This window comes from Pteronotus mesoamericanus, unplaced genomic scaffold (assembly GCF_021234165.1).
Source record: "Pteronotus mesoamericanus isolate MK-2021 breed Mesoamerican mustached bat unplaced genomic scaffold, CSHL_Meso_final contig_657, whole genome shotgun sequence".
Classification (NCBI taxonomy): Eukaryota; Metazoa; Chordata; class Mammalia; order Chiroptera; family Mormoopidae; genus Pteronotus; species Pteronotus mesoamericanus.
Genome location: NW_026555229.1, coordinates 2,107,747 through 2,395,501, shown reverse-complemented (window position 1 = coordinate 2,395,501; position 287,755 = coordinate 2,107,747). Strand labels below are relative to the sequence as shown.

The window sequence follows — 287,755 nt, the reverse complement described above, 5'->3', positions numbered from 1 at the left end:
ATCTATGGACTCTTAGTACATTGCTTTTTTTCCTAGTAGCCTTAATAGCTATGCAGCTCAAACTCTGACCTAAATATTAATATTCTAGGAAGGAAGATCAGCCCTTGGCTTCCAGGAACATCCATATGGACCACATTCTGAGAACCACAACTGTGAGTACAAGGGTACAAGATTTCAAAGCTAACTTCTCTCAGATTCCAGTGTTAACTTGCACATAGTTATCACTAAATAAATATTTGTCAACTTGATAACTCCCTAGCTGGAATATAAAAAGGAAAAAAGAGGGTCTACTGAATATTCATGTTAAAAAAAAAAAAAAAGACTCTTAAGCATCTTCTTGTATCATCTTGCCTCCATAAGGTTGCCCTTGATTCAGACTAATTGAATGAGTATTTATTGAGCACCTATTATTTCCAAGGTCTTGTGCTCTGTACCTAGGGGCTACAAAAATAAAAGCTTTTCTATTCTGATGAGTGACACACTGTATGGGTTCAGAAAAGGAAATTCTTATCAGGGAAACCAGGGGCAGAGTACATGTTATTGAGATGTCTTTTGAGAGGATTCTTAAATGTTGCATAGGATTTCAATAGGAAAAAATATGAAGGGAAGGTGGTCCAGGTGGAATTTAATTCATTGGCAGCAAGCGTAGAAGAAATAGTAAATAGCCCAATTTGGCTGTAGCTTGGGCCCCAATGAGAGAGTAATGGGATTATAAGACTAGAACAATAATTTAAAAAACCCTGTAGTAGAGAACTTAGATTTGGGATTAAAAGTTGGGGTTAAATTTGAAACATAAGGATAAATCCTTAAAATGTTTGATTGCTTTGGGGTTTTAGGAAGACGTTTCTGATGAAGATGTTATATAGGGAGATTAAGAGCTGGGATATCCAGGAGGCAGGAAGGCCAACTGGGAAGGTAATCAATTTGAGAGAGAAATAATGAAGATAAGGATGCAGCCAAAGACAAGAATATGAAGTCATGGTGGCTGATTGGCTATAGGATGTAAAGAAGAGAAGTATGTGGATGACTGTAAAGTTTCAAACTGGAGCAACTGAATAATCCAATATGGAGAAGTGGGGAAGCAAGGTTGATTTGGTGGGGGTGAAAATTTTGGTCTTAAATGCTAAGATTAAAACTTCGTAGACCACATACAGCCACTCAGCAAAGAGCTAGCATTGCTGGAGATGGAGATGAGTAGGCAGGTGTTAGCTAGGCATAAAGAGGAGTCATCTACATAGATGTGATCATAGAAACTACTGGAATGAGTGAAAGCAATGAGATATAAGGTATAAAGGTGAAACAGTGAACAAGGCTATAATGGTTATATGATTTAATTACAAAACAGAAAGACCTACACTTTATTATTTAAATAATCCAAGAAATTTATTGGCTCATGCAACTGAAAAACCAAGCGGAGTGGGATTCAGGCATGGTTCAATCAGGGGTCTGGATCCATTATGCTTCAGTTCTCTAAGCTCTGTTCTATTCTGTGTTTTGACATTATCTTCATGCTAGATTCCTTCAAGGTTGTACGATGGTGGCGAGCAGCAATGAGTTTTATATATTTTATCACTTACACCTGAGAGGAGAGAAAGAACTAGCTTCCCTCAACTATGCAAAGTCTTGAACTTTGCGCTAATTGAATCATTAGGTCACAAGTAAATTTCACATGTTGATTGCTCTGGTCTGCTTTCCTGTGACAGGAGAACTGGGTTTATACTGATGGGCTCAGGTCAGCCTTAGCTTAGCACCAGAGCTGGAGTCGGGATCAATTCCACCCAGCTCTCCTGTCTATTATACAATGGAAGGTAGAGATAATTTAAAGTTCACTCTAAAGTCCAGGAACAGATTCTTCTAGAACAACAACATTGGTAGGATAGGGGCTCTAAGGCAATTGCACTGCCGTGGAATCCCAGACACGAGAAAAATTCAATGAGGATACACTACAACAAGGAAGTGGGGACAATGACTGATAAAAGGTCATTTGTTTGGGTGATTACGAAAATTATCAGTGGTCTTGAGATGGCTGCTTTAGTTAAATGTTGGCCATTAATGAAAGCAAAAAACTGAGAAGGAACTGGACAACGAGAAGACAGCGTTGGGACTATTCTTTCAGGAAGATGGATGGTGATGGAAAAGGAGAGCAGTTCAGGGGTAGAAGGGGAAATTGCTTATTGCTTTTAGGAAAAGGGAGACTTGAAGATATTTGCAGGCTGTGGGGAAAGAGCAGGAGAAAAGGGAGAGATGGATGATGTGAAAAGAGTGGAATAATTAATGCAACATGGTTTTGAAGAGACAGCAGAGAATGAGGTCAAATACGTAGGCAGTGAGTTTTGTTTGGAAAGGAAATTGATCTCTTCATCAGACAGAGATCAGCCGAGGAGGGGAGCCAGGGTGAAAATGGACATGTTGATGTGGAAGAAAATTGAGGAAACTCAGGGACACACGCCTGTGACTTTCTCAGTAAAATCACCTCTGGAGAGTGAGAGTGGCTGGGTGCCCAAGGCAGGCGCAGAAGATTTGGAACAACCGCGGGAGGAATTCATTAGGAGACTACAAAACATGAATAAAACGACTGGAGAACTACAAATTAGTACGGGCTTTCTGTAGAACAGTCTGACACCTTGCAACAAAAGCCGTAAAAGTGTTTCTAGCCTTTGACCCAATAATCCCTCTTCTGGGAATACAATGAAAATAACTGAAAAGGAAATATAAGCCATTTGCAAAAAGATGTTTATTGCTGCCCTGTTCATAATAGGAAAATCCTGGAAACCACCCAAATGCTCCACAATTGGGAAATGGTTAAGTACACTATGGAACATTAATGTGATGGAATATTATATAACCATTTCAAATGATAAATATGAGTTTTCTGTCAATACATGAGAAAGTGCATACAGAAAAAATGTTAGGTGAACAAGGTAGAGTATGAAATAGGATGGATAAGTTGATTTCTACTGTGAAAAATGATGTTTATATAATAATGGGGTTCATAAAAGGTCACTGAATTATGTTAACAGTTAGTATGAGGAGGTGAAGAGATTTTTTTTCCCCTTTAGAAAATTGTTTAAATGCACATTTTTTTAAAGAGTTGCCAAACAACTGAAGAAAGTCTGTGTGTATTTGTAATGATGCTGATCTGCAGGGACCTTGGGCAATCTCCCTTTGCAAAGAAAAATAAAATAAGAGTAAGGACATCAGAGTCAAAGACTGGTAAGGTGGTGGGTCAAAAGACAGCGGTCACCAAGAGATGACCAACTTCTTTGTTAAAATGGCTCATGACGGTGCAGGATTTGTAGGGAGAGGAATGAAGACAGAACAGCTAAAGAGATTAAGGAAATTGGGAGGAGGAGAGAGACTGAAGACGGGAAGGAAGGAAGGGGAGGTGGGTAAAGAGTTGTGCTAATGGAAAAAAAAGGAGTGGGAGCTTTGGTTCTCAGAGGGGTGTTACCGGACTGGAGCCATGGAATGATAGGAAGGCGAGAAACAATTGGGTGGTGGTTGAAGGGGATGGTGGAGAGAGGTCCCAGGAGTAAATGAGGTTGAAGGATAATAATATCACATAAACACAGCTGGAGTAAATGGAAAGTACAATAAACACAATGGCCACTCATTCATTTATTTACCCAACAAATAATTACTGAATGTCTACTATGTACCAGGCATTGTTCTAGGCACAGGGAACCAACAGTGAGCAAAACAATGTGATTTGCTCCACCAAGGACTACGCTCCACTGGGTGGACCTGAACCACATTCCCTCTCTTAGCATATGGTTGATTTTCAGTTACCTTTTGTTAAGTGAATATAGAAATAAGACAAATTCTGCTGGTCCTTTAAAGCAGAGTCTGTTCAGCATGCTAGAGCCCAGGAGCATGTGGAGGGACAGCATCAGGGCTGTTGGCCTGCCCTCGAGCGGCTGGAGAGTCGCAGCTCAAGCAGGTGAGCGCAATAATGGTCGGGTCAAGGTCACAGAGATAGGACATATTAAGGTGAAGAGTGACGTATTGGAGAAAGCATTCACGGACTGCTCTTAGTATTTTCCATGAACTCATTCATTCGTCACTTACTGGGCATTATCTAGGGCACGGTTTTGGACTCAGGACTGTGGGACCTATAGAGATGAAAGAATTCAGCTGCTGTTCTCAGAAAACTTAGAAAGTTGTAAAATTGGAGTTGGTCTTGAGAACTGGAGCATAAGAGGAGAGGAGATACTCCTGAATGCCCCAGGGAAGGGGGACGCTGTGACAACTGCTCAGGGCTCTGTTCCCCTGCAGAGTTACCTGAAGCAGGACGCTGTACGGTGCAGGTTTTCCAGGGCTTGGCTGGAGGTCAGGAAAGCACTGGGTTTGGGATGCAGAAGAGGAAAGCGGCTTAAATGCTGAATACACAGCAGAGATTGAGGAGGGGGTTGGGAAGGCGATTGGGGTGGGGATGGCTGGAGGGGTTGCTGGACTAGGGAGAGTGAAAGTAGCTGAGTGATGGGGGCTAGTTCTGGAAAGGTGGCAGTGACCTTTTTCTAGGACCTTACCTTGTTGGGGAGAAAATGGTCAAAGGACTTCAGAGCACATGGTGGGATGCCCTGGAGGCAGAGAAAGCCCGAGCTCACAGAGATGGGGAAGGAGATGGACGGATCAGTGGGACCCGGCTCAGGACCTAGACAGCAGCACAGGTCCCAGAGGCGAGGTGAGTGGGGCTAACAAACCTTTGTGAAGCTCAGACATTCCTGGTTTCTCATTCCTGCTCTGCCATATACTAGCTATGTGTCCTTGGACAGGTCACTTCCCCTCCTCCAGCCTCAGTTTCCTCATCTGTGAGGTAGCTTAATCACTTGGAGGATTACATGGGATAATGCAGAGTGGGGATCTTTGGAGGGCTGGATGAGCCATCAGTACATGTTAGTTGGTATTTTTATTAAGAACTCTACCCGGTTCTGTGGAGGACACAGAGAAGCAAGATAGAGCCCCCCCCTCCTTTTCTGCTACAACTCCCTGTAATGAAGAGAGACAGATAAAAACAAGGGATTATTATCAACTAGAATATAATGCAGTAATTGTTAAAACAGTAGCATGCCTGCTATGGGAGTCTGGAAGAGGAAATAATTAGTTCTGCCTGGAGAGGTCAGGGGGGGCTTCCCAGAGGAAGGGACATCTGAGCTGGGCCATTAAGCAGATCACCTGGCAAAGAAGAGGCAGAAAGGCGTCACAGGCAGAGCAACTGCACTGAGCAAAAGCAGGGAGGCGTGCAAGGACAGCATGGGTTTGGGGAATAGTAGCGAGGAGTGCTGCTTGCCTGCATCCTGGCAGGGCCAGGTGCGTAGAGGGCTGGAGGGTCATTTGGGGCCAGGAATTCTGGGAAGAGCCTTGAGCTAAGGGCCTGGGCTAAGGCGCGTGGGTGGATTCTTGCCACAGTGGGCAATTTCTGAGCTCTTGTCAGTGAGGGAGTGACATGCCCAGGAGAGATGCCTCTGATGGGACAGAGGACAGAAAGAAGGGCATGAGAGCCAGTGCAGGGAGACCAGCGGGGAAGCTGTGCATCAGTTCGGGCCCTGTCCCCTGCAGCCATGCTGCAGTGCTCCTTCTAAATGATTTGGTGTTTAGGGAGCCAGGGCCTCTCTGCAGCAGTTAGTCATCACTGGTACCCAGAGCACCCAGGGGCTGCTGTGATTGCTGCCCACATGGTCCCTTGAGAATACAGTGCCAAGACCTCTAGGGCCCCTCTCCTGCCATCCTGGGGGTGCTCTGTGAGCCCCACACTAATTTGGGGGCCCTCGGAAGGCAGCCTTGGACTCTTTCGCAGGAGGAGTGAAAGGACAGTCCCCACCTGTTAAGTTGATTTTCCTTTTCAAAAAACAGAGCTTTGCTGATGAAGAGCGATAAGTGTCTTTCACTGATGAGGAAAGGATTTTAATAACGTCTGCTGATGACTCTTGCCCTGCTCTGCGGAGATAGAGGCTCATTCTTCTTCTTTTTAATAACCCAGCACGGTGGCGGGAGCCCGCCCTGGCTGCTCCCTCCTCCTCACCCCAGTGGCATGCCGCTCTCTGTCCCCCAGCTCCGGTCCTTTCCTGCTTCCTCAATCTGTCTCTTACCCCAGCTGCCAGATTCCACTTTCCTCTTCTTCCCTCTCTTGCCTTCCCATTTCTCTGAGAGGGTCATGAGGCTGGTGGGGACCTCATTAACAGAAAACTCATCCAGAAGAGATGGGTGGGCTGGCCAGAGTGGGAGTGAGATCCCCATCACCTCGGTGGTGATCACGCAGGCCAGAGATCTGGCCAAGGAGATTCGTGTGAGCAGCTAAAATATGATTCTCAGACTTTGGTTCATTTTAATTCATCTATGGAGCTTGTTGAAACGTTAGGTCCAATCCCAGCCCCTGAACTTGCCTCTCCAGGTCCGCAAAGGGCCAGAGCATTGCCATTTCCATGTGAGACCGAGGCAGGACGCTGTCAGCCACTCTTTGAGAAACTCAGGGGTGAGCTCCGACAAGTCACTGCCCCAGACTCCGCTGCTCGTCCCATCCAAGAGCCTTTCCTCCAACTCCACCTGTTTTCAACAATCTACAGAATTCCCGAGCCATTGTGGTGTTTCAGGAACTTGCACAGTATGGTGTATTAAAGTTGGTTTTTGCAATCCAACATTTATTGACCATGTGCATGTAGCAGGGGTGTCCAACCCACAGTCCGCGGGCCGCACGTGGCCCAGGATGGACGTGAATGTGGCCCAACACAAAATTGTAAATTTACCTAAAACATTATGAGATTTTGTTGTTTTCATTAATATTTGTGTATTCAATGTGTGGCCCAAGACAACATTTCTTCTTCCAATGTGGCCCAGAGGTGCCAAAAGGTCAGACAGCCCTGAAAGCATTCGGGTGAGTACTTTGCATGCCTCTCATCTAATCCCTCAGCCATGCTGTGAGGTGGGTCTTATTATTCCTTGCCCTGACATTAAGAGACTTGCCCAGGGCTCCAGGCTGGTTAAGGCAGAGCAGGGACCCAGGCCTGAACTGTCAGTCCTCCCAAGCCCACCCCTCTACCCCCACTCCATGCCGCTCACAAAACAAGCACTTTGGAGATAGGCCAAAGGGGGAACGTTTGGGTAATTTCTTTTATGGAAATTCCTTTTCCCATGAGAAGTTCAAAGGAAACTGCTCTTCAAGAAGAAAGGCCTGTTTCCCCAATTCTTTCCCTCTCCCCCTCTGCCTTCTTATTTTTGCCTGATATCCCTCCTCCCAAATAACTCTCTCCCCCCGCTCCGCCCATACCCCTGGACTCAATTCTACGCTACCCAGTTTGCCATCATTCTCCCAGGCTCTTCAGCCTGCAATGTGTAAGTTCTACCTGTTGCCCTCTCTCCGTCAGCCCTTGTACCAAACCCTGGGGACCCCTTTACTGCAGCCTCTCTGGGCTTCACCTTCTGATTATTTTCTGGCCCCCACACCAGCCTCTGCAACCTCTACCACTTCATGCCTGGAAGACTTCTTTCATTACCTTCCTAGCTGGAATTCAGGCCTCCAACCTTCCAGTATTCTAGGATGGCAGCGTCAATTACATCTTCCTAAATCTGCTGCTGTCGCCTTGCATTACCTTGCTTAACCATCTACATTGACTCCATGTTGCCTTCCACACTGAGTCTTAAACTCCCTTGCCACCCAACCCACGTCTCCCTGCTTCAGCTGCAGTAATTCTCCTTCCTGTAGGTCCAACATTTTATACTACGTTCCTTCCAGCCACTAGGTCTTTGTTTATGCAATTTTTGCCATTGGACAGGGCCTCTCCTTTCCTCTTTTCTTGGTCCTTCCTTCCTTACCAGCCCAGTTCCAAACTCTTCGCCTCCACAAAACCTTCTCCAGCTGAGCCTACTTTTCCATTATTTTCAATTCCCTAATGTTCTGTGTGCGTGGTTGGCATCACACGCCCTTAAACTTACTTATTTGTTGTCTTAGAATTACTGTACAGTTGTTTCAGGTCTGTGTTTTTCTCTCCCCAGCCAGATGCTTTTGATGTTTAAGAACAATAACAGACCTTCTTGCTTTTCGGCATCCCCTCCCCCAGAACACAGCCAGTGGCTTTAGTAACTTTGTATTGAATTGAAACAATTCCTAAATGACCATCCCTTTAATTACAATGAATGGCTCCAAAGTCCAAAGGCAGTGGAGTGTGTGCTTTGTGGATGGAAATGATCAACTTATATAATGGGGACAAAGAACACTGGGCTAAAAGGTAGGACACCTGCTTTATAATCACACATTTTCTACTGAGCAGCTGTGTGACCCAAGGCAAGTAAGTTACTCCATTTCTCTGTCATGAGGGGTCAGGTCAGATGTTCTGTGAGACCCATTCCAGCCCTCACATTCTGTGATCTGTGCTAATCCACTCACCCTCTCTCCTAGCAAATGATCAAGGGCACATGTGTCTCTCTGGACCTTACTTTACTTACATGTAAAATGGAAATTATGGTAAGACTAGCTAATTTACAGAATTGTTTTAAGGATCAAATGCAATAATTCCAAGAGCTGTTAGCTTAGACCCTGGCCCATAGAAAATTGTCAATAAATGGTAGCTATTATTAAGTCACTTGGCCATGGTGAAGAGAGTGTGCCCGTAAAAGAACAGAAGGCTGTCCTGTAGTGTTCTGATTCCAGTAGGGAGACTGAGGGTCCACGAAGCCATCTGAGCTCTGAAGAGGTCAAGCTAGGGCCCTGATTCTGGGGCCCTGGCCAGCAGCCTTGCCACAGCTAGAGCACCAACTCTGCCATTAATGGCAGTACTGCTGACAATTGGGGTGACCCTGTTGTATAGTCCCATCGATTTTCCCATTGCCTTTTTTAAAAGAAGATTTTGTTTATTTATTTTTAGAGAGAGGGGTATAGAGGGAGAAAGAGAGAAACATCGATGTGTGTGAAAGAAACGTCAATCTGTTGCCTATTGCATGTACCCCAACAGGGGACTGGCCCACAATCCAGGCATGTGCCCTGACTGGAAATTGAACCAGTGACCTTTTGCTTTGTGGGACAATGCTCAACCAACTGAGCCACGCTGGTCAGGGCCTCATTACCATTTAATGCTGTGTATTAAAGGCTTTGCAGATCCTCTCTGTTACTGTCTGTCTTTATTATCTCCAGAGCCTGCCCAACAGCTTGGGAGGATTAAATGGTTTGGATGCGGTAAACCTTTCCATAAGATAAGATGCCTGTTCTTGGGCAGAGGTTGGAAGTCAGGAGCCATGGAGTTCCTCCTGGCTCTCTCCTCAGGCCATGCACACACAGACAAGGAATCTGCAGGGAGCAGAGTGTGCAGGTGTCTCCCCTGGTCTCGCTGGGTCTCAGCCTGCTCCTGGTAACTCTGTTTGATCATCCTCTCCTGGGTTCCTCACCTTACTTCCTGTTGGCCACTTCTGTCCCTGCCCCGATCCCAAGATCCACGTTCTAGCCCTGCCTCCTGGTGGTCTCTTTGTTGAGTGATTCCATTTAGTATGCTGGATCCTAATAAATACATGGCTTCATAAAAATCCTTATTCTGAACTTAAGTCAGCCTTGATTTGCTTATTTGTGAAGTGGGAATATGAGTTCTCACATCAGGACCAGAGGGAGATGAAGTCCTACGGTTCACTGAGCAATAGAGGCCGGGGAACAAGCACTCTTATCACTTTTGAGATAAGACCAAAGATAATGAGGCTGATATTTCACATAGTACAATACATCTATGCAAATTGATTTTCTCCCATTCACCTTGAAAAGCAAAACACCAATTTAGAGATGTGACTGCAGCCCATTCTCAACTGGCATCCTTGTCAGTAAGTCTCTACCCTCTGAGGATCAAGTGAGCTTTTAATGTGGTCAATCAGAATTAAGTCTGGTAAAGAAACTAAGTGATCAAACACAATACTCTTCTCCTCCCTTGCAATGATATAAAGAAAGGATAGACTTTTCTGTTAAATTAGTACTCAGGGTCATCTCAATAAGGAAGTTTAAAAAATAGTTTGGAATAAGTGTTGCTTCCCAAGATGACAGCTTTGAAGGCAAATGCACTTACATGACTAAACAGAACTTTTTTTTTTTTATTTGGTGGTAGGTGAAAAAAAGAAACCCCTAAGAGGGAAAATAATTTATTGTCTCAGTGATGGAAACATTCACAGTGAGGCCTTGTTTCAGGCATAGCTAGATCCAGGAGCTGAAATATATTCAGGACCTGGCCTTTCTTGACTTCTCAGCTCCTTTCCTGTGCTTTCTTTTTGTTCTCAAGCAGGCTTCCCAAACATGGTGGCCCCCAGCAACTGAAGATTCAAACCCATTGTACAAGAGCTCTTCACTTTCCCACCAGTTTTAACAAAGACCCCAGGATGGGCTCTTATTGGCCTGGCTTGTGTAATGCCCTTCCCTAAACAATCACCATGACCCAGGGGATGAAAATCCCTGTGCGACAAAGCCTGGGTCATACGTACATTCTTGAAATCAAATGTACCCCCGATGACCAAGAGTGGGAAAGAGATAGCTCCACAAAGGGAAAAGGAAGTGCCGGTACCAGGGGAGGGGCAAATGCTCGCTTGGCAGACAAAAACAAGAGGGATGCACTGGAGCCTTTTTTTTTTTAAGTGGGTTTCATTGTTGCTGTATTAAAGTGATGCAATCATAAAAGGTTTTCTTCTAAAATTTTATCGTGTTGTATAACAGTTCATAAAATAAATAGAATGGTAGATGCTTCTCAAAAGCAATAGATACTTGAGCAAAATTTTAAAAAAGGAACTGCCTTATTCATTTCTGGTTGCCTCTTACAGTGTCCTTGCACTGAAGTGTAGGGCACTTTTCTGGAGAGGTTTTCAGAAAGGTCTAACCAATTAGCATGGATATGTTCTCATTTGTTCTCCCCTTTATACAACATCTGGCTGGCACGTTGGGCAACACTCTGTGGTTACAGAATAGAAGAGTGGTTTCAAGCCCTTTTTAGAAGCAGAACTCTTTTTTGCAAATGCCGTCCCCCCAACTCCTCTAACAGATGACAGCGGAGCTGCTCCAGTTGACCTGGGGTAGAGAAGTCAAACCCACCTGCTAAGCTTCCTCCTTCCCCTGTTCTTCTGTCCCTCTCCCTCACCCTCTGATTCGTGACGGCAGGATCCAGAGGCCCCAGGAAATGCAATTTGAAAACCACTGGAATATAACAAGGTAATTGGCTCTCAAGAACAAAGTCGGAAGCTTTGATTTCAGCACAACACAGAATGGACATTTCAGGTGCTATACCTTCTTTTTCCCATTTAATACCCATGACAGACCCATGAGGTAGCAATTATTACCCCCTTATACAGCTGGGATGATTGAGGCTATCAAGGTGTGGAGATGGTTTTAAAGCCAGGTCTCTGATTCAAACCACCCTGTGCCTCAGATATTTCTGGAGCGCCTACTGTATGCCAGGTGGCATACTAGGTGCTTTGATATGAACTACTTCATTGGATCATTACAAAACCCTTTCCCCCCAAGAAAAGAATACAGACACCAAAGACCACATACTACATGATTTTATATAAATTTCAAAGATAAATTTACCTCATCTATAAAAATAGAAATCAGAAATAGCAATGGAGCAGGGAGGGATGGATAGCAGGTACTGACTGCGAAGGCATCTGAGGCAGCCCTGTGCAGAGCAGACGATGCTCTGTGTCTTGACTGGGCTGATGGTTACGTGGGTGAACACATAGGAAAAAATTAATCAGCTGTACACTTAAGAGTTGTGTGATTTATTACGTGGAAGTTATACCTCAGCTTTTTAAAATTAAAACCCCACAGTTTTAAGAAATTATCATTGTAAATATAAGGAAACTATGGTTCTGGAAGATAGCTTGTCTAGATCATACTGTCAGGATTGGAACCTTCCAAGGACTTCGCGATTCAGCCCTCGTGGCACATGGGCTCATCGAGGGCATTTTCAGTGGCCTTTGGGTAGGAGCAGTAATGTCAGGTATCATCATCCAGAAAGAGCTGTGGGTTGCTCCAGATGGCGGTCGGTCACTTCAGATACCTGAGGCTATGTCTTCTTCCTTGCCCTCCCTGCCCCCTGCACACCTCCATCTCCCTCTCCACTGTTTTGCCTTGGTCTGATGGCTCCTTAGCTCTCTCCAATGTTTCTGTATTGGTTTGATGGCTATGTAAACCCTCCCTAGAGATGAGGATGGAGCACAGAGCAAGGCATAGGCTCAGAGCCAGGAAAGGCATGGAGACAGAGGTTGTGAGCAGGTGAGGGAAGGGAAACCACATCTTCCCATGTGCCACCAGGGATACTTTGTCTCCTGTCAGAGACCTGGCCTCTGCTCCCCCTGGTGCTCAGAGCCCCCTGGGCTAGTCCCCATGCTCCCCAGAGAACCCTCCAGGTATCACTTCTGCCTTTTCAAACCCTGCCTAGGCTCTTTGCCTCTTCCTTTATACTATAAAAACAACTTCTATTTTTAAGTTCCATTGTAAGGGAGACCGTGGGATTCAGGCCAGGGATCCAAGGAGCTGGGAAACCTCAGTCCCAGGGGCCAGACCAGCAGCATAACTGAGTGCATAAAACGGCAACAGCTTGGCACTGACTTGGTATAAATGTAAGTCTGATGATGAATCACCACGAGGTCCGTAGCGAGCCCCTGGATCTGAGGTGCTGGGCTAGGGTCATGTGCAGAGTTAAATGTCTACCTCCCTCCAGTCCCCTCCCCCTCAGATCCATTCCCCATGAAGCTTTAGGGACAAATCAACCCCAAGCCCAAATCTGGCCACATCACTCTTCCACCTAAAACCCTTCAATGCCTCTCCTTTCATTTGGTAACACAGGGGAACCATCAGAGGGTTTAAACAAGGAAATAAGTGCTATAATAGCGTCGGCATCTAAGCCAAGTCTTGCAGGAAATGTGCAGAGAGACCCCTGAGAGGATATATACGAAGTTGGAATGACAGAATAGGACAGGTTGCCACTGTCAAGGCCAGGCGAGACTATTTGGACTTCATACACAGTGAAGATTAGTGAAGAAATAGTGAAGATTTTTAAACAGAAGAATAATCTGGCCATGGTGTTTACAAAAAAAAAAAAAATTCTCTATAGGATGATCCAGAGACAAACTAGGCTGGAGACAGGAATGTCATTTATTTATTCATTCAACAAGCATTTACTGAGTACCTGTTATGTGCCAGGCACTACGAGGGGCCCTGAGGAAACAGTGGCAAATAAAGATAAGGATAATCAACAGAAAAGAAAAATATTGAACAGGAAATGACCAATGTAACGTGTGATGTGAAGAAGTGCAGCAGGTGGTAGGAGTGCTCATTGGGGAAATCTCACCCAGTCTGGGGTAGTTGTGATGTTTCAGCTGAGACCAAAGGATGGGAACAGGAGGTGCCAAGGGTGGAGGAAGCACTCTAGACAGAAGGAACACACATGAGGCTCTCTGAGGCTGGAAATAGGAAGAGAACTCCTTTGGAATTCTTTAAAAAGTTAAATAGGGCTCAAGCTTAGAGTAGAGAGGAATCCTGGTAGATGAGGCTGGAGAGGTAAAGGGCAGGGATGGTAGGGGAGGCTTGAGCCGAGGGCCTGTGGGAAAGCCCACTTATCATTTTAAAGATAAACCCTGGCTACAGGAGAATGGATGAGGAGGAGGGAGAAGAGGGATGTAGGGCAGCCATTTAGGAGGTCATTGCAATGCCAGGGGAAAGATGGCAGAGGCTATAGCAGGGAGTGGAGAGGAGTGGACAGGTTCCAGGGCACTGCGGAGGCTGAATCTGCAGGACCCGGTAGGGAGGAAGAGAGAGGGAGAGGAGCTGGGGAGGACTCCAGGGGCCCTGGCTTGGAGATGACCGCAATAGAACAGTGAAGCCTCTTTCCCTTTCAGTGCCTCCCGAGCACTGAATAGTGTGTTTCATGCTTTGCTCTTTCACTGTATCATAGGCTCTTGGAAGCCAAATACCAGGTCTTGCTTTGTCCTGGACAACGCCTGTCCCAGGACCCTCTAAGTAAAAGATACTCTAAGTGAATAGCTGCTAAATGGATGATAACAATGGAGGAAACATTTGAATTGATCCTGTCTGTGGCCAGCCATGGCCAGACCCAGCTTTCTCTCCCCTCGACTCCCCACTAGTGACAGGCAGAGCCCAGGGACAAGGGGTAGAAGTGGCTTGTGGGCACAGTGCCACCTGGAATACTTAAAACATGAATTGCGAGTCAAGTGGCCCCTCTCACAGTTAATCGATGGCAGCATATCCTGATCGCTTTCATTATTATTATTTTCTTATGCATGTGTGATCGGGAGATTTATTGTTGAGGCTACAGAGGCAAAATCAATTATTCATGTTATAAATTAGAAAATGATTTATGTCTACAGGAGATGGGGCCTCAGCCAGCCGAGCCCATTACAGATAAGCTTTGCTGAAAGGACCAAGATTTATCTGTAAACTTCACAAATTGTAGCTCCCCAATCCAGTCTTTTTCCCAAACCCTCCCCCAGGGCACCCATCCCTCTTCCTGCGTCATTCTGTCTTTCTCTGTTGTCCACCATCCCCTTGTCTCTTGTTTCCTCTCCCTGCTTCCCACCGACTTCTCTTTGTTCTTCTTTCCTGTTTTTTTTTTTACCTTTGACAAATGCTTACTAGAATCTCTTTTGTGGGCAGAGATGCTTGAAGCTGCTAAATAAACTTTCTTGTCTCAGGGTATCGCCTGCCCTGTATGGGGAAGAGTTAGGTAACAGACTAGGGAAGAATCCTCTTCGTTCAGTTCATCTGCAAACCTGTCCGGAGGATGAAGGACTGAATCGCATCTCTCAGAACAACTAAATCTTGCCTTGAATAAAACCATTCCCCAGCATTTGCATTCTGTATTTTTCTAGGATTCTTCCTAGAGAACAAGGCAATGAGAAGCAATGTAAGGATGTGGAAAGCCCATGGGATGTGCTGCCAACTGTGTGACCTTGGGCAAGTCATGCTTGCTGGGCCTGTTTCCTCATCTACTAAATGGATTTCCAGTACCAGCACTGCCTCATGGGATTGCTGAAGGAATAACAAAGAAGGCAGGCAGGAGTCCCCAGGGTGGAAGCTCCAGCATTTTGCCTGTCACACAAGGAGTGCCCCCAAGAGGTTAATTTCATGAGATTAGTTTCATTTGGATGTGTGGACAAAAGATTGCAAATGGAACACCCTTCTGTCTCTCATTCTGTTGTTGAACAAGAACAGTTGCCTGGGACTCAAAGAGGAATTGAGCTGGAACCTGAGAGTGAGGGAGAAGTATGCCCCGATGATGGTCATTGCCAGCGAAGGCACTGCAGGCACAGGGAAAGGTGTCTGCCCCAGGAGTCAGAAACCCCGGGTTCCAGACCTGCTCTCTCTTATGAACCTGCGACTAGGGAAAGTAATACTACTCTCTTTCTCATTTTCCCCTCCTGTCAAATGAAGATGATAACGCTTGCTCTGCCTACCTCATAGGTTTTTGTATCACGTGAAAGGAAGGCTCTACAATTTCTTAGAAAACTCAGAACCTCTTAACAATCTTGATAAGCATCACAACACCTTACAGCATACTTATTAGATGATATTATAGGAAAAAATCTGCAAAAAAGTTTCTGTTGGTTGGAGGGTAACTGTGGTAGAAATATACTTAAGAAGAATCAGTCTCTTAAATGAGTGAATGTACCTAGAATGCCTTAAATAGCCCCAAATGCCCCTAAGGGATTTTTGCACTGGATCAGTGGATGTGGTAACTCTGCCAGCCCACTGATGCCTGAGCCCCTGGCCCAGCGAGACAGTGTAGTCTTAAGTCTGATTTGGTGCAGTGGCAGGAAATTCTGGCCCCAGGGATCATCACCTTCTGAGAGCCCACAATGCGTGAGGTGCAGGGGATACGAGGGAGCAGCATGCCAAGCTCAGCGGCCGCCCCCAGTGGGGGAGACAGACATGAAGCAAAACCACACATGCACGGGTGCGCGCGCGCACGCCCCTACTAATTGCAAACTGCAAGAAGATTCAATGATAAAGGTATACAGGAAACTATGAGACTCAGGCCAGGGGCCCAGCTCCAGTGTGAGGAGTCAGTCAGGTACCCCATGAAGATCTAGGTCTAAGTCAAGACCCAAAAGACCAAAGGACAAGTAGGGGTAACAAGGGGAAAGGGACAGGTGCAGGGAAACTGTGTGAGTCCCCCACAGGGAAGGGTACACGGAGCTAAAGGAAGGAAACAGGCCATTGTGGCTGGAGTGTAATGAACTATGAGGCAGGTGAAGGGGTTGGGGTAGGGAAGCAGGCCTGGGTCAACTTGTGGGGAGAATCCCAAACTGCTCCCAGCTCCCCAGCTGAGAATCTGCCTGCTTTTGAGTGATTGTCTAACTGAAGCCCAGGAGCCTCATCCCAGAAGTATAGTCCTGGCTTGAGATACTCAGCATCCTCTTCCAGCATCCAAGGGGCCGGAACCCTGGAATCTGTTGATTCTTCTCCTTCAAGCGCTCTCATGTTGAAAGTCAAGGCCCTCCTCCTGCTCCCTAGAAGATCATGGGAGGCCAGGCCCCAAGCTCCATGAAAAGGTTTCACGGGTCCACTTAGCACTGCCCTGAGAGCCCTGGACTCCTTTCCCAAATCTGTGAGCACCTGCCTTCTTGGGTCCTAAGAACCAAAAGTAATTTTTCTCACCCACTATGGCTCCTTCTTAAGGTCCTGATGCTTGGTCTTTCAATTGATGGGAACTCCAAGAACCCATCCTCTCTCTAGGCCCCATGAGAAGCCCCTGAACCCCCTACCCTGGCCCAAGCAAGAACGCAGTCCCCTTGAGCCAGCCTCGAGGGCGACTTGGGACATATGAGTCTTCTGCTGCCTCCTCTACTGCTGACCAAGAAGCCTCAGACTCACCCCAGCTCCAGTGATATTCTCACTGGACAAACCCACTAGACTCAACTCACTTCTTCCATCAGATTCTCCAAGGACCAATGTCAACTGTTTCCTTGAAGTGTCAGATATTTCCCTCAGAAATTCCACCTACCTTAGAGCCCAGATTAGATGATCACATTCCTCACTTCTGAATCCCAGTGGATCCCCATTGGCCATGCCTGTAATAAGGTTCAAAGTCATTGACATGGCAGAGAAGACCCTTAAAGTGGTGCCCCACGTCCCCACCATGCTTCCAGCCCCGTCTGTCCTCCAGCTGTGCAAAACCACTTGCCGTGCACTGTCCCACCTTCATGCCTTTCATACCCCTCCTCACCATCAAAATCCTGCTTGTGCATCATGGCCCAGTTCAAACATTGCCCCCCAGAAGGCCCTGCAGGGATGGAGAATGCGCAGTGTAGTAGATAGAGCCCCAGGTTTGCATGTTGGCTTCTCTACTTAATAACTGTGTAGCCTCACTTAAGACATAACCTTATTGGGCCTGTGTCTCTCCATATCTAAAATACAGGTAGTATCATTTCCCTCTGAGGTAACAGCAGAGTCTACATATTTGGGCAAAAGCTAGAGCTAGGGGATCAAACCCGGCTAAGAAAAGAGAGGATGACTTGCATCCAGGCAGAAAGATGGGGAGTAGCATTTTAGAATATAGTCTAGGCCTTTCTCCCAAAAGCTACTTCTTGGAACAGGGCCTCATTACTAAGGTGGAAATGAGATGCTGCCTGTGAAAATCGCATCTTAAGTGTTAGACTGCTGTATGTGTAATAGTTATCATCATCTCTGGATTATCAAGGAAGGAAATTAGAGCTTTGGAGGAGAATGAGGTAGCAGACAGAGACTCATGACAGGAGCCAGCCCCTGCCCCTGGGACACCAACCAGCTTGGATCAGGATGGGAGCATCAGCTCCCGCTGGAGAGGGAAATGCAGGAAGGTGATGAACTAGCTTTGGCAACGCTTGGTTACCTTGTCCTGCCAATAAAGTCACCAGGATTGAAAAATGGAACTAACTCCTTCCCTTGCCCTTGTCCTCGGGTGTTCCATGTGTCTGAGCTGTCCTTTTTGCTGCCAGATTACCCTTTGCTCCCCTCCCTCTGAAAAGCTGGTGGTGAAATGACCCCACTATGTAGGTGATACAGCTATGCTGAATGCATTAAGGGTGTGGATGGTGCTGAAACTAAAGGTGGCTGGACTCACAGTGGAGGGGAGATGAGTCTAAAGGGAAGGAGTCGCCTGGTCTTCCATCCCAGGTGAGAGATAACCTATGAGGCTTTGTTTAAAGGCTAAAGGGAGTCAGTCTAACGTGGTGTTCACTAGCGCAGGTTCAGGATCAGGGAGGTCTGGAATGGAATGGAATACGTATTCTGCCATGTAGTAGCTGTGTGGTCTTTCACAAGTTACTTAACCTCTCTGAGCCCCAGTGTGCTATTCTGAAAAATGGTGGAAATAATATCTATCTTACTGAGTTGTTGTAAGGATTAAAGTTACTTGTTAAACTTAATGCCTGGTATTATTATAACTGTTCCATAGGTGGTAGCCATTATTATTATTATTAATCCTTCCAGTTAAACCCACCAGCTTTCTCTCAGAACCTTGAGAGGAAGCCAGGAATTAAATTAAAGCACACTAAGAGAAAAAAGATAAGATTGACAGCAGGAAGATAATTATGGCTGAGAAGAATATAGGCTTGTGTAGGGAGTAGACTCTATCAAGAACTTGAGAGCCCCTAGCCCAAACTCCATTTGTATGTCAATCAGTTGGGTGGGGGAGGGGATTGGGCACAAGGATAGAACACCGACAAGATTTATCCTGCCTGGCCTATGCAGGGTGCAGGTAGTTTCTGAGGTGGGAGCCAGATGGATGTAACTATAACTGAGCTTGGGTTTTTACTCTTTAAAAGGATCTCTAAGCCTCTGTGCAGAAAATAGTTTAGTATAAATGTAATAAATTCTGAATAATTTTTTGATGAAAGGCAGGGAGGTGATAGGGAGGATAAGAGGGAAGAAAGGGGTAGAGGAGGAAAAGGAAGGCAGATCCCAAAGGAGGGAGCAGCGGGAGCAGAATGGGGGCCTGGGCTCGCACCTGTTCCCTGTCTGCGATACCTGCCAGGTAAGCAGTCTGCGTCTGGCCAGCCGCACTGCCTCAGAAGCTCAGCTGTGCATGTGCTATAGAGTCTGATGACTCCCCACACTGCTCAGAGGCCTCCAGCTGGTCCACAACCCCTCCCTGCAGATCCTGGCAAGCCTGCAGCTCCCTCACCTCCAGCCCCAGGCAGAGGCAGGGCAGCGCAGGTAGGAGCTAGGAACTCCCAGGCTGCTGCCTGCCTCCCTCCCCCTCTGACCCCATGGATCTTTTCAACAACCATCACAGCTCCTCTCCTTGCTTCACTGGCCAAGCAGCTTATCAGCGCGTGGTCCCTCAGGCTCCACGCCGTTGCTGCATTGGCCTGCTTCACCCTTCCTAAAGAGCGGCATTGTCTGAAACCTCCCACATCCTCCTGCTGCCTTGAAACTGCCTATTCCCTTGCCTCCTTGGTACTGATTCTCCCCTACTCCCTTAGTAAAGTAGCTTCGTTTGTCCTTCAGATGGTGGTGTCACTTAATTTTGAATTTAACCAAGGTGTCTAGTTCTACCTAGGTCATATTAGGAGAGATCCCTCTCCCCAGAGCCATCTCCAAATTTAATGGTTTAGTACATTCCATGCCACCCTCCACCCTTCTCCTCTTGCCAAATGTACAGGTGATGCTTCCATAAGTCCCTTCATTTACCTTCTCTCTTCCAATATTGATCACATATATGGCCCAGCTCAAATGCCACCTCCTCTGTGAAGTCCTTCCAGAGCTCAGTCGTCAGAATCGATCACCAGCACTTTGCACACAACAATGCTTTAAGCACAACTTACAGGCTGCCTGCATTAGATTTGGTCATGTGTCTGCCTTCCCATCCCTCCCCTATTCTAGTTTTATAAACAAGAAACCTCCCTTATTCATCTCTGCATCCTTGGCACCTAGCTTGGGTACTACAATAATGTTGACTAAATGGTGGTCACTATGGTCTGGCTGGTTTACCAGGCACTCAGCTCCCTAAAAAGATGAAACATTATGTTGTTAAGAAGGACATTGCTTCAGGTTCACAATCCCCCAAGGATGGAGCAATGAGCCGGTAATTTTCTCTCTCCTGCCCCGTGGCCTCCAGTGCACAGAGAGAATGGCCCCTATGTGTGCAATTCCCATCTGTCGTCACACTGCCATATTGTGACTGACTTTTACAGCAGTACCGATTTCTACTAGGACCTCGACGTCTTTTTCACCCACACGCATGTGTAGCCACTGACTACGTCCCCTGCCTCCACACACACCTTTTCACTTATGTAATTTACTTTTTCCTCTGAGAATGAAAGACACACAGTTTTGATCCATTAGCCTGTGTAATTACCAAAAATAATCGAATCTGGGCCAGAATTCATCTTGCTGCTTTCCCAATTTCCATTTTCCTTGTCGATGACACCTTCAGGTTGAAAATCTCAGGCACTTTTGCCTCTTCAGATTTGCTCCTTCTCCATAACCAAGGATTCAATTCATTCTTAGAAACTTTCTGGATTCCTCCTTCCCTTCTCATTTTTAGAGTTGCCATTGTCATAACCAAAACATCAACACCTCATACCTTGAGGACAGCCCTTCTGGAATGCTAGAGCAGAAAACAATGTTAGAAATCACCTTCAAAGCTTCTCATTTTAGAGAGAAGGACGCTGAGGCTCAGATGTGAACTAACTGCCCAGTGTCACATTGAGAGACAGTGAATGCCCCACAAGGGCAGGGTCCATGGCTCCCATATCAACTCTACTCCCAGCACCTGGCAAAGTGGCACATAACCTCCCACTTCATAGGTATGAGGCTTGACTGACAGAACAAGATTCAGAGCTGGGTCTTCGGACTCCTAGCCCAGGGCTCTTTCACTCTGCCAGTGCCACCTGGCTCTTTCCCAGCCACCAGTTCACACCTTGCAGCCTAAACTGTGTTTCTCCATCCAACAAATACTTTCTCTGACTGGCTATTCTGCTTCTGAACTTAACACAGGTCCTTCTTTACTGCCTTGTAATGAAACACGCTATCCTCCCTTTCTCAAATTATAGGAGAATTTTTTCTTTCAGAAAAAAATATCTAATAGAGTATGATGTTGAGGATGATAGAAAAGAATGGGCTTTGACATCCTATATTCATGGAAATCCAGGGCAGATCTTCCTGCAGTAGAATCCTAGGCCAGGAAATGAACTGCTTGAACTGCTTCATGTCGATAAAGAGGAGAAGGACATAAGTCGGTGGGGAGCGGAGGCACAGGGCCAGACACAAGAAGGTAGAGAAGCCAGAATCAATGGAAACAGCCCTGTCTGGGGGAAGCAGAGGTCCATTCTGACCAGAGGTTATCAAGTAGGGAGAGGTCAGGACACGTTCAGCCTTCAGAATAAAAACAAGAAGGTGGTTTCACATAAACTAGGATTGGTGTCTCCATTGAGTGCTTCCTGTCTTGGGGCCTGGAGCTGTAGTGCTGAAGGGAGGACTATCTCCAACTAGACTGATGTCTTTAGCCAAACATCCAACACTGTGTTTCTCCCTCTGCATTAGCTTGCTCAGCCATAACAAGGTGCCACAGACTGGGTGGCTTAAACAACAGAAATCTATTTTCTCATAGTCCTGGAGCCAAAAGTCTGAGATGAAGATGTCAGCAGGGTTGGTTTCATGTGAGGCCTCTCTTCTTGGCTTGAAGACAGCCACCTTCTTCCTTTGTCTTCACACAGTCTTTCCTCTGTGCTTGTACATGCCTGTGACTTTACTGCTTCTTCTTGTAAGGTATCAGTCAATTGGATTAGGGTCCACTCTAAGGACCCCATTTTAATGTAGTTACCTCTTTAAAGCTCCTGTCACTAAAAGCAGTCACATTATGGTGTACTGGGGATTAGGACTTCAACATACTAATTTTGAGGGGACCGGAATTTAGCCCATAATACCCTCTCAGAGGAGAGAGTCCAGGGTGGTATGGACACAGGATAAATGCTGCAGAGGACTTACCTGGCTTCTCCTTGACATGTGTCCATGGTCAGAGAAGACTTGAAAAACAGATGATAAATGTCCACGGGTATAGGGGTTTCCAGCTAAAGAACTTGTAGAGGGTGCTGCTTCTGAGACTGCAGCAGCAGTAGACCAGTTCGGAGCATGCAGTGTCTTCATTACTGTCCTAGAAAAGGCAAACTCAGACTAGATGGGGATAGCCAGAAGTCTACTTGGGCAGAATCACAGTGTGGGGCTCAGCTTTTTGTCCCACTGGCAAAAGGGCTGAGGGACTCCAGGCAGCAGAGGACTCCCCACAACAAGGGTTGGGAGCCAGAAAATCAGCTCACTCAGTGGGACCAAGATAGTGGGAAGTAGAGAAAGGCAACAGAGCCAAAGACCCTGGGAACGGAAGCCTGGTGTTAGTATGATTGTGCTAATGGCTCCAGTTAATAACCTCTCTGAATTACACCCTCTACTCTGTAATTTGTAGTCCTGCCCACTCTGATTCTGGACTCAACCATGTAATTTGATTTGGCCAACAAAATCTTAGCAAACATGTTTGCAAGCAGAAACTTCCAAGGTACTTGTGTGTTTCCATTCCTTGTATGATGGGGTTGTTGGCCATGCATTTCTGCCATGCCATGAGAATATGTATGGGTGAGCCTGCTAGACACAGGACAGAGAGCTGAGTCATCTCACACATCCCAGTCATCCAACCCATTCAGTGGCAGCCATTCTAGATCAGCCAACATCAAAGCAACCACCCCACAAATCCAGGCATTATAGGAAAATTTTCCAGCTGGGCTCGGCCTCAATCATCAACCCACAGCAAGCTAAATAAATCATATGGTTTTACACCTCTGAATATCGGGGTACTTTGTTAGACAGCATTATTGTGAGGAAAAAAATGATTCAAGAGACAAAGCAAGATAGGCAGCATCCAGACAATGGTCAGTGATCCAGGACCACAGGTCTGAGGGAGTCTAACAACTGGAGACCCTAAGAAACCAGACTGGCAGAAGACTGAGGGCCAGCAACAGCCAGACTTGAAGCCTAATGTCAAGGCAGCTTCCTCCTTACCTTATATCCTGGATTCTCCCCAAATCTTGCCCTTCATCCTGCCTTAAGTCAAGGTTGTTTGTAAATTTGCCTAATTCTCATAGTGGATTTTATATGCTTTGGTTTATTCACCACTTTCTCTCCCCTTCTCTCCATTTCCAAAGGTGCTAGAAAAACCTACTGACTCAAGAGCCTAGAAGCCTGGTTCTTCTAATACTAAGTGACCTTGGGCAGCACACTCCCAATCGCTGCTACTCAGTTTTATTGTCTGTTAAATGAGAGGTGGGACCAGCTGACATCTAGACTCCCTCTAGCTTTGACATTGTAGGGTTCCCTGTCACTGGTGACCCCAGATCTTTAGTTCCTTGCAGGTGCCTTCCCTTTACTTTCCACCCTCTAGTTGTTTTCCTTGTCTTCCAGTCTGTATGCAGTTTGTTCCAGCTACCTGAGAAATAAAGCATTAAAAACCTGTGCATTTCTCGTGTCATCTATTATCAGCTTTCCCTCATCATCTATTAGGAAGAAACATTCCCCCTTATCTTCCCCTTGTTCCTAGTGTATTTTAAAGAATGTTTTTCTATTTCCTTTTATGTGTTTTGCAGGGTGCATCTCATTTCTTTTTTTGATTTTTCTCTTCTCACACCTATAAATTCTGGCTATTTCTTTGTTCTTTTCTTGGGCAATTGGGCCAAGCTTCCTGTTTTTCCCTGCCAGTTTTTCCAACTGGCAGATCTATTCTCTCTGCAGCTTTTTGTGTGGCCAATGAGATTTTGCCTCATCACTTACCAACCTTGATCCTGTTGGAGTTTTTTCATAGGCCTTTAATTAATTCTGTATGCTGGAGAGCTGGTTGATAGTAACAGCTCTGCAACTTAACTGAGTGACCTTGAGGAGGTTACTTAACATCTCACAGCCTCAGTTTCTGCACCTGCAAAATAGGGAAGTGCCACCTGCTTTACTGCTGGCCAGAGTGGTTATAAGTCTCTGAGGAGGAGCTGGTAAGACGTCTTTGGTAAACTGCAGAGAACTGCATAAAGAGAGGGGTCATTGTTTTTGTGGATAGTCTTGATCTTCTGCCTTTAAAAAGTGAACTTTTCAGGTAAAACCAAGAATGAGAACTTCTTTTTGTCTGGAAGAGCCCTCTGGGCAGGGCTGCTCACCTTTCCTGGGCCTGTTTCCCACAACCTCCCCACTTCCATCTCGGAAGATAAGCCCCAGAGTATATAATATTTTTATGTGTCCCGTATGACTCCCCATAATCCTTTTTCTGGTTCTTAGGAAACGTCCTCCCTCACTTCAGGTGATGTCATTTGAACTATCAGTCATATGCCGCATGTGTCCTCTCTCGCCACCAGGCAAAACCATGAGACTCAGGCTGATGTATCAGAGTAGGTGCACATGACCTAAGCAGGGCCAATCAGAATGTTATCTGTGACTGGTGCATGAAAATTGGGAGAGAGAATGTACTTTTCTGCTGATGTTGCAAATCAGAGACAGTGTGATTCTGGGACTCCTGGCAGCGAACTTGTCATCATGTGGTGAGAGAATAAAGCAAAGCAGAGAATGAGAGTTGAAGGAAGGGGCCGAGTCATGATGATGTGATATGACACATATCCCTCCTTTTCCCCTCCCCTCCAAGATTCAGCATACCTGAAGCTGGATCTATATCTTGAAAGCTAATTACATACTTTTTTTGATTAGCCTTATTTAAGTTGGAGAAATTATCATCCTACTCAAAGATCTCTGCCTGATGTACCTCAAATAGTTCTGGAGACTCTCTGCTCTTCTAACCCCCAGCTGATGATGTTCCAGGTCCAAGAGAGCAAGGAAGCCCTTAGAGGAGGAAGGAGAACAGAGGAGCTGGTCTTTCCCCCATAAGTGCAAATAAGCTGTATGCAGACTAAAATGTTTCTTCCTCCCATGGTGAACATAGAGGGGGGAGTCATGAGGATTTAGAAATACCCTAGTCTTTGGAGGGAAACAAACATGGGCCTCGGTCCTGCTCCACTTGTAAGCCATGTGATTTCAGACTGATACCTTCTCTGGGCTCCTGTCTTATGGAACTACTTAGAAAAAATGCATGCACAGAGCCTACCTTAGAGTAGACACTGAATAAATGGTACCTAGTATGAAAAGTTTCCTAAAATTCCTGAGTTCAACTTTCTAAACTGAAGTTGTCTTTCTTTTGTGTTTCCTATTTCTCTTAGAAATCTATGTTGTTATAGTTTTTTATCATTTCCCCCCAAGGTTATTTCCAACTTTAAAATATTCAAAGACTTCTTCCATACTGTACCTGGTTGTTGCCTGCGCATACTGGGCCCTCAGTGACTGTTTGTGGGATTAATAAGTAGGTGAACACTGAATTGGAAAGTGCATTCACCTCATTATAGTCCTACCTTCAGCACCATGGAGCTGTCCACAGTACTCGCTGGAACCAGAGAGTCAAGTCAGAATTTAGAACTTAAATATGGATTGTCTAGCAGACTTCATTAACTATTTCAAGTGTGTTCATTGGTATCTCCAACCCATAGGTATGCTCAGCCTTTCATATGTTGTATTTTTTCCTCATTCTCCCAACAATACTTTATGCAAGTTCCTGTGTCAGGGAGGCATCTATTGCTCTCAAAGAGCCTTTAGGCTCCCAAAGTAAATGTACACAACCAAAAACTTTCCTCTACACATTTCTAGACAACATGGTGTCTGCTCCATAGGTAGAAAAACAGAATCACATGACACTAAAGTGGAAAAACCTTAGAAATCATTAAACATCACTGTTGGCACCCCATTCCACCTTCTGAACCACACTTTATAAAAGCAGAAACTGATGGCCCATGACTTTTCCAAAGCCACACTTCTAGTTTGTTATTTGTTTTTAAACAAACTCCATATATTCAGATATTAAAAGCTTTTCATTTAACATTCTTCATACTTGCCGCTCTGGGCGAGGGCCACCTGGCACTGCCTGCCATGGGTCTACATTGCTCTTTTTCCCTCCATCTTCTCCAGGAGATCACCTGTGCTTTGTGTTCAAGGCCACAGCACTGATCGTTCCCTTTTTCATGTATTTTCTTCTCTCAGATTCACATGGTTGCAGAGCTGGCCACAAATTCCAGTCATACAAATAATATCATGGTCACCAGCGCCAGGAACCCCTCTCAGGGAGGATGTTTTCAGATAGCCTCTGGGAAGTCAGGAGCCCCCGGCAAGAATATCCCATCCTCCTCCCCATGACTTTGAACATAGAATTATTCACCATGTTCCTCTCCCTTGCATAGCGCAGAAAAACGCTTCCATCCCACTACAGTTTATGTCATCCAAGGCATGGGGATGGGGGTGTTATATCTGACTCTCAAAAATGGAGACAAGAATCACCTGGTAAGGTCAGAAAAATGAGGACATAAGTAAAGTCTTTAGGACCCTTTCAGACTGCTCCTTATGCACTGGAATTATCCATTATTCTCCCACTCCAATATCCTTTTATATGGTATGCCTTTTATATGGATATATCACCTCCACTTTCCTCTACCCATCTCTGGAAGAGGATTTCTGAGGGACAACTGTGCTTGGAGAAGAGGAGAGCAGAGAAGACACACATTTGTTTGCTAGCTTCTTGCTGGCCGACTCCCCGACCAGACTATAATCTCCATGAGGACAAAAACCAAGTTGATTTTGTTCGTATTGTTTACCCAACACCTGATACACAGAAATTATTCAATAAATGCTTGTTAAATGAAGAAATAATTAAAAACCAACGAGAAGCTAGAGAGGCAAGCAGAAGAGAAGCGCCTCCCTGCATGCATCTCTCTGTCTTGTAGTTAATGGAACAGGATGGATGAGAGGGCAGCCTGTCTTCAGAGACTTGTCCAAAGGGCTCTCTTGCTCCCTCCCCTCACTCTAGGGCCAGGGTTTCTTCCTGTGGCTTCTGATCCAGGGCTGACATTAGTCTTCAGGGTAAGACACAATGGGCAGCTGACTCTGTCTCCTTATCCTTGTCCAATCATCTGTAACTGTGACAGATGGCAGCCAGGGAGAGCTGCTTGTGAAAATAGACAGAGGCAATGAAAATACCAAGGCAGAGAGAAAGGAACTGCTTTGGGGTTTCAAATTCAGGTCACTCCTGAACCTTTCTTTGGTCTTCCAACACAGGCCGAGCTCTCTCTCAGCCTGACATAGAGGGCTCTGAAGACATGAGTGTTCTGGCCAGCTTGCAGCAACCTATGTGCAAGACATTGCAGACAAGTTTCTTCATGCCAGAATTTATCTTAGTTTATCTAGAAATGCCCAGGAGTGCCATGGGTTCTGCATGTCTTGGCTTGATGATCTAAGCCTCCATTATTTGACCTTCAAGTGACTTTACCATCCTCATGGTCAATTACATTCCCTCTGCACCTCCCGGCATTCCTTTTAGGCCCCCTATGATTTTTCAGAGAATTTAATTAGCAACTTCTAGAATTCATACAGAGAAGTCAATGTGCAAGAATAGCCATATCTATTTAGAAAAAGAATAAAGAGAGGAACTTGTTCTATCAGATGTCAAGTCATATTGCAAAGCTATATGAATTTAAATAATGTGGTACTGGCTCAGGGACAGAGAAATGAGAAACAAAACAGAACAGAATTCAGAAACAAACACAAGTATTTAAGGCAATTTGGTAGAAGAAAGTTGCTACTTTTAATTAGTGAGGAAAGAATTAACAATCCATTATATATGTTGGAACAATTAATCAGCCATATGAAAAAAAAATGTCAGATCTTTACCTCACACCACATGAAATATATTCCAAATTGGTTAGAACTCTTAAACACCTTCCATTTTATTGCTTACATTTCTTTAAACATGTACTTCCATATTTATCTGCCTTTGTTTATGTTGTTACCTCTGTTTAGAACAGTGATTTTTCAACTGGTGTGCTGTAAGAATTTTTAAAACACATAATACCAGACTATGTAGTCAGGGGCACTGACCTGCATCTCCTTAGATTTCCAAATAAAATAATGACAATTGCCAATACAAAAGTAGCTGTCTGGTGTGAAAGAATCAATATCATACCTATTTTTCTGACAGAGCAGCAAGAAATACATATATATGGTGTGCTGCAGAATGTTAACAATTAGTTTCTGTGTGCCATGAAATGAAAAAAGATTGAAAATTGCTAGTCTAGATTAGTACAAGTCCTAACTCTGCCTCCCACCTCATCCAAACAACTCTCCTCTGAAGGCCCAGGCTAAATGCACTTCCACATGGAAGCTTTCCCTGTTTTTCTCATTGGGGTGTAAGCTCCTCAAGGACAGGACCTATATCATACCTCTGTGTACCTATCTTCAGAATCTAGACAAGTCCCCTGTAAGAATAAGGAGCTCTGAAAATATATAAAAATGGCAATGATTATGGTGATGATGGTGGTGGTGGTGATGGTGATGAAGAAGTTTAACCGAATGCTTTGGTAAATAGGATAGATGACTCATTGTTTGCAAACAAAATAATCTTCATCAAGCTCCCTAATTAGATTGAGAATCAGAGCTCCAAGTTCAGTTTCTTCTCTAACATCTATTTATTAATTCCTGATTTGGAAATCAAACTTAAAATGATACTTGTCAATCAAGGCCATCCAAGAACTTAGTGGTATATACTCAGGAAGGTTAAAATGACACCATTTGGGAATAAGCAGTATATTCATAGAAATAAAAATATTTTTTAAAATCTCACCACTAGTCAATTAATTAAAAAGTATATATTGAGCTCTTTCTGTGAGCCAGAATCTACACAACATATAATACAAAGGGCCAAATTCAAGGTAGTCAGTTACAAGGATATATAGCAATATGTGCCATATTCTACTTTTGTGATTAACAACATGGATTTGAAATCAGAAATACGTGGATCTAAATTCTGACTCTGCCACTTACTATCTATGTGGGCTTGAGTGAATTATTTTACTTCTATAAGCCTATGTTTTCTCATCTATGAAATATAAGTATAAGTATTGGAGATAATATAAGTATTTTATAAGGTTGTCATGAGAATCAAATGGAATGTATGCAAAGCACTTGGCACTTAGGATAGCAACAGACATGTAGGAAATACTCCATATACACTATTGAGACTGTTTGTTGTTGTTCTGGAACAGTAGTTTCCAATCTGTGGACAATAGATGCTAATGAGGCCCCAGAATTATTATAGGGGAATTCCAAGTCTGCATGATCACTATGTAAAATCTATAGAATTAATAAATAATATGCCCCTTACACATATGTCTTACTATTTTTCAAAATGGATATAAATGCTGCTATAATGAAAAAGAACTGATCTTAGGTTAGAAAGAAATATCATTGCTCACTTTGTCACTAGCTATTTTCTCAACTTGTAACCTACCAAAAAAATTAATTAATCCTAAAACAGTGAGAAGATTTTGCTTCCTTTTCCTTGAGAAACTCCAAAACATGTGCATGAGTGGCAAGCAAAAGATTCTAAAATCATTCTCTGCATAAGAGTCTTGAGAGAAAAATCCCCAAGTTGGGGATATGAGCTGGAGGTTGCGAATTCCTCTTACTACCTTTCCTTCCATCTGTAATTGCTCGAAGGTGGGAACCAAATGACCAGGGTTCTTCCTGATATCAGTGCTCAGCTCAGGTGGCTATACCACAGTTCATCCTCCAGTTTTTTCATAACCATCCCTACAGAAAACAAGAAGAGCCCCAAGCAGAAGTGGGTCCACCTGGGGAGGGTGCTGATGAAGAGAGACCGAAGGCAAGGTGAAGGGGCCACTTCTTAATAGAGCATAAGGGATTTGGGATCATGAAAGGCAACATTAAGATTGATTTCCCTGCAAAGTGCCTTTTTCGTAAATGCTATCTTTGGGTGTTTAAGTAGATAATCTTTATTTTCAGAAACTTTTCTGAGAAAAGTGAACTTGAATCTTTTAAATGTTAAAGTTTCATTTATTGAAACCCCTGTTGGCCTCTGGTACCCAATATTTTGGTCTCCTCTAAAGTTATTGCCAACTTTAGATTTCCCAACTGAAAAATCCAGCATGTACTGGAAGGTGTGGCTGAGAGAGTATGTGTGAATAGCCCGAGTCAGCCCTAAGAGACTGTAAGCATCCTACTAAGCAAAACTCAGAGACAGAGGCCAAGTGTTCAGCCTTCCCAGCCAAGAGAGAGGGAGAGAGAAAGTTTTGCTTTATCAGCTTCCAGAATTACGGAATCAACAAGCCACCGAAGCTCAGAAGGGAAGGCTCTTTCTCAAGGTCAAGGAATGAAGGTTTAGAAGAGCTGGAATTAGAATTCAAATCTCCTGGCTCACAATGACACCAACTGAATCTGCCACATAGCCCTTCCCCACAGTGGCACCTGGAGAGGGGACCAAAGAGCCTGGAAGCCCAAGAGATAATGATAGGAAAAGACTACATGGACTCGCCTTCTGCCACACAGCTTTCGATTAGTGCCAGAATAAGAATTTGGGGGAGCCACAGGATAGAGAAGAGACTGGACAAATTTCCCATGGAACATGGTTAGAAATTCTACACAGGATAATCATTGATTGCTAGTCCCTGTTCCATCACCCCCAGAAACATTGGAGACTCAGTTTCACCCAGTGTTCAACTTACCTCCGATGTGGAGACACCTTCCCCTACCTCTGTTCAGAAGCACTGTATCAGAGGTGGAGACTTGAGAACAGATTCAAGGAGTCTGATGATGGAAAAATAAGTAACTCTGGGGTCATCAGTGTGTGTATACCAGGTGTCCTGAGCTTATTTGAAATGAAACATGGTCCATTACAGTGTACTCTGCTAGCTTAGCAACCCCCAAGAATATAATGCTGGTCCAATAGTTTCACCATAAGCCTAGGGTAGGTCTCCTATTGGCTTGATTCAAGTCACATGCCTATTTTTGATCCAATTACAGGGGCCAGGAGAATACAATGCTCTGATTGGCTAAGCCTAGGTCACATGTCCACTGAAGTTCCATGGGTAAAGATTAGAAGAGGGATGGTTCCCCAGAGGAAGAGTGGGGCCCTATGTCTAGAAAGAAGATGTTGGGCAGGCAAAGACAAGTACCCACTCCACAACCAAACCATGCCTTCTTAACTGCACTCTCTCAGGTTATCCAGGTCATCAGCTGGCTTGCTTGACACCTACAATGACTGAAGTGGTATTGTGCACCAGTGTGTTAATGTTACCCCTTTCTCATCACATATTTTTATACTTGCTCTTTAATGAAAAGCCCAATATCACACCTTCTTTCAGTGACCAATGGTGAAAAATCACAACTCCCAAAGCCAAACAGGGGTGGGGGGACTTTGAGGAAGAACAACCTTTCAGGTGCCTCTCAAATGCCATAGGCCATCAGCAGCTCTTCCTTCTATTTTCAAAGAGCTGACCCTAGGCAATGCCACACTTTACTCATAGGTATTTTAATTTCATCATTTAAAGGCAAACACAGCTGTTTGTACAATAAAGACTTAGGTTTTCCAGCACAGGGTGTTTTTATATTTGTGTGCATGCCCAGTCTTATTTCAAGCACAAACAGTTCAGCTTGAACTGTTAAAAGACTTCATCATTTGCAAATGTACAAAAATACCCCCTCCATCTTCCAGCTACCTCTTTGCCCACTCTTGAGACTTCAAAAACATTCTGCTGGGATCAAATGATTGCCACCACTCCGTCTAGACTGCCTGAAGCAGGGTTAAACTTTGCACCATGTTGAAAGAGAACCCATAGATTAGCTAACTAAGTCATTTGGCCTTCATCAATTGTCCCAACTGCCACGACACTGGCAATGTCCCACCAAGAAATGGCTCAACATTGTCAAGAATTCAGGAGCAGCTAAAGAGAGAGAGAGAGAGAGAGAGAGAGAGGTTTATCTGCCAGCCAAGGATGATTCACTCAGCCTAGAAAATAATGTGATAACAATGAAAGTCGATAAGCTAAAGACTAGGTGTTTCATGAGACCACACTGTCCCCCAACCCTGAACTGGAGTTCCCTGATACTTTCTATAACCAGCAGCTGACTGAGTCTTTAGACCATCATGAGCCCATGCCTGCATCCTGGGATCTTTCTCCTGAGATTATGTAAAACTGCACTATAGAATTGAAAACTTTCAGGTTTGGAGATGATCCAGATCTAGGTTTAAGTCTTGGCTCTGCCACTTACTTGCTCTGTGACTGTGGGCAAGCCTTAGTCTCCATATTTGTAAAATATGGATGATAATACCAACCTTTCAGTTGGCTCTGATAATTTAGCAAATATTTACTGAGCACCTACTCAGCACCAGACTCAAGAGTTTTAACAGGGAATGAGATATGTGGTCCCTGCCACTACAGAGCTCTAATTATTTAAGTCGCATAATAGTGTATGCAAAGTAATTGCCCATAGGAAATGGTAATTATTAGTAATTATGGAAGCCTAGGAATCCTAAAACCTTACTGCTATTTGGGGAGGAGGAGGTGACAGAAGGAGGGAACATAGGAAATGGCTCCAAAAGACCTGGTAAAGTGGGCTGAGCTTTGAAGTTCTGCATCAGTAGAAGTAGTTTGTTGATAAATCATTAGTGAGTGCTGACTTTTAAGTAGGAAGTTTTCAAGACTTAGTTGGGGTAATCAGAACTCTCTCAACCTTAAAACCATCTTAACACTCATATATTGTCCTCATTTCACCCATGAGGGAGCTATGGCTCAGAGAGGTTAAGTGCCTTGCTCAAGGTCACACAGCTGGTGATAGAGCTGGGACCAGTACCTGAGTCTGTCCAAAGCCAAACCCCATGCTATTAATCCCTGTGCTGTAGCACCTACCTCTCTAGCTCCTAGAAAGGGATATGAAGCTTTGAACCTCTAAAGGAGGCAGCCCTTTTCCTGAGGGCCACACACCTGCTGCCGACACTGAGCTCAAAGTTACTCTGAACAACAGACACTTGTGTATTTATTCAACAAATATTCATTAAGTTCAGGCACTGCTTGACTTTGGGCATATGACACTGAAGAAGATAGACAAAAATCCCTGTCCCATGAAACTTACATTCTAGTAGGGGTGAGAGACTATAAACATAACAGATAAGAAAAATAGACGATAGGTTAGATAGTGTAAGGGCCAGAGAGAAAAATGAAGCAGGGAAGGAGACAGACAGGAAGTTGAAATTCTAGATAGGGTAGCTGGAGAAGGCATAGCAGAGAAGCTGTAGTGAAGTAAGCCATGTAGATGTCGAGAGGAAGACTAGAGAAAGAGTCAGAGTCCGCTGAAGGGTAGAAGCAGTCTGTGACTTGGCTTCCAGCCTACCAAACCAGAGGTCATGGCAGCCATGAGGATGTGCCTGACAGATCTCCAACTGCAGGGACAGGACAGACCAAGGCTCTCAGTGCCAGGCTCTGAAGCCTATCACCCAGTTCCCACCAAAGCCCTGCTTCCCACAGGCTGCTCCAGCCTATGACAGCATGGTGGGGATGCTCAGCAGGCCCATGCCCAGGAGACACTGCAGTCCTCGGACAGTCAACCCTGCTCAAGGACGCCTTACAGCCTTACTGACCCCTCCTTAGCTTGCAGGGCAGTCAAGCATACTTTTGCTCAATCTTCCTTCCTGCACATGAGGTCAGACTTGCATTGCTTTTTCCAGCCTTATTTAGCTCCCTCCCCACTTTTTTTTCACACAGATGTTTCCCCCAGTAGAATGGATGCTCCTTTGTCCCATATTGGCATCTGCTTCTTGGAAGACCCAGACTGACACAGAGTGGGGTGGTGTGGGGAGAATGGAAGAGAAGAAGGAAGGAATAAAACAGAGAAGAGAAAAGGGAAGGGAAGGGAAGAAAAGAAACAAAATGAAACAAAACAAAGGAGGGACGTGGGCTTCCAGTAGTAGGCTGTGCTCACTGAGCTTATCCTGAGTTACCTTGGTTGAAGGATCCCTGTTCTGCAGACTCATCCATTTCTAGGCTTTTGTACTTTCTTTTCCTGATTGGTTTTGGTAATTTATTAGAGGAGTTCTTTTCAAGGAAACAACAAAAGCTCCAGCATTGTCTCAGCTAACCGAAGGAGGGAAGGCGCTCATCCACATCCCGACACACACAGAGCAGAAGTCTTGACAGTGGCAAGGGGGGATCGGGAGCCAGATGCAATGGTGGCAGCAGCCAGCTCGGTTGGAGGCTGAGAAAGACATTAACACTAGAGGCCATCTGAGGATAAGAGTGGGGAGGAATGAGAAAGGACAGCTGAGAATATGTACCTCACCTCCTAGGCCCAGTTTCAGTGATGTGGTAGTGAGTGGGTTGATGTGTGGGTATTCCTGGAGGGAGAAGAGAGGGGCTGGGGATACGAAATCCCTTTGCAGGGTTCAGCAAGGTCTATCTTAGGCTCAATGACTTCAGTTTCCCTATTGGTTTTGAAGGCAAGTAAGTCATTTCTGGCTGTTCTGCAAACATCAGCTCCAATCGATAGCATCAGAATCGTTTCTTTGCCCCATTTGTTTTCAACAGCCCGCCACTGGCAGTCCCCCATGCTGGCTTTCTCCAGTGGCAGCTGTGTTCTGTGTGCTCTCAGGGCTCCCTGTCGGTGTACAGCCTAGGTCCCCAGCCGAGCAGCAATCACAAGTTCAGGCCTTTAATCTCCTGCTCAGAGGGATAAGGCCCTGGTTCGCCTCCCTGAACAGATTATAGGCACTTTCTGCACAAGCAACAAACAGCCTTCTTTCCCCTTGTTCTGGGTTTGCTCTTGAGAATTGCACTTCTGGGTAGGCAGAGCCTTCCTACCCAGACACTCTTAAAACACTTTGTAAACCTCAGCAGCTGCAGGGAAGGCTAACAACTAGGCTTCTAGGAGCAAGAAGCTCATGCTTTTTTCTCTCCACCATTCCCCGCACCAAGGGGTTAGATTTGCTCTTGGGTGATGCCCTGCCATGTCCAGACATCCCCATCAAAGCAGATCACTAGATCACTGGTCCTGCCTTCACCCAGATAATTCCAAGAAGCTATGGTTATCCATTTAGCCATCTACCCACATTTCTTTGGCAAATTTTTGAGTCCCTACTATGGTAGACAGTTAGACAGACATGGGCAGAGCGAAGACGATGGGCCAGGTACAGAAGGTCACCAGGGTAGAAAGCCCCAGGTGCCTCGCAATGGGCAAAACTGGGAAAAGACCTTACCTCAAGGGTAACCTTTCCTCCCCTAACGTATCTCTGATCATGAAGTTTAAGCCCCTGGACCTTTCATATCACTGGTCATGTGGTTCAGACCCTCCCTTGACCTTTCCTCCCCTTGCGTATCACTCGTCATGTAGCAGACACCCTTATAGGAGGAATAAGGGGCCGGAGAGTAACCTCATGCAACTCCCATGTGGGCTCTTGCACAACCACTCCCTTAAGCATTAACTCATAGGAATAACATGTAGGCCTCAGTAGTGTTTCAGCTCCAGGCCCAGAAAAGCAGCAAAACCAGGGAAACCATGCCATGCTGACATCAGGGCCAGCTGCACTACTAGCATCCCCTGCCCTAACACTGATCAACCAGTGGAGACCACGACCCTGAAAGGACACACCTGGAAAGCTGATGAATATTCTATTGGGATCCCCCCCTAAGACCTCCAGATAAATGTTCTTAAGATGGAGGACCCAGTGCCCTTTTCTCTGTTGAGGATGCTGTGCTTTTCCCCAGCCCTTTCTCCCAGGTGCATTTCCTTGCCTCTCTCTCCTAAGCTCTACAAGCCCTTCTTTGCCTCTATAACTTATTTCCTGAGCTCATTTCTTCTTCCTCTGTGACTTTCTAATAAACTTTTGCTTGTATTTGAGTCTTGGCTCTGAATTCTTTCTTAACCAGAACTCAAGTACTGAGGTTGCTGAACCAAGGTCCCATCTAACTCCACCAGTTTAACACCTAGTGTCATTTTGCTGCCAACACTACTACATGTCTGGTTCTATGCTACCCATGGTGCACACAAAGCTGCCCCCAGTGACTCTTCAGAGCAACAGAAAAGAGGGCTGCGTGGACAGCCAATAGCCACCACTCATTTAACCCAACTAAAATGGTCTCCACATCCTGGAAAACTGCACAGTGGATCATGTGACCTGGGGAGGGGGTGCTATTTGCTTTGCCACTTATTCTGTTTTCCCTTACCTGTTGGTTTATAACCAAGTCTGACTATACCAGGCCATGGATTCCAGCCATGTTGGGAACTGTTCTATATGGAAGACCACTGACTCACAGAAAATACCAGCCAATGAAGAAAAGTGCTAAAAATGGGAACTAAATAAATATATTAAGTGAGGGGTGTGGGTGGAGATGGGGAAGGAATTTAAACTGCTTTGTTCACTCCAACTCCTGGCACAGTGACTGGCATATAGCAGATGCTCAACAAATACTCACTGAATGAATATTAAATAAATAGAAAGAGAGAGAGAGAGAAAGAGAGAGAGAGAGAGAGATGTAATTTTAAAATTAAGATGGGGGCTGTAGTGTACATTCATTAAAAACAGAAAATAATTATGAGTATACTTCTTTTTATGGCTAAGCAAGAGTGTGGGAGGAGAAATAGGATGGGAAGTCATCAAGGTGATGGCCAGGGAGAGATACCAAAGGGGAGGAGCAAAGTGCAACCAGTGGTTGGGGAAGGTCCACATTTCCCTTTTTCTTCTCTGACCCATCTGATGTTCCTTGCTCACTGCATGTTCTCTGTTACCCAAACACTCACCAAAACCCACCCTTGAAATGACCCAGATTACAAATATTTCAGGCTTCTGATTCCTCCAATGCCAAGGCTGCCCAGCCTGGAAGATCTGTGTGTGCAGCAGAAAGGACAAGGATAGAGTACAAGCTGGATTATCTCACTCAGGCCTCAGAACAGCCCTGTAAGGTCCACATCATCATCCCACTTAATGGATGGGAAAAATTGAGGTTCAGAGGAAAGTGTCCAAAGTCATACAGTTAATAAGCATCACAAACGGGAGTTATTCCCAGGTCTGACTTGCAAACATGGGACACCTACTTATCACAATCTCACTCCCAGATCTGTCTTTCCATAAAGGCAGACTCCGGCCAGTCCTCCTTTGTGTTGCCCAGATACCCCATCTCTCTCAGCAGCTTGGACCTCCTTCCAGCAAAGAGTGAACCCAGCAATGCCACCAATCACCTTCCCCAATCTGAGCCAGCCTGACTCCTAGATGTACTGCCATTCAGGAGCTACTTCTCCTCCACCTCCCCTCCTCTGATGAAACTATTCTCTCTCATCATTTTTCAAACCTCCACCAACCAGGAACCACTCTCCCCCTAGAGGCATACAAGCTCAGCGTGAGTGACATGCCTGGGAACAGGGCGGGCCCTCCTCAAACTCTGGAGCCTTCCTTCATGTTGCCATTCCAGTTGTTAGCCAAACAGGCAGATGCTCAATTGAATCTGTTGATGCAAATAGTGAGAACTGAGCAGGAGAGACCATCTTGGAACCATGACACAGGCCACCCATTCTTTTTCCTTCTTCACTCCTTTTCCCTGTATCCCATGTCCTGGGACCTGAAGTTCGGTCTTCTCAAAAATGCAATGCAACATCTATTTATGCCAGACAGTGGTCCTCTGTGGCAGAATGGGGTAGAGGACAAATTAGAACAAAAGTGATAAAACCGCAGCAAGTGGCTGCAAGAGGCTGGTGACGATTGGTTGCCAGCGTTGGGAGCTGGCCAAGGCACCTGGGTAAATGCACTGGCAAAACAGGGCAGTGTCTTGGCATGTCTTCTCATCCTGGGATTCAGGTCGAGTTTTGGGCTGGAGAACAAAATGCCTTCTCTAAGCTCCTCCAAGAGAAAACTGAGAAAGGGAGTGTGGAGAGCTGGGCCTTAGAGAACCAGGTGGAGAGGCCTGTAGTCACCAACTCTGGGGGAGTTATAGGTGGCACATCGCCTCCAGGCAGCTGGGACACTTAGAGCCGCTCAACCAGTAATGATAATGGCAGTGCCTTTTATTAGGCAATGCTCAGTGTTTACAAAGCCTTTACACTGGGACTCACTCGTCCACACAATAATTCTGAAAATAAGTAGGGCATGAACAGTCCCCACTTTACAAAGGAGGAAGCTGAGGCCAGGTCTGACATTCAAACCATGAATTCATAAATTCTGTCTTGGCCTGGGCACCCCTCCTTCCAGCAAGACCCTAACGTGGTTGTATGTACAGATGAAGCAGGGCCCGGGGAATGGTGCTTTCCTCTTGGAGAGGAGACATGGTGCAGTGGTTAAGTGCATGGACTATGGGGCCAGACTTACTGGATTTGAATCCTGGCACTATCATCTACCAGCAGTGACCTTGTGCAGGTCATCTGCTTCCCCTCCTCATGCCTCAATTTCCTTATCTCTCATAAAGGGATTATAATAGGGTTTACTTCCTAGGTTGTGAGAATTAGATGCATTTAATACTTGGCACCGGTGCTACCACGTAAGGGGTAACTATCATTGTCACAATTAGGTGGAGCTTTGAATTCATCTCCCAGAAGACCGGACTATGCAGGGACACTCTTTCCTTGTACAAAAGGAGACTATTTAATCCCTTAAACATACAACTCAGGTCTGAGAACATGATGCTCCTATGGGATACAAGGTCACATCAAGCCAAAGGAAGAGTGAGAGAGCAAGAGAGGGGGCTTGTCCCAAATGCCTAGAGTGAAGCTGTTCTAAGCCTCCTCCCTAAGGCTCCTTAGGTCTGGGCAGTAACCCCAAGTGTGACTTCTTCAGAGAGAAATGAAAGGGGGATAGATAATAATAAAATGAAAGGGTTGCTGGCATTAGAGCATAACCCAACTTCACCATCCTTGGGAGTGGGGGAAAATGTGAAGTGGCCAGGACCAAATACGTCATCTGATAGGGGGCTCACCCCCAACTGCCCTCTGCCTCTTCACCAAGCCTTTGTAGTAGCCAAAGAGTCCTTGAATGAGCCTATTCCATCAGCCATTTAGGGGCAGACCTGGTCCATAACTCAGATCCTCTAACTCTTGCCTGTCTACAGTACTAATTTTACTCTGCATATCAGCTCCATTGGCCACTGTCCTGAACACCTCTGAGCCTTTTTCATGATTGACAAAATGGGGGTCGTAATTCTAAATGAGCTCACAGGTGTGTTTGGAATTACTCTGGGAATGGCATAAAAGGCCTTTGCAGATGGGAAGGGCTATTTGGACTGAACAAATAGCTAACTTAGGCTCATGTACAGCGCTTCTAGAAATAAGCAGGGTTGGACAGGTAGGACTGTAGATTCCTGGGTGCTGGAGGAAGATTCAAGGGAAATAGGCTCATATGTGGAATTGCCCTACATGGTCACAGCGCTGACTCTATTCTTTCTCCACACTGTAAGAACTCCACACACTCACACTTAACGGTAATATTGGGAAACTACAATTTTCATGGCTCAAGGACAATGTTTCTTGACCTTTTGGGGACTATGGACCCATTTGGAAACATAATTAAAGTGACGGGCTCTCTCCACAGGAGCATATGTTGCACATGGATGCTCACAAAATTTTTCTAATCATTTCAAAGGTATCCCAGTCCCCTTTGAAGACTGTCCCCGGATCCCCAACTCAGGGTACATCTTTGAGTTTAGTGGGTATATAGAAGAGTGAGAATTTCCTAAGAAACCTGTAAGTCATAGAATTTTTACATTTATTGAGAACTCTACACTTTACAAAGTGTTTTTCATTTCATATTCTCAAAGTTCTTACAGCCACGATGTTCATGATGAAAATTAGGCTCTGAGGCATTAAGTGACTTTTGCCCATGGGCACACGGGGACTCCTGATAGCTACAGTTTACTCCAGCTACCTGCCAGGCGTTTCAGATATGTTAAATCTAATTTCCCAACAGGATTTGAATCCAAGCCTGCCTGAGTGCAAACCCCATACTGGCCATGTAAGGGGTCCTTGGAACAAGAACAAGAATTTGTGTGATCATAGGGCTGTTTGGTTAACAAAGGAAAGGATTTTGCTTAAAAGGATCATTTGGGTAGTGTGGATATATTGGCATCTCTCCAATATAAAGCAGGAAAAAAAAGTATTTAGATATACTTAAAGTCATAACAGGTTGCCCAGATCTGGGTTTTTCAACCAGGCCAAACCACCATGCAGCTGGACCCAACAGCAGCAAGCTCCGGGCATCCCAGGCACATTAGATGTAAAAGCCCTGGATGCTCTCAGAGCATGCCCATTTTGGCTCCTTGGTTTTTCTAGCACTTACTTAGCATCTGCTCTCTTGGCTTATCTCCCACACAAAACTCCATTCCTGTCTCAGACCTGATAGCCAACTGAACTCCACTTCTCTTGGAGCTCTGGCTTCTCTTTCAGATGCTGTTAAAGCTCAGCCTCTGTTCTTGCTCTTGCCCTCTCTGGGATCCAGCCTATTTGGTCAACATTCTCCAGCCAAGCAAGCACCTCTCCGCCCAGAGCAAATTAATATGCTGCATTCTGGCTTAACAATCAGGCTCTTGCAAAGTAGGTTTGGTGGCATGAATCTGCCATGCACTGATTCGACTCAGCTCCACTCTAAACCCAAGTATCAAGTCTGGTATCCTCTGTCCCATGCTCTTACTATGTAAGTCTGAGTGCCAGAGAAAGATGAGAGAACCATTCAGTTATGCATGCATCCATTCACACGTTTATTGAGCACCTACTGAATGTAAGTCCCTGAGCTATAATGCTGTGGGTATACCATGGGCAGTAATGTGTTCTGAGCTCATACACTGGGCTAAGCTCAGGGCTGGGTGCTTTTCATATATACTTATGTAATGATTAAGATAATATCAGACTTAAGATGTGTAGTTTTGGGAAAAAAATGGTAGCAAGAAATATAAAACTAGCTTAAACAAAGAAAAGAAGAAAAAAAATTCAGAGGTTCATGGAAGAGATAAAATGCATGCAGTAATTACCATATGTGAGAACAAAATAATATGAACATTTGAGGGAGCAAGATGATACATGCTAGTAGAAGGTTAATATGTAGACTTATATACTAACCTTTCAATTTAAATGGGTTTCCCTATATTTTCCACAGTGAATCCCTATCTTCTCAGTCATTAACACACTTATTTTTCTTTTCCACCCCCCAGACAGATAAATGTCTTGCCCATCATATGACAGCAGCAATTCTACTCATTCAGGCAGCAAATCAAGGCAATGATACGGACCCAATGCATCTTGATTTCCGCATGGCGTTTGACAAATGCTTTGCCTGGTGCCCTTGAGGATGTGATGGGGAAATAAGAACTGGGTCAGAGGACAAGGAAGTGGAGTCATAGCTGAATGAGCAACCACAGTCAAAGAACGTTGATTAGTTTTTCTGTGTCAACCCAAAGGAGGGCTCTAGTGGCATGCCACAGAGCTCTGTCCTTGACGCCGACCTCATTGGCATTGTTACCTGTGACTCAGAAGACAACCTACAAGTCTGCAGCAGACACAGAGCTGGGAAGCATAGTTCCCACCACAGATGACAGAATGGAAATAAGAAATGACCTCAACAGGAAGGAACACAGGGCTAAAACCAACATGATGGAATGAGAAGAGAGAAATGCAAAGTTCTGCATTTAGGTTAAAAATTAATTGCATGGGTACCGGATGGGGTAGACCTGGTTTGGCAGCAGTCCATGTGAAAATGACCTATTTGTTTGTTATTCTGTAAATCGGCCATTAGCTCAGCCTGGTCCAACTATGTTATGTGGTTGACACATGATACATAAAGTAAGTACGATCGTGGCTATGTTAAGGGAGGTAGGGTGTCTCTGGTCCAGATCACAACATGGCCTTAGTGGGCTCAGAACTGGCCAATTCTGTCTAGAGCACAACACTCAACCTTGAGTGTTACTGGGGAAGAAGGACATTGAGAAATTGGAGCACGTCCTGAGAATGGCAGCCAGATGGTACAGAAGCTGAAAGTCATGTCCATAAAGAAGTCTTGAGGGAGCTAGAAGACTTTGGACCAAGGGAAGGAGCAAATCAAGGGGTACATGAGTGCTGTCTCAAACATGTGATGGGTTGTCTTGTGGAAGCTGGAGTGGACTCCTCGGCTGACACCCCCAGACCAGCTATTCCCAACTATGTTGATCTGTTGGGATACAAGGGACAGACATATTCCCATGGCAGATCCTCATTTTTAGACTGCCCACACATACTTGCAGGGATGTAAAGAACTTACAATGCATTGTCATTGTCCAACAATTAAAATCATATTTGTAGTGGTGACTTGGCCGCTAGCAAGAGTCTGGTGGTTGAGGAAATGTCACAGCTTCTCTTCCTACCCTCCCCAACTGCCCCCAGCCAGGAGGAAAAGTGTTCTACAGACCATGAGGTCTGAGAGTGCTGACTAGGGGCAGAGCCTGAGTGGGATAGGAATTAATAAACCCACAGTATACAAAAAATGCTCTTGGTCTCTTGTGCTTTCATCTACTTCTTGCTGACAAGTATGGCCTTTTCTTTCTTTTTTAAAAAAATATTTATTGTATTTTTTTCCATTGCCATTTAGTCCCCTTATGCCCTTTCCCCCCAGCAATCACCACACTGTTGTCCATGTCCGTGAGTCCTTTTTCCTTTTTGCTCAGTCCCTCTACCCCTTAACCTCCCTCTGCCCCGCCAGCTGTCATCAAGTGTGGCCTTTTCTTAAATCAAAATATTAAAAGCCAACAATTGGGTAGGCTTTTTGGGCATGGAAGAGGGCAGAGTGGCCTTTTGGCTAGCTTTGGTCTTAGGCTGTCCTCCTCAGGGAGATCGTTCTCTGAAGGGTCCAGCGTGCCTCCCTGGCATGCCACATTGAGGACTGGGCCTGGAGTTAGCAAGGGCAATACCCATCTCTTTGCCTTGTTCCCTGAGTTCTAAGATTCTGGGGTCCTCTCATAGAGAAATGAAAGGATTCCCTTATTTATGTCCCTGGACAAAGGTTATACAAGTCTCCCCAGTCATCTCTGGTTGTCATGGGACAATTGAAGTCTACCAAGATAGACAGGCCTATATATCTCTTCAGGACCTTTCTGGTTTGTTTGCCAGTGGGGTAACTTTGAGGGAATTACCTAACCTCTCATTAGTTTCTTCATTTGTAAAATGAACCTAATAATGCTTCCTACCTCCAAGGATTAGTGTGAGGAGCAGATGAGATAATACACGTGAAGTTTTTAGTATACTGTTGGTCACAGAGTAAGTGTCCAATGTTAGCATGATTATTGATTGATCCTTCTTCCCTCTCCTCCATTGCTGACCACTCTGGACAGAGATAAGATAGGGTATAGGTGTTCCCAGTGCCCATCATGTGTCACTAACACCACACTTTTCTTTTCTAATCAAGAAAGTGCCCAGAAATTCAAGTGAGTAAAAGGGACACTATTATAGAAATAATCTTGAACCTGCACAGTTTAATTAAGAAGTAAATAATTTGCCAACTTAACTATTTTATTTTTAGGAAAAATTACTGACAGCATATGTCACAACTGATCACACTGTTGGGCACTGTGACACCAGGCTGAGAGCCTTGCTTACAGCACTGAGTGCATGCATGCGTGTGTGTGTGTGTGTGTGTGTGTGTGTGTGTGTGTGTGTGTGTTAGACAGAAAGACATGGAGAAGGGGGAGAGAAGGTGGAGAGAGAAAAAGGGCAGGGGGAGAAGGAGAAGGAGAGAGAAAAAAAGGAGAGAGAGGAAGGGGGATGGGAGAGAAAGGGACAGAGAGGAAGAGAAACAGATGCAAATTCCTGGGCCCTACCCCTGGAGATTTTGATTTCGTTGATCTTTGCAGGGCACTGGGTTGTGTGCCATGCTTTCTGTAACTTTGAGAAGCACAGCTCCAGAAAACAGAACCAGAAATCTATGGAATTGAAGCACTCTATAAAGGGAGGTTCAGTAAAAAGCAGAATTTTCTAAAACAGTAGAAGACTCTATCAGTGGGCAGACTGGGGTGCTATGCTCCCTGTTCTTAGAGGTACTCACACAAGGACCTCAGAGGACCTGCAGGCAGAGCAGGTCAGTGGTCACAATGAAGACTGTAGGCCCTGGCTGAGCCTGCTCCTTCTCCTGCCATGGGGGGCTCTATGTAGCTGGTTGGGATGTTGGTTGAATTAAATGTGAGCTTCACCCCACCCTGGAGCAGAACTAAGAAGCAAAATTTGTATTGAACAACCTCCCTTTTCTTTCACTGCTATCTTCTATGTAGATTGCAGGTAAGTAGGTAAAGACTCAAGGTCAAAGGCTCAGTCTCTGCTAGGTCACTCCATGATGGCCCTGGTGAAGGCTTGGAGCATCCTTTCTCACAGAGGTGTCTATGCCTTAACCAGGGGATTCCTAATATTGACAAAACCCTACCAACCTGTCTTTAGAATCTGGTGGAGACTTTTCTATCATGTCATAACCTAGCACTGTAGTACTTACAAATCCTCACCTCTGCAGACAATGTAGTGGGTGGTTATGAGCAGGCGTTCTAGGCTACACAGTCCAGCAGAAATATAGCGTGAGCTGCATATGTCATTAACATTTTCTAGTAGCTACATTAAAAATAGAAAAAGAAAGATGTAAAGTTAATTTTAATAACATATCTTATTTAACTCCAAATATATCCAAAATACTACCACTTTAACATGTAATTGATATTAAAAATTATTAATGAACTATTTTATATTCTCTCTCCCTCTTTATACCGTCTTTGAAATTGAGGTTATAATTTACAATTAAATTACATCTTAGTTCAGACTAACCACATATCAGGAGCTCAATAACCATATCTGGCAAGTGGCTACATTATCAGACAACACAGCTCTAGTCCCTAAACTATCCTAAAAACTTCTTAGCTTTTCTACTTACTAGCACATGACCACAGGCAAGCTATTTAACTTTTCTTATCTGACTTGCCTCCTTCATAACTAATGATGAGAATAATAGTATCTCCCTCACAGAGTTGTTATGAGGATTAAATGAGTTAATATGAATAAAGTATATAGAAGTGTGGCTGGCACATAGCAAGTGCTCAGAAATTCAACCCTGCCAGCTCTGTCACATAAGAAAGGCAGGAGTTTTCATCTCCTTCTTAAAAATTTTTAAAAAATTAGACACAAACATTTATTAAGCCTCTCAATATGTCAGACTCAGAGATAGAAGCCATGATCTCATTAAATTCCCCAGTAACACAGAGAGGAAGAGATGATGGTCATGTTTTAAAGAAGAGGCTCAGAGAGGTCACCTAACTTGTCCAAGGCTACACAGTAAGCACATGGCTGAGCAGGGATTCAAACTCAGTTCTCTTGATTTCAAAATCCTCTTCTTTTCACTGAATTATGATGTGGCCTGAGAAGAGGCAACCCAAGCCCTCAGAGCAGGCAGTAAGGACTCAGGGGCGTGAGCCGCCATCTGGTTTCCCAGAAACCATCCCCTCCACCAAGCTGCCTCTCTGAGGGTAGAAGGGTCACACCGTAATAGTGTAAAGGCAACATTTTTGGTGAACAGATCCTTCCAGGGATTCCTTCAAATTACATCTCTTTAGGTGGCCCCCTGAGTTTGCCAACTAAATTGGGCCTCAGCGCCTGAGCTGAAGGTACAGGAAAGATGAAGGGAATGGGAGTTTTTTCAGATTCACCAAAAATACTTCACAGCATCAGAACCCAATTCTTTTTGAGGTTCTGCCTGTTTTCTATGTCCTTAAGTCCTCAATGCTTTGAAAGAAGGGAGTGGCTACACTCTGGTGCTCTGGCCAGAATGATACAACAAAGGGACGTGTCCCAATGCCTCTTTCCCAGGTGGCACTTCCCCTAGGGTGCCCCAACTCCCAGCCTGCAGGTGAGAGGCAGTCGGAGGAAAAGGACTGAAAGAAAAATGGGAGGTGCAGGATCCAGGACTCAGTTACAGAGAAAAAAAGGGGGGAAAAGAGATAGAGAACTAGAGATCAGCAATGCAGCAAAAAGAGCTTTTAGTGATAATTAATAATTAACATTTCTAATGATGTCCTGGCGACAGGAAGAGGCCAGCCCAGGGCTCTGGGGCACTCGGGGTGACGGTGACCTCCAGGAGGAGAGGCAGCCTGAGCCTCATTAACCTTCACGAGCCTCCCATGCAGCCCTCACGCTGCCGCTGCCATTGGGCCGCCCTCTGCTGAGATGGCCGCTGTCTTGATGATCCCGGAGCAGGCAGAGGTTGGGGGAGTGATTTCAGGGCCACAGGCTTGTGGGATGAGAGGGTTCTTGGGAATCCCTTTTCTGGGATCCCAGAGCCACCTCCTTTGAAAATCAGGTACCTGGGTTTCCCTTGGCCAAGGCAAACAACCAAGGGACAGCATGTTCAAAGAGACAGAATATTCCTAGGAAGCAGCCACGTGCCAAGTGCCAAAGGAAGCAGGGGAAGCAATGGGAGGGAGTAAAGGCAAGGGAGTGGCTTGGTTGGTAAGGAGAGCTGTCCCGGGAGGAGGCAGGTGTGGCTGAAGCCAAAGCGGAGAACAGGCGGGCCTGGTCACATGGTTATAACTGTGCCGGTGGCAGTCAGACTGGGTGGCAATGGCACCCTCAGAATGCATATATTGAAGCCCTCACCTCACAGGGTTGATTAGGGTTAAATGAGGTCAGAAGAGTAAGGCCCTGACCCGATGCAATAGGTGTCCTTATAAGAGAAGGAGACGTCAAAGAGCACCCCCAACCCACTATCTACACAAAAGAAAGGCCATATGAGAACACAGTGAGAAGGTGCCTGTCTGCAGGAAGCGAGCTCTCCCTTTGATCTTGAACTCTCCAGCCTCCAGACTATGAGAAAATAAATTTGTTGTTTCAATCACCTGGCATATGGTGTTCGCTTAGAACAGCCAGAGCAGATTACCAGTGGTGAGTGAAGTGGTCGTGGCAATGAAAACACTAGTAATAGGCTCTAGGGTGACCAACCATCCCCATTTGCCCAGAACTGAGGAGTTTCCCAGCACACAAGGTTTTCAGTCCTAAAACTGCGACAGTCTCAGGCACCCAGGATAGTTGGTTGGTTGCCCTGGCTGGTAGCAATAACAGCAACAGCTATTATTTATATCACATTTATTCGTTTTTAAACTGCCTCATTCCTAAAGGATGTGGATGCTTTAAGCCCTTGTGTGTTTTATGGATACAAAGTGTTTCACAAACACATCTGTCCCGTCAACTCGAGCCAGCTCTTTGCCTGCAAAACTCAAGCCTGGCCCATTTTACCCCAAAGGCCAGTGTGGACTCCACCAGCTGGAGGGACTCTCTCTAGCCAAAGGCCCTGTGGCCCCGAGGAGCCCTGGCCCCTCACTAGGAGCCAAGCAGATGCCCAGGCCCTATCCCCGGAGCATGGATTTCTTCAAGCTGGTTGAGCCTGGGGCTTGTATACTCTCCAGGGGCTTCTGATAAATAACAATGCTCCAAGTATTCAATGGTAGCTCTGTCTATTGCTACTTGTGTTTATTTTATCTATCATGATTTTTTATTTTGAAATAATGTAAAATTTACAGAAAGCTTTCAAGAACTTTATTTTTTTTTAAATGCTCAAATCCCCTTAGATTCACTAATTGGTCATGTTTTGTTCCTTTGCCTAATATTTCTCCTTTTTTATTTTATTTTTTATTTTATAATTATTATTTTTTGTCCTAACCCAAGGACATGCTTATTGATTTTTAGAGAGAGGAGCAGGGAAGGAGAGGGAGAGAAACATCGACTGGCTCCCTCGTGTATGCGCCCTGACTTGGGACTGAACCCACGACCTAGGCATATGCCCTGCCTGGGAATCGAACCTGTGACATATTGGTTTATGGGACGACACACCAACCAACTGGGAGAGATAACTGGCCAGAGCTATCTCTCTCTTTTTTTAATCTAAAAAAATGAATAAATAAAACAAAGTAAGCTTTCCTAGTGTGATATAGATAGAGAGAAGGGCATATGTAATATATAAGTAAATGTATCCATATATTTTGGCAGCTCAATACTGGCTTTCTAATAGAGATGGGCCATCATAACCTTTGGTGGCAAGATCATGATTGCCCAGGGCAGGGGGTGAAGGATGAGGGACAAGGAATCTCTGGAGGGATGATGGAAACATTCTATATCCTGATGTGGTAGTTACACAAAGATCTAAATGTGTCAAAACTCATCCATCTAAATGTATACTTACTGTAGGTACATGTTACTGTAGACCATTTATACTTTGATAAAGTTGATTTTTAGAATGTATCTTTTTTTTTTTCTTAAGTTTAGTGGCGTCTGTTCTGAAAGACCCAGCAGACAAAAACTAATGCCTGAAGAAGTATGGATTTTATGCCTGTAATTATCATACATTTATATGGCACTCATATGTCAGGCTCTGCCCTAAGCACTTTGCAAAAACTCATTTGATCCTGACAACATGCCTGTAAAAGGGCTGTCACGGTCCCCATTTTATACACCAGGAAGAGAGGTTCACTAGTGGCTCAAGGCGGCACAGCTAGAAAGAAGCAAAACATGATTTTGCACCCAGGCAGCCTGGCACCAGAGCCCCTGCTCTTTGACGTTGTGCTAGGGCTGCTTCTTTAGGTGACCGTGAGAAACCAGGTTTGTCTCAACGTGGACTGCCCGCTCCATCACAGAGGCACACCCCACCCCCTGGGACCAGCCACCGGGCAGGGTGAAGCTGGCTGTCCTTGGGCTTTGCTGCCGAGTGCCCGCGCCACCCGCCTTTCCCCCACTGGCCCCTATCCTGGACACTCGCTGGGTCTGTCCCTCCCACCTCTAGTGCTTTCCAATTGCACAATTTTAGGAAGCATCCAGTGATGCCACTTAGCCTAGTGCTGGAGACAGAGTTGGTCATTTGAGCCACTCTGTCTGTCTCCAAGAGATATTAACAGAAAAATACCAGTGTGTGATTTCCTGAAGTTCTATATTTCAGGAGCTGGGGCTGGTTTCCTGGTGACATTGTAATTCCTGTAAGTTAGGGCTCTGTGGGAGAGAGCACGGGACCAAGTCTCCGGAGACCGAGTTCACTCATGGATTTCACTACTGAATTGCTGTGTGATGTAGGGCAAGTTACTTCCCTTCTCTGGATCTCAATGTTCTCACCTAAAATAACAGGGAGTTAGACCAAATCAGAGGTTCTTGGCCTGTGGATCCTAGAAAGTTGATGGATGGACTTCAAATGCTCCAGGACCTCCCCCCCATATTTGTACGTAGTGTTTTGTAAATGTGGTTAAAGGGGAACATAGATTCACCTGGCTTTCAAAGGGAACCACTATTCCTCTAAAATTTCCATACTCGCCTGCCAAGGTCCTTTCTAGTTCTAAAATCCTAAGATTCTATATCTTAATCTAAGTCTTTGTACTGCACATCAGCCTGGAACCTTCATTTACAGAGAATGACAAAAGAGGCCCAGGACATTCATCAAAGTAAGGACTAGCATGTGGGTCTCCTGATTGTAATCCAGTCTTTTTCATTCTTTCATATATTCAATCATTCATTCACTCAACACATGTCTATTATACTAATTATAATAATATTCAAATAACTTTGACCAGTAATTCCACATATGCTCAGAGCCTCAAAAATGCCCCAGGTCCTGCCTGATATAATACCTAGCACACAGTGGGCATTTTATGTATATTTGGTGAACAAAACGGTAAACTGGAAAACTGGCTAGGTGCTGGGAATGGGAACATAGGGAGAAGGGGCTAAACCCCAAATCAGTAGACCCGAGCTTTTGCCTCAGTGTGACTCTACCCAAAGCCTCTTCCTCTTTGAACTCTGGTCTTTCATTTGTAAAATGAGAAAACTAGACAAGCCGAGGTACCAGGCACCTTCTGGATCAAAGATTCCAGGATGTCTAGGCTACCCCAGACCACTCAGATAGGTTCTGAGAAAGAGCAGTGTGTAAGGGTTCCCTGTCTCAGAAGTTCTCTCGCTAAGTGTATTAGTTCTCTATTCTGGTGCAACAAACTAGCTTAAATATTAGCAACTTACAACAGCAAGTACTTGTTACTTCTCACAGTTTCTAGGGTTGAGAATCCGCGTAGTTCTGGCTCAGTCTCTCTCATAAGTAGCAGTCAAGGTGTAGGCCAGGGTGGCCATCACCTGAAAGCTTGCCGGGGGCTGGGAGTTCCGCTTCCAAGCTCACTCACATGGCTGATGACTGCAGGCCTCAGTTCCTGGCCCCGTGGGTTTCTTCACAGTGATGCTCATGCCATGGCAGCTGGCTTCCCCAGAGCAAGTGATCTGAGAGCAAGAGAGTCACCAAGATGAAAGGTGCACCATCTTCCTATAACCTAACCTAGGAAGTGACATCCTATCACTGATGATGTATTTCATTGGTTATACAGCTCAATCCTGTCTAAGTGACCTACACAGGGCGCGAACGTTGGGAGGTAGGGAGCGCAGAGGGCCATCAGGGAGGCTGGTTACCGCACCCAGGCTGGAGCCAAATTCCATGAGGCCGCCATTTAGACAAGGCCACTGCTCATAACTTCTCTGGGTAGGGGACTGTCTGAGTGGGGAGAGTTTGGGCATAAGTCAGCCGCTATCATCAGTGAAATGTCCTACCTGCACCTTTCCAAAACAAGCCCAGGAATTCTGCAGGACTGCTCACTGAGACCCACTGCCCAGCGCAGCCCTGCAAGGGTGAGGTCAGGGTTGGGCAGGGGCTGGGCAGGGGCCACCGCGCACAACCCAGCCAAACCTCAATTAACCGGAGCAAGGTGAGCCAGGACCCGCACTGAATCATATTTTTTCTGGATTCAACTTCCCCACACTGATAAATAAGTCTAAATACTATGGTTGATGATAAAGAGGCAAATGGCAGAGAAATATGTTGCTATTAAAGATTAAAGAACACCTGGCAGGGTCTATACCTCTAAGTTCGTATACTCTCTACATCTAAAATATTGCAAGATGCTGCAATATCCAGAGTGATCAATGAATGATCTGTTACCTTACTTTGCTCATTAAGGCAGAAGAGTGAAATAAAACATTTCAGAAAGTTTCTTAAAAATCAACATTTCTAATAATGCAGCCTTTTTTGCTGAACTTTCATCTAATTAGGAAATTAAATTACCCAGACCATTTCACTTCCTCTGTAAATGGGGTTGAATTTCTTGTGGTAGCCAACTCAGACTCTTTTCTCCATTTCCCTGACATATCCAGCACTCCCCGCCCCCGCCTCTCAGCCTGGAATTGGTGGTGAACCGGGAGTTGGAATGAGGTGTGGGTTCCAGTCTTTGTTCTGTCTCCTTACATCTAGGGCATTTGGCTTCTCTGAGCTCCTTTCTCCTCACTTATAAAAGGAGATTACAGTACATGATTCTTTGGGTCTCTTTTTACCCTAATATTCCAGGACCCCTTACACTGACCATTTTCTCCCTCTTCACTTCCTGAATCCAAATGCTTTTTCAGGATGCAAGTAAAATGCTGTCACCATCACGGAGCCTCCCTAACCTCTGCGGACAGAAGTGATTTCTCCCTTCTCTAGGATCCTGCGATTAATAGGTTGTTTTGTGTGTTACGTTCAAGATTCTAAGCTCTTTGAGGACAGGGGCCTGGTCCTTCTCATCTTTATATCTCGAGGCACACAGTAGGTGCTCGAGCTGTGGTTTGAAGGAAGTCCAAAGGGTGTTGTGATTTTGCGGCACACTGCTGTATTGGCTGCCTTTAGCCAGCAGGAGGAGCACGTGTGCTCCTTCAAGGAAGCCAAGTCTGAACTTGTGGGGAGCTGATGGACGGATTTACCTCTGAGGATGAGAGAGGCCCCTGGGCCTGGGATGAAGGCCAGGATGAGAGAGGGACCGTTCTTTCTGACTAAAAAGCCATCAGTTATCTTGCAACTTGGTAAACAGAATAACATCTCCAGAACAGAGAGCAACCTTCGTGATAAATTCAGAGAACTTCCTTTCTGCAAGGCCTGCATGGAGTTACAATGGAGATACATTCCTGATTAAACGCTATGTAACTCGGGGCATTAAGTCTATGATAAATTGGGAGATAGGGGCCTGCACTCTCATTATTTTTAAGGATATTTAATTACAAAATTCTGTAACAAAATTACAGCCTTATTAAAACGGTTTTTCACCAAAGAAGGGATCTCGAAAGGTGAGATGATGCAAATAGGATAGGTGCTGTACCTTTATGGTTTTCCAAGAGCTTCCCTGTGCCACTTAATTTGTTCAAAGATCAGAAGGAGTATATAAATAGCACCCTTCAGAAAACAGCCCCTTGGGAAGGGTGGTCTCTCTTTCCACCTGCCCCCACAGAGCCTAGAGTGCCAAGAAACTAGGATTCTATTAGGGAGAGCTGTTTGATGGAAAAATGAGCAAACACCGTCATGTAACAGGTGGCTCATTAGTCACTCACACCTTAGTATGAATTACACTAATCATCATAGTACAGTTCCATGCCCTTTCCCCAATGTGGGGGGATTGTTAAGCCTGAGAATGGTCAATTTGATTGTATATTAGAAGAAGTTCATAAGTTTAGAGCACAGGGTACTTTAGAGGAGGGAGGCCAGAATGATGAGCCTTTGCAGGAAGGTTTTGGGAAGCCAGAGGGTGGTATGGCAGACATGGAACTGAGGGAGCACCAAGAGGTAAGTAACTACACTGCGAACCATGTTAGCCACTGCCCCTGGACTCTTCAGAGAACTGGCTCCTTACCAGTCAAGGCATCAGGCCACACGTTCTAAATGTTCATTCTGAAAATGTGGCAATCCTGGTGGTTTGACCTTGTGGCACTTGTTTCAGTTCTCAGATGGAGACCTGATCTACTCTACCAGTAAATAGAAGAGTCGCCTTACTCCCCTCGTAGGAGATATTCTGATAGTACATTATTCAGTCTAGTGCGGCAGTGCGACCACAACTGTTGCTGCTGATGTTGTTACTGCTGTTGTTGTTTTTGCTATTGTTGCTGTTGTTGTTGGTATCTGGCACATAAGAGGCTTTCGATAAAGCCTGGCTGGTGTAATTACAGAATCATTCTGTGTCCTGTATCCAGGGTCGGCCTGTGACACAAGGTCTGCTGCTCATTACTTATATCCACGTTAGTGTCTCACCCCTGAGCTGCCTAATTAGGAGCCAGAGAATGGTGTTGAAATAAACCAAGAAATCTGACAACCCCAGCTGCGCTCCTCTTTTCTCCGGTCACTGTGCAGACCCAAGCAGCACTCCTCAGGAGGTGAGGGCTACTTCTAGGAATTAGATATTCTGGAGCAAGGCTAGAGGTGGATTGTAAGTGCCGGATGCCTTATGGCAAAGCTCTGGCAGGTTCCAGCAATGTTGCTTTAGGCATATCACTTAATTTCCGTTTTTCCCCTTTTCATCTACAAAACAGAGACCATGTTAGTGGGGCTACTGTGAGGACCTGATGTCGCCGTGCCCATTTGGACCTGAGGTAGAGTAAGAATTCAAGCAACATTAGCTGCCTTTCCTCCAGCCCCTTCTCCTGTCCCGCCTCCCCCCCGCCCCGCCCCAGTAAAGGCCTAGAACATCAGAGCTGCAGGGAATCTGAAAGACCAGCCAGCTCCGTCTTATTTTTCCAGATTAAGAAAGGACGCAGAGCGAGACAGAGGCAGGCCCGGAGGAGAGGTCAGATGGCCCGCTCCCAGTCCCCGCTCGTCCGCGGGCTTCTCTGCCACCGTATCATTATTCTGGCACAGAGCTCAGTTTTCCTGGTTTTATTTAATTGGGATTGTGGCTCTCCTTATTCTCTGAAATTACATCAGTGAAGCTCTAATGACCATTAGCCACTGTGGTTTTTCGCTTCCGAAGTCGCCCATGTCTTTGGCTATGAACTCATCTGTAAGCATGTGTACTCTGCTCGTATTTTCAGCGTATCTTAAGACTTGTGCCTGGGTCTGGGCTTCTCCTTACAAGTACAGGGCTCTAAACTCAAATTCACAGGCCAGAGTCTACTTTCTGGAGCACATTCAAATGTGGGTGAGTGAGAACAGGCAGTTTATAATCCTGAGATGCTAATCTACCTTTCCAGGTTCTGGATGTGGTAGCAGAAGTAATAAAGTTGGAGAACAGGATAGGTTCCAGGCCTGAGTGACCAATTAAGCCTCCTATTAAATGCCCAAGAGCAATATCTATAAAGTACAGGCTAATTACAAGAATTAATAACAACCACTACCAGAAAGCTCCCAAATACTATAACTATATCAAATACTAAAACAACTATATCAAATACTAAGGATAAAAAATGCAAAGCATCTTATTTTTAATGCATCTGATATTTTACTGCCTATCTGTCCAATTAAACCAAGTCCTAGTTCTGGCCTCAGCTTACCTATCGTCTGGGATATATAGGAGAGTGGTCCAAAGAGGAAGGAGGCAAGGATGAGAGGAAACCACAAGAGGGATAAGAAGGCCTCTGGGTTAAATGTGTAAAATACCAGTTGAAAGGCCTCTTCGGTTCTGCCACTCCAATCATTCATCCAGTGAATATTTATGGAGTAACTCTTCACAAGCACTAGGTACTGGGGATTCAGCAGTCCCTGCCCCCCATGGAGCTGACATAAGATAAATAAGATAATCTCAGAGAGTGCTAAGCCATAAGAAGGCAATGCAGCAAGTTAATGGGACAGTGAAAAACTGGGCTTGCATAGGAGCACCTTGGATGGATGGTTGGCATCGATAGCGTCTTTGAGGAGGTGACCTCTGTGAGCTGAGACAAGCCAGGGGATGAGATGGGAAGGGTAGGCAGGGGCCCAATGGTATAAAGTGCGGGAAGGCAGGGTTAGGAGTGGTGAAGTAGAAGCAGCTCCTGGAGTCAGACAAACCTGTAATCTCTGCTCTAAGACCTAGCAGCACGGTGACCTTGAGCAGGATACTTAACCTCTGAGCCTCAGCTTTCTCACCTTTGAAATGGGGACAATGACAATAGGACCAACCTTACAGGTTAATGTGATGAAGAAATGAGAGAAGTCATCTGAAGTGCTTAGCAGAGTGTGTAGCAACCGGTCAGTAAGTTCCACCTTCTGTTACGAACTTCATATCATGACTCCCAAGGCCAGTGCTCACAGGCCCTGGGCCCAGCTCCAGCCTCCACCACTGAGGAAGCCACCAGGTGGCAGTCTTTCAAAGTTTTCTGGCTTCACCAATGCCTGGTCATGACTGTTTTGTCCTTGTTTTCACCTAGTAGGAAAGCACTAAGACCCAATCCTCCAAAGACTGGGCGGGTACAGGAGTACTGGACATATACAAGGAATATTTTCTGATTTCAGCAACAAAACGCAATGGAGAGAACACCAAAATAGGACTCAGACCTGGATTCTAATCACTTTACCATCTGGCTTGGCAATGCATTCGATCCATCTGGACCCCAGTTTCCCCATCGACCTATACCATGGTATCGGTGTGAAGTCCAAATGAGGTACTGTGTATGGAATGGCTAGAGGATGTCTAGAGCATGCCTGAGTGACAGTTTTGCTACATACTTGCTGTTCACTTAACCTCAGCTTTTTCACCTATGAAATGGACATAATAACAAAATCACAGGCTTGTGGGGATGACTAAAGTAGTTAAAGCATGTGAACAGCACGCAGCGCATGTAATTAATTTCTAAGTGTGTGCTCTCACCATTTATAAAGCATTGTTTAGGCGGATCAGCTTGTGAACACAGGCCTTGGTGGTTTCGGTTGGGTGACTGCTGGGGAACTGTAGGGAAAGGAGAACGGTTGACAAAGGAGGAGCTCTTAGGGGATCATGAATACGCAGGGAGAGGAGAGAGTTCCACATGCAGATGGAGAGGGGAGGCCCACAGCAACCAAGGCAGGGAAGCATCTCCTGCCTCGGCCCCCGCGCCCAGGCAGAGGTGACAGGATGCAGGAGGGACATCACCTGCTGGCCCTATCGCCCCGGCCCATTCCTATTCCCCTCTTTCTGATGAGTTGAGCATCGATTCTCTGCTCTGTTGTATGCTCCTTGAAGGTAGAAAAGGCCTTATTCATCTTTGTTCCCCCATTGGCCTAACATAGAGCCCACATCTAACGGTCCTGGATAAATGCTGGCTGGTGACCCATCTATCCTCGGCCATGCTGAGAACTGATCACATCCCAGGTGCCCCTGGGCTGTGCACTGAGCCAGAACCCTGCCAGCCCAGCTCTGCCTGTGACCTGGGGAGGCTGGTGACTCTGTGTTAATGTCCTTATCTGTAAATGTGTGAGGAGCATGTCAAAACCACAGGCAGGAGAAAAGGCACAGGTGCCGGCTGGGTTTCCTGGGCTTCCCAATTGCCCTGGACCTGCCCCTCCTGCTTTGCAAGCTCTTAGGTGGGGGCACACGGCAATGAGTGCTGTGTAACGGAAGGGAACGAGTGTGGGGAAGAATCGCAGAGGCACGAGGAAGAGGAGGCAGGTGCGATGGGCTAGGCCCCGCATGCCGCAAAACGGCCCGCACATCCCTAACCCTGTTTTGCCATCTGTGAATTTTGTTGTCAGGGAAGGATCATTTCATCTCGCTGGGGCTGTTTCCTCAATTCCACTACAGGGAAAATATTAATACCCACTTCTTTGCCACAAAGGACATTGTGTATAACCCACAAAAAGTGCTTAAATGCTTGTTGAATAACTCAATGAGATAGTGCAGGAGACAGTGCTTTGTTAATCCTAAAGCAGCCCTAGTAAAACTTTTATGCCCAAATACTCTAAATGCAGAAGAAAGGGCCTTCACATACCCTCACCTTAGGGGCCTGGAGGCGGGGGCAGGTGCAGTGTCTCATCTGAGAGGATGCTGGAAAGGTCTTTTTGAGGCTCACGCTTTGTCTAAAATATGCATGCATGACTTTGCATTGACTCCATGACAAATCCAGATTTATCGAAATAAAAAGTGCATTTTCAATTTTCTACCCATAAAATTACCTACCACTCCTCCCTTTGCCCCCTATCCCTGGCACATCTAGTAAAAATGGATGCTCCAGGAAGTTGTGGCACTTTTATCTGGGGTAATTTGTGGACCTGGAATCCTTCCCAAACACTCCTGTTTAAGGAACACAGTGAAAGAGAGCTCTTCAGGTTCAGTTATTTGTATTTACTATTTTGGTGGGCCAGCCTCTGCACGCTGCTTTACTCAGGTAGACTGCTTGGGTTTGGCTGTCTGGGTCCCAAGGTCCCCTGAGGGGCCAGCATGAGCTCCCCGCCTCCACGCTGGGTGCTGACCAGCCCCAGCCAGCAGGCAGCAATTGAACAGATCAGACACCAAACAGCCTGTGGGGCTCTCCACTCAGAACTCTGTTCCTGTGGCCTGTCCCTGACCCCATGTCCCTGGGGCCTGCCCTCCCCTCCCTGTCCCAAACCCTGGCCCTGTCTCGGAGCTCCCGCCGACCCCCCAAGATACCCTAAACCCTCCTCCTTGCCGCCTGTGCCCCAGCTCTGCACTCACAGCCATCACATCCACCTCTCACTGAAAAGAGAATTGTGCTCTGGCTCTTAAAGACCTCCAGGGGAGCAGTTTCCACAACCTCTGCAGGAATCTCGTTCTAACATCTCACAACTCTCACGGAGAAGAAAGCCTTCTTTTCATGAAATCTCAATTTCTTTCTTTCTGTTGCTATGAGCATGGAGTTGCTTTTATTCTCGACTAGTTTGAGCTACACTTAAACAACCATAATTCCTTGTGATTTTCTCCCTGCTCACCAGAGTGTGGAATGTTGGCTTTGCTCTAGTCAGCCCTCATCTATTGTGTGCACAGCCCTGGGGCAGGGCGGGTCCTGCTGCTGAGGCCTGAACAAAGCAACGCGGAAGCCAAGGGTCCCTTCTACCAAGGAGGCGGGGCTGAGCCAAGGGTGACCTTGCACTTCTTTGGGTGCCTGGAAGAAATGAATCAACTGACTCTGTGGGCCAGACCATAAAGATATTTATGGGAAATATAAGACCAGGTCTGTATCGTCAGGAATATCAATATGAAAGAAGCAATTACTCAACTCTGTGGACAGAGGGCAATGCCGGGAGAGACTTAAATTTGCGTCCCACCGCTCCTTATATTAGCCGTGCCTTGTTGGACAAATCACTTCCTGTCTCTGAGCCTTCGTTTATGAGGTTTTTTTTTGTTTTTTGTTTTAAATTCTGTTAAATGCTACACAAATGAAAGGATTACTATAGACCCAGGTGAGGAGAACATACAGGCAGGGGGACCTACAGATCTGCCATTGTAGGAATACAGCTTCCAGGGGCTCAAGGTCTGAAAGTAGAGAGAGATGAAAGTGAGTGTCATTTCAAAGAAAGGACAGGCAGGAGGTGACAGGTTGGGAACGAAGACTGGAGGAAAGAGAAGAATGACAATGGTTATCATTTACGGAACACTCACTCTGTACCAGGCGCTCTGCTGAGCGCGTGGCACACTTTACCTCGTGTGTCCCTTGGAAGAGCCGTGAAACGGGCTTTGCTACCCTCATTTTACCCTGCATCTGGCATATAAACATTACCTCTGAGCCCTGAAGCTGAACTTGTGAGAAATCTATTCAATCTTTAATGGAATTTGGTGTCAAGAGGAGGATGGAGTTTAGGACCAATCAGGGAAGAACCAAGAGGCGCAGAGATAGGTGTTGGGGGAAGGGAGTGCTCAATAATCCCTGGTTAATGAAATCAGGAAGGAGTAATGATGTCCTTTGCACATTTCAACCATGGATCCTTTTTCACAGATGCCTTTTTCTTGCTCACCTGTTCTTGTTAGCCCTCCATGTCTATCCTGCTTATTCTTTGGATAGTCTATCTTTTCACTCCTTCCTCTCTCTCTTCCCTGTGTCTGTGTGTGTGTATCTCGTCTTGCCCCCCACCCCTCCACCTCCTGGCTCAATTATCCTTTCCATCTTCTTTTATGTCAATGTTTGACTCTTTGTGGATGAGAAGAATCTTCATGCTCAGTTCAGACACTCAGTTCAGACTAGAAACATTCTCTCCACACCCTTTGCTTCTCTTCCTCACATCCTCACTTCCTTTTCTCTCTCTTCCTCCCTTTGTTTACTTCTTCCTGTTCACTTTTCACCCATTCCTCTGTCTTACCTTAGGATAAATGTAGCCAGGACACCCCTAGCCCAGGAGCTCCCTGGCATTTGCTGCTACTAAATGCCTGCTACCACTCCCCAGCTGCCACAGACTTTTTTCCTTCTTCTTCTTTAAACCATGACCATGAGCTCATGTCTGTCAGAAACTTGGCTGAGTTGATAGCTGGATATGCCAGACCAGGAGGGGCTGGAACCTGGACCAAGGCTTACACACCAAGGCAGGGTCAGGATCTGGGGAGATCCTGGCAGCTGGTAGTGGTAGGAGGTGAGGCCATGTTGGGGGCATGTCTAAGGAAGCTGGCACAAGGCAGTTGGCAGAGGCTCAAGAAGGAAGCTGAGGTCAGGAATGTGAAGCAGCAGGGGGCAAAAGACTTAGGCAGGGGGAGGAAGTAGCATAACTGGACTCCACCCCCCCACCCCCTCACCCCCGCCCCCAACTCCTAGTCCCTAAGCACCTGAGCCATTGGGTAGCGTACCAGGATGGGACAATGATACAGACGCCTAGTTATTGGAGCTGGGGATACCAGACAGGGAGCTCTGACAGGAGAGAGGTAAGAGCAGGTTCTAGGACTTAAGAACAAAGCAAAGCAGGACCAAGGTCAACAACAAGACTAGTCTTAAGGTTCAAGATTAAGCTTCCTGCTGTTGACTTGGGCTCCAGGGAGACCCCGGCCGCAGAGGGTGTTGGTGGCCAAGCATCTGCAGCAGGCACAGAGAGCTGTGCAGTGAGGGGTCAGCATGGCTTTCCCTTTTACTGCCCTCCTCCTTCGTATTGCAAAGCCACCCATACAGTGTGGGAAAACCTCAAAGCACCCAAGCCATCTGGGGACAGAGTATCACGATGAGAGGACATCTACCTACATTGTTGTCCCCAGGCTCCCAGCCCCAAGAGGTGCTGACTTTTCCAACCAGACTTTCCTATGATTCCATAAGGTCCTCCTTTATTTAGTCTCCCTTTCTCAGGTCGCCTTCACTCTGCCGGGAGAAGTTTGCCCGTAGTATGCACTCTTATTTCACACTTTTCTGAGCTAACTCTCTCTGACCACGTGGAAGTCCACCATGGTCTGTGGCTCTTCCACAAGAGCTTCTGCCATCCTCACCCCTCCTCTCAAAAGTCCCTTCCTCCATCTGCCACTTACAAGCCACTGTAAACACAAGGGCACCTGAAACTCACCAGGCATCTGATAAACATGTACTCCTTAGAAAAATAGGACTACAACCCAATATAACATGGTTAGAGAACAAGCAATATCCCCATACTCCCTTAAACTCCTTACTCCTTTCCCAGTCTATGACTTCTCATTTTGTTAGTATTGCTGCTTTTCCACACCCTCACAAACATCCATGTCTTTTGGGACAACCAAGCCTAAAATGTCATTCCACAATCCATTACCTGCAATTCTCAAATTCCCAAATCTCTGAAAACCAAGAGGTGGATTTTGAGTTGTTTGTTGCTTTTTGCAAGTGTAGTGCCAAAACTCGCCTCGCGACAAAAACCCCAGACCTAAACTGATGTGAAGCTGCTTTATCGTCGCACTCATGCAGTTTGAACATTCATATATTTTACTGCAGAAATATTAACATGGCTGATTATGAGATATTGCCCCAAACCTCGCAAGGGATGTTTCAAAATATATGGTACCTTTCGAATTCTAAAACATCTCTAGCTTCAAGCCTTGAGGAGCTGTATGAACTTCTCTTTTCTTTTGCAACTGATCTGTTGGAACAGAAGCATCTCTAAGATCTGAGGTCCCCTGGCCTTTCCTCTCCATCTGGAGAGTGAGAAGACAGCCAAGTGCATCAGTGAGGGTCACAAGGAACCCAAGGATAACATGTCTTCTGATTTGGAGAAAGAAGGGTTGACTTTGTGTGACTCTGAGCAATGTGTAGAGCCCCTCTGAGCCTGAAAAATATATATGTGTGTGTGTGTGTGTGTGTACACACACAGAGTCTGTCCAGAAAAAGTCCAGCCATTGTTAATATAACAAGAATGGTTTGTGCAATACTGATGTAACCTGACAGCCAAGGAGAGTGGACTGGAATGCACATGTGTGAACAGTGACAACTTTACTGTGTCAGTGGAGGCAGCAGACCCTGACAAGTGAGCATGTGTACTGTGTGGCTGTTGCATTTAACATGACTGAGTGAGTAGAACAACAAATCTGCATCAAATTTTGCATTAAGCTTAGACATTGCTCCATGGAAACTATTTTGGATGATTCAAAAGGCCACAGCGATGGGCAACTGGTGATTGGCAGTTTCGTCACAGCGATGTGCCCACTCATGCCTCACGTCTTATGCTGTTTTTTGGTAAAACATCAAATCAGCCCCCCTACAGACCAGATTTGGTGCCCTGGGGCTTCTGGCTTTTCCTGAAACTAAAATCACCTTTGAAAGGGAAGAGATTTCAGACCATTGATGAGATTCAGGAAAATACAACAGAGCAGCTGATGGCAATTGGGCGAACTGCGTAAGGTCTGAAGGTGCCTACTTTGAAGGGGACTGAGGCATCATTGTCGGGTGTACAATGTTTCTTGTACCTTGTATCTTCTTCAATGTCTCTATTTCCCTCTCTTACACACACACACACACGCACACGCACACACACACACACAAGCACATGCATACACACACACACACACACACACACACACAAGGTCTGTTCAGAAAGTATCCAGCCACGTGCTATGGGAAAAAAAAATGTATAGAAGTTCCCTGAGGTCCCTGCTCCAATGGGCTTCCAAAATGACTGAAATGACATACACTGTCTTGAGATTTTAGAGAATAAAGTCCTACATTACCTTTTAAGATTTTTTTTGAAGAGTCAATATGTTTAATTGGAATAAATTAACCAGCAAACACTGTGTGTTCCCTCTGTGCCCAGTTTCATGCTGGGTTCTGCCAGATAGTCAAGTACCAGGTACAAACTCCACACTTAAGTGGCTTTCACTCTGATGGGACGGCCAAGTTTTGTGTGTGAGAAACAATTAGAGAGAAAACAGAACAATATGTATAATAGAGTGCTAAGATGTTGCCGACCTGCAAGAGAACTGAAAAGGCAAAGCTCTGTGGCTAGAGCAGTTTTGAAAAGCAGAATGAGAGGTGAGACTTAAGTTTGGGTACCAAAAGGTGAAAAAAAAAATTACACGAATGTCCCAGAATGAATACGTTCAGGGGACTATATGGAGAGAGACTTCACAAGAGAAAACGGCTGGAGCCATAGTGTTGGGAGGAGGCTGAACAAGCTGGATGGGGTAAGGAGTGTGCCAAAAATGTATGCCTTCCTGTCTGGACTGCCATCATAAAATACCACCTGTCTCTGTGTCCTCAGATGTCTTTTCTTCTGTTCCTGCACAGAGAGAGGGACATATCCAGTGTCTTTCTTTTCTTATGAGGCCACTAATCCTAAGGAGTAGGGTCCTACCCTTTTGACCTCATTTTAACTTAATTGCCTCATTAAAGGCCCTATCTCCAAATACAGCCACATCAGAAGTTAAGGCTTCAACATATAAGTTTGGGGGGTGGGAGACACAATTCAGTCTATAAAGTGTTCATGTGCCCTGAGAAAGCAGGGTGTGTCCGTGCAAACGTGAGGGTAAGATGTCTACCAAGAGCAGGGCAGGGCAGGGCTGGAACGTTGAGTGGACACAGACATGAGCTGAGCATTTGGATGTGGAGGACGTTAGACGAATTGGAAATTATAGGACCAGGACAGCCTGGCCCACTGGCTCATACCTCACACATTCAAGTGCAGAAACCAGATTGCATTTCCTGGAGAACTTCCTGGAGAGAATGTCTCCGTCTGCCGTTTCTCGCCTTTCTCTGTCCTTCCCCAGCACCTCTGGTCTGCTGCACCCTTGCTTGGCTAGCTGCAGGAAGTGTGAGATTATTACCGGGCTATTTTGTGCAAGGAGCCTATTCACATCTGGGTGGCTAATACTGATAATTACTGCACTGGTTACTAAATCTGTCAGATTTAGGTGAGGTGAGGCTCCACAGCTGGGGCTGCTGCTCACAGCTTCACCCGCAGAAAGAGAGGTGAGAACGAAAACCAAGAAAGGTGTGCTCAGATGCCTGGGATTGAGTGAAACTGGTTAATTACAAGTCACTTGCTGTCTTCCTGAGTTAGAGTTTCTGGGTAAGGAACGCTCATAGATCAGACAGAACATGACAACCTGCAACTTATTTCCACACTAAGAGGGTGGTGGGAACCAAGATGCAGAGGCAAGTGTGGAAATGGTTTCTCAGATGCCAAGGCCATCATCACAGGACTCAGATGCCCTCAGACAAGGCAGTGGCCTGATGCAGCAGGGTGCAGAACTCCTGGAACTCCTTCTGGACAGAGCTGCGGGTCAGGTGTGCCCTTGGTGCCATCTCCAGCTCCTGTTCGGTGAAGTCTTAATCTGGGATCCTGATTAAGTTTTAAAGGATCCATAAGCCCCCCAAAATTGTATGTCAGTATGTGTGTGAGTATATGGTTGAGCATTTTTTTCTGAGAAGCAGACATAACAATAATCAGATTCTTGAAAGGCTCACAAGGGTCCTGTGATCACCAAAAGGAAGGCGATTATAAACTACTGCCTCAGACCCACCGAGAAGCAGGTTTACATCAGGCAGAGAGAACCTCACTTGAGGTATGCGTGCATGTGTACTTTTCTTAAGGAAGAACTCGATAATTTTTGCCAGATTCTCAAAAGGGTCCATAACTTCAAAGGGTTAAGAAATACAGCAAGGCCAAGGGGCCTAAAAAACTATAAGGATGGCTTATGCTTGGCTACTTCTTTCCAAAGGACGATCGCAGAGACCTGAAAACAGGGCCCAAGGTAGGCCCTGGAGGCTCCGCTCACAACCTCGGGTAACGGGGTGTGCGGCCGGGGCCTGGCTCGCAGGGGCCCTTCATAAAAGAACACATTGGAGTCATTTTAAGAGTGAAGTGCCCTGATGCCAGGGTGATGGTGACAAAGGCATCAATAAATGAGAAAACAGTCCTAGCTGATGGCTGGTTACCAGATGTTTCCCTTCCGAAGCCTTATCTGTGCCCCAACTTTCAGGAGCCCAAAGACCCTTCCTTAGAAAACACCAAAATTCCTTCAGTAAACCCTTACCGACCGCCTACTATGTGCCAGGCTCTATTCTAGGTGCAAAATAAGGGAATTGAGAGTGTTACCGACCTAGGCTCATTTCCTGCCCGGTATTCGGGTATTTGCGGCACTGCTGTCCAACAGCGCTCTTCCCAAGCTTAGCCCCCAAGACTCCACGTCCTGGGAGGCTGAGGCCTCGCCGCCCACCGCTGCGGGCTTGGGGTGGAGGAGGGGGACAGCAGTACCTGTGAGCAAAGCGGTGAGGAGCCTGAAAGGACGCACCGGACTAGAGTGGGTGGGCCGGGCTTAGCCCCGGCGCGGCCCGGGCAGGGGCTGGCGGGGGCACAGCCGACAGGCGGGCGGGGGACTGGGACTGGGGGAGGGGACGCGGCCGCGTACGCCGCTGCCGCGCCTAATCTCGGAGCTGTGCCCGCCCGCTCCCCTCCCTCTGCGGCCGTCGCGAAGCTCCGCTCTCCATACAGAGCAGTCCCCCGGAGGCGCTCGGACACGTTCCCAGGCCAGATAAAGATCGGCTCGGCGCTCGCTCCGCAGCGCGAAATCTCGCTATCTGCGCGGCCCTCGCGGCTGCTCCGGCCTGGCCCGGCGACGCCAGGTCGCTTCCTGAGGGAAAACGCGAAGGCAGAGCCGCTACTCCCTCCACCACCCCCGGTCCTGCGCACAGGGGTGGCCGCGGGGTCCAGGGGCTCGCCGCCCTTCCTTCCCTCCCCCTCCCCTTCCTTCCCCGCGCTTCGTCCCGAGGGACCCATGCTTCCCGCCGGCCCGGGGCCCCCTGCGTCCCGCCAGGAGCCCTCGCCCCCCTTGCCAGGCCCCGCTGCCTCCTGAAGGTTACGCGCCGCAGCGGCAAGGCGCAGGGGATGCCCGCCCTCGCCTCCGCCTGCGCCGCCGCCCACCCCAGCGCCTGCCGCGCCTGGCCCAGCCGGGCCGGCCGTGCTGCCGGCTGCTGCCACCGCAATCCCGACTCCTAAATCAGCCCGAGGAGGCGCGCCCTCCCCCACCCGGCTCCCCAGGCTCCCCGGGCCGCGATTGGCCGCGCGGGCGCCCCCCACCCCCGGGCCCCGAGCTCCAGCCGCCGTGCCATTGGCTGCGGGGCTCCGCCAGCCTTTACATAAGCCCGGGCGCGCTCGAGTGTAGTTGTATAAAGCGGGCGAGCGGCGTCGGGGCGGGAGGCTCGAGGCCAGCCCGGGACCGGGGCTGGGCGCTGGAAGGCGGCGGCAGCAGAGGCATCCGCGAACGCCCGCACTCCGACGCCCCGGGGAGGTGGGGCTGAGAGAGCCGGAGGAGGGCTCCCAGTGCTGACCTCGGCGTGAGTACCCGCTCCGTTTCCCCAACCCCTCAGACGGAGAAAGTTTCTCCCGCCCTAGGCTCCCCTTCCGATCCGCCCTCAGGGGTGGCGGGGATGCCACCCAGAACCAGGGAAGACAGAAACCGCCAAGGTGGCAGCGGTCTGCTTCCAACTTGCCAAGGGGCTCAGGACTCGACTGGCGCGCAGAGCCTCCCCTGCGGGCTGGGGGCGAGGCGAGAGTGGGGTTGGAGGCGGCAGAGAGGTGGGAGCGGAGGTGTGGGGGCGACAACCCTCACAGCTGGGGGCACGCTGGAGGTCAGCTCCTTGGGAAGGGGGCACCGGGGCTGAAAGGGGGCGGAGCAGGTGAGGAGGAATGTGCTGGGGGTATTGGGGAGTCGCTCAGCCAGGCAGGCTCAGCTCCGGGCCGGGGAAGCTACTGGCCTCGGCCAGGTGCCTAAGCTTCCAGAATGGGAAAGAGCCCTGGGGGGCTGGCGCTCCTTCCCCTGGGAAGCCGATCTCTCCCGCACAGCGCGGGTGGCGGAGAGCTCCGGTAGCCAGCCCCACACGGCGTAGCTGACAGCTGCCTTTGCTGGACCGAGGTGTGGTTTCCTCGCGTCAGCCTGTCTCAGGCAAGCCAGCTTCAGGCATTCCAGGGGAACCGGAGGTCCTCCTCTAACCCCGCGGGGACACAGAGAGGCTTTGGTGGGGCAGCAGGCCAGGCTTGGGGGCTTGCCCAGCAATGCAGCGCGCTTCTTCACAGTACAGTAGTTGGGAGCCCTGGTTAGTCCCAGTTCTGCAGAAACCAACTCAAGAACCCAAAGTCATCCCAGCCATCTCAGAGTGGTGGGGAAATGCTTCTGGGGTTGGGGGGAGCGCGGGCCCCTTCCTCTGGGGATGATTAATAAATATTACTGCTGCTGGTGGTAGAGTATGAACCTAGAGTGGCTTCTGTGCGTCCCAGGAGGTGCTTCAGCTCTCCAGACAGGACACATTCTTAAGACACGCTGAGACACGCTTGAAATGTCTTCTGGGATGGGTGCAGGACTTCCCAAGCGAAGCCATGTGGAAAAGACAGGAAGAGGGTTTCAAGAAAAGGGGACAACTCTGTAGTGCTGTCTTGGGGAGAACTAGTGTAGGAAGAGAGGCGCTATTGATAGGAGACTTTTTGACCCTGATGACCTGGGGCTGGGGATACCCAAGACTGAGTTAGAGAGAATTCAGAGTAACACTGTACCTCATTCTCAGCCATGAGGATGGGGAGATGGAGGATGGGAAAGTGGGAACATGGCGGTTGTTCCAATATGGCCATTGAGGAAGCGTTTTCTCCCCCTCTGACTTGATTAAAAACATCTTTCTGGCAGCAGGTCCTAAAGTTAATTTAAGAGGCATTGAAGAGAGTTTCAGGTCTTGATGCTGGCACAGTGGACCATGATTAGACTATGCCGGTTTCCAGTTGGTACTAAAGGTCTCTGGAGAAGGTCAAGGGCGGGCTTCTCGGTTGGGGCTGCATCCTTCATCTGTACCCATCCCTGAACATAGGTGTGTATGTGTGTTGAACTCCTAGGGTAGCCGCTTCAGCCTGGAGATCTTTTATGGGAGCTATCAATCCATACCCCCAAACTCAGGTCCATCGTTTGCTTGTAGTCAACATTTTTCTGCGACATTTCCCAAGACTTTCTTTCCACTGGCGATTTGTACAGCAAAATACCTGCTGGTTACTCTTTCTACCCTCCTCTCCATATGGGCTGCGCCTGGGGTTCTGAACCCTGATGTTTGTTACTTGGCACCTTGAAGTCTGCTTAAGAGTTCCTATCGCTGTACCAGAGTGCCCCTGTGAATGCGTGGACCAATGGCCTATGTAATCCTCAGTAGTGAGATATAGACTTTTATAGAGAGAGGACCATGGGCCAAGAAATTTGTCCTTTTAAAGAGCTGTGACAGTCTTCTGTCTTCCTTGTTTGCTGATGTGAATGAAACTGTCCTGCAGGCTCCTTGGTGACCGGTAGGGGGCGACAAAGGCACCCAGCTCAGGACCACTGACTTTCTCACTTCTTGCCCTTCATTGGCCATAGTAACTTAATGCTTTAATCAAGCAAAGGCCACAGCCCACAACGGTCACCTTCATGATCGAACCTCTTCTACCACATGCTTGCTGGACTTCAGGTAGTCCTGTGATCTCAGGTGCAATGGGGCATATGCAAATACAACATTCCAAGGAAACAGCTGGTCCTCAGCCCCACTGGCCTTCTAAGATCATTCCTTTGTGTTTGGTGTTGGTGTGCTCTTTGAACTCATTAAGAGCTCATAGAGCCAAAGACCATTAGAGCTGGGAGAGAGAAATCTGGAAGAGCATCTACTAGTCCAACCTTATCTCACCTCCAACACCCACATGCACACTTAATTTACAGATGACAAAACTGAAACCCAATAAAGGCAAGTATCTTGCCCAAGGTCACATAGCTATTTGGTGATAGAGATAGGACTGGATCCTAGGGATTCCTAGTCCTCTACTCAGAGCTCTTTCCACTCCATGACCTGCTTCCTCTTTGCTATGGAGATGGACATGTGTTTCCTGCATGGTAGGTACTCATAATTGCAGACTGATCAGAAATAAGTAAATTAATGAATGTAGTCATTTGCAGAGATTTCCTTCGAATCTGTCATTTAGAGTGAGGCGGTGAAGAATAGATAGAGTTCTTGTAATGTACATATACGAGTAATAGAAATTCCTAATTATTCTTTCCCCTTTCTCCATTATCTTATCTCATTGTTCCAAGTGGTTTTTTTGGGCAGAGGCAGTGTGACTCCAGGGTTCCGCGGACGCGGTCAGGGATGGAGTGCCCAGTTGCTTGCAGCGGTCTTGAAACCCGGGCCTGGAGCTCTTCCCTCTCTCCGCTCCGGCGAGCCGGCGTGGGGCCTCTCTGTCCTGCAGTCACACTGCTGCCTGCAGGGCCTCCAGTACTCAGCTTCTGGGGGTAGAGGACAGCTTCCCACCGGTATTTGCCCATTTCCCCTTCTTGCTGCTCCCAGCTCAAGGTCAGAGTGCTAGAATGTTCTATTTTTGCAAAATCCTTGTGTTAGAGCTTCTTGGGTGACGTGGAAGATACTACCATTTCCACTGCCTTTTTTTTGTTCTATGAATCTGGCTGGCGACATCTGAGCTGGGCCTGGGAAGGAGGTTTGCTGAGTGGCACGTGGGCTGCCCCCTCTGTTTCCTCTCCCACCCTGCTCTTTTGCACAAAACATGAAGCTCCCCTCAGAGCCTCAGCTGACTTGGCAGTGACCCTCAGGAGGAACCAGTGCTGCCACACGAGAATTCCAAGAGGTGGATCCTCTTCTGTCCCTAAGGCTCACCCAGGGGGTGCTTGTTGCCAGGGAAGACGTTTGAGTTTTCTCATCTCCTTCAGGCCCACAGATAAGCTGAATCTTTATCTTCAGGCAGAGGAGAGAGGCAGTAGGATAAGGTGGACCACCAGAGAGCAACAGTTCCTCCTTTAAAAGTCGGGTTATGAGAGGCTGTGCTTGAGATCCACGCCAGCGCACGGCTCTAGCTAAAAAATTGTGCCAGCACTCCCAAAGCTTGGTCTGGTTCTGGGCAAGGCCAGGGGAATATAGTTACATAAAATATAGCTGTAGCACAGGATCTCTGGATTTTTGTTTGAATGGGAGAGAGGATATAGAGTTTGAGAAGTGGCATTAGACACTGAGAAAACAATAAGTCGCCTCTTTCATGAGCCCCACTAGATAACTGACCTTACTCCACTCCCACTGGGATGACAGCCCAGTGCAGTGTAAAGAACACAGGCTTAGAACCTGGATCCCCTGCTTACTGGCTTAAAGACCTTAGACAAACTGCTTAACCTCTGTATGTCTCAGTTTCCTCCTGTGTAAAATGGTGAAGCTGGCAACACTGTGATGAGGGTAGGATAGTGAAGATGAAGGAAGACAGTCTAATATGCCTCTGCCCTTGGTTAACTATACAGAGGTATTTGGTTGGGAGAAGATATTATTGCAGGATCACATTGGGTCTTTCTTTTCCCAGCAAATGAGACCGAGTGTCCAGGTTCGCACATCAGCCTCTGCTCAGAGCAACATCTGGGCTGACGGACAAGGCCTCCTTGGCAGGGCTCCTTCCTTGTCTTCTTCCCTTCCCCCACCTTGGGGCTTTCATTTTGAGGTTTTGCCATGCTTGGGGAAAATAAATTTTACAAGTCGCAGGATAATTCTGAATGTGATGGAAGGCCCTGAGCTATTGATTCCTAAGGAAGGATCTTTGTGCTGGGAGAAGCCTTCCTCGGAGCCCAGTGATTTAAGAGTACTGACAAATCCGTGCTCACCGAGCCTCCTGCAGGCTGCAGATACAGGCTTCCAGGCCAGCTGGGGCTGTGCGAGGGATTTCTGGGGAGCCTGGCTGGTTGCTTAGGGGACATAAACCCATGAACTCTCCTTAGAAAAAAGTATGAAATCAATTGGTTCATTATCACACCAAGCACACCCTGGACCACTTAGGGCATTTAAGAAATGAGAAGCAGGAAAGGGCTGGGAGGTTGTGTTTAAAAAGTGTGCACAAAGGTATGAAGGAGTCATGGAAGAGAAAGGGACGGAAAGATCTTTTCCCACTGAATCACTCATGATCTCGGCCTTACTGAAGTGCTTGGGCAATGACTAGAGGGGTTACTTTGCATCCTAGATATTTGGCTATTTCTGAAGACATTTTTGGTTGTCACAACTGGGGTAAGGAGTGCTATGGGCACGGAGTGGATAGAGGCCGGGGACAAAGCTAAACATCCTCCGGTGCACAGACAGCCCCCGACAAAGAATTGTCTGGCCTAAAATGCCAATAGTGCCAAGGCTGGGAAGCCCTGGGCCGAAAGAGTGTTGCAGCATAGAATCAGCACATGAGGCGGGGGAGGGGTTTGAGAAGTATCCACACCCAACTCTCCCACTTCACAGCTGAGAACCCTGAGATCCAGGGAGGTGAAGATACCAGCCAGGGTCGCACAGCAAGCAAGAGACAGAGCTGGTCTGAGATTGACTTACCCAGACTCCCGCTATAGTTGTGGTGGAGATTAAATGTGAGCTGTGAAAACATTTAGAAAATTATAAAGAGACTATTAATTTTGTTATTATTAAGAATTGGGGGGTTTGGAAAGTTCTATTTCTGGCTATGCCACTGACTCATTGTAGAACACTGGGTGCATCATTCCCCCGCCCCCATGCCTCTCCATGAGCGTGTGTGTGTTGGGGGCTGGTCTTAGAAAACGGTAAATATATTGTAATCACTGTCTTTAGAGAAAAGTCCAAAGATCTGCCCTTCAAAAACCCAGGACACTTTAAAAAAAAAAAGGTAAAAATTTTCCTTGAAAGAAATCGTGTTGACTTCGTAAGAAGCAAAGCATTTGCTTCTTGGAAAAATTCCAGTACCCTAGCCTTGTAAGTTGGTTCCAGCCCAGGAAATCTGATCAACATCCGGAGGAGAAACTGATAGCTCCACAAATGACAAGCGACTAGATTTGTCCCCACTCCCTCTGGGAAGGGGAGGTGGTGACTCCTCTTCCACCCTTTCCTACTCAACCCTCTTGGCCACAGAAGTTCTGCGGGGAACTTCAAGGAGGGATGGGAAGGTGCATTATTAATTAGTAAAACCCTATTTACTTAATGGGCATATACTTAAAGATCTCTTCCAAGGGACATTTTGACATATTACTTTAATTAGCTGCAGAAGAATTGTGAGTGCAGAGAGTGTAAAATGACCCTTGCTGTTGTTTCCAGTTATTCTTATCTTTGTTTGCACCTGACAAAGACAGTGACAAGGTCATAGGAATCACTGCTGAGCTCGGGGTGTCCCAGAGGAAGGACCAGAGGAAGGACCAGAAGAAGGACCGCAGGGACTTTCCTCTCTAACAGTGGCCTCCACCTGCCTGGATAGCAGCCCCGAGTGGCTGTGTCTGGTTGGTAACCCTGCCCTCCTTTGACGGCTGTTCTTAAGGACCCATCATGACACACTAGGAGCCCGAATCCTCCCCACCACCATGGGAAAAGGAACATTTGTAGGATTGGTGGGAGCGGCCTCTGCTGGTGTTTTCATATAAGGCCTATCCCTGGTCTGTCCTCCTTGCCCTCAGGATTGGAGGTAGGAAGTCACTTGAGACTCATGTTACAGAACCAAGGTTACATTGCTTCTTTCCCCAATTGGGAATTGGGGGGGTGGGTCTACTCCATAGATCTCATCCCTGTTCCTCCACGAATGTTCTGCATGTACGGTGCAGGCCTTTTGGCCTCGGGAGGTCAGTCCTTGTAATCAGAGGAGTGGAGCAGAAAGGGCCTTTGCATCACCAGCAGCCTGGGCACCTACACTTTGTCATGCTCCCTTTCACTGTGATCTCTAAGAACAGGCCCTTTTTTGGAAAGCGTAATCATGCACCTCACATCTGAGGAACTATGTATATCCAAAGAGGCTTTTGCAGGTGGGGAAATAAGAGCCCCAGAAAGAGAAATGCTGCTTTGCAAGCAGTGTTGGGGGAAGCACCGTGTCTTTTGCTCTCAGCTATAATCTCAGCACCTAACACAGTGCTTGGCCTGTGGAAGGGATCAGTGGGTGCTCAGTGGGTGAACAAATGAGTAGGTGAATACAGGTGTCCACTCAGGGGTGAAGGTGGTTCTTGGTATTATACTGGATCGCCGAACTGGACTGGGCCAATAAAGCCAGTTTTCCTTCTGCCTCCTTCTTCCTAGAGCTGGCACTTGGAACCAGGGCTCTGTGAACTTCCAAAGGTCCCACTGATCAAGCAAGGAGTTGGGAGCCTGTGCAAGGCCCATCCCATGAGCTGGTGGCCAGCTCTTAGCCTTGTGCAAGGCCAGGCTTCTCTGGGTGCTCACTTCACTTCCTCCCCCACCCCACCAGGCTGCTACAAGGGTGCTCAGTGCAGGCTTCCCTGGTTCTAAATAGGTAAATGATCTTTTGGATTTCCCCTGAAGACTAGGAAGTGGATCGCAGCTTTACAGAAGGATTCCGGGGAGGATGCTTTTAAATAACCAGGTCCACAGTGCATGTTAAATGATTTAGGAAAAAAATCTGACTTGTAGACGCATAGACCTGGAAAAGAACTTCAGAGGTTGTCCAGTGCTGTGCCCCACCCCCACCGCAGGATGTCAGGATCCCCTCTGTGATACTCACTTTTCAGAAGCTCAGCCAGCCTAGTTGTCCTGCACGCTGCTGCCCTAAATCTAAAATGCCCTTTGTAAAACGCAAGTCTGATCATGTCTTGGCCCAACTTCAAAACCTCCCTCACGGTGTGACTCCAGGCTTCTTGCCTTGGCAAAGCAGGCTCTATAGGTCCCAAGAGCTGCCTCCATGCAAGACTCTCCACCTTCTCCTGCGTCCTCCCTTCTCTCTCCCACTCCACAGCCCCCGACACTGTATTACAGCAGCAACAACTGCATCTGTGACATGCACCGATAATGCACTCTGTCACATCCATGCCTTCTATCCGTAAGGCCTCCACCACCTGGAATGCAGCTCCCCTTGGGATCCCCCTTCCCTGTCTCCAGGGGGCCTTTCCTGCCTGCCCTTCCCACCACTCACTGCCTCATGTCTCCTTCCTATGGGCTCTGGCTGGACTTGGCACCTGTTACTACTCTGAGCTTCTCCCCAGTATTGCGACTCGCTCCTGGTAGACTGCAGGCTCTTTAACTTCAGAAGCCATGTCTTATTTATCATTTCCAACCCGGCCTATAGGCGTCTACAAAATGCTTGCAGAATGAATGTGTGTATTACAGTAAACTGAGGGGTTCCGCATTTGAAAAGCAGTATTTAAAAGTCAAAGAACTCCACTAGGTCCCTAGACAAATTAGAAACAGAAGCAAGCTTATTCTTCAAAGTCTTACAGGCCCTTGCATTCCATTCAACATTTGGCAGCTACTCCTGGAAAGGGAGCACCTGGTGGGCCTGGGCCCACCTCCTGAGATGCCTTCATTCATTCAACAAACATTTATTAGCTGTAGTAATAGTCTGATTGTTGCTACTGCTACCTACCATGTATGGGCTTTCTATTTGCCAGACACTGTGCTCAGCACTTGACACTGTCTCATTTCATTTTCCCTTTTACAGACCAGGAAGTCCGAGCAGTTAATAATACTTATTTAGGACTTGCTATGCCTTGTGCATAAGGCTAGGAGACTGCATTTGTCCTCTCACTTTCAGAAACACTATTTCATTAGCCTGCTGGTCTCTGTGGCACCTCCTAGCCTGGGTCCCTTGAGTTTTCATCTGCCTTTTCTGGAGCAGGACCAAGTCTCCTCTCTGCCTGTGTGTAGCTGCAGGCAGTGTCTGGAGCTTTCTCCAGGTAGAGGGAAAGAGAAGGAAACCTTGTATTTTTGTGGTACTGGGGAAGATGCATAGGACAAGGTGGCCCCTGGGAGGTGGGGAGGTGCAGAAGATCTAGCATTTGTCTTCTAGGCTGGCAATGCAGAGGACCAGGATGGGGACAGGCTGGAGAAATGCCAGTGACTAATGCCAGTGACTAATGCCAGTGACTGAGGCATTTGAATGTACACTCCGTGGGAACAAGGACTTTATTTTGTTCTCGCTGTTTTCCTAGGATTCAGAATAAAGTCTGGCATAGAGGAGGTACGCAAGAGTATAAAATGAATGAATGAATGAATGGCACCCTCCCTCTGTCTCTCCGACTTGGGCCATGGCATCTGCTTCCAGCCCTGCCCTCCGTGGCCTCGTTCGCACCCCGCTGCTGCACCGTTCTTTCCTACACACCACTCCTGCCAGGTCATTTTCTTACCCTTCTGACTATTGTCTCTTGCGAGGCCTCCACAGCCCGTTCCAGCCTCCTTAGCCACACTCCTCCCACCAGCTATCCTGCCCCTGTCTCGTGCTCCGGCTGCGCGGAGCCTCACTGAACTGCACAAGCCTGCTCAGCCACCATCCACATACTGGCCCCTCGGCCTGGATCACTTTCTCCACCTTATCTCTCTGGCCAGCTTACCACCGCCTCTCTCATGCCTGCCCCAGCTGCCCCAGGCAGAGGTGCTTGCTCCTTCCACTGTCTTCTCATCTCACATGGTTTAAGACAAGATTGGTGCAGTGAGGGAAACTGTTTAGTGTCCAAGTACACCAATTCTGGAGCGAGACGGCTGAGGCACAAATCCCAACTCTATCTTGTACTAGCCGTGTGACCTTGGGCAACTTACTTGACCTCTTTGTACCTTAGTTTTCTCATCTATAAAATGGGGGCAAAGTAGTACCTCCCTCACAAAATCACTATGAGGATTAAGTGAGATCATCTACTTGAAGGGTCAGAGTGATGCTTGGCACCAGCAGCAGGGGTTATTATTACTATCCATTGCTCTCTTAGTACTTGTTACATGAAATAGTCCTCATGTAGTACTTGTGAGGTGAAATTGCAGTAAAAATCCCTGTTTGCCTTGTGTACAGGGTCCCATGAGTTCGGCTAAAGAGTGACACACTCAGCTCTGAGATTTAGGAGGGGAGCTCTGTTAGCCGTGTGGAGGTGGGGTGAGATGAGGGGGAGCCGTTGGCCAGTATTGCTGTTGTCCAGGCGAAGGACAGAGGGGCAAATCCCAGGCAGTGGAGGCAGAGAGACAGGGCAGTTTTGAAAGAGATTCATGAAGCAGAATTGACTCAGTGAACCAGTGGTTGTGAGGAATGAGGAAGACGCAAGAAGCAAAGATGACAACCAGCTTTCCAACCTGAGTGGCAGTGTTGGGATTTGAAGGGACCCAGGGCGTAGCATCCCACTTCCCTTCAGATTCAGGATCAATGGACAGAGAGAAAGAGGGAGGGAGAAGGGAGGAGAGAGGCAGGGCTCAGGCAGATGGAGATTAAAATGCATCATTACAGATACAGCTGTTTGGAAGGCCAGACTCTGGAGAGTGGTCCAAGGGGCCTGCTGCTGTCCCTGGACCTGCCACTGCATCCCTCCTGGTGGGCAGGGGCCAGGGCTGGCCCTGTCTGGCCAAGACCAGCACAAGACAGAGAGTGGCCTCTGCAGGGAGGCAGGTCCAGAAAGGGGTCTCCATGCCCAATTCTTCCACACTGACCAATCTGATGAGTCCCCGCTCCTGCCCTGGGGAGAAAGGTGTGGGAGAAGGAGGGACGCCAGAATGTTACACTAATCCGGAGTCTCTCAGTCTCGACATTATTGACATTTGGGGCCGGACAGTCCTTTGTAGTGGGGGCTGTCCTGTGCATTGTAGGATGTTCGGCAGCATCCCTGGCCTCTACCCACGAGATGCCAGTAGCTCTCCCTTCCCTGGCTGTAACAGCCAAAAATGTGTCCAGACGCTGACAGGTGTTTGGGAGGTAGAAGAGGGAGAACAAAACCATTCCTGGTTGAGAGCCACTGCACTCATCTAATGAAACTCCCTCTGGATGGAAACCTGAGGAGTGGGAAATGAAGGCTTCTTTCTAAGCCTTGTCCCAGGAAGCAGGGCCTTTAAATAGGCAGAGCTAGAAGGGTAGATCGGGGGACAGCTGGGTCCTCCAGACCTTTGAGGCATCCACTCTCTGCCTTCACTTCCATCTCCTGGCCTTCCTGTCCAGCGAACTTCTTAGCATCCTTTGAGGTTTAGCTACAGCCCTCCCTCTAGGAAGCATTCCCCAGTGCTCCTCCCAGCTAATTTGGATACCTGTGTGCTCCCTTCTCCACAGCACCCCTCACCCTCTGTTGCAAATGTGGACTTGCTTTCCCCCTGTGACCCCAGTGCTGCTGAGCACAATCCCCCAGCTCATCGGGGGTCCTCAGGAAGTGTCACTGAGGGTGAATGAGCCTGGGCAGCTTCTCCTGGCTCCTCTCCAGTGATGCCTTAGTTCTGGGTATTTCTTTGTATGTCTCTGTGCAGCTGCCTCACACCCTCAAGTCCCTGCCCTCCTACAGCGTATGGAAAGGCTCTGTGCTCCCTGCTCCTTCCCAATATCTGAAGCATTCAGGGCTCTTGCTTTTGTGAGAGCTCAAGGTGGTGTCCTTGGCTCTTTCGATAATTGCTAAATAACTGCTTGCCCTGGAAATTGCCCTGGAAGCCTCTCCCCACAGCTGCCTGGACCCACATCAGACATCTAGGTTGCTTGGTTACCAGTTTTCAGACCCGATTCAGGAAAGTCCCGAGGCCACAGAAAACTGAGTTTGGCTGCATGTGACCCACAGCCAATGCCTGAAAACTATCTAACCTTAGCACAATCTGTGCACGGAGGGGAAGTGAGCCGTGGGCACTGTCCTGCCTGGCCCCCGACGAGGTCTTCGCCAGCTCACTTACGCCTTGAAACCTTGGCATGTCATATGATTCCCATGCTACAGACAAGGACACTGAAGATCCAAACGACTCAGGAACGTACCCAAGGTCACCAGATAGTTTATGGTGGGCTTAAGATCCAAATCCAGGTTCCCGACTCCAGGCGTCGGGCTTTGTTTTCTCTGTCTCCATCCTGCTGAGGTTTGGTAAAGAAGTTTGCTTATAGAGCATTTTTAAGAAATGATTACTACAAAGCAATTCTTCCCACTGCCTGCGCCCCAAGTCCTACATCTCTCTCACCGTTGCTGAGACCCCTCTCTTCTCCCGCCCTGCCCTCGGCAGGAGCCGACACCTGCCTGGCAGGGGCGCCAGCACTCTGGCCGCGCCCCTCTGCCCGCGCTGCCTCCCCCAGGCTGCTCTGCCCCGGCTGGCCGGCCTCCCCGTACTACGCTTCCACTCCCTCATACTCCTGCCCGTGAGCACCGCTCACAGCGCTCTAAGGCAGGCGCTTGACACACACGCATTCAACAGAACAAAAAAGTTCCGTCCAACCTACTTTTTAATTCTATTTTTAACTTTTCTCCCCCAAGATTCAGCTGTTCACAGGGGTGTGACAGGAGGTTCCCGGAACCAGCCTTGTAGAATGAGAGGTCACTCGGGGTGCCTGCTGCCTCAGGCAGCGCCAGCCGCTCGGCTTTCTTCCCCAAACTCCCTACTCCGCCTCCTCCTTTGACACTCGAGCTAAATAGATTTTCTTCATATACTTCAACAAGCGGGTGATGAATTTTGGTAGCAAAAACATTTTTCACTTCAAATCAGATTGCGACTTACACTCCTACCTGGGGACTGTGAGTCTGGGGCAGTGGTTCTCAGCCCAGGCTGCCCATTAACACCATCGGGGAGGTTTCTAAAAATGTGCAGTATCCGAGCCCCACCCCAGACCAATTAGGTCTGGGTGAAGGGCCTGGGCAGCAGCACATTGCTCAGTACTCCCCAGGTGATTCTCTCAGGCAGCCCAGGTTTAGAACCATCGGTTGAGAGCCTTGCTGCTGCAAGTGAAGTCTGCAGACCAGCAGCCTAGGCATCACCTGACAGTTTGCTAGAAATGCAGACTCCCAGGCCCCATCCCAGACCAACCAAGTCAGAATCTGCATTTTACCAAGTTCCTCTGGGGATTTGTAAGCCCAGTGAATTTGAGAAGCATTGCTTTAAGGACAGAATAGTTTTTAAATAACTATATGACAAGTTGCATTCGAATCACCTGAAATCTTATTAAAATGCAGATTCTGATTTAGTAGGTCTGGGGTGGGGCCCACGATTCTGCATTTTAACAAACTCCTTGCTGGTGCTGATGCTGCTGATGTGGGGACCACCCTGATTAGCCAGTGTGTTGAATTGCATTTCAGTGAATTCTTTCATCTGAGCCTTGAGAGTAGAGAGTGGATATTTACCGACTTCTCCTAAGTTTTCTCACCATGACCGTTTCCTAATCCACCATCAAGGCAGGCCCACAGCTTACCCTCTAACTGGCTAGTACCGAGCAACCCTGGTGGGTGCATCGGGTGCCTTTGACATGGCAGAGGATTGAAACGTAAAGGTGTGTCCTCCCTGCCCCACTGGGGAGGCTGCGCGCTCGTCTGCCCGTGCCAGGTGACGTCAGGTTCCACACTAACGGTGGGTGACCCTCTCTGGCCTGGGCCCCCATGAGGGAACTATTGGAGACCTTTGCTAAAAAGCTGTTTAAGTCAAACTATGTCTAATATGTTCAGAGAGGAAAATTCCACAGGTTGGTGTGAAGGTTATAGAAGAAACTGGGGAGAAAAACTGATGAAGGTCTAAAAACAAAAATCAAAAACAAAACCAAAAAAACTCCTTAAATCCATTACAGAATTTTAGAGCTGGAAAGGAACTTTATCTTCTCCTAAATCCTGATTTTGGAGAAGAAAGCTGGGACCCAGTGAGACTATGGCTTGTTCAAAGTCACCAAGCAAAATAAGGGTCAGCCCATGAGTGTAGTATTTCTTCTTAATTTTGCTTTAGGTTGTTTATCTGGAAATGAATAACATGGAGTAGCTACTTCTTTCATATGGCCCTTTTCACAGAGTTCTACTTCTCACAGAAAAGGTAAAAATCAAGAGGCTGGATCATGGTTCTTGACCCTCATGGCCTTCATTAGAGAATTTCTCCCAGTTGCTGGTATTACTTGAATAGGGCCTGCCTCCTGTTAGGATGGTATGTGGGAGGAACTATCTAGCTTCTGGAAGGTACACCTGATGCCACTTTTCTCTTTCATGCCCATTACAAACGTTGTAAGCTGATCACAGTACTCTTTCAAGCCACTGCCAATCAATTGGATTTGGATCTCAAGTTGAAATGCATTTGCTGTCCCTACAATAGAGGTCATGTCTTGAAAAGCCCAGTGACCTTCAGATCCACCCTACATCTCACCATGTCTGCACTGGTTAGAAAATACTCTAGCTTCTCATCTCTCTCCCCACCCTCAGCTGCTCATTAATCCAATTATGAGTTTCCTTTATCCAACCAAACTTCCTGCTGAGTTGCAAACTCTCTTGGTGATGCGTTTGCCTTTGGTGATTAGACAGCCAAGTAGAAAATGCTGCTTTGTCCAGGCAGCTCTGTAATTTGGACTGAACTGACCTTACTCTGATAGTGCGGCACCCAACACATGCCCTGTGAGGCCACTCCAAGAACCTCCTTTGCACAGAGGCTCGCAGAGGTTAGTTTCTGCCCTGAAGCTGGAACCCTGCCCCTCCAGCAAGGTATTAAGGAAGCTTCCGAGTCGTGTTTGGCTCTGAAGGCAGTGCCTGGGCCCTTCGTTTTGGTCTCTGGCTCTGAACAGGAGCAAGCTTATTTGCTGGCAGGAGTATCTGTCTCCGTAATGGGGAGTCAGTCTTCAGATCTTCTCTTCATTAAGACATCAGCCTCACTCAGCCTTGCTCTCGGCTGCGAGATGCACTGACAAGCAGCAGGAGAAATTCCGTCAGGAAGGGGTTTGCTGCCTTTTGAAGGCAGGAAGTCCCCACCTCACCTGCGGGACTGGACCTGCTCAGCCTGGGTGGGACCTGGGCCAGCAGAGCCCTTAGCGCACCCTGTGACTCCGGACTCTAGGCCTGCGGGCAGTCTCAGGGCGGTGCCGTCGCAGCGTCCTGAGCATCTCCCTCGCTCGCGAAAGGAGGGGGTGGAGTCCTTCCACCTTCTTGGCCACTCTCATCTGTCTACCGGGTGTGTGCCACAGGCTCCCGTGGCCCCAGGCTGCTCGGCAACACCCTCAGTTATGTTAGTGATATAATAATAAATTATACAATAGATTATACATAATTAATTTATAATAAAACACGCACACAACAGTTTAATTTCTCCAAGTGAACAATGAGCTGCCCGCCAGGTCCTGCTGGAGTACGTCCCCTAAATGCCTGCTTCCTGGTCCGGGGGTGACGGCCAGCTGCCCTGGGGAGGGCCCTTGGCCAGGGAAACCCGCTAAGTAAGGTCCCCTCTAGGCTACCTCTGGGTCTGATCCACGGAAAGATAATCCTGCCCTTCCTCTACTGTTGTTCCAGACCTGGACGCTCATGAGGGTCTCACCCCACCCCTGGACTGTTTGAAAGCTGTTATTTTCTTCATTCTCCCAATCTTTCTCCCAGAGTATGGGAGATGCCTGTGTGTTTATACTCTACTGCTCCTTCCTTCCTTCATTCACCTACTCAACAATTAGCTGCCTGTTATGTGCTAGACACTGTCCTTGGCTTGATGTACATGAGTGAACAAAACAGACAACGACTCTTGCCCTAGTGGAACTTACATTCTAGCAGAGGGAGTCAGACAATAAACAATAAACATAATGAATAAATGTGTTGCACAGTGATAGGTGCTGTGGAAAAAGAAAAGGCAGAGCAGGACAAGGGTGACCAGGCGTGATGGGGGCAGGATGCAGTTTTAAAGAGGGAGGTCAGAGCAGGTCTTGTGGGAAGGTGGCAGTGTAGGAATGGCCAGGCCTTTCATGAACAGGGAGGAAAGCACTTCTGGGTCTACCAGGGGTCAGATTTTCCTGGGTTACTTTGGCTAGGAAATCTTTCAGTGACATTTGTAACTTTTGGTTTCAGATGTTCAGGATGTTTCTGTTCCTGTTGCTGCTGTGGTTTCTGCCCCCCACTGAGGGGTCCCAGCGGGCTGAACCCATGTTCACAGCAGTCACCAACTCAGTTCTGCCCCCTGACTATGACAGCAACCCCACCCAGCTCAACTATGGTGTGGCAGTTACTGATGTGGACCATGATGGGGACTTTGAGATCGTTGTGGCGGGGTAAGTGCCTCCCATCTTGTATCTGACAGATACATCAGTCAGATTTTACTGTGATAAGGCTGTGTAACAAATAACTCCCATACCCAGTGGCTTGCAACAACATACATCCTCACTTATAGATCTTGGCTGGGCTCAGTAGGGGTTCTAGCATGCTACTTCTTTGCCTTTTGTTACAGCAGTGGGGGGATGGAGTTAGATCCAAGAAAGAAGTTTGATCCACATGCTTTCCAGGGAGAAAAGTGAATGCTTTGCTTCAAGACACTCTCTTCATAGCCTTAGTTATACAGGTGTTACTGCCTTATCAGTGGGATTCTAGAATCTCTATGTAGGAGGGGCTTAATGGTGGACAATTGTGATAGAAGAGGATGCTTAATCTGCCTTTGGACAGCATCTTACATAAGGCTAAAAAACCATTAATTGTCCATGTCAAAGAAGGGAGGAGGATGGGAGTTAGGAAGGATAGCTAAACTTCCTCTAAACCATGCCTTGGTGCCATGCTCCCTTCTCTCCTGAGAAGTAACAATGTGTAGCAAGAAAGGCATAGGATTTGGAGACCAAATAACTTGAGTTCATGCCTGAGATCTACCACTTTCTTGTTGCATGACTTTGATCACTCCCTTATTTGCTGAGGTTCAGATATGTCATCTGTAAGAAAGGGGGCTGTAATGCCTTCCTGTCCTGAAGCCTGCCTCAACGAGCTATTGCACATGGCAGTACATTATAAATTCTGCCAATTATATTAACCATTATTATTTACTGAGCACTAATATGTGCCAGGCACTGTGCACATATTACGTGCATTGCCTTATTTAGTCTTTCTGAAACACTATAAAGTAGGCTATCATCCCCATTTAGAGAAAAGGAGATTAGGGTTCAAAGCTGCTGAGCGACATGCCCTCTGTCACGTAAATAGTAAGTAGATGAGTCAGGATTTATACCCCAAGGCTCCCTAATTCAACAGCTGCTAAACTACATTGTACAAAGTATAGTTTTCACTTCAAAAATCATTTAATCAATAAAAACACTACAGGGAGCTGTCAACCTTCTTCTGGGAGGCCTGAGCTTTTATGGCAGCACTGACCGAAGTAACTGGCAGGTAGCATTATTGTAGCAGTTTCAGGTAGCAGTAGAAAGCATTGACCTTGGAATTCAAAGACCTGGTTTTAATTCTCACCATGCCATTCAATAATTGTGAGCCTTGTGCACGTTAATTAACTATGCAGCCCTCACTTTCCTCATCTGTAAAATGGGCATATTGAATACCCTGCGCAGGGCAGTGGTAAGGATCAGTGGTGAGGATATATTAAAAGATTCTTTGTAAAGTGTATTTCTTCTTTCATTTGTTCCTTTCTTCTACCCTGTGAAGAGTGAAAGGGACTACATTCTAGACCTCCTGAAAGTCTAGATGTGCATGCTGTCCAGTAGAACTTTCTGTGATATGTAGATGTCCTATGTTGTTGCTGTACAATATGGCATGCACTGGCCACGTGTGGCTGTTGAGCACTTGAACTGTGGCTGCTGTGACTGAGGCACTGCATATTTAATTTTATCTCATTTTAATTATATGGTCACATTCAAATCAACACAGTTCTGAGTAAAAACTAAAGAGCAGAGTGATAGAAAAAAGAAAAATAGAAATGATTCTAATGACCATTATTGCCAGAGGTGAGCTGAGTAGGGTTGAGGCTGAGCAACTGGCCTATGTTCCCAGTTCTGCAACTGTGCAGTCACTCCCTGAATTGGAAGGAAGCGCCCCTGGTGCAATCCTGCCTCCCAGAGCCATGTGTCGCTCTGCCAGAGTCTCTGGTTAAAGGACTTGGATGCATTCGAGATGTTCTGGTTGACCTTGCCTCCTGCTAGGCAACACTAGCCTCCCCCAGTAGAGCCTGGGGGCTGACGGAGGACAGAGAACAGCGGGACAACCATCTGTCCCCTCCTCCTGGGACCCCCACAAGTTATTACAATGAGCATGTTCTCCTTCCTTCTTGGACAATGGGCTTTAGGCAGAGGGCTCCACCCCACCTACCCTTAGATGAGCAACGGATTGCACTGCACCTGCTGAGTGTGCAGCTTCTTTCTTTCCAAGTGCCAGACATACATTTCCCCTTCCTTTTTAGTGAAGTCTTTTGCTCTTTCTCTCAGGAAATTGGGCTTCGTGTCCTGTATCCTAGAGAAGCTAGGCCATCATATGTAATCAGCCTAGAGCAGATGTAAAAACTTTGTCCAGCTTGCTGCTTACTGCGGGTCATGTAGCCCTTTAAAACCATCCTCTGGAAACAAGAACCAGACCAGACTGGGTCTTGATCCTGGATCTTCTAGAGATTGGGGAAAGACTCCTGTCTCTTCTCCCAGGGCAGAGGCGACCCAGGCAGCCCCTGTCTGAGAAAGCGTGGTTTGCTGGCTGTTCTTCTGAAAGATGATATTGCTCACCCCCACAAAGAAGAAGAGTTATGCAGAGGACAAGATGGCAAAATTGGGCAGCCTCCCAGCCCCAGGTCAGGCCTTCTTTGTGGCTATTATGAAGCATTGTGAATTCTCAGGGCATCGGAAAGTCACGTTCTAATTTAAGTACCAAAACACATTCCAAAGGCAAATATAACTTTTTATTATCTTCGGCTTAAGATGATTTGTCACTGTCTTCTTCTTTGGGCCGGATAGCCAGGGGCTGACTATACAGACATATTTAAATCAGGACCTTGGGAGGTCATTCAGTCCACCCCTTGCCTTCCAATAAGGCCGCACCTGTGATTTTTGGAGGCTCCATTTATTTAGAGGCTTTCCATGAGAATGTGTGCAAGCTGTACGTAATCCAGCTCAATTACTTATGTCAAGACTGTTTGACTAATCTGAATCCTTCACAGTAGAGCTTAATAAGCCATTTCTTTTAACTTTAGTTTTGCTATTGCCTTTGAAGATATAAGCCAGTGGTCACCATCCTTTCAAATAATGGCAGCTAGGATCACTGCCCTGCCTTTCATTCCCTATGGACCCCCGGCAGCATTTCTGGCTTTGACTTTTATGCTATTTCATCTACCCTGCACCCACATTAAACTCTGTTTCTTCTGTTTGATTACAGACTCTCTGTTCAAGAATCGCATAGCAGGAATTGAAATTTTTTAAAAAATTGAATGTGAATCGTTTTACCTGGGGCACCTGCAGTCCAGCTAAATAGAGGCCTGCTCTCTATTATCTTACAGACCTTTCTATTAGCTGGCCCCAGAAGGCATTTACATTTTCCTCCTGGGATAATGTCCAGCTCCTCAGTTTATAAGGTGCCACACTTGAACTTGCCTTGGATTTGTTGACCTTGTAGTGTGTCTGCCTCAAGCCCTGTTGCTTTGAGTATTTGCTCTTTGAATAGGTTTGTTTTGTTTTGCTTTTTCGGTATCCTCGTTCTGGGTATTGATGGCATTGATTCTGACCATGTTGTGGGTGAGTTTGTATTGTGTTTCTGATTCTTGAGTTAATTGTGATGGAAGGCGTGTGCGTGCATCTGACTCTGGGAGGCGCAGAAAATGACCGCCCTTTGTTCTGCAGGGATGGGGGAGGGGATGGGCCAGCTCTGCTCCTCTGTCCCAGCTGAGTGAGTGCCTCCGCATGTAGAGGGCTTATCTGTTGATCAGCAGGTGCATGATTGTGGTCTGCTTACAGTCTCCTCCCTGCAGCGCCAGGGGAGGATTTGATCACCCCCAGAGAAGTGTGCACACGTACAGACCATTGAGGATCTTCAGGACTGGTTCCCTGGGTAAATAGAAAGCCCAGTAGCTTCCCCTTTTCTCAATGGAACTAAATACCCAATATGAAGTCTTGCATAGTCTGTAAAGGAATTCTCGTTGCTGTCAGTCTTGTACGATTCCCTTTAGAGCAGCATTTGTTTCCTGGGATATCCCTAGAGGTCCGAGATAACCCCTCTACCCTGTCAGTTTCCAACAGGAGTTTTGCTCAAATGGTAAAGTTTAAATCACTCTTTAGATCAGTTTTTATACACAAAGAGTATTCATTTGATAAAATCTTAATGCATTCTTCACACTTGGAAGGATTTCATATAAAGGGATGCTACATATCATAAAGTCATGTTTTATTTATTTTTTCTTAATTTTGCAGCTATGTCAGAAAACTTTTTTAATTTACTGGAGTTAATTGAATTATTTAAAAGGCAAAATGTATTCATTTACCAGATTAATCATAATTACGTAAGAGGCATTTTTTCCATTATAAATAATAAAAACAATGATAAAGAATAAGATATCTGCCTATAATATAATCAAAGCAGCATTTATGCCTTTTATTATAAGTACATATGAGATACATAAAACATATAAATATAATACATATAGTATGTATAGATATAGTAGATATACCATCCATATAAATGTATTTAGGTATATGTAGTATATATAGATATACATATATACTAATAAATATAAATATATTTAGATATATCTACATAGACTACATATACACACACACTTTTAACAAAATAGAAGAAATACTTTGGAACTTTCAATCCTAACAGCTGCTTTGTGAAACGTAACATTTTAATAAATTTGATCTTAAGATGTTATATGATTTCTACATCTTAAGATGTTACATGATTTTGTTCAGTTTCTCTTCTTTAATTTAAAGTGTATTTTACATTTTGATAACATTTAAATACATTTTACTGCAAAAAGATTCACACAGTATAGATAAAAGTAAAAATTCATCTTTACCAACCCCCACCCCTACTCCAAGCCCATCCCTGTCCTCTTCCAGACTAACAACTGTTTTTAGTTTGATGTTTATACTTCTAGAAATTTCTATGTAACACATATATTTACAAAATATATGATAACTTTCAGAGAAATCAAACTAATACCTTTTGTTCCAAACCTGCTTTTTTTTTACTGTATAATATATTCATGGTTCAAACATACAGATCTAGCTTATTTTTTTTAAGTTGCTTTGTGTGAATGTACCACATTCCTTTTGCCACTCCTCAGGTAACATTTAAGCTGTCTCTAATCTGTGACTACTGCAAACAATGCTGTATATCTGTCCTTACACACATATGCAAATTTTTCTCTGGGATCAATACCAACGAGTGGAAAATGCTATAAGTGATATGTCTCTTTGAAATCTTAATAGATATGACCAAATTGTTTCCAATCTTAATCTTTTTCTATTTACTCATAGCCTAGAAATAAAGGTGAGCCTTCGTATTATTGAATTCAACAGCTGCTCAAGCACCTACGATGTGTTCAGCCACATAGGCTCCAGGGTCTGAACTTGATCAATTTAGATCCAATAGTTCAAGAAGACTGGGGAAGAGGGGAGCCCATTCTACGTGTGCCAAAGAAGCGGCTTCTGTTAACCAGATTGAGGAACTTCAATACTTTCTAATTCAAACTGCTAGAAGGACTTCCTCTGAAGCCTCCTTGGCAAAAGATTATATCTTCAATGGTTCAACTTTAACCCTGAAATTCATTCTTCCATTGGTATCATGGAAGAATGCTGGGGGGTGGGGTATGCCAGCTCTTCTGCTGTGGTTAGGCATGATTTTGAAAACTAATGAGACATAAGTTGGAGCCGGAGCCAGGGCTTTTTAGCCCATGCTTAAAAACTTTTCTAAAAAGGCTACTCAGTGCATAGCAGGTTTTCCACCCTTTCCCCAGCCGGCAGCCATAAGCAATGGGCAAAAATTCTATCCTTGTCACCTCAAGTCACAGACAGCCCAAAGGTGCAGACAGCACAGAGGCCCCCATGTGATTACCCTAGCCACACACACACCCAGAGCAAGGCCTGCTAGTCAGAGTATTGGCCTTCCAAAGAGGCCATGGCCTAATCCCCGGAACAAATGAGCATGTTATCTTACATGGCAAGAGACATTGTAGGTGTGATTGAGGGAAGACCTTGAGATGGGGAGATTTTCCTGGATTATCCCTGTGAGACCAATGTAACCATAGGCTCCTTAAAAGTGGAAAAAGGGGAAGCAGAACCTGAGGTCATAGTGATGCAATGTGAGGAAGACTCAACCCACCCTTCCTGGCTTTGAAGATGCAAGGAGAGGTCATAAGCCAGGGATGTGGGTGACCTCTAGAAGCTGGAAAAGGTATGGAAACAGGTTTACCCCTACAGCCTAGAGCCTCTAGAACATGATACAGTTCTGTCAACACCTTGATTCCAGCACAGTGAGACCAAGGTTGGCCTTCTAACATGCAGAACTGTAAGATAATCAATTTGTATCACTTTATGCCACTACATCTGTGGTAATTTGTTACAGCAGCGATAGGAAACTCATATAGCAGGTAAAGGCTGGGTGCTTGGTGTCATTTTTCAGAGAGGTGATGGCCATTACCTCAGGGAATTCCAAGTAGTATTTTAGTAACCTCACGGCAGTAAAATAAATAGATCACCCACAGCATATTATTTAAAAGAATATATTTAAAATAAATATACCACCAACTAAAGTATTTTTTTTTAATCAATGACAATCCCCTGTCTTAGAAACATGTGCAATTTTGGAAAGAATCCCTAAAATCACACTTTGTTCCTTGGTGACCACCCGTATTAATTCACCCTGCAGCTCACTGTTTGACACTGAGGCTGCAGATGGTTGGAGGTGGGGAGAGCGATTCAGAGCTTTGAAGGATCTCACTGCCCTTGGTGGGGAAAACACACCCCAGTTGGCGGGGCTGGGTGGAGAGCCCTTTCCAGGTGAAAGCACGGGATGGCCTTGCAGGGCACAGGTGACACGCAGGTCTGTCTAACGAGACCCAAAGGTCTCTCTCCAGGCCAAGGAGGCCTTTAGGCTTATTTGGATTTTGATATTTGTTTTTAAGCTAATTAAAAAAAAAACAAAAAGCCATTTTACCAAAAAAGTAATTTTCACAAAGTAGTGAAGAATATTTATAAAGAAGCCATTCCAAAATAGTAATACAGTTAAGACTAAAATTGCCTTTGCTGAAAACGGCAAAGCTACTTATAGTAGTCTGAATTTGTCATCCATTCAGAAAGTGGATGTATGCCTTGTCTCCAGTCAGTTTCCTTTAAGTCTGTCTTCTCTCCTTTTTTTTTCTTTTTCTTTAAGTGCTGGGCTGGCTGGAAGACCTTCCTTGTCCCCTGTGTCCCACTCCGGGCTCCCAAAGAAGGCACAGGCACACAGCAGTTTGGAGCCTAGGCCAACCCTCCACACCCCTATATCCTTACAGCCCTACAGCCCACGGGCCTCCCCGCTCCCCTCCTCCCTCCTTCTCCCTCTCCCTGCCCCCTCTCCCCTGGATTTACACCTCGGTTCCCTTTGGATCAGGTGCCGTTTCCACTCCCATGGTCACTTCTGCTCTGAGGGAGCCTATCTGACCTCTGCCTCCCTCTCTAACCTTTTCCCTCACATACGCCTTCTTTCTGGTCTCCTACTGACCTGGTGAGTCACTCTCTTTCTAAAATGCTCTGATTAGAACTTAACTTTCCCTGCCAGGAAGAGGCTACTTCTGCAGTGCAGGTATCTAAGAAAACACGCAAGGATGTGAAGAAGCCGAAACAAACATTCCCCACTTCAGATTTTTACCATGTGCTCTCCTGTGTACCTGTTTGCAGGCTAAAGTATAAAAGGGTGGAGGGCAGAAGAACATATGTCTTGTATTTTACTTACATTATCTCATTTTAAAACATCACAGCAACGCATATGGATGCAGTATTTAATCGAACCTAAGTCATACTTTTTTTCACATTTTTAACATCACTAAAATTTGGATGTGACCTACAGTAGGCAGCTTGCATTTAACTCACTGTTTTTCCCCCCTAGAGGTATGGAAGATAATGGTGAGTCTTACCACTGATGACACCTCAGAATTGATGAAAGCACTATAGATTGCATTGTCCCCATTTTGCAGGTGAGGAAACTGAGGTGCAGAGATCTGCTGAGGTTCATAGAGATGGTGAAAGGTGTAACTGTTATTCTATATATACCTAGTAAGTTGATTTTGTTGTTCAGGTCATAATTTTTATTACTATTGTTCTTCCTATAAATAACTGAGAGACTTGTTTTGAAATATACTACTATGGTAGTTCATTTTGCTTTAAAAAAATTTATTGGTTGAGGAGCTTTTATGGGGGTGGGAAGAAGATTTTTGTTTTCTAAATCCTACTTTTTGCTTCTACTGATTTAGGATTTATACCCACTAATTCTGTTCTTTTAGTAGTTTCCTTTGAAATTTTATGCTACATTTTTATTTCAATAAACTCCAAAATTATCTTAACCCCCTTCTATAATAATACGAGGACTTTAATGCACTTTAACTCTGAACACCAACTTCTTCCTGGCATACATATAGCATTTTATCATTGCCCTTTGTTAATCCTATCAGTTATTATTATTATCATTGTTATCCAAAGACGGTGTTTTTTCGTAACAATTTTTATTTATTTTTTAGAGTGTCAGGGAGGGAAGGAGAAAAAGAGGGAGAGAAACATTCATTGGCTGCCTCTCACATGCCCCCAACTGGGGACCTGGCCCACAACCAGGCATGTGCCCTGACCAGGACCAAACTGGTGACCTTTCAGTTCACAGTCTGATGCTCAATCCATTGAGCCACACCAGCCAGGTCTAAAAACAACGTTTTTTTATGCACACCCATTGTTACCATTTCATTCGCTCATTTTTCCTTCTTGTATTTCAGAAAGGCCTTCTGGGATTATTTTTCTTCTTCCTGATACACCTCCTTTAGATGTTTCTTTACTGAATGTTAGATGCTAATAAATTCTCTCAGTTTTTGTTTAATCTAAAATATATTTATTGTATTTCTTTTCTTGAAAGAGAAATTTTCTGAATGTAAAATTTTAGGTTGACAGGTATTATTCCACTGTGTTCTGGCTGCCATTTTTAGCCATCAGCTAAATGGCTCATCATTTGCTGAGATGTCTCTTATTAGTAATGTCATTCTTTTGTAGGTGATCTATCTTGTGTCTCTTTGTCATCTTTTGGGTTTTTCAGTTTCATTACTGTATGTATAGATATAGATCTCTTTTTACAAAACCTAGCTTACTCTTTCCGAACCTGAGCATTCATGTCTCCCATCAAATCTGAATAATTCTCAGCCATCAATTAAAAAAAAAAAAACAAATCTGTCCTCCATTCTCTCTCTCTCTCCTTCTAGGACTTCACTCAGATATGTCAGGTGTTCTCATTCCAGCCTCCAAATCTCTTAACCTTTCTCATATTTTTTTATCCCCTGTCTTGCTGTGTTGCTGAATTCTGGGTAATGTTCCAGGTATATCTTCCAGTTTACTAATTCTTTCTTTAGTTGCATCTAAACTGTTGAGTTTCGATTTCAAAAACTGTTTTTTATTTCTAAGAGTTTCATGTGATTCTTTTTCAAATTTCACTAATCAATTCTGATAGTGTCTTACAGCTTATTCATTTTTATGACTTCATTCTTTGTTTCTTTAATATTTCATACATAGATATAGTATATATTTGGCAGTTCTAAAATCTACAGTCTTTGGTGTTTAAGTGTATTCTTTGTGTCTTTTTCTGCTGCTTATTTGGATGTCTTGCCTCCTTATTATGTTCGCTTGATCTTAAAATATGGAAATCCTGTGCTCCTAAATTGGAGACACTTTTTACCAGAGAGGATTTGTCCCCACTGATATCAGGGCCCAGGGGTCGTGCTGACCTGGGAACATTCTAGCTCGCTCCTATAGCCATATGAGGTCATGGACAACTACACAATATCATTTGACAGGCCCTAATATTGCAATCACTCTGTATGCTGACCATGCGGAAAGATAAGCAGGGTAATAAGGATTCTCCATGGTTGGGAGCTATGGTGGAGAACAGCATTGCATTGGTGGGTTTGCCACAGAGGATAGCATGGCGGAATTGTCTCTTTGGGCCTCCACAGCACTTTCTTTCCTACTTTGAAGAAATATTCTAATCACAAGATCCTGTGAGGTTGTCAGTCAAAGTACCCCCTTGGCCATTAGGGATTGTTCTGGGAATTTTGTAACCTAAGACTGTCCAGTCAGTGTCTTGATCTGAGATTTTACATCCTGATTCTAAAACAACAACAAAAAACCTCTACCTTTGACCCCTTAAATCATTAGTTGTAAAGATCTATCACAAGACTACCACGGGTATATCCATGTCCTCTGACTCACAAAGGAACCTGAGGGAATGGAAATGGCATCCAGAAAGAAGAAGAAGAGAGAATCCTGAAGGCATCAAGGCCATGGTTCCTGTCCCCAAGGTTCCCAGACTTATAGGTCTCCTGTAGCTCTCCTTTAGTTTGGAAACACTTTGCATACTTTTAAAAAATCCTCCCATCCCCTCTTTTTTCTAGAGCTACTTTTCTCATCTAATGCTCAAACTAATGACTTGTAAATTTAGACAAGGGTAGCCCCTTTGCAGGCCAGAGGAAGCACCCTATCTGTTATGTGTTGCAGACCAGAGCATAACTCTTACCCAGCCCCGAAGAAGATCCTGTGTCTATCTAATTAGAGGAAAGATTCTTAAGAATATGTAAGAGCAGTTGATGATCTGTGTTCAGTGCTAACCTGTGTTTCTGAAGGAGTTTTGCTAGCTAGATCCTATTGAAAAAAAAACTCAAGCCAAAAAAAAATCATGTTATTTAATTAAACAGTAAACATTCTACATATACATGTTGACCAAGGATTCTTTTAAAAATTTCCCCTCTCACATTAGCTTGCTGCCTTCTAAAGGCAGGAACTCTCTCCTCCTTTGTGCATAGTCAATATTCAATGAATGAATGAAATTAAATAGGCGGAGGTCTTATAGATGGATAGAGGACCTTAGGTTAATTAAAAAATTAAACACTAGCTATACTCAGAAGTGATTGTTTCAAGAGCATCAGCCTTGAGAGCAGCATCAATCAATTCAATAAACAAATCCTACATGCTTACCTGCATGTGCATAGCTATGTGCTTAGTGCCTTGGCAGATACAAAAATACATTCCTTCCCTTCAAGTCATCTTAGTCGCACAAGAGATAAGGCATATGTGGAAATAACAAAGCAGAATGTCATATGAGCTATAGAGGAGATACTCACTTCACGGTCAGCACACTTATCAGGTTCATTACCCAGTGAATATTCCAGTTTCTTATAAACACTACATTTCATCTGAGAGTGTGGCAATAAGGCTTTTTTTCTTCTTATATGAAATTTCTCCACGAGGTCACAGGTTTGATCGTCTCTTGCATAATACAGCCAAGGCCCCTGTGTTCATTTCCTTTTCATTAAACCACAATAAGTGTTCGTTGACTGAATAGTCCCAAGAAACTGATATCATCAAGCCTCCAGTCCTAGTTCTTCCTGGTTCCTGTCTAACACCTCAGAGAGGCAGTGAAATTCTCCAAAATGTACCACTAACTGGTTGTACAAATGCCAGCCTTCTTAAAACATATACTTTTCCACCAGTAACTGTTGTTCATATCCTTCCCTCCAAGATAAAGCAAAGTATGGGAAAAGAATGGGATAAAAGAAAGCTAGCCATTTCCCTCAATCCCCTCCAAATAAGATGAACCATAATTCTAGTCACTACAGTATCTTTGCAAGTTGCTTCCCTATTCTGGGAAGGTGCAGCTGTACCAGCCCATAACGTTAGCTGCACTTCCCCAGTTCCCATCAGCCACTGCTCCATCCTGCCAGCCTGTGAAGGCCTTGGTTAAAGACAGTTCAGCACCTGGTTCCTGGACAGCACCAAAGCTGCAGAACATGTCCAGAGGCTGAACCCTGTACTTCCCCCATTGCACTCTATATGCAAGCCATTTTGTTTCCACAAGTTAGGAAGATTTTGAAAAGCAAGGCAAGTCTCATTATAAAAGTTTCCTTTCCAGACAAGTCATTAATGCCAAAAGACAAGAGCTAGTGACATAACAGATATCTCCAAGTTTCCAAGGATGTATCTAAAATCTAAGTCAATCTTTTGAACATACCTAATATTTCATAGGAAAATAAATCTTTGACTTAAAAACTAGGAAGTGAAAAAAAGACAAGTTTCTTCTTGGTCCAAATTTCTTGAGAGCTAAAAAAAAATTTCAGGGACACTGGTAACTTTTCTGATGTCTACTAGAGAATAATACTTCCTAGGTTGTGGTGAAGACAAATGAGATAAGGCATGTAAACTGCTTATCACAGCATCTGGCACATACTAAATGCTCAATTGTTAGTGTGTTGAGGGTGATTATGTTTATTTAATGCCTAATAAAACACTGAAAATTTACCTAGACCAACCCTCATCTTAGAAACTCCAGTGTTTATCCTTTTTTTCATCAATGAAATAACATGGCACTGCAGAACAGTTTTGGTTTTTAATTAGAACTATATATCCTCTGTTGTTAATTTTTAACACATTCATTGAAACATTCTTATATTGTATTGTCTGCAGACATGCAACCCTAAAATAAGTTTTCTTGTATTTTACTTAGTTTCCTATAAATCAATGTCTCACCTAGAAAGAAGTTTATTTACCCCTATTATATTACTCAGTTCGTATTCATTCATTCTATAGATTTTATTAAGCTACCATGTGCCAGGCACCTTGCTGAGCACTGGAGGTTAGTAGTGAAGAAGAGCAACCCCTGCCTTCACAGAGCTCAGAGAGGATCAATATGCTGATGAATTAAAGAAATTCATATTTGGGGAAAGGATTTCAACTTCCTCCAACCAAATCTTTTTTCAGAATTCAGAATTTGTAACCCACTATCCATTCTTGCTGAGAGACGCTAGCAAGAAATGGAATGATAAAACAAATGAGATAGAAAAGAGAAGGACATGACTGGGGCAACCCATGAATTAATCAGCCCCTGAATAATCAAGAGGTGATATATAAAATGTAAGTACCATAGTTCATGCCTTCTTAAATAATTAAACATATTAAAGGAGGGACAAAAAGACCACATTTCTGAAGAAATTAGTAGCCTTAAGGCAGAGGGTGAGCAAAAAAAAAAAAAAAAAAAGAGCTCTGTAATAGCATGTATAAGCCTTTTCTATATTATAATAAACCAAGCAGGTAGCAGTAAGAGGGATGGTTATATGGATTCTCCTATATATTTTAAAGTAGCGGGTGCCAAACTAGAGATCACAGAGTTATTACAAGGCATCTGAGAATTCATCTGTGCATGGACATTTTATCAATAGGCAGTAAAGCATAGCTGCTATTATATGGACATTTTTAACATTATAAAGGTATCTTCATACTTGAAAAAAGTTGAAAACTATGGTCTTAAAATACATGCTCATTTACTCTTGAAAAAATGGGGTTAAAAGGAGCCAGAGAAAGGTCATTGAAGGGAGGAGAGAGAGAGAAAATTCAGACAAGAGATGGAGGAGGGATGAGAGGACAGGGGAGTGAGAGAAGAAAGAGAAGAGAGGAAAATTATATGGGATATGGGATATGTGAGGGAAATTATGGAGTCATGCAACCTGCATTAAAACCCCTGCTCCTTCTCTTCCTAGCAGTGGGACCTTAGAACAAGTTACCTGACCTATAAGTGTTGGTTTCCTCATCTGTAGAGACCATAATGACAGTAACCTACTTTACAGCCCACTGGTAACAATTAAGCAAAATAATGACACAAAATAACGCTTGGTCCTATGTCTGACACATGGAAAGTACTCAAATATTGGCTACCATGACCATCAACATCATTTCTTACTTTCCCACCTTACATCTACCCATGAGATCTTTCAGTCTTACCTGTCAGCAAACACCTGAGTGCTGCTTTCTGGTCAATTCTCATCTCTAATGAACTGGATTAGTCAGAACGCTGTTGACTGCAATAGACACTAACCTTTGCTAACTTCTCCTCCTCCCCACAAGAAAGGGGGGATCTCATAGAGGCATATTGAGGTCACTCATGTAACTCAGAGAATCTGGTCAACTGAGCCTCGAGAAAGCAGGCATGAGGGCAGCGGGGGGATGTCAGAGCTGACAGGAGCCAGAGTCCAAACATGGCTGGGTCTTTCTCCCAGACATTCTGCCTCTCATCCCTGCCTCTGTAGCTCTGCCTGTCAGCTTCATTATTTCAGAGCATTTTTCTCCCTAACTCTGCAGCCAAAACCACCAGCAGCTCCTAGGCGTGTGTCTTTCCAGCCTGACCACCAGAGAGAAAGTTCCAACTAATTACAAGAGGATTCTGAGTGGCCCTTTGCCCATCCCTGTGGTTCAAGGAAACTGTCTGGATGGGAACAGGGGAAGGGTTGATCTTCCAAATATAAAAGGTTCTGTTCCTAGATCCAAGAGGGCAGAGTGCTCAGCATACACAAACGGCCCTGACACAATCACTCAGCAAACACTCATTAAACATCTACTGTGTGCCCACACCTGTATTCAACACTAGAGACTCAGAAGTAGCCAAGATATTTGTGGTCCCCGCTCTCATGGAGTTGACATTCTAACAGGCCAGACAGCAATAAACAAAGAAACAGGAAATTTGGATTTCTGTTGAGAAACAAGGTGCACACATGCACACACGGAAACACCACTTGGGAAAATCTCACACAGTTTTGCCAAAATTGGAGAGGCCTCGGTCACTTCCAGTTTTTGAGACTCTCAGTGTATTAACAACTGAAGCCTTCGTTGCCACCCCCAGAGGCCTCGGGCACAGAGCCCTCCCCCTTTCCAGGTCACCCTCTAATCCCTGAGCTAAATCATCCACTTCAGCACCCATTCAGCTTCCTTTCTAACCCTCAATTTCAGGGTGGTTTTTTTTTTTTTAAACCTATTGAGATCCAGTGATGCAAAAAAGACACCAGCTAGATTTCCAAGAAAATTTGCATGCTCAGAGTTATGAGCTAATGGTAGAGAGGTCTGGAGAAATGTTTCAGATGAACTGCAGTCAGGGAAAAAGAACAAAAGAGAAAGAGATGAGTAAAATTGGTGTCTTGGAGTCCTTGGAATGTGTCATCCATGAGAACTGTCATTTAGAAAGGAGTTAACCAGGGCCTATTGCAGGGGCCCACAGGACTACAGGACCTCAACCTCACAGGTGTGAGATTCGTGTATTCATAGTGGATGCTTTGGGTGTGTATTAGTGTGCAGATGTAGTCCAGGCATTTCTTTCTAATGTGAGTATTTTTATAATTATGTGAATGATTTCCGCAACCCTGTTTTAGCATTTTTTCACTTTTTTAATGTACTAAGAGTTTCAAAAACTGGAAGTGATGGAGCCCTCTCAGATTTGGGGAGGGCCTGACATTAGCATTTAATGAGCACGTACTACGTATCAAACTTCGTGCTTTGCCCTTTACATGCACTCTCATCTAGAGAAGTGCTATTGTTTCCTATGTTATAAAGGAGGAAAGTGAGACCCAGAGGTCTGGTCTCTTGCTAAAGTTCACACAGTTATTAAGGACAGAGCTGGGAGGAGGCTGTGGCCTATTTGGCTCCAAGACCAAAACTCTTTGCTCCCTGCCACTGGTTTCTGAGCCGTGCCTGTCTAGAATAAAGTTATTTTCATTTCATAGCAAAATTAACTAAATAAGGATGATGTAATTTTTTCATAAGCTAAAAATATTCCATCTACAGGAGTGATGTCTTTAATTCTAAGATTTTGTTCCTTTTGCTTTTTTTGGTATTAAAATATTTTTATGATTATCATATTGTAGATGGTAGTTATTGATTTTTTATTGTCCTTAGTCGGCATATCCTATATGAGTGCTGCAAAGTTTGTGTTCTGAAATTTCACTGAGCCACAAAATCTCAAAGTTTGGAAAGCACTGGTCTATATAAGTTTGGCATCTCAGAAAGGCAGAGCTGCCCTTCACTGAGTGCCTGCCATATGTGGACACAGGGCTAGGCGGTTTTCATGCACCGCCTCTGATCAAACAGCAATGGGGAGGGCTTGCCCTGGTTTTATGGGTTAGGAAACTGAGGCTTAGGGAGGTGAGGGTCCTTGCTGAGGGCCTCAGGCTCCAGCCCTGCACCTTCATTCTCTTGTGTATGGTGGCAGGTTGCTTAGAGCCCCATCTCCCTGCCCTCTGTGCCCCTCACCCCCGAGCAGCCCTCCGCCCACTCCTGAGGGCGTCATGTGAGACACCCGTGTTCCTAGCTGGGGTTACAGCCTCATCTTCCCTTCACACTTCCTCTCTCCCAGAGCCCACCCTTTCCCTGTGCGCTGAAGCTTAGATTGCTTTCAGGGTCTCCATACATAGCATTTTAAACACTGAGGCCTGTTTTCGTGACTCTCTGCTGGTACTCTGGCTTGGAAGAACATCCTGGAGAAGCTCAACAGGACTGTAGTGAGTTCTGTGCTTCGATTCCTTGTTGGTCAGGAACACTGAAGTCAGATGAGTTCCCCAGAGCTCTTGGTGGTTCACAAGGAGATCTCTTATCTCAGTGCAGGTCAGGCTGAGGTGGGCGGGCCAGCCACTGCCCAGAGGGCCCCGGGGCCACCTTGCATGTTCATAATGGTCTTGGAGTGTGCACATGATCTCCCCCCGTGTGCAGGGTTTGAAGCGTGGTTTACCCGTGCACAGGCTGGGGCTGGCTTTCTTGACAGCTGCACATTCGGTCTGCATGGGGGACCTTGGCACTCTGCAGAGACAAATTTACTTTTGGGTTGACCAAAAGCTGTTCTCACATACACCCCAGCTCACCCATAGTCACAGCCTCATAGTGTGGCCTCAAGTGATGGCCAGATGCAACTGTGGCAGCCACACATGCAGACAGAAGAGCACCTGTTCTCTTCACTGGGAAGAAGAGAAGGACGGAGCTTGTTCCCTGGACTCATGAGTGCTCTGAGGGAGAGGGACAAGGCCTGGCTCCACCTGGAGAAGATGAGACCAGACCTTAGCCCTATGTAGTTTTTAGGCAATAATAGATAAAGGGGAAAGTCGCCATCTGCTTACAAACTGGAGATGGCTAATGAGGCCATTGTAATTTACAAAGTGGGGGAAATGTTGACAAATAGAGCAAAGCTTAATATTATACATAACATTATGCAGAAGTATTAATAATAATAGCAGGGCTTTCTCTGTGGTACATGTTAGTCATTTTTCTGGTGCCTACTATTTACTCTTCCTAAAAACAACCATCCTTCTCATCATTTGTGAGAAATTGCTTCTCCTGTTTTATGGGCAGTTTTGGAAAAATGGTAACCAGGGAATACTGCTCACACTCAACAGAAGCCAAAAAGATCCCTGGAGGTTCTTCCATCAGATGCCAACAAGTAGAGCCAAGAGGTGGGCAGAAGCCCTAAGCACATCCAATTGGGCTGCCCCCCAGCACTGTCATTTTGGGGCAGAGCAATTCAGGGATGGAAGAAACATTTGAAATTTAGTCATTTTCACTGTAGCACCTGAGCCAGGCTGTCAGAGTTTCTGGCTCGTGCTAGGGCTGTCTGTTCCGAGCCTGGTCCTTCCCCCTTCCCTTTGCACCAGTGAGCTTCTTTGCAGCCTGCCCATCAAAAATTTCCTTTTCACGTAAGTTAAGCAGAGTTCATTTCTGTTATTTATAACCAAAGAACCCCACCGAGCATCACCTGCTCAAATTAGTTCTGTCCTCTTCTCAGTGGCCTGACGGAAGGTCGTGCACCTGGTCCGCTGGTGTTGTCATCACTCAGACAGTGCCGGGCCTCCTCGCTTGAAATGGCCTTGGGGGACTGTTTCCGTGCCACGGAACAACACGTGACCTTATAACTATGCCTCAATTTGGACCCAAAACAGTATTACCAGCTCAATCAGCTGTTTATTCACCAGACTTGGCTACAAATGCCAAAAACCCTTTTGACTGTTTCCAAAAATAAAATGCAGCCTCACAGGATGAGAATCGGCAACCATTGTGCTTATTCCAAATAATGTGGCATCGATTTGAAGAAAATTCTCCAGGGAGTTCCCGAAGTCCCTGGGACAATGGCTGCAGTCTTGGGATAAATAGCTGGCGCTCTGAATGACTGTTTAGAAGGGGAAGGATACTCATTTGAATGGCTAGTAGCCCGTCTCATTATCTAAAAGTCACAGTCCATGGTGGAAACATGTTTCTAAGCCTAAAAATTAGACTTCATTTTAAAGACTTTTTGGAAAATCCCCTATATCAGCTGGGAACACTGCCCCTCAAAGTCACCCGCTAGACATGGCCAGGTCAGGCTTTTTCCCTGCACAGTGGAAAGAGGTAGGGTTTAACAGGCAGTGGCTCTTCTCTATCGTTCTTAAAGAGGATGTGCGTCCTCTTCCTAAGGATGGGCTGCAACTCCAAAACAAGAGAACATGTAATACCCATCAGCAAATCCTGCATTAGGGCCTCTTGTATAGGCACCATGCTATCTTCCTTTGTGAGTTTCTCTTAGATTAGGGATACACTTGCCCTTACATTTCCCAAAATAAAAATGTATGCATGTGTGCACACACATGTTTGGATGACCCTATGGGCCCCAAATTGAAACATTAGAATAGGTGGAACACACCCTCCCCCATCCCTATCCCCATCCCCACTTTGATGTGGTCACCTGGTTGTGTCCACAGTCAGTCAAACAAGAGGAATGAATAAATTTGCTGTCATCCAGCCCCATGCCATTGCCAGGTCCAGGGTTCAGGACCATCCTGACAACTGAAGAATCCCACTCTCAGGCAGGCGGCAGGAGAAATCTGGTCATTCTTGATGTTTCCTTTGATAGGAAAGAAAAAAAGAACTGACTGTATCTTGGTGTCTGGCAATTTCTATCTTTTTGTGATCAAAAGATCACAGCCGAACAAAAGGAGAGAGAGGAGAAGCCCTACTTTTGGCAGGCTCCAAGACAGTCTTGGATTATTTATTTGTTCTGTAACTCATTTCTGTCAAACATTCTTTTTCTATATGTTGTCATAAAAAATTGAAATGCTAGTTTCTCAGTGGATATCTTGGCTTTAACTATCTGTCTGACCTTGCACAAATTATTTAACTTCTCTGAACTTGTTTTCTCGAGTGTAAGCACAGTACCTGACACAACATAGATTCTCAGTAAGTACTTGTGGGCAAGAGAGATTATTTCTAAGGTCCCTTTCAACTCTAACACCCTGTGGTTTTCCTGGTAATTGAGTGGAGTCTAGTGGGCTCCTTCCCCTTGGCATTGCCCCTTGGCATGTTTCATAGTCATTTGGCATTTAGTCTTGAAAGCATCATTCTGCCATTCCCCTGAGCATGCTCAGTACCACACTACCCATATATAGTTCATCTCAGGAGTCTAGAATTGAAGGTCAGTGTGGTTTACCCAGCAGAATTGCTATTGACCATCATTGCTCAATGCTCCTGGCTTTTGCTTATCAAAAGTTGTTCGCTAATTTTCTCTGTATATTTGAAAAATTTTTTATATACAATAGTTCTCTAACTTCCTTCAACTCTTTAGCTATGTCAGGTCATCCGTAACAGATAGGCAAAACAGTAAATTTTGTTTAAATGTCGAGTCACTCTTTGTAGTCCTATTTCTCATTTGGCCAGTGCCTAAATTTGTACAATTGAGGTGTTTCTGGGGTTAATAGTGCTCTTTTGTAAAGTTGATTTACAAAGTGTGTCCCCTAGAGGCTCACCCCTAATCTGAATTGTCAACTGGGGACAGCTAGAGATTGATGATGGGGGATTATGATTGTCTACATGTTGCACTTTCATCCAATTTTCTGATGTGTTTTGGTAATGATGTTGACAGTTGTGTGAAGATCTGTTACTGAAATTAAAGCAGCAGCAGCCGCATTTTTGAGCTTGATGATTACATTTGATTAGATCGGAGTGGGTTTTACTTCTCCCTCAGAGTCAGCAGAGATTTACTGTCCACCAACTGATTTAACTTCATGCTAGAAGAGGGTTAGTGACATAACTTACCGTCAAAAAAAGAGATGTCAAGGAGCATTGGAACGAAAACCAACCTTGTTTGACTTTTGTGAGATGACCTTGAAGGGGCTGAAAATGTATACATGATCAAAGATTTCTGCCCCTAGAGAGTCATAGAGAAAATAAATGTTGACACGTGGTGGTGGACCTTTGTATTGATGAGCATCTTCCAACAATAGCCATCATTTCAGTGAGTCAGGGCTTTCATGAAATTAGATATGGTCAAAAAGAATAGGATTATGGGTTCTGGATTTTTCTTGCCACCAGCAAGAGGTGAAAGTAACCATTTATAAGTCTGCATCTACATGACTTAAAGCCACAGCAAGATGCTAGGAGAAACCTCATGAGTTATCCTATGCAGGAATTTCCAGTAAGGTGATATGTGTAATTTCACCCTGTGTAAGAATTCTTCAAATAATCATAACCACTAATTCACAAAATAAAAGGTGCAAATGGACAAGAGACAGAAAAATATTGGGTTGACGAAAAAAATTCGTTTGGTGTTTTTTTCTGTAAGATAGCTCTAGTAGCTCTTAGTTGTCTTTAGCTTCATTTGAAACAATTTTGTTAGATTGTATTGTGAAAGCTATCATATCAGTGTGCATTTAAAAAAACTTATGAAAGTTGATGTATTTTTGTGTAGCCATTTTAATATTGAAGATGGAAGAAAATGCACAACATTTTTGGCATATTATGCTTTACTATTTCAAGAAGGATAAAAATGCAACTGAAATGCAAAGGAAAAAAACATTTGTGGAGAAGGTGCTATGACTGACTAATTGAACATGAGATTTCTCACTGGACGATGCTCCACGGTCAGGTAGACCAGTTGAAGTTCATAGTGATCAAATCGAGACATTAATTGAGAAAAATCAACGTCATAGCACATGCAAGATAACCGACATACTCAAAATATCCAAATCAATGAAGTTATTGGTGAAAATGAAGAATGTGTCTTTTACAGGAAAAACCATACAGCCTTTTTGGCCAACCCAATAATATATAATCTCACTAATAATTTTAAAGATATGAATAAAATCAGACTCTAATTTTTAGTAAAAAAACTGGTAAAAATTTAGGCAGATTATTTTACTCAGTGTTGGCAAAGGTGAGTTGGGTGAGAGGTGGATATTTTCATCAACTGCTAGTGGGAATTCAAAAATCTGAAAAGGGTGTTGTCCCAATACGTCAAGGTTGTGGGTTTGATCCCTGGTCAGGGCATATACAAGAATCAACCAATAAATGCATAAATAAGTGGAATGATACATTATCTCTCTCCCCTGCCCCCACCACCTCCTTCTCTGGCTCTCTATAATCAATAAATTTTTAAAAATTTTTTAATCTGAAAAGAAACTTGTCAAAAGGTACTAAGATCCTTAAAGATATGTAAACCCTTTAACCCTATAATTCTACTTCCATAACTCAGTCCTAGGGAAATAATCAGAAGTATATGGTCAAAAAGTTATGTGCAAAGTTATTTGTTGCCCTTTTATATAACAGGAAAAAAAACCAGAAGCAAATCTATTATCCATTAATAACAAAATTGTTAAGTTAATTACATAACAACAATATGATGACATACTGTATGATCCTTAAAAATTCTATTCAAAGAATATTTAATGACATGAGGGATATATTCATGATATCACAACTAAGAGAAAGAAGCATAAAATAAGACTTTATACAGCATGGTCCTAACTTTGTATAACAATTAAATATGCACAGAAAAAAGACTAGAAGAAAATATACCAAACTATCAACAATTATTCTAGGTGGTTGATTGAGAGGTGGTTTTAATTTTCTTCTTTAAGCTTTTCTGTGTTTTTCAATTTATTTTTGTACAATTTGCACAAAGCACTTTTTTTTTATAATCAGGAAAAATTTGTAATGATCATAATCACAGCATCCATAGAGTCACCCGAGATTTTTTCCCAGCACTTCAGAGCCTCAGGATGAGGACAGGGAGAGCAATTATGTGTTTCTCTTCACCTAATTTGGAAAATTTTAGGAGAAATTCCATGGGTTCTGGATGCCTTTCTTGTTTTTTCAGCTGCTTGATGATTTTCTGTACCTTGTCAGGAATCAGAGGGCTTTTGCAGATTTCTTTTGTCTGACATTGCAGGATAGAATTGAAAACGTGTCCCTCAATAATTATTTTACCTGAGAAGGTCTCTGAAATGCTCTTTCCAGAGCACAGTGACACCTTCTTTCTTATTTAGCAGCTCTCCATCCAAGAATAACAAGGGAGCCGGTGGCTACTCCATGTTCGTGCATGCGTGCGTGTCTGACACTTAAATCTACATGTGTTATAAAATTTTGGAGGAATGCTCGATGTTTCTATAGAGTCATTTTTCCATCTCATTGTGCCAAATTTCTTTGAGCCTCTGCCCTGGTTTATAGATGTCTCAATTTCTCTCCTTCTGAGTTGGTGTCAGTTTGCTGGAAATTAAAAGCCTTCTACTTCCTAGCTGTGGCGTGAGGAAGTTGGACTTACATGATCTAAGGTGTCTTCCAATTCCAACCTGATTTGTTTTTATGACACTTGAATTAGTCACTTCCTCTATCCCCTCATTTTTCTTAAGAAAGTGTGATGTTTTGTGGAAGCAAATCTCAGGACTTCCTCACAGACACTACTGATGGTGGATTAAAGCCCACCCTTCAGTCAGCAAGAGTGGAACTTCGGGTGTAGAATACAATATTAGAGGTTCTAGAGGCTCAGAAGAAATGGCAGACATGGTTTTTGATTTAAAGGGTAGGCAGGACCCAAACATTTGCCCACAACTGAAACAGAAGCAAGTGGCTTGCTAATTATAACATCCCCAACCTTTTTGGCACCAGAGGCTTGTTTGTGGAAGACAATTTTTCCATGGACCACAACCAGTCGATGACCCCGGAGTTGGTGACCTCTGTTATATGAGGGTGGGAGTGACCGGTAATATTTATTGAACACCAACTGTGTGCCTTGCGTGCTGAGCACTTTACATGAATCTTCTCATGCACTCCTCGGCAGTCCTCTGAAATTGAAACTATTATCCTCCCCACCCCCCTCATTTTGAAGATGAGGAAACTGAGATTTAAGAAACTTTCCTGAGGTTGACTTGAGTTGCAAAGCAGTTTGACCAGTGTGTCCCAAGCTTGCTTAGAAGAATCACCCAGAGTGTTTGTTAAAGAGACAGCCCAGTCCCTTGGAGCTTCTCTCTCAAGGTGGTAGGGGAGAGAACTGGAAATTGGTAGATTAACAAGTGCCCCTCCTGATTCTTATCAAACAGTACTGCAGTGGTTCTCAGGCCTGGCTGCAAGTTAGAATTACCTGGGGAGCTTATTTAAAAAAAAAAAAAAAAATCCTGGTGCTCAGCTCCACCCTGCGACAGACGTTCTGACATTCGGACTGGGACCCAGGCATCAGCATTCGAAGACACTTCAGGTGATTCCAAAGTGAAGCCACGGTAGAGAACCACGGCCCTGCTGCCTTGGCGGATTAAAATTTAGTCAGCCTCACTCACTCAGAAACAGCAATTTTCAACAGGTTTGCTGCAAGAGGCGCGCTGGTGTGCTGCAAGAATTTTTAAAACATGTGATACCTCACTATTAATCAGGGGCAGGGACCTCTTTTCCCTTAGATTGTCAAATAAATAAATGACAACAGCCAACACAACAATAGTCATTCAGTGTGAATGAATCAAAATTATACCTTTTTTTTCCTGACAGATAGGCAAAAAATATATTTTTTGGTGTGCCGCAGAATTTGAGTAATTAGTTTATATGTGCCATGAGATGAAAAAGGTTGAAAATTGCTGCTGTAAAAAAAATACTGGTAAAAGAAGAGTCACTCGGTGCGGACCAGCTGTCTTCCACTCCCAGCACAGCAGTCCGGGGAAGTCAAGTAAAGCCTGCAGGAAGGAAAGCAAAACACCCAGCAGGGCGTGACACCAGTCCTTTCATCCATTTGCTCCCCGGCTCCTGACTGAACACCAAATGCCCTGGAGGTGCTCCCCAGGCCAGAGCGCACACAAAGAGGAATCCCCTCGCCCTTTCCTGCAGTGGGGCTCCAGCTCAGTGTGTCAGACTCACCCCGAGAGCTGGCTAAAACAGATGGCAGGACCTTGTCACAGAGTTTCTGATGCAGTAGGTCTGGGGTGGGGCCGATGCGCTAGTCAGGAGACTATGCTTTTTGGACTGCTGCTGTAGCATTTTGGCTGTCACTGAACTCACGTGCCGCATGGATACAAGGATGGCCCAGCCCTGCTCCCTGGCCAATGTGGAACTATGCTTTGGAGGAAGAATTTCTCTAAGGGACCTTTCAGTTAGGTCTTAGACCTTTGGACCAGGACTGTTGCAAGAGACTTCACTGATGCATCCATGCAAATGAGTCATTGCCCCATCCCCGCCCTCAGTCATAGGCTATTACACGCACTTCCAGGCACACATGTGCATGCATGAAATTACTCGACAAAATGTGTGCAATGCCTCCTCAATCCCAGGCAGTGTTCCAATAGCTGGGAGAACAGCAGACCAGATTCATACCTTCATGTAGCCCTTGTAGGGAACCAACGAACATCCAAAAAAAAAAAAAAAAAAAAGATAATCTCAGAGTGTGGTGAGAGATATGAAGCAAGCAAATCAGGGTGATGTGGCAGAGGTTTAGCTGTACATTGGGAGGAGCAGGATGGCCTTTCTGAAGGGAGGACATTTGAGCTGAGACTTGAATGACAAGAGGAGCTAGTGTTTCAAGGACCAAAGAGCCCTTGTATCAAGAATGTCACACCTGGGTTATTTTATTTTATTTCATTTTATTTTATTTATTTTTTATCCTCACCTGAGGACTTTTTTTTTATTGACTTAGAAAGAGTAGAGAGAGTGAGAGAAACATCAATGTGAGAGAAAAACATCAATTTGTTGCCTCCTGAATGCGCCCGGACCATGAGGACCAGGGATGGAACCGGCAATCTAGATTTGTGCCCTGACTGGGAGTCAAACCGCAACCCTCCAGTTACAGGGCGACGCTCCAACCTACTGAGCCACGCCGGCCAGGGGCCCCTGGGTTCTTAAGAATAATGAGAGCACAGAGGAACCTGCAACTGCCAGGTGTCATAGGGCAGAGGGAGCAGCTTGTACAAAAATCCCTGAGGCAGGAGGAGCTTGGTGCGCGTGAAGAGCAGAGAGCAGGCTGAGGGGGATGCGTGCACAACCACTCACAGCTCTGTAAGGTTCTTCATCTCCATTCTTACAGGAGCCTCATAACGGCCCTGTGATGTAAGAGGAATGAGAGTATACATCCCCACTTATGTGTGAAAAAAAAACAGGTGGAGAGAGGTAAAGTGTCCTTCCCAAGGACTGGTAAGAAGTGGAGCTTAAGACAGTGCATCTCACACTTTCATGCCCACACAGACCACTGGGAACCTGTTCAAATGTGGAGTCTCACTGAATGCGTCTGGAGCGGGGCCTGAGATTCTGCATTTCTGACAAGCTCCCAGGTGATGTCACTTCTGCTGGTCCGTGGCCCACATTTGGAGCAGCAAGGCCATGGGTTATTATGTCGTATTTTGGCTATTTGGTCAGGTGGACTATGTCCTTGGAATTGACCATCTCCTACCTCCCCCGAGGTCCATATCAGAGGTTGACGTTCTTGCAGACGCTGAGCCCCCAGGAAATGGCCATGGGGACTGCCTTGCCCCCTCAGGAGCACCAGAAAGGCCAGCAAGAGTCCTGGCTGGTGTGAAACCCTCCCTTTGTCTTAGGCAAAGCCTCTCCATCAGGCCGTACATACTGATGACCGCAGCATATCGGCTCCCTGCCACTCTGATTTACACTCGTGAAGTGCTCATCAATTCCCATAGGCAACTTCTTGAGTTATTTTAGGTTTTCAGTTTTGATAGCAAAAATCAGCTCCATAAAGCCAACATTTCTCTTCTCGATTACGTTTCCATGGATGGCATAGTTGCTTTTTAGGTCTCTGGGTGCCTTGCTAACCAGATCTTATTTCTGTCAGGGCCTCAGAGCCCATGTCCCTCCCCCGGGTTCCTCAGCCCCCAATTTGGATCAGTACCCTGGAGACTTGCCATTAAGACTATCCTCCCCCCGAAAAAAGTTAGTATAGATGGTAAACATCGGGCTTTCTTTTTAACAACAAGATTGGCATTGCACTGGCTAGGCTGCTGTTATCCAGAGAGGGGGAAAAAGTGACAAGGCTTGACTCTGGAGACCTCACAGTGGCCTGCCCCCTTGAATGAGCAGGGCCAGGCCTGAAAAGGAGGTGGGGGAGATGTATCGACAGCTGCTGAGCCTCGCTCCCATCTTGCTCACGTGCCAGCCAGTGTTTCTGGAACTGCTGATCTCCTCCCTGACCACAGTATTCAAGACATCACAGTTCAGCTCTAGCCACGACAAGCAGCTCGCCAAAAGACTTCTAGAGCCTGTCACAAAAGATGTCAGTGGAAGCCCCTTTGTCAATCACCCGGGGCCCTTTTAGCTGTCATGGGCCCACCTGGCCCAGCTGTTCCCAACTTACCCATAAATTCCAGGCAAACCCAGTGCTAATACGGCAGGAAACTGCGAGTGAATACTAACTGCAGAGAAATGCTAGGCAAATACTCCCACTTTTCCTGTGACGTCCTGAAGGTCTGGCAAAGACTCTTCGGTCACTCAGGGAATTACTTATTTCACACCTTTTGCTGAGATGATCCGTGGGCCTAAATTAACCCAAATGACAGAGCTGACCTGTATTTGCCTACATTTTATTCAATTCACCTAATACTGCTGAGCTGTGTGAAGGAAGCTTGCTAATCATTTGAGGAGAAACAACATGCAGAAGGTGCCGTCCCTATTGTCAAGGAGGTTGTAATCTACTCTAATTTGAGCCCATAGACACATCCACAATATCCGGAATGTGAAAGAGAATGTGGTAGATTCAGGATTCAAGGCAAGAACAGAGTATGGTTGGGAGCAGGGTAGGAGAGGAGATTAATTCTAACTGGGGAGGTCTGGAAAGATTCCATGGAAGAGGTAGCCATGAACCTGGTTTGCCCATGGGATAGACAGAATTTCAGCCTGGGGACAAACATTTTTAGTGAAACAAACAATATCTGCCATTTATTAAGCTCTTACCATGTATCAGATGATGTTCTAAGTACTTTATGTGGGTTAGCTCATTTGATCATCTCATTAACCCCCAGAGGTGGGGACCTTATTATCACCCTCATAGTATAGGTGAGACAGGTGAAGCCCAGGCCAATCAGGTAACCTGTCCTGGACCAAATGGTAGTGGAGGGGGTTTGGGGAAGCTGGGATTTAAACCCAGGCAGCCTGGAAGCGGTGGCTAAGCTGGTAACTACTAAAGTCTATTGCTTGTATGTAGAAGACATTTGGTTTTCTTCATTACTCTCATTTTAAAATCACTAATCAACTCTGTTGAGCTTTGTTAGAAGCAGAGTAAGCACTGAGGACCTACTGAAGACGTTTGTTTACTCCCTCACTGTGGGCTTTTGAGCCAGCTAATCAGCACCGCCCTCCCGGAGAGCTCAGCTGCGCAGCCAGCCCGCCTTCCTGAGCTCTAGGAAACCAAGAATGGGCTCTCCTGACCAACCACTGCCCCACCCCAGAGGCTTTCTGGTCCTCAGAGGTGGGCGAAGCCCATCTCTCTTTCTCTAGGGCTCCGGGCTCAGTGTCCACAGTCCCTTTAGGGTCCTACGATGTAAGATGCAGGGGGAGGGCACCCCAGGGAGAAGACCTTCTTTCTTCCATGGTTTCAAGTCTTGGGCCTGTTCACGGCCCCAGGAGGCTGCAGGGAGGAGGTTCCTCGTGCGATAAACCCGGGAGCAGACTCTGCCAGGTGTGCGCTGATCCCTTCAGGGGGTTGGGGGTAGGCTGTTGGTGCAGAGGAGAAAGTAGCATTTAGGAAGGGCCTCTGCATGTGAGGTAGGGGCTCAGAGACCACCCCCCCAGCCCTGCTCCAGTGTGAGGCTGTGCATCTTTCTGTCATTCACACAAGGAGTCCGTTAGGATTCTGCATAGGAGACGTGGCGGACAGGCTGAACAGATGTGGTGCCCCTCACAGCACTATGTCCTTAAGAAGAGATGGCTCAGTTCTGACCTGGGCCAGGGTACCACCAGGGTTAATCCTCTTTCTCCTCTTTGATGCCAAGTGGTGTTGAATCTTTCAGCTGCTTCTCCACTGAAGAAAAGGAAGAGAGAGCTGCAAGCTCCCCATCCCCACCCCTCCTTGCCCCCACAAGCCGGCATCTCTGTCCTCAGGAGCTGGGAGGTCTGAAGGCTTTTGAAACTTCAGCCAAAAGCCAGGTCAGGAACAGGAGCTGTCCCCTCACCCCCACCCACTGCAGTCTCTGAGAGGAGAGTGGGGGCCAGCCAAGAGTCAGCCAGCCGGGCCCCAGGTCCCTCTCTGTCCTGAGATTGGTCCAGGAGCATTTTATGTTAAATGCCGACATATAAATTTGCAGACGTTCCTTGTGAGCAAATTGGATTCCTTCACATGGCCCTTAAGTGCTGCCATTTAGCCAGATTTAAATGGAGGCTCTGGCCACCCCCAGCCCGGCTGTCACCCCTCCCTACGCTAACCCGTCCAGAGTCACCCCAAATCGATCCCAGGCCAGCCGCAGACAGCCAGGGGCTCAGGCACACTCCAGCCCTTCTTTGCCGCTGCCAGCGCGTCCTCTTGGCTTCCTCCCCAACGCTCTCCGCATTCTCCCTCTCTCCTCTCCCCTGCCTCCCGCTCCCTTTCTCCCATAGTCTCTGTCTCCCGCCCGCCTGCGCCTCTTCCCTCCAGTCGCTCCCTCCTCCTGTCTGCGCGTGGCAGCTGCTTCCAATGCAGCGAGATGCACCAATTCATTCAGCCTCGCAGACTCTTTAAGGTCGTTACTAAATATATCAAGCAGAAGAAAAGGGTCTTTTTTTCCTATCTCCAAGCAGGGAGCGCAGTTCTGGCCTTAGGATCCCAGCTGGTCCTCCCTGATCCCTAAAGTTCAGAGCCAGCCCAGTTACCCTGGAGTCCACCCCTTCCACGTATAGGCAGGGGCCAGACCCCTGCCTCCAGAAAAGGGGCAGAAGTAAGAAGGGTGCGGCGCAGGGAATGCTAGGGAGATGCTGAGAATTAGAGATGAAGTCCATTTTATGTCTTCAAGAGTTAAAGCTCTAGAGATAATTTCCCCCAGAGCTATTTCTCCCTCTAGATTATTTTATTTTTTTTATTTTTAAGGAGATGGGAAGTGTTAAAAGGGCTGACTTGCGAATCCGGGAGAAGGAGTTGTACTGGAATGCCCTGAACAATGTTTTCTCTGATGTTTGTCTATGTCGTAAGCCATGACCTTGCTGCCTGAGCAGTAACCGCCGGTGGACTGCCAGACTTCAGTGTGGTGATTAGAGGAGGCATACAACAAAGTCAGCGTGCGTGTTACACTCCAGGGTGGAGTTCTGGCCGGCTCCCTCCCCCAGGTCATGGTTTTACTGCGTTCCTCCCTGGATCCGAGCCTCCCTACTACACACAGACACTCCTTCCTGGGAGTCTCTGAGGCTTCTTCCCTCCTACTGGAGTGTGTAGGCAGAGCAGGCTGAGTTGTGATGTAAGAGAAATGCCTCCTCCCCGTGCAAAAATATCTCCCGCACACACCATGCAGAGCCCACCTTTTAGAAGTTCTTTGAGGGCAGATAAAAATATGTAAGGGAAGTGGTATTTTATCTTCAAATCAAAAGTAGATGAGGTCACTGGAGAATGTGTAGGGCAGTCATTTTTAAACTTTTTTTTTTTTTTGGCCATGGGTTCTTTTATGAGACAAAGAATGCTGTGGCTCTCTCCCAGTTCTGTCACAGTCACAAAATTCTGCATCTTGTATTTGAGAGGTTCATGAGTCCCTATAGGGCCTGTCCTCTGACTTGCTGGACCTCCAAGTAAGACCCATGGGGTCAGAAAAGGGAGACCAGGGGCGCTGGCATTGCTGTGACTGTCTAAAGAGAAGATTCAGTGACAATGGTCAGGAAGGATAAGTGGAGAAGAACATTGTAGAAAAATGAGGTGTCACTGAAGCCACAGGCCAACAGGGGTTCAGGATGGAAGAAAAGGTGCCCATGAAATGCCTCACGATGCTCAGAGGACAGGAGGACTGAGAGGTATTCATCAGAGTGAGAATTCCATGGGGAGAGGGTCAAGGCTCACATGTTCAAGGTAAGGCCCACCGCAAGATGGTGGGGAGGCGAAGTGTAGGCTCCCGCTCCAGACTCTGGGGCCAGAGGGAGAAGAGGCAGCAACAAGTATTTTGGAAATGCAGAGGAGGAAGCTGTTGCTTTCTGGATGGGGAGTTAGCCAGGAGATGAGAGGAGAGATTTTTTTGAGATAGGTCATTAAAAAATAAATGGGATTTCATCAGGCAGAAAGAGGGGTTGGGGTGGGCATTTCAGGCAGGAAGAAGAGCATTTTCACAGAGCTGGAAGCATGAAGACCTCTCTGTGTTTGGAGACCCAGGAATACCATGTCGGTGCTAGAGTATATGACGAGAAGAGTGGGAGGGAGAAATCACTGAAAAGCCAGCAGAAGCCAGAGGGCACTGGGGCTGAGGAGTTTGTTCTTTATCCTGTCAGGGAATGAACAGTCATTGAAGAGATATTTTTAACATACTTCCCCCACCCCACCTCTGATTCGAAAAGCAATACAAGCTCATTATAAATTTTCTTTAAAATAATGGGAAGACATCCAGAAACACACACATGATCACTGCTAACGGTTTGGCGTAGTACTTTTAGTCTTCTTTCCACACACTGTGTTTTGTTAAATCTAAGACACCATCGTCTGGGAGCACATCATTACTTTATGAGCCACTAAAAATGTGCAATTACACTTGATACAATGCTGCTTTTCAGGGAGAGTGAGATGCATTCCATTTCAGAGAGGTTAAAATGTGAAGGAAAAAATGAATCTGTGCCTTGGAATCAATGAAATAAGGCTATGTCTCTTTTTCAGCTCAAATTTTTATTGTATTTCAAATTTTGTATCCTGCTTCTTTACTTAGAATTATATTGCAAAAATTCTCCAGGTTATAAAAGAAATATGTAGAGATGATTTTTAACAGCTGCATAATATTCCATTGTGTGAATGTTTCACAAGTCACACGATCATTTCCCCATCAATAGGTATTATGTTGATTTCTGTTCCTACTTCAGTGAAAAATGATGTGCGCAAATTTTTAACATTTTGGTTTTTGTTTTTAATATTTTCCTCAGATAATTGTACAGCATGAACTAAACACTGTAATGGCATAAGATTTATCTTTGACAAACATGTTACACTGTCTCTCCAAAGGATATAAATAAACTACTGGTGAACTTGGCTGCAGCTCTATGTTCAATCCTGTAGCTCTTTTTTCCTACTTGTGGTAAAATGTACATAACATGAAACTTACCATCCTAACCATTCTTAAGGGCACAGTTCAGTGACATTTGAACATTCACTCTGCTGTGCTACCGTCACCACTGACCATCCACGGACGGTCCTCTTATAAAACTAAAACTCTGTCCCTATTAAACAATAACTATCTATTCCCTGCCTCTAGCCCCTGGCAACCACCATTCTACTTTCTGTCTCTATGAATTTGACTATTCTACGTACCTCAGGTATGGGAAATCCTGCAATATTTGTCATTTTGTGACTGGCTTATTTCACCAGCATAATGTCCTCACAGTTCACCTGTGTTATAGCACTTGTCAGAATTCCTTCCTTTTTTAAGGCTGAATAATACTTCATTGTATGACTGTAGACTACATTTTGTTTCTCCATTCACCCATTGGTGTGCGTAAGTGTTTATATTAATCTTGGATTCTTTCTCTAGAGTAGGTTTCTAGTCATTGATCAAAAGATACAAAAAATTTAAATTCTTGATACATATGTGAAGTGCTTTCAAAAAACTTTATACAAATTTATATTCCCTCTCATGCACGCATGTCAGCATTGGATTTATTTGGTTTATTTTTGATACTAGAAAATGTCATTGTTTTAATATGCATTTCTTGGAGCATTCCTAATGAAGATGAACTTTTCTTACATCTTCATTAGGCAGATGTGTTTCCTCTTAGCAAGTTGTCTTTTTGTGTCCTCTGATCACTTTCCTATTAAAGATGTAGTATTTTACTTATCACTTTGTATGTGCTCCTTATAGATTAATGGTTCATTTGAACAGTCACCAATATCCTTGGAGAACCTCCTCTCTGGCATCAGGTACCATCTAGGTATTAGAGATACTGCTCTGAACCATCAAACAAACCCCCCTGCCCTTGTGCAGTTGACGTCCTAGTGAGGGAATGAGACATTAAACAAGATAATAAGCTGATGATGAAATGTGTTAGATGGTGTAAGTGCTGAGGAATAAAGATAAATGGGGAAGAGAGGTAAAGTGTTGGGGCTGGGTGTCAGGGAACCCTCACCGAGAAGTCTGAGGCCAGGCCTGGGGGAGGGTTGGGAGGGAGCCCATGGTCATCAGGCAGAGGGTTCAGTCCGCTCAAAGGCCCGGAGGCAGGAACACGGGCTGTGGGACTGGCACAGAGTGAGGACGCAGAGAGGAGTGAGAAATTGGGTCTGAGTGTGGCCAGAGCGGCAGACTATGCCAGCCCTGAGGGCTGCTTGCTTCTTTCTTTTAATGAGCAGAAGGCCGATAGGACATAGATTTTAAGCAGAGGGGTGACGCGATATGACCCACACTTTAAAGGAAGCTCTCTTTCCATGTTAAAAATAGACTGAAGGAAAGAAAGGAGGGAAACCAAAACAACTGTTGGGGAGTCCTTACATTAATCCAGATGAAAGATGATGGGGGTTAGACCAGAGCAGGAAAAGTATGAGGAATTACCAGGATCTGTATATAAGGTAGAGGCAGTGGGATTGGCTAATGAATTGGATGTGACATGTGAGGAGAGTCAAGTAAGACTTCAAGCCTTGGGTCTGAGCACTGGAGGTCAGGAGTTGAGAAAGGAGAGACAGCAGGAGTGGATCTAGAGGGGCAATCGGGAGCTCAGTGTCTGACAAGTCACATTTGAAATGCCTATTAAATATTCAAAAGCAACGTTGAGTAGGCAGTTGGATATATGAGCCTGGAGTTCAGGGAAGAGGTCCTAGGCGGAGATGATATAAATTTGGGAGTTGTCAGCATATGGATGGTATTTAAAGCCCTGATACTGGACAAGGTCACCAAGGAGTGGGAGATGGATGGAAGAGATTGGCGAAGCCCAATGGTTGTGCCTGATGCCTCCAAAGTCAGGAAAGACGTGCACTTTTCCGCATGGTTTTGGCACCTTGAGGGTTACGAGGCTGGGAGTGGGCAGGAGTGGGGACAAAGATGTGATCACATCTGTGTTTCAGATCAGTGGCTCTGTAGAGTCACCTGTGGTGTATCCCATCTCTCCTGAGCTCGGAGAGAATCAGAGAGCTTCTCATCAGAGGTCCCCAGCAGGCAATGGTTAAAGCCTCAGATTTCCATGGTTACTTTTGACCAAAGATCAGCTAACTCTTTCATCTCAAGAGCCATCATCAACAGGGCGAATCACATGGACAGCCCTTTGATACTGACACAGGAAAATGTGGGAGGAAAAAGAGAAAGGTGAAAAAAGAAAGGAAGGGCAAGAGGCCCAAAGGGAGGCTGGGGGATGGAGTGGCGGTGATGTCGCTATCCACCTGCTCCTTCCTTAAGCATTGATCCTGAAGGGCCTGGGGGAGGGAAGAGCATTGAAACACCTGGGGAGCTTTGTCAATCCATTTTCCTTTGGCTCCCAAGCCTCTGACCCCAGGAGATTCCAGAAACCTCTCTCCCTATCCCCAGTAGAGAACCCTCGCTTTTTAAAAATTATTTTTAGAAGGAAGGGAAGAGAGGAAGAGAAACATTGATGTGAGAGAGAAACATCGATCAGTTCTGCCTCTTATACAAAGACCCAGGCATGGTCCCTGACTGGGAATTGAACCACTGACCTTTCACTTTGCAGGATGATACCCAATCAACTGAGCCACACCGGTCAGGGCAAGAGAACCCTCATGTTCAGTGGTGGATATACTCTCCAATTGGAGCTGGGATGGGAAAGCAGTGCTTAGGCAAAAGGACACGTTACACATACATGATTCTTTCTCTGTGCGGCTCAGGGACATATCAATATTAAGAAGAGTTACCATATAATTTGTCATCCCAACCAGATCACTTTTGACATGGGAGGAAGGGGAACCTACTAATAATTACCCAGAACAACAAGCATGAACTGGGACTATCCTGGGCAAACTCTGGAATTAGGAGCACCAGTGTAGCTCCAAATATGGTTGAGAAGTCCCAGTATTACCATTACCTAAGGGAGATTATTTTAATAATAAATCTCTGAGCCCACCTCCAGATGTACTGGCTCAAAATCTTTGGGGATGGGACCTACCCTTGGTGGAGGAACTCCCTCTTTACCCCTTCATCTCCCTTCTCTCCTCCAGAGGGGATTTATGGTCGTTTTGGACAAGGCTGTAGCTGGAATAAAGAACTGCTGGTTGAGGAGATGTTCCTCTTTCCTGCAATGGGGTGGCTATTCCATTTCTAACTCACCCTAAAACTAGGGCAGCATCACCTTCCTGGGAAATCCAGCCCTCTCCATGTCAATTCCTTGTCTCTTTCCCTTGGACTCTGGGCTACTGCATTTTCCCTGGGCTGCAGTCATAAAATATAAAGAATCGTCCCTCTTACCATGGACACCCAAGACTTTTAAAGAAACAGCAGGATTAACTCCTTCAATATCAGTCCCTTGGCATGTGTCCCTCCCATAAGAGCCAGCCTCACTCCTCTTTCATAATTCATTCTGGCTGACATCTGTGATTTTAAAATCTCTTTGAGTTTCATTTATATTTTAAGACTATTTTCTCTTCTTTGGATTACAAATGCCATAAATTTCCTACCTGTTGACTAGTGCTTCCTTTATTTATCTTGAATGCCAGTTCTTTCTCCTTGCCCAGATCTTAGACTTCTGGAAGCTAAAAAACAACAAATTTATCTGGGAAGCCATACACACTTTCTCCTTATATGGCACTTCTGTTTCAACAGTCATAGGGCCAGAAGGGGCCTTGAACATAGTCCAGGTTAAACTAACTTTTCCAATTCCATCCACCAGATCTCCCCTTTCCTTGTACTGCCCAGGCTGCTTGAATACACCCAGTGATGGAACACTTACTACCTCCAGAAGCAACCAGCTACAACTTTGCAGGATGTTTTTTTAATGTAGATTTTTTTTCCCCTAGCTTTACTGAGCTATAATTGACATATAACATTGTATAATTTTGAGGTATACAATATAATGATTTGACATATGTGTATATTGTAAAATGATTACTACAATAAAGTTAGTTAACATATTCATCACCTTACAGAATTATTTTTGTTGTTGTTACTTAACAGTCAGCCTCCCCTAGGATAGAATGAGTCATGTGGTATTGGATTTGAGCTGAAGACAGTGCAAACTCATGTTTAGCTTAATATAGATACCAATCATTACATATAGAAATATTTATAGACATGTATTTATACATGAGTTAGAATATTTCCTTGTTCTGACAGCTGAAAGGGCCTAGATGCAGTGGATGACAAGTGGACCTAGTCCCCAGATCTTTGTTTCTAAAATTATTCTCCACTAAAGGGAATCAGGGCTTCCAGGAGAAATGGCTGATTCTAGGACTAGGACAGGAAATACACAAGATGAATCCAGATCATCTGGTAGTGGTACAATGTAAGAAAGTGGCTAAAAAGCCCACAATAACATGTCAAAGAGGTCAGGAACCAAGTGAAAGAACTTCCAATGACGAAAGTTGGAGCAATTTAAGCAAAAACATAAAGTAGCTTTGGATTATAACCCAAAGTATAAAATAAATCTCAATGACTCTACATGGTAGGAATAAATGATTGAGCAAATACATAAATGAGGGAGAGTAGACAAATCTCCCATGTAGAAGAATTATATGTTAGAGATACTTCATCCTCAAGTAGGTGAAACATAACTCCCTACGCCTTAAGTGGGGACAGTGCATAGTGACCTCCTTCCAAAGGACGCAGTATGGAAAGGGAGGGGGGAAATTGACAGACATAGCATCAGCCAGATTATCAAGGTCAACATCAACAGGGACAAGTCATGTTGCGAGTACATACCCTTGATATGATGGGAAGAATATGGCTCTTTATCTCTGTGCTCTTCCTTCCAAAAACCGATAACCCTGGCTAACCACAAGAAAAACATCAGGAAAATCCCAACTGAGGGACATTCAACAAAATACCTGACCAGTAGCCCTCAAAACTGTCCAGGTCATCAAAACCAAGGAAAGTGAAAGACTGTCACAGCAAAGAGGAGTGTCATATCTCTGTAGAGACATGACAGCTAAATCTAATGTAGAATTCTGAATTGGGTCTGAACTAGACAAGGGATCTTAAATGAAAACTAAGGAAATCTGAATAAGTTATGGACTTTAGTTGAAAATGTATAGATACTGGATGATTACTTGTAATCAATGTAACATACTAATATATGGTGTTAATGATAGAAGAAGCTGGATGTAGGGTATATGGGAACTCTCTTTACTATATTTGTAATTTTTCTGTCAGTCTAAAACTGTCCCAAACTAAAAAGTTTACTTAAAAAAGAAAATCAGCCTTTCCTGCCCACCTACTCACCTTGGCTCTGTCCTTGGCCTGAACTCATTCTCTCACACAGCCATCATGCTCACCTCTTCCCCTGCCTCGTCTGTCTTCTCATTTCCAAGTCAGGTATCTTCATCTCCTTCATTAGATCCTCTAAGTCCTGGTTTTAATTTCTCTAACTGACCAGCTCATACTTCTCCAAAAAGTTCAGTTAGACAATTGCCTCCCAAGCCCATTGACTTGCCCAGAACTGAACGTAGCATTCTGAATGTGGACTTGCCTGGGGAGAGAGGGCTCTGTCGCCTCCTTCAATTCATACACTATATCTCTATTAGTATAGCCCAGAATGACTTCAATGACTTGTACTTTTGGAGGCAAGCACCTCACATTAATATCTACATCTCAACTACTCTTTTTTAAAATGCAATTTCCTTACAATCAACATAAGGATCAGCTTTCTGCCAAGTCAAAGCCTAACCAAAAAATAGGGGTAAGGGTGTTGCCTCTGGAGGTGGTAGGGAATGATCCATCAATGGCATGTTCAAGTATACTTGGCAGCTACAGAGAAAGGGGAGATTTGCTGGGTGGAACTGAAGAAGAAAGTTCAATTTAATAATGTTTACAGCCCCTTCTCTGAGCTCTGCCCAAGGAGGACACAACAGGAAGATGACCATCTGTAAACTGGGGAAAGGGCTCTCAGCAGACACCAGATCTGCTGATACCTCGATCTGGGGCTCCCAGCTTCCAGCGTTTTCATGGATTATTCTCTAAGATTTACTGTTAAAGAGAAATGTCCATGTGAATAAATGAAACAAACTTATATAGATATATTGGGAAAACTTATAATATATAGATATATTGGGAAAACGGATGTCATCTGAGTATCTTGAGGACAGGATCAAAACTCGGAGGCTGGGAAACACCAAAGGACCACTTTCTCCCCCAGCCCTTAGGCTCTGTCGCTGAGTCTGGTTTTCCTGGCAAGACTTCTTCTTTCTTTTGGATGAATTATGTCTCAGGGGCTCTGGCATCTGCCCTGAAACCTACCCTACTATCCATCAGACTCTCCCACGTATGGTTCAACCTAAGTGTGGGAAAGGCCCCACCTCCTCCCCACCCACAGGAGGCTCCTAGGCACAGGGAAGTGTTCCTTAGGATTCCCTGACTTACAATGCATCATGACACTTTCGACGCAATCTTATTCAAACCCAGTCAAGACCCCAATGCATCTTTTATCAACAAAATAAGTAAAAATGGAAATAAACAATCATTACCACAACCAAAAACATGATGTTTACAACCTCTGGTCAAGTTAGCTGCTCTTCCGTCAGTTTCCTCATCTTAAAAATGAGGATGACAACAGAACCTACCTCATAGGATGCTGATAAATAAATGAATTAGTATAAAGGCACTTGGAACACTTTCTGGCACACTGTAATATGTAAGTGTTAGTAGTTATTTTAAGTTACTATTTAATATTTGTTTTGAGGATGGAGACAGTCCGAATGTAAGACCTGCTCTCAGCCCCTGTAAATTACTCCTGACTCACAGATCCCTTTTGGATCCTGGCTTCCTCCCCAGCTTCTGTCATCTGCCCATTTGATCAGCAGGCCCATCAGGGTCCCCCTCCAATCTGTCTGTGCGCATGTTGAATAGAGGAAATGGAGGGCAGAGCCCCGCCGTGAGTGTGATGGGGCGATAAGGCTGGGTCTCCCACCAGCTGGCCGGTGCTGTGCCAATCAGAATGAAATACCCTCCATCTCTGGCTGCCAGACTGGTCTTTCCACAAATCATGACAGGCACCTTACACATGCTAATGACCAACTTCCTTTGGTTTTAAAGACCAATCATTTCAGGAACATCAGGGTAAATGATAGGCTCAGTAGCTATCGAGAAAGAAGTTAGAGGTGTTGGCATCTGAACTTAATTAGACTCCTGTGCTCTTTATAAGGCCTGATAAGGTCAGGCAAATACATTCAGCGTTAATAACATTATCGGCACCACATGGTAGGCAATCATTGCCAAAGTCGATATGTCAAGTTTTTGTGGCTCAAAACATGTGTCTTCTATTCACACTCAGGCTTGTTGCTTATGTGCCAGCAGCTGGTGCCACATCTGGTAAGCCTGTCTCTGCCGTGACTTCTTTTCTCCTATGAGTGTTTTATGGGACACCCTACCCCACCTCAGTCCTTTTCTTAGAAAAGTGCTCATTCATTCATTCTCTGATGGCTTGTCAAGCGGCAACCCAGTGCATTTGCTACAAGGACCAGTGTGGACAAGATGAGCTCACACTCCAGGGCAGAGGGTCTCGAACATCACTGTGCAGAATAACCATGGGGAAGAGGGGCACTTAGGAAAGAGGAATCTTCAGACTCTCCTCCAAGCCCATGTGTTAGAATTGGGGTGGGGAAGTGCATGGCCTAGCGCCCTGCATTTCTAGCATGCCCCTGGGTTTTCTGATGCAGGTGATCTGAGGACCACACTTCAGGAAATACTCATTGCAGGCCATCCGCCAGAATGCACTGGGTTATTAGAATAATTAGCAAGTAGTTCAGTCTGTCTTAAAAGAGGATCGGGTGAGACTTACAGACACTTATGGCACAAGCCAAAGCCTGAGAGGGAAGAAAATAGAATGGTGACAGGTCTGATTTTGAAAGGAAATGCATTCAAAGCATGAGCCTTGGAGACTAGCAAGCCTGCACTGAACTCCAGCTCATCACCTGGTACCTGTAGGTCCTTAGGTAGGTTACATAACCTCTCTGATGGTGCCTCATCTGTAAAGGGCACCTACCCACCTCTGTCAGAGCGGACAGGTTAAAAAAGAAAGAAAAAGGATAAGTAGCATAATATAGGGTACTAACAAAATTGTTAGTAGAAAATGCTCCACAAATAACTACTAAGAAATAGTACTAACAAGAAATAATCAGATAAATATTAATCTACCTTACTGAGGAGTTTCTAGGTTACTTTTTATAGGCCATGAGCAGCCATCAAAGTTTTAAAAGCAGAGGTCATGTTTCATTTAGTCAGTCAATAAATATTTACTGGGCACCTACTGTGTGTTGGGCTGTGCCCAGCACCAAAGCAGATTAGGTCTGTGTTTTAAAAGGCAGCTCTGGCAGCAGGGTGGGGAGTGGGTCGGAGGCAGCAGACTTGTTCAGTAGCCCAAGCTGGTGGTTCTCAAACTTGAAAGTGTATCAGAATCACCTGCGGGCCTTTTAAAGAAACGCAAATGGCTGGGCCTCATCCTCAGAGTTATGATACGAGAAGTGGGGGGTGGGGTCTGAGAAAATTGCATTTTTACCTGGTCCCCAGATGGTGCTGATGCCGGTGGTCCGGGGACCACAGTAGGAGAACCGTTGGCGCAGGCAAATCAGAGAACGTGAAAACGTAACGAAGGGGCAGACACAAACTAGGGTCAGTGGGGGAATGGTTCCAGGCAAGGTTTAGGGGTGGAACGGACAGGAAACTGGGCTGACAGGACCCCAGGCACACTGGGGTTGGGCTGCCTCTAAGTCTGGCCTCTGAGTTTGCTTGTCCTAGGGTTTTCTGCACAACTTTGGGGTCCCGCCTATCAACCCCGGTTCAGGGGCAAGGAGGATCAGCAGCAGTGTGGGCCCGTTGTTCCTTTGGAACCCTCAGGCCTGTTGTCCAAATGGGGTTTCCCACGGTGGTCTCTCTTTATCTCTGTGTATGTTCAGAGGAGAGTCTTTTTTTTCCTTTTCTATTCCTCCCGGGATGTTGATGCTGCCGAGACGCACGGGTGCCGTTCCGCAAGAGTGCCCAAGGTGTGTATTGAATTTCGGTCCCAGATCATTTAATGCGCTGTGGCAGAGGGAGGGGATGTTGTTCGGATTCGTGGCGAACTCTCCGCCTTTCCTATTTTCTGTAGAAAGACCGCAGAGTCTTGCTCAGCAGCCGGCCCTGAGTTCCTGCCTAGAAGAACTTGGGGGCATCAAGGGCCACAGCCCCCACGGTCCCCACAGTCCCCACGGCATTACCAAAGCTCCTTGTGAAACCCAGTGGAAAATTGGAACATTCGCACAGGTCTTCAGAGCATCCGTTCCATTTAAAGCTCTCCACAACCCGAGCTGTTACTGAATTAAACATCGAAACAAACAGCAATCAATAGCCTAATATTATGTTCTGAAATGTGTTTTTTAATAATGACTGTGAAGCTCTTTGAGGGTGGAATGAGTCTGCGTGCGCACTGAACGGTGATCGGCTTTCATTCCTTTACAGCTGCTAATTTTGAAAAATGGTTCTGAGTGTTTCTTACTGATACAGAATGTCCTGTTTTCTGTGGATCAGAGACTTCCCCGGCTGTGACCCACCAATCCTGGTCTTGTTCAGGAAAGCTGCTTCTGGTCTTCTCAGTCTCCCTCCTTTCTCTTGTTGGGGGGTTGACTAGGAACTTGGACAGAGAGCCCCAGCCCTTGTGACCTGAGGCCCAACTGCGAACAGGCACTGGGCAAAGCAGAGCAGCAGGCTGCAGGGCCAGGATGGGGATGCTTAGTTCCTGCCTGGCCAGGGGTGTTCCAGGGCTTTCTGAAGAAAGTTAGAGGCAAGGAAACTGTCTGCTGGGATCTCATGTGCTCAGAAGAAGACCACCCACAAGAGTGGACACAAAGAGGACAGAGCACTAAGTGCATATGGAAATTAACCAGTTACTATTAAAATTAGATGCAAGCTTGGGGCCTGTGCTTATTGTAGGGGAAGGCATAAGATCAATACATGTGAGCATTGGGGTGTTTATGCTTAAATGGAGTCAGAATTGTATTCCTCAGATTGTCAGCACCCTAAGAGGAGGGAGAACTAGGAAAGAGCATATTTTGGCTTTTGGGGTTAAGATTGTAACACTCTGAATACACGCTTAGTTCCTCCCTCCTTTCCCTCTGACCAAAGATCCATACTGATAACTTATGTTTTCTAATATTGTTGAAACCATTTTCATTGGTTTTTGAAAAAAATATATTGAAGAATATACAACAGTAGGCAGAACAAGTATAGTGAACTCCCTGTAATTTTGGTGGGTTTTAATAACTGTTTTTCCTAATCACCAATGTCTTAGAGTGCAGTGTTGCACTGTTGTTTTATTTCTTCTTTGAAGTAACAAAGGATGAGAAAAAGAATAGGTTGTTGAAGGTGGGGATAGAATATAATGTTGAGGCAATACAAAGAAGATAGAACAAGAACTTCTATTGACTTCCATCTTCTCCATGAGAGGACTTCAAACTTGAGCAGGTAGAACCAATAATCTACTAAGGGAACTGCAACCTAAGGCAGGTGAGATGCACATCTGGTTGGTCATCTGACATTAAATCACAAGGCAAGTTGCATCCCAGGGTCTGTGGAACCCACAGTGAAAGAAGAGAACAGGCAAATGGTTTCAAACAGGGAAAATTTAAAAAGAGTGTATCTGTCAATTAAAGAACAATTAAGCTCAAACAAATGGCTTATAAATTTTTAGGACACCATGTGCAATCACCAGGAGGTAGCACTGGCTGCATACACAACTAACCTTGTTTCCTTGTAAGGAGGTGTTTGCTTGGTGGACTGGCAGGATGCTGTAGACATAGTTTATTTTTATTTTAATGAAGCAGTAAAGGGCTTCCTCATGTATTTTCGTAGCTACCATGTTGACCTATGAGCCAGATGATTATTCTCTTAGCAGGATCACTTCCTAAAGGTTGATTCAAGAGCTTTAAGTAAAGGGAGCTTTAAGTTAGAGTGCCTGGGGCCCGGTCTTAGGTCCTGACTTGATTAACCTGTTTTGTTTTGTTTTTACCGAAGACTCAGTTGAAGATACAAAAAGCATGCTAATGAGAATTGTAAATGGCAAACTAAGACCAGAGATGAAAGAATAATGATTCAACATTTGACGAGAAAAAGGTTTATTATGTAAGTGGTTACTTTATCTTAGATACACAATTGCATATACAGGTATGTGTGTGCATGTGTTTTGGGTTGACTTGGTGGACACTAGTGTTGGTATGCTGAGCTCTCCTTCCTGTAGAAAGAGGTACAAAACTGTGACGCTGCTGGCAACGATAATTGCAATTTATCTAACAACTACCATGTGTCAAACAATGAAAAGGCTGTGCAGAAAAGAGTTAACAGATCAGACCTAGGACTGTTATCCTTAGTAAACCTTGCATACAAGGCTGGTCTTTGGCTGGCATATGGGAACTTGGCTTTGGGGAGAGTTACCACTATCCCCAGGACTGGTAAGAGTAGCTCACTGTGCCTACACTACCTATATGAATTATGGTTTATGGCAAACACCTGCTTTCCTTCTGGGAGCCTGGAATATTGGTATGTGCTAGGCAGAGGGTGCCTACGTGACCAGCCTCCAATAAAAATCCTGGACGCCGAGTCTCTAATGAGCTTCCCTAGCAGACAGCACTTTACACATGTTGTCACAGCTTGTTGCTGGGGGAATTAAGCATATTCTGTGTGACTCTTTGGAGAGGGGACTCTTAGAAGCTTTTTCCTCCAGACTTCACCCTGCACACCTTTTCCCTCTGCTTATTTCACTTTGTACCCCTTTACTGTCTTAAATCTTAGCCGTGACTAAATATATGCTGAGTTCTGAAACTCCTCCTAGAGCATCATTGAACTGTGGGTGGTCTTGGGGACCCCTGATCCACAGCCTTGATACTTATTACATCATATAATTCTTATAACAGTCCTACACTTACTGTTGGTAACTTGCAGATCCAGGGCTTGAACCCCGAAGACTCCCAGGCTCTCTTGAGCTATAGAATTGCAGAGTAATCTGATGCTCATTTACACTTGCTGCTAATACAGGTCCTGAGACTTGAACAGAGTCCTACTGCTCCTGGATTTCCAGGCCTCCAGTCTCATCTCAGTGTCTTCTGGAGTGAGAATAAACCACTGAACAGCCCACCATGAAGCAGCAGGGGCGGGGGATGGGCCCTATTTTTTTCAGGCCATGAAACTGATTGTTGTTAGTTTCATCCCTGCGGATTCTCTCTGACTCTCTCTTCATCAATATCTGGTCCCTGGGAGACCAGCTGATTGTATTTTCTGGCAAAGAAGGGGCTGGTGTGTGCACCCACCAGGGGTAAGGGGCTAATGTTGGCCCCACTAGGTGGCCATGAGCCAGTTATTTTTTCCTTTTCTTATCAGATAAAAAAGAAACATGCTCCAAACCCATAGACTGTGCCACCAGGAGTGAACCCTGATGTAAACTATGGACTTCAGGTGATAGTGATGTGCCCGTGTAAGCAAGTTCATCGATTGTAATAAACCCACCACGGTGGTGCCGGATATCAGTAGTGGGGGAGGTCGTTGGTGTGTGGGACAGGGGGGTCTATGGGAACTCTCTGTGCTTTCCGTTGCATTTGCTGTGAATCTAAAACTACTCTTAAAAAATAAGATTTATTAAGTTAAAAAGAAAAAAAGGACATGCTCTAGCTGCTCAAGTTGGTCTAGGGTGTGGGTGAGGACAGCAAGAGACCACCACTTTCTTAAAACGGTGACTAATTCCTAACATCCCCCACTGCGAGCTCCACTAAATGTACTGAAATGTCTTTGAAAGAGAAGAAATTGTCCCTTTTCTTTTGCCAACTGGCATGTGATGCGCCTATGCTCTCCTCTAGCCTGAGAAGGCACAGAAGGCCCAGTTCTCTGCCTTTAAAATGCATCCTTCACCTCAGGTGCCCTGGGCTGAGGGAGCCAGGGGCTTATCATGGAATTAGCACTTTTATTAGTATCCTGTTCCCAGCAGCCCCATGTGCCTGCCTGGGCTGTCACAGGACCCATACAGGGGTTTGGGGAGGCAAAGAAGGGAGAGGTTCCCCCTATGTCGCCTTGGGGATGGTACAGGGATGGGAGGGAAGAGAGCCTCGTAGGCCTGCCCCAGACCCCCAAACTCAAATCCACTTCCCACAGACACAGAAAGCGGTGAGACGTTATGATATGTCCTAATGAATGTCATTGCCACTTCCTGTTTCTAAGCCCCTCCCCCATCATTTCCTCCACCACCCCCTACTCAGTATGTCTCCTCACACACATTAAACACAACTTCCTGTATGTGAAGGGCCCATCACACTCTAATACAACAGATATGATCAATGGAAGGAGACAACTCCCACTGCATCGAAAACATACCACCTTCAGAAGACTAAGTTCAGGGGCCAGCCAAGTGAAAGGCAGGAAGAAAACTGAGAACGTGAGTTCTAGGATCTCACAGACCTGGTTCATTAAATGTGCTTCTGTTGCTCTCTAGCTGTGCAACCTCCGGCAACTTGCCTAACCTTGCTGAGCCTTATCATTAAAATGGGGCTAATAATAGTTTCTACCTTATAGAGTTGTGAAGGTTAAACAAGATCATTAATAGGCACATCACTCATGAATAAGCACTCAGTGAATGTCAGCTGCTGCTTCCACTGTTGACAGATATCACTGATGCTGTTAAGATCAAGCCCACCTTCCGAGGACCACAGTGAAAACATACTCCTTTATCATCCCTCAGTCCGTTTTTCCCCACCCCCTCCCACACCACAGTTCTGTTACCTCCCTCTCTTCATCCTAATACGTCTTCCATTGCTCCCTGCAGAGGGCACACCAGTGCCAGGCACACTCTTGTCCCAATGTCTTTTTGGAACATTTCCTTCTCCTCCTCAGAGTGGTGCCCTGCTTCTCAGAATGCTCTTTCCGGAAAGTTTTCCCTGCCCCTGACACCTTTACCTGAGAGCATATCTCTCACCCTGGCACGCCTATGTGCCTTGAGAGAAATGGGTTAGGTCTTTGTAAGTGTTCGTTCCTTTTGAGAGCACATAGTGGTAGATACGTGATTTAGAGGAGAATCTGGCCCAAAGCAAATTTTTGTTAGTTTGGGTTTTGTGGATGGCGGTGGTGTTTTCTTGTTTGTTTTGCTTTGCTTAATTACCACTGTTGCTGAATAGAACATTCATTTTTAATGATTGGGATGAGGTCCTGTCCAAAATGAAGATGCACAAAAGCAGGCAGTAGCAGGCAGTGTGAAGTCTTTCTGCCCTGGCCCTAGAGTGGGGCCTGGGCTGGACTGACAGCACCGCCTCCGGAGGCTCCCACAGACCCCAGTCCGCACCACGCACCACGCCTTCACAACAAGTGACCTTCACGGAGTCCCTTGACCTCCTGTGCCTCATCCGTAAAAAGGGATAATAAGTTCATTTGGGGGAACACGAAAACATGCAAATAGATTCCTTAGCCCAGTGCCTGGCAGGTGGTAAGCAGTCAATAAATGCTAAGCTCTCATTATGACACATTCCAAAATTCAATCAGAACCTGTGCTTAAAGCAGCTGTTTTGGAATATGTTGAAGAGATTGATGTCAGTCAGCCTGCTTCCTGGAACTCACATGTTTCATTCATTTGGAAGCCCTTCACAGAGGCAGGTAAGCATCCCTTTGCCAGTGACATAGCACCTCAGTGAGTTGTGCTTGGCCACTGAGGCCACAGTTGCCTGCTACAAGGTCATCTAGAACCCCACAAATGTCAGCAAGTAAACCTTTGCAATAATTAAAAATGTCAAGTCCCCTGCCTCCCTCCAGAGGCACCCCTTCTTTGCGGACTCCTGTCTCAGGCAGTGACTGCACTTGCAATTCATTACCATGCATGTGACTCAGACCCTTGGGGCACAGTGTAGATGACAGCACCCTCTTACATGAACCAGGGAAAGAGACATTGCAAGTCACTGCCCTGGGCAGATGCTACCCCTTCCTCTGAAAGCTTTAGTGGGGGGAAAACAGCTGGACCCAGCTGTTCTGGATAAACATTTTCTCTTTTTTAAAATTTTTTATTGTTATTCTATTACGGTTGTCCCATTTTTTCCCCCTTTGCCCTCCACCCAGCCCAGCCTCCGCTCCCACAGCCAATCCCCGCACTGTGGTCCATGGGTCACTCATGCATGTTCTTCGGCTAGCCCCTTCCCCTTCTTTCCAGAGTTACCCCCCTTGCCCCTCGCCTCTGGTCACTGTCAGTCTGTTCCAGATCTCCATACCTCTGGTTCTGTTTTGCTCATTAGTTTATTTTTGTTCATTAGGTTCCTCTTATAATTGAGAAAATAAGGGAACCCTATACACTGTTGGTGGGAATGCAGCCTGGTGCAGCCACTGTGGAAAACAGTATGGAATTTCCAAAAAATACCCCCTAAAAATGGAACTGCCTTTTGACCCAGTGATTCCACTGCTGGGAATATACCTTAAGGATCCCGAAACACCAATTCAAAAGAACTTATGCACCTTATATTCATAGCAGCGCTATTTACAATAGCCAAGTGCTAGAAGCGGCCTACGTGCCCCCCATAAATAAGTGGATCAAAAAACGTGGTATATTTACACAATGGAATACTACACAACAGAAAGAAAGAAGGAGCTCCTACCTTTCACGACAACATGGATCGAACTAGGAAATATTACGCTAAATGAAATAAGCCAGTCGGTAAAAGACAAACGTTTTCACTTTTAAGAGGGCTCAGATTTACTGAGCACTTTTATAGCATTATAGGTGCATTATCTCATTTAGCTCTCACCACAACCCTTTGAGGTAGATACTATAATCATTTCCATTGCACAGGTGAGAAACATCATGCTCAGAGAGGCTAGGTAACTTGCCCAAGGACAGGATAGAGAAGACATTTGAGCCCAGGTGTGTCTGCCTCAGAGGTGGGCTCCTGAACCTCGACCCCTGCCCAAACAATACAAGGCTGTGAAGTGCAGGGCTGTGGTTGGAAGGCTTTTTCTCAGTGTAACTACCCTTTGGAAGAGAAAGACCATCTTCTTCAACTTGCCATCTAAATAAAATTAGAGTGCAAATGCTGTGGTTGAAGAAGGTTAGGGGCTCCTCATCCTCCTCATCCTCTCCTCTTCCCCTACGGGGTCCTTGAGGACTGTTGGGACCCAAGGACATGAATCAGAAACCTCTGGTGAAATCTCAAGGAGTACAGACTTCAGAGCTTCTGTTCTTTCTTTGTGATGAGGAATGCAAATATTGGCTTTATTGAGTTGTTGGGAAGATTAAATGAGCATATGAGGCACCTAGCATACTCCTCAGGTACTATTATTATGATCCTAACTGATAGGTCTATTGGGAAAATAAGAGTAATTCAGAGGGGCCTGTAGTGTGTTGAGTGGTGCCTCCCCAAAAGATACATCCACGCCCTAGTCCCTGGATCCTGTGAGCATTACCTTATATGACAAAAGATGTGATTAAGTCAAAGATCTTGAGAAAAACAGTTTATCCTGGATTATCCATGTAAGCCCTAAATGCAATCACATATTTGCTTAACACAGAGAGGCAGAGGGGCGTCTGAGGGCGGAGGTGGGGGGTGATCTGACTGTGGAGGCAAAGGCAGCCACAGGCCAAGCAATGCCTGCAGCCACAAGAAGCTGGAGGAAGTTCTGTCCTAGACCATCTGGAAGGAATGTGGTCCTGCCTATACTTTAATTTTGAACTTCTGGCTCCAGAACTGTGAGACAATAAATTTCTGTGTTAGGCCACCCAGGTCATGGTAATTTGCCAGAACAGCCCCAGCACGGCCCCAGCACAGCCCCAGCACATGCTCTGTCCATGGGAATTGTCTCACACAGAGACGGAGGATCACGTGCTGGAACCCTTGGAATATGGAGGTACACACAACATTCCTGGATGCAGGCAAGCAGGCTTTGAGAGGTCCTCGCAGCTCTTTCAAGACCCTTCTGGAGGCAGAATCTCCTGGTCACTGTGGATTTCCGCTAAGGTTTCCGCTTTGCTCCTGAACCTCAGCTCCAGCGATCACAATGTTGAGTCAGTTATTTGTAATACACAGACTGTCATTTCTGACAACAGGTCTGCATTTATCTGTTGAGCCCAATGATTGTGCAGACAGGAGCCTTATTTGTGCTGTCACCGTGAAGCTTCATCACCATCCACATCCAGGCCTAGAGGGGTCTCTCACGGAGAGCTGAAATGCCTCCTAGATGCTGCTGTCACTGCTCCTCCTCCTCCCTTGTTTCACTTCACTGTTAGCCTTGAACGTTGTAGGTGGAGCTGAGCCAAGCTAGGGCTGGGCCGCCACATCGGGCTTGTGTGGTCCAGGGCCCCACCTGGTCTTGCCGTATTCCTCAGCTGCAATGACATTCCTCCCAGGGTGACTCCACAGCAGACAAGCAGTGGAGTCTTCTCCATGAGAGACATCTGGCACTGATTTTTCACCAACGCCTCCGAGAATTCACCAGAGCCACAAAGTAAAGAAGTAATAACCCTTTTTTTGGCCACTACACCTGCTGAGGGGTTATCACATGCTAGTTTTGCACTCACTGGTATAATCTGGAGAGAGCTTTGCCAAAAAGAATTGCTGGTCTAGTTAAAATAATATTTTAGTTCATGAACAGAAGACAAGGCATTATGGTTAGATAAAAAGAAACTAGACTTTGGAGTCAGAAGAAGCAAATTCAAGGCTCAGCCCTGCCACTTTCCAGCTATGTGACAGGCACATGACTAACCTCTGGTTTTGCATTAAAGGGGGAGGGATGATAACTAGTGACCCCACTGGATCACTGAGAGGGTTAAGTCATAGTGTTGGTAAACCAGAAGGCGCCATATAACCGCATGTGCATGTTTACAAGACCATTGGGTTCCATGTTTTGAGTCGCACAATCTGGGCCAGGTTAGCTCAACCTAGACACTGTTCCACTGAAAGGCCAGTGTTAAGGACCAGCCCTTGTGCACTTAAGCTAAGTCAACAGAGACCCACAGCCGGGCTCCTGTCACATTTTGCCCCATCTCCGATCGTCATACATTGAATTTCCAAAGACACTGGCTATTTTTCTCTTATTTCTAAAAGAGAGGGTTATGGTTTGTGTGTGTGTCTCTCTGAAAGAACCACATGCAGCTATCAAAAGGAAAAGAAGAAAGCTCATGTAATCCCCAAGGACCTAGTACTTGCAGATGCCCAGGCTTGATCTGACCCTTTCCTGACCTGTGCATTGGGAACAACGTGGGCAGAGCTGCAGAGGATTGGGCCCTGCTGGTGCTGGGAAGGGGTGGTGGGCGCGAGGAGGAGAGGGGAAGGTTCATAGGAAAAGGCTGATGAAATGAATCACTGGTTTCCTGATTTCTCTGAACAGGAACCTCAAGTGGCTGAGCTGTGGGCTGTGTTCTGCCCAGTAGCCCAAAAGAATGAATGATCTCCTAAGTAGAAGTCCGCTCGACTCCAGCAGAACTAGGAAGGATGAGGACAATGAGTCTGTTTTTCTCCACCCTCAGGAAGAACATATATTCACAAGTGCAGAAGGGAGGCTCAAATGCTTTGTAAATTAGTCAATACTATAATCCTTCTTGGTGTTTATACCATAGCTTGTCCTCTACATGTTCAGCTGTTGCGAAGTCGTTTTAAACTCCTAAATTTGCAGAAATGACATCCATCCAAATCCTTTTGTACTAGACTCAGAACACTGAATGTCAACTGGTCCTTAATGGATTGTGATGAGATAGGAAGGACTAGGCGTGGGTGGGTCTCACAGTTCAGTGAAAATAAAAACCACCTGGAAGTTTGTTTGAAATGCTGATTCTGGGGCTCTCTCTGGACATTCTGATTGAATAGGCCGGGGTGGGGCTCAGGAATTTGCATTCTTAACAAACTCTCTGGGTATTTCTAATGCAAGTGGTCTACAGGCTACTCTGAGTAACAGGGACCTAGACCAGCGCTTCTCAAACTTTAATGTGCATGCAAATCTCCATGTCATCTTGTTAAAATGCAGATTCTGACTCAGAGATCTGGGGCCTGAGAGTTTGCATTTTTAACATGTTCTCAAATGTTGCCAGTGCTGCCTGTCCCCACCCTCACTTTGAGTAGCAAGGATTTACCTGCTAGTCTTCCACAATTAGGATATATCAGCTCTAGCAAGGGGCTTTAATCTAGATGGATGGTTCAAACATAAATTGTCTGTGTTACCTAATGTCTTAGATTATAGTCATGTACCTTTCATTCGTAATGAAAATAACTGTTTAACTGCCAGTCAGGTCATTTTTACACTACGAGCACTTTAAAGAATAAATAGGTGTATTTGGTACTTTCTCACTAATACTTTACGCACATTTTCTGTCCCTAAACTTGAATGCACATTTGCTCGCACAGCCAGATTCTGATTAGTGTTAATGTGTGGCTAAGGGAATTCAAGCCAGCTTGGCAACAAAGACCCCTCTGAATGAATGCCTTTCATAGTTGGCAGCTTAATATTTTTTTTAAAGCAAGAGTGTCTTCTAGGACTATTTCCTTCAAATCAAAATGAAGAGTGTAATTCATCGGTTAACACTTCATAGCAACTAGAAGGCTTTTGCTGTTTCCTCCAACCATTATCTCACAAGACACAGCCAGGCATGCCCCCATTAGCTGCAGCAGGAGGGAAAACCAGAGGAACGTGATTTTCCTGTTGGGAGGGGCTACCCAGGGTGAGCAGGGAGTGGAGGTCAGCAAGCAGAACCGCACATCCGCTGGGTCCAGGGAGAGTATGTAGCAATGCAGACAAGGCCGAGACAGCCTGCCCCATGTATCCTGACAGGCACAAGGGACGGAGCCTCCAACAGTGACTTGTATGAGAAATTCCAAACAGATAGTCGTCATGGGGGAAGCTCATTGTCGTGAAGAGGGGCCTGCCACCCAGCCAGAGACTCTTGGCTAAGACTCTAGTTGGGCACAGCCCAGAGCTAGAAAGACAGGACTTTTCTAAGCTGAAAATGGTCATTTCTATTCCCCCATGAGGTGGACCAACAAGAACCCGCCTGGTCCTTGTCTTCATATGACAGCCCTGCCCTTCACCAGCCAAGACCTGTCTGTTCTCGGTCCCTCCCCGGGGCCTGTGACCTGTGTCTAGTGACCTGTGTCTCCTTGCTTGTCCAACCCAGGCTTCAGGCCAGGCTGGTTTAAAGCAGCCTCCTGCATACGTCATGCCAAGTCCAGTGCCCAGCTCCAGGCCTCCTCTCTGCTGGAGAAAACAACAGCCTCCTTCTGACGAGGCCCTCAACAAATTCCTATCATCTTCCTTTCACGGGGCATTGCTGCAGCTCACCGGGCCTATCCTTCAGCTCCTGTCAAATAGGGTAGAAGAGCTTGGGCTCCCCAGGGGGCCCAGGCGCTGCCTCTGCTGCTGCCACAGCCATATATCGTGTGAGCGCGAGCATGCGCGTGTGTGTATGTATAGGCATGCGCGCAAAACCTACAGCTGTGTCAACGATTTACATGCGTTATCACATTTGACCTTGAGGTAGAGCAAATATTATTGGCCCCACTTTGTAGATGAGGAAACTGAATTCTAGTGAATGTGAGCAGGTTTCTTTATCAAACATTGTGTTAGGAGCTAAAAGAATAAAATATAGTCCAGAATTCCGTGGAGCTCACAGTCTCCTGTGCTCAAGGCTACACAGGTAATAATCATAATAACTCATTCTTTCAAAAATATTTATCGAGTTCCCATTGACTGAGTGTATTGGGAGAAGAAGACAGATACACTAACTAGTGTTTATCGATTGCTTGCTCTGTGCCCAGCACTGTATTAACTACTGTATGGGTATTATCTTAATTCTCAGCAAAACCCCATGGCAGGGGAGCTGATATCAGGAAACTGAGACTGGGACAAGCTGGGTGGCTTGTCCAAGAAAACCTACACAGCTAGAGAGTTGCAGCACAGGGATCTCCCCTTGACTTCTGAGCCAAGCTCCTCACCACAGAGATAGCAACGTCTGTCTCTCAGCCTTTCTATTTTAACTCCAAGTCCAGGGTACTTTCTGCTGCCCCGTGTTGCTCCTCACCGCGCACACACACACAGAACCCACCTCACTCCTGAGAGCAGATGCTCCCACCACCTTTACCCAGCCGCTCCCCAGGGCCAAGGGCAGGCAGCTCCCATTCCAGATCGTAGGCCCTGGATGCCGGCCCTCAGCTGCCCCCACCCAGAGCTCGGCTCCCTGGGGCAGCCCTGCCTGGGTTCCACCTCTGCCTATGCCCTCCTGACCAGGCTGACTCCCTGGGCCCTGCTCCAGCCTCCCGGCTGCGATTGCTGCACTCCGGGTACAGAGTGTATCTTCTCTGCACCCTGTAAGACGAACCCTGTCCCAGCGCATGCCCTCTGCAGCCCACCACCCCTCAAGTTGTCCCAACTTCACTGTCTGAAATGGTGCACTGTGCATGCCCCATTTACCATGGAAAGGAGCCTTGTATTAGCTCCTCGGTTGCTATTTCAACTTCCTCCTTCCTCAGACTGGGACTTCCATACACTCCTCTCAGCTAAAAATCTCACCTCTTGTTTACCTCTGAGCAGACCAAGGTCTCTGGGCATCAACTTTCTAGTCACCATCTTCCACCTCGTCCTGTCTTCTTATGCATCCTGGCTTCCTTTCCTCTCTTTGCTCCAGGCCTGCCCCATCCGCTGGTATTTTACACGCTGTTCCCCTTCACCTCCTACACATCTCGCCTAGGTACCCTCCAAACCCGCTGCCCTCCTGGGCCTCTTCCGCTTGCCCAAAACCATGCACAGGCCCCAGAGCTGGTGAAACCATCACTTAGCCCCAGGTCTTCTGATCGATATCCAAGGCCTTCCTGAGCCCTCCTTGTTCTCACTGAGTCATCTACACTGTTGTCCATCCACTACGTTATGCTCTCAATTTAACTTCTCTTCCATCTGAAAGGAAACAGCTTTCTTGAAGGTCATCAGTGGCTCCCAAATCACCAAATCCATTGGCTCATCCCACTGTTTTGACCTCTTGAAAGCCTGTAGCACAGCTGGCCACACCTTGTTTTTTTAACCCTTGCTTTTCTCATTTCTGTGCTTCCTTGACTCTGCTCTAAGGTACCTTGGCTTTCAAGGAACAGAAATCTGCTCGAGTTAGAAGAAGTTTTTGGAATAATTCAGGGGCGTTTCCATTCTTTTGCACCATTGTTTCAGTTCTTTGCCACACAGCCACCAGACAATGCTCTCCAAAACAGTACTTTGGTATAACAGTGCACCCTGTTCAGAATCCTTCAGTAGCTTCCCATTTCCTACCAGATAGAATCTAAAGTCTTGGTTTACATACCACACCTTCCAAACTCTTAGATGTCATGTACATTCCAGTTTGCCTTCTACTCTTTTTCACTCATCTCTGTACTGTCCAACTAGTCTACCCTCTACTCCCTAAACATATTTTTCTGTTCACTGATCTGCTTCATAGCTCATACTATTTCTTTTGTAAATGCCTAACTAACCTTCTATCAAATTCCAAAGCATCCTTCAAATTCCAGATCAAATGTACCTTCTTTATGAAGACTTTTTACCCCAGCAGAATAGGTCAACTCTCCCTTCTCAGAAAGTCTAGGTTTGGGGACATTCCTTATTTGCTTTACTAGGCTGGAGGGTTCTAGGAGCAGAAAATTACATCCTGTGCCATGCACCGGCCAGACTGGAGACAGGATCCAGAGGGTGGAATGAACTCCTTGGAGAATGAAGGCTTTGCCTTTTTCACTCTTCAAGAAGAGTGAAGCATCCACTGGCTAACTGTCCCACTATTCTGCCCTTAAATTGGCCCACATCTTCAAACAAAAGAGAGACAGAAACGAAAACCAATGGCTTTTTAGCTAGAATTTCTATATAATGATAGCACAAAGGAAGAAAGTTTGAATAGAGATTTAAAGTATTTGTGACCAAGCAGCTAAGTGGTTTGTCTGAATCCGTGGAGAGTTGATCACAGAGTTGGGCCAGAGCTCACCTGTGTCCCCTCATGCCCCACACTGGGCTTGTTGCTGCCAACTCTCAGCGTCCTCCTGCCTCCCTGCTACTAGCAGTGCTGCCTGGAACAGAGGCCTCAGGAGCAGGCAGGAGGCCAAGAACCAGACCCATTTCCAGAACATAGTGATTCAAACAGTTGTTCCACGTTGTGTTTACCTCTTTCTTGGGCTTCTGAAGGGAGATGTAGGACCTTGAGATGCATCTAAGGGACACAGAGACTTGGTGGTACCAGGGTATCACTGCCTTCCATCAGCAGGCCCTGGCAAGTTTGTCCCCAGGATGTACAGACCCAGGTGAATGACTCTCTGTCTAGAGACACATTCCTCATCCTTTCTGGTACTTTGCTTCCTAAAAGTACGTGGCTCCTGAGATGCTGCCCTCACTAGCTTTGGTACTAGTTTTAGGCTGTCAATCATAGGGGCACAGCTCTGAGGATGGACATGTGACCCAACCTTGGCAAATCTTAGCCCTTCCCGGGAGTCTTTCCCATTGGAATTAAGGAAAGAAACCATTTCCACTCTGTGCTGAAGCTAAGGTGTGAAGCTGAGAGTGTTACCACAGGTCAAGCTTTTTGAAGCTGGGTGGCATGAGAGGATGAGGCCAACAGACAGAGAAAAGGGGACAAGGGAAAGAGAAATGAGGTCCTGACAACCTTCTGGTCAGAATCCCGGTTCCAGTCCCCATGAAGCCTACTTTTACTCTTGGTATTCTGGTCACTTGGACAGATGAGCCAATAAATTCTTCAGTTAGTGCATGTGGAGTGTTTGCCACTTGCAGCCAAAGAATCCTGTTTGACACAGCCTCTATCTGTCACCTGAATTCCTCCTTTGATAGTTCGTGGGATTCCTGCCTCCTTATCTTCCTCTCTTATTGAGATAAACATGTATTGAAGAATGAAGTCACAGTCTTTATCATCATCAACATCAACAAACATGACTGAGCACCTGGCTTTCCTGGCATTGTCCTAGGTATGGTGGGGGACAGAGCTGCAAGGGATAGTCTCTTCCTTCTGGGTGCTTCCATGCCCATCAAAATATAAGAAATTCCAAGGGCACAGAGCTAATGCTGAGCACAGATCTTTTTTAGAACAAGGTATAAATCAATCAGTCTGTGTGGAGTTTTTCAGAACAGACACTCATCACTGCAGATTATTCTGACCTTTGGGTACCAAACATTCTTTTCTTGAAAAACCATCCACCTCTTAGGGCAAAAGGCTTTTATCCTTCATCTTAAAGTTACCTTCTTTGCCCTCTCTTTGTGAGGTCTTTTCCACCCTGGTTAACTCCTAATTCAGGATCAAATTTGTCTGCTTTTTTTCTGGGATGGATGCCGTTTCCAGACTTATCTCATTTACTCCCCTTTCAAATTCCCAACCCCAGAGCCTTCACCACACCTAGAACCCTCTCATTCCTGAAGTCTCCATTCCATTAAACTAATACCTGGCCTCTGGATATGTCCTGTTCCAGGACACCTCCATGGATCTCCTGTTTGAATGCTTTCCCGTATGTGTTCTATTCCTATTTAATTTCGATGGCTCACTGAATTAAAGACATAAGTAAGGAAAAAAAGAGCAGGCACACATCTCCAAAGAAATGATCTATGTTAAAGTTTGGACATTCAAAATAGGAAATGGGTATGGGAAGAAAGGAAAGAAGAATGAGAATGAGAAGTAAGAAAACAAGTTTCTGGAATCCTTGAATTTCTTGTTACCCTCCTACCCTCTGGCTCTGCACAGACCCTCAGATATTCTGAGATGCAAGTATCAGCTCAACAGATCCACGTGTCCCTTGGGGAGAGCTGCCTACTATAAATTCAGATGGCTATCCTAGAGAATTTCACTAATGTATGAACAATAATTATTCCTACTTCTCCAGTAGGAAAATTCTTTTCTCTTAGGTCTGAAATTGTAGGTCATCATTATCTACTTTCTTTCCCAAAAATGTAGTGGCTTAAAAATAACTTATCAGCCCTGGCTGGTATGTGACTCAACTGGTTGGAACACTGTCCCATAACTAAAAGGTTGCGAGTTGGACTCCAGGTCATGGCTCATATCTGGTTGTGGACCAGGTCCCTGGTTGGGGTGTATATAGGAAACAAGTGATCAATGTTTCTCTCTCACATCTATGTTTCTCTCTCCCCTTCTTTCTCTGTAAGAAAAAAAAATGAATGAAAAAATGTCCTCAGGTAAGGATAAAATAATTTATCATTTTTCACAATTCTGTGGGTCAGAAATTTGGGCAAATTCAGCTAGGTGGCTCTTCTGCTCCACATGACATCAGCTGGTGTCACTCACTCAACAGTATGCAATGGTTGGCTGGGCTGGGGTCGAAGGCCCACAGCGTTGTCCCTCACAAACCTGGTGCCTCATGCTCCTCCATGGCCTTTCCATGGGGCTACACTGGGCTTCCTTGGAGCATGGTGGTCTGAAGATAGCGACACTTCTGTCATGGTGACCGGCTTTTACCAGAGTCAAAGCAGGTTTTAGGCCCAGAACTAGCCCAACATCACCTTCACCATATGCTGCTAATTGAGGTAAGCCCAGGTTCAAGGGGAGGCAAGACAGATTCCACTTCTTTATGAGAGGAGTAATATGTGCACAAAGAGAAGGAAGAAGGTGGCAGCCACCTTTAACCACTTCACTCATAGAGGGGAAGGGAGCACATTCCTGCTCACTTCTAAGCCTTAGATAAACCCCCATGTAGAGAACAGTGTTCTCTTCTTAGGTGACTCTTCTGTCTCTTTTTTTCTCTGCACATTATTTGGCCTCACAATCTCCATCCTAAGACCTAACATCTTCCTTGCATTCAACCTACACTCCCTGAAACACTTGTTTCAGAAAACCATGTATTCCCAAGTACTGACTCCAAAGTAATTTTCACTAAAGCTCATTCTAATTTTGTGTTCTGTTCTGATAATGGTCACTTAGAAATTTTAATATACCCATTATATAAAGCTGACAGCCCTTTAAGTCAGGGATAGGAAATCTTTTTCTGCAAAGAGCCAAATGGTAAATATTTTCAACTCTTGGGCCATACAGTCTATCACAACTACTCAAATCCATTGTATAGCAAAAGCAGCCATGCTTAACTGTAAATGAAGGAGCATGTCTGTATTCCAATAAAACTGCATTTACAAAAATAGTTCAAAGACCATACTTTTGCTGATCCCTACTCTAGACTAAGGGATAAGTTTGCCTATCAGTTTATTATGTCTAATGATTAGCTGTTTGACTTTGAAAAAGTCACTTTTTCTGAAACCCACTTTCTTCATCTATAAAATAAGGGTATTGAAGTGACCAAGAATAAAATACTTCCTTATGCCTTTAGAGGAAATGCTGAAAATGGGCACAAGATGGGCTGTTTCTCTATGATAATATTTCATGGTCCTGTCCACATTCCCAAGACTTTGCAGCTTCCAGAGGTCTCTCTATTTGTCTCCATAGGTCTGCGTACCTCCCTCCCATGTCTTGGTTTTTCTGTGAGCCAGTCTATCTATGTTTATGCATGTGTTTTCCTCTCTGTGTCAGGGTTTCGCTGTCCCTCCATTTGTTTTTATTTATTCTTGTGTGTCTCTGCCTTGCATTCTTTGTGTTCACATACATCTCTCTCCTCTTTCTGCCCTGCCTTTCTCTGACTATAATGTTGAATAACTATGTATTTTTCAACATTTTCTTTTTTTAATAAAAAAGTGACTTATCCTTAATTTTCAAAATTGAATATTTTGTGTTTTTTCAAGTTAAAAAATTATTTATGTACAATGAGATATCAGCTGTAAACTACTTAGCACTGTATCTAGTATATAGTAGGTACCCAATAATTATTCTATTATCTTCTCTTACATTCCATTATCTGGCTTCTCTTTATGTAACTGTCTAAGAGGTTATTTTTTCACATGGGTCAATGATTCTGAACAGAAAAAAAGGTCAGTCCTCTATGTCTACAACACTTTGTTATTCTCTCACTCTTATCCATGACAGTAGCTCTTGGCCTCCTCTCTGCCATTACTCTTTGCGCGCACGTGCGTGTGTGTGTGTGTGTGTGTGTGTGTGTATCTTTTGGGAACTAATGAAAGTGTAGGGCCAAAGACCAATCAAGAGACTGGTGGCTCAGTCAACCTTTTGTTCAGCCACCCAGTGATGAACTGGTACCTTCCACAGGCTGCTTCTCTTTCCTTCACTCTACAAGTATTTGCTGAGCACTCGTTATGCACTAGGTGATGAGGAGATAGAAGTGAACAAAGCAGGCACAGTCCCCGCCCTCACCAGGCTTATGGTTCCCTGGGAGAAATGGGCAATAAACAGGTGAACAAACAAGAATGGGCCAGCGGATACAGTGATTGGAATACCCAGGAGGGGACGATTTCTCTGACACACTTTCCAAGGAAAGACCTAAAGGACAAGAAGAAGCCAGAGGGAAGTGGAGGGTGTGTGTCCCAGTTGGAGGGATTAGTCCAGTGAGAGGCTGGGGTCCAGGAGCTGGGACCATGCCTGCTGAAATGCTGGGACCCGTGTGGCAGCAGTTCAGCAAGCAGGCGGCAGACTGAGCTGGGCTCCCAGTCCGGGGGTGATAAGGGCTCTGGGTTCCGTTCCAACATAATGGGAAGCCACCAAAATGGTTTAACGCATAAGAATGGCTGGTCTGATTTGTGTGTTAAAAAGACGACTCTCGTTATTGTATGGGGGGATTAGATTGATGGGGGCAAGCAAGGAAACAGAGAAAGGAGGCTCTCCAGAGATGATGACCATGGGGGAGGAAAGGAGAGAAAGGATTTGAAATATTTTAAGAGGTAGAAATGACAGGATTGGCTGATGAATTAGATGTGAAGTCAAGGGGGTGGGAAAACCAAGGCTGGCGCCAGGTTTCTGGCATCAGTACTTGGGTGTCCATTGCAGGGCAGAGGGGGATGGGCGATCAATAGTTCCATCGGAGATGACTTGCGGGTGCAAGGAGAGATGTCAGGTAGGCAGTCAGATATATGAGCCTGAGCTTGGACTGGGGATTTGGGTAGGAGATATAAATTTGGGAGTTGTCAGTCTTGGGAATGAATATTATCCTCTAGTGAAAGAGGACAGAGAAAGGATAAGGGGGCCCAGGACTAGGCCTGGGACTCCAGCATTAAGAAGGTGGAGAGAGGAGGAAGAACCTGCAAAGGGCGGGGGCGAACCAGAGAGAGAGAAGGAAAACCAGAAGAGGATGGCAACCTCAGGGCCACAAGAGCAGTGTTTTCAGAGGGACGTGATGTAGTGGAGGTATGGGAGGCAGAAAGGGTGTCCCCAGATGTGGCCACACAGAAGACACCAATGACTCTCACAAGAGCAGCTTGGGTGGAATTGGGGTGGAGGGAGAAGGATGTGGATCGGGGTGGGGTAAATGGGTGGTGAGAAAGTGGAGACGGCTTGTGAAGACAGCCCTGAGAATTTTAGTTCTAAAGGGGAATAAAGAAATATACTGCAGAGGATGAGCAATCAGGTGGGATGTTTTGGGATGAGAAATATCAGAGTGTGTTTGGAAACTCTCAAAATGATCGCAGGAGAGTGAGACCCTGCGTCTCAGTTGTTTTTGTTTTTGTTTTTGTTTTGTTTATAATGATGAGAACATACAATCGGGCGACTCTTCACAGTTTAGCAAGTGTTGTGACACACACACTCTGTTCTTCACAGCCATGCTGTGAGTTATGGAGCAGCCCCAAATTACAGATGAGGAGGCTGAAGCTTAGTGAAATGGAGTGACGGGCTCAAGGTCAGCCCCAGAAAGTGGCCGGGCTGGGAGCCCACTCCTAGGCTGCTCTAGGCCCCACCCTCAGGCCCCTTCTTGCCCACAGCAGCCCTGTCCAGTGCACTGGCACCAACATTGGATGACACTCACACAAGTATGGGTTGTGCCCTTCTGGTGTCTCTCAAGCAGACTTTCCAGTTACCACCAAATCAATCACTTCTGCCTGCTGACCCAGCCGTGGATATTATGAAGTCAAATCTCCTTTTTAAGTACATGGACCCCATCCCACTGCTAACCCCGTTTCACAGAGCTTCAAAGCCTCCTGAACTTCTAGAAGCACCCCACAATCTCTGGCAGGTGTCAGAGACAGAAGCGTGAAACCTCACATACCTTACACCACCACCCCCAGGGGTGTGGGAACTGACAGCCCAGAGGGACTGTGGGTGGGTTAGCAACTGCAGCTAATCTCCATACTTCAGTAAAAGTACCCACAGAGTTTCACATCTGTAAAATTATAGGATTGTCATGAGGATGAGATGAGATAGTATAAATTGCTTAGAACACTATTTAGCACCTGGTGGCTCCTCTGTCAATGCTACCTGTGATTATTTTTATTTATTCATCTACTGACTCATTCACTCACTCTTGCATTAGACAGACATTTGTTGAGCACCTTCTCTATGACAAGCCTTGCTCTAGACACAGCAAATGCAGAGACATATCTACATGCTTCTGGAGCTCAAGAAACATGTTTTAATAAGGGAAGTGATGTTGGAACACAAACAACGCTGCCCATGCAGGAATGAGCGAAGTGCAAAACACAGTGGGCATGCGGAGAAGAGATCACGTCCAGCCGAGACAGTGGTTGGGTAGGGTTCATGGGAGAACATCACCCACAGAGGGGCCAGCTGCAGCTGAGCAAAGTCACAGAAGCCCAAAAGGGCAGATCCTATTCAGAAACCTAACTGGAGCATCAGCTCAAGGCCAGCAAGTGGGGAAGGAATAAGGCGGGTTATCCTAGGGGAAGGTTGTGAGAACTCAGATGACAGTCCAGCTGAACTGACAGCTAAGGGCAGCCTGGGTGGAGGGGAGGAGTGGCAACTCAGTCCATGCATTGCCCCCAGCCCTCTCCGTGGACTGTCAAGAACTCTACCTAGGAGCTGTTGGTCTTGTATTGTGTCTATAGCCCTAAGGGTGGTGGTGGAGAGAAGGGGAGAGAGTGTAGTGTTCATTCCAGGCTGCCATGTAGTTGGGTAGGACTCTATAGTTCTCACTCTATAACAGAAGGAGGAATTTGAGCCAGCCTCGTAATTTGACCCTACAGGTACTAGCACCCTCAAATCTTCAAAGAAAAGATGATCCAGGGCCATCTGCTCCCCCAGAGTCATCACCATGGGAGCAGGGACCTTGTGTACATGCCCATCATTCCAGATTTATAAGGAAAAAACTAGCCTCCAATATGTGCTGGACCCATGGCCCCCCACCTCCCCCAGGGAGCTGGCTCCAGGGGATAGTAAAGACATTCCAGGAGACCAGAGGGATGGGGTCAAAAAGGGATGTCAAGGCTGGTCTTTCTGTCTCCCACCCATAGCCTGGGGAGAACACACCTGCTATGCCCATCTCCTAAAGTTAGTGTAGACTTGTGGACCAAGAGAAGCAGACCCAGAGGGCTCTCACAGAGGCGCTGGTCTAGCGCCTTTTCAATACTGGCTCTGGAATCCCTGATTTAAACAACAGTTGATGGAATGGGATGCATAAAATAAAATGCATCAAAATGCTTGGGTGGAAACCAAGAGTGGAGGACCCAGAGTCCTGCCCCCACAGCAAGATTTGTCCACACATTTAGGTTTAGTCCAACTCTCTTGTTTTGTGGAAGAGAACCCCAGAACTTGGGTTCCTGACCAGCCAATGTCACAAAGCTGATCTCTGGCAGAGTCGAGACCTGCAAAAAGCAAATGAAATCAAGGATAAGAAAGCTCTTTGTAAACTGTAAATTGCTATAGTAGATATAAAGTGTTGTTATCACCACTGTTTACATGAAGTCCTTGGGCATTTCCCACAGTTGCCACTTTGGAGGAAGGTGCTGGCAGGGGGAAAAAGGCAGAGGACCAAGAGTGTTGGCATCATGGGCAACATGGAAAGAACACAAGATTTGGACCCTGGAAATGGTTAGAGGCCCAGCACTAAGAATGAGCTGTATAACCTTGGACAGCTCACTTTGTCCCCCTGACCCAGTGTTTCTTTTTCTAGAAGGTTGCCTTACCTTCCTTCTTTCAGGGATTATGTGGGGTTCAGGTGAGACAATGCTTGTGAAAGTGCCATTAACAAAGCCCAGCACCCTAGTACTACAGTGTCTTGCAGGAGCAGTAGGGGTGGTCGTAAACAGAAGACCTGGAGGTTTGGAGGACTAGTTTTTAGCACCCAGAAGGCACTTCCTGTCCCTGCGGGCTGGTGCCAGCTGCTGACAAGTGCTGGAGCCCATATTCTGTCTCTCCTGCCTAGACACGTCCCCTAGGTCATGCTGTGCCCTCCACACAGCCCTCAGACACTCTTTTTTGAGACATCTAAGATACAACCTTCCATCAGCAGGTGCTGACTCAGCCCCAGTGAGCTCTGTCTACCCTTTCGCACACTGTGGGTGCCAGAAGGCACCCGGCCAGTTATTCAGCATCCCCCAAACTTTACTGGCTCTGGACCTTGGTGATGGAGGAAAGAGCCAAGTTGGACCTCCTTCAGGAAAGCAAGAAGTGATTTCTCTCAAAAACCTTGGAGAGCTCTTCCCGCCCTCCCCCAAGTGTCCTCTGCCCGGGACCGTCAGAAGCTGGCAGCTGAACCCGGGATGTACATGCTCAGGTTGAAACAAAGGCAGGAGGCTGGGAACTAATGGGCAAGGGTTGACTGGGCCCCTTTGGAGAGCCTGGCAAGCTGGTGTTCCTGGCGTGGGAGGAGGCCTTCAGACATCCATGGCTGTGCTGTCTGGGGGGCGACCTTGGGCATGCCGCTTTCTCCGAATGGAATGCGATGGGAGGAAATCCACCATGGGGCACCTAAGCCCTTATGACTCAGATGTGAGTTCTGAGGTTTCACTCACTCAATCATTTAACAAATATTTATTGAGCACCTATTGTATGACAGGCACTGTTGTAGACCATGGGGAACAAAACAGACAGAAATTTCCACCATCGTGGAGCTGAATTCTAGTGGGATCAGTCAGAGAGAGAACAGATAGCTGAAAAGATCCAGACTGTCAGCTGGTGATAGTAGTCATGGGGAGAGAGAGCAGGGGGAGAGGAAGAAGGGGTGAAGGCTGATGGTGATTGCAGATTTCAGGCACGTGGGCAGGAAGGCCTCACTGAGAAGGAACAATTGAGCCAGAGCCTGAAGGAGGGGAAGGAGTGGAAGGAGGGGAAGGAGGGAAAGGAGGGAGACAGCCTTGTGGGTACTGGAGGAAAGGCATCCTGGGCGGAGGGAGTAGCAAGTGCAAAGTCCTTGAGGCCATGCTGCTGCAGGAGAGTGAAACAAGAGAGATGAAGGCTGATGAGAACTTTAATATTTTGGTTTGAGTTTCATAGACAAAGAAATCCAGCAGGTTTGCCTGGTGACTTTAGATGTGTTCATAATCTCCCGCCTGAGATGTGAATTTTGTATTTACTGTTTAAATGCTGGAACTTTCTCTCAGGAGAGAGTTATCCCAAACCTTAACGACAAAGCCACTGCTCCTCCTCCGCTCATTCACACGAGGCCTCTTGGGGTAGCAGAAAGGGCCTGAGTTCAAGTCCCAGCACCTGACACTTACTAGCTCTGTCACCTTAGGAAGAGCGCTGAACTTCTCTGAGCCTTAGCTCCCCTGATGAAGCTCATCAGTTGCTTCATCTATAAAATGGGTTAATTACACAGCCTCCCTCCCCTCTCTCACTGAATTGTTGTTATATTTAATGAGATCACAAATCTGAAAGTGCTTTCACATTGAAATGGGCAAGGGAAATATACGGGAGGTTCTTGTTTTCATCAGCATAGTCTGTGGTAAGGGATTCTCACTGGCTTCCCACTCTCCTCCACTGCCCTACTCCTTGTATTGTGTCCCATGTGGGCCCAGTTGATTCTCGCTTTGCTGGGCCCATGTCTGATTCAGGGACACTCGTCAAACACCCAGGGACCCCCAAGGCAAGGCCGCTGAGGCTTCCTCAGCTGTGCTATGGGGCTGAATTGCCCTACACTGACCTCGCTGGGAGGACTCGGAGTCCATGGCCAGTCAGGTGGCACCAGGTGGCTCAGCTGCTCCTCCCCAGCATCCTCTTCCCCTTCTCCTCCAGGTACAATGGCCCCAACCTGGTTCTGAAGTACGACCGGGCCCAGAAACGACTGGTGAACATCGCCGTGGACAAGCGCAGTTCCCCCTACTATGCACTGCGGGACAGGCAGGGCAATGCCATTGGGGTCACAGCCTGTGACATCGACGGGGATGGCCGTGAGGAGATCTACTTCCTCAACACCAATAATGCCTTCTCAGGTAAGGGGCTGGGGCCTCGGGGCTCCTCCTGCTGCCTCCCTTCGTCCTCCCAGCACCAACTGGGGGCAGGGCCTCAGGGCCCCCGGCCTTCCTCAGGCTACTGTCACAAACTGCCTCCAGAACCTTGCTCTGTCCCAGCAAGGGGACCCCTTCTTCTCTTGTACGTGAAGCTAGTTCTTAGCTCCTGGCTGCTGGGCCTGGAGACAGAGGGCCTTGAGCAAAGGCCCCCTCCTCACCCTCAGAGTTCACGTCCTCTTGCCTCCGGGTATGAGCAGCGCCCAGTCCCCCAGTCCCTCCCCTTCTCTCCTTGCTCCCCTCTGCTTCCTCCTGGCTCCATCACTCAGCACTTCTCACCCAGGTGGCCACCACAGCCAACAAATAGTCCCCTGGATTGCCCCCCATGCTGTTTTAAGGGGTAACCTTCTAAAATGAAACCCTTCAGTGTTCCCCTCAGCTTTCAACTGAGCTCATTTATTCGCTCCACAGATTCCTGCTGAGGACCTACTCTATGCCAGACTAGAGGTGCTGGGTGATGGGGGTACGACTTGGAGGAAGACAGACCTTGAGTTCATGGAGCTTCTTTTAGCCCAGAGCGTCCATCTGAGTCACCCAGGGGTCTCCTGTAAATGCGGATTCTGATTCGGCCGTTTTGGGTGGGGCCCAAGATCCTGCATTGCTCATACACTCTTGGGCTATGATGATGTTGTCGGTCCAGGGACCACACTTTGAGTAGCGTGGTCCCACACACCAAGGAAAGGAGGAAGGAAAATGATGTCCAGCCTTCCTCGCCTCCCTCACTTAATTTGTCATTATATTTAATGAGATCATAAATATGAAAGTGCCTACGAAAGGCTAAATAATCGTAACAATAATGACAACAGATAGTACTTAAATAGCACTACTGTGTGCCAGGCTGTGGTCTAAGCACTTTATAATAATTATCTCATTAAAGCCTCATGGAAGTTCGATTAGGTAGGTACTAGTATATCTCACTTTATAGGTAAAGAGACTAAGGCATAAAGAGATCACACGACTTGCCCAAGGCCACACTACTTGTAAGTATCAGAACTCAAAACCAGGCGTCTGTCTCCAGCTTCATCCTTTTAATCAAAACACTCTATGGTCTTACTCAATCCTGTGTTTTCTGGGCTAAGCGGAGAGCCTGGCTCATATTGGGCGTTCAGTGTTTCACGCGTTGGGGGGCTTTGTTCGTGGGGGCTGCAGGTGGTCCCCAGCCCCTAACTCCCACATTCTTTCAGGCCTGACCTCGGCCCACTAGCATGAAGTCTTCTCCTGTGGGGCCCAAAACATCTGCAGGGAAGTCCCAGGCTAGGGCGTCCTCCTGAAGGATGCAGGACCTTGCGTCCCTGTAAGGCCAACTTGGATGTGCACTGGACTCTTCCAGATGGCAACAGCCTCGTGGGTTGGTCTGGATGACACCTTGTTCCTCACACCTGTGTCTTCACTATCCTAACCTCCTGGTGGCGGGTGATTACCTGACTATAAGGACCATCTTCCCTTCCTCTCCCTCTACCACACACCCCAGCCCTCCCCAGGGCCCATAATGTTGCCCTTACTTCTTGTTGAGCCCACGCCAGGATCCAGTCCCTAGACTGCCCCTGATGTTGAGCCCTGCCAGTTGCACAAACGGGAAGGGACAAGGTTGGGGCCAGTGCCAGGGGCAGGAGCGGGCAGGGCTGGCTGGCTGGCAGCCAGCCTTGTGCAGCCAAGAAACAATGAGCCACAGCCCCGCGTGGTGTTTTATGGGTTTTCATCTCATCTTGCCACCAAGTGAAGCCTGAGAGATAGTAATTATCCCTACACAAATATCAGGACATGATTACCCAGCTGGATTTACTGCCCTCTCTCCAACCAAGCCAAGATTGGATTAGGACACAATTAATTGATGGGCTGATCAACCCTTTAATGTGGGGCAAGGTCAGGAGGGGAGCAGCAGCAAGGGACGGCTGAGGAAGGGGCGAGTCCTCAGGAAGGTACCGGAGGGCAGGGAACCAGAAACAGGGAGCACTCTGGAAGGAAGGGGGGTGTTCAACATGGGCCCTGCAGGCAAGGCGCCAGAGGAAGGGCAGACTCTCCGCCCTACTCACTGAGCACAGAGCACCTGGGATGGGAGCTGCCCAGTGTCTCTGAAGCAGCAGCCCCTCCCACTCTCATTGTGAGTCCTAGAGCAGTGGCACACAGCCAAGGCTGCACACTAGACTCTCCTGGGGAGCTTTAGCACTCCCAGTTTCCAAGGTGCACCCCACTGCAGCTCAGTCTGAACTTCTGGGATGTGACCCAGTTGTCAGATCTCCAGGTGATTCCCCTGTGCAGTCAAGATGGGGGACCACTGCCCCAGAGTCACGTTAGTTCCATGCTCAGCCTAACCAGAGCCCCTTTCATTCACCAATGTGCTCATTCATTGGACAAATATTTACTGAGCACCTGCTGTGTGCCAGGCATTATGCTAGACACTGAGGGTGCCCCAGTGAAGGGAACAAAGAAAAATCCTGCCCTTGTGTTTACACTCTATCCCCAGCCTGACCTTACATTTCTCTAGGTATCTGAATCCCTTCTCCAGCCCTGTGGACTCTAAGCAACTTGAGGGCAAAATACCTGTGTTGGTCATTTCGTGAATCCCTGTGTTGGTCATTTTCCGCATCCCTCTGGCCCAGTCAGACCTTGAGCACCCTAACAACACAATTAAATCTTGAATAAATAAATCTAGGAAGAACTGACAAGACATGAACCATTACGCCTGAAAGGAATTTTGCCAACAGAGGACAGACGAGGGGAGATGGGCTATATGGAGCCTTCCAGAAGGTCCTGGGCTTGGGTTTGAGGGCCCAAGTGTCCCCCTCAGAGAGGCTGGAGCTGAACCCCGAGGGCTGGGGCAAGGACGAGGGTACCCGGCAGCCTCAGCCCCAGGCATGCACCTCCCAGTGACCTTCTGTGGTTGAGGGATGTCTGTGGGTTTGAGTTAATTTTTCAGTTGAGTGATTCAATTGATTCATCGACAGTGGGCGGGGTGTGGAGCCGGGGCATTTGTGCTGTGTCAGCACTTCCCTGGGTCCAGCTGGCATGACACTCAGCCATTGCACTGCGGGAAACCCGAGGTCCTCTCCAGGAGCCCCCGGCCAGCCCCGCCTGCCCATGGCATGCAACTGGGGGCTCCTTCGGCCTGGTCCAGAGCATCAGACAGGCCTGTGGAAGGACAGTCCCCATCCTCTCTCTCAGCCAGCCTTTGGGATGCCAGCACTTATAGTCCCTGCAAGAGGGCTGAGACCCTGAGTCCCAGCAGTGTCCTGTAGGGGTCAGTTTACACAACCTGGGATCTGCCCTTTACTTACTGGGTGACCTTGGGCAAGATATTGGGCCTCTCTCCTTCTCAACCCCTTCATCTGTAAAGTAGGAAAAACCATATCAACTTCATAAGCTCAACTGCAGTGGCTCCATAGACTCTATACAAAGTCTTTACCATTGCCTACCACACCCCTCCTGATGTGAGCCAGGTTGCCTTTCTAACCTCATTGCCTCTTCCTCTTGCTCATGGCGTTCCCACCTGAGGCCTTCGTGCATGCTGTTTCCTCTACCTGAAATGCTTTCCTCACCGCTGTTCTGAGGGCTCACTCCTTACCTTCATTCAGGCCCCTCCTCACATGAGATCTTCCCTGAATACTTTGAAACCAGACCCCTATCACTCCTTATGCCCTAAACTTACTTTTCTTCTCTTCATAGCACTTACCATTGTCTGAAAATATGTTATACGTTTGTTGGTGGTTCATCTATGCTACTCCTCTCTTAAACCCCACGGGGATGGAAACTTTGTCATTTTTGCTGCTGTATCTCCAAGACCAAAGGAGTTCTCATGTCGCTTAGTAAACATTTAATACCTATATGTGAATGAGCAACTGGGATAATGAGTGAAAAACACTTCTGGAGTCTAGGACTTAATAAATGCTCTCTAAGCCATAGTTGTTATGATTCTGACCTCTAGAAGTGTCCTGGGCAGAGGGACCACATGCCTCCCTCCTAGTCCATGGGAGAGAGGGAGACTCTAGGAGCAGAAAGAGAAAAGGACCGTAGTGTAACAACACACCTCCCAGATGGTGGTCCTAGGTGGGCATGAGTCAAGGGTTAAGAACTGGAGAGTAGGTGAGACAGAGGGAACAGAGGAAGACTGACCACAATGCCAAGAAGGCCTGGGCCAGGAAACCAGCTTATGGCTTAATTGACCTGGAAAAATATAAGCCAGTTTATTTCAGGCAACACTACTTGGTGAAAACCACATAGAAGAGTGTGTAGGACAAAGAGGGTGAAGAGCACCTCCCTCCACATCCAGGAACCCAGAACCTCCTACCGCCCCCGGTCAGAGCCCATCCCCCAGGAGTCGTGCGCTGGCCACCCAGCTGCTGCACATGGCCCTGACCTCTTCCGCCCACGTGATCTGGGGGTCACACAGGAACACGGGTACCGGACGAGTCAGCATGAGCTGTGAGCCCCACCGTTTATCTCATTTTCACTTATTCCGTTCAGGAGAGTAGTGACGGCCAATCTGCTATCTTCAATCCACACATACCTCGCTCCTTTTGTACACAAACAGAACCGTGCCCTACTCACAGGGCCGCCCCTTCCCTTTTTCATTGAACAATTAATTTTGGATATCATTTCATGGCAGCACACTAAGAGCTCTCTCATTTTTTACAGCTGTATAGTTCTCCATTGTATGGATTTGCCATTCATTGAATTGGTCCTGTATTGATGAACACTTGGTTCTTTGCAGTCTTTTGCCCTTACAAATCAGTAAGGGCAACCAAATCAGTAAGTTTGGGTAACATGCCATTTTCCACAATTGTGGGTGTTTCTCTATAAATTCATAGAAATGGAATTGTTACATCAAAGAACTATACCTGTGCACTTTCGATTGTCATCGCCAAATTGTGCTTCAGAGGGACATTCCCCATTACATTCCCATCGGCCCCGATGCAAACGAGCACTTCCCAGCATTCTCACCAACACAGCATGTCATCATTTTTAAAAATATTTTCCAGCCTGATAGGAAATATTGGTACCTCTGTTTAGTTTTCATTTTCATTTTTCTTAAAGTGAGTGAGGCTGAGCATATATTTATATATTTGAATCTCTTGTCTGCTCATGGCCTTTGCCCATTTTTTCTTATTGATTTGTAACACTTCATTATAAATTAGAAAAATTAGCCGTCTGTCTGCAATACAAGTTGCAGGTAGTTTCCCCTTGTTTGTCATTTTTCTTTTATCTTCGCACATGGTGGGTTTTGCAATGCAGAAAATTTTGATTTTTATGGACGTGGATTTATCACCCTTTTCTTTGATGGCTTCTGGGCTCTGTGTTACACTTAGGCCTTCAGCAGGGGCTTTTGTAACTTCTCAGAGGGGAGGCGTTGGTCACTGTGCCAGAGAGAAGAAAGGGAACTGGGGGCAGGACGCACTTCCAGCCTCCTCTGCCTGCACAGCAGACGAGCCATCTGCTCTCGACAGTGAGCACACCCATTGTCCAGCAGCTCCTTCACCCAGACCCAGTTCCAGCTGCACCCAGATACTCTACACCTTGCTACTCAAAGTGTGTTCTGCAGCCTACAGCACTGGCAACAACTGGAAGCTCATAAATACATAGAATCTCAGGCCCCGCCCCAGACCTATTGGACCAGCATCGCATTTTAACAGGATGTCCAGGACTTCCTGTGCCTGGTAAAGCTGGGGATGCACAGCCCATGTCTTGCCCTCTTTTTCTAGGTTCTAGGGTATCTTGATCCCCAGCCATGTTTCCCTTGGAGGCACAAGCCTGACTTTCAGCTCACCCAGCATGGCCCTACTTGGGGGCATGAGCTCCTGAACTACTCAGGCTCCCTGCCCCCACCCCTACTCTGCCCCATTCACACATGGCCCCATACGCAGCAAGGATGGGGTGAGGCTGTCAGAGCAGCATCACCCTGGGGCCCCAAAGGACATCTCCTCATAACACAGAACTAGTTTCCTTAGAAACCAAGGAGTCCCCTCCATCTGCGCCCACCCCAGTTCTTTAATATGGGGTGGGGGTGAGGGAAGAAGGGGGGCTTTGCAGTCAGACCACAATCTGAAGTTCACCATTGCCACTTAACAGCTGTGCAACCTTAAGCCAACGATTTTACTGTCTGAGCCCCAATTTCTCTCTGTAAAATGAAGACTCTATCTTCCTGCTATGGCTATGGAGAAGGCTGGATAAGCTAATGTGGGGAAGCACATGGCAGGGATTCATCAACTTTTTCTCTTCATCCTGGAATGGAAGGGAAATATCGGGTCAGAAATATTGGGGGACCCAGGAAAACCTGGGTTCATTCTTTTTAAAAATGCCTTCTGCCTGAGCTAGTTCTTTCTTCCACTGGAGCCGTCACTGCTTTGCTGGTCTTTCTTGACTAAGTCTTGTAAAACATTTCATACTTGATGTCATAGTTGCCTCCTGGGATGTGACTCACGAGGACCTTCGGTGGCCATGCCCTATAATTCCCTTGATGACCATGATGGAGGGGGAGGAGGAGGATGAACGTGGCAATGATGGTGATGGTAGTGATGATGCTGGTGGTATTATTATTACTTCTTGAACTTACCATAGGCCATGTATTATTCTAAATATTTTATTCATATTATCTAATTTAATCCTTACAACAACCTGATGAATAGGTGGCCATTTTCATTATCCTATGTTACAAAGAAGAAAAATGCAAGTTCGTGTACTGCCCAAGGTCAATCTGGGCTGGGGATGTTGCTGGCTACCTCCCTAACCCTGCTGTTGGGCAGTAATCTCTTTGCCTTATGAATGAGGTTGGAGGCTGAGCCTCTGCCCTGCCACACACATTTGCTCACCCTTCTCTTTGCCACCATCACCAGGCCATGAGTCAGGTCATCTCCCTGAGGTTGGGCAGCCCCTTGGGGAAGAGGCATTCAGGCCATTGATGCTTAGGAAGAGCCATCTATGGCCCAAACTCACTATCCCAGTGGCTTCAAGTTGCCCAGTGGGGACAGAGCTGAGTGTGGATGGGATGAGGGGATGGTGAATTGACTGCTGTTCACTTGAATGATATCACTGCCCTCGATGCAGAACCTTCTCCTTTTCTATGTGTCTGGTGACTCCTCCATCTCTGCCCCTTCTTCTTCCTCCTACACCCCAATGCAGCTGCTCCCTGGGACGCAGTCTGTGTCTCTGGTCTTTCCCTTCTGCCCCAGCTCCAGCCTCGCGGCTCTGCACGCTGCCATCCCTTATGGCCAGTGACCTCTTTGACATACCTTCTCAGCCACCCTATGACCACCTCACATGCAAATTGTCTGAAGGCAAGCTCCTGCTCCCGCCCCCAGCTGGTCCAATGTCCCTGCCCCGACACTGTAGACCACTTCCTTGCTCTGACCCACCACACCCAGCCAATCCCGCTGCCCTTCCTGCACCCAGCACTTTCTCACACTCACTGTCATCACCCTGGATCAAGCATGAGCTACAACAAAAGTAGCCGCCCCACTTCATTTTCTCCCTTGCTTGCCCACCAGTCACTTCACTGCCAGGGTGATCTTCTGGAAACACTTGTCTTCCCAGATCAGAAACCTCCAATGAGCCGCCCGCCCTCCATCCTGGCAGTAGTGGGTCTCTGCTGCCCTGCTGCGGGTCTCCTTCTCCACCCGCACAAACCCTCCTCTCCAGGCAAACTCTGTGCCTTCGTGTGTGCCACCCGCCTGCCTCGGGCCCCACCGCCTCCTCTCTGCCTGGCTAAGCCACAGAAACCAAGGCTTCACAGGGTTCAGAGCCAGAAAGACCTGGGTTTGAATCTGTCTCCACCATGTGCTAGCCCTGTGACCTTGGGCAATTAACCTCTCCGCCCCTCAATTTCTCCATCAGTAAAATGAGGTTACACTATCTCTCAGGGTGGCCACAGGGTTTAGTCAGGATGACAGTTGTAAAGGGGAACACTTCCTGCAAAGCCTGGCTGTACTAAGTGCTCTATGAACAACAGCTCACTGCTGTTGTTACTCGGACCCTTCAAGTCCCCTTTCAGGTGCCTTCTCCATCATGAAGCCCTCCCTAATCACTGTAGCCTCTTCCATCCTAGTTTCCTAGCAATTCTAGGATGTGCTAGCCTGTCCTGCCCTGAGGGGCTCTGCTAGCTGTGGCATCTTAGGCAAGTCCCCTTGTCTCTTGTGCCTCAGGTCCTTCATTGAAGGAAGTAAAATGGGCATGAAAATAGTACCCATCCTGTGTGGTTATGCTAAGGGTTATGAGTGAGGGTTCATATGTGAAGTACCTGGCATATAGAAGGCCTGTAGAAATATTAAGTAGCACTAATTTTACTACCGTCCCATGGCATCCCCTCTGCCTATCTACCCCTCCTGCTGTCAAGAGAACTGTGAGCGCTCTGAGTCGGGGGTGGAGACGCCCACTTCCCTGGGGCCTGCCGAAGCACCGAGCACTCAGCAGGGCCTCGCAGGCCCCTGAGCCTCACCCACCGGGCCTTCCCACCTCACAGTTCCACTGGACTGCTAGGCCTTCAAGTCTCCTTTAAGGCCGAGATGCCAAAGTCAGGGTACCTCTCACAAGGGCTGAGGCCTTCAGAGCCCCCCTGCTCTGCCCTAGAACACTCTCTTGTTTCCCCCAGGCCCCGTCCTCTCAGAGTTTCCCTCAGGGACTCAGAAGAGTCCCTCTCTCCTGCAACGAGCAGCCTCTCCTCCCCCCAGCAGCTGCCCACCCCCACCCCAACTCAGTGAGGGACCCCAGGGCAAGGTGCAGCTACAAGGGGCCGGAGGCGGGATTGGGTGCTAACATGGGCCAGGGGCCAGTGCTGGGTGTTTATTGCCAGTGCCATCGACCCGCACAGCTCGCTGTTTATCTGTCTTCCTGACACACCTAATTACCCAGGTTGCAGCTGCCAGAGCGTTTGCTCTTCCTAAATCACGGGCTCCCATCCCTTCCGTCGCCCAGGCCTCGGGCCTCTCCCTGCAGAAGGGCTGCCATTGATTTTGCCATTCCCATTTATGATCTACAAGGCTCTGCATCGCTACAGCACATTTTACCTTAATTAGTTTATTCTTCTGGGTGTCCTCGGTCAGCCTAGATGCCAGGAGGCTGGAAAGGGGGAAGAGGCTAACGGCACTGGACACCCTAACCCCTCTGGCCACAAAGCCAAGAGCCTAGCCAGACATCAACACCCTAGCACAGCAATTTGCTAAGAACAGCATTAGTCCTGCAGGATGCTAGTAGGTGAACTGCAAAAAGGGGTTTCATGGCCAAGTTCATTTGTGAAAGTCTGGATTAAATAAAATTAAACAGATAATTTACTGCAGGACTTTTCAAAGCTTTAATAGACTGATGTCCATTGTGAATCTCCGAGAGGATGATGTGAGGTATGGTCTTCCCCAATCTCCAATGATGATGAAGACTGTCCTCCAGGCAGCTCACAGAGAAAGGACACTTTGGGAAATGCAGTCTTGGGTGGAATTGGAGGTGTTGAGGCAAACAGAGAGAGAGTGAGTCACCCTGGGCCTGTTTTCTCCTCTCCTCTGGCTGAGGCAGAAACTCCTTGTCTTGAGCACTTTCTCCCACTGAATGCAGAGGTGCCATCAGAGCGATGCAGAGCCCCAGCTACCGGCAGCTGCTCTCACACCTGGCCCAGGCTTTGGGAGAGTTCAGCTTTGGTATTTCAGGGGGACCAGACTAGCTGGAAGGACAGTCCAAAGGGGCCCTGGTTTGACAGCAGAGGGCAAGGGTCACTTGCAGTTGGTGAAGGCTGGAGCCTAAGCAACCTGCAGGGCCATCGGAGGTCCCCCCGGGCATCAGGGAGTGATGACAAGGTGCCACAGCCTCGGTGCAGCTGCGGGGATGCAGCCTGGGTCCACAGGCCCTTTCCGCAGTCCTGAAACCCGAAGCGCTCTGAAAGCCTCACGTCCTTTTTTTTTTAAGTTTGTGGGAAAATGAATTGATAGTAAAACCTGCCCTGAGCTGACATGAGCTATTTATGGCTTTATTTATCCCACTTTGTGTGAATATTCATATATTTCACTGCAGAAACATTGATGTATTTAATTATGGGGTGCCGCCCCAGTCCCTGCTGGGGGTGTTATGTAATAAACGGTCTGTGCACTGTGTTACATTTCTAAAGTACGAAGGAGAAATCTAAATATCTAAAAGCCTCTGGTGCTTAGGGATTGCAATGAGGGACGTGGACCTCAGGGGGTGCAGAGCTTCCAGCGAGCAATTCAGTGGTGCCTGACCTGGGGCCAGACTGCAGTGCGATTTCTCCTGTAATTCCCACAGCAATGGCCGTGAGGGAGGGGGCCCAGCTGTCATCCCTGACTCTCACAGAGGAAACCAAAGCTGGAAGAAAAGGAAGAACCGGCCCAGGGCCCCGAGCTCCGAGCTCCTCAGTCAGAGTAAAGCCTGTGCTCTGTCTGGACCGGCTCCTCAGGTGCCCCAGGCAGCATCCCTCCCAAGCCACAGCAGCTCTGCGCAGAGCCCTGCGGCAGCTCCTCGGCCCAGGCCTCCACCTGAACAGACACCTGCGGTCTCCTGGATCTGCTTCCTGTTCAGCTTATGAAGGGCCTTTCCTTCCCTGGGAGGGCCAGGGAGGGTCAGGCAGGGCAGGAGGGCTCTGCTCCAATGTCCGCTCCCTGGTGTCTGGCGAGCATCCCTAAGACCAACTCCAGACCCCACAGACTGTACACCAGCCTCCACGGGCCCCTGTGCTGTCAGGAAGCCCCCACATGCGGCCACTCAGAACAAACCATTTTGTCCTCTCCTGGGCAGAACCGCCTGAGGGGTCCTTTATACGAGACTGCCCTCACATACACATTCACCCGCTCACACTCGGTTTCACACATCCGCTCATTGTCACACTCACACTCACTCCCTCACATGCGCTCACTCGTACTCTCGCGGTCCTCACTCCTTCTCAGATTCACACTCACTCTCACGCGCTTATTCTCATCCATTCATTCCTTCAATCCCACGCTGACTCTCACCAAGCCCATGCAGTGCAGACATGATGCCCCTAAAAGGACCTAATGAGCATCTCGTCTCTGAAATGGGAATAATTATTTCTGTCCAATGCTACCTTTTTTTTTGGTTGGGGGGGTGCTGTGTTAAACCTGTAATGTGCATCATCGAACTTATTACTCCTCACAGTAAACTTGAGTGCGGTCATTGTCATCCCCACTTACAAATAAGAAAACTGAGGCTCAGAGATGCTAAGCAACTTGCCCAAAGTCAACAGCTAAAACCTAGAAGTAGAATCTGAGTGGAACTGAGACTGAGCCGGGGGCTCATTTACTCTAAACTCCGAGGTCTTCAGGCTAAGCCCACTGCCTCTCCCCTGGGCCAGCCAGAGAGTCAAGTTCAGGGGCTCTGTCCCCAACTCCACTCTTCCCCGAGCTCACCTTCCCTGATTCCTTCAGCGGCTCCTCTCCTGTGTTTCCTGTGCAAATTCTTGGGGGTTGAATATGATCCCTCCTAATATATGAAGGCTCTGAGTCTCAAATTTGCAAGAAATAAACTAAGAGTGAGAGCAGAGGAGGGTGCTCTGCTTTAGTGGTTCTCAGAAGGGCTTGGACTCCCGCCACCAGAAGTTCCTCACCATGTCCCCAGAACAAAACTTCTTGGCCATGAATGAGCTTCAGGAGGCCACAGACCTCCTACGATTCCATATGGCATGTTGTGTGGTGCAGAGTCCCTGAGCTGAGGGCCTTAGCTTCCCTCCAGTTCTCAGAGAGGTCAGTACCCCAAAGAGATGACGACTACTACCCTCTAGGGACCTCCCAGGGCTGCCTGAGTGCTGACCCTACTGCCACCTGGTACCCCGGGGGTGGAGGTCACACTCCTGTCACAGGTCAACTTCCAGCCCCTTCCTTGATTAGGACTTAGAGACCCACCCAGTTTCTTTTGAGACCCAAATCCGGTCCTGCAGAGAATGGAGGGGACAGCCCCTGGAGAAAGAGACATTCTGGGTAGAGCTGGGATGCTGAAATACTGGCAATCCTGGTGATGGTGACGGAACACGTGCAGACAGTGAAGTCCAGTTGTGGAGGGTCCTGTCAGACACGCGGTAGCAGTAACACTTCTTTCGTAGTTTCTGAGGTCAGGCTGGCCATTTTCATAAGCTTCAGAGTCTCTGCTCTCCACTGAAAATACCTGAGTGACCTCCAAACAGAGGAGTCTCGTCTGCTTGAGTAACTACACTCATCAAGGAGTGCTCACCTTGAGCAGACAACCCACATTCACCTGCGGCCCAAATCTCTGTGGCAGGTACCCCGAAACCTACCTGCACTCTGGCCCAGTATCCACCAGCCTCCCTTTCCTCCTTTCTCCAGGGGTGGCCACATACACAGACAAGTTGTTCAAGTTCCGCAATAGCAGGTGGGAAGACATCCTGAGCGACGAGGTCAACGTGGCCCGGGGAGTAGCCAGCCTCTTTGCCGGGCGCTCTGTGGCCTGTGTGGACAGGACGGTGAGTTCAGGGGTGCATGGAGGGCCTGGGGCAGGAGGGGCACACAGCAATGTGTGAGCCAGAGGGGAGCTAATAGGCAGATGTCCCCAGACAGAGTGCAGCTTCTGAGGGCAGAGCTGAAGGCTGCACCATCTCGGCAGCTCCTGGTGCCTTGCACCTAGTAGATGCTAAAGAGTAACAGCCAAGACTCGCTGGATGAGTTACAATATACTTTCCCATCATTTCTCCCATAAGGCCCTCCCAGCAACCAGTGAGGAACCTGGCCAGGTGCTGTTATCCACTAGACAGGGTCACTGAGGCCCAGCTTACAGCAGTGACTTGCCTGAGGACCCAGAATCGATTAGTGGCTAGGACCAGAATCAGAATCTTCAAGCTCTGAACTTTGTGCTCATTCGTTCTTTCAATTAATATTTATTAAGCACCTACTGTGTGCCAGGCATTGAGCCATGAGGGGCCCCTGAGCAAATGAAAGCATGACAAAGGGGCTCATGGGTGGGTGAGTGGGAGGTGGCCACAGTGTCCAAGTACTTTAGTTAATCAGTAGCTCCATCAACGCTTTCCTGCCCTGCCAGTCCGCCCTACCAGAAGGGTGGGGAGGAAGGGCCAAGTGGGGAAGAAGGAGCACCTGCAGCCATCTGCCCTGTGGGGCTGCCTCCACCGGGCTTGCGTCCCAGCAGCCCCAGCCAGAGCTGGAGGCTTGCTGTGGAGGTGATTTATCCCTCCTGTCACTTGCTCCCCTGCCGCCCCCTTCTTGACTTTACAAAACAGCCCTCACTAAATCAGGGACCCAGCTGCTGCCCGGCTTCCATGGGAGCGGAGCAGCTCTGGCCTGTATTCTGGGGGCTGTGGTGAGGGTGTTGGCTCATTTCAGGACTGAAGTGGCACAGAGGGGATTGGGGATTCAGCGTGAACCTTCGTGGCAGGGGCCTCCAGGCCTTGGGAAAGGCAGGTGCCAGGTATAAATATTTATTTCTTAACAAGCTGGTTCTGAGAAGACAAGCCAAGCTGGGCTGTGAAGCCACATTTAGCCCTGACCTGAATCTGTGCCACCTGGACTCCTGCCTGATGGGAGGGAAGGGAGAGGCTGCTCCGCGAGCGGCCCCAGAGAACGGGAGGGTCTGAGGGGGGCCAGGCCCGGCTGCTGCTGGGGCCTCTACCCAGTCTCCTCCTGGCTCAGTCTTTCAGGACCAAGGCTTCCTACACTCTGCTTAGGTGGGAACCCTCTCGAATCCAGTGGGAGGGCCTGAAGGTTAATCACAAAGAGGTGCACTCTCGTCCTAACAAGGTCATCTGCACACCCACACATTTAACCACGGGACAAAGGCACCATGTAAAATGCAAAAAAAAAAAAAAAAAAAAAAACCAATTGGCACACAGCACAGTAGGCGGGCACTTAGCCGCTCACTCGGTCCCTGCTCAGTCCAAGCCTCAGCCCGTCTGCCACCAGCAGAGGGGCGGCTTTTCTGATTCTGCCACCACCTTGGCATCCCAGCACCTGAGAACTGTGGAAGGAGGAGTAGGAAGAGGTCAACACCAGTCTGGAAGCTGAGAGAGAGGAATACAGCGTGATGTAGGAAAATACAAGAACAATCATAACAATAATAGCTATCACTTACTAAACTAACAACATGACCAGCCCTGAGCTAAGCAGTTTACAAGCATCATCTTATTGAATCCTTATAACAAGCCTATGAGGTAGATGCTGTCATTATCCCCATTTTACAGATATGGAAAATAAGCCTTGGAGCAATGAAGCAACTTGACCTTGGTCACATAGCCAAGATTGAGTCCTGCCTCCTGAAAATGAACCAGAGACCTTTTTACTCCTCTGCCTCTGAGTGAACTGGTATCAGTCACAAATTTCTCACCACAAGTTCTATCACAGCGTTCACCCTGCTCCTTCCTCAGCCCCACAGCCCTACCTGGGGCCTTTTAAGTCTACCCAGTCAGTGGTTTTTGCAGTGAGGTCCCCAACCAGCAGAATCAGCACGATTAGAAATGTCCATTTTCAGGCCCCATCCTACTCCACCGCCACCCTCCAGACCCATTGGATCAGAATTCCTGGGGGTGGGGCCCAGCACTCTTGGTTTTCAACTAGGTCTGCAGGTGATTCTGATGCAGGCTGAAGTCTGAGGACCATCGCCCAGATAAATGGCTCAACGCTACCGCCGGCCGTTCTCTCCCTCTCCCCTTCCAGCCTGTGTTTGTTCTCTGCCCCAAACCTGGAACAGTGCCTGCCCTTCATCTTCAGCTGCCTCATCATTCACCCACCTTTCTGGATCCAACTCAAAGCCAATCTCTTACAAGAAGCGTCCCCTGATCGATAATGATTATGCCTCATGTTTATATAGCATTTTTTTTATCTTTCAAAGACCTTTCATATGCACTGTCTCTTTTTATCTTCTCAACAACCCTGCCAGGAAGAAGGGAGAATATGATTCCCATTTAACATGTGAGGAGATGCAGCTGAAGGGGGTGAGGAATCTGCCCAAGGATAAGGAGCCAATTAGGGGTAGAGCCTGGGCTAGGACCCAGGCTAATAGCCCTAGAGCATCGGTTCTCAAAGTGTGGTTTCTGGACCAATGCATCAGCTTCACCTGGGAGCCTGTTAGAAATGCAGATTCTCGGGGCCCACTCCAGACCTGAAGCAGAAAGTCTGGGGATGGAACCCAGCTTCTAGATTTTAACAAGCCCTCCAAGGATTAGGCTAAATGGTGAGACCCACTTTCCTAGACCCAAAGCTGCAGAAACCTGGAGTGACTTCCATCTCACCCTCCTAGAATGGCTGTGGTCAAGTTCACGTGAGAATTTCTGCCACCATCTACAACTTTCACACACCTATGTTTGTCAGGTTAATCACCCCAATACAGTGAAGTAAGGAACTAGGTACAACTGAAATTTATAAATATTCTAATTTTTAACAGAGTGCATTTCAGTTTATTTAGCTTTAATTGCCCATTTGTTGATGAAATTGCTAACAGCTGGTAGGGTCGGAAACAGTTACAGTGATGGTGTACTTTCACCTTTGGCCCCATTCATTCACTCTCTATCCAATCATTTCACACACATATGCCAAGCTCCTGTGATCAGCAAGAACCTTCCACAATTCTCCCCTAATCATGAAGCCATGTTGAAAACCGTGTATCTCAAACTTCCATTTAGCATAGGGATTCCCCTGGGAGCCTTATGAAAATGAAGATTCTGCCCTAGCTGCATGGTCCAGGTGGTTGGCGCATCATCCCATGCACCAAAAGATTGTGGGTTCAATCCCCAGTCAGGGCACATACCTAGGTTGATGGTTGGATCCCTGGTCAGGGCCCATGCAGGAGGCAAGTGATCAATGTTTCTCTCTCACATCGATATATGTATGTGTCTCTCTCTCCTCTCCCTCTCTCCCTTTCTCTCCCTCTCTCCCCCCCACCCCCCTTCTCTCTTGAAAATCAATAAACATATCCTCAGATGAGGATTACAGAAAAATGAAGTAAAGAAAAAGCGATTCTGATTCAGCAGGTCTAGGGTAGGACCTGAGAGTTCTAACATGATCTCAGATGACACCAGTGCTGCTGGCCCTGAGACCCCTATGAATAAAACGGTTTGCAAAGCATTACTTCCCAGGTAGCAGGACAGAGACTCAGATAACCAAAAAAGAAAGGGCATAGAAGTCCTCAGGGAATAGCGGTGCCACCCTCTCCAGCTTTGTCCCCTGACACACCCTGCCTTTCATTTTACATTCCAGCGACACTGAACGAACTGCTTATGATTTCCCTACATACATCATTCTCTGTCTCATCTCTGCCTGGAAGGTTCTTTCCCCTCCACTTCACCTGGCTGAGACTCCTCTTAGAAAACCTTTTCTGAATTCCCAATGGCTAGGTGCCCTTCCTCTGGGATAGGAGCCCCTCTTCTGTGCACCCAGGAAGTCCTGTACACACCGTCTCAATCATATATATAATTGTATGATTGTTGGAGTATCTGAATCTCCCAGGACACCCTGAGGTCATTCGTTGGCCTCACCCACCAAGTGGCTCTTAATTAGCTTTCACAAAGAAAATGGTCCCAAAGAAGAGATCTTGTCAGTGCCCAGTTAATTGGAACAGGGTTCTGCTCATAGGGCCACTGAGTAAGAAACAGAAGCGAGCAAGAGGGTTGAAAAGAGGGGGTGACAGATCACACTCCTGTTGTCTTGAACTCAGCTGTTTCTCTTGCATTGTTTTGTGTTTATGGCCTGCCTTTTAACTCAACTATGAGCAACCTAAGAATGAAGACTTTGTCTTAAGCTCATTTATAGCAGAGTGCCTTGCACATAGTTAGAGCTCAAGAAAGATCTACTATATGAATAATTAGAGGGAAATGATGTAAAGGGTGAGAGGAAAGCTAGAAAACTGTTTTAGAAATTGTGTGGCTCTCCTGGGGGAAAGGAGGCATCCATTGGAGAAATAACATCATTATAATGACGGGCAGAAAAGAATCTTTCATGAGCAGTGTCTCGGACTACAGAAGAGAGTGACTACAGCAACGAGGAGGATGCAAAGGAAAAAAAATATTTGAGACAGTGTTATAAAGGCAGAAGCAGTGTAATATTTCTTTCTATAATGTGAGGAAAACAAAGGAAGGGAAGAGGAAAGGAGGACCCCTGCATTTCTGAGCCTCTCGTACTACTGAAATCGAGGAATGAAGAAGTATAGGATGGGAAGGGGGGGTGGGAGATGTCTCAGGAATTTGCTTGTCATCTTGGCTGGAGTGAGCCTGAATGGGAGAGAGAGACTGAGAATAATGGGAACTGGTAGATCAATCAATCAGCAAATATTTATTGAGCAGCTACCCTAGCTGGCAGCTGGAGAGAGCTCAGCTGGAGGGAGGCACATTAGAAAATTGTCTATAAAAAGGTGGCTGTGGGGGAGAGAGAGGGATGTGTTCTTCTGGAACAGGATAGAAAGAGAAGGAGGGTGGCTTTTTTGTGGGACTCCAGGGGGCATCATGCACTTTGTAGCCTCTGTGAAAAGCATGTCTGGGGTTGTGCAAGCACAGAGCAAGGCTGTGCACACCAGACCCAGGGAGAAGAACCTGACCCCATGAAAGAGCTGTGGTCCTGCGGGAAAGACCTCAGTGAGCCTGGATGGGTCTGCTCACCCACCTCCTTCCCTTCCTCCTCAGGGCTCCGGACGCTACTCTATCTACATCGCCAATTATGCCTATGGTAACGTGGGCCCCGATGCCCTCATTGAAATGGACCCTGAGGCCAGTGACCTCTCCCGGGGCATCCTGGCGCTCAGAGATGTGGCTGCTGAGGCTGGGGTCAGCAAGTATACAGGTATGCAGGTGACGTGGGAGGCTGCAAGCTGGAGGGGTTGGGGGCTAGGCCTGGGGGACAGGCCTTGCAAGGCTGGGTCTAGATTATCAGAGACCACAGAACAGGATGGGTTGGTGTCCTGGGGAGGGAGGATGAAGACTTTATTTCATCCCACCACCCACAGCAGGCTCCTCCACCGCTGCCTCTCCAAGGGTTGATGAGATACCTGGCAGGTGTGGGCTTTAGGGAGCCCCTTGGGGCACATCAGACATGGGGTCTGAACACCATAGCCTCATCCTGTCCCTGTCCCAACTCCCTGCTGTGACCCAAATGATGGGCGAACAGGTTCTGTAGGGAAAAACTGACAAGTCGCAACGGCTGAGATTTAAAGCATTCTTTATTGCCAAACAGCAGATGAAATTATTTACTTACACATAAGCAGCCAGGAATTGAGTGCTAGCTAAATCCTTAAGCTTCAGCTGGGTCCCGTCTCGGATAACTGAGCTCAAAGAATTGTGTTCTTGTTCCAAAACCTCTCCAGCACTTTTTTGGAAGGCAAGCTCCCCCCACATCTTTCTGGAGGGGGACCTATTGTCAGAGTCTCCGACAGGGAGATCTTTCTAGGGAAGGCTGTTTTTCTAATTCTAGCACGGCTGCTGACTAAACTCTGATAACCTGCCAATAGACTGCTGATGGCAGAGCCATCAGTTCCTGTCTGGGGTGCCAAAATCCAGGAAGCCAGGGCTGTGCACATGAACTTCAGCCTCACTCATACGGCACCGCCCTCTGGACTTAGACATTCTTTCATTGATTGACCTTCCCAATATATCCATCCCGGTTTGCACTACAGACTTCCATAGTGGCCACCTGCCTGAATCCGAATCCTGCGGCTGGCAGGGTCCCTGAGGGGTCATTTGGGCTGTTCCCCCTGCCTCCAGACACATCAGTGCTGGTATAATCTCAAAATCCTACCCAGAAAGGGTTGTCACAGCCTCCCCTGAGTTGATGATGCCGTTCTCTAGACAAATTCCCACCTCAGTGAAAGGGGGAGATTGATGTTGGCCTGTCTGACAAAGTTTGTGAGAATATTAGACAATAGTTTGCTCAGCTCAAGCCCCATCAAAGCCCTCCAGAGCGCCACACATGAATGTGTAGCAGGAAGGCTGAGTGTCAGTAATAAACTATGTTTTCCTGGGAAAAGGAATAAACATGCAAGAGCTTCAGCCTAGATTTGTACAGTCAGTTTTTCTGAATAGGTCCCAGTTTTGTGCACTGGGCTGGCTTGGCAATTAACTGCCTTGATCTGCAGAAGAAGGAGGGTGGGCTGGGGAGATGTAGCACTTGAAAATGATGAGGTAGAAGGGAGGCAAGGTCTGGGAGAGGGTTATACACAGAATAAAAGAATTCAGAAGGTTGTAGCTGGGTTTGAGCATGAAGGGGACATTGTTCACACTGGCTGGGCTGGCAGAGGGCCTGGCAGGAACCGAGGAGGGGGAAGGAGCGGACCAAGCAGGGACAGCTGAGGAGCGTGGACAGGGATGGGAGCACCGGCCAACCATGCCGGGCTGCGCTGGAAGGACGGGGCAGCTCAAGGAAGGGGCAGCAGCTTCTGTGGAACACACAGGCGGGCTGGGGCAGCTGGCATACCCAGAAGACACGTTAGAGCAGCTTCGCAGACTTCCAAAAGCCATTTGGCTGACAAGAACCTATTTGGCCCACCAAGTTACTAGTATGTCTGCCCGCCTTCCCCAGCCCACCCTTTTCCTGTCTGCCAAGGCTCCCAACTCCATCCTGCACTCCCCTTTGTCATTCCGTTGACAACTCGGTGGACATCTGGCCGGAAAACTAGCCCAGAGCACTCCCCTGAGTCCCAGGAATGGCCCCTGAGTGTAAAGACCACCCCTGAGCCCAGCCTGATTGCTGAGGCTCTGGCTCGCAGCCAGTGCTCCGCTCCAGGCCAGTGCTCCAGGGCCTGGGAAGGATGAAGGGGTGGGCAGTGAGGTGCAGGGTCCTGAGCAGGCTGGGAGGGCAGCAAGCCATGGCCGGATGTGCAGTCAGGGAGCCGCAGGTCCCCAGAACCAAGCCACACGCAACACCCATCTGCTGGACAGACCTCACAGCACTTCCCACTTTACAAAAATACACACAGAGGTCCAGAGACAGAAGGGGCTTGCCCTCGGTCACACAGGAGGGTGTAGAGACAGTAGCAGTTAGAGCCCCGTCCTCGATGCCTAAATTGCCACAGCCAGCCGACCTCTCTGATGACCTCCAGCTGGAGAGACCTGTTCCAACCTGCGAGACAGGCACTGGCGAAAGAGGCCCACTGGGACTGCAGCCCCAGGGACTGGCGCTCGGACCTTCGTTGTGGCCCCTGGTTTTGGTGGCTTTGGCAGCTGCCTGACCTGGGGTGCTCAGGGCAGCCAGAGAGGCCCGGCGACCCCCGGTCGGTCGGCAAGCGGGGTGATGGCTCTGCCGGCACTGGCTGACTGCCTTCTCCCGAGGGGGAGGGGAGGCCTCGTCTCCAGACGGTCGGTGCTGCTGGCGGCCGCTGCTCTCCTGGGTCACAGTGCCATCTAGCGACCAGCATGCCCGCTCTCTGGGGACCCGGGGGACTCGCGGGCCCCTGGAGGGCTGCATGGGGAGACCACTGGTGCTGGGTTGAGCTGAGGCAAGGCCACTCCTCATGGTTTGCAGTTGGATGAGAATCGGCAGCCCTGACTCCCCTAGCTGCCAGCAGCCCCTTGGAGCCTGGACAGTGCCAGGAACTGCCCTTCACGGGAATCCTGAGAATTACTTCTCCCCATGGTGGAGGGCCTGGCATGGAACCCCAGGAGGGCAAGGGTGGGAACTAAGTGGCCTGCACTGCCTCCAGTCCCAGGTGTCCTTGGGTAAGTCCCTTAGCCCCTGTGAGCACCTTCAACTAGCCATCTGACAGAGCTGCTGAGAGGACAGTGTCTGAGGCCAGAGTGCCAGATGCAGATCCTACCTCTATCATGTCCTGTCCAGGCAGGATTATTACCCTCTGTGGGCCTCAGTTTTCTCATTTTTCTGCAAAATGGGGGTGTTTGAGAACGAAAGGGGGTAAACCTGGGACGCGCCTGGCACAGGGCCTAGCACACCCGCACGGCCCGCCTAGTGCGGCCAACAGCAACACGCCCCTCCCCTGAGGTTCTGACAGTGATGCCAGGGCCCCTGCTGGGCATCCCCTGAGGGTGGGGAGTGCCATGCTGGGCACGGGGCGGCGGGGGTGGGGGGGACGCGGAGCACAAAGCGCGCAGGCTCAGCCCTGCCCTGGGGGCATCCTCCAGTGTCCCGCAGCCCTGGGCACAAACATGGGCCCCTTCATCCTGTGTCCGCTGGAATCCTTCTCTCTTCCCTTCTCTCTGACCCTGTCTTCCCCTGAACTCCAACCCTCCCCAGGACCTCTGCATTTTGGCCTCATCCTTTAGGGGAGCATCTGTGTGGGCTGCAAGGTGATAATTAAAGAAGCCTTAAAAGAAATTTGGAAAGAAAATGAAGGTGGATTTATGATGTTGGGTGGGGAGTTTCACTGTTGGCTGGGAGCTGAGCAGAACAAAGTGGAGGGCAGATCTGATTTACAGGAAGTCATTATTGGAGGAGACAGAGATGCTTACAGCCCAGCTGAGGCCTTCTGGCAGATCCCCACCAGCCAGCCCTGGAGAGGTGACCGGGGGCGGCAGAGTGGGGACTGCAGAGCCTCCCAGCTTCCAAGGCGGGCACTAGCCTGGCAGCACGAGCGCAGCCAGTGGCAGCCGGGGACAGTCAGGGCTAGAGTGACAGCCTCCTCAGCCAGGGCCCTGGACCTCTGCCAGGGGTACCCAAAGCCTTGAGATACACAGGCTATCAGATGCACTAGATGATTGACAAGAAGGGACATGACTTATTTTTTTCCCCAAAACAAATGCAGATATGTCATACAATACAAATTCAATCTCAAGACACATTTTCTTAAAGCTAAAATAAGAGATTTTAAAGAAATGTAAAGCCTGTGCCTGGCTACTCTGGGCCTCTCCAGAAGGACAGGTGGCTCCTCTGGGGAGAGGAGACTTTAGCAAAAATATCTGCGAGCACAGGGGGATAGCCTGGGGCCTGCGGGCACCCAGGCTGGGTGTGAACTGTGACCTGTGGTCTGCTGGCCGCCATCGCACCTCCCTGAGCCTTGGATCCCTCGCCTAGGATCCCTCGCCTAGGAAATGGCATGGTAAGATGAAACGTGGTCAGTACTTGCTCCACAGGACTGAAAAACAGGTGGCCAGTAGAGCTATTCCTGCCCCTCCTTTACCTGCCTTCCCTTCTGAAGCAGCTTCTTCCTGCCCCTCACTGCCTAGGGGGAAGGGGTGCACAGTGAGGATCGAATTCCCTTCTGTAACCCCCTGGGTGCCCACGGTGTGGGAATCCCCACCCAGCAGACAAATGCTGGAGCCTGCCCTCTTGCCCACCTGCCTCCCAGCGTCCTGCAGGGACGGGCAGGGAAGACTGCGGGAGCAGTGCAAATGTCCTTGTCTAATGTCCCTGTACACTCGTACCCGTGGATCCTTGCCCAGCGTCTGATAGCTCACAGAGGGCTTTGGGGGGAGGGGGGGAGGGCACAGGCAACAACACAGCATTAGCACCAACACAGCGTTACTACATGTTAGAACTTCAGGAAATTTAGGGCGAGAGACCCTGTTACCACCCAGCCCCCACCCTCACACCCCCTTCTCCAGCACACACGTGCGTACGCACACCGCCCATTCCTCCACCCCTGCATTCTCTAGCATCTTTGCTATTCTTTTACAATACCTTGGATGTTCTTGGCAGCCTGCAGGCCCCGGCGTCTACCAGGGTCATATTCCTATCAAGGGCTCAGCAATCTGCTCTGACAGGTCCCCGTTCCTTGGCCTGCAGGCCTCGCCCCGCCTCAGACTCCGCGGTGCTGAGTCTAGATGGGCCCGGGATTCCACTCCCAGGCACGGCTATCCTGTGACCAAGCCTGGAGGATGCCCTGCAGGGCAAAGGTGGGAGGCGCCTTGGAGACCTTCTCATTCTCCCACTCATTCCACAGGGAGCGAGATCAAACCCTGGAGGGCACACTTCCCAGGTGCTGTGGCCAGAGAGGCTGCAGAGGCGGGGCTAGAACCTAGAGGCTTCTCCTTAGCACAGAGAATCCCCCTGCCTCTGGGTCCCTGGGGCTCCGGGCCCATGGTTTGGGGTGGTTCAGCAGCATACACCCTCTTCCCCACAAGCTCTCTTTTCCTTCCCCGCCCCACCTCCCCAACCCCAGGGCCCTGTGTGCTGGTCCAAGCGCCGTCTGAGAGATAAATCACCTGCACTCCAACTGGACTTGAGTCTGTGCCACCCAGGGGCAAGGATCAGAGGCGGGGGGGCGGGGGGGGGTGCTGTTCTGGAGGGTAAACGGGGCTGCCCCATGAGGCTTGGCCAGATGAGCAGAACACGAAAGGGGCCCCGGAATGCGGCAGGAGGGAGGGGGAGCCCAGGGCACGCATTTTCCCCTATAACCTCACCTCTCCCACCCACCCCGGTGGGCAGAGAAGCCTTCAGGAAGGGATGGGCAGGGAGCAGCATTTACACACAACTGCCCGAAACCAGGAGGCCTTTGAAGGGATATTATTCACCCAGCAGGTGGGAAATAGTCCCAGCTAATGACTGTGTGGCACCTGACATTTTCCAAGGTACCTTCCAAAAACCAGCTGACTTAATATTTATGACAGCTCTGACATAGGGCTATTATTGTTATCAGTCTTTCTCTTGTGAGAAAACAAGGTGCCCAGAAAGGGCCATTGATGTGCCCAAGGTCACACAGCTTGAACTTTCTGATCCTCAGTCTTTCCCACCACCAGTGCGCCCCCTCCCCCCGGGCACTGCTTGTCATCCAGAGGACACGCCCGCCTCAAGTGTATAAGAGCTCATTGATGTAAAATGGAGTTCAACTTCCTGTTGGGACATCGTTCTCCAAGGCCAAATGAAGATGTTCCTCACTGCCCCCAGAGTAGCCCCATAAGGTGTGTGCTAAGCCTTAGGAAGAGGAAGACAGGGGGAGTGTGCGGAGGAAGGGGAAAATCTGGGGGAGGAGGGGAAAGGTCCAGGTAAAAGACAATTGCTGAGTAAGAAGCCTCTACCATTGACCAGGCAGGAATGGGAGTGTCAGGCTATGCTTAGGGTGGATGGATTTTATTGCTTTAAAGATTTACACGATCAGCCTGGGAGGACAGTGTCTCCTGCAGCACCAGTGAGGGGTGCAGACAGCTGGCTGCCCCTGCCTGCGACCCCAGTTTGGCCCCTCCATCTGAGGCTGCTGGGGCCCGTGGCCAAGAGGCCAGCTCCCCAACTGTTAACTCACCTGCACCCCAACTGTGCAGCGAACTTGCCAAGGAGGAGTTGTGGGTAACATCTCTGTTATGGTCTGATTGCCATGGCAATAAATTGTCACTAATTAGTAGTGTGGTTACCATGGCAATTTTCTAGTAATTACAGGTTACAAATGGTGCAAGGCTTCAACCCAACCCAATTAGTTAATTAGAAAGATTTAGAAATTTGTCCAAGAGGGAAATAACCTGCTTTGTAGAAAATGAAGGGAATGTGTCATGGCTTGGGAGCCAGGGGCGGAGAGGAAATTGGAAGATGCTGGGACCGGGGAGGAAGGATGGCGCTGCATGGCAGCAAGTCCCGGAGCCCCACCTGGAATTTCCAGGGGCCCAGGCAAGGCCAGCAGTCTCTCACTACAGCCTGCTCCTGAGCTGGAATCTGGCAGGGCCAGGGCAGGGACAGCTGCCAACAGCCACTCAGCAGCTCCTCTCTGAATGGGCAGACATGGTGCCCAGGTTGTGGCCCAGCACCCCTCCCTGCTGGCTTTAAAGGAAAGGCGTCTGAAAGCTTCCCCGCCCTCGCTGTGGCTCTCCTAATGAAAAGCTCTTGTCCCATCTTGGATGATGCTCCCCAGCAGCGTTGTGGACTTAGTGGCTTCATTTTTATGAGGCTTGGGCTCTTTCTGAGAGCTAATAAGATTTTCTGAGAAGAATCTGGAAGGCACAGGGCCCAGAATGTGTTGACGAGGAGCCCCACCATGAGAGTGGCGATGCCATTTGCCCCATCCCTTCCCTCTGTCCCCAAACACTGGCTCTGGTGGTCAGGCTGCATTTACTTACATAAGTAAGAAAGACCCAGTGATTTCCTTCAGGGGCATGTCTCAGAGGACAGGAGGAGCCTGGTGACCAAGAGAACCTCCATCCCACATTGGCCCAGTCACTCTGTGGAAACCTCTGCTGCACCCAGAGGCTGGGGGTGGGGGTGGGGAGTCCAGCAGCCCTCGAGTCTGCCTGAGCTCTCATTTATTTTTTTTTTTTTTAAATCAAGTTCTTCTGAGACCTCTGGTAACTGTTCCGACAGCACTGAACAGCCCTTTATTGCAACACTTTCCAGAGTTAACTGTGCACAGAGACCACCAGAGGTCCTGTTAAAAGGTAAGGCCTGATGAGGTAGAGGCCTGAGATTCGGCATTCTGACAACTCCCAGGTGACATCCGTGGACCTGGCTCTGAGCAGCAGGCAGTGGGATCCACAAGGCCTTTCACATAGCTCACCTCACTTGATCCTCTCAAAAACCTGGAAATAACAAAAGCAGGGCACGCTACTTCCTTTCTGCAGATAAAGGAACTGAGGCTAAAAGGGTAACACAAACTGCCCAAGGTCACATGGTCTTGTAAAAAGCCAAGAATCCATGGGGCTAGAATCCATGTCTTGGTCCTGGTCAGGCTGTTTTCTGCATGATATTTCCAATGTTTGGGGGTGTGGTTTTCAGGCTTTATTTGAACCCCTCTGGCAAGTTTGCTCAAGGTATCTTGAGACTGGACTTGTTGACGTGGATAGCCCAAAGTTGACCTTGGAGACTTCAGACTATAATGTAGTTTTGGCTGGATTTATTTCTTTTTTTAAAAAAAATACACTTCACTGGATTTTTTTTTTCCCTTTTAAACTAAAGAAACAAATCCATTGGAACAAGCCAAACAATACGTAGATATCCACAAAAAAGGCCAACCACTGGACTTCCAGCCAAGATGGAAGTGTAGATAGATGTGCTTTGCTTCCTCATGCATCCAAAAGAGGACAAGAAGTTTGAAAAAAAAAAAAAAACAGAAATGCCAGAAAAATCAAACTGTATGGAAGTCCAACAACCAAGGAGTTAAAGAAGAAACTAGTCATCCAGACTAGTGGGAGGGGCAGAGATGGAAACCAGGACAGAGAGGAAGCACGGTAAGGCGGAGGCTGGAGGACCTGGCAGGTGAGGCAGCAGCTGGCTGACCAGGCGGTCCCACATTTGCATGCAGATAAACCAGGAGGAACAACTAGGGAGTGAGTCAGAGCACATAACCCAAGGTTCCATTGCAGGAAAGGAAAGCCTCAAAACCTCTGGCTGTGAAAAATCTGTGGGGTTGCGGTGTCAGGAGAAACTCCCAGCCTCACAGGAGAGTTCATTGGAAAGACCCACAGGGTGCTGGAACATACACAAGCCCACCCATCCAGGAATTGCAGCACCAGGAGGGCCCAATTCGCTTGTGAGTAGCAAGGGAAGTGACTAAAAGCCAGCTGAGAACAAAGCAAGTGGCATTGTTCCCTCTCTGACCCCACCCCTACAGACACTGCTACATGGCTTGCCCCACCCTAGCGAATACCTAAGGCTCCGCCCCTTACAATGTAACAGATGCGCTGAGACAAAGAAATATGGCCCAAATGAAAGAACAGATCGAAACTCCAGAAAAAAAACTAAGTGACGTGGAGATAGCCAACCTGTCAGATACAGAGTTGAAAACACTGGTAATCAGGATGCTCACAGAAATGATTGAGTATGGTCACAAAATAAAGGAAAAAAGTGAAATTAAAAAAAAAGTGAAATAAAGAAAAATATACAGGAAACTAACAATGAAGGGAAGGAAACCGGGACTCAGATCAGTGATTTGGAGCAGAAGGAAGAAATAAACATTTAACTGGAACAGAATGAAGAGACAAGAATTAAAAAAAATGAGAAGAGGATTAGGAACCTCTGGGACAACTTTAAATGTTTCAACATCTGAATCATAGGGGTGCCAGAAGGAGAAGAGGGAGAACAAGAAATTGAAAACTTATTTGAAAAAATAATGGAGAACTTCCCCAATCTGGCCAAGGAAATAGACTCCCAGGAAGTCCAGGAAGCTTAGAGAGTCCCAAAGAAATTGGACTCAAGAAGGAACACACCAAGGCACATTATAATTACATTACCCAAGATTAAAAATAAGGAGAGAATCTTAAAAGCAGCAAGAGAAAAGGAGAGAGTTGCCTATGAAGGGGTTACCATAAGACTATCTGCTGATTTCTCAAAAGAAACCTTACAGGCAAGAAGGGGCTGGCAAAAAGTATTCAAAGTCATGAAAGGCAAGGACCTACATCCAAGATTACTCTATCCAGCAAAGCTACCATTTAGAATGGAAGGGCAGAAAAAAATGCTTCCCAGATAAGGTCAAGTTAAAGGAGTTCATCATCACTAAGTCTTTATTATATGAAATGTTAAAGGGACTTATCTAAGAAAAAGAAGGTCAAAACTATGAACAGTAAAATGACAACAAATTCATGACTATCAACAACTGAACCTAAAACCAAAAACAAAAACACACTAAGCAAACAACTAGAACAGGAACAGAATCACAGAAATGGAAATCACATGGAAGTTATTAGTGGGGAGGTGGAGGGGGAGAATGGGAGAAAGTTACAGGGAATAGGAAGCATAAATTGTAGGTACAAAATAGACAGGGAGAGGTTAAAATAGTATAAGAAATGGAGAAGCCAAAGAACTTATATGTACGCCCCATGGACATGAACTAAGAGGGGGGGATGCTGGTGGGAGTGGGCAGAGGGTGGAGGGGAATAAAGGGAAGAAAAAAATGGGGCATCTGTAATAGAATAATCAATAAAATATACTTTTAAAAAAAAAGAGGCCAACTACCATCTCTTCTTCCCTCCCAAATCTTACCTCATCCGGTAGCCAGGGAAGCTCATGTGTAGCCTTTCTCACTCTTCCCCAGACTCAAAAGCAAACTTGCACAAATGTGTTCATAAATATCATATATTTTTCTTCCTTTTTTTTTAAATCAAAGTAAGGTCACACAATGTGATTACTTGGCAAATTGCTTTTTACTTAAAAATATGTGATGGGCACTCCTCCAAGTCAATAAATATGGATCTATGCCATCTTTTTAGAAGCTATAAAATGGGTCATCACATAGATGCACCATAATCCAACAGCCAGTTTCTGTTGATGGACATGCAGGTTCCCAGTTGCTCACTAGGTCAAACAAAGCAGGGTAAGCATCCTTGTACTACAGCTGGAACCTACTCCTATAAGTTCCTAGGGCAGGAACACACCCTGTGACCCGACCAGCATACGTGTGACTTGGGGTGTGAGTGGGGTTGTGAGGGAAACCTGTGACTTGACCAAGATGTTGTTGGTGGAGCTGGGTTTAGGGAATATTATAGTTCAGTCATCTCTGTGTTCCTTAGTTCATGGTGTAATTCCTTCGGCACAAAGTGACTTGGTCTTGCTCCTCACTTGCCTCAACATCAGCGTGGTCACCGTCCACATAGGTTTGTGGGACTTTGAGCCCAGATCTGGAATGACAGAAGCCTCTGGAAGGCCAGAATCCCCTCCCCCACCCCACCCCTAGGCTCTCCTGAGGCACCATGAATGCAGCTCCTTATAGGCCTCAGAGGCAGCCTCCTCCTCCTCCATGCAGAACTGGGGCTCTGCTTCTGCGACTTACTGAGGGTCCATGTCCTCTCCTAGGGGGCCGGGGTGTCAGCGTGGGCCCCATCCTCAGCAGCAGCGCCTCCGATATCTTCTGTGACAACGAGAATGGGCCCAACTTCCTCTTCCATAACCGGGGTGATGGCACCTTCGTGGACGCTGCAGCCAGCGCTGGTGAGTGTAGCTGCTGCCCTGGGCCCCTCGGCCCCCCAGACTCCCAGGGGACTCCAGACTGCCCTGCCCCCTCAAGCATGACCCCACAGGCCTCGGGGGGGTGGGACAAGACATCCCCCACCCCACACAGGGAGACGTTGCTTGTCATCTCCAGCGGCACACTCCCACCGTGGCTCAGACAGGGGGTGTTTGCCGCTGAGGACAGGGGGCCTGGAACTCCGACTATTACTCATTTTCCAGCAACTGGACTTGGCCCAAGTCTTTCTGAGTCCTGCTTGAGTCTCAGCATTAATTTCCCCTGCCTCTCTCTATTTCCCCTCCCCGCATTTATCTTAATTAAGCATTATTAAGCATTCAATTCGATCCAATAACCATTTTATTGAGCTCCTGCTAACTGCCAGGCTGGTGCTAAGAGCTGGGGATGCTGACCTGAATGATGTTGAGACCACCCTTTCACACATACACAAGGCACTGACTTCCTAGAAGGGGAAACAGACAAAGAAACAAATAGCTATAAGAAGAAACAAGATAAAATCTGCTCAAAATAGTGCTCTAGGCACCCAGCTCTGCTCCCCCCCATTTCCCTTTGTGCTCATCCTCATCTGCCTCAGGGCCTTTGCACCTGCTGTTCTCTCTACCTGAAGTGCCCCTCCCCCTTCTTGATGAGTTCTGCAGAACTGATTATCTTCCAACACTCAGTTCATTGTTATCTGCAAAGCCTTTCCTGCCTCCCTCTGCGGAAGAGATTAGCATTCCCTCCTCTGTGTCCCCACTGCCTTGCATGTACCTGTCACCCGGGCTTTAACAGCCTCTTTGTGTCTGCAAGGACTGGGCTCTGTACTATGCATTCTTGACACAATGCTTGGCATGCAGTGGTCACCCAGTAAATTTTACTGAATGACAGAATGGACACAATAAAAGTTGATGGATGTAGTCAGTCTGCCCTTCAACCAGTTCTCCCTGCCCAGGCTCTCCCCACCTTGCCAATGAATGAAAGGTTTAATTTCACCTCCTTCCTGGTGGCCTAGGGACACACTCTGGCCTCCCCAAGAAGAGATGAGCAGGGACCTGGAGACATAGATCAAAAGTCCTACAAACTCCAGCTAGTGCTGGCAGGAGCATCAAATCCCTGAGCTTGTGTCAATCCAGTCTCTGACATCCCAGTACCTCCTCCCCAGCTCTCTGTTCAGTTCCCATTTTGAGCTCCCCCCCCCCGCCCGCCCCTCCCCACACACACACTTGTAGCCAGGCAGCTCCCCTGGCCTGTCCTCCCCATAGTTCACCCCTCCTAGTTCTGTATACTCTGGCAGCAAATTTTCTCATTGCTGAAAAATCATAAGACGAAGGCGAGGTGGTGGTGGAGAAAACCTAGAGGATTTGATAAGGTGTTAAAGAGATGGAAGCAGAGGTGAGCGAGTGAGTTGGAGTGGGAGAAGGTATCAGACGGGAGGAGAGAGGAAAGGTGCGAGGCCCGTAATTGAAAGTCAGAATGATTGCAGGGGTTTAACAAGACATGTCAAGAGGGCATTCATCACCCAAACAGATGCTGCTGTGAAATGCGGACTGGTACCGATTATTCCCGTGAAAGGGAACCGGCTCCTTGTCAAGGCGCCTCGTAGCTAGGAGAGAAATGGGCCAACACAAAAGGCCACCAGCATCAGGGCTGGGGGGTGGGGGGGTTGCAGAGAATTAATGGGTTATTAATCCTAGAGGCTGGAAGCTACCCCCATTTCCTTTGCAAACCTTCCTTCTCAAGCCCAGGTCTCCTGCCTCCCCTCTCCAGTCTCCCACCCGCATCCTCAGATCTTTTCCTCCCTCAAGAGGATGCTCAGCCCCCCAGGTTCTGGGGGAGGGCACCCCCGCCTTCTCCTGACTCCCAGCCTCAAGATCTCTGTGCTTGCAGCTGCCCAGAGCTCCCTGTGCCTCAGGGTCTGTGGTCCCCACTCCCCATTATATTGTTTTGTCACCTGCCATCTCTGAGGGCCTGATGACCAATGGCAATTTGTCCTCCAAAGGAGTCAGTGTGGGTATTTGGAGCCACCTCTCAGTCCTGTGCTTGGGCAGAGGGAAATGTCTGCCTTGGGCAGCCAGGAGGTCAGGCCACCTCGTTGGACAGAGCCACCCTCCATCTTCTCCCAGCATCAGTTCAGTCCCACTGGCCACTAGCAGGTTCCGGGACAGCATGAGCAGGTGACATTGGACACGCAAGCTTCCCTTTCCAGATCACACAAAGCATGCTCTTGGTTTTTCTGCCATGGTGCGGTATTTCCTCTGCTGTCACCAACGTCCCCAGTTGCCTTCTGGTAAATTATTTATGTCTCTTCATTTATTCAGTAAGTATTTATTGAAAACTACTAAGTCACCACAGGCACTGAGTAGATGCTGTGTGAACTGAGGTGAATAAGAAGGCAGTCTCTGACCTCGTGGAGCCTAAGGTCTAGTAGGAACCAGCCCTAAGCAACTAAACCCTAAGGGAACATAATTATGCATATAATCTGCACAATGAAGGAAAAGAATGGGGGACTGTCAGGGTGAATACCAGGGTGCGTGGGAGGGACTGTTTTCATGGGAGTGGTCAGGGAAGGCTTCCCTGAGGAGGTGACATAGTGCCTAGTAGCGGAATTAAAAACAAGGAGCCAGGAAACCAAGAGCCAGAAAAAGAGCATTCCAGAAGAGACCAGCTTGAGCAAAGACCCAGAAGCTAGAAAGAGCTTGGTTCGTTTCAGGAATGAAAGAAACAGGGGTGGCCAGTACTTAGGCTTAAGAGGGAGAGTGGTACCAGATAAAAACCAGGTGAGGTGGACAGGGACCCTGCCCTCCCCAGGCAGCAAGTTGAATTTGACCCAAGAGTACTGGGGAGCCACTGAGAGATTTAAGCAAAAGATTGCTGTCCCAGCGGCAGTGTCGGGGTAGCTGGGGAGCGCTTCAGTCCTCTAGAATTTTCACTAGTCTCCCCCTCCCCATGCTACTCCCAAACTGAGTAAAAATACTGTGCTGGGTGGGCAAATGATACTTGAAGACAGGTTTCTGGTTCCTTTTTGAACTAGATGGCTGTCCTACCTCCCACCCCTGTGGGAAAATTCTGAGACTCCAGCCATATCTCCCCACCTGTGCCCAGGAGGGCAGGGACAGCAGAGGGTCACCCTCTCTTGTTGCTCTTCATGGAGCCCCAGCAAGGCCACTGACCTGAGGGCCCCCGCCTTTCCTCCCAGGTGTGGACGACCCCCACCAGCATGGGCGAGGTGTGGCCCTGGCCGACTTCAACCGGGACGGCAAAGTGGACATCGTCTATGGCAACTGGAACGGCCCCCACCGCCTCTATCTGCAGATGAGCGCCCACGGGAAGGTCCGCTTTCGGGTAAGAAGGGGCCTCTCCCTCCCTCTCCCCTCCCTTCCGCCACCCAGCACCGTGAGTGGCCCTGGCAGGTCCTGGGGATGCAGCCCCGCCTGTACTCCCACCAGGCTGAGAAGGAGCTTGTGGCTCTGCAGAGCCTGGGGGCACAGGGGCATGAGGAGGCACGAAGAAGGTATTGTAACTCCTTGAGGCCAAGACAGACTCCAGCCTGGGCTGCCGTAACATCTCTAGTGGCCGGAGCAGAGACAGCAGCCCCAGAAGGTGGGCAGAGCAAAGGGGGTTCTGTGAGGGGCACAGAACAACAGCAGCAGCCCCTGAAGGTGGGCAGAGCAAAGGGGGTCCTGTGAGTGGCACAGAACAACAGCAGCAGCCCCTGAAGGTGGGCAGAGCAAAGCGGGTCCTGTGAGGGGCACTTCATCCTCTGGATGGGGCGTTTTTCCTGATGGCTCTTGGAAAACCTAATCTGCAGCCACAGCCTGGGCTTTGCCAGCTGAGGCTCTGCCTGAGAGTACAGTGGGGAGTCGGGGTGTGGGGAAATTGAGGCCACATCCAGCAGCTGCCCCCTAAGGACAAATGACAGAGGGAGGGCAAGCCCCCCTCTATGCCCCCTCTTTGAGCTGCCAACAGACTGTGATGCCAAGAATTCTTCAAAGGGGCTGTTTGGTGACAGTAACGGAGGTGCCACCAGCCTGATGAGCTTGAGTTTGGGGCTTTCCCAAGAAGGGCAATGGAGGACAATGGACTGTTGAAGCTGATCTCGAGGGGTCAGGACTGTTCTGGAGGTACCCTGGTCTTGGCAAAAACCCCTAAGGGACTGAGAAAGTTCCAGCATTTGCCGGAGGTTTGATTGTCCCAGGGGAGTCTCCAGGAACCTTGTGTCTGGGTGACTACCCCAGCTCCCTGCCCCATAGGCAGCCACCCCGGGGTGCTCAGGCCCAGCTGCTCGGTCCCTTCAGAGGTTTGAGAGCCAGGCTCTCTGGGCGGGACGGCGGGGGGGGGGGGCGGGGGCGGGGGAGGCGTGCCCTGAACTCGGGCCGTTGATCCTGGGATCATGGAGGATTTTCATCTTTATTCAGCTTTTTGTTCTAACCCAGATTCTCAACCAGAGACACTTTTGCCCCTACTCAAAGACACCAAACAATGTCTTCTTGGTTGTCACAAATGGGTTAGAGGGGGCCAGGGGCATCCAGTGGGCAGAGGCCAGGGGTGCTATTAAACACCCCACAATGCACAGGACAGCCCCATAGCAAAGAATGGCCCAGCCCCGACATCAGTGTGCCGAGGCTGAGGAGCCCTGCTAACCTCCCGATGGGTCCTCCCCAGAGCTCACAGGAGCAATAATAATAATAATAATAATAATAATAATAATAATAATAATAGATGCCCCATTTATCAAGTGTCTTCCATGTGCCAGGAACTTCACTAAGCGCTTTACATACATTATCTTGGAAGCCCAGGCGTCCAGTGGGGCAACCCCACGGGAACTATGCAGGTTTCCATTTTTACAGGATCAATAGCTTAATAAGGAGTTAGAGATCCTGAGGCCTTTGCTTCCCAGCTCTTAATGCCCTGCTCAACCCCCCACTACCCTGCCCCGGCCACCTGGCTGGGCTCTTAGCTTCCTTTCTGCTCTGATGGGGACAACCTCCCTCCTTGGCCTCTCCAGAAGAGGCAGCTCACCAGTTGCCCCAGGCCGGCTCATTCCTCCAGCCAACAGATGGGGGCCTGCAGTATGAAGCCCAGAGACGAGGCCAGCCAAGGCGCAGAGGGGCACTCCCGAAAACACCACCGTGCCCTTCGCAGCCCCCTCCACAAGGGCCCTGGGATTCAGGCAGGCTCCCAGGGCCCAAAGGTCACCCTACACAGCTCTCCCTCTATTCCAAAGGCAAGCCCCACACCTGTGACCCTTTGCCAGGTCCACTGAGGCCCTGTCCGCACTTTGGGGTCCCTCCTGAGCCCTGGACAAGCATCTCTGCAACTCCCCAAAGTAAATGTCTTTTAAAAAAATCAAAAGACTCTCAAGAAACAATATAAGGGAACAGAGGCAGCAAAAACACAGCCAAAGGTGGCCTCTGCCACGTTCCATGAGGCTGAGAGCAAGGGCAAGGCCAGGACAGACTGCCAGTGATCTATCTCCTGCCCATTCTGCACCGAGCATTTTACATGCAGTCCTCACAACCTAGACCACTATGACTATTCCCATGTTACTGATGAGGAAACTGAGATCTGAGAGGTTCAGTAACTTGCCGAAGATCACACAGCGCATCAGTAAAGAAGTCTGGATTCAAATGCACAGCCCTTTCCTGTATCCACCAAGTCCCTGACTCTCACTAAGGAGTAAGGGTGTGTACTAGAAAGGGTGTTGCATCTGGAATCAGAAGCCCTGGCGATGGCCCTACTCACTAGCTATGACTAGGGGCAATTCCCCTCCACCTCCAGGACTCAGTTATCTCACCTATAAAATGGGAATGCTAATGTCTGTGCTTCTTCAAGTGATGGATGGGAGGGCTACATGTGACCCCAATTAGGAACAGCTGTGTGCCTTGCTGGTCTGAATTGAGACTGTTCCTCTTACCTCTTACCTTGTTGTTCTACAAGCCGCCAGAGGTTTCTGTAGTTCTAAACATAGCCCCCCAGCTCCCTTACCACGGAGGTAAGAGAGGAGGCATTAGGTCAGGCTGTCTTACCTTCAACTGCACACACACAGTGGGGGAATGGGCATTTCACCCAGTCCCACTCTCCCACGTATCTGTCTGCTGACCTGCAGTCCTCTCTCCTCCCAGGACATTGCCTCACCCAAGTTCTCCATGCCCTCCCCTGTCCGCACAGTCATCGCCGCTGACTTTGACAATGACCAGGAGCTAGAGATCTTCTTCAACAACTTCGCCCACCGAAGCTCCTCAGCCAACCGCCTCTTCCGGTAGATGCTTCGGCTTGGCTCATGCCTGCTCACCCTTGACAGCTGGGGTCAGGGAGGAAGGTGTAGAGCTCAGAAGGGGAGTTCCAAGGGCTGAGGTAGAAGGAGGTACCCTGATAAAGGAACAGAAAGGAGGGAAGAACAGAGGTTGGACAAGAGGCTGCGGGCATGGAGGGTGAACTCTGGGTAGGAAGTGGGCCTCCTAGTGTTGGGGGGGATGGTGGGCAGAGGGGATATGGCCCAAAGTACCCCCAGAAGCCAAGCTCCACAGGATAGAAATCCCCCCTACCACAAAAAAGTGGTTACAGAGTCAAATCTGTTTAGGTACAACTGGGTCAAGCAAATACAGGCAGGTTTATTGACTGCAGGACTTCTCAGAGCCTTTAAATGACCATAAGCATTTTTACTCCCCAAAAGGTGGGTGGAACATTCCAGATAGATTTGACCACAGGACATTTTTTCCAAAGATTTTTATCTTGGGACTCATGTTCTACAAGACATCCTTTGGGAAATGCTGGATGAGACCATTAATGGTAGACAAGTCAAATGAAGTAACAGAGTGGAAGAAATCGCAAGCATCTGGGCATGTGTCCGGGGAGGAAGGACTGGGTTTTCAGAGGCAATCCTTGTCTACAAAGGGTCCGGAGACCGTCGGCATCAGTCACCCAGAGTGCTTGCTTAGAGTAGAATCCCAGGGCCCACTTGATCTCCTGAATCAGAACCTCAGGAGGTGGAGCCCGGGAATCTATTTTTAACAACTACATTAGGCATCAGGCATAAAGTTTGAGAACCATTGTTGGCCTGAGGTGGGCCTGTTCCTGGTATGAAATATGCTAATGGAGCTCAGGATGGGATGGGGGAGGTGAGAAAAGGGTGGGCCAAGGGGTGATTCAGGAAAGAGGCCAATCACCTGCTAGGCTCCCCTAGGTCCCCATCCTCTCCTCCAGGAGGTCCCCAGCTATTAATAAAAAGTAAGAGCTGGGACTAAGCATGTTTAAAATATAATTATTAACAAAGCATCAATCCTGACTGGATGTAATCACCCCCTGAAGGCACCAGATTTACTAATTAGGTGCCTTGCAAAAAGCTTATTCACAACTTCCAGATTAATTGCAGAAGATCAATTGCTCGTTAACAGAGACACTGCCTTCCTTCTCTGGCTAATAAAGTGTCACTTGCCAGGGTCCCTGATCACCAAGGAGTCTAGTGCTCTCAGCTCTGTGGCCCAAGAACCCAGGCACCTCCCCTGTCCATCTGCCTGCCTGCCTGGCCTCCGTCAAACCTCCCAGTGCCCCCCTGGGCCACCCCACGGGCTGCCTGGCACAGGGCTGTCCTTAGTGTCACGAAGCAGTTGCCCCGTGAGTGTGTCTGCTTCAATGCAGCAGCAGTGGAAGCTACTTCCCAGGTACGTGACTGTGCCCCACGTCCCTGTGGCAGATGGCTGGGTCTTGAGCATGCAGCTGAGGCCCCCACACCGCCGACAGCTCTGGAAGTTTAGCACCCACCTACCCCTGTCACCAAATGGAACACGGTGGGCTCCTTGTAGGAGGCACTGGGCTTGAGTCTGCAAGTCCTACAGCAACGCCTAGGGTGACCGGAGAATGCATTGCCCAAACTGGGAGCTTTGTGAGAGTGGAAGGGGGCACTACGAATAGTGGCAGGGCAACAGGCATCACCTGGGACACGCGTGGTCACACAACGTATCCATCTAAGGACTCCTCTGACCTGTCCTCCTCTCTCTGCCCTGTGCTACCCCCGCTCTCTCTCTAGCGGATTCCTGTACCCACCTCCAGCCGCCTCCCCGTGTCTAGTCCTGCAGAACAAGCAGTTGAAAATACAAACCTGGCCACATGCCTCTTCCACTTGAAACCTTTTAGAAGCCTTCTCTTTGACACATCCCACGGCTACCAGTTTTGTCCGCAGCCTCCACACTCTCCACTTCCCTGTTAGAGTTAAGCCCCAAGCACCCCCAGCTTCTTTCAGTTCTGGGCTCTGCCGGGCCTGGACCCCCGTGGCGCCCACACCCTCTGCCTCGTTCCCCCCTCTTCATCTGGACGAGCTTGCCCAGCTGCGCCCTCCCTGGCCCCACTCTCCCTGCCTGCCCTCAGCCCTTCAGTGCTCTGCATGAGGTTCCCTGTCATCGTGGATCCTGAGCCCCTCTCTTCCTGATGCACACCACGGCCACAGGCTCCCACACAGTGCCCGGCACACAACTTGCTGCAGAAGAACTTGCTCAGTGAAGACATACATGCGGTGGAACTGCGGGCTTTATCCTTAGAAACCCTTAACTGCCTTGTCCCCTGAACCAAGAGGTGTCTCTGCCCATCTTTGACAGTCTGCAGGACCCGAGCGGTCAAAGGGACTGCGGGTGTCGGCAGGCTGAGGCATACACGCCTCCAGCAAGTGTGCACACAGGCAAGTGCAACCAGGCACGCTGCCCACTACCCAAAATGCACACGTGGCTGTGCTCAGCACATGTGCCCCGTGTGGACAGAGGACATCTCTCAGGGCATCTGCTCAACCCTGCAGACACCCTGCAGTTCTGCCAGCACTCTTTGCCATCCAGTCCCCAGGGGCTCCAGCCCCATGGACCCCCGTCCCCTCCTGAAAGCACCGGCCACATCACAGCCCTCTGGTGACTCTGTGATTTGGGTGGACAACAGTCACCTGCAGTTTGTGTGTGCGGAGGGGTGCATACAGATGCCCCCTGGCCCTCTGATTGCTCCCCAGCATTGCTCCACACATTAAGGGCAGAGCACCCAAGGCTGGGAAAATCAAATGAGGGAGAAAAATTAGAGAAGGAATGCTCACAGCCATCAGAAGCAGTCAGCTCAGTGTGGAGAAAGAGCAGGACTTTCACAGTGGACTTTCCTGGAGCAAATATTACTGCCGTTCAGAGTTCAAAATAGACAGAACCCCTGCAACCCAAAGGGACCCCTTCCCTCCCTTCGCCTTTGGAATTCATCCATGCATCCCACAGACGTGTGCTTGGAGTGCTCCAAAAGCCTGGCTCTATGTTAGATGCTGTGGAGACGCAAAGATGAATAATACATGGCCCAGCCTGCAAAGAGCTCACAGTCTAACTGGGGAGATAAGATGCATTTATACAGAGCTTTGACACAGGCAGAAAGTGATAAAGGCCAGGCAAGTGATAAAGGCAGAGAAGGAAGGCATTGCCTCTAGCGGGACAACCAGAGAGAACTTGGGGGAGGTGGCATTTGAGTGGGGTTTGAACCCAGCTACCATCTGGAACTTGGAAACCTAGGGCCACTTGAAAGAAAGTAAAGGTCATTTGAAGGTAGCGGTGTCCTTGTCCCTTCTCCATCCATCAACTGGCCTTCCCAAGATTGTCTATAATTCATCCATTAGAGAAGGAAAAAATCAATATTTACCAACGTAAATTAAAACCCAAGAAGAGGGTGTAGACAGTGTTTGTGAACAAAGAGTGGCTCCGCAGGCAGGCAGGTTGCAGCCCATGCATAGTGGGACCCAGGGATGTTCAAGGGACAGAGAATGAAGTAAGCCAGTAGGTCTCTAGGTCCAGGTAGCCATGGGGCCTCCCCAGCTGGTTACTCATCCATGAACGGCCTGTGTCTTCTCCAACAGCGTCATTCGCAGGGAACACGGCGACCCCCTCATTGAGGAGCTCAATCCTGGAGATGCCTTGGAGCCTGAGGGCCGGGGCACAGGTGAGGCACCTAAGGGCTCAGCCTGCCCTCTCCCATCTCAGCGCTGCCCATACCCTGGGATGAGGGAGGGAAGGATGGGGCATCCAGTTGCACCACAGGGCTCCTCCAGTCCCTCCTATTCTAAGGGATAAGACCCTAGGGCAGGAGTGAGAGTGAAGAAGAAGTTCCTGAAAGCGTCAGTCAGGAAGCAGAGGAGGGGATGGATGGCCCATCCTCCCAGTCCCAGAGCGGCTGGGGCCGTGGCTGGGGCCAAGGATCTATCTGGCAATGCCTTGATGGGTGGGATAGAAAGGAGAGGTTGGGGGTCCTGAAGTCCAACCCCTCCCTTCTTGGCACTCAGCCTGGTGTCAAAGAAAGAACACTGGATTAGGGGTCCCAAGACCCAGTCCTGCCATTGCCTTGCTGGTGGTCTTAGAAAAGTGACTTCATCTGGGTCTGGTTCCCCACCTCCATTAAATGCAGGCAATTACATCTGTCCTTCTCACCTGAGTGTAGTGAAGACCAAAAGGAAACCGAATAGAAGCAAACACTTGGCAGATTGACAAAAACTGTGCAAATACAAAAGACATGTATAATATAAAGACCAGAAGAAGTCCTCATGGTCTGAATAATTAGTGCCCGCCGTGCCCATGCAGAAGTCCTGGGAAGGAAAGGGAACCCCTCTTCCATGAATTTCTCTCATGGGATGGCTGTTAGAAAGGGGAGGAGCCGGGCTTCCAGCCTCAGACTCCTACCCCAGCACCTCCCCGACTCCCGGCTGTGGACGGTGCTGGGCGGAAGGCCCCTCCCCCGTGGGTCTCCTGGCCAATGGCCAGAATGCAATGTGCGTTGTTGCAGGGGGTGTGGTGACAGACTTCGATGGAGATGGGATGCTGGACCTCATCTTGTCCCACGGAGAATCCATGGCTCAGCCGCTGTCCGTCTTCCGGGGAAATCAGGTGTGTGGGGACCTCAGGAACCACAGAGCCCAGCCAGATGTGGTCCCCCGGGCCTAGGGTGGATGAGGGCAGAGGAGCTCAGGATTCGTCCTGAGAAATGGACAGCCGGGGCCTGGAGGAAGCAAAAAAAATCCCCAGCAGCACAGTAAACCTCCCAGAAGGCCTGCCTCCCAGGGGAAGCCCTCTGCCCCTTTGCCTCCCATGGGCACATCTTCGGAAACTGTTCTTCCTGAGTCTATTGGCTTCCCTCCTCTTTTCCAGTGTTTCTCTTCCCAAACTCCAGCCAGTCTTCCTCACTGACCTTCCCTGCCAGCTTCCTCCTCCTCTCCCTTTCCTCTGCCCCTTTTCTTCTCTTCCTCCTTCTCCCTCCCTCTCCCTCCCTGCCCTGCCCTAGGTCCCCGCTCCTCCGCCCACCCCGCTGATGCTGGCCTGCCTTCTTCCCTTCCTGCAGGGCTTCAGCAACAACTGGCTCCGAGTGGTGCCACGGACCCAGTTTGGGGCCTTCGCCAGGGGGGCTAAGGTTGTGCTCTACACCAAGAAGAGCGGGGCCCACCTGAGGATCATCGACGGAGGCTCAGGCTACCTGTGCGAGATGGAACCCGTGGCACACTTTGGCCTGGGTGAGTCGGGGCCAGGGACGAGGTGGGCAGTGAGCTGTTGATGGGCAGTGAGTCCTGCAGCTGCATCTGGCATCAGGCTGAGTGATGCAGGGCTCACAGCTCAAGCATTTTCCAGGTACCACGTCACTGCGACAGCCGTGGCAGACACCAGCTATATAGGAGGCAGCTCTGGTCTGAGGTAGACCTGGGCTCAGGAAGGAGGTTTTCATGCCCCACCCCTTACAGGAGTCCCCAGCTTGGTGCCTGGGTTCAGTTATTCACCTTAGAGTCAAAGCATTTTATTCTCCATTTGTCCAGGCTGTGGCCTTGTTCTTCAAACAGGGGCCTGCACCAAACTCATCCAACCCAGCTATTTCCCTGACCTCTTGAGAGTTGGCTCGGTGATTAAAGTGTCTCACCAAACCTCTGGTGACAATAGCAAACACTGGCAAGAATGTAAAGAAACTAGATTTCTCATACATTGCTCATGGGAATGTAAAATGGTACAGCTCTTCTGGAAAATACTCTGGCAGTTCTTTTAAAAACAAAAACCTAAACATACAACTACTATCAGACCCAGCAATTGCCCTCCTGGGCATTCATCCCAGATGAATGAAAACTTATGTCCGCAAAAAATCTATACAAGATTGTTCATGGTAGCTTTATCTGTAATAACACAAACTGGAAACAACCTAGATGCCCTTCAATAGGTTAACGGTTCAACAAACTGTGGTCTATCTACACCATGGACTATTACTCAGCAATAAAAAGGAATGAACTATTGACACACACAACAACCTGGATAGCTCTCGAGGGCATTACGGTGTGTGGGGGGCGGGGGAAGGCCAATCTCAAAATGTCACATACTGTTGAGTCCATTTATATAGCATTCTTGAAATGACAAAACTGTAGAGATGGAACATAGATCAGTGGCTGCTGCGGGGTAGACATGGTGGAAGGAGAGGGGTGTGACTGCAAGGGGACAGCCTAAGGGACGTCCTGTTGCTGATGGAGCGGTTCTGTATCTTGACAATGGTTGTGGTTGCGCGAATCTGCACGTGATGAAATGACATAGAACTATCCACACAGCTTGTACCGACGTCCATTTTCTGATTTTGACCTTGTGCTGTAGTTCCGGAAGAGATAACCGTTGCGGGAAGCCAGATGAAATGTACACAGGATCTCGCGGTACTGTCTTTACAACTTCCTGTGAATCTATAATTATTTCAAAATGAACCTTTTTTAAAGAAAATGTATTGAGGGATGGAATTAGGAAAATAAAAATCTAAAAAGGCTTCTTGAGGAAGAGATGCGGTAATGAAAAAATGTTGAGAAACACTGAGGTGCGGGTAGAAAGCCAAGAGTGTCTTTACCAAGCTCAATGGTTAAAGCATTTGAGCTCTGGCTGGTGTGGCTCAGTGGATTGAGTGCCAGCCTGAGAACGGAACAGTCACTGGTTTGATTCCCAGTCAGCGCACATGCCTGGGTTGGGGCCAGGTCCCCAGTAAGAGGCGTGTGAGAGGCAACCAACTGATGTATCTCTCTCACATGCTGAGGTTTCTCTCCCTCTCTCTCAAAATATATAAATAAAATCTTTTTTTAAAAATTTTTTTAAAAAGCATTTGAATTACATATACCTAGGTTCAAAATCAGACACCCTCCCCCATGGGTTAGCACCTCATGAGTATAATGCTACAAGGTTATGCTACAACGGTAACAGAAAAAGAATAAGCAATGTACCCTCAAATTAATAAACACATATGTATACAGGTATGTTAATATTATTCACATAGCATATATACATAGAAAAAATTTTAAAAAGTACAAGAAGTGTGAATAGCCGTTTTCTCTAAGTGGCTGGGCTGATGGGGTGACGCTAACGCATTGCAGGCACAGTGGGACTTTACTCTCACTATTCATGTTGCCCTCACGACTACCCTATGTGATGGGCATTATTCACCCCCATGTACAATGGGAAAACTGAGGATCAAACAATTAAGAGCCCTGCTCAACCGAGACCCCATAATGGATAAATCAGGGATGGCATTCAAATCCAGACCTGCTTGACTGCGTCATTTTTATTTTCTTCCATATGGTTTTTTTACGTGTATATGTTTTATGATTGTTATAGGAAACACATAATTTTTATGCAGTCTGAAAGAGAAACATAAATATTTAGGGCACCCAAGGCCAGGTTATATGAGCATGGGCTTGGGCCGTTTCACCCTGGATGGGTCGGCCTGTAATTGGACATTTTATCACTTTTAAGGCAGTCATTTGCTACGCTGGCCCTGAAAGAAGTGCAAGATGACTTTTAAATATGTGGGCCTCTCCTGCAGAACAGCAGTAGCCAACATGAATTGAGCACTTAGTATGTCCCAGACACTGGGCTCAGGGCTTTACATAAAATACCTCATTCATTTCTCACCATAACATGATGAGTCATAAACCCCATTTCATAGGTCCGGAAACTGAGGCTGAAATTAAGCAACCTGCTCCAATCACACTTTCAAAAAGCAAGGAGGGCTGGGTTTGGGCCCCATCTTTTTAGACACCACAGTCTGAGATCTTGGCCACTGTGACTTGACTGCTTAGCCTTCTATGGCTGTTCTGTGTGGAGCCAGCCAAGGTCCTCCTGCTTTGCCTCTTTCTGCTTGAACATCCACATCCCCTCAGTTACCGGGTGACCCAAGTAAGATCATCCAAGCCCCAAGATGACTGCCATGGTATCATAGATGGGATGTTCCTCCAGGTGTCAGGCTGGACATCAACCCTCACCCCATTGTACAGATAAGAGAATTGAGACTCACACAGAAAATCAATGGCGAGGCCAGGGCTAGGGCTGGTTCTCCTTCTCCACATCCCACAGACTACCTCTGCTCTTTTAAGACATGTATTATGGGTGTGGCTGGGTTTCTCCCCTGGCCAGTATCTGTCCTTCCAAGAGAACAGACCTGCTCTTCAACCGGGCAGCCCCAACCAGGTAATTTGGTAAGACCATAGGGGCCCATGAGCCTCTGTGACTCTTCACAACTGTCTTCTCCCCGTTCTCAGAATTACAGTTGGTGCATCTAGCTGGGAGCCCCTCCTGACTGCCAATCCTTGCATTTTGCAAGCCAAGGGATTTGTTCTGGGTCTGAAGTCTGGCTCAAACGGCTCCATGGGTCCCCCTGCAGACTCCTCTCTATTGCCGGGATCCACCCCACTTAAGGAAGGCTGCTCTTAGAGACTGGACCTTTGGGTCCGCCTTGGGCTTGGCAGTGAGACTTTCCGAGGCAGCTCAGCAGGCAGCAGGGCCAGTAGCCTGGAACACAACAAGGGCCAGGCAGGCTCCACCCCTGCACCTCCAAGACTCCAACGTTCAAGAGGATCTTCATGGATCCAGCATAGCACAGGCTCCCCTGATGGATGGGGCAGGAAGAGAAGGACCTGGTGGGAAAGGGTGGATGGAAGGAAGGATTGAGGAAAGAGAACAGGGTAGGGATAGACTGAGATGGGGTCTGGGGGAGACACAGAGGGACGTGAAAAAGAGACAGATTAGAAGAAGAAGAAATACCCTCTGCCCTCCAGGTTCACAATCCAGTGAAAGAGGCAGATGGACACAGGAACTCTGGCGCAAGGCAGATTTGGATGTGCTGTCATCCTGGCCCAGCAGCTATGAGAGGACCAGGAGGGACACATTAGTTTTGCTCTGGGAAGCTTTCCCAAGAAAATGAGCCTAGAACTAGCTCTAGAAGGATGGTAGGAGTTTGGAAGGCGTGGACGGAGAGCATTCCAGGGGCTGTGCTGGCTTTAACAAAGGCCCAGAGATAAGGGTGCCCGGTGTGTCCATGAGATGGGAATGGTCTGGTGGGAGCGGAGCCTGGAAGGCAGGCCAGGGCCAAATTGTCGGGGGCTCCCAGAGCCAGGCCGAGAGGGCAGGTGGAACAGAGAGTTCTGGAGAGCTGGGAAAACCAAAGCCAGGCTTTGCTGGGCAAGGGCAGAGCTTAGTGGGAGCCCAGGGGCCAGGGGTACCAGGTATTTGTTGTTCTCTGTCTGACTTATTTCACTTAGCGTAGGTCCATCCATGTTGTTGCAAGTTGCAAGATTTCATTTTTTATTGTTGAATAATATTCCATTATATTTATATACCACGTCTTCTTTATCCCTTCCTCTATTGATGGACATCTCGTTTGCTTCTATCTCTTGGCTATGGTAAATAATGCACAGTGAACATAGAGGGTACATATACAGGGTCCAGCACAAATAACAACCCTTTTTTTATTACAAAATTATAAGTATGTAATTCTGTAACACAACAATGTCACACTCAAGCACACCATATGACACGTTAGGCTAAATGTTCAAATTAAAACTATAAATTATTACACACACATTATTATCCTACCAACCACACTCAAGCTGGACCCTGTATTCTTTCTAATTAATGTTGTTTTCTTTGTCTAAGTACCCAGAAGTGGAATTTCTGGATCATATGGCAGCTCTATTTTTAATGTTTTGCTGCACAGTATTTTGTTGTGCGGCAGCATTCATAATTTACCTTGCAAGTTCCCTGTTGATGGACAGTTAGTCTTGCAGTGTTTGGGGTGAGAATGGTCATGTCCAAAACATGAATGCAAGGAACTCTTGCCTTAAAGGCCTGAATTACTGAGAAGTAGATGTGGAGCCCAAAGCTATGCCAGACAACAGAGGCCTCTAAAGGGAGAGGGCTGCAGGGAACTCCCCTTCCAGCACTCACTGTGCTCCTGTTCACCCCAATTTGACCCTGCTTCCTTCCTCCCTCCTCGAATCACCCCTGCTTCCTCCTGACCTTGCAGCTGGGAGTGGTAAGTGTGTGGACATGTATGTGCATGCACACAAGTGCCTATCAGCAGACAGCCTCCTGGGCGCTTCCTTCCCCCCGACCCCAGCCCCTGCCCCTGCCCCGCAGCTCATCTGTTGGCTCATCTCTGCATGGCCAGTTAGAGGGCTCAGCCTCTCAGACCCTCACGTGCATCTGGAGGGCCCAGGCGGTGGGGGATCACACAGTAAAAATGAACCTGGATGTTTCATTCTCGGGCGGGGGGGGTCCCCAGAGGGCCCACTGTGTGGTGCAGAGCGCTCCCCACTTCATCCTGCAGGACTGTTCCTTCTGGAGGCATCAGCCCCTACCCCGGCCGCCCTGCTCAGGGGAGCCCCTGGCCTGTCTCTCCTTCCTCTCCACCCTTCTCTGACCTTTCCCTGCTCCTCCTGGGGCAGATGGCCTGCCAGCCTCATAAATGAGCGTTTCCGCTCACAGCCCTTGCTGGACGCCCCCTCTGCCCCCTGGTTGCTCTGAACTCACACGCAAGCTCCTGCATACCCACTCTGCGTATCCCACGCCCTGGCTAGCAGAGGGCGGAGGCAGCTCAGCAAGACCCAGAAAATGAAAACAAGTGCCAATAATCTGCTTGCCCCCTTAAGGGCTCCCCCACTCGGCCAGCCCACCCCAGGCATTGAGGGCGCCTCCCACCCACACACACCACCTCCCTTTCAGCTAGTTGTTTGCAAGTGACTCAGAGCTGCCTCCATGCCGGCTGGTGCTCATTTAGGGAAGGAAAATTCAGTGGCCCACGTGAAAATTGCTTTATTAAAGTGCAAAAATATTCCACCAACTGTATTCCCACCATCTGTTTTGCTTGTAATTCTTCTGAAAAGCACAATTCTCTGTGCCTGCTTGGCCTTTGTTCTTTAAAAGCTTCCAGAGGGCCTGGTTGGTTAGTGGACCCACCTCTGCTCACAGGACCCACAGGCCTGGCAGGCAGGCAGCCCCGGGCAGTGTCTGGGAGGCAGGGGCCCCTGGCTGCGCCACTGATTGAAGACCTGAGATGTCTGGGGCAGAGGGAACATCTGGGCCTGGGGACCAGAGCCTGGGTTCCAGTTCCAGCTCAAGCACCTGCGGGTCCCTTCACCTCACCAAGCCTCAATGTCTGCATCTGGAGAGTGGGGATAAAACGCCCACCTCGCAGAGGAGTTGGGAAGGTTCAATTCAGCCACACATGCTAAGGCTCCAAAGTCCCTCCTGGCCTCCTCTCCCATCCGCCCCACCTAATATGTATTCTCACACTCTGCGTTCTCCAGTTTGAGCCTCTCCCTGCTCATCAAACACAGAGGCCCTTGTCACACCTCATGCCTTTGCCCATGCTGCACCCGCCGCCTGGCATGCTCCTTCCTTCCTTTCTCTGCCTCGAACTCTCACACTTCTGCAACATCCAGTCTAAATGACTTTTAACCGCACCTCTCTCGCCAAGTGGTACCGATGCTATGGCTGCACTTTCCCAGCTTCTTATAACACACCCACTATGTCCATGGCCCACCCAGGACTCAGCTCCTCCAGGGTGGGGCCGGGGCCCGTCTCCTTCCTTCTGAATCCCAGACCCCTGCATGATGCTCGGCCGTGGTGGGTCTGGCCTGTAGATCAGTAGAAAAAGGGTGTAGCAGGTAGCAAGTCTCAGCTCCCTCAGCTCTCGAATGGAAATGAGAAAACTAGTACCTTCTTCATGGAGCTGCCGTGAGGGTCTAGAGCGCTAACAGCAAGAGTCACCTGGAACAGTTAGGGGTACATGTTTTCTTGTATTATTGCACACAGTGAAAGCCCTTTGCGAAGGGGATGGAGATGCTGAGGGTGGAGGTGCTGAGGGTGACAGCTGGGCAGGGCTCACATTCCAGGGAAGAAGGACCGTTCTCCCCAGAAGTGCTAGAGCTCTAGGTCACACCCCCATCTTGCAGATGGAAAAACCGAGGCCCCGAGAGAGAATCCAAGTCAGCAAAATAATCATCGGCGGAGGGGCAAGTCCTCCTGAGATGTGCTCTCAGAGCTTACTCATCGCGGAGCCCTGGCCCCTCCCCCGGGCCTGGAGGAAGGGAGCGAGCAGGACTCAGAACTGTGTGCCGCAAACACAGGATGTAAATTTGTAATTGTCTATGAATATTCGGCAACTCTTTGGAGTTATTTGTGGCACTTCAGTCAGTCTGGAAAATGTATTCATGTAGCTGTTCTGTTGGCTTAGGTGAGAAACAGTTGCTTCTCTTTGTCTCCTTTTTTAATGGAAAAAGTGCTTACTTTTTACATATGCCACGTAATTTGGACACTTGACTCCCTACAAACGCCAAGTCTTTTGAATCTCAAAGAAATTACTTCAAAACAGAAAAAAGTCTGTAGCTGACACCCCAATCCCATTTCTACCCCCTTCCCCAAAAGGAGTTATTATAGAATGAGGGGAGGGGGAGTAGAGGGGCTATGAGAAGTGTTTTCTAGCTGAATAAGGCAAACCCCAGAACTGGGAAGGCTGGGCTGGGAGGGAGGGACTCTGGGAAGAGAAGCTGCACCTCGTATGGGAGTCTTTGCTCCCTCCAGGAGCTTCTCCCTGGTGCTGCGGCCACCTTCCCGCAGAGGAGGGGCTCCTCACCCCTGGCACTTCCAGGTTGTGGCAGCTGGTCACCACCCTCGTTAGCTCAAAACAGGGAGGCTGGGGCTCAGGAGAAAGCAGCAGCCGGGTCCCTCCCCACCACACAGTCTGAGCCCCACCCCCAGAGCCACCTCTGCATGGATTTCTCTGCCAGGTCTGGACGTGGCTTCCAAGTCTTTTCTAAAACATGGGAACCCTATTTATACATGAAGATGTTTCACAAACTACCCTCCGTCCTCATAGTATCTATCACTATAAAATCCACAGATGGACAAGAAGGACCAAAAGCTACTATAAATTGAACAGCACTTTTTGGGTTCACTTGTTTTTTAACAGTATCTATACACATTAAGGGGAAAGTAGCACATCCATGCGGGTGATATATTATTTCCTCAGCTCACGAATGATGCTTGGGGGAGTGTTTTTGCAGGTGTGGACCCCTGAGCACCGACCCACATCTGGTCAGCTTGAGTGGGTGATGACAAAGGGGCTGCACCCTCTCTCCCTCCTGAGTGTGGCCCTCTTCCCCGAGCAGCTGCCTAGGAGAACAGCCTCTCTCTGCAGGTGAGGCTCAGCTGCCTCTCCTCTCCACCCCAATCCATCACCATTAGCCTGACCTTGCCACGCGACAGGCCTGGTGCCTTAAGCAGGGAACTGGGGTCGGTTTTGACAACCCCTAAACATCTGACAAATCTCTCCAACTTGTTTTCTGCCAGTGATGTAATGCATTACTCTATGGATGTGTGCTCTCTGGATGTATGGATTCACCAGGAATATTCTCTGAGCTTCTCCATCAGCTTTTGTAAACATCTCAGCTTCCTAGAGCAGCCTTTCTCCTGCGCCCTCCCCCGTCTGGGTCTTTATCCTCAGCTTTTATTTAGATCTCAGCTCGAATACCTTCTCCACAAGGGCCTCTCCCCAGCCACCCTGACTAGAAAAGGCCCCCAGCCAACCCCCTTTACTCCGTTCCCCTATTTTTGTTTTCTTCTTAGATTTCTTCTTAGAGCTTGTCAGTATCTGACGTTACCTATCTCTTCATCTGTTTGCCTGTCTATTCCCACTAGAGTGGAAACTCCCTGAAAACAAGGACATTCCCAGTGACAGAAAAGAGCCTGGCCCCTAGCAGGCTATAAATATCCATATAGACATAAACAGAAATATAAATATGTTCGCTGCACGTCAGCTGCGGAGCTGGGATTTGTCCCTAGGTCACCCAGCTATCCACCTCCCACCATGTTCTTTCCAACCTCCCAGGCAAGTGGTACAGCCAAAGTTTGAACCCAGCACAACGCAGTCAACCTGCTTCCCACCAGAACAGCCTCATGCAGACTGGCCTATGCAGAGGTGTCCAACCTTTTGGCATCTCTGGGCCACACAGGAAAAAGACGAGTTGTCTTGGGCCACACATTAAATACACAAACATTAATGAAAACGGAGGAGCAAAAAAAAAAAAAAGGTTCCATGCATAATTTATGATTTTGTGTGGAGCCGCATTCATAGCCATCCTGGGCCACATGCAGCCCGCGGGCCACGGGTTGGACACCCGCTGGGTGTAAGTTCTGGAGTAGCACTCTCCGATATGGTAGCCACTAGCCATGTGGCTATTTGTCAATACATGTAACTTAATGAAAACTAAATAGAATTTAAAATTCAGTTCCTTATTACACTAGCCCTACATCAAGTGCTCGACAGCCACCTGTGGCTGGTGGCTACCGTCTGGACAGCAGACAGAGAGCAGCGCACCACTGCAGAGTGTTCTTTTGGACAGTGTTGTTCTGCAGGAGCAGGAACGCATCTGCCCTGTTCCCTGTATGCCAGCACTTAGAACAGTGCTCAATTAATATTTTTTATTAAATGAATGAATAAATGAATGATGATACTTTTTCTGAGAACGCCCCTCCCGCTCTCCGCTGCTGCTGACCCTTCCTCCTTCTGTGTAACAGGGAAGGATGAAGCCAGCAGCGTGGAGGTGACATGGCCAGATGGCAAGATGGCAAGCCGGAACGTGGCCAGCGGGGAGATGAACTCGGTGCTAGAGATCCCCTACCCCCGGGATGAGGACAGACTTCAGGACCAAGCCCCACTGGAGGTGAGAAATGCATCTGGACCTCATAGCCAGAAAAGAGGCCCGATCCACAAACCCATGGATTTCCAGACATTTGCAGACTTTGCCTCTGGAATGATGGAAATCTTAGCAAAGCACCCCACCATTTATAGTTCGCACGATAGTACCACGCACACATCTCTTCTGCACCTCACAGCCCTAGGGTATTGGCAGGATTTTTGCACCCATTTTACAGAGGTGGAAAACCAAGACAAAGATCAAGAAACCATCTGCACAGCCAACTGTGAGCAGAGTTAAAAATTGACCACAGGTTTCCTGTTTCCCTCCCAGCTCTTTCCAAGTCTCTGACAAGCCTCCTGTTGCTTCTAAGGGCGGGATAGGGCCTCTGGGGGCTCTTAAAGGGAAGAGCTCTATGTTCTAACTCTGAGGGGGCTCAACTGGTTGCAAATAACAGGAACTCACTTAAATTCACACAGAAGAGGAGACTTACAAGGAGACTTGTAGGGGAGTTCACAAAGTCCCAGGGAAAGGTAAGGATGAGCAGAAACCATGGCAGCTCAGTGGCCTCAGCCTCAGGAGCTCAAGAACCTTTGTCACTCGTGCACTGGCTTCAGGGTGAGGTGGTCATGGCCCCTCCCCAGTCATCCCCTCCAGCTCCTCCTCATCGCTCGGTACCCACGGTTAACATTTCCTGTCTTGTATAAAGTGTTGTTTTGAATCCCCCCAACCCACCACCGGTCTGCTGTCCCTGAGACCCTCACACAGACATAGCAAAGCTCCCACAGCCTGGCATGACCAGGTTTCCAAGTTTGTCTCGGAATCAGTTAGTTCAAATTCCAGCCACAAAGCCTTTGCCTCCCTCCTCCTGCTGGGATGTCCGCCGCTGGTCCAGTCGGCCCTGCCCAGGGAAGCCGGGGAGAGCCTGGCTTGCAGACGCCCACCATTGTGCGTGGGTAAGGATCTCAGAGAAGAGGGTGGGGAGTGAACAGACACCTCAGAAAGCTTCTCCCACCCCTCATTGCTTTTTGCCCCAGTGGAGACCCAGCCTCAGTCTCAAGGCAAGGCCACGGGAGGGCCGCTTTCTGTTAGCTCTTCCAGCTCAGACACATGGGTCCTATGTGAGGGGAATGAGCAGGGGTTTGGACTAAATCTGTTCTTGGCTGTCCCCTTACCCCAGTGTCCTATTCTCAGTGCAAGGGAAAAGATGCTGGCAGGGAGGAGCTCCCCCCAGGCCCAGAGCTAAAGCACTTCTCATTCTGGGGTCCGGGTGGCAGCGGCTCTGTGGTTGTGACTAGGAGGAGGCCTGAGATGGGATCTTCTCAACTCACTAATGTCTCTGCTTCTGCCCACCTTGCAGTGTGGCCAAGGATTCTCCCAGCACGAAAACGGTCATTGCATGGGTGAGTTGCCTGCAAACACTGGGGAATGGGCCAGAGGCCAGAATCTCCTTGGGAGCACAGCCTGAGCCCTGGCAAGGCTCAGGCTGCAGACAAGGTGTGGAAAGGTGGGGAGGGGAGCGTGTTGTTTGTCCCTGGAGCTCCAGATGCCAAGACAACCGCCACATGACTCACTAAGGCAGGAGTGATGTTAGCAACCAGCAGGCAGCATCACCACAGTTTGGGGAATTGGCGGTGCTTTCCTGCCATGAACACAGAGAGGAAGAGTGTGGCCATGAGACACACAACCGCCTGGACAGCGCTCACAGGGAGGCCTGGCTCCTGGGGGCTGTGGCAGCTTCAGGCTGGCCAGCCCCTGGAGCAGCACACAAGGGCCTGGCAGGCAAAGGTGGGCACTGCCAGGGGCTTTGGAGCAAGCCAGGGTATGGAGTATGACCTCAGCACAGAAGGGGATTGCGGTGGCCTTGTGCAGTACGGCGGGGCAGGTGGCTGGAGCATGGCCGGGACAGCAGCTCTGGGAAGGTCCAGCGACCTTCTCAAAGTCCCCCAAGGACTGGGAGTGGGAGAAGGCCAGCCTGGAGGCTCAGCATCCAGAAGCCTCTCAGATATCTTCCATCCCATTGGCTGGCCATGAGGGGTCGGGTCAAGGATGCCTCCTACCTTTGGCCCTCAGGAAGTATTCTCCCCAAATCCACTCTGCAGGTGTCTGTCACCCCATGCAAATGGGGTTGCTACTGAGATACAAGAGTAAACACAACAGACAAAGTCACCGTCTTCAAGGGGCTTAGAGCCAATGGGAGAGGCACACAAGTAAACAGTGATGCCCACAGAGTGTGAGCAGGGCTGGGGCAGGGGACAGGGGTGGGATGGCTGTGAGACCACAAAGGTGGGGCCCTAAACCAGTCCAGGGAGGGTTCAAGAAGATGCCCCAGAGAGAGCAAGGTCTGAGCTGAGGCCTGAGGGATGAAGGGGAATGCACCAGGCACAGCGGGGAGAAAGTGTTCCCGTGGAAGCCACTGAGTGGACAGGTGACCCCAGGTGAGAAAGTGGAGGAGAATGGCGCTAACGGTGGCTTGAGTAGGAAATGAGTCCCCTCCACTCTCCATGTCCCCAGTCTGGCCACTCTGAACAGAAATTCCAGAGTCTTCCCTGTGCGCCGGAAGGACCCTGTGAATCACCACTCCGGCCACCTCCTCCTTTTCACTACCCAGCAGACATATATGTGACTCCGGGGAGCCTGGAACTCAGGCCCAGCACCTCCCCTGGAGGCTGTTCCTTCTAATGGGGGCAGCAGACCACAACTCGTGAACAGCTGGACTACAGGAGTTAATAACCTTTCAAGCAAGGTGCTCTCTGGAGACCGTTCTGCACAGAGTGGTCGGGAAGGGCCTCAGAAGAGGGGAACTTTGAGCCAAGACCTGAAAGAGGAGAAGGGTCCAGCCACAGAAGTAGCTGAGGGAGAGCTCTGCTGGCAGTGGGGAGAGTGAAGACCACGAGGCAGGAAAAGGGCTCAAAGTGTTGGAGGAGCAGGAAGGAGGCCAATGTGCCTGGAGAAGTTTGGGCCAAGTCCAGGAGAGTCCTGAAGCCCCAGGAAGCTGTCTGGACTTTGTTCGTAGGGCCCTGCACCACTAAGCAGGAGAGTGGCATGACATGATTACATTTTCAAAGATCACTCTGGCTGCCAAATTGCAGGTTGGATTGGAGGGAGAAGTGGAAGCCAGGAGGCCAGTCAAGAGGCAGCTGCAGAAATCCAGGCAAGAGATGGTGCTGTTTGGGAATAGGCTGGTGGTAGAAGAATGAGAAGCAGGTGGCAGGCGAGAGGGATACTGTGGGGGCAGAGCTGGAGGGATCTATTGTTAAATTGCCTGCAGGGGTAGGGAAAAAGAAAGAATTGGGGATCGCACTAATTTCTGCTTGAGCAGCTGAGTGGACGATAGTGGCATTGATTGAGCTAGGAAAGATGGGAACAGGGGGCAGAAGAAGTTTGAGGACTGGAGGGAATCTAAAGTTCCATTTGGGACCTACTAAGTTCAAGATGCACGTTAGACAGATTTATGAGTCTGGAGCCCCAGGGAGAGGTTGTGGCTGGATATAGGAAGTCTGGAATCATTCATGTATGAAGGGACCACCTAGAGAAAGTGTGGTAGGTAGAAGAGAAGACCCAGGACAAAGCCTGAGCACCCCTCACATGTAGAGGTCAAACACAGTAGAAGCCCGCCAAGGGGACTGAAGTGAGGAAATTGAGGCCCAGGGAAAAGGGACGTGTCTCAAGTCACAGAGTGTGTGGGACAGCAGAGCCTGAGCAAGGACCCATGCCCCCACCCTGAGTAACAGACTCCCTTACCTTTCAGACACCAACGAATGCATCCAGTTCCCATTTGTGTGCCCCCGAGACAAGCCCGTGTGTGTGAACACATATGGAAGCTACAGGTGTCGGACCAACAAGAGGTGCAGTAGGGGTTACGAGCCCAATGAAGATGGCACAGCCTGTGTGGGTGAGTCAGTCCTGGCCACAGTCTAGTAGCAAAAGGGGGTCACCTTCTGCTGGGAGCTCTGGGGAGGCCCCAGATCAAGGTCCCCAGCCCCTGCCTTCTCCCAGCTGGATGGAGTTTCCTGAGACCCTTCGTTGAGTCTCCAGGAAGACCATGACAGAGGCTTAGGGGAGCCCCATCACTACTGCGACCAACGGAAGGGCCCTTGGGGTGTTGTGTTCTGACCAGAAGCCATTACTGTTCTTATTTCTCCCTTCTCACATTTCCTAAAGCAAATGTTCTTACCTTAAGGCCAGCCCATCTATTCCTACCTGGGATATAAACTAGCTCCTACTATATATCTTTGTCTGAATTTCTGAACTGGTATTTGTCTTCTTCCTCCCAACTACTTTCCTCCACCCCCACCCGGCCCCCATCCCCTTTCTCTTTTACCCATTTTCTATCTCTCTGCTCCATCCTTTTTGCAGCTCAAGTGGCCTTTTTAGGTGGGTATCCTTCTGCAGCCTTTAGAATCTCTGAGCCTCTCTCTTGGGCCTCATATCTTTCTCTAGGCCTCGGACTTTGCCTTCAGTTATATGCATTATAAATCCCATCAATAAAGAAAAAAAAACCAACAACCTTTGTGGAAAACTAAATTCCTCCTGCTGCCTGTCTCTCTCCACACCCAGTAGATTCTGCTGCGAGCTCTCTGAATGGACAGCGGGGAGGCCATCTTTGAAAAGGGAATTTTGGGAAACTGATACTTGTGTAATCTCAGTTGTTTGTGAAGCCTTTCTTTGCATATTTTCTGAGAAAACAGAAAAGGAAAGTCTCCCCTCAGCCCCAATCCAGCCTCCCTCATTCCAGAAGAATCAAGATAGTCCTGTATTTTCTGTATCCTCCCGTGTCATGAGCGGCTTCTTCTGCCCCTATCAAAGATGGCCCTCAGGCAGTTGCTTGCTCAGTGACTGATAATGTACCACGTGCCTGCCGGTTGGCCTGTGCTGTTGCTGCTCTGCGCGCCCTGGCTTCCTATGGCAGAGAAAGCCTGAGGGGGGTTGGCAGCGGCGATGGGAGGGGAAAAGGGTGGCCCTTTGGGATTCTTGATAAAAATGTTAAAGTTTGAACTTGCTAAGTCTTCCAGCCTCTTTCTGAAGAAATTATGCCAATAAACTCTCTGCTGGATATTAGTTCCTAGCTGATGGAGAAACAATGTGTCTGGGGCAAAGTAGATGCTGGTGGGAACAGTGAATCAGCAGTAGCCCTTCCTTCAGGTGGCCCTTGGAAAGCAAATCATGAGATAGGGACAGTACCCAGGGCATGAGCAATGGATTGGGTGTGTGCACCAATGGTCACATTTGGGGGACTGGGATTTGGACCAGGTGAGTAAGACCCAGATGCAGAGGGATTACTCTGGGCCTTTTACCTGGAGAAAGTCACGCCTCCATTCTGGGCCTCAGTTTGCCTAATCTAAATAAGAGAATTGGGCTGGTATATCCCTAGGGGCCCCCTTTTTTTTCCTAAGACACCTCAGTATGTAACTGGACGTAGGCATGGCTAGTCTCAGGTTACCCGGATTTTGAAAAGGACCTTGCGGCCTGGTTTCCTCTGCAATACGCTTGGAAACTGGAAGCTCCTGTAGCCAGAACACCCTTTGGGAATGATGTAGGGCCATAGAATACTTTCATGGCCAACTTCAGCAGTGAAGGTTCATTATAAATCACAAATCTGTTGTTCATGGAGGAAAAAGCCACCCCAAGACATAATAAAATAACACTTAAGAATGCAGCAAACCTTTTTAAAACATATCTAACAAAAAAAAACCCTACCATTTTCTTATATAACATTAATACTCCCAATAAATCACAAAATACAAATGCCTTGTAGCTAGTACTGTTTTTACACTCAGAACAGGAGCTTAAATGAAAAATTTTCAAATAAAAACAGCTACAATTTCACAGAAAAGCGTATACCAACTTAAAAATCTCTCCACTCTTGAGAAGCCCACGCTTCTGTGTTGACATAGAATTAAAGATCTGAAAGAACCCCAGAGATGAGGCTCAAAGATGAAGTGACCTGCCCAAGGTCACGGAGCCAGCGGTCCCCGAGCCAGGGCTGGAGCCTCTCTCACCACACTGTCATTGCGGGGGGGGGGGACAGACAGCGCTGTCACTGTTCAGACCCTTCCCTAGTCTTTCTGGAAGATGCTGCCTTTTTAGAAACGAACAAGTGCATCTAAGATAGTAAGATAAGTAAAACCCAAAACCCACAGAGGCAATGGCTCCAACTACAATGGTAAATGACAAGATAACAGTGTCCTTTGACTGGCTGCACACACAACACAAGAAATAAGGGACAGGGCAGCTAGCGAGGCAGCGTGCCAAGGACATCGGGAGGTTCACAGTGATAGCAAATTTCAGAGGATGCCTTATAAGTAGTAACTATGAATCGCTGCACTTTGAGTTTCTTATAAGAGGGTGTATTTTTGTTGTTTTATCCTATTTGGTCAGTGGGGCCAGATGAGTTACCAAGAGGAGTTCAAATTCCCGCCAGCTGTTAAGAGCACAACTATCCCAACTCCAGGATAAGCAGGTTTTCCACTAGATGCATTCATTCATTCAACAAATGTTGGTTGAGCGCTCACTATATGCGAGGTACTGAGCTACGCTCTGCGCATGCAGTGGTAAGTTCAGGTGACATGGTTGCTGTCCCCACACTAACTTCCCCCAGCCCAGAGCCCAGTGCATGGGATAGGAATGGGACTCAGAGGGGCTTTCTAAAAGATCTAGCTAAATTTGGGGGCTGCTATACCAGAAAGCATGCTCTCCGCATTTGTTCACAAGCATTCATTGAGAACCTCCTGTGTGACGAGCACCGGGTCCCCCTCATAAGGAATATGACAAGGTCCCTCCAAAGAGTGGCTTAAGTTTCCTGCCCCCAAGATGCTTTTGTCAGAAGAAATACCAAGGCTAAAAGACACAAGGGACAAGTGGGTAGTAAACCAACTCAACATTACCTGCTCCAAAATAACAAGGCCTCCCCAGTGGGCCAAGTGCCTCCGTCGAGGGCATTTGCTGCTATTTGCTGAACCAGTCACAGATAAGTGGGCACAGGACCACACCCAAGCTATCCATCGCAGGGTTCCCACCGGAGGCCCATGGGGGCCCAAACTCTTGCCTTCCCCTTCTAAACACAGACAATTCAGTCTTTTCTTTGTCTCCTAGCCCCGCTCCTGACATCTTTATTAGCTGGATTTGAGTTTGTAACAGAAACAGTAAATGCCTCCGGGGCTGACCAATAGAGGACTGGGCCTGGGAGGGATTATGCAAATGAAGGAGCTGGACCCCCTCTGAAGGGGTTGGTCATGACTCCCTCCAGCAGAGCAGGAAGATGAGCTAACTTTGCCAGAATGCCATTTTTTTCCCCAAGAAAAGCCAAATAATAAAATTAATACCATTTTTATTCTGCCCAAGAACACTCTCTTCCCAGGAACCATACCCTGTAGAACGACAATAATAGTTTACATCTAGTAAGCTCGTAGTGTCTGCACTGGACCGAAACTCTTTACAAGAATCGACTCGTTTAATCCTCACAACAGTCGCAAGAGGCAAGAGATCTAATTGTCCCAGTTTTACAGAGAAGTTGAGTGGTTTGTCCGGGGCCACACAGCTGGGGAAGATGGCAGCAGGGCTCGATCACAGCAGCCCAGCCCCCACCCTGTGCTCTAACCTCTGCTGCTGCTTCTCCATTTGGAGTGGCTAATTGGTTAGGCAAAAGCCACAATCTCTTGCTGCCCAGGGGTAAGGGACGGGTTGGGAAGGAAGGAATGGAGTCCCCAGAGGACCTAAGATCTGAGAGTCTCCCCATGATCACATTCAAGCTGCAAGAAGAGACGGCAGTGCCTGTGTTGAGTTCTCTCACTGGGCCAGCTTGGCTGGCCTTCGCAGACACAGAGTCGTGAATCGTCCACAGTTGCCAGCCCTGCTCTGGGGAGGTGCCATTCTGAGGGCCAGGAGTTTGATTATGTGTCACTCTGGCTGCTATGGCCCCCTCCCAGGGTCCGGGCCTCACAGCCCACCAGCACCAAAGGACTGCAGCCCGAGCAAGAACTTCACGGCAGCCTCCGAACGGGGCCGTCAATCACTGCCCCAGAGCCGCTGGAGGCAGGAGGATCAACACTTCATTTCATGTTCTCAGGGAGCCAGCTGGGTTCTTCCAGCAGATTGCAGAACGATGCCCCCACCCACACCCTCAGCCTAGGCGAGCCTCCCAGGGTCAGCCATTGTCTCTCTGCTTGGGTGTGAGTCAGACCCCAGCGAAATCCTGTCAGGGGCTGCTGTTCTGTCTCCTTAGTAACAGGCACATTCTGGGCGGAGGAAGGGAGAGGGCGAGGGAGTACTGGCTGGTTAATGCCTCAGAAGATAACACCAGCCCCTCCTTTAGTGGCTTGACCTCTTAGGGAACTGCTGTTGAACAGCGAAGTGATCAAAAGGGTAGGCCGTCAGAGGAAAACGAGAAGCAAGAAGAGAAAAAACAACCCTCCTCAGGGAAAGGAGCCAGCATTTATGGAACAGGCGCCTGCCGCGTGCCAAGAACTTTACATATGTATCTCCATTAATCCTCACGCCCATCCTAGGAGAGAAATATTATTAGTCTATTTTATTACCAAAGACACTGAAGAGCAGGAAGAATAAGTTACTAAGGTCATGCAACTAGCTAAGTGGCAAAAACTGTGATTCAAACCTGCAACTGCCTGACTCCAAAGCCTGTGTCCTTAAGCCTTATGAGGGGCAATCTCCAGGTGAATGACACCTGGGTAAATCATTTAACCAGGTGTCACTCGGTGTACACTGATTGGACACCTACTGAATGTTGGCATAATTCTAGTGACTTGGGATGTACATCTGTGAGCAACATGGGCAAAGATTCAGGAATGCTCTGGTGACATATGGCAGGCGCTAAACAACATTGCAAGTTTATAGTGTATTAGAAGGCGATAGGTACTGTTTGGGGGCAGGTTGAAGGGCAACATTCAGGCAAACTGGGAGTGCTGGGAGAGAGGCCGAATGCCATTTTAAATAGGGCGGGTCAGGATGGGCATCGCTGACAAGGAGGCATTTGAGCAAAGGATAGGTGACCTGCCCTTGAACTCAACTTTTTCATCTGTCAAATGAGGATAATACCTACTCACAGAGTTGTGGTATTAAACAAACTGATATAAAACACATGGCGTGGTGCCTGGCACAGGGTAAGCCCTCCGTAAATTAGAAATGTTATTCAGTAGCGAAGTTTAGGACGGAGCCCAGATTTACTTAATGCCAAAGCTTACATGCCCCCTGCACATCCTGCGGTGGCCCAGGTCACCTGGGAGTCTGCAATGGGGAGATGGAGAGGAAGCTAGCCGCCCACAGGGAGCTGACTGCTTTGCAGGGAAGAGACCTCAACACAGCCATAGGGAGCAGAGCAAACCCTCTGGTGGGGGGCGGGGGCGGGGGCGGGTGCTGTGCTTGCTCAGCTTAGTTCTCAGGCGGTGCCATTGCCAAAGAGAATAATCATAAAATAAGGCAAACGGAGCAGGGAGGGCATGACAGCAACTGGGCTGCGTGGAGCAGGGGTCACGGGGGACTAGCGAACTGGCCTGGGCATTGTGCCCTGGACCATCACAGAACCCTAGACCACTAAATCTGGAGACACTTGAGACGTCGCCTAGCCCTGCCCCATTGCCCCATCCCCATCCTTTTTAGATGAGGAAACTGAGGCCCAAAAAGAGTAGTAACTTCCCGAGGACCACAGCCTAGCCGGGAATCGGATTCCTTCCTGTCTTCCTTGCCCACCCTCCCTCCTGTCCAGGAAGCTCAAGCCTTTCACAAGCACAATTGTACCAACAATTTCAGAAACATGGTGAGTGGGGTGGGTGAGCGGGTGGGTGGGTGGGGGGGTGGGTGTAGCCCTTGTTCTTTCCCTTGTGCTGATACAGATCAGAGTCAGGGTAAGTGCCCACCAAGTGCCCGGAGGAACCATGCCCAGACCCTGGAGCACAGCCACGATGAACGACCCTAATGCAGGCATTAACCGGCCAGGTGCAGAGGGGGTCCTGTGCCCAGCTGGGAGAAGCGAGGCTGCGGGCAGGGTCAGGACCGTAGCGGGTGAGGGTGAGGACAGAAGGAGAATCCGTGTCCCTCCTTCCCAGGAAGTCCCTGGCCGGAAGCTCACGACCTCGGCCTGCCTGCCGGAGGAAAGTCTAAGGCCCCCAGGAATTCCTCTAAAGGTAGCTCATTCTCCTTCATTGGCAGCCCCAGGGCAGCCATGAAAGATTGGCCCCCTAGAACATTTAAGGCACCCCACCTCGGCAAAAGGACTAACTCCCCTCCCTCTGCCCCAGACCTGGGTGCAGAACTTCTTGGAAAGGAAAAAAGCACAATCATGTATATACCCCAGCTGCTCACGGGGACCTTGCCAGAGGGACAAACTTAGTCCGAAGGGAGGATGGTAAACCCCATATATACTTTCTCTGCACTTTCCAGTCCCTGGGCTCAAGATTACAGGCCTTGAAGGCAGAGACAACGAGGAAAGGGAGAGAAGAAACTGGGAGGTCTCAAAGCCTCACCCCAACACAGAAGGTATCTCTTGTGCCAAAATGCCACATTCTTTCTTACATGATCCAGAAACCCTACAGCCCTCCCACCCTCCTTCCTGCCTTTCATCTGTCCTTAAAATTTTCTCTTCCCCCGAGACTCTGAGATCAGAAGGGCTTGGGCTTGAGTCCCAGGCACACCACCTACACTCTGTTAGAGACTTGACATAAGCTGTTTCACATTCAAGAGCCTCAAGTTTCTCTATCCACAAAATAGAGCCATAACAACCTCACAGAGCTGTTGGGAGCCCTCACGGTCCTAAAGCATGGCAGGTGCTCAGTGCAGGGCCTGTATTGATAAAATGCAGATCATATCATAAAACCTGTCCCAGGCCCTTCAGCCCTGATTCTACTTCTAGCAGTGCCTTGACACCAGTCCGTAAAGTCATTAACCAGGGCAATATTGGACCTATGAGAATCCTTCCTAACAAGACACATCCATTACTCAGAGTTATAAATGCGGGGTTCATTTTGGGACCAGGTTACACAGCATCTTCCCTGTGAAGAGCTCATGCCCTGTATTAGATCTGCACCGGGGAGCACGGGGCCAGTCAGTACCCATCCATCCACACGCCTCTCCAGTGTCTGCGGGCATCCATCTCAAGTCAGGCAGCCTTCTCGATCACCTCCGATCCATCAGTCATCTGCTGGCACCCATCTTCTCTGTACCCATCCATCCATCCGCCTGCTGTACTTCACTCTCTAGGGCTCCAGACCCAGACGTTCCAGGCAAAGCATCAGCCCCACCTCAAAATAATGACATTCAGGGAGCACCAGGCAGGGCTTGAGCGAGGTGGGGCACACACTTCCTCCTCGCCCTCCCCAGAACAGGTGGAGATCATGATCCACCAGATCACGGCCATGGCAACAGCACTGAAAGCAGCTGCCCCACACCGGGCAAAGCCTAGGGTCACGGCCACTGCCCTTCAACTGTGTTATTCCGGGACCACTCACCTGCCTGCCTCTGCCTAAGCTGCTTCTCAGGGGCGCGTTGCCCCAGGGGCCTGAGGATTACACGTTTGTACATTCTTATCTCTTCCTGCTAACCTGCCATGGGCTACATTTCCCATTCACCTGCCAAGGGTGAGGCACTGTGACAGGCACCTGGGATGGGGAGGGCAGAGTTGGAAATGAGTAAGATAAGATCGCCACCCTTCAAGAGTTTACAGGGGAACTGGGGACAGAGCGAGGAAGGCCATCACCATCCACAGAGTCTCGTAAACTGCGTACAACCCCTCCTCCTTCCGGCTCCTTGCTCAGCACTGCTCTCAGGCGGTACCTGGACCCCACCCCCTTTTCCATTACAGAAATTGATAACTTCCATTATTCCAAAATAACTAGCCCCTTCCTGCCCCTGCCAACCTAATTTTTCTGTGTCTGCATTTGCCCACATGCTTCTCTTTGGACCCGAAATCTATAGGAATCAATCCAGGTAGGATGGGGTCTTTCATCTGACTAGGACACCCTGGCAGAATGAGAGCAGGATTTGGGTCAGACACTTAGGTCCAAGTCTTTGCTCTTAGCTGTGGGCGCTCGTCAAGTTACCTAGCCACGTGGAACATCAGTTTTCTCATCTGTAAAATAAGAATTCACATATAATCACCCACCAGAGTGTTAGAGAGCTAAATGGAATACTAATGTACACGAATGCTCCTGGCTTATATTAGGGAATCAGTGAACCCGTGGATAAATGTCTGTTTATTCTATGTAAGAATCGGAAATCTGGCTATAAATCTGTATCATGAGGCCACCGTATAATGAGGTCCTAGCGTCACTTCAGCAATAACAATATCTTAGATTGGAGAAACAGACTACTATTTATAAAGATGCATTGACATAATGCTCTCATTTTACAAATGATGAAGCTGAGACTCAGGATAGTTAAGTGAATTACTGAGGGTCCATGAACTGGTGCAGCCCTCTGATTGCCTTCATACTCTTCCGCCTCCTCTATCATCCCCGATTCGAAAGTGCAAGTCCCAGGGCAGCTCCAGGATGCTGCAGGCCGAGCTCAGCCATCCCAGATAGGCCCTTAAAACAACCTCTTAAGGGGAAGGGGTACGTCAAGGATCATGTATAAGGGGCCCATGGACAAGGATAATGCTGCTGGAGAGAACTGAATGTGGTGGGAGGGAGGGTGGGCAAAGCAGGGGAGAGCAATAGGGGAGAGCAATTGGGGAAAAATGGGGACAACTGTAATTGAACAACAATAAAAAAATTAGAAAAAAAAACAAAAACAAAAACAGCCTCTTAGAGGAAGAGCTGTGAGCTCAGCACAGTGCCCTGGGCGCTGCCAAAAAAATAAGTCTCCCACAGTCACCTGAGAAGGGTCAGGTGGGAACCTCAGAGGGCTAGACTCTGACAGGAAGGAAAGAAACTGACTACGGGACACCTGCGGTCAGTTTCGCACTGGTTCCTCTAAACCAGGTGTTCTCAACCTTTTGTGAGGTGGCAGGGTTGGGGGCGGGAGTCGCAAACCCTTCCGAGAATCTCCTGAAAGCCTTGGATTGTCTTCCCACACGGTTACGTCAATTTGCAGACAAGTGCAGAGGGGGTGGGTCGAGGTTAAGAGCCTCTGGTATTAAGCCTGCACTATTGTAGGATTCTCTCTCTTTTTTTTTAAGATTTTTTTTTAAGATTTTATTTATTTACATTTTTAGAGAGAGGGTAAGGGAGGGAGAAAGGGAAATATCAACGTGTGAGAGATATCTATCGATTGCCTCTCACATGCCCCCAACAATCAAACCTACAACCTTTTGACCTTTCGGTTTGCAGGCCTGCACTCAATCCATTGAGCCACACCAGCCAGGGCTGTTTCAGGATTTTGTTAGGCACTAAGGACCTTCTCTATTGGACATCCCACCCCTCGTCGTATCAAATATTTTCATATATATCCACAGCCCCCATTAAATTACATTCGCACACACATACATCAAATTGAATTGCAGCTGACTGACACGATGTTATATTTTGTAGATATGTAATAAAACATTTTCAATTTTGTGCTTTCTTTTCCTATTTTGGAGCCAATAAACCTTTTTGGTAAATTTTATTGAAATGTACCATATGTTCAGAAAAATACACATATCTTAAACGTACAGCTCGGTGAATTCTCACAGAGTGAGCACACCTGTGCAACTGGCCTCTGCTCAAGAAAGAGCCTCGTGGGCACCCAGGAGCCCACCAGGCCTCCTTCCGTTCATTGTGCCCTACGCCAGGGCAGCCGCTATCCCAATGCTAACGCTATAGATTAGTTTTGCCTGTATTCGAATTTTTTTATGAATGGAATTGCAGAGTTCATACTCATTTTGTGTCTGGCTGCTTTCATGAAACCCATAAACTTTTCATTCAGGTGTCAGACATTTTCAGAGGCCTGGGAAGAGCTCCTAGTCTCCAAGTACTGCTCAAACCAGGGGCTCTCCCCCTTGCCTTTCTTTTTCTTAATTTTTTATTTTTCAATTACAGTTGACATACAATGTTAGTTTCAGGTGTATAACCCAGGGATTGGACATTATTGTAATTTGCTAAGTGATCACGCTGATAAATCTAGTAGCCAGCTGACACCACACTTTTACACTAGAATCTCCAGGGGAACTTTGAAAAACCCTGCTGCCCAGGCTGCACCCCAGAACAGTGAAATCTGGGAATAGAACCAGGCATTGGCAGGTTTTCTGGCTCCCCAAGTAACATCGATTGCAGCCAAGCATGAGAAGCACTGGTCCAAGCAATTTTGTAAAGCAATAGTATCCCTATTTTGCAGCTGGGAAAACTGAGGCTCCAGGAGTCTCCACCACGTGCTACTCTCACGAAGCAGGAGCTCCAATTCAGATCTGACTTGGAGTGGCATTTGCACGGCCTTCATCCTTGGTGAATAGTAAAGCCCAAATCAGTGGGGGTCCTTCCTGCAGAGACCCTCCTCACTGTAAGTCCTTCTGGAGCTGCGGAGAAGGGAGGTGGGGTTTCCCAGGCTGCCACACCCATGCCCTGGCCCCAGCACACACCCACCACCCCCCTCCAGGGACTGGCTGTAGGGAGAGTTACCATCATCCTGACTCTACCTTTGACCCATGCCTCTGGAAGCCACAGTAAAGTCCTTGAAGGTAGGAGAAGCTGCTGGTTTGGGGGTCATGGGGAGTTTTCCACAGCTGAGTGACTCTGGCTCAGGCCACTGATTTCTGGGTGCAGTATACGATTCCGCCACTCGGGGGCACCACGAGCTTCTGTAAACGGTGATTTTCAACCACCGCCCCGCCCCACCCCACCCCTGCCACCCGCCGGCCCCCCCACCCCCACCTCCTTTGGCCAAAGGAATCCGGAAAGTGGAGTCCCCTGGCAATGAGGTGGGAGAAGCAGCCCAGAGCTGCTGGAGGTTCCTCTGCTCCCTGGGGCCTGACGAAGCCTGTCCTGTCCCCCCACCCAAGGCCACAGAGCCCCGTTTAGACTACAGCTTAGAAGATCTAGAATGTCGGCCGCCCTGCTAGACCACAAGCTCTGAGAAGACAGGGCCCACCCTGCAGTGTCGGGGCCTGCTGCCTCTTCCAGAACACACTTGGCCCCACCTGCTCTGCGTGAGGTGTGCGAGGGAGGCACTCCCCTTTCCTCCCTTCCCCTCCCCTCCATGATGCTGGAGCACAGAACTGGTCCTCTGTCACATGGGGAGAGAAAGTGCAGAGCCTCAAGCTGAGCATTTCCTTTTATTGGAAAAAGAAATAGTAAAACCAAAGGCCACCGCATCACCTGTGCCTAGCCATCCCAGTGGAGAAGCACCGGTCCGACACAAGGCCCAGTCACACAGTGGGCCAGGGTGGGCACAGGCCGGGCCCAGGGTCAGGGGGCTATGTGGAGCCCACCGGACTGCAGCTCTCTGGGGCGATTCTTGGATCAGGCAAAACTCGCTTGGGCGCAGGGGCTGGGACACCCTCTCCAGCTCTCTGGGCAGGCACCTCCTTCCCACACGCTGCTCCTGTGTCCAAAGAAAATCAGGTCCCTCTTTGGTTTCAGAAAGCTACCTGCAGTGGCTGGTCTTTCATTTCCACTTCTAGCACCTCCTGCCACCGAAGGCAGGCAACCTCCTTTTCTCCATCTTCAGGACACCAGGACACCAGGACGGGGCAGCTTCCTTCCCACTGAGCCTGGGCAGGCAGGGACTGGTGGGCTGGATGCCCCTCTTTCCTTTCAAGGAAGGGGTTTGCCTTTTCCCCTGCAGGCTGCCGGCCCCTGTGGATGTCTGAGGCAGCCTCACCTACACAGCCTCGGTGAGCCCTGGAGCCTGCGTGGGCTGGATATGCAGCATCTGTGGCCCTGTTGCCTGGTCATGGGGGGCTGGGACAGGGGCGTGGAAGGCCCCAGAAGGTTGGCTCTGCTCTCTTGAACCCCAACTTCTCTTCTGCTAGAATGTACACAGTAGAGCCAGACAGTGGGGAGAACCCTGCAGGTAGGGAAAAGGCCTGGAAGGAAAGCCAAGCTAGCAGCCCCGGGGACAACGGGCAAGGGGGCATTAGGACATTTATCTACAGAGGGACAACTGGACCCAGCCGGGAAGCAGCCACAGACCATCGCGCAGGAAGAGAAGACCAGATGCAGAGAGGGGCAGCCATTGACCTAGCAGCCAAGGGGAACGCGCAAGCGCACTGTCACGCACATGTGCACTGTCACGCACAGGTGCACTCACACGTGTACACTCACACAGGTGCAGTCACATGCACCAACACAGACACACGTGCATTCATGCACATGGTGCACTCCCGTTCGTGCCTACACGCACACCAACTCACTCTCACATAGAGGCAGGTTCTACTCTCAGGAAGTTGGCTTTGGTTCTGGAGGATCAAGCCCCCCAGGCCACACCTCTCCATGAGGCCTTTCTCCAGACGCTTCCTAGAGACCCAGGCTGTGTGTCCCATGACCGGCACCTGGTGGCCTACAAAGTCTCAGGAGCTGGATGCTTCTTGGCAAGGCCGAGATGGCGTCAGGCTTTGGGTGGAGGGCAGAGAAGCCACAGGTCTGGGGGTGGGCAAGGAGTGGGGATGGGAAAGGGGACTGAACAGCTAGCTCTCCACCATGGCACCCACAGTCTGACCACTCCTGTCTCCCCAGACCTCAAAGTAGATGGAGGCAGGATCATGGACAGGCAGAGGCCCTGGGGTGGCATCAGGAAGCACGGACACTGGGAGTCAGCCAGGGGGAGCGGGGCCCCAAGGGGAGAGTGCCCTGGGGGACATGGCACTTGGGGCAAGGAAGCATGCAGGATGGGAATTCTCTGTGTGACATACCTGGGCCTCCCTGGGGTATTGGGAGAGTTGCTGCAGAAGAAAGGGCCTGTCCAAATGGTGCTGTCCCCACCCTAGCCTGTGTGTGACCCAGACCAGCCCTATGGGGAAGAGCCAGATGAGGGAGTGGACTATCCTTCCAGAGGGTATGGGCATGGGGTGCGGTTGATGGCCTGCAGGAAACACTGGCCAGACGCTGGCCTCCCGCCCAGGGCAGCAGGTGGGCCTCCAGAATGACTCAGAAGCGGGTGCTCTGGTAGCGCAGCCGCCGAAGGTCCGCAAGGCCCTCAGTCCTGCCATACACCTCCCTGCAGGGACTCTCGGCCAGTCACCGGGCCCCCGCCCCACCGCCCCCACCACTGCTGCCGCTGCCGCTGCTGCCGCTGCTGGAGCTCCCACTGCTGCACCGGTCCTCATAGATGGAGATCTCGATCTGGGGCAGCGTTAAGGAGGGCTGCTGGCTGCTGGATGGGGCCTCTGCTGGAGGCCAGCTGGAGAGCGGAGGGCAGAGCGGCCCTGCTTCCTAGACAGTAAGAATGCAGAGTCCTGGGGAGCCAGACCCCAAGACCCATGGCACGCACACAACGCAGTTACGGGGACTTACAGGGCCGGGCACTGTGCAGGTGCCCAGCCAGCATCAGGAGCTCACATTCTAGTCTCTAATTACTGAATCCCAGGACATCACGTGCCCGGGATGTGGTGTCATTATACAGGACATGCAAGGCCTTTTGTGTCCTGAGTTCAGATTCCGCCTCGCTCACTCTAGAGCTATGTGACCTTAGACCAGTCAATTCACTTGTTACCTGTCAGTTACCGCATCTGTAACATGGGGATAATAATAGAATCATGGGATTGTTGTGAGACTTCAGTAGCACGTGCTGGTGCCTGGCACATGGTACCAGCTCAGTAATAAAAAGCGCCTCTTGCTGGGCTTCGTAAGCATGAGATTTTGGTATTCGTGTTTTGTTTTGTTTTTTTCATCTTTCTTCTCAATTTTCTAGTGAAATTTACTTTTTAAGTATTCTATCCTTGCTGCTGCTGCTGACTGGGGTAGAGAGTGTGCACGCTTCACCAGGTGGAGTGAGCAGGCCTCTACCTTAGCCTTGGCCAGCCTCCCCCGCACCCCCCCACCTCATTTTTCTCACCTGTGCAGGGGGGACAACAGGACCCACCACACAGGATTAAGGAGATTTATATGAGATTGTGGACATGTAAACATAAGTGGAGATTTGCATATTCCTTCAGAGGCAGTACAGCCTCCTAGTTAAGAGTGGGCCTGGGCTCAAAGCTGTGAGCTAGTGATTTAAAGGTAGTGTGCTCATCTGTTGTATAAAGGGAAACAATAACTGTTACCTAATTATAGGGGTGTTATGAGAATTACATGGATCCATAGTTTCAACACACCTAATATGATATCTGGCTTGTACTAAGCACTGAATACATGCAGCTCAATAAATAAAAGCCAACCCTGAAATTCACAAGCAGCACTAATAACTTATGGTGGGGGAGGAGGGCTGGTGACCAGACATGTGGGGAATCCCAGGAAAACCCTGAGCAGAGGCCCCAAGGGTGGTCCTGTCTCCTGGCAGCCTCACCACGGACCCCACTGGCTGGCAGCCCGGGGCCCCACCCCACCTCTCCACACAGAACAGACAGGAAGGATACAACCCTCATCCCACGCTCAACAGGGTCTGTGAGCAGGAGGCCTCGGGGGGCAAAGATCTTCTCATTCTGCTCTTGGATGTAGCGGGAGATCTTCTTGAGAACCTGCCAGGACAGGGGCCAATTGAGGATGAGCGTGCAGCCTGGAGGCCTGGGGAAGGGGACGCAGGGCAGCAAGGGAGGGCGTACCTTCTCGTAGTGGGTCTCCATGCAGAGGAAGATGAAGTAGGCCGTGGCGCAGGCCAGGCAGCCCTCCAGGTAGGAGCTGCCCCCAATCTTCTCAGCCTCCGCATAGAAGCTGTTGAGGGTCTTCACAGTCTCCTCAAAGAGCTGCCGCTCAATCTAGAGGGAGAGGAGGACAGGGAGCCAGGCCAAGGTCAGCCTCCCTGGAGTGTGAACAGTCACCTGTTGGGGGCGGGGGAAAGTGATAGGACCACACCAGGGGTGGGGTCAGCAAACAGGCAAGACCAGAGAGGCCTCAGGTGCCCATGGAGCAGAAAGGACACTGGACCAGGAGTCAGGAGAAATGGGGTTGAGACCTGGCCATCAACTAGCTATGTGACCTCAGACTAATGACTTAACTACTCTAGCCTAAGTTTCCACATCTGTAAAATGGGAGTAAGAATGGCTACTTGGCCTCCCTTAGAAACATGAAACTTCTATGATGTCCTAAATGTGAATGTAATTGTTTTCTACAGTGGGATTAGGCAAGAATTCCGGTGACTATGTCTTCCCAATACCACCCATGTTTCAATGGCTGTGAGAGAGCTCAGAGCCCAGCTGTCAGGGGCTCTCCACGTTTGGATGGGACTTCAACTGCATGAGATTGATTGGGTGAGACCTCAGGGTGTCCTCCCAGGAGGGGGCACTTCCTTCTAGACAAGAGTTTGTGGAGAACACAACAGCCCCGTGTGTTTAGAAAACTGGGTGGCTATCCTGGCTGCATCCATAATCATAATAGCTAATATTTACTGAGCACTTTCTATGTGCTGGGCCTTTTTTTACATATTTCATTTAACCCTCATAACAATTCCATCAGAGAAGTCTGACTATCATCCCCTTTCACAAGTGAGGACTCATGAAGCTCTGCTCTATGGTCCAGGCAACTATCATCTCTGGTCTCCTAAATGGTCTCCCTGCCCCTAGCCCAGCAAGCCTGTTAAAGTCAGATCATGTTACAGCTCTGATCAAGAGCTTCCCAAGTCTTCCCATCTACCTCCTAGTAAGGTCCAGGAAGTTCTTACAACGCCTGGCCCTGTGTCCCCACTGAGCCCATCCCCTACTCTCCGCCTCGCTCTGACCCCACTTTAGGCACACTGACCACGCCACTGCTGTTTCCTGAAAATGCCACATCCCCTAACTTCATGTTTCACCTTATACAACACGCCACCTCCAACCATTCCTATCCTCTGCTCTCTCTGTCTACCTTGACCTCCCCCTGATTTTTCTAGTATTTGTCACCACCTGACTGACTGACTATATATTTACTTGTTTGTTTTTTCTATTTTTTATACACTCTAATAGAAAATAAACTCCATGAGTTGCTCCTATATCCCCAGTGTCTATTGCAAAGGAGATGCTCCATAAACGCTTGCTGAATGCTGAGTGGACTTGTCCAAGGTTACGCAGTTCTGACCCAGGTCTGTGCTCTTCATGGGACAGCCTCTGCAACCTTACACTGGACAGCCTGGATTGGAAGGTCATGCTTCAAATCCAGCAGGTGCCAAAGTGTCTGTCACCCGTTTGTACATTCTTCAGAGCACCCTGCTCCCCACTCACTCCCACAGGACCAGAACTGCCCGTCACACAGGTTAGGGACTTCCCAGCCTGTGTAGAACAAAATCCCTCCCCACAAAGAATCAGAAGCTTTGGCGTTCCCGGCCACCATCCCTACACAGACCTAGAGTGAACACGTAGAGAAAATTCTGCCATTCGGCCCCTGACCTAAGGCCTGTGCTCTACCCCAGGGGTCACTCCCCCGCAAAGGACAGGTGTGCTAAGATGAGGAGACCCATGTGGCTCCCCCAAAGCTGGTTAGAAGGTCAGATCAGCAGAAGCCATGCCTGCCCCACCTTCCCAGACACATTTAGATCTGCCTGGGCTGCTGAGAGAAAGGCTTGGGGTCTGCCCTCTGCCCTCCCCCAAACCCAGGCCAGCTCCATGGCAACCTGGGAGGGAGGCTACTAGGAGCCCCCAGAACTAGGAGCAAAACTCAGCAGAAAGAGCTGATGCCTTGCAAGGGGCCGGCAGCCCATGAGACACACAGGAAGCTGAGTCTGGACGGAGGTGCTGGGAGAAAAGGCCTTGGATGATGGCCAGGGCATCAGGATTTCTAAGGCTCCCCAGAAAACAACTGATGTGGCATTGAGAACGCTGCCAGAAAGTGGGGGCTCCTGAACCCAGGCCAAAAAACTGGGCCAGCATCGCTGATAACAACCTAATATCATCCAACAAGACTCAGAAATTTGTTTAACAAGTTCTCCAGGTGATTCTCGTGCGATTGAAACTGGAGAGCTGCTGGGCTAGAAAACATCTGAGGTTTCTTCAGTTCCAGCTGTCAACGAGGCAACAGCAGGACCGTGTTAAGGATGTTTTTAATTCTTCCATGTGAAGTGGCTGAACAAGTGAAATATACTTGAATAGTCCCCTCGGCTGCATCGTGGCCTGTGTTCCAGGTTTAAAAGACGACAATGATATAACCATATTATTTTCTTCATTAGCCTGTTGATGTGGTGGATTACATTAATTGATTTTTGAATGTTGAACCATCTATGCGTACCTGGGATAAATCCCATTTGCTGTGTATACATTTTTATACAGTGTTGGTTTTAATTTGGTAATATTTTATTGAAGATTTTTGCATCTATGTTCATGAGAGATATTGGTCTATAGTTTTCTGGCCTTATAGAATAAGTGAAGAATTATTCCCTCTGTTTTGTGTCTTCTGAAAAAAATTGTAGATAATAGGTATAATTTCCTTACATGTTTGGTGGAATTCATCAGTGAACCCATCTGAGCCTGATGCTTTCTCTTTTGTAAAGTTGTAAATTATTGATTCAATTTCTTTAATATATATAAGCCATTAAGATTGTCTGTTTGTGTTACTTAATAAAAAAACAATCCCACAGCCAAAAAAAAAAAAGAAAAAAAAAGAGGACATCCTTACCCGGCTGTCCAGCTCTGGGGGGAATTTGGTCTGGAACTGGCAGATGGTCCCATCACTGTAGTCTCTCTGGATAAAGACCTTGGTGGCCAGCGACGCACTTCGCCGGAGCTCCTGCAGATTGTGCACCTGACGAGACATAGAGATTGACATGTCATTGCGGTGACCATCCTTAAGGGTTTGTCGGAGACTCAGGGTTTGCGGGGATGTGGGTCTTTCAAAGCTAAAATCAGGAAAGCTTCTAGCAAACCGTGAAAAGTTGGCCACCCTACATGTGCCCCAGGAAGGTCATGAGGACACAGGACTGTAGAGTTTACCCCAGGAGACGCCACGAGCGATCCCAGAAAAGTCTAGAAAAAGCCTGAAGCAGAGCCAAAGCTGAGCCAAAGTTGAACCAAAACAAGGGGTTCTGGAAAGATCAACAGAGTCAGAAAGACATTTTAACTTAAGGAAAAGTCTTCCTGGTGGCTGGTGCGAATCCTTCTCTCTCTCTCTGCCTCTTTCCCTCCACTCCACTGCCCAACACCCCCCCCCCACACACACACACACGGTGGGACCTTCCATGCTTTCATCCATTTAGCAAGTATCAAACGTTCACAACCTGTCAGCCTTTAGCTTAGGGAACCCAGCCTGAACAAGACTGAAATCTCAAACCCTGAGTGGAGCTTACAGCAGGGCTGGAAGAAGGGAGAGTGGGGAGAGGGGGGAGCAGAGAAGTACCTGCTGTGCCTATGAACTCAGGGGGAGATTCGGATTCAGGCCAAGTTATGGCCCGGCTCGGAGAGCACCATGAATGGTTTTTATGCCAAGCACTTCTCACCATAAGAGACCCACACATGTCTAAGCCCCCAGAGAAAACTGTGGATAAAGCGGGCTAAAGCCAGACATGGAAGAAATTCCCCGCCCTGATAGGGAGGAGTAGGGCAACTCCTGTCCCCTGTCCACACAGCTGCAGACTTAAAATCGACACAGACTCCAGTGTTTGAGGGGGGTGGGCTCAATTCCACAGAAGAACAGGGCCTCTTTCTTCCACTTCCAGCCTCACTCATCCACGTTCTAGACAAGCAACCCACTGGGTGAAATATGCCAGACATTAGAACCACGCGGAGACCAAGCCCCAAAGGCAGAGTGAACACACAGCCAGTTCATTCTGTGTAATTAAGGTGAATCCATTCAGTCTCTCAGCTTTCATTTATTGAGTCCCTACTATTGCCAGCTGTAGGGATGCCGAGCAGAAGACATTCTGTGAGCTCCAGGGAGGAAGACAAGTAAATATATAATGAATTTGACTGTGATAAATGTCACAGAGAAGTAACATCTTACCCAGAAGCACTGACTCAGAAAGGCTTCCTGAGGTCTCTGTTGAGTCATAAAGGAAGGCCAGGAGTTGCCAGTGGCAGGAGCAAGGGCAGCCAGGTCAGGGAGGGAATAAGAGGGAGGAAGAGGCAACACAGACAGAGGGAGAAACTTGTGCAAACTAATAAAGACAGCAGAGAAGGCAGTCTACTCAAATGACTGGAGGCAGATTTCAGCAAGAATGGAGTTGGTTTGCAAATCAGATAAGAACACTGGGAATAACAGAGAGGAGAATCAGATCAAAAACTACTGGAGGGTTGGTTCCTAGAGGAGAGGATTTAAGATAGAAAAAAGCTGCTTAAAAGCTAGGGAAAGAATAAGTAATGAAAGCAAGATTGTCAATATGGTAGCAGGAGCAGATACTTGGTAGAATGAGGTCCTGAAAAGATACAAATCAGAGAATGACCACTATACTAGACCTTCCTAAATCCAGGTGAACCTTGCTCTGCCTAAGAGATGCAATCCCCAAGTGTTGTGTTTGGATTAAATAATGCCATGATTTCAACCGTTTTCATCTCATGGCACACATAAACTAATTACTAAAATTCTGGCAGCACACTATGGTACGTCTTGCAGCACAGTGGTTGAAAATTGCTGAAATAATGTGTAAGTGCTCCTCTAGTTTTAATAGTTCTTGATCCCGCTAGTCCAAGGTTTCAATTGAGATAGTCCTTTTAACCCCTATTAGGATCCAATGATAACTTTGTAAAATAAAGAATGTTTTGCTAATATAAATAAGTTATTCATCATTGTGTCTGCTCTGTTCAGTTAAAGTTTTATACTGCTTTATTTTCAAAAGAAAAAGGAAGGAGCTGTGGCCTTCCTCTGCCCTTCTAAACCAACTGCCATGAGCCAGGCCATGTTGAGGACAGATTCCCCCAGCCCCAGGAGGGTAATGCTGGCGACTTTGGGAATGGTGCACAGGAAGTGAGCAAGACTAGGGTGTGGGGCTAGATGGAGGGATGACTATCTTTGCAGTAGTCCATGGGAAATTGAAAGTGGATCTAATTCCAGAAAAAAGTGATGGTGAGAATGGAAAAAAAAAAAAAAGGAAAGAGCAGTGCTTCAGCCATTCAGACAGGGACTCAGCTCCCTCCCCTCCAAAATCTTTTGTCTGAATTCACACACGCGCCCTGTGAGCTACCATGAAGGTATGTGTCTCAATGACTGGCTAGCCGTTGACCACAGCCACCTCTTCTTCCTCCTAGACACACGGCTCAATTAATTCTCAGCCTCCCTTGCAGTTAGGTGTGACCATATGGCTAAACGAAATGTGAGTGGAAGTGACAGATGTCATTTATAGCCTTGGCTCATAAGGACCAGCCACTCCTCTGTGACCTTTCCCCTTCCACAGAAAGCAAGGGAGACGTGTTGAGGATGGGGAACCACAAGCTGAAAAGAGCTTGGGTCCCTGAATCACGGCCTGGAGGAGATACACCTGCTCGCTCATCAGGAACACCTGTCTGGGACCTTGCTGAGTGGGAAACATCTATTACATTATGCCATTAAGATTTTAGGGTGCTACCTTACATAATGCAGTGCTATTTACTTTTGGCTTTTACTCACGGGTTCTCTAATAGCCACCATGGGAAAGGTCAACACCCTTACCAACCCTAACAATATCCTGAGCCTTAAGGACATTATCCTGACTCTGGGTGACCAGGGATCTCCTCTCCTCCCTGGACAGTGTTTGTGGAGCCTTGAGGAGCTGCTAGACGACGGGATCACAGATGTACTTTACATGCCAGAACGTTTGTTTCCCAGGCGTACGTAGAGCACACCCATGTCACAGACTCTTCTGTCTTTAGCAAAGAGGAGGATTTATGGCATGGCAGACCTCAGGCTCTCTCCACCCCTGGTGGCCCAGTTGTGAAGTACCAACAGCTCTGATGGAAAGACGGACCACTGACCGAGGAGCAGGAAACCTGGGGCTAGGCTTGACCACGGGACCCTGCAATCTTCCCTTCTCTGCGCCTCCACTTCTTCAACTAGAAACTGAAGAGGTTGGAAGTTTGTAATTGGTAAAGCCCTTCCCAGCTCTGACATTCTAGAGGCCTCATCAAGGATTATGAATTCAAATGTTTACAGGGACTAAGCATGGAAGTAGGGCAGGTGGGGACTGTGGCTAATTAGAGAACGCGTGTCCTGTCTCGAGAACACACCAGGTTGTTGCCATGTGAGAATGTGTGCCCAGGTTGTGATTCTGATTTTTAAAGAAAAGCCATAAATCCAGATTTCCTTACTATCAAATATCCTGATTTTTAAATGTTCCCAGTAAGTTTTCTTTATATTTATAAGCACTAAGCAGACCGCATAAGGCACACCTGTGAACCGGATTCCTTCCCAGAGCTGCCAGTTCAGGACTTCTGAATAAGGACTCCCATGGCAGGTGCCCAGCCACTTGCCAGCTACTTAGCTTTTGAGAGGCTGGAAGGAGTTTTCAGCCAAGCTCATGATGCTCTGGAATCCCACAAGAGGGTCCCAGAACATGCACACACACTCCCGGAGGTCACAGCTTCTGCGTCTCCCCTGGGCGGTCCCCCCTGAGCACTGACCCAGACACCTGGGCTTCTCATCTGCCCCTCCCCTTCCTTACCCCTCCCCTCTCTCCCAGCCCTATCCCCTGGCCAGCTGGCAGCAGAGTAAGGACAGGACCAAGGGGCAGTGCAAAAAGAAGGAGAACACCAATGGTGAGACCTGCTGGTACCTACTTTCAAACTGCAGTGTGAAAAGGGCGAGGGGACTGCCTGGAAAGTCGGTACCCCAGGTCAAACATCCAGGGCCTGTACACCCAACAGAGCTAACCTGGCTGAGGGGAGCAGAAGCAAGCACTGGAGTGCAGATGAGCAGTCTCAGGCCTGGTCTGCCCTAGACACACAGGAGGCCCCCTCTGGCCCACATCTCTATCCTCGTTAAAAACAGCTAATTCCAGAGGATGCTTTTGAGACTCAATTTGTGAATCAAGAGATGCAGCTGATGAGCCAACGTCGTGCTCTCTCTGCCTGGCCAGACTGTGGAGGAGGAGTAAGGATTGTGAGTCACAGGCAGCCAAGTCAGGCCTCGGGATAGAAACCTGGGCACAGGGCCTCCCTGCTTCTCAGACAACTGCAGAGCCCAAGCGTGGTCCTTTGTCTGTGGTTGTTACCTCCCTGCCGCAGGGATCAAACCTCCCAATACCTTGCTTGCATAGTGCCACTTGGATGCATTTTAAAATCTCCTAGGTGCCAAACTCCTCCTCTTGGAGAAGCCTTTGCCAGCTGGGCTTTTCCTAGCTGTCCTTGGCCATCCGGGCAGACCCTGCTCCCAGTGACACACATTCACTGGGAGGTTTGTTGCTCAGGAAATGGGCTCATTACAGTTTTCCAAATGAGGTCAGTGTATCACTCAGGAGGCTTCTCCTTCCTCTGAGTTCCTTACACATACCCCTCCCCTAATGCTGACTCCTAAACAGAAATTAGGAAGCAAAAAGGACCCAGCTTCCTGCCTTCCATCCAGGGATCCAGAAACACCCAATCTGTCTTAATTCTCTCTTGATCTCTCCCACTGTCCTCTCCCTCCCTCTCTTTCCTTTCCTCCCTTCTCCTCTCTTTCCCCTCTCCTCCCGTCAAAGCATCTTCTGCTGGAGCTAAGGACTTCACATTCGGAATCCTAAGGGAATGGCCACAGGAGTGCAGCATGAGGTTTTCCTTCTCCCAACAGGTTTTTCCTGGTAATCTTAATTCATTCCTAACATTAAAAACAGCCTGGGGAGAATGACTCACTCTGCAGCCCAGAGAATGCGCACGTCCTGTGCCTTGGCAGAGCTGAGGCTTCCTCCCTCCATGCTGCCATCAGAGTCCACCCAAGGCAAAATTGGGAACTGGGCCACATTGGTCCTCAGCTCCCCATCCCTTCTGAGCATCCTCTGTCCTCTTGCTGACCCCGCCAGGCCAATCTGTACACTCCAGCCATTCCTGAACTCCTTTACACCCCTCCCCCTTCAAAACTTCATGTCAAGACCTCCAGAGCTGTCCTCTCTATTGCACAACACAACCGGCTAATTGATACACCTGAATACAGCCAGAAAAAATCACTGGCCAGGAAGGCAAAAGACTCAAGTTCTAGTCCTAGCCCCGCTAATTTTTAGCCTTTTTTTTTTTTTTATAAGTCTCAGCACTCCAGTTACATCATCTGTAAAATGAGATAATGATGCCTTCCTTGGTTCCTTCACAGGGCAAGCTTCTGAGCCTCAGTTGTCTCATCTGTTAATTGTGGATAATAATACCATCCTTGCCCACTTCACAGGGTTGCTCTAAGACTCAAAGGAAATCACACATGTGAGAGTGCTTTGAACATAGGAAGGTGCTAGATTCACAGAAGTGTGATGAGCAGAGCCTCTCCCTGGGCAGAGTCACACATGCCTAACAGCAGCCTCTTGGAAACACTGCCTCAGCCTAGAGATGTGAGCTTCCTGGTTGGAATCTGGGCACCTGAGGGCACCTTAGGACACCTGAGAGGGAGACATGCTGGGACAGATGGGCCCCTTGGAATCTGCCAGATCACATCACAAATGTAGCTGCCTTTTCTGTCCACTCCGCTAGCCCAGCTGTGCCCACGTGGCTGAAGTTTCCTTCCTGCCTAACACCGGCGGCCTCTGCTGCAGTCCGGCAGCCCTGTCTGGAAGGTGACCAGCTCCTTGGCCATCTCTCCTTTGTTCTTTCTCCTCTTCCCCGTGTCTTTGGCACTCCCTGAGCACTCTGCATCCCTCCACCCTAGAAACCAAGCTCCACGGGTCTGCTCAGGACTTGCCCCTCCCAGGGAGCTAGGGACAAGCTCTCCTAGCTAACACTGTGCTTGTAGAAAGCCCAGTGATGCCAAGCAGCTGCACGTTGTTCTGCGGTGGCGATAGCAGCAGAATAACAACAATAACACTTAGTATTGATGTCACACTGCTCACTAGGATGCCCAGAGGCACAGAATCATTCAAAAGCCTCCGCTGTCTCCATGGCTTATGTTCCAGCTGTGTTGTAAATGGGGAGACACCGCAAAAGAAGTCAACATCAGAACTGGGGAGACACTGGTGTTCTGGGTTCCACTCAAAAAATTCAAAGAAAATCACTGGCCAGGAAGGCAAAAGACTCAAGTTCTAGTCCTAGCTTTCAGCTCTGCTGCTGACATGTTATGTGACTATCAAGTAGGTCCTCCCCTTCTCCATGTGTTAGCTTTACCACTTATTAAGTAGGAACATAAAGAGCTCCATTTCCCTCATGAAATGAGGAGGTAGAGAAGACAATTCCTGATCTGTTAAGCACTGCATGTAGATTCTACCCTTAGCCAACAGGTCCCTTGGTTCTGCTTTTAAGTCCCTTGAAGGTGACACATCTATAGGTACACCTTGAAGAAGGTAGCTCCTCCCATCAGACACAGGAGAAACATGGACACCTTGGTACAGGAAACTCTAGCGGGGTGAAAAGCAAGTAAGGGCGCAAAAGCAGGGCTCAGTGTAGGCAGCTCATTAAAACCAACCATTGGGGCTTAGGCTGAGGATTCATGGTCTTCCCCTGGTCCCTGCAGGAAATGCTGATGTGGAGGTGGGTCTGTCATCCCTTAGCCAGGTTTGGGGGCTCAGAAGCGGGGTGGATGCACACATAGCAACAGCAGCCAGCTGCATGCCCTCTCCTCGGCTCACCTCCAACCCTCCAGGGAAGTGGTTTCAGGACTTGCAGTCTAGGGGAAAGGGAAACCCCAGCTGAAGCCCAGGAGTGACCCTGGCGCTCGTGCCAACAAGTGGCAAGGACAGCTTCACGACTCAGATGGGGAGACTGACACGCCAGGGGTGAGATGATCTCTCAGCGAGGAGACTTGCTCCTCCACTGCCGTTGCACCACCCACCTTTCCCCTCCGGACCAGACCGGGGAACCACCCCGTCCACCCTACCCGACTCCACTCCACCCCACCTCCCCTCCCCGCACCCCCGTCATCCTTCCCCGCCCAGCAGCCGGGCACAGGTGCTCGCCCCCTACCTCGGTGGCCATGTTCTGGGGGCGCTGACCGCTGCAAGCCGGCTGAGGGGCTGGTCACGGGGGGCTGTCAGCGGCGCTGACGCGGGCCGGAAGCCTCTGCGCTGTCCGTGGTGCTGATGGGGACGCCTCCGGCCCCGGCCCCGGCCCCGGCCCCGGCGCGGGTGGGCAGGCGGCCCAGCGGGCCCCTGAGTCCCGGGTCCGGCCGCTGTGCTGTCCGCGGTACTGACGCGGGCGAGGCGAGGCCGCGCCCGAGGCTGTTCACCGCCGGGTCGGTCGCCGGCTGCCGCCGCTCCTGCAAGCAACGGCCGGGTTTCTGTTCGACAGCGGCGTCGGCGGCGGGGGAGGAGGGGCCAGGCGCCTCCGCGGACCGGGAGGGGGAAGCGGCGGCCCCCAGACTCCCGCGCCGGGCCGCCCCGCCCGCGGCCAGAGGCTCCGCTCGCACCGCCCGCCCGAGGCCCCGCCTCTCCTGCCCGCCCCGCCCCCAATGAGAGCGCGGCGAGCCCTGCGCTCGCTCCGCTCCGGCGGCGGCCTCCCGGGACTGGCGGACGCCGGCCGATGAGTAGGGGACCGCACAGTGCTGGGGACAGACGCGGGGGACGCGGGGGACGCGGGGGACGCGGGGGACGCGGGGGACGCGGGGGACGCGGGGGACGCGGGGGACGCGGGGGACGCGGGGGACCTTCGGCCGTTCGTCCTCGAATCCTCACCTTTCCCACGCCCCGCCCCCTCTAGCCCCTCCCCCACCGAGGCCCTGCAGCCTCCACGGGGTTGCGTTCTTTTTCGGAGCCGGGGTCTCCCCACCGCGCTTCCCAGCCTGGCCCCGCCCCTCTGGCTCTCTCCTCTGCATTCCCAGAGTTGGCACACACTGCACCGCCGCTCAAAACCATGCGCTGGCGGTGCCAAACCGGTCCGGCCACTCCTCAAGGATGACAGGTCTGGCCCTGGTGCTGCCTTCACATTTTCGACATCACGCCTTCCAACCAGATGAGCTCTTTGCTTCGTAAACAAAAAGGAAACACCAACACAGGTGCCTCTTTGCACACCTGTAATACCCCTAGTGTCTTTAAGGGGAAGCTGGGCGTGTTCCCCTGCCGCTCACTGCTGCCTCAGGGTCGGCAGCAGCAACCACGCACAGCGAGGGATGGGCGCCAGGACAACTGGGTTTTGACTCACGCTTCGCCAGCTGTGTGGCCTGAGGCAAATGCTTCACATTTGAACTTTTTTCTGTAAAACGTGTTGGGCTAAACTAGACTATTCCTAGGGTTCACTTTTTCTGGTCCTTCAACCTTGTAGTTTGAAATTTTCAAACATCAGAAAAGTTGAAATACAATAAACTGTACTGTCACCTAGCTTCAACAGTTAACACTTCACCATATTGCTTGATACACATAGAAACAGAGGATATTTGACTAGATTACTAGACAGTGACAGTGTGAGGCTTTATTCTTACATCACCAAGATGCCTTATTCTTAGGCATCTCCTAAGAATAAGGGCTTTCTCCTACCTAATCACATTATTACCATCCTTTTAAAGATTTCATATTATCTAACATTCTAGGATAGATTATTGCCCCTAAGACACATTAATAGCAATCACCCATCCTTCAGAACTTCCCCTAAGACTCTTCATTTTTAATAGCTAACATGAACCGAGCACTTACTATGTGCCAAACCATATGCTAAGAACTTTAAGTGTATTATCATATGTAATCCTCAGTTATTCTTTGAGTTAAACAAATTGTTGAATTATGAGTTATTTAATAAGTAAATGAATTATTCAATAATACATAATTAAATGAATTCTTATTCTTTGACTATTCCTACTTTACAAAGGAGGAAACTGAGTAAGTTGCCCATGGTCAGGTGGCATATGAAGAACGGAGGCAAGATTCACACATAGGCAGTCAAGCGCCAGGCCCTGTGAGGTGGACCCTCCTGATGGGACTGCCTCCCTCCAGCACCTTGCAGACCACAAACTAGCAGAGCAGGAACCACATCTCCAACTGCCTGTTTCACAGATGAACACACTGAGTCCCCAAGGATAAGCAACAGGCCAAAGTAGTTTTTGTGTCTGACAAATTATTTGGCATCAGGGAGCAACCTGAAAATAACTGAATCTCATGGTGGTCACTGGTAAGAAATAAATGCATAATCTTATCTTCTCTCTATGTATAACTTGCTCAGTTCCTTACACTGAATTTTGATTATATTTATTAGACAATCATCTGGAAACCATTCAATTCACCTGATGGCAAGAGACCTGGATGAGTTTATTCAACAAATCCATTCAGTCAGCATATTTTTCAGATTCTTACTATGCATCAGGCACTCTTCTAGGAGCTTAGGATACAGCAACGACTAAATGCACAGACTGTTCTTATTGAACTTACATACTAATGGGGTTAACAACAGATTAGCAAATTGTATAAAATTTGTCCATGTATGATCATTGCTAGGAAGAAAATAAAGCATAAAACAGAGTGTGTGAAAGAGAGAGGGAGGGAGGGAAGGAGGGACAGAGGTAGGGAAAGAAGAGGGGTTATTCTAGAAAGGATAGCCAAAGCTTTTTTGATAAGGTGAAATTTGGACAGAGGACTGGAGGAAGTGAGAGAACTTATTGTACAGATACCAGACGAAAGGACGATAAGGATTAGAAGGCAGAGTACAGGGCCCTGAGGCAGGAGTGGGTTTAGCATCTTCAAAGAATTGCTAGACTAATGTGAGCAAGGGGAAGAGAGATGGGAGCTGAGATCACAGAGATAGCAGAAGCCAGGTCTTAAAGGGCTTGTCAGCCCTGATAAGGACCTAGGATTTTATTCAGCAAAGGAGATACCTGGCAAGCCTTAGAAGATTTAAAGTAAAGGCGTGGCATTATCTAATCGCTTTGGATTTTTTTTGTTTGTTTGTTTGTTTAAAGATTACTCTGGGTGCTAGGGTTGGGGAAGGCTAGGACAGAAGCAGTGAGACCCATTAGGAGGCTGATAGGCAAGACATGGTGGAGACCTAGACTAGGGTGGAGGTGGTGAGAGGCAGCCATGCTCTAGATATGATGTGAAGGGAACACTGACAAGATCTGTGGATAGATTGGGAGTGTTTTATGAAAGAGAGTCAAAGATGATTCTAAGTTTTTGAAATCTGAGCCACCGAAAGGAAGAGTTGCCATTTACTGAGCAGGGAAGACTAAGGGCTGAGTAGGGATGGAGAATACAGAGTTTTAGATGTGTTTAGTTGATTTAGGTTTGAAGTTTAATGTGCACATTTTGCATCTAAGTAGAGTAGGTATTTAAGGTTAAAGAGAGAGAGAAGGTTGGAAATATAATTTCAGGACTCATCACTATGCGGATGAAATTTAAAACCATGGGATTCAATGAGATGCGTATAGCTAGAAAAATTATCGAAGAACTGATCCTGGGCACTTTGTTACTTACAGGTTGAGGAGGCAAAAGGAGACTGAAAGGATGGCCAGTAAAGTAGGAGGAGACCCAAGAGAGAGTGGTGTCCTAAAGCCAAGCCAGACACCTGGTAACAGAGCCTTACCAGCTGTGCTACATGCTCCTCACATGGCAGACAAAGATGAGGACCGAGAAATGACCATTGAACTTGGCAGTGTCGACAAAAGAACGTCCAGCCTAAGAAAAAGTCTCATAAGAGTTTGATGGCAATTGCAGGGAAGCAAAAATCTCAATTGAGAGAATGCTCTGGAGAATGGCAGTTTTGTGGCTTATTTTATACATTAGAATCAAAGGAGGAAACCTAAGAAGGATTACATGAAATTTATTGGTGGTAGGTTAAGGAGGCAAGAAAGAGCAAAGCAGGGAAATCTCTGAGACTGGATAGAAAGCAATATAGGGAGACACATGCTTCTTTTACATTGGTGGGAATAGAATAGTTAACATTTACAGTACAGAGAGATGGTATGTGGACAACAAGATAACATGGTCTCATGCTGTGCCTTCAAGGGGTCTGGAAAAGAAAATTACTCTGATATTTCAAAGGCATGTTATCTTAGATGCACGAAGACAATAGACAATTTCAAAAGTAAAGACTGGCCTTTGTCAAGGTAGCTACAGGCCTAGGAAGTAACTACCCACCATGACCCACTTTAGGTAGGGATCTTTATGTTTGGACCACACCGTGTGGTTATTTTCCATCTCTGGGTTTGTAAGGCCGCCATGCAAACCTCCCCTGAGCTTGCCCAGTTTAGTATGTGGCCCCTTTTCCAACTACAGCAGCAGCAAGGTCCCTGGTGATCCCGATGAGAGCTGTTTTAGTGGAGAAAGAGAATGAGATCTTCATTACAGAAGGTTTGATTTAGAATGAAGGAGAGGAAGCAGAGATATTGAGAGTGTGGACAACTCTGTAGAGGCATTTTGCTGTAAAAGGAGCAGAGTAGCATGGCAGCTTGAGGGAGAAGTAAGAGCCAGGCAGGCTCTCTTAAGATGGGAGACATCAGAGCTTGTATGTATGCTGATAGGAATAATCGAGTGTCGAGGGAAACATCGATAGGTCGGAAGAGGGCGAGACTCAGGGCAAACATGGAGGGGATGGCTTTGGAGAGAAGCACAATTTTCCATCATGATACCATGGAAGAAGCAGAATAAGTGGCCAGAGATATGAGTTAGGAGGTTTTGCAGCATAAGCAAAGACCTGAGCGCTCTCTGCTCCTTACTCCACTTCAACTAGCCAGAGACTTCTTGCATCATGACCTTCCTCGATAAGTACATTCAACCTATATGAAAAGCTTGCTATGTGCCAAACAGGGTGCCAGCACTTTCCTGGATAGCCCCAAAGAGTGTCCTCCTGCTTGTAATTGAAATTACAAGTCTAAGACTCAAGAGAAAACCTTGAGATCATCTGCACAAGGATGAATGGCCCCTTTTAATATCCAGCACCTCCTACTGGCAAAAGCTCTTTATCACTACATCGCCTCCAGGGTTGCTATAATAATCCCAACAAAGTGGAGGCCGGCAGAAAGGCCCACGTGTAGGGCAGGGCGAGTTTCCGGCCCTGCTGCCCCGAGGCCGTGACAGGACGCTGCAGGATGGGACGTTCCCACGCTCCAGTCGCTGGGACTTTAACTTTTTAGGCAGGAGGAGATGTTGAGATTTAATCTGACTAATCATTATTACCCAGCTGCCTTGGGACCAACCAGTCCCATCCAAGAGTCTGGCTCTTTGATGTTTTTGTCAAAATTAATGAGTTTGCCCACAAAATAACATCAAAGAAGGTCCACTAACGAATTCGCTGTTATCATTCACCAATCTATGGCTGCATTAGAAAGTCTCCACCACCACCCCCCAAAAAAAGACCACAGCCAGAGAAAGAAACCAACTGAAAGACTTGGAAATCATGATCTCTGGAAAGAGATGAGAAGAAAATGAACTCCTGGGAATGCAGAGCAGACAGGGAAAATCTAGCAAATCTCAGGGAAATGAAGGAAAAGCAGAGGAGCCAGGGACGTCCTCAGCACTTGGGTCAGGAAGGAAAACAATTGCATGAATGCTTGAGAGGGAAACTGTGGTCTGGAAAGTTAAATGGTGTCACCTCAGGGACCATTGCGGGGACTAGGAGGAAGAGTGTGGTAGGAAACAGTGTCCCTGGAGTCAGAGGACATGGGTTTCAACCTCTCATTCTGTTATTTTCCACGGGAATACAAGTCTCAGTCTCCCGGAGCTTCCATTCTCTGATCGATAAAATGGTGACAGTAATTCTCCCTCCCCAGATAGGGTCCCTCCAAGCTTTCTCTGGACATTACCTTACTTTTCCAAATCGGGTCTTTCAAGAAGAAAACAAGATTTATGGAGATGCCTTGCTGGAGGTCTTCCCACAGTGACATTTCTTTCAGGCCCAATAAGATTTCCAGAAACACTGAAAAGATCAGCAAACCCACTTCATTTAGCTCAGTGAACAGACCTGGAACAGCTACTGTATGCCAGACAGATGACCATGGGATGTTTCCAACTCTCAAAAACACCAAAATGTATTAAGCAGTGACCAGGCTCTGTGATTAAGGGCTAAGGTAGAGCTAGTTGCCTCAGACTTGGGATCCAGAAAAGGTTTTACAACTGTATGACATTTGAGTTTGGTCTTCAAGGACTAGTGTCAACACGCCCAGACAACAGATAAAGAGAGGTGTACGAAGCCAAGAAAGCATGAAAGTTGCCTGGAAATGCAGAACCTCCTAAACCTCAAACTCAAGAAAGCAGCTGCCAGGCAGCAATAAAAGTGATTGCAAAGGCAGAAACAGGAATGGAGCGGACCCACCCTAAAAACAGTATCTGGAAGTGGAGTCACTAGGAAGTGACTATGCAAATGAGGGGCTGCCTCCCATTCTTTATTCATAGTCTGTCTGTTTTCAATCTCCCTCCCTCTCTCCCAACACCCCGCTCCCTCTCCTAGAGGAAGTAGAGTGGGAGGCAAGTTTCTATAAGAATTCACAGCTCCCCCAGGAGGAACTGCAGATACTGGAATGACATCAGGGGACTATTAGCCAAAAAGCTACCTGTCCTTACTACAGCCACTGTCTTGGAGGCCAGGGAGAATGCCAGAAGGCATCTGCCCCTGTTCTAACAGTGGCCCCAGAGGCACTCGTCAGAACAGTCATTAAATGACTGGCTGCAGAATCTCACTCCCATACCAAACAAACTGGCATGAACACACCAATCACTTCTAACCATAGCCAACTGGAGGAAGACTGCAAGGCTGCTGATTAAATGATGGAAATTCTTTGAGAAACCACGTAGGCATGGACATAAAGGGTAATAGGTGCTTATAAAGCATCATTAATTGTGAGAGCCAAAAGGGATCATGGAGTTCAAACCAATTTCAGCTGCAGAACCCTTTGTCCAAGCAAAATCTTGCATGGAAGTCAACTACATAAAACAAAAGAAAGTGGGTTTGGATGAAGGCAGGCAGAACTTACCTGCTCTACCACCCCCTCACTCCCTACAGAAACCACCAAAACACCCCCCAAGTCCCCTAGGACTCAGCAGAATGTGGGGGTTTTTAATCACGAGATTATGACTTTAAAAATTTAAACATACTAAAAGGCTTATTAAAAAATGCAAGAGCCCCCTGCCTTTTCACTCTTTTGGTTGTTTTGTTTTAAATTGTTCTGTTAGTTTTCTCTACATGGCTGAATGAATGATATGCCTGTAAGTCCTTTCTTGACTTATTAACTGTAAAACCTTGTCCTGTTTTCTTCAGTGACAAAAGAGAACTTAGCTCACCCTGCCACCCTCACCTCCCAATATAGTTACGGCAGTGTTAGAACTTAATTTTTATCAAAGTAATACATGAAATTAGCTTAAAATTCCAACAAGGAACATGGGCTTATAAAGCAATACAGCAGCCCTTCCTGCCTCTTCCTCTTCCCCATCCTCCTCCCCGCTAAGATAGGCTAGCTCATGGGAATAGAGAACTTCCTTATTTACTTCCCTTTCTTGTTCTTTTTACATAGCCATCAACACAGTTTCTGGCAAACAGTATCATTTATTATGTCTTCTGCTTGTCTTGCCTGCTAAATTGTAAGCTTGGGCAGGGATCTTTGTTATATTAACTGATGTATCACAAATGTCTAGAATAATGTCTGACTCAATACATACGTGTTGAACTAAAGCAAAACTCTCTCCCTTTTTCTCTGGAAAGGGAGAGAAAGGAACGGAGGACTCTTTAGAGATGGTGTGAGAACCAATCCTTTTACACCCTAATTGTTCTATGGGAAGGAATGAATATAAATGAAAATTTTATTTTGGAGAGGATACCAAATTCTTCTGGACAGTGAGAGAGGTGCTACAATAGGTAAAGACCTCAGTTCAGACCCACTTACTGGCTTTGCATGTTTGGACAATTTGGTCCAATTTCCTTGGGAAAAAAGTCGCTATTTGCTTAGGTAGGTGGAGGCTGGGTAGGAAATGAATGTTGAGGAAATGGCCTGTGTCAACCCCACTCTCCCCAGGACAGCGCCTGCTGTGGAAGGAGGGGCAGAGGTGCTTCCTCCAGGGGTAACAGCCACCCTGAGACCCAGAGCCATGGGCCATTAGCCACAGGCTGGGCCCCAGGCGCTGGTGGGAAGGAGAGGATACTAATCCTTCCAGATACATCTCAAAGCCCATCAGCCCCAGGAACCCTTCTTTCCACCATCCCACTCCTGGCACACAAGGTTTTATGGGCACCTTTCTTAGGGCTTTGACCTTACTGAGCTTTGCGCAGCAAACTCCTAGAGAGCTCCTGGAATTCCTGACCCCTGGCGAGGCCACAGAGCAGGCTCCAGGGCCTGGAATGTGTCCATAGTCTTCAGAGTTCTGTGAGCTACTTCACCATTCCCTGCCCCCGTGGCCTCTCTCCCGGCCTCTGGGCCTCTTGAGGTTCCCCTGTATCTGCAGCTTCCTTAGCTAAAGAGTGTCATGCTTCCTCACCAAGGCCACAACACCCTGGGCTCCCGCTGTTCCCAGATCCGGCCCACCTGGCTCCTGCCTGTCGCTTCCGGGCCCTTCTCGCCACTTCTCCCGCTCACACCCTCCATGCCAGCCACAGCTCCTCAAGCGGGCAGTGTTCTCTGTCACTTCTGCGCCTTCCTTCTTATATACTCTGCCTGGAATGTTCTTTCCCTCCTCTTCATCTGGATAACTCTCACAGAACCCAATTTAAAGTTTGCTTCCTTGGGTAAGAACAGCTTTTATTTTTTTTCCCCCTACATTTTTTTATTCTGATTTCTTAAAATGTTATCCTTTGTTGAAACTAATAATAAAAACTAAAACTTAGCAGTGGCTGGTGTGACTCAGTGGACTGAGCATTGGCCTACGAACCAAAGGGTTGCTGGTTCGATTCCTGGTCCGGATGCATGCCTGGGTTGTGGGCCAGGTCCCCAGCTGGGGGCGTGCAAGAGGCAACCAGTCGATGTTTCTCTCACATTGATGTTTCTCTCCCTCTCTCCCTCTCTCCCTCCCTCCCCCCTAAAAATAAAAAATAAAATTTTTAAAAAATTGAAACTTATAATAAAAAATAAATAAAATCTACTTCCTTGGGGAGGCATTCCCTGGCACATTAGCTATGGCTAGGTGCCCCTATTATGAGCACCCTGTACTTGCCCTATGAAATAATCATACTTTCCATGATTTGTCTGTCTTCCCTTATTAGACTGTAAGCCCCTCAAAGGCAGGAACTTTGTCTCCTCAGCTACATCCTCAGTGCTCAGAATAGTTCCTGGAACATAGTAGGTGCTCAATTAATATTTGTACAGGAAGGTGGGTTGATTTACAGGAAAGGGAATGACTCCATTCAGTTCTCCGATCTTGGGCCTCATGCAAGGAAAGCCAGTGTCCCAATCCTAAAGGAAGATTACAGTCCTGTTTGACAAACCCAACTTAGACACCATGACACAATGGTATACTCACTGTCCGGTGCCCCAGTATAGAGACAAGAGTGTCGTGGGAAACCTGCGGAGGGAGGAGTCCCAGCGGTCTGGTGACTGGAGTCTTCCCCAGGCCCAAGGGACCATAGGAGGTTTCTGAAAGTTGTATCTGATACTGAGAGGAAGACAGGCAGCTTCGGACAAATGGGCAGCTAGAAGTTAAGGAAGGGGAAGGCACCTCTGAAACAGCCCACCGTGCTGGCTGATTTGAACTGCTCCATAGAGAAACCAGGCTGGAGTCAGATAATGAAAAGCCATTCAAGTGAGGCAATGGGGGCCTGTGAGGGAGCTAAAGCAGTGAGGGCATAAGGAAAGCAGTGTCCTGGAACAGGTCACCTGGGAGCCTCTGGGGGGTGGATGGCGGGAGGGGCTGAAGCAGGAAGAGCAGGGGGAAAAGCTAGTGCGCTAGACCAGGCGGTGGGGATGGGAGGCCGTGGGTCACTGCCTAGGAATGAGGGCAAAGGGACAGACTCAAGAAACATTTTAAATGGAGTCGCCACAGGCTGCTGCTTCTGACTGAGTACAGGAGGCGAAGAAGGGAGGGGGAGGCGAAGAAGGGAGGGGTAGACAAAGAGGGTGCAGGACTGTCCATCCATCTCCCTGGCTGGAAGGTGCCATGGTCAGAAATCACAAAGGCAGACTAGGTAACTCTATACATGACAGATGTAAAGGATAGGTGAAGCTTCAGTGATCTTTTTAGGACTAAGGGGACAGTACAAGACCGTAAGTTAAGACTTGGAAGGTCTCGCCATAAAAGTAATAGTTAATGACATAAGAATGGACCTCTTGACCTTGAGAAAGGGACCAACTCTATCTAGTTTGGACAAGATGGTGCAAATTCCAGTCAAAGATATATCAGATCAAATCCCAGCTGTATCCTTTACTAACTGAATGCCCTTGGGAAAGTCAACCTTGTAGAGTCTAGGTTCCATGTCTGTAAAATGGGGGTAATAATACCTAAGTTGAAGGATTTTTTGTAAGGAGTAAATAAAATGACCTCTGGGAAAAGCCACATTTGATTCCTGGTCTGTAGCAGGTGTCCAGCCAGGGTAGCTGATGGCGAGAAGAAGTCCGTGCAAGAAGGAGAGAAGATGAGAAGATGGTAGATGGAGACCCAGGACCCTTCCTCTGGAAGGGTAGATGAACAGTGTCAAGTATTATAGAAAATTCGAGAGCAACTGGAGTGGCAGGAATTACATTACCAAATCTTTACAAAGTGCAATTAGAGGAGTACAAAAGGAGCTAGTGATGCCCTGACTGGTATGACTCAGTGGGTTGGACATTGTCCTGTAAACCAAAATGTCACTGGTTCAATTCCCTGTCAGGGCATGTGCCCGGGTTGTTGGCCAGGTTCACGGTGGGGATGTGCATGAGAGGTAACTGGCCGATGGGTCTCTCACACATCAATATTTCTCTTTCTCCCTCCCTTCCCAGCTCTCTAAAAATAAACTTTTTAAAAAAAATTAATTTTTTTAAATGGAACCACTGGACAGGCTTAGCTCCCACCTAGTTCAACCTTCTCATTTTACCCAGAGAGGGCAAGGGACTTGTCCTGGGTCACCCAGCAAGTTTAGCCCGTACTGGCTCAGTTTGACCAGCCAGAAATCCCCAGTGTACCCCCACAGAAGACAGATGCAGACAACATCATAGCTGAGAGGAGGCCTTCTGGGGGCTCCAGATTCACTGCAACACCAAGCAACAGAAACTGACGACCCTCCCAGAATCCCTGGCCCTGCTCCTGACCAGAGTACATAGCTCTGCCCTGACGTCTAGGAAGCCCTGCGGCCCTTGGTGCCTGCCACCTGCCCATAGAGTGTGGAGGGTCCGGCCAGACAGCCCATGTCCCTCCTCCAGGTTATTTATAAAGTGTTTTCGAATGAGTCAGGTGCAGAGTACAAGCAGAGACCATTCCCTGGGAAATGCTATAAATGATCCTGGGCTCTGGAATCCCACCCTAACCCTTAATAGCTCCTGGTAGAAAGGGGCAGGGGGCTGGGACCAGAAGAGGTCTGTGGGTCTGTCGTGCTGCCTCTATTATTGGTCTGAGCCCTGAGTAGGATCATGAGCCCAGGCAGGCTAGTCTTGTTGGGGGACAGGTGGGAGAGCCCCAGGCAGGGGAAGGAGGACTTGGCTAAGTAACCTCTTGACCACACACCCCTTGCCAGCCAGTATGACTCCCCTGCACCTTCCCAAACCAGACTGACAGACAGACAAGCCCAAGAAAACAACTCCCACCCCCGCACCCAGGCACTGGCTGCTCCCACCTCTATTCCTGTGTGTACTGCTCTCCACCTCCGCCAACAGACCAGCTATTTATATCGCTCTGGAAAGGGAGCCGGAGCCTCCAAGCCTCTCCCGGCTTCCTGCTCCTGGCAGCACTCTAATTACTTCCTCAGCTGGGTGCTGCCTGCCGTGGGCACCCTGGCTGGGGCCACATAAATAACTGCCCCTGCGCTCACACCCAGCTTCCCACGGTGGCAGCTCAGATGCCCCCGCAGGGAGTGTGACCAGCCAGCAGGGCCTGGCCCCCCTCTAAGAAGATGCACGTCCTTTTGTGAGCCTGAACTGAGGGCACACAGGGGTCTCTGGAACCTACCCTCTCCTCTGCAGCCCCAGCCACAACCCTGGAGCAGCCACTTGTGGGCCTGGCACAGTCTGCAGGACTGGGGAGGGCAAAAGCAGAAAAGCCGCTGTCGCTGTCCGCCCTCCGGGGAGACCAACACATAAACAACTCATTATGCAACGAGGAGACTGAAGTAAGTGCTAAATTAAGATACAAGCTGTGCACTGGGCCTTCAGGACCTCAATTCTTCCTGCTTTATTTGTCTTATTATAAAAGCAATTCATATTCATTTTATATAAAAATCATAAACACAGATAGCAAAAGAAAAATCACAACACCTTCATCGTCCAGCCACCCAAGGGCAGCCTGCCCACACCTGAAGCCCAGACTTTTTAAAAACAGTACAAGGTCAGGCCTCAGATCTGAGGGTTCCCGGGATCCTCAGCCTGGCTCCAAGACAATCCCTGGAACAATGAAAATTTACAAGAAATGGAGAGAAAGATTTCAAAGCAAGGTAATATGAATGGTACGACATGTTTATGTTAAAAAGAAAATTCAAAAACGATATAAATGCCTAGAAAATATTTGGAAGGATATGGACCAAAAGGTTAACACTGGTCAGCTACAGGGAAAGGAGAAGGTGACATAGATAAAAGACAATTTTGTTCTAGAAATTTCTTCAGTTGAGCTGTTACAATAAGTGTAATTTTATAATTTTTTAAATTACTTTAAAACAAGAAAATCGCTCAATTTCCAAATTATGGTATTATATTTCCAATTAGAATAATATAATCTTGAAACTACAGGAGGTATAGCAGTTGCAGAAAACAGTTTGGCAGTTTCTCAAAAGTTAAACATAAATCACCATATGACCCAGCAATTCCACTCCTAGGTATATGCTCAGAAGAATTTAAAACAGGTCCTCAAGCATACATATGTTCACAAATGGTCATAACAGCACTATCCACAACTACCCAAAAATGGAAACAACCCAGTCATAAATGGATGTCCATCAGTGGCTGAATGGATCAACAAACTAGCGTGTATATACAATAAACCATTACTCAGCCACAAAAAAAGAATTAAGTACCGATTCATGCTACAACGTGGATAAACCTTGAAAACTTGCTAAGTGAAAGAAGCCAGTCATAAAAGGTCACATATTGTATGATCCCTGTTATATGAAGTGACTAGAATGGGCAAATGGATGGAAAGGGAAAGCAGATTAGTGGTTGCAGAGGATGGGGGAGAGAAGAGGGAAGTCACTACTTTATAGATGCAGGTGCTCTCCTGGGGGTGATGGAAAAAGTATTGAAACTAGGGAAGGGTGGTTACACAACATTGTGAAGGCACCACATGCCACTGAGTTGCATGCTTTAAAGTGGTCAACTGTGTCATGTGAATTTCACCTTGATTTAAAAAACACCAATGAAACACTAAAAATACTCAGTCTCACTGGGCCCTCATGTCTTCCCCACCCCAGCCCCTCCTCTCACGGCCAGCACCACCTTCAAGGGTCTTTCCACCTGCCCCATGGCAGGGCAGAGCCACAGGCTCCAAGGCCATGAAGAAGACGACAAATGTCCCTGAGAGAGGGGACAGCAGGGTCAGGAGCAGGGAGGACAGAGAGAAAAGAGCAACCCCGCGTCACACGTCAGCACTTTATTTTAAACGGCCTCACTGCCACAGAACCTTGGGACAACCACCCGAGGTCTGTACTTTTATCTCATTCTTTACACACACTCAAAACAAACAAAAAACAAAACAAAACAAAACAAAACAAAAAAAAAACAGGTTCTCTGTGACATCGAGACAGGGCTGAGGCTCTTGACCATGGAGGGCAGCCAGGGAAACGGAGGGCAGCCAGGGAAACGTGGCACAGCCCCAGAGGCATCCCTCACCCCCAGCGGCTGGTCCCCCTCCCCACCCCACCCCACCCCACCCCACCCCACCCGCTGGCTCCTGCAAGGCAGGACCATGGGCATGGGCAAGCAGGGGGATGGGGCTAGTGCAGGGATGACCTGTCTGGAGTGGCCCTGGAGGGCTTGTCCTACCACACCCACCCCTTCCCTCCGGTGGCGTCTACTGTAACCCCCTACTCAGCCTGCTGGCTGAGACCTTCCCAGTACCTCCTCCCACAGTGAGGGTCGTGTTAAGGCTTGGGCTCTGCTCTGGTCTTCTTGGGTCTAGTCTCAGTGGATTAATGGTTTTGTCACGTGGGGCTTCTGTTTCCTTAAATGTTAAATGGAGGTGATGATATGGGTCCCAACCATGTAAGACTGAGAAACGACAAGAGGCTCAAAAAGGGTTTAGTACTGTAACGGTTGTGCTTTTCTTTTCAGCCAATCACCTGCTGGCATTGCCAAAGCTCCTGGGCTCCTGGGCTCCTGGGCTCCTGGGCTCCTGGGGCTGCGGCTCTCAGCCCAGGCCTGTCTCTCGCCCTGCAGCTGAGGGATGCCCCCTTCTTCCCGCGGACTCCCATGACTTGCCGGGGCCGAGAGTGCCGGTCCAGGCCTGAGTGCACTGTTTCTGGGCCCTGGTGACTCTGACCGGCCCCTGCCCTGCCCTGCCCTCCCTGGAGCTGCTGTGTGATATTTCCTTTTTCTTCTGAGAACCAAGTACTTCAACCCAGTTGCCTGGTTCTTTATAAAGATTCAGATAGTCCAATATCTAATCGTTAAGGTCTAATGACACCTGTATAGGTTTTACAGTTTACAAAGCACCTTTCCAGATGTTACCCCACTTGGTTCTTACCAAAATCCAATGAGGCAAAGATCACTGCTTCCTATATTCATATATTAGATATAGAAATACAGATATAGGTCATCGTGGTAATGTGCTTTGTTCTAAAATCTACTTTATCTGATATTAATGCAGCCATTCTAGCTTTATTTTGGATAGTGTTAGCATGGTATCTCTTTTCCCATCCTTTTTCTTTTAACATATTTGTGTCTTTATATTTAAAGTGTGTTTCTTGGAAACAACGAAATGGAAAGAGAACCAATGGAAGGAGAGACAATAAGGGGTTAATATGCAAAATACATGACAATCTCTAAATGATGTTTAGACCATTTACATTTAATGTGATTATTGATACGGTGAGGCTTGAGTCATCTTGCTATTTGTTTCCTATTTGTTCCATCTGCTTTTTATTCCCTTTCCTCACCTTTTGTATTATTTATGATGATTCAATTTTATCTCCTTTGTTGGCTCTAACCCTTTACTATGAGTGGTTGCTTTAGTATTTATAACATATACCTTCAAACTTACCACCATCTACCTTCGCGTAACATCATACCACTTCACATCAAGTATGAGAAGCTTGCAATGGCTCCCTTTCATATCTCCCCCTCTGGCCTTAGTCCCCTCCCCCTGTACCAGGACCTAGAAAGTCTCACAAGGCAGTAAGCAGAGATAATCGATGATCTGGCATCACTAAATTTTGTGGGCTAATGTGCAGCGTCGTAAAAACCATTGTTTCATGTGTTTGGTTTGTTTATTTTTTTTTTCAGGTGGAAGAGTAAACCTAGGCCCTGTCACTCCATATCGGATGGAAGCGGAAGGCCACAGTGTGTTTACGAGGACACCAGGACTCGGGGGCTAAGCCCCGGCTCCCAAGGCAAGGGAGCCGGGAAGCGGCTGGAGTTCTCCTCCTGCCCCACAGCTCCTGCCTGAGCCACCCTGAGAAAAGCAGAAGGAGCTGGCGGCAGAATACAGTGAACTTCTGCCACCACTGCAAAAAGCTGCTCACAGCGTTGTCACGGGTTTGGGAAGCCAGTGTGACTATTATTCTGCACAAAGGTACTTATTAAATAGCAATTTTCAGCATCTTCCAAGCCTCACCTCAAATGCTCCCTTCTACGTCTTCAAGGGTGTCTCCTGTCTGTCTGCCAGGAAGTGAGGGTCTGCCGGGGTGCTGGGACCGGCTCCCCACAAAATTACTCAGTAATCCAAAGTGTGATGTGACAGACTGAACAGTCTCCCCTATTTACTCTTCCCTGAGTATTTTCTGGTTGAATCCAATGACCTAATTAGTGAAATTGCCACAATTCTGGCATGCACACATGTGCATGTGTGTGCATTGATTTGCAGGCAAAGTGGGGGTTCCCCTTTTTATCACTATTCAACTTGCCTTAGGTCCAGGGACCTATTTAGCTTAAAGAAGAGGGAGAGAGAGACTGGTACTTTCTTTAAAATTACTTGGGGCCACTGGCACAGGCCAGAGTGCAACCAGCATCTAATGGGAGAAGAGAACGAACAGCCTTGACCCCTACCCTCCTCTGTCCTGCAGGCCAAGAGGAGCTGGGGGCTCAATTCCTCACAAAACCCTATCTTCTACCAGCTTAGCCCAGAGTGCTTTGTTTGAAAAAGTATCTCAAAAACAACATTGCTGACATTCATTCCTTCTCTCCATTTGTCACATGTCCATTTCATCTTGGGCTCAGCCATCCCACAGCTGTTCCACACGGACAACTTGGCCAAGGGGACCAAGGCTCGGGCTCCTCCTCTGTCAGGGGAGCCTGGGAACTTTCGCCTCCCAGGCTGGTTGTTAAACAACAAACATGATGCATCTGGCAGACTGGAACTTGAATCTTGGGCTTGCTTTCCACTCTCCTCCTGTCCCTTCCGCTGCAGGCTGTTTTCATGCGCTGCCTGTGGAAGTCCATGTCGTGCTTGGGAACCTGAAAACCAATGAAAGGAAAACGGGTGAACAACCCCCGCCCTGCACAGTCGAGATCCGAGGTTCTACACTTTGCTGCACACTAGAATCCCCTGGGGAGCTTTTAAAAACCCCAGCAGCAGGCGGCGCCCCGATCAATTAAAGCTGAACCTCTAGGCGGCAGGCAGCGGGGGAGGGCTCTGGATGGCAGGATTTTATAAAGCTTCCAGGGGCTCCCAAAGCTGACCACCAGTGGCCCTCTTCCAGAGACAAGCATGCTCTCCACACCCCACACTCCCCTCCTTTGCCTACGATCCAGGCACATCTCACAGACTCCCTGAGGTGCTGTGACCAGGGCTGCAGGGCGGGGACTAAGGGAAGGCCGACAAGATGACATTTAAGGAGACACTCATCTCAGATTCTTGCACGTGCAGGGCGGCCTCCTCGTGTTCCGCTCCCCAGGCACCTCCCTCTCAGCAGGCACTCACTCTCAGGGTCCCTCCCCTTGCCGCGCAAGACCCCGGCAAGTCTGCCGTGAGTGCCTCCTCACTCACCCCCACAGCCTAGCGGCAGCCCGGCCACCCAAGCCTACACCTCCCACCAGCACAGCGGAAGGCTCCAAAGGGAAAAGCAGTCCAGGGCCCTTGTTCTGCCCCCAACTCAGGAAAGCATGTACTCCTAGAACACGTCACCACATCCTGCGCAGGGCCATGGTTCCAGCCCCCCTGGCCAGACCCAGCAACCGTCAGGCCACCTGGCTGAACACTAAAGGGGGACAAGGTGGCCCTTACCTGCCAGCCAGCCACTGTCCCACTCCCTGGAGTTGGCCCCTTGCCCAGGGACAGCTCAAAGATTCAGGGAAATGGCAAGGCTTGGCAAAGGCAAGCGTGGTCTTTCCGCCAGGTGTGGGGCGGGGGAGGGGAGGCTGGAGATGTTTCTCATGCTCTTATGTCGTGAGGGCCTCAGCTGTGCCCACAAGGGGGTGGGTGTTCCCGCGTCTCCACAGGCAGGCTGAAAGGTGGAGGGGGGTCGCCAGCCTTGCCCTGGAAACCATACTGCGTGTCCGACCTCACTGCATTCTAAGCCCCAGCTTCCTCTTCTCTGTGGTCCTCAGATTTGAATGGCCTCAGCCATTACCTGGGTCCCCCCAGATTCTGCTGCAATAGGGCTGTGTTTTGAGCCAGCACCCCAGGAGATTCAGATCCAGGCGGCCCACACTTGGAGAACCATGGGCCTTGGTGTGTCAACTCAGTATCTACTCTCCCACTCAGCCGCAGCCCCAGCACACGCCAGAAACCCTCTCTCAGGAAAGGAGCCGATAAACACATCCACCCTAAGGAGTAGGAGACTTGGAGGGGAACACACTCTAACAGGAGATCAAGGCCCAGAGCCCTCCTCTGTGAAGCCTATATGGATTCCTCCCATCCACGTTAGCTTGAATAACCACCAGGGCCAGGAGGAGAAGTACTGAGGGAAGGAGACCAGGCACGATGCCACAGGGAGTGGTGGGGAGTGCAGCGGGGTCAGGTGTGCTCATCTGGGGGGGCCGGGGCAGCCTTGCCTCAGCCCCACCAGCCGCTGCCAGGCAGGAATGTAGACCTGAGTTGCCAGATCTTTGGATTTGTCATGAGAAGCCAGAAATCAGATTTTTTATGGGCAGTTTCCAACTTTTAACCTACGTGGAGGGCCAAAGCCAGCACTTCTAAGGGCCAAATCTGGGTGCACATGGGCCTCCCCTTTGCAGCCTGGTCTGGACAGTGAGTCCCTTGGGTTGAGAGACCTGGTGGCCATGTTAACACCCTTGGTGCCAGCACAGTGCCTGGCACACCCAGGGGGTTCCCAGTAAGTGTTGCTCTGTGAGCAAATAAGCGAAGACATGTTGTGGTGGCAGGCAGGTAACGGGAAACTTCCTGCCCTGCCACACCTGAGGTCCGTCAGCAGGTGTGGGGCCCTGTCTGAGAGCCCCAACCCCTCACTCTCTCCCAGGGGGCGCCCGGGCTAGTGCCTAACTCACCCACACCTGGTAACGCGGAGCCGGCAGCCCTGGGGATTGTGAGCATCCCCAATGGTGCACACCTCGCTTGGGTCTCCAACCTTACCCAGTGTCCCCAAAATCCCCCCAGCCTCTCCTATCCCCTGCCAAGACCCAGCCCTCCTTCCCTGTTTCATAGAGCCTCGGCTTGTCCTCACTGTAGGCCACCTTTCAGAAACCTTGGCTCAGGGTGCCCCCAGCCCAGGCCCAGCTCCTTGGAGCCCTGCAGTGACAAAAGCTGTCAAAGCCTCACAGTGGCTCAGGGCGTAGGAAGAGGGTGGGAAGGCCCATTTGGGGGCCACTGGAGGTATCCACATGTCCCGGGGGCACCCCCTGCTAAAGGAGGTGTATCGGAGGGTTCTGCCCACCGCAAGGTACAAAAGCAGATTGTCATAGGCGACGTGTAGGAGGAAGAAGCTCTGCCCATCGGAAAGAGTGGCTGATAAAATTGATCAGAATAAGAAAAGTAGAAGTGAAGGTATTGAGAGGACAATGTGAGGTTCAGGGTATATACCACCACATTGTATGGCATCCAAGAACAGTTTGAGTGACGCGAGGAGAAGCTGGGTCAGTGGGGTGGGGACAGGACAGAGGGACCATGCAGTAGTGATGGGGAGGGGGACAAGGAAGCCTTCTGGGGCAATGGAAAGGTTTCATCTCCTAATCTAGATGGTACTTACACAGGTGTATACATGTGGAAAAATACATATACTATACAGTACATAGAGAAATTTGTGGACTTCACTGGATATAAATTTTACCTCAACAATAAAGAAAAAAATAGTAAGGGAATAAAAGAGGGGAAAAGCCTCTCACCGATACCCATAAGAAGGTGGACCCCTGATACCAGCTCTTTGGAAAAGCTTAAAAAGAGGCAAAACGGCCAATGAGCTATTCTCCCAAATGGGCCATGCAACTGATTTCTAACGAAGTTAGTCAGCCAGCAGGTGGCCAAGTTCAAATGCAAATACATAATTGAAAATGTGCTCATGCAAGAAGACTCGAAGGCAAGAAGTAACTACAGCTCCGTGGAGCCCTGCAGACTTCTCCCTTTAAAGTACTTTGGCCTCTTCATCCCAGTCCATCCTCACAGCAAGCCCAGTGGGTGGCTATTGTGCCTCCTACTTAGATGGGATGAGCAGAGACTTGCCGGAGGTCACACTGGCCATGCCAGGACTCAAAGCTCAGCATCCAGCTATAGAGTCCACCCGCACTTCTGGAAACCATGCCCCTCCTAGGAGAGCAATGCCGACTTGTGGAATTCTTTGTAACAGCAGCCAATTTTAGGGACAGTTATTCTACCCAAATTTTATGTAATTTGGTGTGAGGAACTAATGGTCAGCCTTTGCTTCAGGAAAAAATCTCTTGTCGAGAGTCAGCAGTCTTTGAGGTGTGTCGAGGTAAGAGCCGTCCCCATTGGTCTGGTCCATGTCCTGCAGAGCAGGCAGGGAGCGCCACTCAGATTCGTTGGAGGAGGGCATGACTTCCTTTTCACAGGTTTTATAACAAACCTCAAAAAGGGCATCGACAGCCACAAAGGATGGTGTGACCACACAGGAGGGGTGCCCCCCCTTTGCCAGAACCTCAGGGTTCCTCAGGCATGGAGTGGACCCAACAGCTGGAGCCAGGAGGTTGACGGTGACATGGGAAATTAGAAAGACTGTGGTTGACACTGTTAGTGCCTACCCTAAAGCCCTGCCCCTCTTCCTCCCTACAGACCCTGGTTTTGCTCTAGTCCTAGAAGATGGTTCACAGCCGGGCTTGGGCCAACGCAGTAATCTCGTTTACTTTTCCCAGATTCTCACTTTCCCAGTTTCCCTTGTAGTTGCGATACAGTTCTAACCAAGACAAAAATCAAACCTGCTGGAAGACTTTTTACTTCCTGAGAAAAGAAATAGACACCTAATGGATGAAAACTACCCCTTCCTCCTCCATCCTGCCTTGAATGTGGTTGTACGAGGACACGATGGCTGGAGCAGTGGCAGCTATCTTATCAAAAGGTAGTGAGCTTGAGAAACAAGCACGGTCAGGATTGCTGCGCAGAGAGATCAAAAGAGCCTGGGTCCTTGTTGACATTTTTGAGTTGCTCATCAACTCTTGATCAGACGTCTTACTGAGGTGCTTCAGTGTCATTATGGTTAAAGCCACTATCTATGAGGGTCTTCTGTTTTGTGTATCCCACCTGACAAAGGACAGAGGCTGATAGACACAGGTTGCTGGATTAAAGTTACATGAATGAGAAGAGATGAGAAGCAGGGACAGGCCAGTCAAAGAGCTGGAGGGCAGCAGGAGGCATCATCTGGCCAAGGGATGATTTCTCGGCATTTCCTGGGTTGCCTGGCCTACAACAGAAGCCTGAACCTGCAATACCCACCACTTTGATACTATTCCAGGTGTCTCTCATGGATGAGTATCCGAAGCTGGCTCAAAAAAAAAAAAAAAACAACAAGCTGTTGCCCTTCACAGCCAGAGTTACAGGGACATGAGGCTCTGACATATTGTAACCTTGGACAGATGAGAGAAGCTAACTTGCTGGGCAATGAGATCTTTTTCAATTCAGTCCAATACTAAAAAATAGCTAGAGTCATTGTACATGCTGGCCATGCATTAATCAAGAGGGCAGCTATGGAAGTTCTTTGTATTCTTTCCTGATGGTAAGTAAGTATAAACTTTATATTATAATGACCCGATAAAGTCAGGAAGTCAGCTACAAAACCCACATGAATTAAAGATCAGACTTGAGGCTCCAGGTGCCTTCCTCGCTGCAGCAGCTGACAGTTCGCCCTCCTCTCCTGTCAGGGGTTGGGGAGGAGTTGGAGGCGCACAGCAGACTTGGGCCAATTTATCGGCAGGGAGCTTTTATCCTCAGAGCATCCAAATGGGGCAGGTCAGAATGGGTACCTCAAGGTCTATAAGACAGAGGAGTCCAAATTCACGGCCAGAAAAAAAAAAAGCCATGAATCTGGGGACCAGTTTAGGATCTGTATGAAGGGGGGAATCTGGGTTCAGGGGTAGAGCTGAGCCTTGAAATCCAGAACCGTGTAGAACAAGGCCATAGCACAGGCAAGGAGAAACAGAAGCATCCCTGAAAAAAAGATCTGCTTTGCCAGTGAGTTTCTTTAACACACCTGCAGTAGGGGAGCCTAGACCTGCAGAGCACAAAAGAGGCTGCAGCTGGTTGAAGACAGGTGGCGGGAATGTGGCTGCCGCCAGCATTCTCACGGCGATTCCCGCCTCAGGAATAATCATCTCAAATGCTTTTTTTTTTTTTTTGAGAGCTTGTCATGTGCCACACACCACACTAAATATCTTTTAAAATCTTCACAAAACCCCATGACTTAGGCCTTATTATTATCCTCACTTAACAGATGAGAAAGTGAGGCGGAGAGAGGGTACGTCGGTCTCCCCAAGTCTCACCGCAGGTAAGTGGTAGGGGCCAGTTTCAAAGCCCAAGCTCTGAATCACTTCTGTAATCAAGTCCACCCACTCATCACCCGCCTCCCGCTTCTCCATGAACTCTTCCCACACCGGGCAGCGCCCACTGAGCCTGCCCTTCTCTCCCCCCTCTTGGTTCCTGTGACAGTGGGATTGGTGCTGAGTTAGTCATTGCCTCCTTGTGGTGACTTAACAAGACCTGGTGTGTTCCTTGGCCCCCCAGCAGCAACTGGAAGTTCTTTAGGGACCATAGCAACTAGGAATGCCGTTAGCCACAAGTAACAGAAGTCCCAACCCAAAGCAGCACCAGTAAATAAGGACACATTACATTTGTGCACTGTATAACGACTTTTCCATCAACAGTGGTCCCATGAGATAATGGAGCTGAAAAATTGCTGTCACCTAGTGATGTAGCCATCATAGACATAACGTCGTTAGCGCAACACGTTACTCAACTTTTTGTGGAGATGCTGACCTTGCTTTCTCTCACCTTCATGTAATCTTCCTCATGCCCCACCCCCTCTTAATTCCAAATGTTTAAAAGAAGCAAAACTATCATTCTCGGGAGCATTTAAAATCTTGCTTCCTGGCAATGGCATCAGTTTGGCTCAAATAAACACATAAGAACTCTCTACAGGTTTGGACTTTTCTTGCATTGATACTTTTTATCATTATTTTAGAGTGTATACTTTCTACTTATTAAAAAAAAAAGTATTTGCTCTCAGTGTGCCATGTTACTCTGGCAGCAGCCTTGTACTGCTAATGGTGACCGGCACCAGGTGCTAGACCTCAGTCCTCGAGTTTGGCTAAGAAAGAATTCAGAGCCAAGACTCAAATACAAGCAAAAGTTTATTTAGAAAGTCACAGAAGTAGAAATGAGCCAGCTGAGCTGCGTGGACTCAGGAAACAAGTTACAGAGGCAAAAAGGAAGGGCCCTTGGAGCTTAGGAGAAAGACAAAGCAAACATACCTGGGGGAAGTACGGAGGAAAGGTGCTGGGGGCTCCCGGGAGAGCCCACCTGGGGAAAGAAGGGAATGGAGGAAAGGCATGGCATGTGAGAGAGGGAGAGAATACTAATAGATCAGGTCCTTCATCTTAAAGAGTTTAACCTGTTCTCCAAAGGCAGGGATTTTAGGGGAGGTCTCAGGAGAGAATCTCAATAGAATATTCATCAGCTTTCCAGGTATGTCGTTTCAGTGTCGTGGTCTCCACTGATTGGTTGGTGCCTGGAGGGGGTCATTAGTCATGGCAGCTGGTTCTGATGTCCGCCATGGTGCTAGTCTGATTTTGCTGCTTTTGTGGGCCTGGAGCTGAAACACAACTGAAGCCTACAGATGTTACGGCTAGTTTGACCGTCACTCTGTCTCTGTGGTCAACAGACCCAAGGCTTTGTTCCTAAGATTATTTGATGCCGGTCAGGGTTTACTGCTTAAGGGAGTGGTTGGGCAAGGCCTTCTGAGCCTATTCCCTGGCTCCCTGTTCCCCCTTCTAAGGGGATCTGCCACATGACTAGTGATGTGCTAGGGAAGGAACAGTCAGAGGAGGCTTCAAACCTCATGACCTGCGATGTGAAAAGTCAGGGGGTTTAAACCACATGACTAGCAATATGCTAAGGGAGGAAAGGTCGTCCTGGGAGTGAGGTCTCACCCTACAATGTTTCTGTTTCCCCGCTTTGCCCATTGCTAGGCACCCTGGGTTTCCTGCCCTGGTGGCCTCCTGTACCTGGCCCATCGTTCCTACTCTGCGCATATCTCACTGCCTGCCACATCAGTAACCTCATGTTTACTGCACCTCTTGATTGCATCATTTTCTCTTGTGCTTGATTTAATCTCATGTTGTTCTATTCATCATGGCCCCTAAGCACCTGCACAACTCTGAAATCACTTAACAACGCATTCATCAGACTCTATCCCCATTAAGCATCTCATAGAACAGGGAGCCTGGAGGCAGGGGTCTTCCAGAGGATGTTTATTTAGTGGCTTAAAAAACTCAAGGCTTTGCGTTAGCTTCCCTTGGCGTCCTTCGGGCTTTGCCCAGCGCAGCCCTGCGAGGCCTGCGGCAGTGACAGACAGCCCACTCGCACACAGGAACACCCACAGGCGGGAAGGAGCCCTTGTACCCTTTGCCTTAAGAGCTGTTAAAACTTTCCCAGGTTTCCCCGTGATATTGTGGTGTTCAGTAAGAAATACATATTTCGTCTTTGTCCCTATTTCTGGCAGAGAGCACACAAAACCTTTGGAATTTTCTAAGTGATTAAGAGCCATAAGGTAAAAGGGGAATCTTTTGCTATTTACAAGGTCCTTTCAGCCACACCTGAGTTTGTTAATAAGGTGATTTTTGGAAAGCCCCTAGATTACCAACCACAAAATGGGGGTTAGTTGCCAGGGGAAGCAACCATATGATCAGAGAGGTGACTCTTTCAGTCCTACCAGCCCCCCACCCCCACCCCGCAACTGGAAGGAGAGGGACTAGAGATTTAGCTTAATCACCAGCGGCCAATGATTGAGTCAGTCATGCCTATGATATGAAAACTCCATTAAAAAAAAAAAAAGTCCAGCGGAAGGGGCTCAGAGCTTCCAGGCTGGGGAACATGTAGAGGTGCTGGGAGGGTGGCAGGCGCATGGGGGGCCCTTCCCTTCGCCCTCGCCCTCGCCCTCCACCTGGCTGTTCCTGAGTTCTATCCTTGGATAAGAAACTAGCAACCTAGACAATAAGCATCTCCTGAGTTCTGCGAGTCATTGTAGCAAATTAATCGAACCCCATGACCGGGTGTGAGAACCTCCGATTTATAGCCTATAGGTAGGTTAGAGGCATAGGCAACAACCTGGACTTGCAATTAGTGTCCAAAGTGTGGGTGGAGGGTAGTCCCCTAGCACTTAGCCCTTTACCTGTGGAATCTGAGCCTAACTCTAGGTAGATAGTATCTGAACTGAATTGAACTGAATTGTAATAATATAGGAGGGACATGAAAACTATATATATTCACTAGAGTCAAACAAAGTTAAGTCAGTGGCCTGCTCAGCACTGCCTGACACGGAACTCTGCTGACCGGAGAGGCAAGCCGACCACAAAGAGCCTCTGGACACAGAAAACTCCTGCGAAGACTGTTTAATAACTAATCACCCATACCCCAAAGGGAAAACAGACCACAAGTATATCTTGTAAAGCATAAAGTTCATCCCAACATTCTTTTCCACCCTCCCTTTCCCCATGCCAGCAATTTTCCATAAACACTACGAACAGAAATAAGATTAACTTCCTGAGACAGTTTGGAAGGGAAGGGGGTGTCTATCTTCCTTCTCTTGTGAGAAGAGTCTGCCACTCTGTCTATGGATGAGCTTTTGTTTTTTTCCCTCTGCTTAATAAATTTGCGCCCCCCCCCTCCCGCCCCGCTTTAACCTCTTGTCTGGCTTGCATCTTGAATTCTTTCCTGCATAAATCTAAGAACCTTATCTGCTCAGGGCCCAAATCTCCCTTAGAGACTTGCCCCTCTGGCAGAAGTAGGATCCCCAGCTGATGTCACAGAATTGCTTGGTGTAGGGAAAAAAACCCACCACACCAGAGTGAAGCATGGAGAGTAGAGTATTGGGAGCAGAAACAGAGAGGCTTTCCCTTTATATCCCCCCAGGCGCCGTCTCCTGATGTCTCATTGGCCCACGTTACATCACATGCCCACTAGCATCACGAGGCAACCACTAGCAAGAGGGCTGAAATTACCATAATTAGTTTAGACCTGCCCTGAGTGCACATTAGAATCACCTGCCTGCCCCCGACACACACCTTGAAAGTGTCTGATTTGATTGGTCCTAGTGCCTCTCCTTATAAAATGCCTTGAAAACCTCCCTGGGTGATGCTGTTTAACAGTGGAAAATTGTAACGGTGGGAAATTGTAACGCACCCCACCATTCTTTTGACATTGTTTCTGTAAGTGTGGGCTCTGACAAGTACATAGCTTGCGGGTGAACAGCATGTTTGTATAAGAATCCTAGGAACTACAAAAGATACAGACTCTACCTTCAGGCATCCCTGCTCCAGGAGATTTGCTCACCTACGACTGTGGAGCCAGGATGACTAGACCAGGATGATGCGCTCGGGACCACCCCTTGCCTTATCAAAATGGACTGTGCTCATCTGCATGTAGAGAACTTTTCACCGCCCCCCCCCCACTTTGATCTCTGTTCTGTTCCCCTCTCCCTCCTCATATAAAACCTCTGCCTCCACTGAGAGGGGGAAATGGGCTTTGAGACGTGAGCTTGCCATCTTCCCAAGAGACGGGCTTTGAGACGTGAGTCCCTCATCTTCCATGTGGCTGGCACCTGAAAACAAACCACTTTCCTTTACCTCAGCACCTGCTTTCATAGCAGGCAGGCAGCCAGGCCTGCTTCAGTTACAATGTTAATTTGCAATCAGGAGTGAGAGGTTTGGGATAATTAACATTTGGCCTTTGTTAACGGGGAGGGGTCATGAAACCCATGGCCGCCCAACAGCTGAACAAAATCTGAGTCAGTTTGTAAGGAAAGGGGTTTGACAGTGAGTAGACAGCCATAGGCTCTGAGATAGGGGCCCTCTCCTTCGGAGCATGTGATAAGTGCTCAATGAACACTGTGGTATTGAATGGCACCGGCCATTCCCAAAGAGGGTTTGAAACCATCTCCTCCCCCAAAGAGCAATTTTGGTTACCTTCCAGTATTTCAAGTTTGCAGACTTATTCCCTTTGATAAAATGGTTATATTTGTCCATAACTATATGTGTGTCTATGTATATTTTGTATTAGGTAAGAGCAATGTCAGTTCTAAGAATAATATCAATAATAATATTAACCAATGTTTCTTTTGGCTGCTTACTATGCGCCCACCAGTCCCTATGTTAAGCAGCAGAGGTTCTGATATCAGCATGATTGTTATAGGGGAAGGCAGTATTTGGCATAATGGTTAAGATGACAGGCTCTAAGCCCTGGCCAGGTAGCTCAGTTGCTCAGTTGGTTAGAGCACCATCCTGATACACCAAGATTGCTGGTTTGATCCCCAGCTGGGGCACATATAAGAATCAAGCAATGAATGTGTTCATTCAAGTGGAACAACAAATCAATCTCTCTCTCTCTCTCTCTCTCTCATCAATAAATTTTTAAAATGTAGGAAAAAAAGGCTCTAAGGTCATATCCCAGCTCTACCACTTGATCTTGTGTGATATAGGTAGGTTCTGAACTTCTCTAGGCCTCCAGTTTCTCCATCTGTAAAATGGAGATTATTCTATAGCTCTGGTTTTGGTGTCCTAGCCAAACTTGGTTTCAAATCCCATATCTGGCACAAAGTAGTCACATAACATTAGAAAAGTTTCTTCACCTCTTTGGGCTTATGTTTCCTCATCTGTAAAATAGGGATAATAAAGCCAACCTAACCTGAATGTTGGGAGGATCCAATGAAGATGCCCAGGAAGTTCATAGCACAGAGTCCACACTCAAAAGAGCAAAGTGAATGGAGATCATAACAGACAAAGACTACTCAAAAAATTAGAGGATCTCGCTATGGCAGCGGTCTGCAGATGTCTGAAGAACAGCCATCAGGAAGGGCATAGGGTGGGAAGCCCAGGGAAGGGAATATAGTCCTAATGAGAAAGGTTTCGCCCTCCCCACTGGGAACTACCAGCTCGTGGTAGTGACTGTGGAGACGGAAACACCAGCCGTCAGAGGCGGGATCCAAGGTTCCACTTTCTCTGGGGGCTAAATGCATTGAATTCAATCAAGAAAAGCACACCCCAGCTCCCCAGCATGTTAAGGAACTCCTCTTTTATGCAGTGGTCCTCAAACTTTTCCATGCATAAGAACCACTGCGGAGGGGCACATGTCCAAAAGGCTGACTCCAGGCCCCACTCTTGGAGATTCAAATTCAGTAAATTTGAGATGGAGTCTGCATTGATTTTCAATGTGATGCAGGTTCGCATGGTCCAAGGACTAAACTTGAGGGCACCTGGTCAAATTACCACCTGCTGCCATTTCAGATTCCCCAGCATTAGGGCTGAGTTCACAGTCAGAAACACTGTATACAAAGAACAACCCTGAGTAGGAGAAAAAGGGGCCCAGGGAATTGCGGGGAGCCCTTGAGGATGCCCAGAGAGAGAACAAAGCAGGTGCTAATGAATTCTGATCCTAAATCAGGATGTGTGGCACGCAGGCACCTAGGAAGGAGAGAAGTTCCTTCCTATTCAGTGTGATTGACAGAAAGGTCTGGGATGAGACAGCGCATCAGGGCACCTCCCACAGGCACCCGCACAGCCTCGCTTGGGGAGACAGGCAAGACCATAAACCAGGGGAACAGAAGAGTGGCAGGACACACCTGTAGAGGGTGCCACTCACCTTGAAATCTTTATGAATGGCTCCCCCTTGGTTGCTCACTACTGGGGTCCCTGAAAATGAGGCTATAAATGCACAGTCCAAACTCCTTTGCACAGTATTCAAAGTCCTTCAGTGGCCCCAGCTCACCTTACAGGTGCCCTGTTCCCTGAGTGATTCCTCCTGGAATTGATTTATTTGCAAAAAATCTGGGAAGTCTGTTCCTCAGCCCCGCCCCTCTGTGCCTTGGCGAATCCTACCCAGCAAATGTCTCGTCTCATATGAAGCCTTTCCCAGAGCACAGCCATCTGTCTCCCCGCCTCTGGGTCCCCCAGCATCGCGCTGTGTTCCAGAGCAGAATTTAACCCACTTCCATGGAGCAGGGGTCTTTTTCTGTTTTGCTCACTGGTAGATCCCAAGTGCCTAGATGGTGCCTGGCACATAAGAGAGGCTGCGTAAGCACTTGTTGAATGAAAAAATGAACTTTGCCAAACAGAAGCTGCCGGCCACTGCCACCAAGTGAACCAGCAAATCATTTTGGGACCCGTGTTCTCAGCGGGGAGAAGGGGAAGACTCCCGGAACCCCTCTTGGTTATGCAAAGGTGAGGCGAGTAGACATTCAATGCCCAGGACTTCCTATGGCCTGACAAAGACCATCACTCCCAATCTCCCACGCAGAAGGGATTACTGAGGGGCAGGGAGTAAATCTGCAAAGGATGCAAAAAGTCTCCTGCCCAAGTCCTGCACCCTCCAAGAGGGATATGGTGAGTTCTCCAGTGAAGAGGTTTGAAGCTGGCCAGGACCAGCTTGCTAGAAATCACGCCAAAGGCACCAAAGGAGGGTGCAGGTGCACACCCGGAGTCTAGTCCTAACCCTGGGCTCTGGAGCCTCAAGAAAGAGGCACAGCTTGGGGCTGGTGCTGACTCTTAGGATCCAGTCCCTTGGGCACTGAGTGAGAATGAACTGAAAGAATTAGACCTTTAAGAGCCTTGTCACCTGCACAAGAACCAGGTCATAGCATCCAGCAGCAGCAGGTGAGGAAGCGCAGGGCCATCCCGGGTGAGGCCAACAGTTAAAACCCCGAAAGCTGGGGCCCCTGAGTAGACAGGTCACCCTCTCCAGACACCTTCCCACTCAGCACTTCAAAGCACGACAGAGCCTATTGGACTGAGTAAGTGCCAAGGATTCTTAGATAATTGAGGAGCAGAGAGGAAGCCTCACTGGGGAGATACCAGCTAATGGATTTTTTTTGCATGATTAATTGGAAAAATAAGAGCCATGATTGCATTTTGGCAAGCTGATAATTTAGCACCCATTCAAACCATTGTTTTAAACTATTTACGTAACATGTCTCTAGGGAGGATGAGGAGAAACTGATTTTCTCTTGTAAAACTTCAATGCCTTTCCTTAGGTTCAAAATAATGGATTTATTGCATGCATTTATTATGGGCAATTTTCTAAACCAGACAGCTTCCTGGGAAGCATAGACACCATTTAAAATTTAGATGCTAAAATAAATCACTTGATCCTGGTAAACAGCACTACCCTGACATTAATCAATCCACAGCCTCAACTGACTGGGGCTGGTAACCACAGTGACCTGCAGAGGGGGCTCGGGTGGGTGGTATGGAATGGCATCATGTGACCTGCACATACTCATGGGGGCGGGCGGGCGGGGGCTGGGGGCGGCCCAGAAGCCGGTCAGCCCCGCAGCTGTGGTGAGAAGGGTCTTGGTTTTGCTTTGTTTTGTTTCGTTTCCACTTGAGCGCACATCTTCAGTCCGAGCCAAACCAATTAATTTAGGCAAGGGGTCGGCAAACTTTTTCTGTAAAGGGCCAGATAGTAAATATTTTAGGTTTCACCAGCCAAGAGGAAAAATTGAACAACTGTTCTAGCTAAAGGGCTACATGGTCTTTTTTCACATTTACATTTAAAACTGTGAAAACTGTGTTCGCAGCTCTCGGGCTGTACAAGACCAGGTGGTGGGCTGGATTTGGTCTCGGGCCATCGTCTGCCAACTCCTGACTTAAATCAGGCAGTTACTGAAGGAATATGGAAACCAGTGATCCCAGGACCCAGAAGTATGAGTTATTAAAATGAAGTTTTTGTCCCTTTATTAGGGCAATTTCATAGCTGATAACTCCTTAAAACAATTAAGAATAAAATAATGGTACTACCTGCTGTTCGCAGAGCACTTTACAACTTCTTGTCCATCTTAATAAATGCCATTACCACCAAGCGGAAAAACCCAGAGGTCATTTTTGATCCTATTCCTTCCTTTCCTTAACACTATCTGCAGGTTCTGATGGTCCTGCTCCCCAACACCTCAAAGCCAACCACTGGACTCAAACAGATACTTGCACACCCATGTTCATAGCAACATTTTCACAAGAACCAAAAGGCAGAAGCAACCCTAATGTCCATGGACAAACAAATGAATGAACAAAATGTGGCCTATACACACAATGGAATATTATTCAGCCTAAAAAAGGAATAAAGTTCTGATGCATGCTACAATGTAGATGAACCTTGAAGACACGATGCTAAGTGAAATAAGCCAGACACAAAATGACATATATTGTAGGATACTGCTTATCTGAGGTACCTGGAAATGTCAAATTCATAGAGACAAAAAGTAGGATAGAGGTCATCAGAGACTGAGCGGGGCGATTGGGGATTTATTATTTAATGGGTACAGAGTTTCTGTTTGGGATGATGAAAAAGTTCTGGAAATGGATGGTTGCAGTAATTGTACAACATTGTGGATGTACTTAATGCCACTGCATTATAAAATTAAAAATGGTTTAAATAATAATTTGATGTATACTTTAGCACAATTTTTTTAATTAAAAAATTTCAAAACTACCCACAGTACCATGTCCCCTGCCACCACCCTAACCCAAGGGACCACGATTTCTGGGCTCTTAACCAGCCTCCCCCATCCCATCTCTTGTCCCCCGCACTGTGTTCTCCCTAGAACCATAGAAATTAGGTAACTATTCTCTTACTTAAAACCCTCCAGTGGTGCCTAACTGTGTTCCTCAAAGTGTGGGTGACAGACCAGCCACATCAGCATCTCTGGAGAGCAGAGTCTCGGGCCGCACCCGGGCCTCCCTATGCCTGTGGGTGGCTGAGAAGCATACGCCTAAACTTGACTTCCTTTTCCAGTCTCCCTTGCAGCTAAGAAGGGTTCCAGTTACTGAGTAGTGAGAAGACTCCGCCTTCTATGTAGATGTGATGCCCAGAGCAGCCACATCCACTCATAGCCAGCCGGGACAGGCAGGGGAGTGGTCGAATGTCAATCCTAACATTGCCACGCCATTGAACTGCCATCAAGAGCCATCTGGCTGCAGGCTTCTTTACAACGAAGAAAGACAAACTTCTATTTGTTTAAGCCATTGCTGGTCTAGTTTTCTGCAACACAAGTGCTTCTAACTGACACAACTGGATTCCCATTGCCCTGAGAACAAACTTCAGGCTGCCTGCCACTGCCCACAGACTCTGAGGGCCGGCCCCTGCCTGACTCTCTGTCTCCCTCCCGTGCTGCTCTTCCTTTCACTTACCAACCTCCAGCCACGGGCCAGAATTTCTTTGTATCAGCAGCCTCCAGCTCCAAGTGTTGCCGGCTCAAGGGCTCCTCTTCCCGACCCTGAAGAGTGTGAGTCCCATCACTTGCCTTAACTTTATTCAGAGCCCTGAGCACCATGATAAATCACCATAGTTCCTCATCATTGACTGGTTTGTTGTAGTCTCCCTAACCCAACCCCATGCTAGAGTTTAGATTCCACAGGGGGACCCAGGCAGGAGTTTGCCTCTTCTGTTTACTGCTGTATCTCTGGCCCCTAGGAGAGCAGCCAGCACAAGACAGGGGCTCGATAAATCACCATTGATTGAATAATGGATGAACTTACAAATACTTGTCATATCCCTTATTCAATTAGTTCTAACCACTACCCTGTAATGTAATCAGGGTAAAAGCATTTAAAATCCTTTTGCCAATGAGCAAAAGGAAGTCCAGGACAGTAAAGTGGCTCACATTTCACAAATGGCTTGTACATCCAGCATGTGACCCACAGAATAGACACAGCAGGATCCAGTCCCAGCCTCTACCCTTTACCTGCTGTGTGACCTTGAACAAGTCACTTAAACCCTCACAGCGCTCCTCTTTGATACCAGGACTGATGGTACTTTCTTTCCTCCAAAGACTAGGACTAAAGAAGGGAGTTCATGGAGAACTCTTGGCATAATGCCCAGCACATAGTAAGCACTAAAAACAAATAGTTATTTTCATTGTTAGTTTATATTCATTAGTCATTGACATCTGCAATGATAGTGCCATAATTATTGTTAGCTTAAATATTACACTCAGTAGTAATGAATGGAAGAATCAGGACTGGCCCTCTGGTCTCTGACCTCAGACCCAGCATGCCTGCCTCAAGCCCCCGCTGCCCCCCGGCCACTGTCTTCACATTCCCTCTCCACACCCCAGAGACAGTGAGCTGAGGGCTGGCAGGAGCAGGTGCTGTGAAGGAGGCTGCAAGGTGCACCAAATGGTGTCTCTTTTGGCCTCGCTGTGTGCCAGCCAGGCCTGCTGACCAATGAGGCCCTGTCCATGCTGTGAGCAACCTTCCCCAGGAACAAGCAAGTCAGGCCCTGAGCTGCTAGCTAACTCAGGGGAGCTCATTTATGGGCTCCTTGAAACCTCCCTGCCTGTAGCTTGGGAAGCTCCAAGAACCTTTGCCTTCCTTCTGCTGGGTCAGCTCCTCCCTCAGGCTCCAGGCCGTGTTCTGAGATGCAGCTGAAAGCAACACTGTAATGCTGCATGCAAGCCTCCCGCGTCTCTCTCTGAACAGGAGCAGGAGGTGTGAAGGTGGTTCTCGGAGCTCCTGACCTGTAGTGGGCATAGCTGAGGGCAGCTGGGGCTCAGGTGCCCACTCTCAGTGGCACCCAGATTGGCTCTGCTTGCTCTGTAGCCTCCACTGGTCCGCTCCTCACTCCCTCCCAGAACACTGCTCTCCAGCAAGGAGTGGTGAAGAGCACAAGCTTTGGCCAACTGTGGAAATCTGGAGCAATTGCTTAAACTCTAGAAGCCATACAGTAAGTATTAGAGTCACCTAGCCGGAAACAGAGAGAGGCGGGGCTCCACCCAGAAAAACAAGGACTGAGCGCCCACTCTATGCCAGGCACCCTGTGATGTGCACTATTATCTCCATTGTGCAGATGAGGGAACAAACAAGCCAGGACAGTCTTGTCCAATGTCACGCTTCCTCAAGCCTCACACTTCCTCCCTCTGCCTCCCTCCGAACCCACCGGGGTGAGCACCCCATGATCCACCTAACTGCCACCTCTGGCAGGGACTAGGGGCTGGCCCCCAGGTTCTTTGATCAGCCCTGCCAGAGGTAGCATCTGCTGCCCCAAAGGTCAGTCAGGCCCCACTTATGAGGTCCTGTCAATGGACATGCGAGCCACTAATGAGGGCATCATGACAGATGAAGGCTAACGTGCCAGCTTCTCAGGAGATGGCTCTCCTTCCTTCTCTAACGCCAGGGGCAGGATAAAGGGCCTTGGGATGGGGTAGTGGACTCCTAATGGGACCAAATGTTCTGGGTTTCTGCCTCCCCACCTCTCATTCTTTGGAAAGTTCTGTCCTGGCTCCTTCCTTCCTTCTTTCAGTCCTTTCTCCTTGGCTGACCACCTGGAGACCAATGGCCTTGACTCTAGTTGCATAAGGATCCCTCCTCCCCACAAAGTTGGAGGGGATTAAAGAAGTAGACATTTACATTCCCATCTTCTCCCCTCTGCTTGTCCAATCTACAGGTGAAGTTTCTGAGGCCCAAGCATTATAGAATCACAGGCTCTCACAGAATGCCACTCTTAGAAGGACTTTAGACTCAACTGGTCTAGGGATTGATTTTCAACAAGGAGTAAGTAGTACTCTCCCTGGGGCAGTTAGAAAAGACTGGGGTCTGTTTTGGTGGTCCCCGTGCCTAGGGTACTACTGACAGCAACAGACGTGGCCCAGGGATGCTCAACGCCCTGCATTGCATCAGAGCAGTTCTGCACCGGAAAGAATTGTACCACCCAAAATGCCAATAGTGCCACATCAGTTTCTATAGAAGAGAAAACTGAAATTCAAGGAGGAAAAGTCAAAGTCATTGTGGCAGGAACTGCCAGTTGCCTACCAATTTTCCTTTTCTTTGTCTTTCTGAGAAAAAGAACCCTACAAATAGCTGATAACCCTACAAATACCAAGCTCAGAAGCTCTGCTTCCCCACTTCCCCAGCAGGTCCATGTGAGCCATATGCAAGGCCTGGTCCATGAGATTAAGCAGGGATACTGTGCAAGACTGCCAAGGGGTCTCCTTGAATAGGAGGGGTGACCTTTCCCTGCCCTTCCTCCTCCTGCTGTCTGAAACACAGATGGAGCCTGAGTAGCCTCTTGGGCTGGAGGAGCTGCAAGATGGAAGGCGTCCAAGGCCCTGACAAATGTGGAGTTGCTACCCCAGCCCTGGACTGTCTGCCTCCAGACGTCTGTAGATGAACGAGAAATAAACTCTCTTTCTAAAGCTATTGTTATTTAGGAGATATTCCTAGCATATGCAACTAAATTGATAGAGTCATGTAACTGATTTAGATTAACATTTTTGAGCATCTAAATGTGCCAAGCAGGATGTTAGGTGCATTTTGACAGGCATTATCTCTAATTTTTTTTGAAGATTTTTTATTTATTTTTAGAGAGAGGAGGAAGAAGAGAGAAACAGGAGAGAAACATTAATGTGTGGTTGCTTCTCATGTGCCCCCAACTGGGGACCTGGCCCGCAACTCAGGCATGTGCTCTGACTGGGAATTGAATCAGCAACTCTTTGGTTCACAGGCTGGCGCTCAATCCACTGAGCCACACAAGCCAGGGCTTTATCTCTAATTTTTAATCCCATGTTGCAGAGAAACTATTTAAAAAGCAAAGAGGGACTTCAGGTCACTATGACAGCATAGGGAGACATGGCTCGCCTCTTTGTACAACCACATCAAAATTACAACTAAAATATAGAACAACCATCACTCAGAACTGTCAGAAATTGAGTTGAATGGAAGTCTAACAACTACAGAATTAAAGAAACTACATCCATCCAGAATGGTAGGACGGGCACAGATGCAGAATGGGCTGGTCCCTCACCCACATATGGTGGATAAAAATTCTGCAGGGATATCTCAGGAGCAAGGAGTCCCAGCCTCAGGTTCCAGTGCCAGGAAGATAAGTTCCCACAACTTCTGGCTGCAAAAACCAGCAGGGATTGTGTTGGTGGAAGAAACGCTGGAACCCCAAGCAGTTCCTCTTAAAGAACCCCCACATGGACTCACCTATTCAGACTCACTCCCTCTGAGCTCCAGCACTGGGGTAGCAGCTTGAAAAGTACCAGTGGCGTAAACGGAGGAACTGAAGTGTCTGGCATGGAGGCAAGCAGAGGCCATTGTCCCTTTTCTCAACCCTCCTCCCACAGAGCCAGCAAGCTGGTACCATATCTGAGACTCTATCAACCTGGCTAACACTGTTTGATCTGCCTTGGAGATCCCCAGAGACTATGAATGGCTAGTCTTGACTCACACTTCACAACTTCCTAAACCCTCTCACATAAGCAACAGCTGGCCTCAGTGAGCCCCAGACTCAGCACTAGCAGCAGCCAGCCTAGATTCACAGCTGGCTTTGCCTGGGAATCTCCAAGCCCAGCACAAATAGCAGCCTTCTCAGATTGCTTTATAGCTCATGCAGGGTGGCCCCAGGACAAACATAGGTGGGGGCTGACCTTGGCCTACATCACCCGGGAAACTGCAGGGCCAGCACACCCAGTGGACAGCTACAGACCACATCAGAGCACCACCACCCTGCCTCTGCACAGATGACCCTCCACGGAGGGCGAGGTTGGTGGTCAGTGGTCACAGCCAATCCTTGCAGCTGCCTGGCCTGGGTAAACCCCTCCCATTGATCTGCCAACAGCAACCAAGGCTCAACGACAAGAGGAGGGCGTACTCAGCCCACACAAAGGGCACACCTCGCATACCCAGCATGGGTGATAGGGGAGGCTGTGCCACTGGACCCCAGAGGACACTAACTACTACATTAAGCCACACTACGAAGACAAAGTCAAAGCAGTTCTACCTAATACATGGAAACAAACACAGGGAGGCTGCCAAAATGAGGCGGCAAAGAAACATGGCCCAAATGAAAGAACAGACCAAAACTCCAGAAAAAGAGCTAAAAGAAATGGAGATAAACAATCTATCAAATGCAGAGTTCCAAACACTGGTTATAAGCATGCCCAAGGAATTTAGTAAGGACCTCAAGAGCATAAAAAAGATCCAGTCAGAAATGAAGCATACACTAAATGAAATAAAGAACAATTTACTGGGAAACAACAGGAGAGTGGATGAAGTAATGAATCAAATCAATCATTTGGAACAAAGGGAACCAAAAAACAACCAATCAAAACAAGAAGAATAAAAAAGAATCCAAAAATAATAAGGGTAGTATAAACAGCCTCTGGGACAACCTCCAGAGGTCCAACATTCACATGATAGGAGCACCAGAAAGAGAAGAGAAAGAGTAAGAAATTGGAAATCTATTTGAAAAAATAATGAAATAAAACTTCCCTAATTTTGTGAAGGAAATAGACATGCAAGCCCAGGAAGCACAGAAAGCCTCAAACAAGATGGAACAAAGAGGCTTACTCCAAGACACACCATAATTAAAATGCCAAAGGTTAAAAGTAAAGAGAGAATCTTAAAAACATCAAGAGAAAACAAGTTAGTTACCTATAGGGGAGTTCCTGTAAAACTGTCAGCTGATTTTTCAAAAGAAACTTTGCAGGCTAGAAGGGACTGACAAGAAATATTCAAGGTCATGAAAAACAGAGACCTACAGCCAAGATTGCTCTGCCCACCAAAGCTATCATTCAGACCTGAAGGACAGAAAAAGAGCTTCCCAGACTAGAAAAACCTAACGGAGTTCATCATCACCAAACCATTATTATATGAAATGTTAAAGGGACTTATTTAAGAAGAAGAAAAGATCAAAACTATGAACAATAACATGGCAAAAAATACGTATCTATCAACATTTGAATCTAAAAAAAAAAAAAAAAAAACCAAGCACACAAGAAGGGAACAGAGACAGAATTATGAACACAGGGAGCATTTTGATGGTTGCCATATGGAAGGGGGTTGTAAGGGAATAGGTGAAGAGGAGAGGGGATTAAGAAGTACAAATAAGTAGTTACAGAATAGCCATGGGGATGTAAAATGCAGTATAGGAAACGGAATAGCCAAAGAACTTGACCCATGGATCACACATGACCCATGGATATGAACAATGGTGGGGGAATTGCCTGAGGGAGCAGGGGTGCTGGGTGGAGGGGGGCAAAGGGAGAAATATCAAGACACCTGTCATAGCATAATAAATAAAATATAATTTTTAAAAGAGAGACAGGGAAAGAGGAGAAAAAATACAAAGCAAAGGGGAAGTTACCCCCTTACCCATAGCAGGGAATGAACAAGTGGCAAAGCCAGGATTGAAATCACATCTCCTGACTCCTTGATTATGGCTACTTTTGCTTGTGGCAAGAGAAAAACTTGGGCCAAGAAAGTAACTGCATGAGACTGGTACTCATCCTGCATGACTAAGAGAGATGTGTTCTTGGCCAGCATGGGCCTCTTTGTGATGAAATAAGCCCAGGAAGGCATCAAAGCCTCTTCTAGTAAAGAAGGCCAGGGTTGCTACTTTTGAAGTAGTAAGGTCACCGTCACTCATTCATCAGGTGAAGACCTGATCACAGTAAACAAGATCATTCAGACCAGTTCTCCACAGAGGACAATGAAAGAAAGTTGAGCCAAAAACTGGAAAAACATCTTTTTGAAAATACCAAAGATTACAAACTACTGAGGAATTATTGGGCTAAGATTTGGGAGAAGACAAGAATCCAGCGATATAAGCCCAGTGTACAAAGTTGCTTTTGTCTGAGCACATTTGCTTACACTGGAAAAACAGATACTAAAGTGGGAGGTGGACTTTGAGTATCCTCAGGGCTGGAAGGAAAGAAGTAAAAACCCAGATCTGGTCATAGGTGGGAACTCTGAAAACCCATGCCCTCCCCTAGAAGTGGACCTACACACACTGGATGGGGTGCAGAGGAGGCATAAACCAGTCCTTGCTTGTATCCTGGTTTCCGGATAAGAAAGTCTTCAAATTGAATTGTGGTAGTCCCAGAATGGTAACACCCCTAAGCATTTGACTAAAGCAAATAAATATATTTTCTGGATTTTGAATCCAAGACTTCAGTATATTATTCCAGTTCATGAGAAGAACCAAGGAAACAGAGGACAATAGAAACAGACCCAAAAGTATATAAAATATCAGTATTACCAGTGTAAACTAAAAAGAACACTGCTTACCATGTATTAAGAAATAAAAAGCTAAAGTTGAAAAAAATCTGGTGGGAAACTAGAAACAATAAAAAGTGACATAGCAGATTTGAAAATAACCAAATAGAAATTCTAGCTCTAGGGAAAAAAATGAAATTGGGATCTCAAAGGATGGGACTAACAGCAGATTAGACACAGCTGTAAAGAGAATTAGTGAACTGGAAGTTAGGTCTAAAGAAACTAGCCAGAATGCAGCCCAGAGAGATTAAAGATGGAAAATATAGAAGCAAAAGAAAGAGTCACAAAAAATAGAGTAAGGAGTCTTATCATATTTTTAATAGAAGTACCAAAAGGAGAGGACAAACAGCAAGTGGCAAGACATTCCTCATGTGATTCTACCCTGGGGGTATGTTGTTTTTCTGTTTTGTTTTATGCACAGTAATAATATGCGTTGCCCTTAAGTAAGTCAAACACTGGTCACTGACTTACCTTACACAGGTTCAAAGCCCTGGTGGAGAAAGTCTAAACTTTTCCTCCTTGCATATATGTACAATGTACCCCCGAATTCTACAATCATATAATAGTTTCACTGCCCCAAAATCCCCTGTGCTCTGCCTCTTCATCCCTCCCTGAGGGATGATGAGCCCCTGGCAACCACTGATTTTTTTTACTGTCTCAACAGTTTTGACTTTCCCAGAATATCATCTAGTTCGAATGTAACCTTTCCAGATTGGCTTCTTCCCTTTGGCAATATACATCGAAGGTACCTCAGTGTCTTTTCATGACTTGATAGTTCATTTCTTTTTCTCACTGAATATTATTATTCCATTGTCTGGATATGCCACTGTCTATCCATTCACCTGATGAAGGGCATCTTGCTCGCTTCCCACCTGTGTGTTTATAGAACAACTTCCTAACTGTGCAGAACCCTTCAAGCTCACTTCAGGCGCAGCTGGTGTCCCCAGGTCCTGTGGGACGGCACATTTCTGCATTTACGCAGTTAATTCAGATTTAAAAATGGGAGCCCACTGAGTGTGTAAACAAGAAAACAGAACTTGAATTCTTTCAATCCTGTCATTCTATAGGATCACGTGGAGGTTTGTCCTGTGTTTAGAACTGAAAACGGTGAGGCAGAGTGTGAGCTGAGAACTGGAATGCTTTTGTTTGGTAGGCACAATTTTGTGAAATATTTAACAGAATTTGGATGTCTTTAATATCGAAATTTCCTCTGTGTTTATTTTTTCAAAACTAAAGAACAATTTAAAATAATTATTATTGCCCTAACCAATGTGGCTCAGTGGATTGGGCGTCATCCCAAATAGTGAAAGGTTGCTGGTTTGATCCCCGGCTGGGGCGCATGCCTGGCTTGCGGGTTCGGTCCTCCGTCAGGGTGCCAATCAATCAATGTTTCTCTCCCTTTCTTTCTCTCTCCCTTCCCCTCTCTCTAAAAATAAATAACTAAAATCTTTAATAAAAAATAAAATAATTATTACATGATTATTACTTAAAAATATTTTTGTTATATGATAATTCTAAAATGGCCTCCAAGATTCCGACCACTTGGTATACATGGCCTGAATAAATGCCCTTCCTTTGTGAGTGGGTGGGACCAGCACTACTAAATATAGTAGAATATTTAATCCGCTGACTTTGAGTTAATCTAAGAGGATGTTCCCTGAGTGGGCCTGGCCTAATCAGCTGAGCTTTTTTACAGAAGGTGACATGGCAGAGAGCCCTTTCCTGCCGGCTTTGAGGGTGCAGCCCTGTGAGTTCCATAACTGCAAAGAAATTAATTCTGCCAAAAATCACATGCGTTTGGAAGGGGACTTGCCACACATGACCCTACCCGTCATCTGATACCTTGATTGCAGCTTAGCTTTGAGAGATCCTGAGCAGAGGACCCCGCTAACCTGCACCTGGACTCCTGACCCACAGAGCTGTCACATAATAAATGCGTGTTGTTTTAAGCTGCTAAATTTGTGGAAATTTGTTACAGCAGCAATAGAAAAACATGCCTAAGTCCTCATAGCTGGCCAGGGGCAGAGCTAGGATGAACACGTCCCAGTCCTCACTCCATGTAGGAATTGCGACTGCTGTTCGGCAGGTGCCAAAACCAAGTTAGGTGTCTTAGTCACGGTCACAGAGTTGGTAAGTGACAAAGCCAGACTAGAAGCCAGGCCTGTCTGACTCCAGGCCTCCAGTGGGTTTACTCCATGGACTAACTGCCCTCCCTGCTGTCATTGCTGGGTCTTTATGGTGACTTGTGGTGATTTATGGTGATGATAGGCATCTGTGGCTCAGAAGGGCGTTGTGGGAGAAGGCTCTTCCCACTCAGACCCACAGACTGGCTCCAGCTCAATCCCATCAGGTCACCTATGTGAGCAAGTAGGGACACAGGCCCCAGTCATCGCCTGTCCCAGCCCTCTCTTAATTCCCTTTATGCCCCATGTACAGTTATTCCATCTGTATATCTTGCCTTGTCCTAGTCCCCGCCTCTCCTACCCCCACACTCAAATGTCAGCCGTTTGAGAGTCCACATCTGGCATGGGCTCCGCTGCCTACCAGGGCGCCAGGCACACAACAGGTGCTCAGTGACATTTGCTGAATGGATTATGGAGTGAAACACAATGGCTTCAGTTCTCTCTCTGGATCCCAAAGGAGGCAAGGGCTGAGATCTGGGATCTCAGGCCCAGGAAACACCACCCTTTTTCTTCCTTTTCCGCGGCCCCATCTCCTGGGCTCTAGGGCTCCGGAGATTACTCCTTTCACCGGGTAGGGGTTGTGAAGCCCTCAACCTTGCCAGCTCTGCTCCACATCACCCAACTCCACCCCACCCACGAGCACCCCCTGCCAGGCCTCCTGGAGCTTCCCAGGTTCCCAGACACAGCACTTGCTCCCTCTGCTGGTGGAAGTGGGCATGTGCATGAAGGCCCCTCCAGGCTGGAGACCCTGGACACGCTGGGAAGGTGGGAGGAAGAGGCTCAGAGGGGCTCCCAGCCAGGAAGTCTGGCCCCAGCCCTGCCCCAGCAAGGGCCCCCTGCCCTGAGCCTTGCACGCCCTGGCCTCAGCCCCTACCCACAGGGCTTGCAAGGCAACAACATGCTTCAGATGCTCTGTCTCTGCCAAGCAAGGCCTGAATGATGGACTCCCCACCAGGAACCGGGGTCAGGGGATGTGGCTGAAGCTGGTGGCTGGGATGGAGAATGATTTGGCCCCAGGAGAAGGCAACACTATGGGCACCTCCTGGCTGGATGTTCTTGAGCAAATCACTTACCTCTCTGAACCACTGTATTTTCAACCATAAAAGAAACATAATTCCTGATTCAGAAAGTAATTGTGGGGATTAGCCCCCTTATGTATCAAGTTCCCAGCACAGAGCACCTAGGCACAGAAGAGCTGTTATTGTTTGTGGTTATTGTCACATTATTGCCGGTGCCTGTCTCTGACACTCCACCCTTCCCTTGAGTGTGGGCTGGCCTCAGTGACTTCCTGCTGATGAGTAAAGCAGAAATGACGGGGCGTGGCTTCCGAGAGCAGGCAGAGAACAGTGCGGTACTTCCCCCAGGGCCTCTTCAAAATCACTCCCCCTGGGCAGCCAGCAACCATGTCAGGAGGACACTCAAGCAGCCCGCACGACGACCTCTGGCCAGCAGCCACACAAGTGAACTGGGAGCACGTCCTCCAGCCCCAGGCAAGCCTTCTGATAATGGCAGCCGCGGCCAGCATCTCGACTGCAGCCCCCTAAGAGGTCCTGAGCTAGAGCTGCCTGCCTAAGGCACTCCTGAATTCCAGACCCACAGGGACTGTGGGAATAATGAATGTTTGCTGTATTAAATTTGTGGTTTATTATGTATAAAAATGTAACTGGTGGAAAAATGTAAAAATACCCTTTTTCATCAGCATCCTTGGACCAGCAACTCCTTTGGGGTCCAGCTGCCCATAGCTGGTTCATATCTGTGGTCACGCAGACTGCATTAAAGAGGTCCAGGCCCCAGAAACTGGCCCTGAAGGAAGGAATGATGACTCATTTACTGAGCACTTGGATCTGCCAAGCACTGAGCTAAGTAAGCACTTTACTTCCTTAACAAAGTCCCAAGAGGGAAATATCATCATCCTCATTGTACAGATAGGGAACCCATGTGTCCCAAAAGGTTGAGCAGCCCACCGAAGATTACACAGGGAGGTAGCACACCTGGGATTTGAACCAGACTCCCCGATTCCAGCACCCAGGTGCTCAACCAACGGATTGCATGGCCCCCGAAGGGTACAATGGCCTCCATTCCTCCCTCCTGTCTCACCCCCACCCCCCCCCATGGCCACCAACCCCCTGGCTCTCCTGTGAGGGTGACTAATACAGGTTCTAGGACAAATCCCACCCAGCCTGTCGTCCCTTAGCCAAGTCAGCGCCTCTGCCCTCTCCCTGCTGTGAGGTGGGTCCACCTTTCACCTGCCCCAGTGACTGGTCCCTAAGCACGTTCATGGTGAAATGGTCCTCCAGGTCATCTAGTCCGATGAACCCTCCCATTCGTTCAGACATAGAGACGGGCCCAGAGCGGTGCAGCGGCTTATCTAGGCACTCAGAGGCAGCGGAGGGAGCGCTGAGGCCGGAACCCCGGGCTCCTGGCTCCTCTCAGCTGGGCCTGCTCACAGGGGCTGCCCACGGCAGGCTCCGCCCACCTGCCAGATACCTGGGATTGGAACCTGAGGCCAAACTTCCCAGCATCCTCCACAGCACGGCCCCTGAGGGAGCCAGGAGGAGGGGACTTATCTCCACCTGGGAGGTGGTGTTGTCTCACCCCACCCCCAGCCTCCCCGCCAGGCAGCCTTGATTAATGGGCTGGTGCTATCTTATCTCCCAGCTGCAGCGGTTAGGGATTAATGGGTGGTGGCAGGACACATTCTGCCCCCCGGATCAACCTGAGAGCTCCACAGGAGGGGAGGGCGGTGGCAGGAGGAGAGGGGAGCGAAAGGGTCTGCTTTCCAGCTGCCATCTTGCTCTCCTACCTAAACTGAACTGGCTGAGTCACCATGAAGTGCATAAAGCACCAAGACAGGACCTGGCACCAGACAGGGGTTCAATAAATGGCAGCCGCTGTTATATTGTTAGCTCTTGGAGTCCTTGGGCCCGTGCCAGCCTCGGAGTTGAGCTACCCCACTTTGGTAGCCAAAGTCCCCACCACTGGACAGCCCATGGGCTAACTAGAAAGTCACCTCCCCACTCCAGCCTCTGGTGCTCCACCCGTAACATGGGCACAGCTATGGGGCATGGAAACAGGGTTGCAGGTCTGGCATCATGTTACTGAGTGATTTGAGAGTGGGTTTAGGTATTTACTGATCCAGCTGTGAGATTCAGCAAACAGCCTCAATGTCCACATCTGTAAAAGGGGTATGGCAATCTCTGCTTTGCCCGCCGCACAGCATTGTTAGGACGAAAGGACGTCTGGAAAGCCCCATCAGGACTCTCCCATGTGATGCTGGGAGGTGGGCTTTGGGGTCCCAGAAGGGGTCAGGCTCCAAACTCTGACCCATGGGCTCATGTGGATGTGCGTTGCTGCTGACAAACCCACCCCAGAGGCAGGCTCAGCTCCGGGGGAGAAAGGCTGCCTGAGTTACAGGTCACAGGCTAGGGCTGCAGCAGGGGTACCAGATGTTCTGTCCTCCCTCAGGGGCGGAGGGACTCCATCTAACCCTGAGTGAGTGGCCAGTGTGTCTGAAGTCAGGCAATTGCTCCCCCGGGGCCACACAGGGGCCCAGACTCAGAGCCCATGAGGACGCCACCACTCTCACATGGCCTGGGCTCAGAGGACTCCCACCAGTCTCTTCCCTCGCTGTCTCAAGAAACATGTGGTCACTACCGACGTGGGGGCAAGGAGAGACATGAAGATGAGTGAGGGATGGGGAGGGAGAGAGAAAAGGAGGGGGTGGACTTTGAGATGAGCAGATAGAACAAGGGAAGAATGGATGAATGAAATGAGGAAGGAGGAAAGAAAAACAGACGGATAAAAGGGGGGTGGATGAATGGAAGAAGGAAAGTTGTTAAAAGGGAGGAGTGAAGAGACGGACAAGGGAAGGGAGGAAAAGAGGTGAATGTTGGAGTCTCGCTGCCCACCCCGACCCCCCACCCCCACCCTCCGGTCCCTTGGGCAGGACACCGCAAGCAGGGATCCCAGCACGGGACTCTCTTTCCAGAAGGACATACAGATTGACTCTTTGGGGCCCTAGGAAGCCAGAGACACCACCACCCCCCTCACTCCAAAGACATTCCTAGGACCACTCCTTCCCCTTCCCTCTCTGCCCCTTCCCACTGCCCCTTCCGAAAGGGCAAAGGGCAGCACGCCCGAGGAAAGCTATCTGCTATCAGCCCCATTTATCCTAGCTTGTTTACTCTGGGTCTGCAATTAACAGAGTCGCCTTCCCAGATCAATTAATAGTGGGGGGCCCAAAGAGGGCCCCAGGAGCCCTGACAGGCCAGGTTATTCATTGAAAAATGATGGGAAATTAATGGAAGCTACTCCCAAATACTGTTCGGAGCTGTCCCATCAGCCACCCTTTCCTGACTCCCAAAGAGGCACCCAGGTCCCAGCGGTTCTTAGCTCAGAACAGCTGACATGGGAAGGCACTAGAAAGCCCTGCCTCGTGGTGTGAGGGTCTGTGCAGGTCTGTGTGGGTGCAGGTGGGGTCCTGGATCTGCCTTGATCTGGGCAGCTCCTGGGTCAGCCTAAAAAGCCTAGTGGGGAAGATCATGGGCCCAAGGAAGGGACCAGCCCCAAGCTCATAGACCTACCCCTTCCCACTTACCACCTGTGTGGCCTTGAGCAAGTGACTTAATCACTCTGAGCCTTAGTGTTTCCCTCTGTAAAGTAGGGATGACGGGAGGACAGACAGACATCAAGGGCTGCTGCGAGGATGGGGTAAGTTAGTGTACGTAACACAACTAGCACGGCAGTCACTGGCCACAGCTTCGGGCCCCTTCGGGGGACCTGGGGCACTCTTCTCGGGCGGCTCATCCTCCAGGCTCCGCCGGGCACCCTCAACTACCTGCGGGCACTTGGAGGTCTTGCTTCCTCACTTGCCTGGAAGGGTTCCAGAAGTCGTTATCCAGGACAGTAGCCACCAGCCACATGAGGCTATTTAAATTTAAATTAACCGAAATTAATAGTACTCAGCCATTAGAAAGGAATGCAGTACTGATATATGCTACAACACGGGTGGACTTTGAAAACATTCCGTTAAGTGAAAGAAGCCAGACACAAAAGGTCACATACTATGTGATTGCATTTATATGAAATGTCCAGAACAGGCAAATCCATAGAGACAGAAAGTAGCCTCGTGGTTTCTAGGGACTGGGGAAAGGGAGAGTAGGGAGAAGCTGCTGAATGTGTGCTGAGTTTCCTTTGGAGGGGCCAAAAAATGTTTTATAACCAGAGAGAAGTGCTGATTGCATAACATTGTGAATGCCCTAAATGCCACTGAACTGTTCCCTTTAAAATGGTTGGTTTTATGTCATGCGGATGCTGAAAAAAAATGAAATTAAATTAAAAATTCGGTTCCTCAGTAGCCACACGTGGCTAGTGACTACCGAATTGGAGAGCACAGATATAGAACATTTCCGTCATTGCAGAATTTTATTAAACAAACTTGACCTTCAGGTCATCAAATAATAATAGTGTTGAAAACCTCTTCACAGACATGATTTCATCTGATACCCTCAACAGGATGGCATCATTATTTTCCTCCAAGAGATGGGGAAACCAGGACCCAGAGGGACTAAGCGCAAGCCCAAGGCTGCACAGGAAACAGTGGGCCAGGAGCTTGCACTGGGGTCAGTAGGCATCCTCTCTGCCTCCCTCAGAGAGAAGCTTGGGCCCAGGAAGTAACAACCAATCTTTCTGTCTGGCTGTCCTACCCACATACCTGACTCCTGGCTTCCTCTCAGGTCTGCTTTCTCCTAAAGGGGCCCTGGCACAAGTTGAAAGCGGGAAAGGGTGTGAAAGTGTGCGGTCTGGAAGCTGAAGGGTGCTCGATTTTTGTTTGTTTGCAAAAACTGTGGGGAAGAGGACTTATTGCCAAGCGATTTGGAATTTTAACAAAAATTCCAGGAAGCCAGAGGCTGGGTAATGTGAGTGGAAGGGAAAGAATGCACCTTTTTCTAACCCAGAGTTGCCTGGCCACATAACTAGGTCAAGAGGGCAGGGGCCTCTTGCTCTCTTGCTACCCCTGAGCCATCTGCAGGGCCCTCCAGGGTCGGCTGGGAGGGAGACATCTCAGGCTCAAAAGACCTAAAACTCTTCCTGACCTTGGCACAATCCAGATTTACGGGGCAGGGGAAAAGCATAGAGTCTGGGGAGAGTGGAATCCTGCTCCATCACTTACTGCCTGGGTGACCTTGAGGAAGCTACTTCCCCTCGCTGAGCCTCGGTTTCCTCATTTGTAAAATGGGGACTGACTGTGCGTGCCTCCCTCAGTTGCTGTAAGGATGAAACAAAACATCAGCTGTGACTTCCAAATACCTTATACAGGTCAATTACTCCCATCAGGATCCTAGCAGTTCTCAGCTGCATGAGGGTCTCTCTTCAAGCGTGAGCCCCTGGGAGGTCTTCAGACTCAAGTCCTCATCGATAACAACACTAATAACCGCACCACATCAGACTGACTGAAGGGTGATTATGAAATCCCAGATGGAGAGACGGGCTGGGTGTCCTGCCTGTATTCGGAACGTGCGCAGTGGAGTCAGGTCCCTCTGGAGGGGCCCCCACTCTGTGAGTCCTCAATCACCTCTGATTCCTCATCTATAAATGGGGATGACAATAACATCCAACGCTCAGCACTGCGGAGATCTTTAAATGAGATAATAAATCACTTAGCACAGCGCCCGGACATGCAAATATCTGCTAACATCACTATGAATCAGAGCCCTGACCTGGTCTTTGGCAAGGTAACCGACTGACTAACGAGATCCCCAGGCAGAGGGGGCAGGTTGCGTGGAGATTCCAGAAGGGAGAGAGTCCTCACTTCAGCCTGCAGCAGGCCCAGGAGCCTTGCAGAGTGGCTGTGGCTGGCAGGGGAAGGCTGGAAGAGGGAAGCAGGCCCAGCGCGCTCTGAAGCCAGCACTCTCACGCTGCTCCCCAGACCGCCGCATCACACCCACCTGGGAGCGACACGTGTTGAACTGGAGTCTGCACGAGGCCCGGCCATCTTCTCTGTCTTTTAACTGACTTCCAAGGTGATTGCTTCACACTGCAAGTATGGGGATCTCTCCCCTCTCCTGGCAGGGGGTGTGCCCTGTGATACCCAAGTCAGCCAGTCTACTCCAGGTAGGCCTGGAAGGCCAGGGACAATTTACAGCCACAGGACACTAACCCCAAACTTCATCTGCTCATCATAAGTCTAACAATTAAACAACAAAAATCATGGGGTATACATACGGGTGACCACTGGCACAGCGCAGCCACTGACCAATTTCGGCAGATGTCCAATGGATCAGGATAGAGGCATCTGACCAATTGGAACAACCAGAATAGGCAGCTAGGGCCCAGTCAGCTGCCCGAGGCCCTGGAGAGAGTTTGCGCTAGTCAGGGGCCTCTCGAGGGTACAGGAATGCTCCAGGGTAGGGCCCCGGGCCCCGCCCCAGCCTAACCACACTCCCTCCCATCTCATCTGTTTTATCAGCTGAGTTCCCACAAGCCACATCCTTTGAAAACAGGATCATCTTACTTTAAAAACACCAGTGGTGAAAAGCATTGATCTATGAGCACTTCTCCACAGGGCCCCTATCAGCCATGGGGACGGGACGACTCGGCCGTGCGGGGCTGAGCTGGACATGAAGGCAGTTAGCACCCCGGCCGCTGCCCACCGAGTGCCACAGTGGCCCTGTCATCCTGATGACAAAACCCAGCCATGAAGTGCTTCTAGCTCAACTCTCCTCATTTTATGGGCGGAGCCCCCGAGACCCAAGATGCTGAGCAACTGGCCCAAGGCCACAGCACAGCAGGGCGAGCAGAAACCCTGATAGCCAAAAAAAAAACCAAAACAGTGAGCTGAGCTCCCGTCCCAGACCAACCTCTCCAGGGCCTCTGTTTCCCAGAGGTGGGCAGGAGGCAAGTAGGGGCCACTTTTCAGAGGGCCTCTTGTGGGCACCCACACCCCAAACCACCAGCTGGAAAAGCTAGGACCAGGTAGCCCCTACTGTGGCCTAAAGCCCCAGCAAGGATCACAGAAGAGCCATTCTGGGACCAGGCAAAGAGGCTGCGACCACCGTGGTGTCCCTCAGGGCAAGAGCCCAGCAGTTCCCAGGCCGAAGCCTCAGCTCCCTCCCAGCAGAGGACAATTGGTCCATTGGCTCGGGTGAGGGAGAGTAGGTTCACTGGCTGCAGCTCTGCCCAACCCCTCCCCATCCGCACCCTCTCCTTAATGAGGCCATTGTTTGCCCTGGGTGTCCCCGACAGCTGGCCCCCACCCCTACCACTCCTGCCCTGGGTCTCCCCTCCAGAGTCCTGCCCTCGGGAACCTCCTGGGGGCTTCCTGACTTCCTCCCGTGGAGCCTCGCTGACCTACCCTTCCCCTTGCTAGACCACTCACTTTTCTCTCCCAGACTCTGTTTTTCAAATTAATCAAAGATGCAGGCACTGCCAATCGACTTCTGTGCAGCATGAGAGAAGGAGAGCATGTAATTCTAGCCAAAAGCAAAGAAATCTGCTGTTTTATTTAAGAGCAAATGAACCATTCTGTGTTGATTTGGGGAAACACGGGGAACAGTTTATGAACCTTTAGTAGTGCCTGCACAGACCCTGGGTGGCCGCGCACCACCAGAATACAGGATAGCTTTCAGCTGAAACACTTGATAAAGCTGTGGTCCCAAGGGGCCCAGCCACAGCCAGGGCTAAGCGTGGGGACCGAGGGGCACTGGCTGTCTCACATGACTGCACAGAACTGTTTGAACACTAACACTATAGCAGGTTTGAGCATCTTCAGGTATCTCTCATTCCGTCGTCCCAGGAAATCTGAAAAAAGAAAGTCCCTGTTTTGCAGATGGGGAAACTGAGGCACAGGGATCTGTGTGTACTGTTTTAAGTCTCATCTGAGTTATCATAGCCCACAAGGAGTAGCGGCAAAACCCTAATAATGGGTACCTTTGACTCCGTGCTCAGGGCTCATTGTCCTTTCCACAAAGAGGAGGCTTTGGAGCACCTCTCCACCCCCAACCGGGAAGTCACTCTAGCTGTGATTACGAACTGTGTATTTGTTCATCGGCTGGATGGCTGGTCCTCTGATCTTGAGCTCCCTGGTTGCCAGTGGCCCTGGTTTGCAGGGTCAAACCTGCTGCGGCCTCAGTTACTTGCATCCCACGAAAGTGCCCGCTCTGGCCTAGGGCCTTCCCCTGCAAGGCAATCTGAGTCAGACTTAACAGGATGGAACTCTCCCCAACCGCTTTTCACAGGTAAGCAGGAATCCACAAGCCACAGAGGGAAGTCCTGTGTTCAAGTCCTGGATCGGCCTCTTGGCTGTGTGACTCTGGGCAAGTTACTGAACCTCTCTGGGTCTTGGTTTTCTCACATGAAATGAGGATAATAATGTCTCCCTCACAGTGCTGCTGGGATGATTCAGTGAGGTGGTGTATGGGAAAGCACAGACATAATGCCAGGCACCTGGGTCGCCCTAAACAAGTGCGCGAAGTTGAAGGGGAAGGAGGAAGGAAGTCAGCATGAGCTTAGTGGGTACATCCATCACCCCCAGCCTCTCAGCAAGCACGATACGCTGCTCCCCTTATTCCAACCAGTCCCCATCGGCTTTCCCCATGGTCACCCTGTAACCATCCTAATCTCCCTCGGCCTCCCAAGAATTCCAACAGGGCCCGAAAAAGGAGGCAAAAAGCTGGCTTCAGCTTGAACCCATCTGGCTCCAAAGACTCCTTTCTTCTGCCACTTCCTTCCACCAAGTATTCATTCGTCCATTTAGTCCTTCATTCATGCAACATTTATTGCACACCTACTATGGGACTGACAGTGTGCTAGGAGTGAGGGAAATCGAGACGAACAAGACAGCATTGCCCTTGTGGAACTCAGCCTACTGGAAAGCCAGAAATTGAGAAACAAAACTTAGTGATAGCTAGCCAGTATGATGAGGGCCGCCTGGAGTGGTTCAGAGTTCTACAAGCTTGCCGGGCAAGCAGCCTGGCCCACCTGCAGCCTGGCTAAGAACTTTATGCTTAAAGCCATCAGAGCAACTGAGGGTCTCAAGCTGAAGGGTGAGGCTATCAATTTAGCAGCTTGAAATGATTGCTTTGCTCCTGCAGAGTGGAAAACAATGAGACCAGAGGGCTGCCCAGAGCAGCAAGGAAGGACAAGGGTGAGGAGGGAAAGCACAGGTGGTGTCAGAAGAATTTTAGGAGTGAGGGGCCACAAAATTTGATGACAGTCTCTAAAGACCACTGCCACACCAATCTTTGTAGTATTAACTAATAATCATATAAATAGCTCCAGCTGTGTGCACCATCATAAGCAATTTTTAAATGAACTCTGATGCTCTCAATAATCCTGTAATGAATTATTGTTACTATCCCCATTTCACAGATGAGAAAACTGAAGCACAGAAAGATTAAATAACTTGCCCAAGGTCAGGTGGCATTGCTGAAATTAGAATCCAGCCTTGCTCTAGAGAGTTCACACTCTGAATCAAAACATTTGACTGCCTCTCAGACATGCTTTTAGCTGAGGTTGCCCACTAGCCACAGCCTCAGACCCCCAGGCAGGCTGGGACCCAACAGGAGAGCATTACTCAGCCATTGCTGCATCCCCAGCCCTGGTCAGAGAATACCAGCGGTACCCACCCCCCACCCAACCTTTTTCTGTGCTTCAGACAGACACTCTGAGAGCTAGACCAAGCCCCAGGCCCAATGTAAGTGGGCCTCTGCCTTTGTTCCAGAGCCACGTGAGATCCGGTGCCCAGGCTCATAGAAGGGATGACAAAAACTGGCCTTCCTGGCCACTTGATTCCGTGACAACGAGCCAGACCCCACTGCTCCCAGGGCACCCAGAGGTCCTGAGCAGGCCTCCTTGAACTGCTGCCCGGAGCACAGCAATGGGGGCCTCTGGGACAGACGCTGACTTTGTAATCAGCGAAGCCAAAGCCCTGGAAAGTAGAACTACGCGTAGGTGTGATAGGAAGAGCACTGCACCAGGAGTCAGGGAGACCAAGGTCTAGTTGCCTCTTACAAACAGTGGGGGGAAGAGGGGACGCTGGGCGACAATGGCGCAGGTCGCTGCCTGCGCTAATAGTTCTCTTAATTACACAGGCCCTCACCCTGGGTTATTTAAAATAATAATAAACCCAGTATATATCAATATAGCAAGTTTTGTGAAAAATAATTACATTTTCTAAAACAAACAAAATAGTGAAAAAAGTAGCGTTGTTTTACATTTTTGCAAATCTCTTTCATGTCTGGCTTAACAGAAAACAGATCCTCATATCTCCTTCCACATTCAGTGTGTTATTACATGTTGTTTTGGTTAAAGTATGCGAAGAAAAGTTGGCCTCATAGAGAAATGTAGTTTAAAAGGAGAGTATTTTAATACGCTTTCAGATACCATGGATATTCTTCTTTGATAAAATAAAATTGACACATGGCAGTTCCTTAAGTGTTGGTTGTAATGTAGAATCTGAATCCATGTCAATAAACTTTTCTTACTCTGTTACCTTAAAGTCCATGGATCTATCATGCACTTCAAGTAGATGTTGGAATTATGCACCATTTTGACCTTGTAGACTCCCTGAAAGAGACTTGGGGACCCTCAGGAGAACCCTGATCTCTCTTGGAGAACCATCGAAGTAGGCAATAAAAAAGTAGAAACCTATAGGATTTGATAACATAATTAACAAGTTTGAGTGACGAAGTATCTATATAGGACTTTGCTCACAACAAACCACGAATAAACATTCTTTTAAACAAACGGTCCCCTCTGTCAGCTGGGGGAGATGTGTGCCTGGACAGACTGCAGACACTCCAGATGGACAGATGCCCAGCATGACAGGTGTTCCTTCCACCCAGCTGCCCAGGCCCTGGAACAGCTTCATCAGGAAGGGGCACCGCATTGGAGTGCAGCCTCCTCCCTTCTTGGGCTGCAGAGCCCGGGTAACCAAACGGCCTGGCCCCAGAAGGAGAGGGCCCCCAGGGTGCATCCACCACCAGGGCACCATTCCTGTGAAGAGCTTCCCTCCTCGATCTCCTCAGGACCTTGCCAAGGATCCCCAAGGCAGAGCTGGGTAAACACTGCCCAGCCTCCCCTTCCAGGAAGCTCCCTGCCTGGCCCCTCTGTCCCTCAGAGCCCCTGAGGCTGCCAGGTACGGCTAGCGCTGCTCTCGGAGCATCTGCAGTTCTTCCACAGCCAGCAGCAGGAACAAAGCCTCCCTCTGTCCGGGCCAGGCACTGGAACTCCAAGAACAGCACAGGCGATCAGCTGCCCAGGGAGCCAGCACCCTGTACAAGCACCTGGGGAGCTTCAACACCCCGCCCCTGCCCCGCGGTGCCCAAGGCCACACCCCCCTTGGAGTGCAGAGCCTGCTGGCCAAGCCGAGAGCCTCCTGGGAGCAGGGCTGAGGGACAAGCTGAAGTGCAGAGAGCAGAGTCCCAAACCAGAGCCAGGGCCAAGGAGTCCGAGGAAGCTTTCAAAACACCCACAACACTTTTACCCTAAAATCACACATCCCTTGAAGATCTAACATTCCTCAGTGCCTTTTATGTGCTGGCACTGTGCAGGGGGCTGTCTTGCCACGCATCAATTTGTTTGCCCCTCACAATAACTGCTGAGGAGGTTCCAGCTTACAAACAAGGAAATGGAGCGTCAGAATGGCTAAGTACTTGCCCAAGGTCACTCAGCGAGTGTGCATTTGGACTTGAACCTGACTCTTCCTGTTTGCGGAGTCCAGGCGCCTGCACCATTGCTACACTATGCTGGCTGACCCTGTGGGGACCCATCCTCCATCTCCGGAGTGGTCACCCACAGAATCTCTTCATGCTAGGGGGCAGTAGAAGAGGGAAAAGGGGGAGAAAATACCCTTAGCTTGTTCTACAGGGACCCAACTGGATCGTCCTGGACATCAAAAGATATTCTGTCCATCCCCAGGTTCCCTCCGCTGAATTTTCTTCTGCCTCCTCTGCCTTGTGTCTTCTCACAACTAGAGCAGATGAAGCAGAGACTATGTCTTGTGCATTTCTGTCTCCCCTTTTGTGCGCGTAGATGCTCCATGTGTGGTGAATATTAAGAGGAGGGTCCTTCACCTCTCTCCACTACCACTGCAAGGACAGCCAGGAGCCTTGGAAACATGCAGGAGGAAACATGCAGGGCCAGGGCAGGCAGGGGGCGGAGGCAGTGGGTAAAGGCAGGAGCAGAAAGGGGCAAGGGTCCCGGCACTCCTGCCTCCCAGTGAAACCAGCCCCCAGGGCACCCCAAGCCCTCCCACAAGACAGCTCCCCAGGGTACCCTCCCCAGAAAATGCTGGGAGAGCACATCTGAGCCACCCCGCCCATAAGCCTGTTGTCCAAAGCTCCTCTCACAGGAAAGCCAATGGAGAGCAGGACCCAGACAGAAGGAAAAGACCCCAAACATAGGCTCCGGAGGTTGCTCACCCCCGTCCCGATGCCTCTCTGTATCTCCTCCTCAGTTCCTCCCTCCTCCAGCTCCCAGGGGAGATAGACTCTCCTCCCACTGCATTTCATGCCCGGGGTTGGAATTTACTTTAGGGCAGAGTAGATACGCCCTGGCCTTTGGAGCCCAACACCTGGATTTGAATCCCGGTTCCTTCACCTATTAGCTGTGTGACCAAGGACCAGTTACTTCACCTGAGCCCCCCAGAGTCAATAAGCCTGCAGGCTCAGAATCCAGACGGCCAGGCTGCATCCGGGCTCTGACTCTGGAACCAAACTACCTGGATTCGAGTCCCCACACCAATGAATGGTTACTTAACCTCTCTTAACCCCTTTCGAGTAATTGTATCTGTAAAGTGGGGATATTAATAGTATCTACCCACCTTACAGCATTACTGTGTGAATTAAATCAGGTAATTTATGCAATGTGCTTAGAACAGACTTGGCACACAGCAAGCACCCAGCTAAGTATTAGCTATCATTAGAAATAGTAGTTGATAAGGTTGTAAAGTGCTGTGCAGTGTCTTTGGCACTTAGGAAGAACTACTAAATAGTAGTTATGGCTACTTAACCCCCACTAGGTGATGATGTTCCTCGAGGTGGAGTTTGGGTCACATCCATCTCTGACTCCCCAGCAGCCAGCACGGTGCCCAGCACCAAGCAGGAGCTCAAAAAATGCTTGAGGACTGAGGGGTAAAGAACTGCCAGCCTGAAACAGCAGGGTATGGGCAGCCAGGAGCCGCCTGCTGGGAGAAGGGAGAACCGAGGTGTCAGGGAAGAGAAAACAGAGTGAAGGGAGAAAAGTCCAGACGGAGCGATAAGCGAGCGAAGTGAGTGAGAAAAGGAACAGGAGATGCTGTGGCGAAGAGAGATAAGGAGGAAGGATGGAGAAGGCAAGGGGCAAGGGAAATGTCGAGAGAGGTGAGGGAGCCTCGAGGAAAGGCGGGAGGCGAGACCGGGGCTGGGGCCTCGGAGGCTGTGATGTGGAGGGGGGCGCCTGAGTCGGCGCTGGGCAGGAGGCGTGGGAGCCGGGTGGGAGGGGCCGGTGGGGCTCCACCCTGCCTCCCTGCCTCCCTGCCTCTTTGCAGCCTTGGGGCGGGGGCCGCGGCTGGAGATTGGCTGGGGCAGCATCGAGGCCCGGGCTGGAGTCCTGAGGTGGGAGGTGCCAGGATCACTCAGTGAGCCCGGGAGGCTAGCAGAGCCTGCCAACCACTTGGACGTCTTCGGCTGCAGTGGCTGGAGGGGAGCATCGTGGCGGCAGGAGCACGCGGGGCAGCTGGGGGCGCCGCGCACCAAGCAGCCAGGACTGCGCAGCCATGCGGGCGGCGGCTGGGGGAGTTTGGGCGGCAGCGCTGGCCCTGCTGCTGGGGGCGCTGCACTGGGTGCCAGCGCATGGCCAGGAGTACGACTACTACGGCTGGCAGACAGAGCCGCTGCACGGGCGCTCTTACTCCAAGCCACCAAAGTGCCTCGACATCCCTGCCGACCTGCCGCTCTGCCACACCGTGGGCTACAAGCGCATGCGGCTGCCCAACCTGCTGGAGCATGAGAGCCTGGCCGAAGTGAAGCAGCAGGCGAGCAGCTGGCTGCCGCTGCTGGCCAAGCGCTGCCATTCGGACACGCAGGTCTTCCTCTGCTCGCTCTTCGCGCCCGTCTGCCTCGACCAGCCCATCTACCCGTGCCGCTCGCTGTGCGAGGCCGTGCGCGCCGGGTGCGCGCCCCTCATGGAGGCCTACGGCTTCCCCTGGCCCGAGATGCTGCACTGCCACAAGTTCCCCCTGGACAACGACCTCTGCATCGCTGTGCAGTTCGGACACCTGCCCGCCACCGCGCCTCCAGGTAGCGCAGCCACCGCCGTCCCCGTGCACTCCGATGGCCTTGGGTGCTGGGCATCAGTTCTGCGGTCCCCTTAGCACAGCTCTGCGGGGCCCCCCACCCCGCCCCGCCCCTCGAGGTGTCAACTCTGTGTGTGTGTGTGTGTGTGTGTGTGTGTGTGTGTGTGTGCGCGCGCGCGCGCGCAATTCGCCTAGCCTGGAGCAGCCCAGGGATTGTCTGCCACAGCCTTCCAGCCTCCCCACCTGCCCGGGGACTGCCACAGCAGTGCCTCCCTGCGGCTCCGGACATTCCCAATGGTTCTCCCCATCCCAACTCCGTTCTGAGAGCCCTGCAGGCTTCCCCCGCAGTGCCCACCTTCCCAAGCTGCTGGAATCCCTGGGGCGATCCCGATAGCCTCCCCTCATCCTAGGGCATCCTGATAAATGCCTCATTGGCTTTCTCAGCTGGCAGTCGCTAAACAGTGCCTTTCACCTCCCCCACAACCCTGGACCCCAAGACACTGAGGCACGGATCCCACCCGATTTGGGGACCTGGGGAGAAGAGGAGGGCTGAAGGAAGTGATATGCTGAAAGGCTCGGGGCTAAGTGCACACCTGGGCTGCGATCTCCCCACTTTCTGCTCCTGGGAACGCTAAATTGTCCCACTCTCTTCCCCAGTCCTTCAGACTTGGAAACCTTGGGTGAATCTCGGAGCAGGAGAAAGAGCAGACCGCCAGGCTCTGCCCCTTAGCGGACCTGCTTAACTTTGAGCATCAGTTTCCCCATCTGTAAAACAGGAAGAGAACCCTGGTTCCTGCAACCTATGGCATCCTAAGTGCTGCTTCCCACCCCCCTCCCAAGTCCCACTACCCCAGATTCCGCCCTAGTCGCAGCCTCCCCTTCACTGTGTGTCCCCTTCCCCCTTCTCCCACTCGCCGTCTGCCCAGCTCCTTCCAGGCAGAGCCACCCCCAGCTGGCACCAGACAGAAGGATAAACCGTGGCACTGAGCAGAAAAGCTTGCCTGGGCAGTTCAAGTGAGAGTCCAAGGAGCCCCTGACACTGGGACTTCCCTAAAGGGCAGCACTAACCTCACCCCCAGGGCTAACCTCACCCTCGCATCCCCAGTCGGTTGTACCCACCATGCCCTCTCCTGAGAGTCAAGGTTGGGTGGGGGGCCTGTGACTATGGAGTTTTAGAGACGGGAACACCCCCCCCGCCCCTCCACGGGTTGAAAATGGGAGAAAGAGCCAGCTCCAGCAGAGACAGCAAAGTCCCCAGCAGCGATCCCAGCTGGTTCCTTTTCCAGTTTTCTTAGAGCCCAGCCATTAACAGCCTGGAAGGCAGGGAAGCCCAAGCTCCTGGGCCCCACCCTTGCGCTCCCACCCTCTTTGAGCCCCTCTTTCTCCTGTGTGGGGGCGCCCACCTGGAGACAGACATAGAAGAGCAGAGGTCAGGTGCTGTATGGTGGCCTTAGGACCAGAAGCAGCTTGAGTGTGTGGCCAACAGACAAAACTCAGAATATTTCATATAAAGAGTTTTGGCTTCCTTTGAAAAGTCAGAAATTCTGGCAGTGCTAAGCTGCCCACTTCAGAAGGGCGGGCACTCCGCTGGCACAGTCCTTGCCCCGCCAGCGTCGCTTGTCTACCCTTGAGCCAGGACCCTGAATCCTAGAAGGACCCCCTGAACACCCCCACCCTGCCCTAGCCTGGGAGCCACGAAGCCTGTGTTCTTACAGCTTTGCAGACTCAGGCAGCAACTCTGGGCCTCAGTTTCCTTTTCTTTAAAATAAAGAAACACCTACTTCATAGGCTGAGGATTAAATGAGACAAAATTTAGAAGACAGTGCACATCCCGGCTGCAGCTGCCAGGGTCGTGGGTGATCATGCCCCCCCAGGGAGCTCCATCCCTGCACAACCTTGTCTCTTTTCATGTTACAACTACCAGTGAGCAGGCGCTGTTATCACTACCATCCTCCCGTTTCCTGATGAGGAAGTGGAGGGTGGGCAGGGGGAGGTGGCCCGTCAGTGGGCGAGCCTGCACCCAAAGTGGCTCTTTGGACTCTGGTCCCCACAGCAGCCTCCCTCGACCCCACCCTTGCTTCTCTCCTCAGTGACCAAGATCTGCGCCCAGTGTGAGATGGAGCACAGTGCCGACGGCCTCATGGAGCAGATGTGCTCTAGCGACTTTGGTGAGTGCGGAGCCCAAGCAGCCGCCCCAACCCCTCCCCCTTGACACACACACACATATGAGCACATAGGCCCACACCCACCACTGTGAACTCTGACAGTGTTTGCTTTATGCACCCCTTTTAGACTGGAGTGATAACCATGAACCCTCTCCCCAGAGAAATGAACCTCTATTTTAACATCATCTCAGGGGCTTCGGACCACAGTCCACAGGACTCAGACACCGTCCCTGGCTGGGGCTCTTGCAGCCCTCCCTTGGCACTGTCCACCAAGGGGCCTCCAGGGTTGGGTTCTTTTGTGGGGAGCAGGCTTAGTTATTCCTTGGCTTCTCCCTGGATGCACACGGAGATGGGGCCCAGACGCTTGAGGACGGGGGAGACGAGCCCAAGGGGCCCCTCTCCCCGCTCAGGACTCCCTATCCCCGCCTGTGTTAGGCTCTCTGTGGCCACCTGGGAGTGTCCTGGGCTGTCCCTCTCTGACCACTCTCGATCTCCAACCACATCCCCCCACAACCCCAGCCACACTCCCACACACACCACAAACCCACCCTCATACACGAAACACACAGCACCACACATGCACACTCCCGCCCGCAGTGCCCGGTCTCGCACAGATGACAGTGGTGTGTTCGCACCAGCAACAGCAGGCCGTGAGCGCGCTTCCCAGCCTTGCGCTCCGCGGTGCAGTGCATCATAGCGGGGTGTATTTACCCTCTGAAAACCAACACATGCTACCGGGCAGGCCCCCTCTGCAGAGCCGGGCGCACTTACCAGTCCACATTCACAGCATGTACGTGCAAACACACACACACAGACTCATACCCACCCATACACACTGCACACCCTACACACACACAGCCAGAAATCCCGTTCAGACACGTCCAACGGTGCCCTCCCTGGAGAGCCCAGCGCTTGTCCCCCATCAAGAGCTCTCTACCATGCACTCCATGTCGGGAAAGGCGTGGGCTCTGGAGTCAGCCAGACCTCCCCCCAATCCAGGCTCTAAAGTTTGGGCAGCTTGCAACCTCTCCAAACCTCATTTCCTCCCACCACCTGAACCTCCAGGAAGAAATGTGATACTGTCTGTGGAAGTCTAACACATGATAGGAGATTCGTAAATACTAACATGTACATGTATAAGCTCCACCTCTCCAAGCCCCAGGCTGGAACCCTCAGGCACAAGCACGAGCATCCTGAGCAAACCTGGCCATTCTCATGCTGTCCTCTGTCCACCCCGCCTTCACACACAGTGGTCAAAATGCGCATCAAGGAGATCAAGATAGAGAATGGGGACCGGAAGCTGATTGGAGCCCAGAAAAAGAAGAAGCTACTCAAGGCGGGCCCCCTGAAGCGCAAGGACACCAAGAGGCTGGTGCTGCATATGAAGAATGGCGCGGGCTGCCCCTGCCCACAGCTGGACAGCCTGGCCGGCAGCTTCCTGGTCATGGGCCGCAAGGTGGACGGACAGCTGCTGCTCATGGCCGTCTACCGCTGGGACAAGAAGAATAAGGAGATGAAGTTTGCTGTCAAATTCATGTTCTCCTACCCCTGCTCCCTCTACTACCCCTTTTTCTACGGGGCAGCTGAGCCCCACTGAAGGGAGCCCCTCCCTGTCCCGCTGGCTGGCTGTGCCTTGCCCCTCTGTTCCTGCCCCTGGGGCGCAGTGTTACCTCCTGCCCCCGGCCTGGTCCTGAGTCCCAGAACGGGCCCTAGGGGATGGGCAAGGAGCCTGGGACTGTTTTTGACCAAGGAGTTCTGGGGTGTCCGAGAGCTTCCTCTCTTTGAAGTAAGGCTTTCTCTTTCGGGGGGAGACCCCCAGGGTCTCAGAATATAGGCAGAGTGGGGAGAGATGGAGGGAAACTTTGGGGGGGGTGGAGCTAGGAGAAGCCCAGGTGGTTTCTGGAGTGGACTGTGGTGTCATCCCCCCTCTGCTGGTGGCAGGGCCCCGCCTTGGAGGGGGAAGTCTGGGTACCGGGCCGAGCTCCTTGAGGATAGTTCTCCACCCCCACCGTCCTGTCGTGTGCCCTCTCATAGCTCCCAAAGGAAAGGCATTAGGGGCACAGTGTCCTCCAGCCACACCTCCTCACTGTCCCCGCCTCGGCCAGTTCCCTTCCCCCTGGACCAGAGAGAAGCCCAGCCTAGACCCCCTCCCATAGACTCGCTTCTTGGGGTTCATTCCTCAGCCCCTGTGTGTCCCTTTTACCTTGATGACGAGTAAATTATTGCTACTGCTACAAGGCCACAGGTACTAAACTGATGCAGGCAGGCTTTGGTTTTCACGTTCCTTTTTTAAAGTTTTTAATTAAATCAAAGAAAATCACAGTTGGTTTTGACCAGGTGATTTCTTTGTCAGGTGGTTCCCCGGAGGTGAGGAGAGGGAGGTTCAGAAGGGACTTGCAGAAAGAGACCCGTGTCATAACCCATGGCCTGTCCACAGAGACATACTCGGAATGCCTGAAGAGCAACATCCAAGCATGTGAGGATCCCCCAAGAGCACGCGACAAGGCTCACCCCTATCATCCCCACCACCAGGGAAGAATGTCCCTGAGGAGGGTCAGAGGTGCCGAGTCCCCAGCCTACCCTCACAGTCAGAAGGCTCCCACATCCGAAGAGCCTCCCCACCCAGGCAGCGCCTGCTCCGAGGCGCCCAAGGAGGCTGGGCCCCACAACTGTTCAGAAGAGCCAGAGGCCTGAACGTACCGCTGCCACACTTTCTGCCCTCGGACACCCCCGTGCACTGGCCCTGACCTGTAGGGGATGACAGCGTAGAACGGGGGTCTCTCAGCGAAGCTCAGGCCCCACCCCACACCTGCAGGATCAGAATCTATAGTTTCACACATAAACCTCCCAATCACCTAAGGAGCTTCCGTGGAACACTGGACCCTGACCTTACTCTAAGGCAATCGGGTCCGAGTCTCCGGAGGGTGTTCAGACATCGGCACTTCTAGGTGCTCCCTGGGTGGCGGGCAGCCGGGCAGAGGACCTCCAGCTGAGCAGGGGCAGGGGAGGGGCGTCCTCGGTGAGCTCAGAGCCGGCGCAGGCTGCTCCCCTGAGCTGGATGGGACAGGGACGGGACAGGCCTTGAAGCGGAGACAACAGGCTGTTGCCAGTCAACTGTCCAGAATTTGGAAGAGGTGATGTCCAGAAAGAATCCCGGGGCAGGGCGTCCGTCAGCAGATGCTGAGGGACGGGGCAGATGGGCCCAGAGCGGGGAGCTGGGGACACCCCCAGGGGGGCTTTCCTCACCAGTGAGAGTTCAGCTCCAGTCAAGGCCAGCTGCTCCTCAAAGACAAAAGAGCCTCTGCTCTCTTAAGGTGAGAAAAGCCTTGGCTTCCGGGGCTCCCCAAAGCGCATGCTGCCTCAGAGAAATGAGAAGGCCAGAGGGGGCCTGGATGCTGCTGTGGGGCCCGGCTGAGCTAACAGGTGGTCTGACAGCCTGCCCATAAATCAGCTCCCTGGGCCGTCAGGTGGCCCCACCACAGGTCAGGGGCAGCAGAGGTCTGCTTGTTCCTCCTCACCTCTGAGGAAGCCACTGCCACCCACCCTCGCCCAAAGCCTGCCCGGCCCACCTGGCTCCCTGAATCCGCCCCTTGTCTCCCAGCCTCCTGCCCTGACCAAATGTTTACGGACACTTCTATGGTCAACCAGGACCAGGGATTATTTTTCCACTGAACATACAGGACTGGGCCTCTTCTGGCCGGAGCACAATGCTGACCTCTGTCAGGTGCTGGCAGCCAGAGAGGGGCAGGCAGGGAGAGGTCCCCTTAGCCCAGCCCAGGAAAGCACTCCTCACCCGCCCCCCATGAAGGGGTCAGGCCTGCTCTGCTCCCAGTTCTGTCCCCCAACATCTGCTGTCGGACCCCCAGCAGTCTCTTCCCAAGGACCACGAAAAATCCTCCCGGAGACCAGGGAGGCGCTGGAGCCCACCCTTCATTTCCTTCAGTCACAAAACACTCCCCCTGGCTGGTCTGGAGACAGGCCGCCAGCGCTGCCAGCGAGCATCTGGGCTGCGTATCATGAATGATTGCATCTGACTGCGTGGAACAACAGCTCCAAGAAACAGCGGGGCTTCTCCACGCTAGGGGTCTGGAGATGGGCAGGGGAATGGTCCGTGTGCCAGACTCTTTCTGTATTCCTGCTCTGCCGGGGGCGGCTTTTGTGCTCATGGTTACAAGACGGCGCTGCCTCCTCCCAGCTCCTCAGCCACACTCAGGCAGCAAGGTGGGTGGGGAAGGGCTACCGGCAAAAGCAGCGCGTCAACTGCCCCTGGCCCTTTCGATCAGGAAAACAGTAATTTCCCAACAAGTCCCACCTGGTAGATTTCCACTTCTGGCTCACCAGCCAGAACGAAGCCACATGACCACCCATAGCTGCAAGGGAGCAGAGGAAGTCAAGTGTTTCAGCTGGGTGCAAAATCAGAGTTCTTTTTGATTTTTATTTGTTAAGATTTTATTTATTTTCAGAGAGAGGGGGAAGGGAGGGAGAAAGACTAGGAGAGAAACATCGCTCTCTTGCCTCTCACATGCCCCTACTGGGGACCTGGTAAACACTCAGAATCAGGTTGGAAGAGGCAGTAAAGCCCAGTTCCAGGTTCCAGTCCTGTGACTTAATGACTGGGTGACACTGGGAACATGGCCCAGCTATAAAATGGAGCAATAATGTCTACTTCACAAGGTAGCTGAGTGTTAAGTGGGAAAATGTACGCAAAGTACCTGGAAACAATGCCCAGCATTTAGAAGATGTTCACTAAACAGTAATTAGTATTTTTATCAACCAAAAGGCCTTTGCCTAGGACAGTGCCTACACATAATATGTGCTTGGTAAATCCCTAATGGACTCCTTAATCAGCTAAGAAACCACTATTGGCAGGAAGGCAAGGAAAAGACAGAAATAGATTATCTAAAAGCCAGAACTGTCACTTTCAGAAAGGGAATGGAACCGACATTTGGAGTTTTGCTTCAGAAAATACATCCCCAGGTGGTGTGTAAGCCAACATAGGGGAAAAGACATATAACAGCAGTAATCAGTAAGTGTCAAGCCTATGCTGGGTGGCAGGCACTACTCAAAGCATTTCAATATCCTCAGTTAAGCTTCCCAACAGCCCTTTGAGCTAGGTGCTGTTATTATCCGCATTTTAATGATGAGGTGGCTGAGGCTCAGAGATGTTTAGGAATTTGTTGAAGGTCACACAGCTTGTACGTGGTGGTGGTGCTAGGATCTGAGCCAAGGACAGGCCAGAGGGGTGCAGGCAGCCAGGCTCCTGCCAACGCCCTGCCGCACGGGAGGACTTCTGGGAGCCCTGCTCCAATCCCACTCCAGG

General features: G+C 48.5%; 3 protein-coding genes across 8 annotated transcripts; 2 read left to right on the top strand and 1 right to left on the bottom strand.

The window, feature by feature from the left end:
- Nucleotides 1-65,165: 65,165 nt before the first annotated feature.
- CRTAC1 (cartilage acidic protein 1) lies at nucleotides 65,166-199,474 on the top strand. The gene is made up of 15 exons (XM_054581322.1): nucleotides 65,166-65,299; nucleotides 80,662-80,861; nucleotides 145,065-145,261; nucleotides 157,618-157,754; nucleotides 162,909-163,065; nucleotides 173,875-174,009; nucleotides 177,222-177,367; nucleotides 180,148-180,284; nucleotides 183,888-183,970; nucleotides 184,808-184,908; nucleotides 185,360-185,528; nucleotides 194,878-195,023; nucleotides 196,357-196,399; nucleotides 198,748-198,891; nucleotides 199,356-199,474. The coding sequence occupies exons 2-15, from the start codon at nucleotides 80,662-80,664 to the stop codon at nucleotides 199,472-199,474; spliced, it is 1,914 nt and encodes a 637-aa protein (XP_054437297.1). The 5' UTR covers nucleotides 65,166-65,299.
- Nucleotides 184,908-224,084, bottom strand: GOLGA7B (golgin A7 family member B). 6 transcript variants are annotated; one of them, XR_008529780.1, is made up of 6 exons: nucleotides 223,954-224,084; nucleotides 216,599-216,724; nucleotides 213,622-213,774; nucleotides 213,436-213,537; nucleotides 211,774-212,203; nucleotides 184,908-185,020 (listed from the first exon to the last, which is right to left on the bottom strand). XR_008529780.1 is itself a non-coding variant. In XM_054581323.1 (5 exons), exons 1-5 carry the CDS (start codon nucleotides 223,963-223,965, stop codon nucleotides 212,099-212,101), a joined length of 498 nt encoding a protein of 165 aa, XP_054437298.1. In that variant the 5' UTR covers nucleotides 223,966-224,084; the 3' UTR covers nucleotides 210,272-212,098. The 6 variants fall into 6 exon arrangements, 2 of the variants coding, with proteins under 2 accessions (XP_054437298.1, XP_054437300.1); XR_008529777.1 differs by lacking the exon at nucleotides 184,908-185,020 and adding an exon at nucleotides 210,272-210,464 and having other exon boundaries at nucleotides 210,744-212,203; XR_008529778.1 differs by lacking the exon at nucleotides 184,908-185,020 and adding an exon at nucleotides 210,272-210,890.
- A 55,572-nt stretch (nucleotides 224,085-279,656) lies between these two features.
- Nucleotides 279,657-284,688, top strand: SFRP5 (secreted frizzled related protein 5). Its single transcript, XM_054581715.1, has 3 exons — nucleotides 279,657-280,274; nucleotides 282,361-282,438; nucleotides 283,686-284,688. Exons 1-3 carry the CDS (start codon nucleotides 279,752-279,754, stop codon nucleotides 284,030-284,032), a joined length of 948 nt encoding a protein of 315 aa, XP_054437690.1. The 5' UTR covers nucleotides 279,657-279,751; the 3' UTR covers nucleotides 284,033-284,688.
- Nucleotides 284,689-287,755: the final 3,067 nt, after the last annotated feature.

Excerpts from the sequence above, each read along its gene's own strand:
- CRTAC1 (XM_054581322.1), top strand. The coding sequence starts at position 80,662 with ATGTTCAGGATGTTTCTGTTCCTGTTGCTGCTGTGGTTTCTGCCCCCC. Across the intron at positions 177,368-180,147 it reads ACGGGAAGGTCCGCTTTCGG|GACATTGCCTCACCCAAGTT; the intron begins GTAAGAAGGGGC and ends CTCTCCTCCCAG. Across the intron at positions 198,892-199,355 it reads AGATGGCACAGCCTGTGTGG|CTCAAGTGGCCTTTTTAGGT; the intron begins GTGAGTCAGTCC and ends TCCTTTTTGCAG.
- GOLGA7B (XM_054581323.1), bottom strand. Across the intron at positions 213,775-216,598 it reads CCCCAGAGCTGGACAGCCGG|ATTGAGCGGCAGCTCTTTGA; the intron begins GTAAGGATGTCC and ends CTCTCCCTCTAG. Across the intron at positions 213,538-213,621 it reads TGGAGACCCACTACGAGAAG|GTTCTCAAGAAGATCTCCCG; the intron begins GTACGCCCTCCC and ends CTGTCCTGGCAG.
- SFRP5 (XM_054581715.1), top strand. The coding sequence starts at position 279,752 with ATGCGGGCGGCGGCTGGGGGAGTTTGGGCGGCAGCGCTGGCCCTGCTG. Across the intron at positions 280,275-282,360 it reads GCCCGCCACCGCGCCTCCAG|TGACCAAGATCTGCGCCCAG; the intron begins GTAGCGCAGCCA and ends TTCTCTCCTCAG. Across the intron at positions 282,439-283,685 it reads GATGTGCTCTAGCGACTTTG|TGGTCAAAATGCGCATCAAG; the intron begins GTGAGTGCGGAG and ends CTTCACACACAG.